The sequence below is a fragment of the Mus caroli genome, unplaced genomic scaffold (genome assembly GCF_978045245.1).
Source record: "Mus caroli unplaced genomic scaffold, Mus_caroli_1 scaffold_2, whole genome shotgun sequence".
Classification (NCBI taxonomy): Eukaryota; Metazoa; Chordata; class Mammalia; order Rodentia; family Muridae; genus Mus; species Mus caroli.
Window position 1 is genome coordinate 154,912,221 of NW_028227257.1, and position 281,504 is coordinate 155,193,724.

A 281,504-nucleotide genomic window follows, 5' to 3' on the forward strand; every position below is an offset into this window, starting at 1 on the left:
GGGTCTTACCCTGAACCCTGACTCTGTACGTCCCATTACTAAAGATGACTCCCTTCTGAACCTTATTGCTCATGCTTTTGCAGCCTGTGAGGGGTTTCCCCAGGGCCACTTTTGGTTACCTGACAGGATCCCAATCTCTGGCTCCCTTTATATATGCTTCATACCACCTGCTCTGTGGAGTTCGAGATAGATTCCCTAACTCACCTGTGTTTGTTTGTTTTTGTCTCATCTGGAGCTAGTAGGTCTGTGCCATGTGTATGTCCCCTTCTCTATCTCCCCCCCGCCCCCTTTTCTGAGACAGGGTTTCTCTGTGCAGCCTCAGCTCTCCTAGAACTCCCTCTGTAGACCAGACTGGCCTTGAGCTTAGAAATCCACCTGCCTCTGCCTCCCAAGTGCTGGGATTAAAGTTGTCCACCATCACCCAGCTCAATCACCCTCTTAAAGGAGTGTTTGAGGTAGGATACTGGTTTAGGATCCTATGGGAGCCATCTCCTATGGGAGCCTCAACGCTCCACCCTGTCCCCATCCAAATGCTCAAAGAACAAGGACACAGGTGTGAGAGGTGAGCATTAAGCCCCTCCTTTTACATCCTACCACCAACTCCAGCTTGGACCAGAGTCAATGGATCCATGCCCACACTCAGCAGAGGGGCAGGGTGGAGGAGCAATAGAGACACATCCCTTTTCAGGACACATTACCCTGGCTCCAAAATCCCTACCTCTGCTGCCACCACCCCCACTTAGCCTTCATCCACTCGGGCTGGATTCTTAGCCATGCACTTTGACTGTTAAGGAACCAGAAAGGGCATACCCAGAAGGCCCCAAGGCCTATGGGGGTCAGGGAGTATTGATGCAAGACAGGTTTTGTCTTAGCAGGAACTTTGAAATTGGTCACTCAGTGCATGTCAAATGCCAGAGTCATTCTGGCTTTCCAAGAAAGAGAAGGCTGTGAAGTGCCACCAGGGGTTTGACCCTGTGACCTGGAAGCCTCTGACAAAATCTGGCTACGCTCAGGAAATGTGTATCAGTGTCTTGCATGTGTGCACAGCCCCTTCCCCATCCCTTGCCCTCCTTTTAAGGAGGAAGCTGGTGTATCAGCAGGCTCCTGGCTTTGCCCAGCGTTTTGGTCCAGCAGGAAGTTGCTGCTGGCTCAGGGAGGACTGCAGAAGGTGGGCTTGGGGGACATGATAGACTCACTTAAGTCCTTAAGTTCCATACTCCTGCATTGCTCACAGGAGGGCCAGCCCCCCTCCCTACCAGTCTAAGAGGGACCTTAATGTGGCTTTGGACAGAGCCAGCCCTACCAAGGCGAAAGGATTCTGTCTCTGCCATTACAACTCTGCCTGTGAAAGGTCATGGGCCACTTATCGAGGGACCTTCACAAACGAGAGGAAAGTGAGGGGGTGGGAGGGTATGAATGGCTTTAATCCCAGCAAAGGCAGGCAGGTCTCTGTGAGTATGAGGCCAGTCTGGTCTCCAGAGAGAGTTCCAAGATGGCTAGGACTCAGAGAAACCAACAAAAAAAGAAAAGAAAGGAAGGAAGGAAGAAAAGGAAAGGAAAGAAAAGGAGGGGGGCTGGAGTGATAGCTCAGCGGTTAAGAACACTGACTGCTCTTCTGAACGTCCTGAGTTCAAATCCTAGCAACCACATGGTGGCTCACACCATCTGTAATGAATCTGACGACCTCTTTAGGTGTGTCTGAAGACAGCTACAGTGTACTTACATACAGTGTACTTAGATAAGGAGAGGGAGCTGTGAGGACTGGGCAGCAGTTGGAAAGCAGAGGACTTCCTTCCCTTTCATCAGTTAGGGCAGAGGAGCTTCAGAACTAGGGCAGAGCCCTGCAGCAGTAGGAGAGGCAGGCCTGCTTTGTGCACTGTCCTAAGGCTCCAGCTCCCAACCCCAGAAGGTCACTTGGATCCCCACGGGCTTCTGCAGAAGGGCTAAGGGGAGGAGGTGGATTCAAGGATCTAGTACTGAAAGCAGGGAGGTCTCTGCCCCTACAGAAGTATGAAACTACCACATTGACCTTGGACATTTACCACCTCTGTTGGGGTTTTAGAGCTCAGAGGGAACCAAAGAGACCAGGCTTAGAAGGAGGTGCAGCAGGCTCTTTGCTGAATGGGAGGGGCTCAGTGACTGGATGACTTGGGAGTTGAGAGAATCCAGAGCCTGCAGGGACACTAAGCCAGACCCTTGCTCCCATACTTGGACTTAAGCATTCCTGGCCATGAAGCTGGTGCCAGTCTTTCCAGATCCTTAACTGATTTATGGGCAGGAGGAAGACAGAATTCAAGCAAAGCAGGCTGCCTCCTCAGGGACCGTGGCAGCTGTCTGGGCAGGGTAAGGGCAGAGCAGGGTAAGGAGTCGGGATTTCTATGGGGAGTGGCCCCAGTGTGTATGTGGTTCTATCCTGGGGTTGCCTCAGGAGCAGAGGTGATCTCAGGAGGGCTGGTGAGTAGGTAAAGGTGCTTGCTGCCATGCCTGATGACCTAAATTCAATCCCTGGAATTCACACAGTGGAAGTAGAGAACTGACGTCAGCAAGTTGTCCTCTGATTCCCAAGCAGACTCTGGGCCATTTGTTTCTCTTGCTCAAGAAATATAATTAAAAACATGTGTCACCCTGGGCTGGAGAGATGGCTCAGTGGTTAAGAGCACTGGTTGCAGCCGGGTGGTGGTGGCACACGCCTTTAATCCCAGCACTTGGGAGGCAGAGGCAGGCGGATTTCTGAGTTCGAGGCCAGCCTGGTCTACAGAGTGAGTTCCAGGACAGCCAGGGCTATACAGAGAAACCCTGTCTCGAAAAACCAAAAAATAAAAATAAAAATAAAAAGCACTGGTTGCTCATCCAGGAGTCCTGAGTTCTCTTCTGCCTGATGTTCTATTCTGTCATGCAGATATATGTGCAAATAGAGTGCTCATACACATAAATAAATTACTCGGGCTGGTGAGATGGCTCAGTGGGTAAGAGCACCCGACTGCTCTTCCGAAGGTCCGGAGTTCAAATCCCAGCAACCACATGGTGGCTCACAACCATCCGTAACGAGATCTGACTCCCTCTTCTGGAGTGTCTGAAGACAGCTACAGTGTACTTACATATAATAAATAAATAAATCTTTAAAAAAAAAAATTACTCAAAAAAATGTGATGTGTGTGCCACCCCAAGAGTGGAAGTCATCCCAGAAGCACCTATCCATGGCACTCTGGTCTCTTTTATTGGCACATATGAATTACATATAGTAATATGTTTCATTATGATAATGTATTCTCATCATATTCACCCTCTTCTCTGTCCCTCTCCCACTGATACCCTTCCTCTTTCCAACTGGCCCCCTTTACTCCTAAGCATTTTTTTTAAAGATTTATTTATTTTTATGTATATGAGTACACTGTAGCTGTACAATAGTTGTGAGCCCTCATCTGGTTGTTGGGAATATTGAATTTAGGACCTCTGCTCACTCCAGTCGGCCTACTTGGTCTGGTCGATTCCGCTAGCTCAGGCCCAAAGATTTATTTATTATTATAAATAAGTACACTGTAGCTGTCTTCAGACACATCAGAAGAGGGCATCAGATCTCATTACGGGTGGTTATGAGCCACCATGTGGTTGCTGGGATTTGAACTCAGGACCTTCAAAAGAACAGTCAGTTCTCTTACCCACTGAGCCATCTCACCAGCCCACTGCTAAGCATTTTTTTATGTATGTGACCCAATGAGTTTCATTTGGGTTGCTTTCGGAGACATGGTGAAGAGGCTGGAGAGATAGCTCAGCAGTTAAGAACTCTTACACAGCACCCAATTCTTCTCTCGCATTCTTCCAGTTTCCAGAGGATCCAGCACCCTTTTCTGGCTTCTGCAGGCACGGCAGCACCTAGTTTTCGTGCAGAAAAACACTCATACATGCAAAATTATAGCAAAGATAAAAAGGTAAAACAACAGAAACTTGGGTGAAGGGCTGTTTGCAGGAGCATAGGTAACTTACAAGTGGCTATATCACCGAAGATAATGTCAATCTCTTTGCCACAACATCCGTTAACTACCTGAAGATTCTAAGGGAGAGATGGGGCCTTGTGAACACTCCCTCTTTTCTCTGTAGGCCTTACACTTATGTGAATGTGCGTGCACGCACACACACACACACACACACACACACACACACACACACACATGGGGGGCACCTTCCAGGGATTTAGGGGCTTCCCTCCATCCCAGCCTTATTCAGGTAATCATAGATGCAATGTCCCATCCACGCTGACCTCTTCCTTCTGTCTGTCTCTGTGATGTTCCCTGAGCCTTGCAGGGCACATGATATAGATATCCTATGTAGAGAATTCAACTGTCATTTATTTTTCTTAGCACTTTGACCATCCAGTCTCCTCTTGATGAGGCAGGATCTGTCTCTCTTAACTGAAGCCTTGGGTAGCCCCTGACACACACAGGCCAGTCCTGCTAGGCTCTCTGTGGAGGAGGAGGCAGCCATGGCCTCATTCTTGCCTTGTTGGCCTTATCCTGGGATGCAAACAGGGGATAGGTCTCTCCCGAAGAACTAGCTGTGATCCCCAACTTGGAAGGACAGTCGCAGGGACTCAACTGACAGCTTAACTTTGGCCACCCAGGTGACTAACAATATGCAGCCCTCTGAGGATGGGGTTCCTGGTTCCTGATTGTAAGCCAGCTCTCATGAAGCCAGGGCTTCCCCTGTGAATTCCACAAAGGATCTCCAGGACGTGGTTCAGGATCTGATGTGGGGCCTGTGGAGATGTTGGGTGTCCAGACATTCCCTATAGGCCTTTCTATGTAATTGAGTTGGAGACTGGGACTCCTAGTCTGGGATTGGGGTCTTCCTCTGGCACTCGCCTCTGTGGGATCACCTCTTCATCCCCTTACTGGTCTGTCCAGCATGGACAGACCACACACACACACACAGAGGGATTTCTCTAATCTTCCACCAAGTAGGGAAAGCATAAGGTATGTGCCCTGCTCCTTGTGGGTGGAGGGGACAGTGATGAGATCCAGTAGGTCATCAGCTGAGCCTTGGGCACTTATCGAGGAGTAAGGTGCTCAGAGACCATTTCTTGGGGTTATCAGATCTTAGTCAGGCAGCTTGGCCCATTATAACCTTCCAATGCCTCCATATAGGAGGAGGCTAGGTGCTAGGCAGAAGGAACTCCCAGTGGGCAACAAAGAGGCCCTGAAGAGCTGTTGCTGCTCAAACTCTCAGGGCATCATTCCAACAGCAAAGAAGGGCCCAGTGTCTACCCATGATGAGGGATAAGCTGTGGGTCAGTCCATAACATACAACACCACTTAGGAAATCTGCCACCTTCCCCCACAGGGATAGCTCCCAAATGCTGGGAAGTCCTATGGGACTTTAGTAAAATGAGGTCCCCAGAGTCCTCCAACCTATAGAGACAGATGGCAGAAAGTCGGTGTCAGGGACTGAGTTGGCTGGGAAGTCAGTGTTAGTGGGGACTTTGGGTCTGCTTGCGAAAGTGAGAGCTCTCTGGATGGATGGTGGCAGTGGCTACACAGCAGACTTAACAATGGTTAGAACAAGAGCTGCGGAGACGGCTCGTTTAGTAAAGCACTTAAGGTATAAGTCGGAGGACCAGAATTTGGATCTCCAGAACCCATGTCAAGCTGGGCATGGTAACAGCCATCTGTATTCCCAGTGCTTAAATGGCAAGATGGAAAATTAGACAGAATTCCCAGACACTTACAGACCAGCTTGGTGTACTGGCTAACAAGAAATCCTGTCTCAAGCAAGGTGGAAGGCCAGGGCTGGCACTGAGGTGGTCCTCTGACTTCACACACACACAGTACACACCTTCCATGGTGCATGGGCCTCTCCACATCACACATATACAAACAACCATTATATAGATGTAAAACACATTTAACATCTTAAAATTTATCCCATAATGTTTTACTAAAATATGTATATGCCATGCATTGCTTAATGACAGAATAGATTCTGAGAAAGGTCTTATTAGGAACAAAATGTGTCATGGTGGAAACACAAACCAAGAGTCTTTGGAATTAGGACTTCACCACTCAGAGTCACACACGTGGCCCATCACTGATCAGATGTTCTCAACTCATGGCTGCGCACTTGCATTTCAAGAGTGGAGGAGATAAAAAGGAACCCCTCATTGGACTAGTGGGGACTGCTGCTGGGGGGACTAGGAGGTGAGGGCATATGGAACACAGCTGTTGGTTATCTCAGCACCCCAGATGGTGGGGTCACCCAGTTTCTAGCCCTTCAGCTGCTCTCAAGGTAAGCAGTGCTCCTCGGCTGCAGAGGGAGGCACTTTCCTGTCAGCTGAAGTCACTCAGAACAGGAGACACACAAGACAGTTGCCTATCCCAGTGTCCTGAGAACATGTAAATGTTTTGTGATGCAGGTGGTTCTGTCCCCGAAGACACAGCAGAGGAGCAAGCTCCACACGAAAACAGGTGGTGCCTGTCCAGGTGCAAGGCACACTGCTTCACACACCAAACAGGGCCAATCTACAAGGCTGGGCTAGGCACAGAATAGCTGCGAATACCTCAGCTCCTTCTCTTTCCAGAGCCCTGTATGTCTTAGAAGCAACTGGGGAGAGAGAGCCCCTGTTCTTCCTCAGGGCAGTGAGCCCCAAATGCTGGAGACCCTGGTTGTTTTCCTCCATTTGCTCTGCTTGGCCAATGTCCTTAGAGCCCTGTCCCTGTCCTGTCAGGCCTTTCTTCTGCCCCTCTTTCAGCTAATCTTTGCTTACCAAGTAGCCAGCCCCTTTTCTTTGTGGGAGATCACTCAGCGCAGTAAAGGCGTGTTAACTGAACACCAGATGCCTGTGTGGTGCCAGCTCTTTGTGGGCTTATGTGTCTCTGTGTGCCTCAATCTCCCCAGGTTTACCAGTTGTGTGGACAAGGTAGCTTTCTCTACCTAAGCCGTTAAAATGCAGTTTTGGCTCTGTAGGTCAATGTGGGCTGTGCAGGGGTTCAGGGGATGTCCTATAGCTAGAAAAGGCCTGTGATGTCGGGACCATGCTGTATACCAGTGTATGTGTCGTTCTTCAGGCACAGAGAAGGTGGCCCTTGCTTTCTGGTAGATTTGGCTTTGTCCTGTGTGTGGAGAGTAGATGTGCCAAGGGTACAGATGACCATGTGTGGGGTCACAGTCACCTTTGCATTCACCTTTGTGAATCCACGTTGCCATTCATAGTCTACCACTATGTACTGAGACTGGGAATGGGCCAGATGTGAACGAACATCCCACAGCTGTTTAGCTGTTTTGCTGGACTTGCAAGAGCCCTTGGAGGAAGGCTCTCACTGCCCATGGAGTTCTCTGATGCCTCCTGTCCTGTTTTATCACCAGCATAGCATTAGGGGATGTGGTACTCTCATTTGATCTATATTGACAGAGGAAAAAAACCAAAGCCACTGGCCAGGGAGATGGCTTAGCAGGTAAAGGCACTTGCCACTAAGGCTGACTGACAGCCCGAAAGGGATACAGACTGACGTGGTAGGAGAGAACTAATTCCCACAAGTCGTCCTCTGACTTCTGCACGTGAGCCATGGCACCCTGCCCTCACCCCCAACATCACAGCTAAGCATATAGGTTCCCATTCAGAAACACCTGCATCACAAAACATTACATGTTAGGTTGTCTCTCCTTTTCTATGGTACTGGGGATGGAGGCAAGCTCTCTGTCCTTAATTTGTTTTCTGAACGCTCTCTTCTCACTGGTCACCCGGCAACTCCCCAGGCCACCTGCCACCATACATTTGTTGAGCATCCTGAGTGTCCTCTGATTTTTAATTGGGTTTTCATCTTTGTCCTCACACACCCACAGAGCCCTTTGTTGATAGGCTGCGGGCTTGTCCTGTGAGTCTCTGTGTCTTTGTGACTTTTGCTTTCCTGTGAGGTGGACACTGGCCAGTGTTGTCTTTTTCCATCTATGAAACATGTACTGCACTGTCCTCCAAGTTTCTAATGTGATGATGCCTTGCCCAGGATTGGGTGTGGAGGACATGCTGGGCCCTGGGATCTCCCCTTCACAGCTCTGACCGTCAAGTAGTTTGCTGCTGAGTCTGAGAAGGACCCAGGAAGCCTTCTTGTGCTTCCCTGCCTTAGCTGTGTGCTTTTAAACCTTTCTTTTCTGTTAATTAATTAATTAATTAATCAATTAATCAAGACAGGGTTCTCATTATGTTACCCTGGCTGGTCTGGGACCCTCTATTTAGACTTCAGAAGAAGACTGGCTTCAAACCCACAGCCTTCAAACCCACAGCCTTCAAACCCACAGCCTTCAAACCCAAACCCATGTGCCTCTGCCTCGAAAGTGCTGGGATTAAAGGTGTGTGCTGCCATATATTGACTCCTGAAACCATTTCTAGTAGACCCAGAGCTGTCCAGGAGAAAATATGGGGAAGAGGGGGAGACCAGCTTGTCCTGAGAGCTGTAGCAGACCTTTTTTAAAGCCACAAAGGTTAAGTTCCCAGTAAAAGAGGATGAATTAGCTGCTCTAAATACAGGTCAGTGCAACCATAATGCTAACCCACATTTAGACTGGGTTTTTGCAACTAGGATTTTGAAGCTGTGACTACTGTCAAGTCACAGCCAGGCTGAACAAGAATGACTTCTGGCTGGGGTCTCATCTGACATGTGAACTGCATTCCGGAGGTAGCCTGCCACAAAGTGCACTGGCACATGAAGACAGGAGGCCCAGTGTCCTGGCCACTTTGGGTCAACTTGACACAAGCAAAAGTCATCTGAAAGGAAGGAACCTCAACTGAAAAAAAAAGTATACCTCCATAAGATCTAGCTGTAGCGCATTTTCTTAGTGACTGATGGGGGAGGTCCCACTGTGGGTGGTGCCATCTCTGGGCTGGTGATCCTAGGTCCTGTAAGAAAGCAGGCTCAGCAAGCCATGGGGAGCAAGCCAATAAGCAGCACCCTGCCATGGTCTGTGCATCAGCTCCTGCCTCTAGGTGTCTGCCCCGACTGAGTTCCTATCTTGAATTCCTTTGATGACAAACAATAATTTGGAAGTGCAAGCCAGATAAAGCCTTTCCTCCCCAAGTCACTTTGGTCACGGTGTTTCATCACAGCAATGATAACCCTAACTAGGACACCTAGGCACACCTCCTCTTCATCAGACCAGTGGCTGCTCTGCTCTGGTAAAGCCAGGATTCTGGAGCTAGAGAGAAGATGGGTATGGGCCCACGGGCCTTTGAGTCACTCTCTCATTTCCTCTGAATGTCAGGTACTACCTAGTTTGAATATGCTTGACACAGGGAATGACACTTATTGGAGTAAGTGTGGCCTTGTAGGAGAAGGTGTGGCCTTGTTGGAGGAAGTGTGTCACTGTGGATGTGGGCTTTAAGACCCTCATCCCCAGAATTCACCTAGCAGCCTTCAGATGAAGATGTAGAACTCTCAGCTCCTCCTGCTCCAGGCCTGCCTGGATGCTGCCATGCTCCTGCCTTGATGATAATGGACTGAACTTCTGAACCTGTAAGCCAGCCCTAACTAAATGTTGTGCTTTATAAGACTTGCCTTGGTCATGGTGTCTGTTCACAGCAGTAAAACCCTAACTAAGACACCAGGCTCCATGCTCCCAGGGGAGCAGGATCAGTGCCTCCTGGAGTCCCAGGCTGTGGAAGCTTTAAAGGTCAAACTTCATGAATCCTGAGACCCCCCCCCTGAAGGTTCAGAGAGGAGGGGGCTGAAGTCTATCACTCAGCTCATGAGGGCAGCTCCCAAGAAGACTTGAATAGTCCTAGGAGATCCCCTAACCCCATCCCTCAAATTGACCTCTCACAATGAAATCTCTTTTGTTGTCACATATTCTGCCATGTAAATGCTGCAGTGGAAAACTCGAAAGGATGGCAGCTCTAATCCAGCTAGGAAGCAACAGGAGCAAGAAGGAGCCTGGGGAGCCTTGCTTGGTATTGACAGGTATCCAGCCTCTCTGCCTATGAGTGTCACAGGACAGGGATCCAGCCAAGGGGTGTAGGGAGGGTTGTCAGGGTGATCTTGGAGCCTTCGAGGGCTACCCCTCTCATTTCTACCTAGAGAAATAATGAAATGTGGTGGACATTGGCTCTGATGGACCTGGGTGCAAGGAATTGGATGCAGGGCATGTGAAGAACACTACAGGAACTACACTGGAAGAATTGGGGTGCCTGAAGGGCCTTGGACTTGACCCTGACTAAAGAGACCCTATGTCCAGTGGAGGGAACCTATGTTCTCCATGCTCAAGGCCCAGGAATGGGAGGTCATTAGCCTCTGGATCGGTGGCTTAAGCCTCCAATACCCTACTGGAGGCTTAATGTATCCAGAAGACAAAATGTATCCAGGTGGGGACAGCCTTGTATTTGCCTAGGCTGGGATTCCAGATCTACAGAGAAGATAGACTCAGATCTGCATTGAGCCCCTGCAAAGGGAGGCTTGCACTGTATGTGTGGAAGGCTCATTCTTGAGGCCGGCCCTTCAGGGTGGAGTGGGAAGAGGCCTGCTTGGCAACCTGGCTGGAAAGTAAGTGAATCCCGAGCCACCTATAGACGACATAGAAGCCTCTCTTCACATGGCAGATAGGCTGGCAAGTGACCCTTCCCGAGTGGGAAACATAAATTATTAGGCCTAAAAGCTCAGGCCATTTAGGTTTTACTCGGTTGGCAGAGGCCCACCATGCCCTCTGCTTCTTGTTGTTGGATTATACATCTGTACCGAGCGCCAACTGCTCAGAATATCATTCCTGGAACGGAGGCGGACAGCAGGACTCTCTGGAATGAAAATCAATTTGATTAGAGAGCAGTCAATTACCGTGGAGATCGCGGCTGTGATCCGGGCAGAGAACCAGATACGAAAAAAATGTGTAAAACTTTCAGAGGAATGGCCTGCCTGGGGGAGGGTTGCTAGACACAAGGCTCACAGAGTCTGTCCACAGCTCTCGCAAAAGCAGGGAGGTATGGAGGAATCCCAGCCACTTTTTCCACTTGAACTTGGCTTTGGCTTAGTTCTTAGTTCTGGCTTTTCCAGTCAGCTGAGGTAACACTGATACCAACTGTCAGGGTGTAGGAGACTTAAGTGGTAAGTTTTGCAGAGTGCCCACCAGTACCTGGGGACAGTAAGTACTTGATAAATGTGTCCCTGGGAAGACTGGAACACCTGGGTCCCATAGGACCCCACAGCCCATCTGGCCCTAAAGAACTGGAGAGATAGCTCAGCATTTAAGAGCCCTGTTGATCTTGCAGAGGACCTGGGTTCAGTTCTCAGCACTCACATGGTGGCTCATAACCATCTATAACTTCAATTCTAGAGGAATCTCATGCCCTCTTCTGACCTCCATGAGAATCAGGTATGCAAATAGTGCAAAACTCTCACACACATACAACAAGTAAACAAATAAAAAGGAAATATTATAAAAAGAATTTCAGGACGATTTTGTACCAAGAATTGAGGGAAAGCTGGGTTCCGCCACCAATGCCTTCCTGTGACAGAAAGAGAAAGATCCTTGGTTTATGGCTCTGGACACTGTGACCCTCAATTTCTCCCTCTATAAACAGAGTAATAACACCTGCAGGGTGGTCAAAGAAGGAGAGGTGCCTTAGAGTACCCCCACAGGCCCCTCTTCTGTTTCCCTTTTATTGAGAGCTAAAATATACTTACTTAGTCTGGACGCTCTGTCCCACAAGGTAGCAAATACATGCTACACTGCCTTCTCTCTCAGAAGCCTTGGTCAGAGCTTCAGGCATCTCTGGCCTCCAGTCATCTCCCTTGTACTTCATCCTCAACACTCTGAGATGGACCCAGCACACTGTGGTGTCCCCAGCCCATTCCTCACTCTGTAGGATCACAACAAGGTGATAGCCAGTTCATGACAGAGCAGAGAAATAACAGGACTGCCCCTGATGCTGCTTCAGTCAGGTGTCTCTGTGGACTGGGCCACCTGCACACACGTGCACTGCAGACCCTGACCCAGGAGATAGAGCTGCCAGTGATGGGACCCCAGCTCCATCACCTGGGTGGGAGATCTTTGGAGTTGTATGAACTCTCTGAGATTTTGACTGAGGTATAGTGGATCCTGGAAGTCCCATGGGCATTTAGTATGCATTAGTTACTGCAATGCACAGCACATTAGTAGTGGGTGATATCAAGTGTACCTATACAGAAGGCTAGGTTCCCTGGGTGTGGTGGCACACACCTTTAATCCCAGCACTGGTGAGGCAGGGCAGGCAGATCTCTGTGAGTTTATGGCAGCCCACTAAGAGCATTAATCCAAGCTAGCCAGGCAGGCATAAGTGGGCTAAGGCCCAAGTTGAGACTCCTATACCACCCTGGGGTTTTGACCTCCCTCTCCCACGGTACTTAAAAGTTCTGGTGTCCCAAAAGGATTTTAACCACACTCTGGTACTATGGGCATAGCCTTATATCTCCAGGGTCCCTGAGATACTCAGACATCGTATCAGGCATTAGCCCCACCCACTAACCTGATTATGATGGTTTGTTTATGCTTGGCCCAGGGAGTGGCACTATTAGAAGGTATGGCCCTGTTGGAGTAGGTGTGTCACTGTGGTGTGAGCTTGAAGACCTTCATCCCAGCTCTTTGGAAGCCAGTCTTCCACTAGCAGTCTTCAGATGAAGATGTAGAACTCTCGGCTCCTCCTGTACCATGCTTGCCTAGATGCTGCCCTGCTCCTCTCTTGATGATAACGGACTGAACCTCTGAACCTATAAGAAAACCCAATTAAATGTTGTCTCTTATAAGAGTTGCATTGGTCATGGTGTCTGTTCACAGCAGTAAAATCCTAACTAAGACACTGGTGATTTCCGCAGTCAAGCCCTTCAGTGTTTGTCCACAGAATCAGTCTTCCTGGAGCTATATCAGGTGCTGGCCCAGGTGCAGAGGTGACAGAGACACTCTGAGTGCCGTGCTTACTGCATTTGTGTTTACACTAGAGCCACCAAGCAGATAGTCGTGCGAGGATACTTTAAACTCAGGATTCCACACAAACATTAAATTTAGATTTAGTATGACAGCCATTATATGGAAATTAAAGACTCTGAATATTTGTGAATATTGGTGTCTGACAATTCCATCCTGCTGAGGTGCTCCACATACCAAGTGGATAGAGAACCTCCTCCCAACCCCCAAGGCCAGCTTGCTCACCCTTCACTCTCCCAATCTCTCTTCTCCTTTCCCCTCTTCCCTTTGCTTCCTTCTCCCTCCATCCTGCGCTCAGGGACAAAGGCCAGTCAGAGCGGCTCCTGCTGTCCTGGTATACATCATGGGGTCCTCCTGAGGCTTCTCTTTCCCCCCTCAGGTAGGACCTGTCTAAGCAGCTCACACTAGAAGAGGAAGTCCTACTGACAGGGAGTACCTGGCCTAGGAGGAGCCTGGGGACTCCCTGGCCACTAGGCCTTGGGGACAATCAGAAATCTTCCCCGAGCAGGGTGCAGAAGTGCTTCTGGGTCTCTATCTCTCTTGCAGTCTTCTGCAGTCTTCCTCTCCACAGGCCTGCCCAACCTGTGGGGGAAGGGATGATTCCTGGAGCTGCTCGCACTGCTCCACCGGCCAGCCCACTTCAGCCTCTCCTCCATTTCCCCTCACACCAGACCAGGAGACTGCTAAGTGCTTGGGCGATCTTATGCCCTCAATAAATCTAATCATTCTGTCCGTCCAGGAAAAGGAGGAGCCTCAGTCTCTAGCTGGACAATCATCGGCTCTCCCCACAAGGCGGCTGCGTTCCTACCACACTTCCTGTAACGGGCATTTGTGCTATTAATAATCAATCTGGTGGATGTTTATCACCTCTTTCTGGGGAACTCAGTGGCCTCCACAGAGGTCGGCAGGTGCCTGGGACCTGTAGATCTGGGTGGCCCTGAGAGTTAGTGGCCTCCCTGTGCATGGCTAACAAAGCAGCCACATATATCTCTGGCCTGGATAGGAGCCCCACCAGTCAAGGTGAAGCCTCTCTTGAATGCAGCATCTTGGATTGCTGAGATCAGACGGACAAGGATGGAATGGGATGGCCTGAGCCCAAAGCTAGGGACCGCTTGGAGAGGTTGTGCAGGCCAAGGCTCACATGTGCAAGGCGTGATCCTCATAACCTTCATTTCATGTTCCCTGCATTTAAATACAGGGAACGCTTGCCTGGCATGTGTGAAGGCTTGGGTTTGATTCCCAACACTGCAAAAAAATCATAACAGCGGCATTGATGACTATCACTTCAGTGCCATACCCTGCTGGAAGCACAGCTTCCAAAACCCTAGGAGTCCAAAGATTCTACCTATTGTCTGAAAGTAGTTTGATTTATGGGCAGCCTGTAGGCAGCCAGATTAGGGGACCCAATCTTTGGAGCTGAGACAGCCCCGATGGGAGTGGGGACTAGGTCTCTGGTAGGAGCTGTCCAGGAGGGTGGTTTGCTAAACAGAATCCTCCACCAGTTCCTCTCTCTGTTGCCTCCTGCCTCAGGGCTCTCCTTTTCTGTTCTCTGTTCCTCTCCCTACCTCATCTCCTGCAGAGCTCCTAAAATGGGCTCCCTGGGCCTTAGGGTGCATGGGGTGTCAGAAACACTGATCCAGTGGGTGAGACCCAGGAAAGTGCATACATGTCAGCCCAGACACACGGGAACCAAAGCATTCAGGTCCTTCCCTTGAGGGGGACAGGATAATGGTTCTCCTCTGGTCAGTGTTATAAGGCCAGGGGTTCCTCAAAGAGAGCCCAGACAAAGTGTGATGGTCAGGAGAGCAATCCCCCTAAAACACAGAAGGGAGGGTAAAGGACCACCTTAGCCCCATCAACCTTCCTGGTTCATAGCCTTGAGACAGGAAGCTGGGTTTCTGAGTGCCAGTCTTAGATCCAGGACCCAGAGACCAAGTCAGATCCAGATAGGGCCAGTAGATACTAAGGGCCTCCCAAAAGGCTCCAGTCACCCTAAAACAGCCCTCTACATCTCCTGTTCCCTGCCCCCTCCTAGATTCTGTGGGCACGATGCACTCCTATGTTTACCCAGGGCAATTTCAGCTGCGAAGCTGTCGGCGGCAGTCTGCAAACAGCCCCCAACGCTGCCTGCCAAGCGCCGCCAGCCGCCAGCTTGCTTCGCAGGCGGTTCGCACAAGCTGCCCGGCCTGGCACCAGGCTGTTAGCTGGCCTCCCCCAGGAGCTGGCAGTATTCCAAGGTGTCATCCCTTAGTGTCCTCATCGGCTTCTCTCCAGCCACCTTTGCTGCAGCCCCTGGGTACTCCTAGATCCGGAGGAAACGGGGGATTCCAGAGTTCAGTGACACCTCAGGAGTGATCCAGGAGCTCTGGGGAGATGGTAACCTTGAAATCCCTCAGGACCCTAGTTAGGGATATACAGTACCACGGAGACTTGGGTATGGGTCACCCAGGTAGTACCTCATGCCCAGGCAGGAACTGGCATCCTCTAAATTGTCTCTGTGAGTCACCCGAGGCTGGAGACCTGACTATCCTCGGGACTTCTTATGAATCTGATGGCCGATCAGTTTCAAGTTCATTCAGCAGCATGGAGACATCTCCTTTTTAACCCCGAAGACGCTGGATACCAGAATTCACTCAGGCTAGAAGAGCAGCCATACACCTGGACTCTCCTCAGTCTAAACTTCCTGGCTCTAGGCATGTGTGAGGGCAGTAGACTCTCATCACTGGGAAAAGTATTGGGAGAAGATGCTGAGCTCCTGTTTGTTCCAGTGTTGGCCCTAGTTCATCCTTGTGAATGAGAGGAGTTGCTAGGGTCACACCTCAGTCAGCTCTGTTGCATGCTGCCTCTCAAGATCCCAGAACTCAGGTCCCACTGGCTTTCTGTCAGCCTAGACCTACATTGCCAGGCCTCCTTCTATGGGATAAAGATGTTAGAGCCTCCAACACCTTTCCAGTCCTGGCACTCTCAGAGACCCCCAGTTTCAGTACACTGCACCCCACTTCATCTCTGAGCTCAGACAGCCCTCTTTTGCCTGCTTCACTGAGGCCAACGCCAGGTCCCAGGCTCCCTTGAAGGTAGGGAACGGCAAGCCTGGCCTTTGGACAGGGCTGCATCTCTTAAGATTAATAATCCTGCTGTGTCATGGCCTCATAATTAAGTGCTTGTTCATCCCCATTATCATCAGAATGATTTGTTGGTCTCTGAGTAATAAAAGTCCACCTGCTGAGGCAGGAGCCTGCAGGCATCTCTGCTAGAATCCTTGAGGGAGACTGCCACCTTCACCTACAGGAGGCTGCCAGAGGGACGGGATGGAGTGCCCACCTCTGGGACTGCTGGCTTAGCTTTCCAAATGTGTTGTGGCTTAGACTTAACCCTGGGACTCCCTTACTGTACTCAGGAGCTGCCTGTAGCTAGGGCTGGCCTGACCTTGGGCATATATATGGTCTAGTAGACCCCACTGGACAACCTTAGGGATCAGAGATGCTGCAAAGCAAGTATGGATGACCCCAGAGTGCTGTGTTCCTGCTTGCACACACATTCACACAAATGTGCACACACATACATACGCACGCGCACACACACATCACACACACACACACACACACACACACACACACACACACACCACACACGGGCATACACCTATCTCCAGGTCTTGGTCCTTGGCTTCTTCTCTCTCCTGCTTCACTGTCTTCATCATCATGAAGTGGAGCAGATCCTTGTCTACCACTTCCGAGAAGCAGAGCTGTACTGAGGGGTGGTGGAGCTGCAATGTGCAGCCAGTCTCCAGGATTTGCACCCCCAACCCCCAAGTGGCAAGAGAAGAGTATCTGCCTCTGATTAACAAGCCGAGTTGAGGCTGCTGGCTACAGAGGTCACCCTTTCCCATTTCTACTGACTCCACTTTAGCTGATCGTTGCCAATAGGAAAGAGGGGTTCGCTTTCTGCATCCTACGTATTCCCTATGGATAAGGAAAAAACCTGCCCACCTGGAACTTAGAGCTGCCTGTGTTTGTGGGCCAGTGTTAGTACTTAGCTGAGCACTAGAAACACCCATCTGTTAGGGCAAGTCAGGCACCCTGTAACCATGTGTAGTTCCTGCAGCCACAATTCACAGTGTATACACAAAGACTGATGTATTTTACTGGGGGGGGGGGCTTTTTTCAAGTTAGGCCTAAAAATACATAGTAAGACCTCACCCCCACCCCAACCCTGAGGGAAGGGAAAGGTGAAATCATGAATTAACAATGGATATTTGGTCAAACATAACCTCCCTATAAGAATCAATGTTAAAATTACAGTTATTAGCCATATTTCCTTTCAGGAGCAGTTAGAGTCACTTCAGAAGGTGAGGCAATTAATTTTTAAGTTTATGTTACACATTATAACACAGCAGGCCATTAACAAGACGGCAACATTAACCTTAATGTACTTGGCAAAGACAGCTGTGGACGCAAGCTGGACAGGCTCCTGGACTGCATGGACGCAGGACATCCAACAAGCCAGGGCTGAGGGGCTTCACCCCATGTGCTCAACCAGGTGAAAGGCCGTTACACAAGCCCACCAGGCTGGTGGATGCTGTCCATCTACAGTGGGAAGGGAAAATGCCCTGCTCTGCTCCCCCCGTCCCCCGGCCTTGGTAGAAAGGGGTTGCTCAGACTGTCTCTGAAGGTTGACAGCTTGACGAATGCTGGTGCGGCTCCAGTGAGATATGAGACTCTGTGTGGGTTGGGATCAGAGATTAGGGCTCAGTCTGGAGCTAGGGGCAGAGGGCAGAGATGTGTCCCTCACGGCCTGAGAATTTCTTCCCACAAGCCCTTCAGAGTGGGCATCGTGGGGCCCCCACTTTCCAGGAAAGGTTCTAGCTCAGGCAGGATCTGCTTTTGTCACTGCCACCAGATAGGGCTGATCTTCCTGCCTGCTGTGACTTCAGAGCCAGTGAGCCAGCCCCTCCTCCAGGCCCTCACACACCCCTGCTGTTGCCACTGTCTGCTTCCTACCCACCGAGTGTCGGTGGCAGGCTCTATACTAGTAGAGAGCCTCCTCAGGAGTCTAGACAACTGGGAGGAAGGCTCCAGGAGATGTGTTCTGCTCATCTTTGAAAGAAGCCTCCAGGCTGGGACTGTGGCTCGGGGGCAGAGCACTTGCCTAGTATGTGCACAAGGGAAGCCCTGGCGTATCTCCTGAACAAAAAAAGGGGAGCTAAGAGGCGAAGAAGGCGGGTGGGGAGACTCTTTGGCAAGGATGCAAGATGTAGAAACACAATCGTAGTGAACAGGGATCTGACTTGAGAAGCCAAGACCACACAGGCCATTCAGGCTACTGGAGATCCGTAACATCCCCAGAGAACACAGGGGTGAGGCCTCTGAGGACTTGGCTAGGGAGGGACAAGCCTGCTCCTACTCCATCTGGACGTCATAGGCTTTTAGCAAGTCTTCCTGATGAAGACAGCAACTGGGAGTGACTGACAAGGAGGTGTGGACTGTGGTTGTCCCTGGAGTAACTGGCAGAGGCTGGGCAGGAAGATGTCTAGGATCAGGCAGGAGAAAGGGTTGCCCTGGGAGTGGGTACCTTGGATCTTTTCTTTGGTATGAGGCCCGTTTCTCCAGGTCCCAACACAAACACTGCCCAGCCCTTACTTATCCGAGGAAAAATGTGGAGCGTGGAGACAGAGCATAACAGCGTTCCCCAGCCGAGCAAAGGTGACAACTTTAAAAAAGATAGGGACATTAGATCTGGAGATGCAAAGAGTGGAGGGTCTAGACTAGAGTCCAGTGACAGGGGCTTTTCTGGTGTTAGCTAGGGAGTGGGCTGAGTGCTACCTCCAGGAAGCTTTTCTAGCCTACCTACCCCAGCGAACCACCCCCTCCCAATCTCTGTGGCTCTGGGGACCAAAGCCTTGTGGCTGGAAGTATTTGGGCAGAGCACAGCCAGGATGGGCTCACCATGAGGTTTCTCTAGGCATGAGAGGTGCTCCTTTCTTCTAAACAAAACAGCACAGGCCACAGCAAAGGTACCTACGGGGCATTTCCCAGCAGACCCTAAGTGCCAGAGCTGGCTTCCAGCTCAGCATAGCCCTATCCCTTGTCCCTGTTGCCTGATTGACCCAGGCAGGTACCTGTATCATTATACCTCATGGCTGAGCAGGAACACGTGGCTTCGCAGAAAAGATGAATGCAGAGGGCTGGAAAAAGGAGATTCACTCATTCATTCACTCACCAATTCATTCACTCAGTCACTTACATGGTCACTTGCTCCCTCAATGGTGGTGTTTCTCAAGGCCTGAGCCAGGCCCGGCTAGCAGCATGGGGCATCTAGCATCTAGAGTCCTGTGCTACCTGGATCAAAGCCCAGTGCTGAGAGCTCCTTCCTCAGATTCCGGTGTCCCATGTCTCCTTGTGAGTGGGCCTCCAGCTGCTGAAGGCACTAAAAGAAGTCCTTCCTCCTCATCGACTGCCCTGTGGTGTCTGGAACCCCTGCATTCTCAGCCTCCTGTCTGTGCCTCTGTTGCCCAGAAGTGGCTTCTCTGCCTCTGTGTGGCTGTATCCTGAAAACATTGGCCACAGCATAGTCATGGACCTCTATACTCCAGTTGGCTAGACCTTAACTAATTAATTACATCCCCAACCACCCACCTGATGTAAAGCACTTCCTAAGGATGTGTGTGGGGGGGGTCAGGACTTGAACCCATTTTGGAGTCTGCTCTCTCTGGCTCTTCACCTAGCACTATCCGCTGGAGACAGGCAGCCCAAGGTATAGATAGGCTCAGCACATTTCCTCAGCCTTGACTTCTTGTATGCTAAAGCCAGTCCAACTATTCTCATTAGAGACTCTGAGAAACAAAACAAACAAAAAACCAACACAGCAGAACCGAGGCTACTTTGCCCACTGTGTGAGAGCCTGGAGGGATCGAGCCACTGAGGGGGCTGCCTAGCACCCCTGAGCTCTGGAATGCAAATGCTTTGTCACCCCTAAACACCAGGTATATACTTGAGTCTTGAGACCTCTTTGTCACTTATGCCACAGCCCTAGCCTGCTTCCTTGGAGGAGAGCCTTCCTCCCACCCTGTAGGGCCAGTTGTGACCTCAGCACTGGGGATCTAAGGGTGGGCGAGCTAGCCAAAGCAGAGCTAATGGAGGAGGAAGGACGGGGGACCAGGACAGAAGCCCCTTTTCCTTCCATCTTGCCCCAGATCTCTGTCAACAAGACTCAGATGTATGGGAGACAAGCCTGCGGGGTCTCACACCTATAACTTTAAATTTAAAAAGCCATGTGCTGTTCTGGGCTCCAGCTGCAGCCCGGCGTGGCAGCCCCATAAAGATCATGTTATAGTACAAGCCATTACGCGCCAGTTTACTGTACACACATTTCTAAATGGTTCGGCAAATAGCAGCCTACTCACAGGCAGGGAAGGAGAACAGCTTCATTTGGGGTAACAAATGATCCTTGATTTGATTTTAAATGCAATGACAGCCAAATTTATTTCTTATTTAATCACTTCCCTGCGCCATAGAGAGTGGGGCGATATTAAGTCCACAGTGAGCAGGCTGCGCAAGCCACGGAAAGAGACGACCCATACATTATGTTTACAGGGCAGAGAGAGGCTGCCGTGCAAAGCACACTACTAGAATGGGTATTTTTGTCATTTACACAGTAGCTTATAACATTATTTCTTCCTGCTTCCAATTTTTCAGTAATAAAAATATAGGCAATGCAATTCTCTTTGCATTACAGATAAACCATCTTGATTCTTTATTAAATATTTTTATTAATCTGAAGTGCTGCAAAGTGTCGGGGCAAATAAATCAGACTGGCGGCAGTCATTTCCCTTTGCTGGTAGGAGCTCCATAAAGTGCCTTCGGCAAAGCACAGTGCCCGGAAAGGCCCGGCTTCCTCACTAGCCCTGTCTAACCCACTTTGTAGACATGTACACTTGGTGGAAGTGACAGGAATGGTGTTTGTTCCTCAGCTCCATCTGAGTTGGGAAATCACTCTACAATCCTCTGGTTCACGTTCTATTTCATTAGGAATTACTTTTGGTCTCACTCTTCATGCCAGTTTGGGAAATGCCCGGCCCTAGGAGGGCTAGGTAAGGAGGGCTTTCCTTAGAACTCCTAGAGAGAAGCAGCCACTGGGCAGGGCCTAGGTGTATCTAACGGTTATGCCCAAGGTCATACTGTAGCAGTGGCCCTGGGTTTGACAGGGAAGGGTCTCTACAGCTGAGGGTGAGCAGGGATGATGCAGTCCTGGCTGACTGGTTTCCCACCCCATCCCTCCCTGTGTGTTTTCTCTTCCCACGATGGAGATATGCAGCTAGAGGAACAGGGTAGGATCTTTAGAGGGCATAGTTTCTTCCTGGAACATGCTCTTTCCAGGCCTTGCTATAGGCCCATTTCAGAGCAGGTCTTAGCTAAGGGATGGGCTCTCTTTCATCAGCATCTCCCCCTCCCCACTTTCCCACAGCTGGTTTGTGCCCTACAGAAGCTGGTTGGTACCACTCAGCTCTGACACGACTGTACCCCAGAGAAGTCATGTTGGGGGTCATTGCTGCCTAGGGACTTCCAATGTATTTGCCCTTGGGTGGGGCATCTGACAAATGGGAGGTAGGTTGTCCTCAACACACAGACACATGGCTGGGCTTGGGGTTCAGAAGAATTCCAAGGGTCTCCTGGCTTCAATGGAGCATGATGTGGAGTCAACTGATTGTCAAAGGTTAGAATACTGTGTATTGGTGCTAAGGCTTTGTGACTTCTGAAATCCCGCTAGTCATGAGGTCCCGGGGCCGTGACATATGTCCTGTCCTAGGTGGCCTCTTGAGTGACAAAGTCTGCTCACTTTGGGTTGCACTCCTCGCCATCCTTGAACAGAAGGCAAGGGCGCTGACTCCATAGTGGGCAGCTGTCAAGAATTATGCTAGCTGTGACTCTGCTGCCCTAGACCTGATAATCCAGACAAGCCCTGCCCCATGGCTAAAACATAGCTTCCAGCTCAAGAGTACAATGTCCACATCCATATTCTAGCCTCATTTCCTCAGTCTGTGGACATAAACCTGAAGGACACACTGGGCATGTTTCCCCCAGGTCATGGTGGAGGCTTGGCCTCTGTAGAAGTCCTCATTAAGCGGAGTGTACATAAGGGGGCCCCATGGGAGGCAGGTCAGGGTACGGTAGGAGAATGGGAAAGGATGGTGCAATGGGAGAGTCAGATGGAAGACACTGGAAGAGGAGCTGGGAGGACCATCAGGGTGACTCATCAGCTCTGTGGCCTGAGCACTTGAAGTAAAGGGAATCCAGAGAACTCATGCATCTCATCTATGCTCAATGTCAAGAGTTCAGTGCTAAGTGTCTCCATGACAACCTGTGGGGATGGAAGATGCTCATGTCCCTATTTCCACTACCTAGACCAGGAGTCATTGGTGGCCTGACTCTACTACATGGGATTTCTGATCTCATTTAAGCCTGTAGATCCCTTACCTAGAAAACCTCCTTTCAAATCCAGGGTGTCTCTGGGGGTTGGACTGTAAGCTATGTGTATCTGGGGGATGAGCAATGCCCAAGACTCAACACTGGAGTTGGGGAGGGGTGGGAATGCTGTCTGGCTAAGCACCAGGAGAACACAGAGTCCCTGCCACCTCCTCAACAGAAAACATGAATACAGCACTTGTGTCCCGGCCTGTTCAAGGAGCTGCTGGTACCTGCTTGGCCACTAGGTGTAGGCCATCCCATTTGATACCAGGAAAGCCAACTGGGCAGGATCAGTCTATCAAAACTTCTGGTTTTGCTGGAAGGATAAAGTGGCTGGGGTTGGGGAAGGAATTAATATCTGGAACAACTCAAGCAGACAGTCCCTCCCTGTATCTGCCTGTTTCCCATGAGAGTATGGCCATACCAGAGAACCACATTTCTACTGCCCAGGCTAGAGTTTGCCTCACAGGGACCAGGCAGATGTCTGCTGTGATCACTGTGGGAACCTGGGTGCTGGGCTGTATGGGCAGTGCCCAGCTTACAGTTGCCCCATGAGCTTTTGAAGGACACCCAGGGTGTAGGAGGCATGTGTAGTCACTTAAAGATGGAAACCCTCCCTCCCAGTGCCTTCTGTCATGTGAACCTCAGCACAAAGACTATAGGGATGGTAAGAATGGTGACACCTTGTCTCCAGCAGGGCTTTCAGCCCAGGACAGTGCAGTTTGGATACCAGGTAGGTGCTGGCTCCCTGAGTGCACCTGTGGGAGGCCCAACCTCTGTCCTAGCAGGAACATTTCTAGACGATAAGCTATCTAAGTATCCCAGGGGAAGAGACAGTATGCCCATGTGGCCTCTTGGTTAGAGCAGGCAGGTCCCTGCCAACCTCCATAGCTCAGGCCCTCTGAGACTCGCTAATGAGAAGCCCAAGGCTCCATCTAACCCTGAAGCTCAACTCAGACTTGGAGTCTTAGACAGTGGCTATTCTGTGCTCTCCTTCCAGCGTCTGAGTGCTGGCTGCCCTGGGTCACTTGCAGCTTCCTAGAGCCTCTTGGTGGAAGAAAGGGAGGAACCTTATCCAGGGGCAAAGGTGGGGGCTTTGGCAGATTCTCACCTAGGCACCCAGCCACTCCTGACCCTTCCTGTGCACCTTCAGGTAGGGTCATTGAGAAGGGACCTTCCTATGCCCTTGTGCCCACATGCCCTTTTTGCCGGGCTTTGCTCACCTGATGTCCTGATAAGAAGTATGCGTGGATATGTTTTTGCCATGTCATGGTACACATGTGGACTTCAGTGGACAACTTGTGGGAATTGCTTATCTCCTTTCACTATAAGGGTCCTGGCTATTGAACTAGAGTGGCAGACCTCTTTACCTGCTGAGCTATCCTGCTGTTTCCTCCTGTAAACTCTTGTGTGACTTGCTGCATACCACACCACTTAATCAGGTTGGCTAACTTGCTAAGATGATTTGTGGGATTTAGGACAATACTAGTCAGGACACTACTCGACTAGTCACTAGCTCATTGTTTTCTATGATCCAGTTCAGTGAGATACTGGGTGACGATGCACAGGACAGAGAATGGAAATGGGAGCTCTTGAGTAATCTGAGGGAGGGCCTAATTCCAGCATCATCGCACTTAAGTTTGAAGACGATCAACCCAATTGAGAAGCTTCACAAAGGTACCATCTCAGAGGTACCGCCCTCGAGCTCAGCCTCCAGCCCTACCTTTCCCTGACATCAGGTGGTGGCAATACCATCTCTATTCTGTGTTCTTCCTAAAACACTCATTCTGAAGATATGGAGGCTCCCCGAACTCTCACCACCTCCATAAGACTCCCGAATCTATTCTTACCTCTGTGGCATTTCTAGCATTTGTGGAACTTGTGTCTGGAACCAGGGACAAAGGCTAAATACATATATCTTATAGCTCTGGGAAATTCCTGGGGATTGTCAGCCTTGTGAAGGAAAGTGTTGCAATGCCTACTACAACATAGATGAACCCCAAATACTAGTGTGTGTGTGTGTTTGTGTGTATGCGCACGCAATGCACTATATAGTTGACTTAAAACTTACAAAATTACGTATTTAGAAATCCTCAAGAGTGAAAACAGCTATGTCTATATCAAAGGGCACAGGAACCCACCAGAAAGGCCAACAGCCAAGCTAACAGAAGCCCGGGGTTAGAGCTGGAGTGCTTTTGCTCTTGGGTCTATGCTAAATGAAGTGAGTGAGGAGGTAGGCAGGTGACCAGTGACAAATCTCTCACACAGAAGAAAATTCCAAGTCACTTAGGTGCTTGATTGCCCACTCTTCACATGACAGGGGCAAGTGACTTATTTTCCTAGGGGCAGGAATGGGATGGTAGCTTATTGCAGTGTAGCCTAGCACAGGCTCTGTCAGGTGATCAAGGCTGACAATCTGCACTGGCAGGTGGGATGAGGGGGGCCTCTACAGGTCAACACCACGGTCATGAAAGGTAGAACCCAGCCAAAGGGAGACTCTAGGCCATCAAGGCCTCCAAAGGAGAGAATTTTTGAGATGCTGTCACAGCCGAGTGGAACTAAGACAAACACTAGATATGGTGTGTAGCGTTCTGGGACAGGATGGGACATCAAGTCAAGGAAGCAGTGACCCTGGATGCAGGTTCTACTGAAGCAGAGCAGATTCCTGGGAGAGTGGTAACTTCTGGGTTAGAGTTTGAGTTTGGATAAGCCACACAGTTCACAGGCTGGGACATATGAACGAGGTCCTGGCTGGGCTTCTCCAGCCTCAGACCCCAGGCTACTTTGTAAAATGGCTCAAGGCATAGCCCTGGCCATCTATGGGGCACAAGCTGCTCCAACAGTCCCCATCTTATGTCACAGCTGTGATGTAACTCCTCACAGAAGGGGAGTCTAATAGAGGGCTGAGGGACCCTGTACCTCGCTCTGGGAGGGAGGGAGGGAGGGAGGGAGAGAGGGAGGGAGGGAGGAAAAGAGGGAGAGAGAGAGAGACAGAGAGAGAGAGAGAGCCGGAATAACCACGTTTAACCCAACATAATGTGGAGAGTTTTGTTATGAAAAACACCAGAAAGCCATTAATGTAAATCATGAAATATTCATCAAGGAAGTCACTTAAATGTCTTGTGTTCCCAGAAGTGGCGCTGGGTTCTTCCTGCATCCGGGCGCGGAATACCAGCTACTGAACTTCTTCCTATGCATTAGTGCTGAACTAGAAGCCATAGCCCATACCACAGACAGTGGCCCCTGTGCCCTGGCTCACCTAACAGGAGTAAGACAATGCTGTGGAGGCCATGATCATCATTTTCCTTTATGTGTCGCTAAGAGTGACAATTGCCTCACCAGAAGAGGACATCAGGTCCCTTTACAGATGGTTTTGAGCCACCTGGATCAGTCCATCAACATGCAGCCCTGCCTGAGAGCAGCGAGAAAGGCAGCTGATGGGCAGGAGAGATGAATCATCAGATAGGAGCCATTGCTGCTCTTTCAGAAGACCCCAGGTTCAATTACCAGCACCCACATGGCTGCTTGAAAATACCCTTAACTACAGTTCCAGGATACCATTCTCTGGCCTCCATGGGGACCAGTCACACACATAGCAGATGTGCACACATGCACACACACACACACACACACACACACACATACACACACACTCACTCACATTCATGTACACAAGCAAAATACTCATAGATTAAAATACAAAAAAAATAAATAAGTCTTTTTTAAAAAGAGGTCATCCGGGGGCTGGAGAGATGGCTCAGCAGTTAAGAGCTCTGACTGCTCTTCTAGAGGTCCTGAGTTCAATTCCCAGCAACCACATGGTGGCTCACAACCATTCGTAACGAAATCTGATGCCCTCTTCTGGAGTGTCTGAAGACAGCTACAGTGTACTTACATATAATAAATAAATGATTAAAAAAAAAAGATTTATTTATTTAATGTATATGAGTACACTGCTGCTGTCTTCAGACACACCAGAAGAGGACATCAGGTCCCTTTACAGATGGTTGTGAGCCACCATGTGGCTGCTGGGATTTGAACTCAGGACCTTTGGAAGAGCAGTCGGTGCTCTTAACCACTGAGCCATCTCTCCAGCCCCATAAATCTTTTTTAAAAAAAGAGAGAGAGAACATGTGGCTGGACAGTGGTGGCGCACGCCTTTAATTCCAGCACTCAGGAGGCAGAGACAGGCAAATCTCTGTGAGTTCAAGGCCAGCCTGGTCTACAGAGTCAGTTCCAAGATATAAAGAGAAGCTTTGTCTCAAAAACCCAAACCAAACCAAACCAACCAACCAAACAAACAAACAAAAAGGGTGTGAAGGTGTGAGGGAGTGAGGATGGATCTGAAAGGAGTCTGGGGAACCTGCCTGGGACATGGAGGTCTAGCTCCCTCTGAGCTCTGCCTGTTCTTGTCAGTGACAAAAGCAGGGCAAATGTTTGGTGACACTTTCCAGGATTCTGCAGGACTTTGTCCCTACAAATAGGTATTCACAAGGTTCTGTTGATGAAGGAGACAGGATGAACCTCCTGGGGCTATGCACATCTAAGTAGAGGGACAGAATATGCTGGTGGCCCACAGATAGTCCCCAGTGGGGCTCCAGAAGCCTGGCTCTCATCTTCTGCTGTACTAGTGTCCCGGAGAAGGTTGTTCCTCATCTTTGGACTTCTTGGTTCTCTCCATGGTCTCAGGAGTTTCCTGGGAATCTGTTTTTCAGAGCCTGGTCAGGAGAGGAAGGTCCAGGCGAGGCTGGGACTGGAAGTGGGGAAAGTCTGGCTTCTGTTCTTTGCTGTGTACAACACCTGGCCCAAGACTTTCTACCTGGGGTGGTGGGATCCCCCTAAGAGAGCTTATCATCCTGTCAAAGGGAGACCAAGGCTGTGCTACTGAAGGTTAGTGTCCACTACTAGTCTCAAGAGTTAGGATGCTAAAGACAACTGCATGTGCAATGGCCTCACCCCAGGAAGGATCCTCTCCCAGTAAGGATCACCATTCCACTGGAATGGTACTGGGTCAAACCACCACATGTCCCACACATTCCAGTGAAGAGCATGCAGCCTTCCAGTAAACCAAGCCTCTGCAGGCCCCAGTCAATCAGAGCCCAGGAACATGGTTCCAGGATGGTTAAAGACACTGGTTACAGTAAAACTTTGATCCCAATCCAATAATTTCCATGGGGAGTGCACAGACGGAACTGCCTACTGTTTTGGTGTCCCTGAGGTTGACCAGATCCTTGGTGCCTCAAGCCTGGTGGACCATACTCTGATTACCAGTAGAGGGGCACCGTGGGTCCACAGGGTACCCAATGCCTGCCCCCTCCTTTTTTCCTTCTCCGCGTCTTTCTTTTTGAGACAGGGTCTTACTATGTAGCTTTTGCTGGCCTGTAATTTACTATATGGGCTAGGCTGGCCAGGAAATTGCAGTAATCCTCATGTCTCTAACTTCCTGGAAATCACAGCAATCTTTCTGTTTCTGACCCCCAAGTGTTGGGATTACAGACCTGTCAGCATGCCCAGGAAGGAATCTTGTCTTTTCATATAACCTCTGTGCTATTGTCCTGACATATACCACAAGTAGCTGTTCTCTTAGACCCCTTCATGTGCAGGGTTGGTCTATGTCGTGGCCTCTCCTATAGTCTTTCCTTTTTCAACTTGAGGACAAAACTCAACATTTTGAGCTTGCTAGGCAAGCTTTTATTTTCATTTTTATTTCGTGCATTTTATTTTGCTTGCATGTGTGTCTGTGTGAAGGTGTCAGATCTTGGAGTTACAGACAGTTGTGAGCTTCCCTGTGGCTGCTGGGTCCCCCTGGAAGTGCTCTTAACTGGTCAGGGTTCTTAACAGCTGCACATTCTCTCCAGCCCACTAGGCAAGCTTTTTACCTCCATGGTAAATCCCGTTCTTCATCTATGCTCTCTAAACAGCTAAGGACAAATATGGTGACCACCCGCTGGCACATAGGCACACTGGGGAAAGAGAAGACCCAGGAGGACCTGAAGTGGGCAGGTTACATGGAGTCCCAGAGGCCTGTGAAGGTGGAGTCTGGGAGGGGGAGGGGCCTAAATCTGAGCCTATTGGCTCAATTATAGATATTGCCCTAAGTGAGTCACTGGGCAAGGTGAGAGATGGCAGTCTGGTTGCAGAGGGTGAGCATCTGGTAGCAAATGGAACCTTTGAAGGTTGGGAAAAGAGGTTTTCTTCGTTCAGGCTGGGATGAAGCAGCGGCCCCATGAAGGTAGTGCCAGAAGGGGTGGGCTCCTTTTCAAAGGAGGCATTTTGGAATATGTCCCTTCCTACAAGAACAATCAGGGAAGGCCGTCATGAAATCTGATTTTTCACTTACTGTGAGTTTAGTGAATTGCTATGGTTTGTTGGGCACTTGGGCCAGCCTAAAATTGCCTTAAACAGTAGAAATAGCCCCAGGAAGCTGCTCCCAGAAAGGCTGCAGGAGGCTCACACCAACATTTCTACTAGCGCAAAATGGAAGGTTGACATCAGGCCAGACCCCTGGGTTTTGACTTTTTGTTTCAGAGACACAGAGGAGATGCAGAAAGTCCAGCTAGGTGTCCAGTCCTAGTTCATACTTCCAGACAGAAAATCTTGTGGAGGTTAAGGTTACACAGGTCTAGCCTACACCACAGCTAGGACTTGAATTCGGGGTCTGTGCTGGTCTGGACCAAGCTTCCCATCCTTTCACTCCAGTCACAGGAGCCTAAGAGTGGACAGTATCCCAGTGCTGGGGCATGGGTAGCCTGCTTTTGGTTCTACAACTGATATTCCCGTAAGCTGACAGAGTGGCAAGATGTCCTGCTGTCCCCTTGGTCCCTTGAGGAAGAAACAGCCCTGCTGCACAGTTGAGGGCCCAGCTCCCAGATGACTGGACTGATGGCTGCTATCTCATTATTTTGGGAGCTGGCAAATTACTATTCATGACAGTAAACTTAAAAATGAAATAATAAGTCTGTCCTTATAAAAAGCAAATTGAGATGTCGGAATATTCATGAGCTGTGACTTCATGGGAAATGGCAGCCGCGGGGAGATTAACATTTGGTTAAGTCAGCAGCAAGCAGAACTTAGGGAAATGTGCCTGTCAGTCTGAGGAGATGGTGATTAATACTTCCTGTTTGCGGCCCCTTAACGGGTGCATTTTAATGTAATAATTAATTAACCTTGGGGATCACTCACATTTCACAACTCCTGATGCTGTGGCTTGGGGGGAGGGAGGTTCTTTCTGCCTCATTTCTGTCCACCTTGGGCACTGGATCCTTGGGGCTGACCTCCCGGGGAGCTGAGAGGTCAAAATTGAGCCCAAATGTCACTGGAAGGGTGGGGGGCGGGGGATGTGTGTGCAGAATGGGATAGCATAGGCAGGATAGGGGACAGCAACACAGTCCTGTGCTAGTAAGTGCCCACCGCCTCTCCGCTAGTGCTGCATCCACTAGTGCTGCAACTTGAAGGTCCCCAAACTCATGCCCACCTGGAACCCGAGAATATGGCTTTGAAGGAGGGGGTCTTTAGGTCCTTTGGTTTAAGATCTCAGATGAGCTTGCTCTAGAATTTGGGTGGTACTAATTCAACAATGGGTTTCCTTATAAGAGGAGAGAACACGCCGGGCAGTGGTGGCACATGCCTTTAATCCCAGCACTTGGGAGGCAGAGACGGGCAGATTTCTGAGTTCAAGGCTAGCCTGGTCTACAAAGTGAGTTCCAGGACAGCCAGGGCTACACAGAGAAACCCTGTTTCGAAAAACAAACAAACAAACAAACAAACAAAAAACAACAACAAAAAAAAACCCCAAACCAACCAACCAACCAAACAAACACCAAGAAAGAAAGAGGAGAGAACACGAAGACTCAGCAGGGAATAGTCCAGCTATTTGAGCCAAGGTTAAGGCCATCCAGGGCTGAGAGAGCCGCTGGGAGGGGCCTGGGATGGCCAGTCCCACTGGGAACTTGATGTTGATCACTAACCCCCAGCACAGGTGAGGAAAGCATTCCTGTTGTTTCGAGCCACAGGCTCCTTTGTGGAGCTGTAGCTATCCAAGGACACTCTAACCGTGGTCAGCCATGGTGGCCGGTGTTTAGGCAGCTCAGGAAGGCCTTGGGGTGGGGGTGGGGATAGGGACTCTTTAGAAGCTGAATCAGAAGACCTGGTACTGGCTTTGTCTCCCCTCTCTCCTATTGTAAAGTGTTGGACCAGAGATACACTTCTCAAACTGGATCCCCTCAGCGCACCACAGGGGAGCCTGGAAGCATGCCCTTCTATTTCCTTCACTTGCTGCCTGGAAAACACAGTTATTCTTCATGGCCCATTCCCAGCACCCTCCTCTGGTGGTGCTGCTCCTCAGTGCTCTACACATCCCATTCTGCAGGTTGGCACTGTTTCCAGACAGCTCTAACTCTGAGCCCTGCAGAGTATCTGCTGATTAGAAGTAGCCATGCCAAGTCTTGGGGTTCCAGGTCGAACCCACACCTGCACACCTGCACACCTGCACACCTGCACACCTGCTCACCTGCTCACCTGCTCACTTGCTCACCTGCACACCTGCTCATGCATTTATGTGCACCACCTACCAGTACCATACATACTGGTATTCCTACAGACACAAACACACACCAGCATACTCCCATATAAATGCATTCATATACATCTGTACACAAACATATGTACATCCATATACATGCTTACACAGTATGCACACTCATTCCATACAACCAGCCAACTCACAAATACCTGCTCTGAGCTGACAGCGGCTTATTCGCGCCTTCTAGTGGCCTGCTCCAGGTATTGCAGTATCCCCTTTTTTTTGTAAAATTTGCAGCGTGGGGACTCTGTCCTGTTCATGACTAGCAGAAGCATTTGTATCAGAGTCGATGCCCTTTTTGCAGGGAGAGCCTTCCCACCTTGTCTACCATAGCTAATGCCAACATAACATGTACTACATTACAACATAACATGTACATGATACTACACAGGGCATGTTTCCCCAGGGTGCTTGCCAGGGCAGAGGGTGGGAGGCCATGGAAAGGAGGGCCAAGTTCCTGTCAGCCACCTCCTCCTGTGAACTCTTGGTGCTGGAGTGGAACCAGTACCTGGTGTGGCAACCATCTTGCCACAGATCTGCCAAGACTGGCTCTCTGGTTCCTAGATGGGCCCTGGACCTGTCATACTCAGACCAACTGAGATGGAGAGCTGACTGGCTCTGGGAGCATCTGACTTGTTCTGTTCTTGAAAACCATATAGATAGGAAGGTGACCCTAAGGGTGTAAGTAGTGTCACAAGCTATAGGTTGCTTGGATCTTACTTGTCAAGCTCTGTGAGGTAGGGTCTGGACTAGGGGATCCAGTGTGAACGCAGTACTGTGTTTGCCTAGGTGGGCCCTGTGTCGTATGACCTTGGGACTTTTGCCCAGTCCTTTTGGCCAGTGGAGATTCTGAGAGAGCTCCCAGGGACCACTCTGTACATTTCTTTTTTTTCCTCTGGGGTGGCTAAAACTAATTGCTGTTGCTTTAATGAAGAGTCTTCAGAGCCTTGTCTGGTCGCCCCATCGTAGGAAAACAGGATCTGCCAGCCAAGGAACTTCAGTCAACCCTCCCCTGTTGCATCCCCAGCATAAACAGCAGGTACTTTACGAGCACGCGCCTTCCTATAGGCAGGCAGGGAGGGGACAGCATGTTCTCTGAAGCAGGGACTGAGACTGGACAAGGTACAGAATCGCACCAGATGGGCAGAAGCTGAGTCTCCATGCGAGCTCCATGCCTTAGCCCAGCTGGTGAGTAGACGGAGATGCATTCTCCCTTGAATACTGCATGAGCACCCACAGAACTGTGCCTGCCGAGCTTCTGTAGTAAGGCTGACCTGGGAGGCTGGGCAGCCCATCCTTCCTCACAGTGCTCTGAGGGGTATCTCTGTGTTCACATAGAAGCCTAGAGGTTTTGGAGGAGAGGATCTGTTGTCTCCAGCTCCAAAGGGACCTCATACACACATTGCAAAGATCCCTGTCTCCACAATTCCTTCTGCTCACTTCTCCACTCCTGGGAATCCTGGAGAGCCAGATCAAGCATATGGAAGGGACTTGTCCCGTGTCCCTCTGGGTACTTCTTTCAGCATATCCAGTGGTAGGATGCTGAATGGGCTATGTGGAAATACTTGCAAACATTCTTATTATGCCCTAGGGGGCACCATGACAGGCTTCCAAGAGAAAGAGGACATAAGGCCTCTGAAGAATGGGCTTAGTAGCCTAGGCTTTGGACAAAGAGGAAGGGGTTTGTTGGGGAGAGGCCTGGGGGACTTGAAGACCAGCTGGAGGGGCCTCAGACCCACTCCTCACAACCCTTATTGCTTAGTTCTGTACCATCTGCCAAGACACAGATCTGTGGCAAGATCTCATGGATCTTATCAAAGATAACTATGAACTTGAACTGTTCCTCCTACCTCCACACCACCATTCCTGGATCACTAATAATTATTATATTATTTATTTATTATTTGTTTTTATAATTTAAAAAGATTTATTTTGTAAGTATTTTGCTTACATATATGTATCAACAGTGTGTCTGATCTTCAAGATGATTCTGAACCATCATTGTGGGTTCTGAGAAACACAGGATCCTCAGCAAGAGTAGAAAGCAATCCCAACCACCAAGCCAGAGCACCCCCCTCCCGTGTGTGTGAGTGTGTGTGTGTGTGTGTGCGCGCGTGTGTGTGTGTGTGTGTATGTGTGTGCACGCACGCGCATTTGTATGTGTTTTATGCAGGCTTGTATTCCAGAGTGGTCCTGAACTCATTATGTAGTCAAGAATGACCTGTTTGAACTTCTGGTTCTGCCTAAACGTTAGGATTATAAACCTGTGCGGAGGAGCAAACCCAAGGCTTTTGTGCATGGCACTTACAACTGTGACACATTTCTAGTGCCCTAACCCAGACGTCTTATCTTGTGTACTTGACTCCGGAGCCCTTTTCAATTCCAACAGACCAGCAAATCAGGTAACAAGGCTGGGAGGTGCTGAAGGAACGAGGTATATGGAGAACTACAACTCCCGGTATGCATCTGACTCAACTCACACATTAATTTTTGGTAAGGGGGCCGTGAGCCTGCCTGGGAACGACAACTCCCGGCGTACCTTGGTGCACTTTACCTATTTCCGGCGCGGCACGGGCGGGGGGTGTGGGGGGCAACAGCAGAACACCTACCAAAAAAACCACATTTCCCGGCATACCTACGGGCGCTCATTACGCACTTCCGGCGCGGCTGCGACAGCGCGCTCCGGGCGGCTACGGCGACGCGGGCAGTGGCAGCAAGGGTACAACTCCTGCCCCTTCACTGACGGGCGGCCGAGCTGACAGGAGCCGGGGCGGGGCGGCGGCGGCCAGCGAAGGAGCGCACGGCGGCCCGGCCCCGCCCCTGGTCCTCCCGCCAGCCTCAGTGACCTTCACGGGTTCCGGCGGCGGGTGCAGGCCGGGGCGGCGGCGCGATGTTCGTGCAGGAGGAGAAGATCTTCGCGGGCAAGGTGCTTCGGCTGCACATCTGCGCAGCCGACGGCGCCGAGTGGCTGGAGGAGGCGACCGAGGACACATCGGTGGAGAAGCTCAAGGAGAGTTGCCTCAAACATGTAAGGCCGAGCTCCTTACGACCCAGTTCCACCTCTGCCTCCGTTCTGAAAACCAGAAACCTAGACTTATGTCCCAGACTCCGCCCCAGTCCCCAGCCTTCTGTTTGCCCCGACACTCCTATCTCTACCTAGACGCCAGATTTTCGCTTCTTCCTGGACCGGTCCCCAGTCCCTGCCGTGCAGCCCGCTGCTCCCAGCCTTCGCTCCTCCGGGCCTGGGCAGCGCCTTCCGCTCCTCCAATCACAAACCTAGTGCTCAGAGAAGAGCATCTGGCCCGGCTGTTGAGCGAGCTTTATTTAATTTCTGCAACGTGCTAGGGAGGTGAAGGCGAGAGTGAACAGAGACTGGGAGAGGCAAAGGCAAGGGCTCCTGGTTTTCCAGCCTTGGGGCTTCCCTGCTGTTGGGATGAGCTTTTAGTTACCTCCAGAAGCTGGAAGTAACTAGATCCCATTATAAGAAGACTGGCTCCTTGCCTGAAGAGCCAGCTGCTAGGAGCCCATGGCCGGGACTTGACACTTAGCTGTAGTCACTTAAAATAGTGTCACTGTGGGACAAGTTCCTTGGCTTCTACTTTCTATTGGGGCAACAGTTGATTGAGTGGGAAGGTCCAGGACGACTGTCTCCTGCCAGCAAGTGGCATTTGTTAAGTTTACTTACATTCAGTGAACATTGTACTATAGTTAGCCTTTTAGTTTTAGTTAAGTCTTGGGATTAGCTCTTGAAGCCTTCCTGGCTTTAAGTGCTCCCTGGCTTTAAGTTGAAGATGAAACAGATGCCTGTTAGACACTGGTAGCCTATGGAAGCACCATGCCAGACAAGATTAGTGCCAGATAGCTTTTTAGAGGGGACTCTTGGGAAAGTTAGGGATCTACAGCAGTAGGTTGTTTTAAAGTTCAGCATTGTGTTTCCTCTAAAGGCAGTCTTCAAGTTACTATAGCAGCTGCTTGCAAAGGGTAGTTTATCATCTGTGTGCCTTTGTGTAGTCAGTGTGTAATGTCAGGCAGGCTCCAAGAGATCTGTTTCAAGCCCCTCTTCTGCAGTGCATTAGATGTTGAGTAACCATGGGTCTCAGTGTCTGTGGTTCACCTCAGTGAGGCTCACATGCTCAAGGACAAAATGTATTTTAGACTGCCCAAGGAGTCCCCAACCTTTAAGCTTGTGTTGAGCCTGTGGATTTTCTCCATAGCAAGACCCAGAGGCTCAGCAGAAGCTTAAAGACTGGGGCCTCCTTGGGCATCTAGACTGTTCCCTAGCATCCATGTTGGCCTAGTACTATGCTGTGTCATCTGCTAGGTCAGTTCCTCGGGGCTGAGCTTGGAGTCACTTCAAAGTCGGTGTAAGGATGGAAGGAATGAAAGGTGTTGTCAGCCTCAAACCACATGAGCATGGGATGTCACCGTCACCGCTGTGATCTCTTGCCTAACTCACTCGTGGTGTGGATATGATAATGAGCATGGCAGTGCTCTATGAAGGGAGTGGGGAGATGATTCACAGATGCTTACTAATAAATCTTAGGGGCCGTATGCTTAGGCCTAGGCAGCAGGTTTTTATATGATGCTAATTATTTGTGATATTTCACATTCCAGTTGATATTGGAGTTGTATCTTATTTGACCATTTTTGTCATTATTCTTGTTTAAATTGAGACTATTCTACTCCACATTTTCCAGGGCTGAGGGCTGAAGCAGCAGGAGAATTTCACAGCATTCTAGATCACAGGGCTGGAGAGCAGAGGCATGAGAACTGACCCACCACCGGGTCCCATCGGCTCGAGGAGTCACAGTGCATTTATTAGAAAAGATGATCTCCTCGTTGTACCTGACTGTAAACCTCTCATGCACAAGATACTGTTATCCTGGCCTGACTTCCATGCTCTTTACTGTCCTGTGCACCCTGGTTACTGGGCTTGTTGTCACTATTATTTTTCCTTTTTTCCTCTCTTCCAGAGGGGTATGGTAGAGTTTTTTAAAAATTTTTCTCCCACAACACTCCTGGGAATTTACAGCTGTATCAAGGAGAGGCTTTTTATTTAAATTCTTAAGGAAATAGATTTGTTTTTTGCCTTCCCCTTTTTGTTTTACCCAAAGTGACTTCACCATGGTATTGCCCAGCTTCCACTGCCAGTATCTAGGAAGGGGGCACAGTAAGTCCTCTTTTCTAAAGGGGGTTAGTGGAAGTCTGGGGTGATGGAGCTGTGGTGTGGAGGAACTTTTCTGTAGTGTAGCATCTGGATGAAGCACATGACTTCTCCTCCAAAGCCTAAACCGTCCCAGGTCCTGTGAAGAGTTAGCCCCTGTTATCTTTTTTTTTCTTTTAAAGATTTATTTATTCATTTAATGTATATGAGTACACTGTTGTTGTCTTCAGACACCAGAAGAGGGCATCAGATCCCATTATAGATGGTTGTTAGCCACCATGTGGTTGCTGGGAATTGAACTCAGGACCTCTGAAAGAGCAGTCAGTGCTCTTAACCACTGAGCCATCTCTCCAGCCCCCATGCCCTGTTATCTTTCCATGATGTCCAGTACTAGATATGAGCAGAAGCTAATGACAGACACCTCTTGGATATGTGCACATGAAGATAGGGTTGTGGTGGTGTGTAGTGTGTCGACCTGTGTCATGTCTTGTTCCTGGTGTGCTGCTGACAGGCTTCAGAATACAGTTACTAGTTTTTAATTGTGTTTCAGACTGTATTCTGAACTTGACAAATCTGCTAGAATTAACCAGGGATTTTAGAATTTCAAAGCATCCCACTTAGTAGTTTTTGAAGCAGAATGGGTGTTCTACTGTTTTGGTTGTTATGACCTGGTACCACATCAAAGCAAATGAAGGGATGTTTATTTTAGTTCATGGTTTGGAGCGATACAGTTCTTTCTGGTGATGGGGTATGGTGGCAAGTGGCTCTGCCAGGGGGAGCCTGAGGCTGCTTGCTCACATATCTTTGAATCAGGAAGCAGAAAGGGCAGTGCTGGTGCTCAGTTGACTGACTTATGGGTATTCAGTCTGGAACTCCAGCAGCCCATTCGATGGGGCTACCACATTCAGGCTTGGTTTTCTTCCCCCTCATTTAATTCTCTGTGGAAAGCCCTGATAGACACCCAGCAGTGTGCCTTATTGATGCCATAGGTATTTCTTAATTAAACATTACTAAAGAGTCATTTCAGGTTCAAGGAAAGTTGAGGTTGTGTGCTTCATCACAGTGTTGAGTAAGGTGGTTGCTGTAGGGTAGATTTATCTTACAAGTCCTTAGTCTTAACAGCTTTGTCTGAGTGCCATGGTCCACTTTTCAAAACTGGTTTCAATCTGAGACTGATGCAAGATTCTGGAACTCTAAAATTCCAGGGTCTAGAGGGAAATGCATGCTTCTGTTTTTTCTTCTCCTCTGGTTAGCAGCCATATATACAGAGGCCCTTTGTTGAGTGTGTGTATCATGGTACACAAGATACCTTCCAGAACATCCAGGAAGGCCTGAAGAACCCTGTGTCCAAAGTGGCCCACTCTGGGACGGGCCAAAGCTTTCTCTTCCAAACCTGTGTGTCAGTCCCTTTCAGGTTTTAGAAAGCACTAGTGAGTTCTTTCACTGGATTTCCTGAACTTCTTCCATTCTTAATCTAACACCAGGGACCCATTGCAGCAAGAAATACTTATAGCCCTTGGCCTTGTTCTGAGTTTGGGGAGGGGCTGCAGCTGACTTGGTATTGGGCCTGGGAAAGTTGTCTGATGCTGGGCAGTGGTGGACTCGTGGAAACTTGTACAAACTCGAGTTTACCTGGTGACAAACCACAGGCACAGTGATCCCCCATTTGTGCCATGTGGTGCCAGCAGTGTGTTCGTGGTCTTTGTCTTCTTGGCAATCAGATAGAAGATAGGTGTGGCCCAGAGGCAGGCAGGACTCTGTCATTGCAGATGATGCGTTTGCATTCTGAATGAGTGCTGGAGCCTGGCTGAGATCATAAGCTACGATTGCCAGGCCTCTGTCTGTGGTGGAAGATTGAAGAGATTGTACAAGCCTCCACTCAGTATGTGAAGTCCCTTGTCATGCGGTCGGTGCCTGCAGGATCACCTGCTGGGTCCTTTCAGAGGTGCTGTCTTCCTCCGTAGCACAGATAGTTTGCTTTCTACCTCCTCTGCCAGATGCTGTCACTAGGTTCTAGGGCCCTGGGGACACAAACACAGCCGTGTGCCCCCTGATCTCCTGTAGGCTGCATCTGGAGTAGGGTATTGCTAGGGCCCAAGACTAAGCTGAGGCCTATTGTGTGCTGTGCTCTGTTGAGGACTTTGTGGTATTCACTGGGCAGGTGTGGCCACCTTGCTCCTGGAAAGCAGTCTTCTCTCTGTTCAGTTCTTCTGCCTTTTGTGTGTCTGCTGAAGAAGGAAAAGCAAATGCATAAGGCAGCTAGATCTTTACATCCTCAGGAGAACACAGGCATATATTCACCTAAAAATCACTTTCCAGATCTTTCTAGACTAAAGTGATTTGGGTTGCAAGTGCGTATCAGTAGGACCTTTCCCCAAGCTCTTAGCCATCTTGGGAGTCTACTGTGGGTTGGTTATTAGCTTGAAAGTGTGGAGGGATCAGTGCTTGCTGGCATTTTACTCCGTTTTTCTGTTTTTTTTTTTTTTTTGTTTTTTTGGTTTTTTTAAAATCATGTATGGGGATTCCTTACTGTCATTTATGCTTTAATGTCTTGACTAGTATGAAAATGCAGTAATTCCATGGGCTGGGAGATGCCTCGGTTGGTAAAGTGTCTCCTATACAGAATGATAACTTGGGCTTGGGTCCCCAGTACCTGTGTGAAAAGAAAGCGAGTGCCACCAGCATGTCTGTCACCCAGCACTAGGGCGGTGAGGAGGAGGGCAGTCAGCATATACACTATACATATACACATGACAGAGAGACAACAGAGACAAACCTTAGTAATTCCATGTGTGGCTTGAGATGTCAGGCTCTGTGTTACTCCTATCATAGTTTACTTCCGATTTAGAGATTCGTGGCTTAATTCTTCCCCCAGGGTGCTCATGGGAGCTTAGAAGACCCCAAGAATGTGACCCACCATAAGCTAATACATGCTGCTTCAGAGAGGGTGCTGAGTGACAGCAAAACGATCTTGGAAGAAAACATCCAGGACCAAGGTAAGGAGGCTGTGAGGCAGAGCCCATAGAACATGGAGCCTGCATCCCCAGGCCACCCACAAGGTGCTTTTCTGAATTCACACAAGAGCAGGAGAACTAGATTGACTGCTTTTGTGTTTGTTTGTTTGTTTGTTGTTTTGTTTTGTTTTGTTTTTCAACTAAAAGAAGTACATGTTTTGGTGTACTTGTGAAAAGTAGCAGAAACCTAAACCAGACAGCTGGCAGACATCTGAGAAGTCAAATTCAAGTGTTATGTTTAGTCCTGTTCTAAAGCAAAACCAGATCCTGGAGCTTCTGTGGCTTGATTTGTGCCGGAAGCACTCATCACAGTGGCTAGCTGTTTAGGGTGCAGGTGAGACACTTCTGTTCTGCACACCCACTTTTCACTTATGCTTGGCTCTGGGACAAAACTTGTTTTCTGTATGTCATTCAAATGAGGACTTATGATGTCTATGACCAAACCCAAACTAGAGGGGAAGGTGACCCCACTCTCCCCCCCACCCCACCCTGCCATGGTGAACTGTGGACTGGCTACAGGTTGCTCATGCTTTAGATCACATATCTATTGCCTCACAGATTTTTAGAACTGAGCCCTTGAAAATAAAGACATTATGCAAGATGTCCACTAGTACTCTTTGTGGTTATCAGGGATGTTCAGTGACATCTTCTGAAGACCCAGGTTGTCTGTGGTGACCCAGTGGCCATTTCAAAGCTGAGGAGGGGATGCTGGCTTGGCTTAGGAGGGACCCAGGGATCCTGCTTTCTTTTTCTTTTTTTTTTTTTTTTCCAAGACAGGGTTTCTCTGTGTAGCCCTGGCTGTCCTGGAACTCACTCTGTAGACCAGGCTGGCCTTGAACTCAGAAATCCTGTCTCTGCCTCCCGAGTGCTGGGATTAAAGGCGTGCGCCACCACCGCCTGGTGGGATCCTACTTTCTAACCTCAAGCATTAAGCACCATTTTTGTGTGTCATGTGCAAATGTCATGACACACAAGACATTCTGTCATCACACACACACACACACTCACACACACACACACACACACACACACAGATATGTATACATTCGTAAATATGCTTGTGGAAGTCTGGGGTTGACATCTATTTGTTGAGGCAGAGTCTCTTGTTAAACTCAGAGCTTGTCTATACAGCCATTCTGGCTAGCTAGCTTAATTTGGGGATTTCCAGCCTCTGCCTCCAAGTAGTACAACTATGGGCAAGCTGCCGTGCCCACCTGTCATTCAAACAGTTCTGAGGATCTGAATCCCAGTCCTCAGTCGTCTATAGCAAGCCCTTAAACCACTGAGCCATCTCCCTGACCCCCATCTGCTACCTTTTCTGTCATTTATGGCTCTGGAACACTAACTGACTTCATAAATATAACTTATTTTTTCTAGACGTCTTGTTATTGATAAAAAAGCGTGTTCCTTCTCCACTCCCTAAGATGGCTGACGTCTCAGCAGAAGAAAAGGTCAGTGTCAACGTTAGGAAGTAGGGCTCTTCACTGCTGCTTCTTTGCCGTCTCTCGTGTTATTTTCTGGGACTGTATTGTCCCTCCACAGGATGTGTGGTATAAGGGGCCCTTCATCACGGCTGAGCCTGTACTGAACTGAGTGTTTGTGATTGCTGACCAGTGACAGAAGAGAGTGAGAACACGGTCCTCAGCAGGTGCTTCCTCATGTTGCTGCCAGTGTGGCTCCTGCACTTAAAGGGTTGGCATGCAGAGAGATGACAAGCAGCTGCGCACCTGGTTTGGCCTGTGTCTGTCCTTGCAATTTTGCAATTACGCCTAGTTCTATGTCTTGAAGTCTGTGTTAGAGTGTCATCTGGGGCTTATACCTTCTCTTTATCTAGGGGCCTCAGGAAAACTACCCCTTTGTCTCTTGTGTAGTGGCTGCTCCAGAGTTCATCCTTCAGCAAGGTTCTCTAATACAGTGCCTGTCAGTAGCCTGTCTGCTCTAACACCAGACCACATGCCTGTGCCTAATGAAGGGAAATTGTTTATAAAGATTTTTTTTTTATTTGTGTATTTCTATGAGTCTGTGTGTCTGTGCCCACAGAGGTCAGAAGAGGCTATCTGATCCCCTGGAATTGGAGTTATAGATGGATGTGAGCCTCCTGAAGTTGGTGCTAGGAGCTGAATGTAGGTCCTGTGGAAGAGTAGCAAGCACTCTTGAGTGTTGAGCCATCTCTTCAGTCCCAGGATGTACTCTTTTAAAGGGCAGTCACCTTTGTTTAACACCTTTTTCTGTCTCGGGATTCTGGAGTTTCTTGTACATGCTTTGAAATGCCAGGGAGAGAGCGTTGGTCTTAAGGAAGGCCAACTCTTGGGTGGACCTATGACCTGATAGCAGATGAGTTACTTTGGGGTCTCTGCTGGGGCCAAGGATATAGGAGAGTGCCAGGCCTTCACACCCTCCTTATCTTTGACCACCTGGCCACAGTGATGGGTGGGTGTGGGTGTGGGTACAGTCAGCAGCACATGGGCAGGTTGCTCCATCCATCTTCACCAGACAGATCCTGGGCCTCACCCTGCTTTCCTCACTGATAGCAGAGCGCAGATAACAGTTCTAACTGGATGTTTAGACTTGAAGTCCCCGTAACTATTAAGAACATAGTTCTGGGGGCTGATGAGATGGCTCAGCGGTTAAGAGTACTGGCTGCTCTTCCAAAGGTCCTGAGTTCAATTCCCAGTAACCACATGGTGGCTCACGACCATCTATAAAAGGATTTGATGCCCTCTTCAGGCAGGCGAGTATACATTAAGAACACTCGTTTATAAATTAGTAAATAAATAATTAAGTAATAAAAAAAACATAGTTCTGACTACAAACTATGTAGCCTGCTGCTTGCTTAAGGTACTTAAGGTACCTAGCAAGTAGCTTGCTAGAGCTGCCTTGACACAATACATAACTGCGAAGTTAAAAATCATGGCATTACTTCAGGATCTAAGTAAAAATAATGCAGTTAGTAAGAGTCAAAGAGTACTACAAATCTAATAAAAATAGACTCACGTTTCCTAAAGGAAGTCACTCAACTATTGGTGTTAGTGACAGATTCTGGCTGCCCTATTCATGCCACTGACACCCACCGCAGCCCACCTCTAATTCCTTCAGCTGATATCTTCAGTAATTCTCTTCCGGCTCTCTAGGTACTCTGCATTCATTGTTCTTTCTGGAATTACAACGTTAGATGTAGCCTCTCAGTGATAAGGCTACAGCTCCCCTCCTAGCCTCTTCCTTTGAGTGATAGCCAATGCTGGGTGAAGCTGGTCCTCTTTACTTACTGTTGTCATGGAAGTACTCATTTTTGTGAGTATAGCATATTAGGATTTCTGTTTGTCTTGGGCCTGGGGATGTTTCTTAGTGGTTGAGCATTTGTCTTGTGTATCTAAGCCCTCAGATGCCTCTGGCCTATGTGTGTTGTTTGAATCGCTGCTGTGCAGCCAGCTCTCTGATTCTCTCTGTGTTGGATGTTGGGTTCCTGATGCCTCCTTTGGTTGCCACAGACCTGCTTTCTGAACATAGTATTAAGGCTTGTGAGGACAGAGGCTCAGTTGAGGTTGTGGGAAGAATGTGCTTCTGGGTCCTTTCAGACAGTTGCCAGGATTCTGTCACTGAGGTCAGCTGAAGGCTACTTTTAGTTCCTGGAGGCAGTTTGCATGGCTTTCCGTCTTTGCCAAAGAAGCAGAGATTTTTAGTGGTTGAACCCCCTTGTTGGGAAGAGTGAACCCTTTGAAAGGACTCAAAACCATTTGCTTTTTCTACATTTAGCTGAGCCATGTGATAAAACCCAAGCCAAGGACTGATCACCCTGCTTACATCTTAGGGTTTTACAGACTTGGGGACTGTGAGCGGGAAGCATACATAGGGCTTGTCTGAGTGCTGCTTCTGCAGAATTGAGTGTCAGCTTGTCTTCCTTTGCTGTGTCGGACTTTAATACCTATGGGAGCATTCTAGAGGAGGAAGGGCTTATTGTGACGTTCGCTTTACAGAAGTTTCAGTCTGGGATCACCTGGCGTCATTGCTTTTAGGCTATAAATGTGCAGAAAGGTGATGGAAGAACCAGCAAACAGAAGCTGCTCACTGCATGCTAGTCAGGAACAAAGAAGAGTGACAGGAAGGGACAGGACATACTCTTTAAAACATACATCTTCACCTGGGTGCTGGCGCACGCCTTTAATCCCAGTACTCGGGAGGCAGAGACAGGTGGATCTCTGAGTTTGAGGCCAGCCTGGACTATGGAGCAAGTCTCAGGCAGCCAGGGCTCCACAAAGAAACCTGTCTGGAAAAAAAAAAACAAAACAAACAGAAAGACACATTTCAGATCCACACTTTGACCAGGCCTTGCTCTCCATAGTTCTGCCATCTAACAGCTCCTCAGATGTTTGGGCTTTAAGGTAAAAGCCTTGCTTGCTATGTAGCTCTGCTAGCTCTGCTTCTGTGTAGACTTGGCTGGCTTTGCACTGTTGGAGGTCTTTTCCCCCTAGCCTCCCAAGTGCTGGTATTACTGATGTGTGCCACCACACCTGTTTTCTCTGATTGCTCTTGATAATTTCTGTCTTGGTTTCTTTCTCTGCAGCTGTTGTTGGCTGGCCTGGTGGGCCATCCTGTGGATTTCCTTAACTGTATCTTCTGACTATTCTATAGCCCTTTTACCTGGCTACTTTGGCTCTTGCTGGTGGTACCTTGGTGTGCACACACTGGGTGGGTGTGGCTTGGGGTTGCTGGTGCTGAGGTGCCCACCTCCCACACTTGCTCCTCCTCTTCTTCTCACTACTTTTAGTTTCCTCTTCTTGGTCTTGAAGCATTCTGTGTGCCCTAGCGTCTGAGAGCCCTGGAGGCTTGCTTGTGCCAACTGCTGGGCTCACTGTGACAGAGACCTTCTTGTACCCTTCCTGTCTCATTTGTTCTGGTTGGCTTGCTGAGTCTGAGTAGCTGGGGTGAACAAGAAGCAAAGCAATAAGTGGGTGCTGCAGGAAGGTCCCCTTCTCTTTTTCCCTCCCTCCCTGAGTGCAGCCTCCCCCACTCTAGGGTCTCAGGCCAACTAGATTGCTGTTGGCCAAAGGCTATGAGGTAGAGGTACCGTCCTGACTCTTGGATCCCAGGCCTGCTGCCCTTTGGTAGGTTGGTGTAGCCTTGCTCTTGGTAGGTTCTGCCCTGTGGGCTCTTGCATTAGCCACGGCCCCAGCCATCCTTTGTGTGTCTTTTCTAACCGTTCTGTACTTTGTTTACTGTACACTGTTTGCTTCTTGTACCTTCTGAACTTGCTGAGTGCTGCGGCCACTGCTGGTTTGGTTTTCTCTCCTATCCTCTTTATCTGTGAGCTTCTGCCACCTTCATCTTTTACTTTCATCCATGGAGGCTTGGGAGGCCTCCAGAGTTCACTGCAGCTATGTGCTTCCTCCAGAGGCCTCTTCCCCATTCCCGATGAAGCTTCACAGGACCACCACTCTGCAGCACCATCCTCTCTGTCTGTCTTCATGTACATATGGTTTGTAGCAGGTGAGGTCATGTCTGGTGTATCTTGTTAGACTTCTGCTTCCAGTTCTGTGCACAGAACTTTCCAGAATCCTCTAGATGAAGGGAATCAGACCTAAGGCTTAGAAGGTTACTGTTCTCCTTTTCTCTGGGCTGCTGTTCCATGTTCATTGTCATACTCTTCAAGGTCCTGGGCGCTTTGCTAACTTGAGTCATTTTCTCTGCAGAAGAAACAAGAGCAAAAGGCTCCAGACAAAGATGCTATTCTTCGAGCAACGGCAAACCTGCCTGCCTGCAACACTGACCGGACTGCTGTCCAGACCACCATGAGAGATGTGAGTACCTGCCTAGTGTGGGGCTCGAGGAGAAGCTCCTAAAAGTGCTTGGGGATGGTGTGGTGACTGGCACATGCTCGTGGTTCTGGTGTTCAGGAGACTGAGACAGGAGGATGGCTTGAGCTTAGGTTTGAGGCTAGCTTGGATGTTATAGTTAAGACCACCCCTCAGCCCCCTAAAAAAAGAATCTGAAACAGAATATTCAGGAACCCTTTACTACTTTTTTAAAAATTTATTTATTATTATATGTAAGTACACTATAGCTGTCTTCAGACACACCAGAAGAGGGCATCAGATCTCACTACAGATGGTTGTGAGTCACCATGTGGTTGCTGGGAATTGAACTCAGGACCTTCAGAAGAGCAGTTAGTGTTCTTAACCACTGAGCCATCTCTCCAGCCCCCTTTATTACTTTTGAACTGTTCTATAAATTAACAATTTTTTTCAAACTACAAAGTTGACAAGATACCTGTAGCACTGGACGGACAGACAGCTGTATGGAAATGTAATGTCTTTGCTCTGGGTACAAAGCTTTCAGGGAATAGTCTGAGCTCCCCAGTTACTTTGGACAAGGAAACCAAGCTAAAGTCAAAGCCTGCAGCATGCGCACATGGGCCAGCCATGATAGGATGTACTTGTGTGTGCAGTTGGGGAAAGTTGCCACCACTTAACTTCGTTAGGTCCCCATTCATCTGGACACTGCTGGAAGCCAGACCTCTCTGGGGTCTCTTTTGAAGAGGTCCTTTAGATAAGAGCTTTGTATTCTTCAGTGACTGACAGGGGATGTGTCCCTTTCTGGCTTCTGTGGGTTCAGCCCTGGATCCAGCCTCTCAGGGGGCTTTAGGCTGTGGTATCCCACCTCCAGGCCCTATACTAGGCAGGGGGTGCTGCACCAGTCTAGTGTTTTCAGGTTCTTTGTTAGTTTTTGAGACAATATCCTCACTGTGTAGACGAGGCTGACCTTGAATTACACAGAGATCTGCCTGGCTCTGCCTTCCAGCTCTGAGATTAAAGGTAAGGCCCAACATGCCCTTGTAGATTTGGAGGGCTATGTCTGGGATAGTGTTGCAGATTTAAGCAAGTTTGTTGGACATTCTGAGAAATAATCTTGTTTGTTTGTTTGCTCGTTTTTGAGGCAGGGTTTTACTGTAGAGTTAAGGTTGGCCTCAAGCTCCCAGCAGTCTTCTTTTCTCAGCCTGGCAAGAGCAGGGATTACAAGAGTGCATCACTGCACCGGGCATGATCTCTTTCTTTCTTCTACTGCAGTTCCAGACAGAACTCCGGAAGATCCTCGTGTCTCTTATTGAGGTGGCACAGAAGCTGTTAGCACTGAATCCTGATGCAGTTGAATTGTTTAAGAAGGCAAATGGTATGCGTGGGTCCTAGGCTGCACCTAAAAGTGTCCCCAGCCCTCACATTGAAAGCAAGTTCTGCTTTGGTTAATGGGGGAGAGGGTTTGCTAGGTGAGGTGAGCCTCTGCAGATGAGGCTGGGGGGCTTCAAAGGACTCTGGAATCCCCTCATGGCAGGCCTTGTCTTTCTCCTCAGCTATGCTGGATGAAGATGAGGATGAGCGAGTGGATGAGACTGCCTTGCGGCAGCTCACAGAAATGGGCTTTCCTGAGAGCAGAGCCTCAAAGGCCCTTCGGCTGAACCAGTATGCTTGCTTTCTTCTTGCCCTGGGCTTCCCTGTGATTCTCCTTCCAGTCTCTGGAGTCATACTTTTTTTTTAAGATTTATTTAAAATTTTTATTTATTTGTGTATATGTACATATGTGTATGGGTGCCCATAGAAGTCAGAAGAGGAAGTTGGATCTTCTGGAGCTAGAGTTACAGACTGCTGTGAACTGCCTGACACAGGTGCTAGGAACCAAACTCAGGAGCTCTTCATCTTAATCTTGGAGCCAGCTCTCCAATCCAATTGAGTCATTTCTTTTTTTTTTTTTTTTTTTTTTAGATTTATTTATTATATATAAGTACACTGTAACTGTCTTCAGACACTCCAGAAGAGGGCGTCAGATCTCGTTACGGATGGTTGTGAGCCACCATGTGGTTGCTGGGATTTGAACTCCGGACCTTTGGAAGAGCAGTCGGGTACTCTTACCCACTGAGCCATCTAACCAGCCCCAATTGAGTCATTTCTAATTGGGTGTTCTAGTAGAGGCACCTTATTGTTGTGCTTCAGAAGTGCTTTCATATATGATCTTTTGGGATGTGTGTGTGTGTGTGTGTGTTGAGGGTCTCTTACCTATGCTGGTCTTGAACTCCTGGACTTATGTAGTCCTCCTGCCTTAGGCTCCTTAGTAGCTAGGATTGAAGGTGTGAACCATGATACCTGGCTGTTAGGAGGGTTAAAAATCACTCTGTAAATGTATCCTGCACTCTCAAGTTAGGAGAGCTCTGAGCCAGACCTGCTCTTGGCTGGAGAGGGATTCTTAATAGTCTTCTTGCACTTCTGGTTTTAATACTCACTCGGGTCCCATATGAAGTCTATAGAACAGAGCTGGTCAACAGCAGTGTTCTTTGTGCTGTGCACCTAGGACCTGGACTCCTTTGTCTCTTGTGTTTTGGGCATGTGTCTATGCTTGTTTTATTGGGTCTTGGGGGTTGGAGGTAAGAGCTTTGTGGAGGTTTCCATCCCAAGAGATCATATGTCACCATTGCTGCTGCTGGTCTTGCTATCTCTGTTGAAACATATTGGAGTACATAGGATAGGAAAGTTTTCAGTAACCATCCTGGAGGAGTTAAGAATCTTTTGTCCCCTTCCAGCATGTCAGTGCCTCAGGCCATGGAGTGGCTAATTGAACACTCAGAAGATCCAGCTATTGACACACCTCTTCCAGGCCATGCTGCTCAAGCAGGGGCCAGTGCTGCAGCCACTACCTCCTCCACCTCCTCTGAAGCTGCTGTGGGAACTAGTGTTGAAGATGAGGAGTCCCGGGATGAGCTCACAGAAATCTTCAAGAAGATACGCAGGAAAAAGGAATTTCGAGCAGATGCTCGGGTATGTGATGGGGGGCTCAGTATGGGGTTGGGTTTGTGTGTGTGTTGTGCAAGGAAACCAGGGCTGCTGGAGTCTGTGGCAGGTCTTTCTCATTCAGGCCTGGGGACTTGGCTGCTCATATATAAAATCCATGCTTGGGTCTAGGTGGCTTCTTCCTGCTCAGTGACATCTCTTGGAAAGTTGAACATACAAGCTTATGTCCCCTACAGGTGCTGCTGCACCTGTTGCTGTGGCCTTTGGGTGGCCAGTGTTCAGAGAGCTAGAGGAACTTGTTGTGGGCTGGCGAGGGAGGAGGAGTGTATCATGCTGGCTACTGGATCAGGACCAGGATGTGGGATACCTGTGCGCCTTCCGTCAGCTGCTCAGGTCCACACTTATGGTCACCTTACCATCATTGCGTTGATACTTTCTCCCCTCTGTGTTCTTTATGCACCTTCCTCTTCTTTGCTGGAGTTTTAATTCTTCCTTTGGTCTTTCACTTTCAACTTACAGATCAGCCTACTCAGGCTGCATGCTACCTGCTCCCTAGATTTTGCCATGTTGAATAAATGGTTTTCTTAGGGTATCATCTGTGGCTTGTATTTTTTTCAGATCTATTTATTTTATTTATATGGGTACACTGTACCTGTCTTCAGACACACCAGAAGAGGGCATCAGATCCCATTCCAGTTGGTTGTGAGCCATCATGTGGTTGCTAGGAATTGAACACAGGACCTCTGGAAGAACAATCAGTGCTTTTAACCGCTGAGCCATCTCTCTAGCCCCCTGGCTTGTATTTTTTATAGGAATCCCATTGGCCAGGTTGGGGCTTTATATCTACCCAGCTAAGGAAAACTGCCACCTAGGGCCTGTATTCCATCAGTGGTCCTGGTATACTCATGTGCAGTAGCAAATGCACTGCCCAGGCTCTGACTTCTCCCCTTGGCTGCAGAGGTGAAACATTTCCTTGCTTTGCCCTGGTTTTAAGGGCGGGTGCTCTTTGCTACCTCATGTGTGCCCAATGCTATCCTTCTGCCTGTGACTGACTAAAGGAAGCCTGTACTGCAGTGCTACTGCTTCTTGGTGGCAGTGTCCTCTTCTGAGGTTCTGACCAGCTTGTTCTTTCCTCTTAGGCTGTCATTTCGCTGATGGAGATGGGCTTTGATGAGAAGGAAGTGATTGATGCCCTCCGAGTGAACAACAACCAGCAGAACGCTGCTGTGAGTTCCACTTTGAGACTCTCACACCCCTGTACCTCATGTGGCATGCATTGGGAATGTCCCTTGTGTCAAGACTTCCACACATAGTTGGAGATGGTGCTTTTTTTTTTTTTTTTTTTTAAAGATTTATTTATTTATTATATGTAAGTACACTGTAGCTGTCTTCAGACACTCCAGAAGAGGGCATCAGATTTCGTTAGGGATGGTTGTGAGCCACCTTGTGGTTGCTGGGATTTGAACTCGGGACCTTCGGAAGAGCAGTCGGCGCTCTTAACCACTGAGCCATCTTGCCTGCCCGTGATGGTGCTTTTTATATGAAATGTTAGGGCAGATGGTTCAAATAGAAACTGAGAAAAAAAAAATACAAAAAAAAAAAAAAAAAGAATACCCTGGACCCACAGTGCACTTTGTGTGCACATTCTGCGGACTATTAGCTGTTAAGATTGACTCCCATAGGATGGGTGTGGGTACACACCTTTAATTCCAGCACTTGGGAGGAGAGGCAGGCAGATCCCTGAGTTTGAAGTTAGCCTGCTCTACAGAGCGAGTTCCAGGACAGCCAGGGATACACAGAGAAACCCTGTCTCTGAAAAATACCTAAATAAACAAATGAAAAGGGATCAGATATCATGCCATGAACACATAGCACTGCTGACAGGCAAACTCTATCCAGGGAGACCTCTATGACCTTCTCATTTGTGTGTAGAGTCAAGGCTCAGACAGCTGAGACACAGTTCTGGATCTAGACTCTCCAGGCTCATTGCTATGGAGAGATACTGTCATACTGGGATCCCCTCAAAGAAAACAGGGTGTTTGGGACTGTGTTGTGACCAGGGCTGTGGCTGTGGTCAAATTGAACTGCAGTGCCAGGCCTTCTAAGAAATGCAGACTGATGCTTCCTTCTGTCTCTATTCTAGCTGAATGTGGACCAGGTTTGTACATGTTAGGGCCCCTTCCAGGCATTGCAGCCACGGGGGATTTTGGAGAGCCACAGAAAGGGACAGGTGAGCCTTATGTACTTGGAGAAGGAACTAACAGCTCATCTGGTGTTCTTGGGTTTTTAGTGTGAATGGCTGCTGGGGGACCGGAAGCCATCCCCTGAGGAATTGGACCAGGGCATCGATCCCAATAGCCCTCTCTTTCAGGCCATCCTGGACAACCCAGTGGTGCAGCTGGGTTTGACAAACCCTAAGACATTGCTAGGTATGTGTGTGTTTACTTAGGCTAGCCTGGGTGAGGAACACATGGCGGGTGGATTCCCTGCCACAAGACCGGTGCTAGTGAAATGGTTTGGGCACTGATACTGTGCCATGCAGGTTGGCTTATGCAAGGCATTGTAGCTATGTTTCTGAAAGCCTGGGAGTCAGCTTCTGCCTTGATGGGATGAGCTTCTGCAGAGGGGAACGCAGAAGAGCAGAGCAGTGGCCTGTATGGGAAGAGGAGGTGAGGAGACAGTAGAGTTTGGATTTTGCTTATTATTTATAAGGAATTTTTTTGATAATTACTTTTTACTTGTGATATATCTTAAAAATCCACATAATGGGGCTAGCAAGATTAGTGGGTATTTGCTCACAAATCTGAGTTTGACCCCAGAAACCGCATGGTGAAAGGTGAGAGCTGATTTCTGCTTGCACACTGGCATGTGCATGCCCCCCAAGTAAATAAATAAATAAATGCTAAAAATATAAATAAAACCTAAGTATGCCACTTTAAAAATAGGATGACAGTGTAGTGGGGCACGCCTTTAATCCCAGCAATCAGGAGACAGAGGCAGGCAGATCTCTGAGTTTGAGACTGGCATGGTCTACAGAGTGAGTTCCAGGACATCCAGGGCTATACAGAGAAACCCTGTCTCGAAAAAACAAACAAACAAACAAACAACAACAACAAAAACTAAACAAAAAAAAAACCAAGAAAGTAATAGAACTAAATAGTTAGGAACATGCCATTCATTTGAAAACTGTTGTAGTGGCCATGCCTATATCTCAGCACTTGGAAGGAGGAGGCAGGAGACTTGAGAGGTCTGGGCCAGCCTGGTAGCTTCTCCCCAGACAGCAGTCACCATCCCTGTCCACAGTACTGGTCTCAGGAGTGTGTGCAGACACTCAGGTGTTTTTCAATGGAACCTGGGGACTGCTGCGGCTTACACCTGCAGTCTCAGAGAACGACAGAGACTGTTTCCAGGTCAGCCTGAGCTAAGAGTAAGACGTTGTCTCAAAGAAACAGCAGAAAAACCATAGTATTGTTTATATTCTATAGATTCCTTTTGTCTTCTAATGTGACATCAATGCCAGGAGCATAGCTGTGATTCTGAACTGTTCAGGGGTGACAACAGGATGAAACGTCCATGTGTTTGTGTATATGCACTTTCTTCCCCTTGAAGTGTTTTGGGTTTTTGGTTTTGTTTTGTTTTGTTTTTTTGAGCCAGCTATGTGGCCTCTTGGATCAAGATGGGCCTCGCCTCCGTATTTTAGTCCTGTGAGTGCAGAAGTCTGATCCATCTAGCCCTACTCCTTCTGAACCCGCATATGCCCTTCCCGTACATCATCATCCCTGCATGCAAGTGTGACCATGACCCCGAGGACTTGTCCTTCCTTGGCTTTCCTCTAGGGTTTGGCGACTCTTATACATATTTTCTGTCTGTCACTTGTCCCTGCCTTAAAAGGTGGCATCACCTTTTTAGGCCATTTCTGTAACTGACTGCCATATCTCCTGTGAGGTGTTGTAAACTATTCGACAGGTCAGGAGTGACTGTACCCTGCTGCCCAGTGGTGTGTGGGTTTTTTCCTTGTGTGCAGAAACTCTTTCCTGTCCCTCAATGCAAATGGGCTCCTGTGCACTGGACTTCCAGGGCTAGGATGAGCACAAAGAGAAGGAATTGCTGCCTGGGCCTAAGGTGTCCTTGTGCTCTCTGGTCTAGATGGAGCTCAGCTGTGGGTACAGCACGGGGGCTTCCACCTGTTTCCATGTCTCTTCCTTCTACGTTCTTCCTAGAATGTACTGAAGAAGTCCTTCACACAGTCTGACACTGGCTCTATAGATTACTGTGTGTTGTCCCATTTCTGGTTTCCTATCAGGTGGCTTTTGGGAACTGAAGTCCTCTGATTCCTTGAACTTTTTTTTTTTTTATGGTCAGAAAAATATTTCTCTTAGGTTGTTGGAGAGTTTTGAAATTTCTTTAAGTCCATCATTTAGCTGAAAGTTACATGCGTGCATGTGTGCGGGTGTGTGGCTATAGCATGTGCAGTATAAGGAACACAGTTGTCCATTATGTATTTGAGGCTATGTTTGGTATTTTTCATTGTCTCTGATCTTTCACACTGAGAACATCCCTCCCTCTAACCCTTGTCAGGCTGTTTGTAGATTTTTTTTTTTAAAGATTTATTTATTTATTACATGTAAGTACACTGTAGTTGTCTTTAGACACTCCAGAAGAGGGAGTCATATCTTGTTACGGATGGTTGTGAGCCACCATGTGGTTGCTGGGATTTGAACTCCGGACCTTTGGAAGAGCAGTCGGGTGCTCTTACCCACTGAGCCATCTCACCAGCCCCCTGTAGATCTTTTTTATTGTTGTTGTTGTGGTGGTGGTTTTGGTTTTGGTTTTTCAAGACAGAGTTTCTCCCTGTAGTTCTGGCTGTCCTGGGACTTACTCTGTAGACCAGTCTGGCTTTGAACTCAGAGAGGTCTGCCTCTGCTTCTAGGTGTTGATTAAAACTGTATTCCACCACCACTTGGATTTTAAGAAATGTCTTACACTTCCACATTGCTGTTCATCACCAAAAGAAGTCAGGACTGGAACTCAAGCAGGTCAGGAAGCAGGAGCTGATGCAGAGGCCATGGAGGGATGGCCTCTTACTGGCTTGCTTCCCCTGGCTTGCTCAGCTTGCTTTCTTATAGAACCCAGGACTATCAGTCCAGGGATGGCACCACCCACAATGGGCCCTCCCTCTTGATCACTAATTGAGAAAATGCCTTACAGCTGAATCTCATGGAGGCATTTCTTCAACTGAAACTCCTTTCTCTGTGATAACTCCAGCTTGTGTCAAGTTGACACACAAAACCAGCCAGTATAAGAAATAAATAGGGGCTGGTGAGATGGCTCAGCGGTTAAGAACACTGGCTGCTCTTCCAGAGGTCCCGAGTTCAAATCCTAGCAACCACATGGTGGCTCACAACCATCCGTAATGAGATCTGACGCCCTCTTCTGGTGTGTCTGAAGGCAGCTACAGTGTACTTACATATAATAAACAAATCTTTAAAAAAAAAAAAAAGAAATAGGTGTTGCCTTGAGATCTGACCAAAGGCCTTTTTTTTCTTTGTGCTGGGGTTTCGGCTCTGAGCATGCTAAGTACACACTCTATAGTCCTAGGGCTTTCTTTTCACATGTCAGTGTGGACTTGGCTGTGTATTGGTCAGTGTGTTTTAAGGTGCATTTGGCCAGAGAAGAGAAGCTCTTCCTCCACTTTAGGTACTGGGTCTTAGCTTCTTTAGACGGTCAGGTGTATATTTAGCTAGTGTCAGCCCTTTCTCTTTTCTGAAATAAACCACCCCAAGTGAGCACACTTAATCTGTGTGCTGGGGTCTGGGCCCGGAGGGCAGGATGGAGGTCTCTGGACTGCTCCTCAGAGCAGCAGCCTGTTCACAGGGCAGGGCGTCAGCACTCAGCATGACAGGACTGAGTTGGCAGTGGGCATTTGGCTCTCTGCCACATCTGCACTGCAGGGCTGATGCCAGTCCTACAGAACTCCTGTGAAGGTCCACACCAGCAGGATGGCCAGCTTGTGCCATCTCCTGCAGGGATAGATACCTCTCCCAAGCTCTAATTAGATATTTTTTGATGTTTACTAATAAAATAAAAATAACTACCCTGGGCTGGGGAGAGAGCTCAGTGAATAAAGATACTTGCCACCAAATCTGACAGCTTCCTGGAACTCAGATAGGGGAGAACTAGCTTCTACAGACTGTCCTCTGACCTTCCTGCACAATGAGGTATCTCTTCCAATATATAAAGAAATAAACTTTAAAAAGTAAGACATCTCCAATCCCATGACCTCTATGTTTTATCAGAAATATATTTATTTTAGCAAACTTGTCACCTTGAACCCCTTTCATGCGTGTATGTCATTCTGGTGCTTCTGTTTTTCAGAGACTTGCTATGTAGCCCTGGCTGGCCTCAATCCTGTGCTGTCCTCCCACCTAGCTTTCCCTGTGCCGGGTGTGTGCCTGCCTGGCTTCTGGGCATGTGGGTATCTGTGCTGTCCTGTGGCACTGCTTGTGTGACTCTGTTCTCACCATCTGAGACAGTGTTTGGTGAATGCATACCCGTGGTTCTATAGATGTACTGTGTTACTGTGACAACATGGTACCCTGGTTTTGGTCACTTGAATTCCTTTCTGTCTGGTTGTAGAAGGGCTTTTCTTGTGCCCTGTACTGTGAGTGCAGCTTGCGTTCCCAGGGGTAAGCAGCGTTGGATGAGCAGGTCAGAGGCTGGCACTGAGCTCTTGCTTACACCCGGTCTGCATGTTCTCCATTCTCCTGCATCACCACCAGCCTTGAAACTTTCTCCTTCCACTGCCACGGCCTGATTGCTCAACCATCTGAGCACTGCATGTCAAGCGCTGTGGAATACTTTCTGTTGGGCTCGGCATCTCTTCTTTTCCCTTTGCACTGGGTATTATGGTCTGTTTTCCAGTCCTGACACTTATTTTAAAGCTTGCGAAGGTAAAGAACACCTGCCCATTGATGCTACCTTGTAGCAGGTTTTGGCTACTTTGTGGATTCTTCTTTCTACCACCCTTTCAACCCCTGACACTAGCTGGAGGAGAAAAAAAGAATAGAGGGGAAGCGGGGGACAGTGTCCTTAGACTACTTTCGGCTGACTGGGGTGTTGCGTTTCTTGGGGGCAAGTTTGATCTTTTTCCTCAGGATACCTAATTTCTTCTTATTAGTTTGTCTTTGTGCTTGACTACTTAATAAACCACTACCAACAGCAACCAACCAGCCAACAACAATCCACTCCACCTCTTGGGGCTCTGGCATTTATACAGCCTCTGAAGAGGTCTCCAGAATTCCAAACATCACACAATCACAGAAACTGTCTGTTGCTGGCAAAATCACAGACAGCTGCTGTGGGCAATCTGAAGCAGCCCCATATCCCACACCTAAGATTAAAACAAAAATGTATTCCCATAATATTTTTGTGTTTTTTAAAGAAACCAAAGCTAATTGTTACTGTATTACCTGGTACAGATAATCCTGATGTGCCTTAATTTTCTAGGGTCACTGTGTGTAGTATACATGTGTATGTGAACATGTGTCTGTGCCTCAGATGCCTTCCATGTCACTGTGTAGTGTACATGTGTATGTATTCTTATGTGTGCAGATGAACATGTGTCTGTGCTGTGAACATCAGAGGTCAACCATGGGTGTCATTCCACAGCTGCCCACCATGTTTCTTACATTATTTATTCGTGGGGGGAGGACATTCATCAGCATGTGGATGTCAAAGGACAATTTGCAAGAATTGGGTTTTTTTTTTCCTTCTACCTTGTATGTCCCAGGGATTGAACTCAGGTCATCAGACTTGGTGGCAAACTCCTTTACTTGTTAAGCCATTTTGCCAACTCCCAAAGGTCCTTTGTTAACTTGGAAATTGCTGAGTAGGCTAGGCTGGCTAGCTATAAGCCTCCAGGCTGGCTGGCCATAAGCCTCCAGGCTGGCTGGCTATAAGCCTCCAGGCTGGCTGGCCATAAAGCCCCAGGGTCCTTCTGTCTCTACCTCCCCAGTGCTGGGATTACAAGCATGTGCTCTCATGCTCTGCTTTTTATATGAATACTGGAGATTAAGTCAGGCCCTCATTCTTACATGGCAAGTGCTTTTATCTGTTGAGCCATCTTCCCAACCCTAATTTTGTGAAACTCTAGAAAATCAAAGTTTGCCAGGTAGTGGTGGTGGTGTATACCTTTAGTCCCAGCACTGTGGGAGGCAGAGGCAGATGGATCTCTGAGTTTGAGGCCAGCCTGGTCTACAGATCAAGTTCTAGAACATCCAGGGCTACACAGAGAAACCTTGTCTTGAGAAACCAGGAAGAAAGAAAAGAAGAAAAGAAAAGTTCTTATTTTTAAATATACTTTGTGTGTGTGTGTGTGTGTGTGTGTATATTTTTTTTTTTTAGTGATGGACCTGGAGCCTGTTCATGCTGAGCAAATGATTACTATTGGGCTATACTCCAGCCTTCCATGACATGTTCACTGTGTTAGGGTTGAACATGTAGGTTTTTCCAGAAGGGTAGAATTAAATCTGCTGGTGGCACATGCAGTTAATCCCAGTACTTGGGAGGCAGAGGCAGGGGATTTCTTGAGTTCAAGGCCAGTCTGGTCTACAGAGTGAGTTCCAGGACAGCCAGGACTACACAGAGAGTCTGTCTTGAAAGAAAGAAAAAAATCTGCTAAAGCATATTTGTACCAAGGATTTTTCACATGGCTGTTTCCTGTGGTGTGTGGAAAGGGGTGTTTGCAAACCTGTCTTTTGGGTCTGCTGGTAGCTTTCCAGAGTTGGAATGCCATGAGTCCAGGCTGTTGACGACCCCACTAATGGACTGTGATCTGGAATACTGTGAGCACACAGGCAGTCCATTGCTCTGTAAAAGATGTAAGCATGGGCAGCTGACCACCCTACCCTGCTGATGGCTCTGAGTTGACGTGCTGTGATCACACAGGCAGTCTACTTCCCTGCCGACAGTAGTCAGTAGTTCAGGCACTATGGTTGGCTTGTAAGGGTGAGTGTCAGGGCCATTGAGAAAGGCTCAGTATGCTTGTTGGTGTTGGGTGCTACCACTCAGCTCTGTCGTCTTCCCACAGCATTTGAAGACATGCTGGAGAACCCGCTTAACAGCACCCAGTGGATGAACGACCCAGAGACGGGCCCGGTCATGCTGCAGATCTCTAGAATCTTCCAGACGCTGAATCGCACGTAGGTGGTACCTACTGTGCTCCTTGGCTGTGCAGTCTCAGCAGTCTGTGAGGCAGTGGGCACAGGGTTCGGCCGGGATCTTGCCTGGACCACAGCTTCTCGGACTCTCCTTTCTAGACCTAACTGCTTATCAACTTCTGCCACATGGTTTGAAAGTTGCAGTCCTAGCTTCTGACAGGTGTTTACAGAAAGTGGCTGTTGCATTGGGAAGGTGAATGATTGCTGCCCCGTCCCCTCCAGATACTCTGCTGGGCTCCTGAAGTGCTACTTGAATTGACCCTTAGGTGTTTGCTTGTGGAGCCCAATGTATTTAAAAGAAGGCATGTTCTGATCCAAAGTGTTATGTCAAGTGTGCTAATTTAACCAGACTGACTCACAGATGGCTTCTTTAATAAATAAACCCTTTTCCTATTTTTACTTGTGTTACTTCATGGCAGCAAGGACATCACATGTATCCCCTAGGCCGTGTACACGTTGCCTCTGCCCAGAGCGGGTGTCATTGCCACTTCTTTCTAGATACTATTTCTCTGTGTAGCCCTGGATGTCCTAAAACTCACTCTGTAAACCAGGCTGCCCTTGAACTCAGAAATCTGCCTCCTGAGCGCTGAGATTAAAGGCGTGTGCCACCACTCATCTTTCATGGCTACTTCTTCACTTGGAAACCTGAATCCTCTGAGCCCAGCTCAAGTTGGGTTTGGGGCTGTGACATTTCAAGTAGCAGGCTTTCCCCCCAGGCACAACAGGTGGAGCAGGGTGTGTGTGTGTGTGTATACACTCACAGGTGTATGTACTCATGTGTACCTTGTGCCAGAACACAAACGTGGGGATCACACCTGCCCTACTCAGGAGTTGGGTCTTTCCTTCCACCATGGTCCCGGGGATCAAGCCCAGCTCATCAGGCTCCTGCAGCAAGGACCTAAAAAACCACACACTCTTCTGACTCATCTTGCTGGCTCATGATCTAGTCCCCTTTCTGTGACCCCTGCTCAGGGTTACTGTAAAAAGCATTTAGCTCTCGAGTGTGTTTAAGCATGTCTGAGAAGCTGCAGCATAGGTGAGGTATAGGCATAGCCACAGCCTTGGCACTCACGCTGCTGGAGCTGAGCCAGAAGACTCTAACAACATGGAAAAGGAGCTCAGCGGCTGGAGTGTTCGATGTACAAGCAAGAGGACCTGAGTTCACATCCCAGCACCATGTAAAAAGCTAGGCATGGCAGCACACAGCTGTAATTCCAGCATTTGGAGATGGTAAGTGGAGTTTCGATCCTGGGGGGTTAACAAGATAAGCTGGAAAGTGATAGAAGACATTAGACACTGACTCTGGCATGTGTGTGCAAGCACACATATAACAAAGACCATGACGGGATCTGCCTGTCCGCCTAGTGTGTTGAAGAATCTCTGAGGGAGGGTGGAGAGATGACTCGCCACTTACGACCACTTGCTATTCAAGTTCAAGTCCCAGGATCCACGTTGGATGGCTCACAACCACTTGTCTGACTCCAACCCCAGCTCCAGGAAAGCCGATTTCCTCTTGTAGCCTCTGTACACACATCCAAACAAAAATAAAGATCTTCACAGAACTTCAAGGAACCATCTCTATGGGCTCTGGAGGCCATGGGGAGTGTCCTGTACTTGGGATAGGTCCTGATGCTGGTCTTTTGTCCAGGATCTGTGTGTGTATGTGTGTGTGTGTGTGTGTGTGTTTTCTGCAACACTAGTACCCCCTGAGACAAGCATTGTGTTCATGTAATAGTTTGAGGAGCTAACACAAACTGGCCCTGAAAGGGGGTCTTCGTTTGGAAAAAATAGATTTCCTGCTCTTGGCTGTTTGGGTTTTTTTGTTGTTGTTTTGTTTGTTTTGTTTTTCAAGACAGGTTCGTGTGTGTGTGTGTGTGTGTGTGTGTGTGTGTGTGTGTAGGTGTGTAGCCCTGGCTGTCCTGGAACTCACTCTGTAGACCAGGCTGGCCTTGAACTCAGAAATTCACCTGCCTTTGCCTCCTAAGTGTTGTAATTAAATCCATGTGCCACTACTGCCTGACTGCTTTTGGCTGTTCTTACAGTTGTGTTTCCACTGCTAGTGTGTGCCTTCTGTGGCCCACTTTTAGCCTGAGGTTGCAAATGCACTTTCTTTAATTCCAACCACTAGTAAGCATAGAACAGTGTTTCAGTTGGGTTGTAGTTCTTAGACATTAAAAAGAATCTTTAATTGCTTATGGTGTGTTTGAGAGAGTGTGAGCTACCATGATACATGAAGATTGGAGGATACTTTGTGCGGTATCTAACTCAGGTCATCAGACTCACATGCAATTTTACTTGCTGAACCAACCCCCCAGCTCTGCGCCACTGTGGAGTTCAGGGAAGAACCATAGTGGTGGTAACCATGGCTGCCCTTGGGCCTCAGAGAGTAACTACCTTAATGCCAAATTTCCACTCCTGCTTTGGCCATCAGGGAGAGCACAGCATCTCTGTGTTGCCTGATATTTAATACACGGCCTCTGTGGAGCCTTTTGGGTGAACACTGTATGGCAGTCATTGTTTAGGGCTGATGTTTCATGGCTGGCAAAGCATGAATTTATCATTTTACAATGAAAGCTGGGATGCAGAGAGGGGAAGGACATCTGTGCCTTGACCTGCTTTACGCTATTGATGGGCAAGTGACTTCCCAGCAGGTTGGAGTAGGTTGTGTGCCTCTGAGTTGTCTCTGTTGGCCATGAGGTATGGACATAGGTCCAGTGACACTGAAGCCTGACAGAACAGTTGGCCTGAAACATTCGTTCTATTGAATACAGGGTAGTGTGTCATTTCAACTTCTGTACGTCCATTTCCCTTAGGAAATGTGAATAGGTAGGTCTCTGTGCAGATCCACAGGTGACACTTGTCGCTGGGGACAAAAGGGAGCTCTTTTGGATATAGGGAGGCCTTGGGGGTCCATGGCCCACAACCTTCTTGGGGGCAGGACCTGTGCTGAGAGCCTACATTGAGGCCTGGTGGGCCGTAGGGGTGGTGAGAAAACTTGATGGAATGGCTGGAAGGTAGCTTCAAGCATGGGGCCTACAGCAGCTAGAGATCCTGTTCCCAGAGTTTACTTTCCAAACCTTCACACTGGGCCTGAGTATGGCTGTGATGAGAGCTGAGGAGACCAATGGTTTATCGTGAAATACGTGAATGGCATGTATCTAACTGGCATGTTTCTAACTGGCCTTAAGACTCCCAGGTATATTTGGGGTTGAACTCTGCACATTTAGACTAAGTCTATATCTTAGACTGTAGTCTGAGATGCATGTCAAGGGGCAGTTAAGGAAGTGGACACAACACTCAAGAGCTGGTCATATAGAGAGATTTCTCAGGGTAGCTGTGGATTGTGGGCCAGGAATAGGGTGTGTGGGAAGGTGTACATAGTACCCAGAGGCAACACATGAACTGCACACTCCCTTGTCAGCCGACCTGTTGGCTTTCTACCCTTGCTAGACCCTTGCCACCTTTACCTGGGATGCTTTGTTGCCCATGCACACCCTCTGACTACAACATGGTGATTTGGGGACTGGTTCTTTGGGATCTTGTCTCCTGCTTGGTTGTACAAGGCCTATAGTACCTGCATATCCTGTTAGCAGGATGCCATGGGAGCCCCGATGGGAGGTGCCCACGAGCTGCAAAGCTGCACAGCTGCACAGGTAAATGAAGACAGGGAGTGGGAGATGGAAATAGCAAATTGTAAAAGGTGAAGATCTTGAGTGGAGGGTTGGCAGAAGAAAGGAATGGAGAGGGAGATGGACAGGAAGGTCATGAGTGACACTCAGAATGGAAGCCATTGCCAAATATGACTTCAAAGTGACTGCTGCTGATGAGCTGAGCTTCAAAGGGGGGGGGGCATCCTTAAGGTTTTGAGTGAGGAATGTGACTAGAACTGGTATAAGGCAGAACTCAAATGGAAAGATGGCTTCATCCTCAAGAATTACATAGAATGAAACCACATCCTTGGTATTTTTTGGCAAAATCCCCAGAGCCAAGGCAGAAGAAATGCTTAGCAAACAGCAGCATGACAGGGCCTTCCTGAACCGAGAGAGTGAGTGAGCTCCTGGAGACTTCTCTCTGTCTGTCAGGTTTGGAAATGATGTGCAGCACTTTAAGATGCTCCAAGCTGGAGCTGGGAAGTGTTTTCTGTGGGTGGTGAAGTTTAATTCTTTTAATGAGCTGGTAGATTACCACAGATCAACATCTGTGTCCAGGAACCAGCAGATATTCCTACGGGGATAGAACAGGTGCCATAGCAGCAGACGTACATCCAGGCGCTCTTTGGCTTTGACCTCCAGGAGGATGGCGGGCTGGGCTTTCGCAGAGGAGACTTCATTCATGTCATGGATAACCCAGATCCCAATTGCTGGGAAGGGGCCTGCCACGGCAAATATGTCACCTCAGTGAACCAAAGGAGATTATTTAAAGAAAGTGAAAAGTTGAGACCATTCACAAGAATTACACCCACACGCTGCCTGGCACAGCCTGTGAGGGAATGCAGAACACCTAGCTGGGTCCCAGGGCGACCCTCTCACTTAGACTGCAACTTTGGAGGGTGGGAAGGGGTGTTTGATTTCATAATGCCAAAACATAACCTATTGAATGAATTACAATTTTTATTACAGAATCTTGCCGCTACTCCTGCTTCTCTTGTGTCCTTTTTCTCGTTCTTCCTTTCCTGTCCAGTGCATGATGTTTAAGGCCCTAAATAGTCCAGCTGATACCAATAATAAAAGAAAAGAAACCAAAAAAAAAAAAGTGTGATGCCTTGTGTCTGGTCTCCCCACCCCCAACACTGACCGTGCAGAGAATACCTAGGTTTTTTTCTGGGGAAGCAGCCGTATTCCATGGACTTCACTGGAGACTCCTGGTCACAGTGGCTATCTCCCTGGATGCTCAGAACCTCTTCCCAGGCATGGTCTTGATGTTTGGTTTTATCCAGCTTATGGAAGATCTTTTGGAACTAAGGGGCTGCCTGTGAGGGTTTTTTAATTCTACCTTGAGGCTATGACTCAGTTTCTTTACTTGGGCAAGAGTCTGGAAACTGCTGTTGGGCACCTGCTCAGACCTGAGTCTCTGCTGGGCTTAGTCCCATCTCCCTTCACACCTATTTTAATGTGGATCCCAAAGAAATGTGGACATATCTCCAATGTGTGAAGACAGAATTGCCTCTGGGCCACACAAAGTCAAGCCTTGGGCATGTTCTGCAACATTTATTATCTCTGGAACTCAGAAGGTCCCAGAATGATGAGAGTGTGAACAGGGCTTATGTCCCAGAAACAGTTGGATTTGAAATGTGTGAAGACCACTCAGAGCAGTGTGGCCAGAGGCACTATGGGCTTGGGAGACCTCAGACTTGGACTTGGGTAGCATGGAGTTTTTCTACTTGCCACCATCCAGACCACTGTTCTCATTCCCTGCAAAGCTGGAATTCTGAGCTGGTATGGGTGAAAACATAGCCTACATCCTTGGTTTGGGCTGTGTGGTCTACAGATCCTGACTAAATCCAGGCCACTCAGTCCATTGTGTAGTTGCTGGTAGCATGTTGTCTACTGGGTGGAGTGGGGAGTTGGGGACAAATATATGTTCCAGGAGGGCAGGCATGCAGGTGCTCTGCAGTCAGTCCAGAGCTGGGATAGGGCTATGCTGTCTCAGGAGCTTAGGAACTATAACCCTGGATGTACAAAAGCCTGGGAAAGCTTGCTTGTCTCCAGAGGCCTAATGGCTATGCAAGGAGCTTTAGTCAGTTAGTGTGCAGGAGATGCCTAAGCAGAGTACAAGTGGACATCCCCTGGGAGCTTGTGAGCTGCATCTTGCAGGACTTAGGAACAGATGGCTACATTAAGGAAGGTCAGGCTGGGCACAAGCTTGGAACTCCTGGGCAGCTCACAAACCTTAGCTGCCATTACAGTTTGTGACCACTCAGTATTCGGCTCTACCCAACTAACAAACACTCCCACTGTTTAGTCTTTGAGAGGCACTAAGTTTAAGTAGCATTTTCTCCTTTGGGGAGCAGCTAGGCAGCTTCGCACTTGTGCTGGGCTCTGCTGGTGCCCAGTGCTGGCTGAGAGGCTCGGGTAGAGATAATCTAGTCCCTTTCATACACTTTCCATTGTAGAGTCCCTTTAGCACCTCACTTAAAACATTCCCCAATTACCCAGGAGAGACTACACATCAGGTGAAGCTCTGGTGGTGGTGGTGGTGGGGCATGCAGATTTTTAGGGGTTTTGCTTTTTATTCATACCTCTTCCTTTATTTGGATTGCAGTCTCATCATATGTGCTTAATAACATTCAAATATGAATCCAAATAAATCCATTATAGCCAGTGATGCCACATTTGCCTGTTATCTCTTGGATATAAACATAGCCACACTTCAGTGGCCACCAAACTATCCAGCACACCTTCCTTAACTGTAAACTGCTGCTGAAGCTATCAGGTATCAGGTTTAGCACAGCTATCTGCATAGCTATGAGGAGCTCAGCAGGAGTAGGGAGAAAACAAGTCAACTTTGGCATATTGTCAAAATGTGGCCAACCGTGGCCTTGGTACCAGTGCTGGCACCAGTTTCTTTCTTTGTGGTTTTGTTTGTTTGTTTGTTTGTTTGTTTGTTTGTTTGTTTTTTTGAGACAGGGTTTCTCTGTGTAGCCCTGGCTGTCCTGGAACTCACTTTGTAGACCAGGCTGGTCTCGAACTCAGAAATCTGCCTGCCTCTGCCTCCCGAGTGTGTGCGCCACCATCCCCGGCTGTTGTTTCCCTTTTTAAAAGCACATTTGCACATCTTGTCTGGCTCAGGGCGTTTCCACTCCATGCCCATTAGGCTGCAGCCCTTTGTCTGCTCCAGATCTGCTTTGGAGTCAAAAGTATGTTTTCTTCTCTGGCTTCTGTTAAAGCCAGTGAGGGGCAGGGCTAGCTCTCCTGCTCTCATGCCCTCAAGGCCAGCTCTCCTGACTGCCTCAGGTAGTGAGGGGTAGGGGATGAAGGTAGAGGGTGTCACCCACACCCATGCCACCTCATAGCAGACTTGTGTTAGTCACCCTTTGGATAATCTGATAAAAGCCAACCTCTTCTGAGGGAATGCCTTGTTATATGGCTGGCCTTAAACCCTCAACTCAGTCTATCCCCCTTAAACTCAGTCTATCCAGTAGTGCTGGGATGACAGGTGTATATCACCACACTTAGCAAATTAAAAGTCAGTTCACTGTTTTAAATTTCTTTTCCTCTTTGTCATTACAGAGATGGAATTTAGGGCCTTCCACACACTAGGCAAGTGTGCTACCTGAGTTATATTCCCAGCCCCGTTTTTCTAAAAAAAATTTTTTTTCAAGACAGGGTTTCTCTGTGTAGCCCTGGCTGTGTTGGAACTCACTCTGTAGACCAGGCTGGCCTCGAACTCAGGAATTCGCCTATCTCTGCCTCCCAAGTGCTGGGATTAAAGGCGTGCGCTACCAGTGCCCGGCTAAAAAATGTATTTTTTTGTGTGTGTGTGTGCATGTGTGTGTGTGTGTGTGTCAGTGTATGCTGTGTAGAAGACTGAGGCAGTTGGAGCTCCTGGAACTGGAGTTAGAGGCAGTTTTGAGTTGTTATGTGGGTTCTGGAAACCGACCTGGGTGTTCTGCAGAAGCAGTGAGTGCTTTTAACCATGGACCCATCTTTCTAGCTTATGCCAGCCCCATTTTTTTTTTTAAACAAAACTGTCAAAATAGGGCCTGGTGTAGTGGCTCACACCTTTATTCTCGGTACTTGGGAGGCAGGGATAGGTGGATCTGTGTGAGTTTGAGGCCAGCCTGGTATTCATGTCCCATTCTAGGATAGACAGGGCTACATAAAAGAGAGATCCTGCCTCAAAACAAAACAAATCAGTCAAAATAGCACAGAAAATGCTCCCACCTAAGTTTCTGTCAGTGTATGTATATATGCACAAGGCCAATGGGGGGTGCTTTCCTTAATCATTCTTCACTTTAGTTTTGAAAAACACTCATTACTTTTTTACTTTATATGTATATGGATGCCTTGCTCTATGTATGCATTCTTCATGTGTGGCTGGTGCCTGTGGAAGCCAAAAGTCAGCAATGGAACTGGAGTCCAAGATAGCTGTGAGCTGCCATGTGGGTGTTGGGCACTGAATTCAGGTCACTTGAGCCATTGCTCTTGTTTTAGTTAGGTTACTGCTGCTGTGATTGAACACCGTGACCAAAGCAACCTGGGGAAGAATAGATTTATTTGGCTTACACTTTCACATCACTTATGCATCACCGACAGAAGTCAAGCAGGGCAGGAACCTGGAGGCAGGAGTGGATGTACAGGCCTTAGAGGGGTGCTGCTTACAGTCTTGCTATTGCTGGCTTGCTCTGCCTGCTTTCTTATAGAACCTAGGACCACCAGCCCAGAGGTGGCCTCCCCCACAATGGATTGTCCCCTGACCCATCACTAATTGAGAAAATATCTTACAGAAGAAAATGGGGGCGTTTTCTCAATTTAGGCTCCTTTTTTTTTGGATGAATTTAGCTTGTGTCAAGTTGACATAAAACTAAGGCAGTATAGCTCTTAACCACTGAGCATCTCTCTAGCCTTCCCACCTTATCTTTTGAGAGAAGGTCTTTCACTGAACCCATCTCGACAATTTGACTCAGGCTCACTGTATCCTCACAGGAAGCAAATGGCTGTATGATCTTCAACAGTAATTCTCAAATTCTACCCAGGGAACGCCTGTGAACAGGGAACAATCCTCAGGACAGGCGATGGGGACATCTCTGAGTTCTGTGTCCATACTGCCATTCTGACACTGGGTTTTACTATGTAGCAGAGGCTAGCTTAAACTTGCCATCCTCCTGCCTCAGTCTCCTAAGTGCTGAAGTCACAGGTTTACAAAAAACACATCTAGCTTCTACCTGGTTTTGCATAGCCGTGTCACAAAGGGATAAAGCTTTGGTTGGAGATCTCAGGGGATCTGCACTGGGGTCTGGAACAGCCTCCTTCTCAGTTCACCTCTGAGCTCTGCTCACACTTAACAGGAGTGAGTCCAGGAAGGGGATGGGGGGCACTTTCAGTGGGCCACCGAGCCTCTTAGTAACAGGAGCTCCTGCCATAATTCAAACTGGGTGCTGCTAGAGTTGTGTGTATATAGTATATGTGAGAACACTTTAGACTCTCAGCTTTGGGATGGGGATAGACAGCTGTCCCAGGTAAGCTGTTACAAAGGCCTCCCTGCTCAGGGCCCTCAGGAGCCCCTCCAGGTGGCCTCTTTCCAGCTTCCTGTGGTGCTGTCTTGATAATCTTTTCCAGAACTTCCTGTTGGGATGATCAGTGGTCTTTCCACAATGCGCACTGGGCCAGGGCACTTTTGATTTCCCTACTGTCTGTGTGGACACTTGAGTATGAACTCAGATGCAAGGGCCAGGAAGAGAGGAGGAAATGGTGAGTTTAGCAGGTCATACACATCAAGCCTGTGACTGTTCTCTTTGGGGACATGGATCCTACTCACTATCACCACAGACTGGGAGCAGTCCTCAGAACCATGCATCTCCTAGCTGCATCATTATCTCCTGTGTATTTGTGATGAGCCCATGCCCAGCAATGGTGACTTAGGGCATACCTGTTCATGTTCATACCTGTTGTATGTCTGGATGGGGGTGGAGGACTAGTTTGAACCAGAATTTGTGAGAAGACAGGTTAGGGAAGCTGGCCCTGGCTTGCCTTCCTCTGGGAGACACTGGAGCGTTCAGGGCAGGGTGACTTCCTCCTGCTTTGGTTGCGAGCTAATTGGGGGTGGGGGGAGGTGAGCCATTTCCCACTGTTTGATTTGTACTTTCATTGGACCCTGACTGAGGATTCAAGGATGGACAGAAGAGGAAGCTGTTCCTCATGCCTCCTTAGAATTTTGATAGCTTCTCCAATAGAGAGAAGAGTAGAGCTGGTTCTAGGTGCTAGGACAGCCTGCCTTCAGGTGCCTCCTTCCCGTGTTAAGACAGCAGCACTGTGCAGAAGCCTGATCAAATGGTTTTGAGGGAAGATCCTGAAAAATGAAAACAAACTCAGTGCCTAAGCCAAGGGCTAAGCTCACTAGCCTCTCAGCAGTCAGCTCCATCCAGCCCAGGATGGCTACTGTTCCTCTACGCTCAAGTCTGTTCTTCCTCTGTGCAGTCTGCTGCTGGTCTCAAGTGACCCCGGGCTGTTCCTTGAGCCCAGGGCACCTTGTGTGACTGGACCCTCCACCTGCCTGCTAGCCATGTGGACCAGTGTCACTAATGACTCCAGCATGTCCTTTGATGGTTCTATCCTGGTCCAACTCAGTAGCTCTGCCCAAGCCCTTGCTCATGTTTCAGCTCCTGTTCGGGGACACAGTCCAGACAATTGTCCCCAGCTTTTTCTGCATCTAACCCATAGTACCCCTGCTCTGCCACCAGTGCAGAAGTAGCTGGTACCCACCCCAGTCAACCTTCCTGCCCCTACACCCCCTGCTTTCTTTCCTGATGCTGAGGAAGGAGGAAGGCCCTCTCTGCTAGGTTTCTGCCCAATTGTATGACGCCAGCACTCTGCTGTCCTATCCAGCACCAGGTCTTCCCATTGCTCCAGTATATCAGTGAGCGTCCCAATGATGAAATCTTGCCAGTCTTCAAACAGACCTGGCATAGCTGGGCGTGGTGGCACACGCCGTCAATCCCAGCACTGGGGATTCAGGGGCAGGTGAATTTGTGAGTTTGACATCCAGAGCTCGGCTATCTGTACCTTCTGTAGCTCCCTAGTGTAAGATTCCCTCCTAAAACTGCACCTATTGTGAGAATTCTTTCCCTGGGGAGACAATACCAACCCCCTGTTCATAAGGGTAAAGCCCCAAAGACAAATCAAAGTTCGCTGTGCAGAGACAATGAATTTATTTGGCCTTACTTACAGAACATGGGTAAAGTGCTCCTTATAAAAGTGTGGGACTCTAGAGCAGCTGTGTCAGAATTTTTTTTTTTGGTTTTGTTTTTTGAGACAGGGTTTCTCTGTATAGCCCTGGCTGTCCTGGAACTCACTTTGTAGACCAGGCTGGCCTGGAACTCAGAAATCTTCCTGTCTCTGCCTCCCGAGTGCTGGGACTAAAGGCGTGTACCACCACACCCGGCTCTAGAATTTTTTTAAAGGTACACCTAGCTGTCATGGAACCTGCGATGTAGACGAGGTTGGCCCCTAACTCAGAGTGCTTGGATTAAAGCATGAGATACCATGCCTGACTTTGCACCAGAGAGTCTTTACCCATCATGGTTGGCTTCCCCATAGGTGCAAAGATGGAAGTCTCCACCTTCAGCTAATCTTCTCCAGTCTATATACTCTAGCACTTCCTGAGACCACTAGGGCACCTGCAATCAAAGCTTTATTACAAATGGCTGGGACATGCCACAGGGAGCAGCTGGAATCTCAGGCAAGGGTCCAATGACCGTTCTTACTCCCTCCTTCCACAGTTGATCTGATAAACCTGGCAGCAATTCTGCTCAAAGACCAGCACAGTACGACAGCACTCCATGCCTGGGGCTTCTGCTTTCCCTTATGGCACTGCATCCCATGCCTCCCCGGGCCTTGTCTCTCTGCTACAGTAACTGTGTCTTGTCTCATGCCTCTGAGGCCTTCTGTTTGCCTTTATAGTAGCAGCATCCCATGCCTTCCCTACTCTTCTGTTCACTTTACCTCAAACTTCCTAAAAGGGGTTAATTTTGAGTATCAAGTTTGGGGGATTTAGAGTCATGTATGAGGAAAACCCCTGGACATGTCTATGAGGGCATTTCCAGAGAGGCTGAACTGAGGTGAGACAACCCATCCTGAATGTGGGTGGCACCATCCTACAGGGTGGTGATCCAGACTGAATAGAAATGAGGTCACCAGCTGAGCACAGGCATTCCTTTTGGCCACCTCACACTCCTGCTGCCATCCCGTCCCTGTCATGATGGATTCTACCCTCCGAGGATACCCATCCCTTTAGTCCTTTGTTTCACAAAAGTGTCTGTCAGGAATAGTAAGTCATCATGGAAACTGAGAGTCCTTCTTCAGATCCCCGAGCCCTCCAGATTCCTTCTCTCCTCTGTCTCTCGCCTTCGTTAGGCCCAAACCCCTGGGCTTGGATAAAATGGACAGGTTCCTAGAAAGACACAAAGTATGGAACCTGACTGAAGAAACAGGTGACCTAAGCAGGCCTATAGCAATGAACTAAGTCTGTTGGAAAGGCCACCGCAGAGTCACCATGCTTGGTCCCTTGTAGCTGGACTTTGGCTAGCTACTTTGTGGGTTCTTTTTTCTTCTACCCTTCTTCTTCCACCCTTCTAACCTTCTAACACTAGATAGCGAGGAGAATGAAAGAAATCCCAGATGAAGTCAGGTAGGAAAGGGGCAACGATGTCATTAGACTACTTCCTGATGATTAGGGTGTAGAGCTCCTTGGGACGGCTTTGATCTTTACTGTCAGGATATCTAATTTTTTCTTCTTTCTTCTTTGCACATGCTGCTTAACAAACTACAACCAACAGAATCCAACCAACAGCCCACACAGACTCTTGGGACCCTGGCATTTATACAGCCTTGGAAAAATCCCCAGAATTCCAAACATCACACAATCCCAGAAACTGTCTGCTGCTGGCACAATCACACCCCTGCTAAAGCACGAGGCAAATCAGTCAGTGCTGTGGACAATCTGAAGTAACCCTACATCCCACACTTGGGGTTAAAACAAGAACATATTCCCATAACCTCTCTCTCTCTCTCTCTCTCTCTCTCTCTCTCTCTCTGTGTGTGTGTGTGTGTGTGTGTGTGTTTTAAAGAAACTGACATACTTACTACAGTCCCTGGAATCCGCTGAGGGAGAGGAGAGCGGACTCTGGAAAGCTATCCTCTAACTGCCACAAGTGCACATGGCACGTGCACTCACCTCATTCCCCTCATCCCGAGCCAGCTACTGAGGCAAGGTCAGGGTAGGTCTATCAGATACTTAGAAACCATCTCTTCCCCAAACTGTGAGGAGGGCCAAGCATGGCAGTGCACATCTACAATCTTAACACTGTGGAAGGCTAAGCAGGAAGAATCCAGAAGTTGGAGGTCAGTGTGACGGCATACAGAATGAATTCCAGACCAGCATGGCAGTAAGACTGTGGCTCAAATAATTAAGTCAAACCAAAGCAAGAACATAAGAAACACTCCCAAGTTATTTTACTTGCCCACTAGCAATCTGCTTCTAAAGCCACACAGACACCACATGTAAACTGCAGACTACAACGTGCCATGAACACTCAAGACACAGTAAACAAAGCTAGGTAGTATGTATGTATGTGTGTATGTATAAAAAGGACTATGCTCCATGCCAAGTGGAATTTCTTCCAGACTACAGGGGAGGATCAGTATCTGAACACCAGACAATGTTATAAATGACAGACAGAATAAAAGCCTCTACATGACCACCAGGTACAAAACAAAGCACCACACAGATGTACGATGGATGGATTTCCTGAGCTTGATAAGCGACACCCATCAAAACGCACAGCATCACAGTCAGTGCAAACTGGGTGCTTCCTCCAGATCACAAGACAAGGGGTCTGCTTTCCCCTGCTATTCCACAGGGCACTGGGGCTCTAGACAAGGCAGGAAGGAGGTAAGAATGCTCTCTACCCACAGATAACATGTCTGAAACCATTCAACTAGCAAATGGATTCCTCAGAGCTGCAGAATACAAGGCCAGAACATCAGACCACCATCCCTGGCCCCCTTTCCTCTCTCTCCTATATTCTCAGGTTTGTCCTGCTATCTACCTGGCATCCCCCACCCCCCTCATCCCAGTACGGCCAAGTTCTGCTGTCCCACCACCTTTGGCCCCAAGCTCTGAGCCTTGCTGGTTTTACGCCCCGGGGTTTAGATCAGCCTACCATAGCAGCCCAGTCTACTGCTCCTCGGACAGACACTAGGCTCACTTTTTACTCCTTTCTGCCCAGATGTCCTTTTCTTCGGTCTCTCCATGGGTACCCAGCCCTAACCAATTTTTATTTCATTTTATTTTAAACAGGGTCTCACTATGTGGTTTTGGCTGACCTGGAACTCGATTAGAAACAGGGTGGCTCTGAAGTCACTGAGATGCACTTGCCTCTGCCTCACAAGTGCTGGGTTCAAGATACTTGCCACATGAGGCCACTATCCATTTTTTGTTTGTTTTGTTTTTTGAGACAGGGTCTCATCTCCAGTAGCTGAAGCCGGCCTTGAATTTCATCTAGATCCTCCTGCCTCCAATCTCCCCACTGAAGGGATTACAAACATGGGATACCATGCCCAGGCTCATCCGCGGCTTTTTCTGACTACATCATACATGCACTTGGACTTGAGGGACAGCTACCTGTACAACATCCACTCTACACACTGCCTTCTTCATAGGTAGGGCGGCTCTGGCAATGACAGAGTGAAACACCTTGAAGTTTGCAGATGATGGTCAGTAAGGTCACCCACGCCCGGGCCAGAGGGTTCCCGAGCCTTCCCAGGGACTGGTGCGCACACAGTCCGCTCTTCAGTGACATCTTTCTCCTTCCGCACCCAGGTTTCAAAAATATACTATTGCTCCTTTCAAGCACTAAAATGCAGGTCACACGCGACGATGGTCCTAGGCTGGCATCCATTTCCCTTAGATGCCAAACCTGGGTGAGAGATCTGATAGTGCCCACCGAGGAGGAGGAGGCGGGGCTCGCGGTTGCTCCGGACTCCCGAGGGCTGCGGGGATTGTTTCTCTGGGCTAATCTCAGGCGCAGTTCTCGAGCCGCACACACTCTGCGACGCCCACATTCTGCCAGTCCGGGCGGAGACGTCTTGGCATCTCTGTCCACAGATGCAGCACCGGTGCAGACTCTAAGGGCGCTCAGTTCTCAGAGAGCGGGCCTTGCCAGAGGTAGAGGCGAACGTCTCTGGACGCAGGATAGAGGCTCAATCAAGGCCGGAGATTAGTCTCTCAAGTTGCTAGGAAACAGGCTAGCCCTCAGAAGAGAATACTGCGCCTGCGCGGGATCCGGACAGGGGCGTGGCAGGGGCGTGTCCACTGTGCCGGGGGCGGGGAGGGGCCGGATGGACTAGCGTGTATGCAGCCTTGAGGACGAAGTAGAGGCGGGGCCGAGGGTGTGTCCACAGCTACTAAGGACACCGACTGGGCTAGGTTAGAGGGGCGTGCCTACTCTGCAGGACCAGGGCTGGGGGCGGGGCTGAGGGTGTACCCAGAGCATCCCAAGAAGGGGACAGGTACAGAGCCTGCAGGAGGAGGGCGGGGCGAGCGGGCGGTGTTACGGGCGGTGCCTACTGCGCTTGCGGAGAAAGGTGGGGCTGCGGGGGGGGGGGGCGTAAGTGCGCCTGCGTGACGCGGCGGCGGCGCGTTAGCTCCCACCCGTTGGCCGCCGCCTCAGCTGCCGCTTCTCCTGGGCCGCGCACGCGCCTCCGCCGCCGCCCCCGGCCCGTGCTCGCACCGCGCCTGCCCCGCGCCTGCCCCGCTCCTTCCTCGGCCGGCGCTTGCCCGCCGCCGCCTGCCCGGCCCGCTCGGCGCCTTCTCGGCCTCGGCTCGGCGCCCGCAGCATGCAGCAGCAGCCTGGGTGGCGGCGGCGGCCGTGAAGTAAGGGCCGTTGCGCCCGGGCGGGCGGCGCGGGAGGGCGGCGGCGTCTTTGTTGCGGCCGGGCCGCCGCGGCCTTTGTCTGCAGATGGTGGACGCGGGCGGTCGCTGTGCCGCCGAAGGCTGGAGGAGGATGGAGGCGCCCCCGGAGGGCGCCGACCTGGTGCCGCTGGACCGCTACGACGCGGCGCGGGCCAAGATCGCCGCCAACCTGCAGTGGATCTGTGCGAAGGCCTATGGCCTAGGTGGGCGGGCGCGGCGGGGTCCGGGGTCGGGGGATGGGATTACAGGGGGACGGACGGGGAACGAATCCGGTTCCAGGATGGTACTAGAGGGGAGCCGACGGGGAACGCACTGGTTTCGGATGCGACCGGGAGGTGTCGGACGGGTGTAGGAGCCGGGGTATGGGACCAGAACTGGGGTCGGACTACGACGGGGGATGGGACCAGAGGGGAACGCGACGGCCGCAGAATGGGACCAGAGGGAGACCGACGGGAACGACCAGGTATGAGACCAGAGGGGTCAGAAAAGGGACTGACATGCCGGGGGATGAGAGCAGAGAGTTCCGGACGTTGGACAGACGGGGCAGGTTGGGACCAGAGGGGATCTGACGGGTCTTGGGGGGATGAGACGCACGGGAGGAGGTTGTAAGGTCTAGGGACAAGGAATGGAGACAGAGCCAAGATTGAGAATGAGGCCGGTGACAGGGCCAAGGCGCGCCTTCGCGTGGTGTCAGTTCAAGTCTTGCTGTTCTGGCGGCGGCCCAGGTGAGCGAGCGCTGAGGTAGCCCCGGGTCGGTCCAGGCATGGGACTGTGTTCGCGTGTCATCCATGCTCAAAGTCTCGGGTGGGTGGAGGGTGCCTATCATGTGCAGTGTTATTCTCTGGCAATTGGACTGGTCCTCTAGGTCCAAGAAAGACTCTTACCTGAATAACCACTGCTTAGCTGTTACTTACTGCATCAGGGTGACTAGAAGGCTGGATAGTTTGAGACTTAGTCTCAAACTAGAGTTCCAGCCAATCTGGTTTATATATTATGAAATTTGGTACTTAACAGAACAGGAGCTATTGGATACTCCAAAGATACATTATGTGTAATACAGATTGTGCAGAAATCATCATCTCCTTTGGTTAATTCCTGTTGTAAAGAGCAAGGTAACCTTGTAATGAAACCCCGTTTATGAAGCCTAATATGCTTAGTAGGATTAGGATTCTCAGGTTTGGTGCTCTGGGAACATTGCAGACCAAATAGTGCTGGTAATGAGTTGGTTGGGAGGCTCTAGTATCAGGGCAGGTGTCTTGTTTTAGGCATAAAACTATGATAAATGAAGCATAAATTACCCTTGTGCTGGCAAAAACATTACCTGAAGACTGGGTTACTGAGATAACCCTTTCAGGAAAGGGTTAGGTGACCACTTTGGAAAACTTGCTAAGCAGGTGTTCTCTGTGACAGTGGCCTCCAACTAGTCATAAGAACAAACTGTTTTGTGAGTCTTGGGATTAAATAAACTGCTTTATTTTAAATTCTCTGGTATAAAACTAGCAGTGAGGAAGAAATTCTTTTATAGTTTTCATTGTTATAATTCTTGGTCACTGTTTCTATTCAGTGCAGGTTTTGCATGGTGGTGGGGAAACACTACTGTGTACCTGGCTTTACCTGACTTAAAAAAGTGCAATTGAAGAAGCTGGGTGGTTGCAGCCCAAGCTTTTAATACCAACACCTGGGAGGCAACACAGAGAAACCCTGTCTTGAACCCCCTTTTTTCCCCCCAAAAAAGTGCAATTGAGAAAAGGCGTCTGCTACCTACCTAGAGCAGCGGATGAGTGTCTGGCCACTGGCCACTCTCTTTGCTAGCTCCACACTTTGTCCCATCTCCCACCTTATGTTTCTCATTGTTTGCTTGGCATTATTCTAAGCTATTAGCATTCAGTTTTCTTTCCTTTTTCTTTCTTTCTTTCTTTCTTTCTTTCTTTCTTTCTTTCTTTCTTTCTTCCTTCCTTCCTTCCTTCCTTCCTTCCTTCCTTCCTTTCTTTCTTTTTTTAATGAGACAGTATTTGCCATGGAGTTTCCTATGTAGACCAGTCTGACTTTGAACTCACAGAGATCCATTTGCCTCTGTCTCCTGAGTGCTGGAATTAAAGGCGTGTGCTCATTTTTTTATATTTCACAATTTTTTATTTTATGTGCATTGTTTTTTTTTTTTTTGACTGCATGTATTTCTGTATGACAGATGTCAGATCCCCTGGATAAGGAGTTACAGACACTTGCAAGCTGCCACATGGGTGCTTGGAATTGAACCTGGGTCCTCTGGAAGAGCAGCCACTGCTCTTAACCACTGGGCCATCTCTCCTACCCTCTAGTTGTTCTTAGGTTCATCCAAACTCCCAGCATTTTCTCCACTGGGCAGTATTTCGCCAAGGCTAGCCCACCACTTGTCATGGTGCATTCTTGGGCATAGCTCCTCATCTATCTACAAGTTTTCATGCCTGTGTATATGTATGTTTTAACCTGTGTGCTGGGGGTGGAACTCAAGACTCTGCTAGGCAAGTACTCTTGCTGAGCTGCCTTCTTTTTTTTTAAGGTTGGCATGTGGAGATAGTTTACTTAGATTCTGTTTCCTTAACAGGGTGAGCGTGTTGAGTTTTGTGTAGCCTTAGCATTCAGCTTGGGGGTGAGGTATCTAGAGATAAGTTTTTCTCTCTGTGTTGGCAGCTGACTGGTTTAGTTTTATTCTAGTACCAGATTACTTGGGAGATCTGGTTGCCTCATCAAATAATGGAGAAAATGAGCTTTAAGGTTTTAGAATTATTAAGAGTGATCATTTGAAGACTGGAAGAGCAAGACTGAGGCCCAGCGTGGGTCTGAGCCTAGGTGACCCCATGACCTGAGGGCATGCCTCTGCTAGCAGCATGCACATGACGTGGGTGTTAGGAGGTCTAGTTTCTTTCCATTCGCTGGGGTAAATGAGGTTTCTATACTCAGCTTTAGAATTTGGGAGGCCCTAATTCATATGAGCAAGCTGTCTAAGCTGGAGGGGTGCTTGTGCTGTTCGTAGCCTGGTATGAATTTACTCCTGCCAGCCTGGATTTGGGTCTTCCAGGAACATGGGTGAAGAGGGAGTTTTGGCAAGGTACACAGGGACACCCCGTCCACCCCAGTAAAATTCTGATGCTGTTCCTGGTCTAGCTGCTTTCTTTGCATCTGGATGCTTCACTGACAACTTAGTTTGGCTGGGTGGTCATAGGGAAAGGATCTTGCATGTTTTATGTGTTATGCACTGTTTGGTTAAGTCACGAAGTGAAACCAGCTTTTCTTCTGTGTAGGAGTTGAAGGTGTGGAGGAATTGTGGGGTTAGCCACTGGAGACTCCATTGTCACTTGCCCCGGAAGTCTGTGTCCCTGTGCCAGGCTGCTATCTGTAGTGAGTGGCAAGCTGTGGAGCTCACCCTAGCAGGCTTTGGGTTTATGGTTGTGAAGAAACATTTTCTCAAGATTTATTCTGCACTCATGCCACAACCAAGATTTGGGGCTGTCTTGTGCTTCTATTTTTAGGTTCCTTCTCTCTTTCTGGCAACTTTTGCTTGACATTAACAGTCTTTTTGTTGTTTTTTAGGAGTAACTTATTAGGCATGCTGACAATTGTTCACTTAAATGTGTCTGCAAAGAGGAGCAAAGTCTGCTTAGCTCCAAGAGTGTATGGTAGCATTTGTGTGAGACCTGCATAAAATTGATAGAGAACGTCAAAGTGCTGCTTAAAGGAGCATTTCTTTTCCAGGGTAGTGTGCTAGCCCAGGGCTGCAGCAGTCCTGGCTTTGGTTTTGGGTTGATTTGCATTCTGTTTGTGCTCTGAGCAAGCTCAGAGGTATCTATCTAGGCTTTGGTTTCAGGGGAAAGTGGGGGAATACCAGTTTTTATCTCTCAAGGACAGTGGCACACACAGGGACCGGATGAGAAGGCTCTAAATTGTTTGCAAGGAGATTGCTTTGAGGCTCAGCAGAAACTGATTTGTCCTTTTGCCCCAGAGCTGAGCTGCAGCTGAGCTGTCCTGAATCCTAGGCCCAGTCAAGAGGTTCATCCTTCTCACCTTACCAGCAGCAGACCGGGCTGCTGGTGGCCTGGCTGTAGGGGTTAGGTCTACAAACCAAGAATGCTGCTCTTCATCCTCTCTTCTACCTCTCCTGTTCTCCCACGCTCACCAGAGTGAGCACATTATAGAGTAAGGAGTCACATGAGGATCTGTAGCCTATGCAACCCTGTTCCTAGGAAATTGAACCAGAGCCACTGCTGGCAACAAAGTGCTTTTAAGCTGGTTTGCCTAGCCAGTGTTAGGAGCAGAACCCTTTCCTAACTCCAGGAGTTAACATATTGCCAGAGTCATGGTATTGTTTGGTTTAGTGTTATTTGGTCAAAAGTTCTTCACTACTGGGAATCCCTTTCAGTAGCTTTGGAGCTGGCTAGAACTGCTCACTGAGCCTTTCTTTCCCTGGGAACAGTCTCCTGCCTGGGCCCAGTTCAAAAGTGTGTTATCAAGTTGTTCTAGGTTATAATTTGTTCAGACTACTGGTTCATGAGTTTAGATTGTGGCTCTATCTATTTAGTTTATATTTTTTGAAACAGGGTTTCTCTCTATAGCTCTGTCCTGGAACCACTCACTGTAGACCAGGCTGGCCTCGAACTTATGAAGATCCACCTCCTCTGTTTCAGGAGTGCTGATATTAGAGGCACTCAGCACCATGCCCGGCTGGTTTTATATATTTTATTTTAAGTGTCGGGGTAGGTTGCATGTACTTGTGCACCATATGTATACCCAGTGCCCTTGGAGGCTAGAAGAGGCCGTCAGGTCCCTTGGAATTAGAGCTATGCATGTATGGTTGTTAGCTCTTTGTAGGTGGTAGGAATTGAACCTCAGTCCCCTGAAGAACAGCCAGTGCTCTTAAGTGCTGAGTAATCTCTGGAGCTCTGGGCTGTTTTTAAATAGCCTTTTGCTATTCTTGGCAAGTGAGTTGGGTGTTTTTGGGCGGGAGGGTCCGGCAGCCTCAAGTGTTTGGCGAACTGGAGAAGCTTGATGCTGTAGGGCCTGCTGATTGTGCCATGACTCCTCTACAGGTTGTTTGGAGAACCTCCTGTCTTCGGGTTCTGGTATCTGCGAGGTTAGGATTCCCCTCACATGCCCACCTGCAAAATGCTCAGGTGCTTGTGGGTGTAGGAGAGGTCATGTTTTTAGAGTTGTGCTTATATACGTCCTCCTTCCTGGCCTGATGCCAGGAGTTAATACTAATCAGAGAATGAAAATCTGTCTTTAATCTGTGAGCTAATCCTTTGGCTGCTATTGTGGTTTAGATTGTTAACTTTGGGTATACATTTTTTTTTTGTTTTTCGAGACAGGGTTTCTCTGTGTAGCCCTTGCTGTCCTGGAGCTCACTTTGTAGACCAGGCTGGCCTCGAACTCAGAAATCCGCCTGCCTCTGCCTCCCGAGTGCTGGGATTAAAGGTATGCGCCACCACGCCGGGCCCAGAGTTGTTTAATAGCTTGGATTGCTATCCATTTTCATATTGTCTGAGGATGACCATGATGGAGGCAAGATTACTTTCATCCATTGCTTTTGTGTGCATAATTATTATTTCTTTTTCAGAATAGGAAATAAAAGGGAGAAGGCACATAGTGCCATCTATGTTGTTGATCAAAATCCTCATGAAATAACATTTATGGAGGAAATAGGAATAATGGAAGGTTGAAGATAGGACTGGGGAGATAGCTTAGATAATTAAGTGCTTGTTAGGCACGGGGCTGGGGAGACAGCTCATTGGTAAAGTGCTTGTTACACAAGCATGAAGACCAGAGTTGGAACCCATATTAAAAAAGTCAGATATGGAGCTGGCAAGATGGCTCAGCAGATCGCTGCCAACTTTGACAACCTGAGTTTGTAGGTGCCTAAGACCTACATAATGGAAAGAGAGAACTACTGCAAATTGTCTTCTGACCTCTACACATGTACTGCATGTGTGTGCGCACACATACACAAATGAATAAATATTGTTACTATCGAGACAGGGTTTCTCTGTGTAGTTTTGGCTGTCCTGGAACTCCCTCTATAGATGAGGCTGGCCTCAAACTCAGAGATCTGCTTGCCTCTGCCCTCTCTTCCCTGCCCGTGCTGGGTTTAAAGGCATGTGTCACCACTGCCTGGCATGAAGTAAATTTTAAATATGAAAAATTTTAAATACGAAAGTCAGGCGTGTATGCTTGTAATTCCATGCTGGGGAGGTAGAAAATGCTCTCTGACCAGCTAGCCTGGTCTACTGTTAGGGTCTAGGTCAGTGAGAGACGTGTGTTAGAGAACAAAAGTGAATGGCTCTGAAGGGTGGTCAAGGCCTGGATAGCCCATGAGAGCAGGAGGTGGGGACCTGGCTGCACCATTGTGTTCTTGTGCACTGAGTTGATTAACTGTGCGGAGGCAGAGGTGTAAGGACTGACATAGCAGGTGATTAGCTTGGAAAGTCTTGGAGCCAGGTTGTTTACAGTGCTCATGGTGTCTTTGGGGATTCCTTTGGTGTGTGTGCGTGGGATCACTTGAATAGGAGAGTTTGCTGAGAGCCTGGGAATGTGCTTTGAGCAGATGTTCCCTAGTTGCTACAGATTTAACTAGTCAAAACTGGTCTATCCGTCCAGGTGAACATTTGTCTTATGACCTGTGGGAACTGAATGGAGCTTTGCAGGCCACATATGTAAAGAAGAAAAGCCCTGGGTGGTGCCTGGGTAGAGTTGACAGGGGAGCAGAAGCCACTGGAAGGTCAAGTGGGAAGGAGAGAATGTCCCATAAAGAAGTAGATGAAGTAGGTAGTCAGGCAAGGACAGGGAAGGGGGATGGAGACAGGTGTGGGTCAGTTTGCTCAAGCACAAGCCCAGGCACGTGGACATTAGAAGCTGAGATTAGTTTGGACAAAAGGCTGAGTTTCAGATTTTGGAATGCAGTAAATGACATATTGGTAAACCCTAGCAGAAGTTTTCTACCTGTACTTATGGACAGTTTCTAAGGAGGAAAGAGGTCTGGGCTTTTTGTGTGTGTGTGTGTGGTTTTCCAAGACAGGGTTTCTCTGTGTAGCCCTGGCTGTCCTGGAACTCACTTTGTAGACCAGGCTGGCCTGGAACTTAGAAATCTGCCTGCCTCTGCCTCCCAAAGTGCTGGGATTAAAGGCAAGCACCACGACTGCCTGGCTGAGATCTGGGCTTTTTAACTGGGCACAGTTGGTAGTGCTCATTGTTTGGACCTTATATTGGCTTACAATTTAGACACACAGTAAAACACGTGTAAGTATATAGCTAGATAAAGTTTTGGTGGTACACCTCCAGATCCCTGTAAGTCTCATCCTGGCCTTCTTATACATACTTCCTCTCTGGAGTTTCCTATCGTCTAAGCACATCAAGGTTCTGCACCTAGCTTCCTTCATTCCACATATTATCTTTCAGATTTATTCATGTGTACAGTCTTTGCTTAGTAATAGTATCTCATTGTATGGTTAGCCCAGTTGTCTGTTGAGGAATGTTATTGGGGTCGTTTCTAGTTTTGGGGTATTATGAAAAATACTGCTATGTGCATTCATGTGGGCAGATTTTAAAAAAAATCTTAAATATGTATAGGATTAGGGGGTCACGAGTTAATGCATTTTAATTCAGAAGGAAGTATGAAGTTTTTCAAAGTTGCTGAGTCATTATTTCCCATGAGCACTGTATGAGAATTCCAGTTGCTCTGTTTTTATGTCAGCACTTGGTAGTGTTGGGCTTTATACTCTTAGCCAGTCAAGTGAGTGGACTGTGCATTGCACTGGTTTAGTATGCATTTCCCTGATGACTAATGAAGAAAAGCCTTTAAAAATATGCTTTCTGCCCACTTTAATCTCTTCCCATGTAATAATAGCTTTTAGAGTCTTAGACAATGTAAGAAAAAAATAAGTTGTTTATTTCAAGGTTTATTAACATGTAGTTTTAAGGCATTTTGCAAAGGTCCTAGATGTTCTACTCAGTTTCCCATTTATCTTCTTGTAAATCTACTAGAAAATTACAACCAGGTGTAGGACCTTCCCTCCTCTCAGAACTTCCTGTTCTGTTTTGATGACTGTGCCTGCCACCTTGTGTATGCATCGGCCACTGTGCCTTTCCTTCTCTAGTTATTTACTAAACTTAGGCTGCTTCTACAAGCAGTTAGTGTGGCAGCTCACATGTGTTGATAGTTTATATTTTCTTTTGTTGTTTTGTGTTTATTTTTTGTTTGCTTGTTTTGAGACAAAGGCTTATGTTCCAAACCGGCTCAGCTCAAGTTTCCTATGTAGCTAGGGCCAACCTTGAGCTCCTAGATCTTCCTGCCTCTGCCTTTTCAAAGTGCTGAGATTGTAGGTGTGTTATACTACTGCACTTATATTTTTGTTGTCTTCTATTTCCGTGTATGAAAAGTTTCCTTTGATGCTTGCTCTTATTCCATCTGGATTGCCATAAAGATTCCATGACGTAGGTAACTCATAAATGATGGAGACTTTGGGGTATGAAAGTTCAAGGTGAATGCAAACGCAGATCCTACATGTGGTAAGGTTTGGGTCCTGGTTCATACCCGGTGCCCATAAAACTAGGTATGATGGTGCATGCCTATAATTCTAGTACTTGGGAAGTAGAGGCAAGAGGATCAATATTCTTTTTTTTTTTATTATTCCTTTTTTATGTTTTGTTTTTAATTTTTGTTTTTTGAGACAGGGTTTCTCTGTGCAATCCTGGCTGTCCTGGAACTCACTCTGTAGACCAGGCTGGCCTCGAACTCAGAAATCTGCCTGCCTCTGCCTCTCAAGTGCTGGGATTAAAGGCATGTGCAACCACTGCCCAGCCTGATATTCTTGTTATATAGAAAATTGAAGGCTAACCAGAACCACATGAGATCTTGTCTCTATCCCCACCCCACATTTAAACATTCTAACAATACGACGATCTGAATGATACATGCTGAGGAGTGATGATGGGAAGTATTTTTTCTGTGTTAAGCTGTTATGTTTCTATAGAAGCAGAAAACATTGTGTATACAGTAAAAACACATTTCTGTTGGTGACTGAATCTGAGTGGAACTGTTTGAGGTTGTATGTGCTGGCTTATGTGGTGTGATGGCATGAACAGTGTGTCTGCTGTAGGTTTAGAATCAGGACTGCAGTACAGTTTCTTAATGCAGCATGGGTAAACACTGCCACAAACATTTTGGATCCAGTTGGTTCTGGTTGTTGTGTGTTTTTATCGTTGCAATTACTTTTCTGACTCCCACATTCAGTTAAGCTGGGGGCCTAGAATATAGTTTATTTTGGTGAATGTGTGGGCATGTAGGAGAGGGCATGTAAGACAGCTTCTTGCTCTGTTGCCTTCCACTTTTCTGTTCCTTTTGGTTGAGTAGAAAACCTTTTCTTAAGGTGGCTGACCAGATGCAGGAGGTTCCAGATCCTTGTGCCGTTCCCATCTGGACCCCATGGATCTCATTGTGGCAGCATCTTCCATTTCAAAGTCTCCAGCCTTGTGTCATCAGGAACTGGGGAGTATTGCCCCTCTCCCACAGCTCCCTGTCTCTGACCCTCCTTAGTTTCAGTCTCCAGCTCTGCCTGTGGTTCAGATTAGATGGATGTGTTGATTTCACTTTAAAGTCAGTGATTCCATTCGGTCCCTGTCATTGCTACCCTGCTGCTCAGCCTGCCCAGTGAGTTTCTAAATATCTGTTGTTCTACTTTTCATTTCTATATTTAGTGCTTTAGAAAGCTTTCTTTGCTGAACTTTTTTAGTTTGCTTCAGAGTTTCTGACTCTTGAGTTATTTGTGCTGGCTCCTTTTAAATGTCTGAGATGTTTCAACACTTGATGCATCTTGGTGTGTGTCAGTCATCACACTTGAGTGGAGATTTCAGGAGATTTCTAGGAGGAAGGAATCTCTTGGACTCAGCAGCCAGTACATATCCTGTTGGGTTTGCTTGAAGACTGGAGCTTCAGTGTTAGCAGTGGTTCTGGCAGGTCCTGTGCCCAGCCCTGAGCATCTGGTTCAGACTACTTTTGGGGGTGGTCCCTGCTGCTGCTGCTTAAGGGCAAAAGGAACTTTCCATGCTAGGTAGGTGAGATTCTGCCTATCAGACTACTAGTTGTGGTGCTTGGCTATCTCTGCCTCCCAGGAAAAGATTACACACAGTTTTAAGAACTTATAGAACCAAGCTGTGATTGGCAGTGATGGGCAGGGCCACTCCTTGACCAGGACTATTTAATTAATCATGCCCTTTTTTTAAGCCTAAATCTCAGGTCAGCACCTCGAGGATGGACTTAGGGGTTACTGGATCCATTTATTTTTCTTCCCAAGGTGACCACATGAATAAAATGCTTTTTTTCTGATTCTCACTGTCACTTGTCTTATTACTTGATGTATTGAGGATGGCAGCCAAACCTAGCTTGTTGGGGATGCCAGGGCTCAGAATTATACCACAAACCTCTGGTAAAATGTGATTCCCTTTACTAGAATGCTCGTCTGTGTGGGAGAGAGGTTCATAACCACCAGGGAGGGAGAGTATCTTCTCTGCTAGGTGCTCTTGGGGAGACTTTTATTTGTTGTGTTCCCTGGTCCATGGTGGCTTTGGCTTTAAAGAAAGTATCTTAGGCCTGTTAATCTTACCTCTTCCAAGACCCAGAAACCAGCTGCCTTGCCTGTTTTGCCTTTTGTAGAGGGATTTAGCAAGCACCAGGCCTGCCCTTGATGGGGATGTGACTCTCTACTGCTGTCCTGCAGTGTGAGGTCCAAGCCCGCATCAGCATCCATCCTTTTCACTTTGTAGGTGCCCGTGCTTGCAATTTCAGGGTAGTAGCTGCCTACTGCCTAAAAAGGCAAGCAGGGATGGTGTGCTACCTTGGCTTGACCAGTAACTCCCTCTGGATATTAAAAAGTGTTTTGCCTTTGGATCCTGTTGGTGTCATTAGTGTTTTTTGGGTGTGGATTTTCTTTTTTTTAGTCTTGCTGGCATTTTTAGTGGCTTCATAAATTTGTAAAGTTTTGGAAAATTCTCTGCAGTGTCTGCATCCTTCTACCATATTCCCTCTCCCTTCTGGGCCTGCAGGTCCTTTCTGTGGGCTGACAGCCTCTGTCACTTACTCTCCCTGCCTTCCCACATTGTGTTACTGTTGGTTGTGGATACTTGTTTTCTACTCATCTTCATCTCTCAAGTGTTGCCTTTTGCCTTTTCTGGACAGGGTTTCTCTGTGTGGTCTTGGCTGTCCTGGAAACAGCCTACAGACAAAGCTGGCTTTGAACTCGGGTTCACCTGCCTCTGCCTCCCAAGTGCTGGGGCTAAAGCTGTGTACCACCATGGCTGTCAACTATCTTAATCTGCTTTTTCCTTTTTTTTTTTTTTTTTTTTTTTTTTTTTTTGGTTTTTCGAGACAGGGTTTCTCTGTATAGCCCTGGCTGTCCTGGAACTCACACTGTAGACCAGGCTGGCCTCGAACTCAGAAATCCACCTGCCTCTGCCTCCCGAGTGCTGGGATTAAAGGCGTGCGCCACCACGCCCGGCTTTAATCTGCTTTTAACAGTTTATTTTATGATACAGGCTCAGTGATTGTAATTGTATAAATGTAAATATATGTAAGCATATACTTACATATATTTGTTGTTGTTGTTATTCTAGAATCTCTCTTTTGTTCTTTTTCAGTTTATCACTTTTTCTATATTAAAAGTACTTTTACTTTTCTGCCTTGGCTGTCAGTTTTGCTTATCACTTCCTGTGACTTAGGGTCAGGGTACCTGAGCCTAGCTTTCTTTGAGTTTGCTAGGCTTCCTGAGCTGGCCTTGAACTTACCAGGATCTTCCTGTCTCAGCCTCTAGTGCATAGTATAAGCATATACCATATATCTGATGTGACCAGTGGCCGATGCCATAACACACAGCTGTGTTGAAACTTTCACAGTTGTTGCAATTCTGGTTTTAAGCAAATGGGTCTCTTGAGGTGGCCAGGCCATTATATACACACCTGATATACCTTCCCTCTGTTTTGGAATCTCTTCCCTACTCTCTCTGGTCATCCTCCTGGCCTCTGACTAGAAGCTCAGCATGCACACTTAAGGCTACACTATACAGAGAGGCTGTGGTGTGCTTGTCCCTGATGTATGTAGGTTTGGTGACTCTCCCTGGTGTGTTTGGGTAGAGTAGGTATGGCCTTACAATTACCAAGTTTCTCCTGACCACCACTTAGTTCCTTTGGTATTCTCTTCCTTGCATGCATAGCATGGGGTGACCACCAGTCTGTCTTGCCCAGCTTCCATTGTCACTGTGTCCTTCTGGTCCCCACATGGCAGCCTCTTCAGAATGCCCCCCTTTAGCCATATGTCCATAATGGAGCTCCTCCTAATACCATGGCCATCTTCTGAGCCACAGCTCCTAATTTAGTAACAGATCCTGTGACTGGCTGGTGTCCAGGCCCGTCTTCTACTCTCTGTGCAGGAAGCGGCAGCAGACATTATTTCCGGGGCCTCTTTCCATTATCTCCTTACTCAGCCTGTTCTAATTTATCCTGCTCTGTGCTTTCAGAGTATATAAACCTAATGACAGTTCCACCAAAGGCACAGTACACGTAGCACATACTCAGTTAAGGACCTGTTGAATGAATTAGTGAAGCATCATATTTGTTTTTCCTATGCTGTTCTGAACTGTGTTATTTCTTTAAATTGTCTGATGAGAGTCATTGTCATGTTTTTCTCTTGTTTGCCTAAGCTGGGCTCTGTGCACACTCCAGTGTGATGCTCCTTGTCATGGAAGTTGCCTACTGTTTTTGTGTCCTCTTCAGAGTCTCAGAGCCTTTGCTGACGGTGATGGCCTTCCACCTCCTTTTGGTGGCCTAGCATATTCATATATTTCCTGGTTCATGCAGGTACTCAATAATTGTTTAATTAGTGATTTGTAAATTACTGTCTTTGTCTTTTGTAGAGAAATATGTCACCTGAAACAGGTTCAGAATGCATTTACAATGCCTTTGTAGTGTTTTGTAATGTTTTATCATCATCCTTATCATTTTAAAATTATGTATGTATGTGTATGTGTGTTGCAGGGGCAGGGGGTTGTGCATATAAATATATTGTCCATGGAGGCCAGACAGAGTGTTGGAACTTTCCAGGCAAACAGTTATAAGCTGCCTGACATGGGGTGTGGCAATCAATCTTGGGTCCTCTGTGAGAGCAATACTTGTTTTTAACCATTGAGTCATTTCTGTAGCCCTTTGTCTCTTTTTTAAAAGAACAACTACTGACTGCTAGCTATTAGACAGATAGATGTGTGCAAACATAGCTTCTGAACTGAGCATTATCTTGGAACAGTCACTGTCCTGGTAGACTGGGAGGACTGGTGCTCTCTTACTGAGCTGAGGACAGTTTCTCTCCTGAAGGGCCACAAGGAGAGGTTCTGTTGCTGAGTGGGCTGAAGCGCCCTAAGACTGGGTTGGAGGGAGCTCACAGGTGTGGTAGTCCTGCTGCGGCTAGGCTTGTTGTCTACCTACATAAGTGCTCTGGGTTTCTGTCAGGACTCTGAAGTGCTCCAGAATGATTGTACAGGGCCCAATCCAGTGTGCCAGGAACATGAACCATGTTAGGTTGATTGTTTGCAAGTGGCCCAGGGCAACATTCCTCTTGGATGTTTGGCCTGGCTGCTTTTTCTGTCTTGCTAGCTTCCAAGTTCAGGCTGCTTATGTCTTTATAACTGTGTCAGTGAGCTCCCGCATCTTCCCTGGGCTTCCCTGTATCTGTCAAACGCCAGCTCTTGGTTGTGCTTCTGTGGTGTACCATCGTCTCCTTCCTCTTAACAGTGAGACTCTGTGCGGTCCCTCCTGAGCTGTGCTCTTCTGTTCTTAGAGAGGAACCTTACTGGAACTCTCCCATCCAGGTGAGATGGGAGAGTAGCTTGGACAGCCAATCTGGCTTGAGGTATTACAGACATTAGATGGAACTGTATATAGGTAGTTCAGAGGAGGTGGCTGGGACTAAGTATACATATTGGGATAGGCACACATCCATGTATTTTCAAGTCTCAAGGTGGATAAAGTCTCCTAGGAGTGAAGTAAAATGTGTTCTTGGAATTCTGAACATGCAAGAAGTTATGGGCTGGAAGTTAGGTAGAGGGTAGCTCTGCTAGACACTTAAAGAAAGTGCAGGCCTAAGATGACTCCTGTCTCCTTTTCCTAGCAGCAAAACAAATTTGGAACTTGGCCTCCCTAGCTCAGATCCTTACTTGATTTTACCAGTTCAGAACCAGATCCTACAGTTTCACAGACCCTGTGTTCTGTGCCTCTCAGCTCTGTTCCATGGGACTTCTCAGTCTTAAGTGTGGTGTGGCCCTCCCCTCTTTTTGTCTTACTCACATGTCGTTATAGCTCAGAAACAATCAGAAGGGAGCAAGAGAGAGGATGCTGGGGTAGGAGGAAGCAGCCCCTGAAAAGCTGACCTTTTCTCAGTGTGGTTCTATACCTGGCACAGGCAGGAGTGAGTGTGGATGGTATCCTATTGTTCTGATGAAGCACCATGACCAAAAGCAAGAAGAAGGGAAAGAAGGTGGGGAAGAAGGGAAAGGTTTACTTGGCTTACACTTCCATACCACTGTTCATTATTGATAGAAGTTAGGATAGAAACTCAAACAGGGCAGGAACCTGGAGGCAGGAGCTGATGCAGAGAGGCTATGGAGGGGTGCTGCTTACTGGCTTGCTCAACCTGCTTCTAACAGAACCCAGGACCACCTCCTCAGGTGGCACCGCTTACAATGGGTTAATCAATCACTAAGAAAATGAGTCATACATAAGGGTACATACCTGTAATCCTAGCACTCAGGAGGCAGGAGCAGGTAGATCTCCTATTAGTTTGAGGCAAGCACAGTCTACATAGTGAGTTCCATGACAGCCAGAGGTACAAAATGAGGCCCTGTCTGGTGGTGGGAAGGGGAGGGGGAGAGGGATGAGGCATGGGGGAAGAAAATGCCCTTAGAGGCTTTTCTGCAGCCTGATCTAATGGAGGCATTTTCTTAATTGAGGGTCCCTCCTCTCATATGACTTTAGCTTGTGTCAAGTTGACATAAAACTAGCTAGCACAAATGTCCACTGATTGTGGGGTGGGGTAGCATCATCTAGTGTGTTTCTACATGTTTATTTGAATGCTGGGTGTGGTGGGTTTTCTTAAGCAGCTCTTCTTGGTAATGCCAGCTTTCTTAACTCTTCTGTTTGAGAAGACTGAACTCTCCATTCTCTTTAGTTGGGGATACAGAGATGCCAAAGATCCCCGGGCCCTGGATAAAGGAATGAGATTCTTCAGGATTTTGGGCTTTCCACAAAGGATAGCTGTTGTTATCCTACAAGTTGAGGGCAGTGCCAAGAGGGCACAGAGTCAGTGGTAGCACATATGGCTCTCTGGTGATGTATGAAAGGCCAGATTGTAGTTGGGTCCTGTCTTCTGTGACATTGGACATGCTACGTCCTTTTTCTGTGCTTCAGTTTTCTTGTCTGTAATATGGGCACATTAGTCATTACTCCTGATTCACTAGATTGTGATTAAACAGTATGCTGCCTGAACCAAAGATAATGGAAAGCTGGTTGCCATGTTCCGTTATGGTTAGTGGTTATAGTGGCAGCAGACTTGGCGTACTTCCTAAACAAAAGCTGTTTGGTCTCTGCTTGTTACCTGACCTTGACTTTGGAAAGAAGATAAGCAGAGCTCCCTTCCCAGAATGAATGTCATTGTACCATAGCCCCTTCTTTAATCCAATGGCATCTTGGTTTCTTTTGAGCCCTCTAGCATCCCAGGAAATTTGTGCTTGCATCCCACCATCATTCAGATTATGCTGGCCTTTGCACAAATGCCTCATATTGCCTCTGTCGTGCTAATGAGGCTGTTAGTTGACCCTAGATCTTTGTGTGTTGTGTGCTCTACCTTGGCTGGGATTTTGCTGGACGGTGCTTTTGTGTGTTCTCATCTAGCTGGTGATGCTTGAGACTGGACTGTGCATGTCCACTCACCCAGTGCTCTCTCCTGCCATAGACAACATCCCTGAGGATCTCCGAGACCCGTTTTACATCGACCAGTATGAGCAGGAGCACATTAAGCCACCCGTTATTAAGCTTCTCCTGTCCAGTGAGCTGTATTGCCGTGTCTGCAGCCTCATCCTAAAAGGGGACCAGGTGGCTACCTTGCAAGGACACCAGTCTGTCATCCAGGCCCTGTCCCGGAAGGGCATCTATGTGATGGAGAGTGATGATACCCCTGTGACAGATGCTGACCTCAGCCAGGCACCTATTAAGATGGTGAGTGTCTGACAGGCATTCCTTCTGTTCCCTTGGCTGAGCAGGCAAGACTCAGTGCCCTTCCATTAGGGTTAGATGGTGAGGTTTGCCAATGTGTATTGGTGGACCTTAATGACAGACCTGCATTTTAAAGAATGTCATCATTCTGGAAAGAGCAGCTTGCTTTCGGATTTTCTTCTCACTGAAGATATAGTGTAGCAGGGCACACCACTGCAGAGCCTTCCTGTTGGATATCTGCACTCAGCCAGAATCTGTTGCTATGTTCTCAGAGGCTATGCCTCTGCAGATTAGCCCAGCACCTAGCATGCTATGGCTATTTTCACTCAGTCGGGTGATGTGTGGGTCAAGAGAAAGCTCTGAAGAGACTGAAGGTAGAGTGTGATACAAAGAGAGCCTTGGTGCCATTCCAGAGCCTTTGGGGCAGAGGAAGCGGGCAGCTTTCCAAAACATATAGTCTGCTGGCAAGAGATTAGGACCATGGACCATTACTGCATGGCGAAACAGTGCCAGGGATGGACAGGCCTCAGCCAGTGCTGTCCTTGGCGGGGAAGGCAAGGCAGAAAGTTTTCGTGCATTGGGACCTGCAAGATGTTTAGGATGCTGATTGCAGCCTCTGTCCCCAGAGTGGCCACATGGCGATGGTGGATGCCCTGATGATGGCCTACACTGTGGAGATGATCAGCATTGAGAAGGTGGTGGCCAGTGTCAAGCGCTTTTCTACATTCAGCGCCTCAAAAGAACTTCCTTATGACCTCGAGGATGCCATGGTATTCTGGATCAATAAGGTGAGTACTTGTTTAGCTCTCTGCCTGATTGAGAGCTGTCTGCTTCTTGTTCTCCATATTGGGACTTGCCACTAGAGTTTGTCATTTGGAACTGCATGGTACTTTATCCAGCTAGGTGTCCAATAGACAGTCCTTATTCCTGAGCGCTGAGAGTTAAGCGAGATGGGTTTGTATATGAGGATGTGCATGTGTGTGTGGTTACAACTAATAGGTTTCATTTTTAGCTTAAGGTACTTATATATAAGTTCATGTTCATGATTTTTTGCTGATAGTTATTGGGGAGGAATCAAGTTTCTTGTGTCTGTTTATCAGTGTGTATCTGTATTCATGTGAGAGTACAGATACACACATGACATGGCAAGCCTGTGGAAGAAAATCTCAGGTGTTGGTCCTTGTCTTGTACCTTGTTTGAGAGAAGGTCCACCTGCCATTTTGTTGTAGGAGCACTGAGATTGCTGCGGTGCTGGGTTTACTGTGCTGTGCTGGTTGGTTTTAGGGCATCTTGGCATAAGCTAAAGTCATTTTGTAAGAGGGAATCTCACTTGAAAAAAATACCCTCACTAGATTGGCTGATAAACAAGCCTCTAGTACATTTTTTCTATTGATGACTGTTCAGGTAGGGCTCAGCTCATCGTGGGTGGTGCCACCCTGGGCTGGTGGCCTTAGGGTTATAAGAAAGTAGGCAGAGCTAGCCAGTGGTTAGCATTCCTCCATGCCTCTGTTTTAGTTCTTGCATCCAGGTTCTTTCCCTGCTGGAGTTCCTGTTCTGAAGTTCTTCAGTGATGTAGAAGAAATATAAGATAAAATAAATCCTCCCTCCCAAGTTGCTTTTGCTCATGGTGTTTAATCACAGCAGAAATTGTAACTAGAACACATGGTTAAAGCTTTGGTTCCTTGTGCTTGCTCAGGACTACTTCATGCACCCACTGAGATCCCTCTCCTCTTTGAGAAAGGTAGCTCAGGTAGGCCTTGAACTGACTATGTAGTTGAGGATGACCTTGAACTCTTGGTTCTTTTGCCTCCTAAGTCCTGGGACAGACATACAGACATATGCCATCATATCGGGCTCATCCATGTAGTACTTCAAGGAAATACACTGTATTTTTGTCTTCTGACTTGTCACTCTTAGACAGTGTGTGCAGATTTGGGATTGTGGAAAATGAGGTGCACTTGCTCACGTAGCCTTCCATCCCTGTCTTGGGTTACAGACACATTGGCACTTCACTGTTAGACTTTAAATTACTGCGCTTTGGTATCTGCTTATACAGCCATATTTCCATTCTAGAACCATCCTTTGTTCTTCTTGTTTCAGTTTTTACAAATCTTTCTCTTTTTCTTACCTAATATTTGTATTTGTTGTTCATGGTTTGTTATTTCCTTAGCATTTCCACAGTAACTTACAGCCCTCTTTTGACTGGTTTTTCCTGGTGTGGCTTCTCTGGTGTTTGTAAGCTTCTGCCTGGTTGGAGTCATCAGATGCAGTTTGTGCTTCTGGCTAATGTTATCCTTACTCTGCATCCAGGGTGAATTACCTAGCATCCAGCAAGATGGAGCTCTTTTGCAGCCTTCACTAGATTGCATATGTTCTTAAAGGTCCTCGCCATAACTTCACAGGGCCCTTAACAAGCATTGAAGTACTGTAGAGTATTGAATGTCTTTCCTTGTGGCATCCCTTTGGGACCTTGTTCTTCTCTAGCTTAGATAATGGAGGCCTTTTCTGCCATCCTGGACTCCTTTTCTCCTCCTGACTTGAGGTGCAGTTGATGAAGCCTTTCTGCAGAACACCACACCTGCTTTGATTCCATCCTGTCTGGTCACTGGAAGGTAGAGCTGAGCAGGCAGTATCATCCTGGTCGTCTCTGCTGGCCTGACATGAATCATCTTTGATGGACACTTGGGTCCTCTTTATCTCCTGGGTGCTCTGAGTTGGCCCATGGCCCATTTTTTGGGGGCTCTTTTAAATTTTTTGGTGAGTGTGTTATATACATATTTGTTTTTGTGTGCATATGCATCTATATATGTGTGCCAGCATAAGTAAAAGACGTCAAGAGTCGTAAATCTCTTGCCACCCAAGGTTTTTTTTTTTTTTTTTTTTTTAACTAGGGGCTCACACTGAACATAGAGCTTCCTAATGAATTGGAATGCCTGGCCAGCAAGTCCTAGGTCATCCTGTGACTGTCTCAAGGACTCAGAGTTTTGTGGGTGCTGAGGATCTGAAATTAGGTCTTCATGTTTACACAGCAAGTTCTTCATCTACTCAGTCATCTTCAAAAGTTTACTGATAGCCTGTGGTTTAAAACTCCCTACTGAGTCAGCCGATGGTGGTATGAACCTCCCAGCACTCAGGAGGCAGAGGCAGGTGGATCTCTGAGTTCGAGGCCAGCCTGGTCTCAGAGGAAGTTCCAGGACAGCCAGGGCTACACAGAGGAACTCTGTATGGAAAAAAAAAAAAAGGCAAACAAAACAAACAAACAAAAAATCTTCTCTGTACTGAAACTTAACCTAGGTTCCACATGTGGCGATTCCTTGCATTTTAAGCAGCGATGATAGATACCCTCTTAACAGCCACTGCAGTCAAGGCAGCTCTTCTCTCACACTCAGTGCTGCTTTGGATCCTTTTGCAGTCAGCCCCTCCCCCAGGCCCGGGCTTATACTTACCTGCTTTCTTAATGGGATTAGTTTTGCTTCATCCAGGTTTTGCTTAAAATGTTCTTGAACTTGGCTTCTTTCGCTGAACCAAATGTATCTATAAGTAGTTTGGTTTTGTTTATGCCTTGTAGAATTTCTTTATAGGATTGTGTCATGATTTGTCTGTCATTAACCTGTTGATTGACACCTACATGTTTTCCAGCTTTTGTCTATTTTGAATAAAGCTGCTGGGGCATTTGGGTGTGTCTAGATGCTGCTGCTCTTTCTTTAAGTGAGTACTTGGCAGCATTGCTATGTCTAACATAGTTGCTTAAGATAAAGGTCTTAAGCTTCTTTTTTTGACAGGGTTTTACTCTATAGACCAGGATGTCCTTGAACTCACCAACTGCCTCTGATACCAAGTGCTGAGACTAAAGTCTTGTTCCACATCAAGCATTTATACTTAAGTTTCTAGAAACAAACTGCCAGAATATTTTCTAAGGGAACACCTTTTAAAATTCAGGTACAGAGTACAAATCTTTTGGTTCTAACTGTTATCAGTACTCCATCAGGTCTTTGGTTTGGGGCCATTTGTGTAGTAGAGTCTCAGGTGTTTCCTTGATTTTTTTCTTTTTGCAAGTCCTTGTTTGAATCTTTTACACAACTTTTATTTATTTATTTTGTGTGTGTGTTTGAGATAGAGTCTTCCTTTGTAGCTGAAGCTGGCTTGGGACTCTGAAGCCTAGGCTGGCCTTAAACTTTTGGTCTTTCTTCTTCAGTCTCTTGAATGTTGTGATTACAAGTGAGTAACATCATTCTTGGTCTAGACCAGTTTTTTTTTGTTTTGTTTTTTTTTTTGTTTTTTTTTTTGTTTTTTTTCAAGACAGGGTTTCTCTGTGTAGCCTTGGCTGTCCTGGCACTCACTTTGTATACCAGGCTGACCTCGAACTCAGAGATCTGCCTGCCTCTGCCTCCCAAGTACTGGGATTAAAGGCGTGTGCCACCACGCCCGGCTAGACCAGTTTTAAATTGTGCTCTTTGTCTTAATATAGTTGCAAGAATATGTATGTACCTTGTTAGGAATGTATCCTGACTTGCTTTTCTTAGTTTTGACTTTTTACCATTTCTTAGTAGTTGCTGCCTCAAAGCAGAGGTTTCTGGGATTTTGAAGCCCAGTTTACATTTTTTTCCCTTAAGAGATTTCTGCCCTGCCCCAAGACTGGAAGGGTTTGCTTCCTTTCTTCCTCCTAGTGGTTTGGTGGTCTTTGCTCTTCTCCTGAGCTTTCTGATGCCCTGGTGTTTATATACTGTGTATGAAGCAGGGAAGGTATGCAGTGCCCTGCTTTTTTCACAGACAGAGAGCAGTTAGAGACTCCCCAGAGCAGAGATTTTTTTTTTCTCTGCACGTTACTGTAGCAGTGGCTCTGTTGGGACCTAGGTGAGCTGCACAGGCAAGTGTCTCTAGACACACTCCATTGACCTGTGTGACTAGTTCCATGGTGACTTGAGGTGACTGTAAGCTTATACACAGTACTCTGTAATAATGACTTACATTTAAACAATACATGTCTTTGAACTGAATTTTTTAAAATTAAAGAGTTGTTTTAGCTCTCGTAGGTTGCATGTTCTCATGAATTTTAGAATCAACTTGTTGGTTTCTATAAAAAGCACTTGTAGGGATCTAGATCAGTGGGGCTATGGCTATGCTGTTACCCTGTAAGGAACGCAGTTCATTACCATACTTTTGTTCACTAATTATCCCCAGGGAAATTTAATTTCAGTGTTTTAAGTTGTGCTGTAAGTGATGTTTCTTAGTTTCATTTCCAGGTGCTTGTTGATAATCAATAGAAAGCCAGTTAAATTAAAAAGTGCGTTTCTCTTCTCTTGTGGAATGTGGAGTAGACGTGGTAGAATAAGGTATATTGTTTGTCCCTGACCCTCAGGACCCACAGAACTGTCTGCAGCTTTTTTCTTCTAATGCATTTCTTTTTCTTGTTTTGATATTAGGATGATGCAGACTCAAAAAGAGATATGGGATGTTTTTCTTTTTCTGTTCTGTGTAGTAATTTGACTATGATTTGTTTTCATTTCATTCTGAAACCTTTGGGCTGGCTGGTGAAGCTATCTGGGCCTGGAGATTGTGTGTGTGTGTGTGTGTGTGTGTGTGTGTGTGTGTGTGTGTATGATGTATATGTAGTTGTGAAAACTTCTATATACATTAAGTTATTTAGATTTTTAAATCTAATTTTGTGTCAGTTTTGATAATTTGTGGCTTTTACAGGGTTCATTTTAAGTTGTTATTAGCATAAAGTTTATTGATGTTTATCCTTCGGGTAAATGTATCTGCAGTCTCTAGTGACCCTGTCTTTGTTTCCTGATACTGATCATGGCTTCTTTCTACCTTGTTTTTTTTTTTTTTTCCTAGTTTACCAACTTTATTATCTTCAGACATTGCACATCTGTGCTGTTTAATGTTTTTTTTTTCTTTTACCTTTATTTTTTTTACTATTCTTTTTTTGTTTTCATTTCATTTTTACTCAGTCCGTCTGTCTGTCTATCTGTGTGACTATCTATAGACAGGTTCTAACTCTTTAGACCAAGCTGGCCTTGAGTTCTTGGCATTTTTCCGGTCTTAGCCACAATGTTTACCTTTTACATGTTATTGGCACATAGCAACTGAGTGTATTTGTGCAGTGTGGTGCGATCTTCCAGCATCATGTAATGGTCATATTCATATGTATAGCATAGCCAGCATCTCAGGCATTCATTGTCAGAGCTGAGCAATAGCACAGTGACAGAGATGCTTGTCTAGTTCTGTTCTCAGCACTAAACTAAAAACAAGCAAAATAAAGTGTTCCAGCTAGTGGAAGCATCATACACACTCTCTTCACGTGTCGTTAAGGTAGAGAGCAAGTTCATTCAAACTTGCTTTGCTTCTTGTGTATGAGGTACGAGGTGTGGTGCTCACCCTCTGAGCAGAGCTTTGCTCTGTCTCGTGTACTTGAGTATACTGCATTTCTTTTAAAATAGTATCAATCTTGGTGATTTCTTGTTTTATCAGTGCATTATCTGAAAAGACTTTGTTTTTAATTTTTAGTATTTAGAGGGAAATCATTCCAGATACATTTTTCTGTTTTGGATTTTATTTTGTTTTTTTCAAGTCAGGGTTTCTCTGTCTAGCCTTGACTGTCCTGGAACTCACTGTGTAAACCAGGCTAACTTGGAACTCAAGAGATTTGCCTGCTTCTGCCTCCTGAATGCTGGGATTAAAGGTGTGTATCATCATACACAGCCTTTTTACTCCGCTGTCTTTCTGTTTAAGTGGATCCTCGAGCACACTGTAAGTTTGCCATTTTCATGTATTCATTTGATAACATCTGCCTTGTCATTAGAGTGTTAGACCAGTTAGATTGCTCTGATTGTCCATGTGGTTGAATTCTACCTTCTGGCTTGATGGCTGCTTATCTTGTCTCCTTTTTTTTTTTTTTTTTTAAACCAACCTCCCTCCCTCCTTACTTGTTGTAGTTCTCCATTATTTTACAGAGTTGCTGTAGGTTCTGCCCTGTGCTGTTGTGTTGCCAGGGGCTACTGAGACCAGAGTGATGTATTAACGATAGTAGATCTGCTTTTCTCCTGGGACTTTGACCTTGTCACATTCATTTGGTGGTAACCCTACCCAGTTCTGTTCTTTCTGTTTTCAGTAGTCATTTATTTGTGTGTTTATTTGTTAGTTTGTACTAGTTGCCACTGTAGCTGTGGAGGCTGGTGCTGACCAATGCTTTTTGGTCCTTGTGTCCTCTCTGATTGTGAAGGACTAGCAGTGCACAGTGGCTGTGCAGTGTCCACACTGCAAAAAGATAAGAGATACGAAGTTCTTGATGTTTTAAGGATATACAGTCTTTTTTTTTTTTTTTAAAAGGACATTTGTGTGTGTGTATGTGTGTGTGTGTGCTTGCACGCATGGTAGGGGTCTTATGTGTATTTGTAAGTGCAGGTACATACCCAGACTAGGAGAAGATGTCTGTCTGTTTTTCACTGAACCTGGAATTTCCCATTGTTTTTTGGCTAGACTGGCTGGCCAGCTAATATTTTTCAATTTACTTTTCATCTGTTTGGTTTGTTTGGTTGAGGTTGAATTTAAACTGATTTTCTTGCCTCTACCTCCCAAGTGTTACACCTGGGTTTATGTGGTGCTGTGAATTGAACCTAGGGCCTTGTGAATGTTATGCACTCTACCCACTGAATTGTACAACTTCTTCCCTTTTTTTAGAGACAAGATTTTGCTGTTTATTTTAAGTTGGCCTAAACTTACTATATGCTCAGATCGGGCCTCAAGCTTTCAGCAGACTCCCAAGTGCTGGGATAACTTATCTTGCCCAGCTTAGTTTTGCTCTTGTACACTTTTTAGCAGTATCTCAGACTTGTAGGGGCTCCTGAGTCCCATTTGCATAACTGGCTGTACATTTCTAGCTGCATTTCCCTACCACCTAGTAACTGTTGTAGTGAATTTTTATAGCCTGGTTATGAGTTCACTAAGCTTTGACTCTCCTGAAAAAGACTGTTAGATGTCTTCCCCAGGTGCTGCACCTTTGTAAGAGACAATGGTTGGCAGTCTCTCTTTTTGGATGAAGATGTTGCTTTCCAGTTTCAGGGTGCGCATAGGAGGCTAAAATGGCAGTTCCTGTCCTAGTTAATGTTTTAAAAGTTAGTACTGACTGTCATGGTCAGCTTCACACCCCCACTCAGAAGATGGGGTGGTGTCTTGGGTAACTGCCCTCTACCCTTCCTGTCTGTTTCTCAAACCCATTCTTTTTTTTTTTTTTTTGGTTTTCCGAGACAAGGTTTCTCTGTGTAGCCCTGGCTGTCCTGGAACTCACTTTGTAGACCAGGCTGGCCTCGAACTCAGAAATCCGCCTGCCTCTGCCTCCCGAGTGCTGGGATTAAAGGCGTGCGCCACCACGCCCAGCTCAAACCCATTCCTTATGTTGGTGGTGGCGTGCTCTCTCTCTCTCCTGTGCTTTCTGGCCACCTGGTTTCATAGCGGATACTTGGTTTGGTTTACCGTAGTAGAACTTGATTTGAAAAGAAATTGATATTTTACTTTAAAATATTTACTTTATGAGAAATTTGAAATTATTGTACATCTTAGGTACAGGGTTTCTCCATATAGTTTTGTGGCTGTCCTGGAATTCACTCTGTAGACCAGGCTGGCCTTTAACTCAGAGATCCACCTGCCTCTGACTCCTGAGTGCTAGTATTGAAGGTATGCACCACCACCCAGCTAGTTTTAAAATGGGCTTGTTTTCCTTTTTTAAAAAAGGATCCCATATATCTTAGACTGATTTTTGAACTGACTGTGTAGCTCAGAGGACCTTGCCTTGAACTTCTGATCTTCGTCTGTACCTCTGGAGTGCTGAAATTACAAGCGTGAGCCACTTCATCCAGTTTTCGATAGTGGCTTTACTTTCCTTCAAAAATCTTACCATTAGATTGGTGGGTGACGTGGCTTACCAAATAAGGGTCCTTGCTGATTCTGATCCCTACCCACCTGGTAAAAGGAGAGAACTAATTCCTGCAAGTTGTCCTCTTGACTTCCTCATATGTACTGTGGCAATGTGAGCACAAGCACACGTACTCACAGAGAGGGTGTGTGTGTGTGTGTGTGTGTGTGTCTGTCAGTCTGTCTGTCTGTGAGCTGCCATATTAGTGCTTGAAATCAAACTCGGGTTTTCTGCAAGAACAAGTGCTTTTTACCACTGAGCTGTCTCTAGCTCCTTTATCATGGTTTTAAAGAGCTTTTCTGCCCTCTTGGTGTTGTAGGTAAAGAGCTCACATACTGTATTTTCTTGGATGATGAGCCACTGCATGTTTTCACCTGACCACGATTGCTCTAACCACTCCTAAGTATTAATGTGTATTTTCACAAAATCTGCTGTTATTATATAAATACAGATTGAGAAATTATATTGTCAGTGTGCATGATGTATGTGTGTGTGCATGATAAATGTGTGTTCATGATGTATGTGTTGGTACATGATGTATGCTGTATGTGTGGGTGCACATGTGGCACAATAGCTGTGTTGCAGTTAGAGGACACTGTGGAGATTGTTCTCTCCTTCCATCTTTACGTGGGTTCTAGGGATTGAACTCCAGTGACTAGACTGGAGTGACAAGTACCTTCTTGGTCTGCTAAACTGTCTCGTTGACTCAATAGAAATACGAATTTGATATTATCTTAATTTCAAGAGCGATTACTTAAATCTATGATTTTAAAGGGATTTACAGCTTGGTTTTATAACCGAGCTTTTATTTTGTGTTGATTCACTAGTTTTGTGTAGTCAGTTGAGGTGTGATGTAAAATTAGGTAGATTGTTTTGGGGTGGCATCAAACAACCATGTAAAGTGTACATGGGGTCTAGCCTTGATTCTACAGTGGTGAGGAAAGTCCTGCACTGACTTTTAAAGGCACAGTGGTTTCCTTGCAAGGGCAGGCTGACCCTGAGACTCAGGGCATATCTTGGGTCACATAGAATTCAGGTGTTCTGCATCTTTGTAATTGGCCTGACGGTACGTCTGTCTTAAGAGTGATCAGCAGGTGCTGTGGGATCTCATGGTGGTGAAGTGGAGATATAGGGGATGACATGGGAGAGCAGTAGCCTTCTTAATGCATTTTCTTCTGCCTTAGGTAAATCTTAAAATGAGAGAGATAACAGAGAAAGAAGTTAAATTAAAACAGCAGCCACTGGAAAGTCCCGCTCATCAAAAGGTAAAGGGTAATTTTAATTTCTTTGAAACACACTAAGGTAAATGTTAGTAGTTTTAAAGAATTATCTTTGTTTCTCCTTGCTCATTCTATATTTTTATCACCCTGAGCAAGCCAGCCTCTTAGATTCTCCATGCTTCAGTTAGGAGTTTCCATGGGCAACCTGTCTTCTATGCCCAACCCCAAAAGGTCTGGTTTGTTGAACCAGGGGTATTCTGGGAGGACTTGGGGGGCGTTGGGGGGAGGCTCAGTAAGGAAGCAATGTAGCCTGAGCTGGGAGTGAGCTTTAGAAGGTCAGAAATTGAGCAGAAAACGCCCAGCTGCGCTCATGCAGATACTTGAGATGGCCTGTGAGATGCCATGGGACAGATGGGGGTCTAAACCCTGTGCCTGGAGCCAGTGGGAAGTGTGTACCTTGGGATGGGTGCAGATGGGTACGTTTGTTCCACATTCTACCTTTGGTCTTGTCCCTGGCCATTTTCTCTTTCCCAAGGCCATGTATCACAGTCAGTGGAATGTACCCAGGAATGCCTGACTATTGACACAGTTTCACCACTGAGAGCAACATGTGTTCTCCCCCTGTAGTTTTCTCTCTACACTGGTCAGCTCTAGTCAGCCAGGTCAGTAGAGGATCAGGCTGGAGCTGAGCACCTCCCTAATCTTTGGATGGGGACAGGCTCACATGGGCATAGACAAAGGGCAGACCTGTAGCCTGGTCCCCTGATTTTCTCAAGTTTGGAACTGTTCTTTGCTATTGTGAAACAGAGTTGTAAAGGGGACAGGTTACCTTCCAGTTAAATTGCCTGGTGTTGTGATTAGCTAAGGTCATGCACACTGGAACGCCTTTGCTATCAGAGGCTGTCTCTAACTCTCCTGTGTGAGCATGTGTGTCATGGCCACACCTGGACCTGCAGTGCTGACATTCCTTTCCACCTTCCTTCCCGCTTCCTGAGCAGTCTCCCTCCAAGTGGTATTGGAAGTTAGTACCCGTAAGTGACTCAGGCCACCATCCACCATCTGCAAAGCCATCTTGTTGCCATCATGCGCTTCCATAAAAATTGCTCGCACCCAAGATTGGTTTTTGTTTGTTTGTTTAAGTGTCCGCCTGGGGGCTGTGCGGCTTGTCTAGCATGAGCCCCGCTGGCCACGCTGATGGGTTTTGTTATGTGGCACATTGGGGTGCCATGTTCATTCCCCTAGGCTCTTAGTGATCTCTGAGTGACCAGTACAGCATAGCTGACAGGACACTGTCTTTTCTAGCAGATGCTAAGAGGACTGGGGGTTACCTAGTGGCTGGAATCATTTCATGGCCTTTTCTTTCTGCTGTTACTTTGCCTGGGGGGTGGTGTCTCTAACCACCTTCCCTAGAACCTGTATTCTAGGCTGTCAGATTGGAAAGGCATTCTCCCACTGAGGGTACAGGTAGACTGCAGAGAGGGCTGTCGCTGGTGTATTTTGATGTGGTCTTCTTGTTTCTACCCCTCAGGTCATATGGAGGTCAGCTCAGATTCTGTAGTCTGAGTTAGGTCAGCTCAAATGCAGGGTTTCTGAAATTACGTATGAATTTTCACACAAAGTTTAAAAAACAGGATTTGATTTAGTAATTTCAGCAGTATCTAACTGGTGGCCCAGAATGGAAGTAGACCAGTTTGTTGCTGCCCTTATAGGAAATGCCTTGTGCCAAGTGGTACCTTTTTATGTGAATTTCTTTTGGATCTCTTTGCAGATGGCTTTGTAAGTGCCCTTTGATTGCTTGGGTCCTTCATTATTTGGCCCAGATTTTTCTTTGGGGCCCCACTTGGGGCCCCACGGCTGTGGGCTGCAAAAGGCCAATGTAAACCTTGCTGTACTTGTTGCTGAGTGTGTTTGTGAGGAGGAAGAGGAGGAGGAGGAGGAAGAGGAAGGCGTGCTTAATGAATGTTTGAGTACTGAACTTGACCAAGGCAAGGGCTCACACACTCAGGTGTCCTGTAGAGAGGTTTGCTTTCAGATACAATTGATGAAAAAAAGAGAACTATAACCCAAAACAATCCGCCTTAACTTTCCATTGTTAGAGAGGCTACGGGTATCCTACAGTGGTAAATAGACCAACAAGAAAACGTGTGGTCAAGGTTGGTATGTTTTGGGCTTTACCTAAACATGTCCCAGCTAGAAGTTTGAAGATGTGGGTGAGCACAGCAGCCATGTGAGCCTTCTGGGCCCCTGTAATTCAGTGTCAGCCTAATTTTTACCCATGCCATCCATCTTTACTCAAGAAACCATTTGCTTTACTGCATGTCTGCTCACTCCCTGTCTGCTGTCTCTGAAAGCCTGGCCTGGAGCATGCTGTGATGCACTGCATGCTGGAACCTGTGGACTTTGCACGTGTGGTACAGTATGAGGCGGGTTCCCTATGATAGTGCTTGTTGTGGGCTCTGAGAAACAAGTTAAAATGTGTGTTGGAATATTCAGTCAACACAAAACAAGCCTTGTTGCTAAATGTGAAGGAGTCAGTTCCAAGTGTTTTTCTAATGAGCATCACTACTGCTCATGCGAATACTTATGGGAGTGTTAGCTGAAAGTCTAGATTCCAAGATGATTCTTTGAGTTGAACGACTTACCTGTAGAACTCAGAAACCAACAGTTCTTCTTCTAGGCAGGTGCTGGCTCCCTTGTTTTTAGTTTCTATTGTGTGTGCTCCTGGAGAAAAATGTGGACTGGTGGCTACCCTGCCCTGGGCACTGATTCAGGTGAGAGCAGCTCTCAAGGAGTCGTGTCTACACTGAGCAACCCCCTCTCTGCTAAGCTTTTACTGACAGTGGATAGAAAAGTATGGATGGACTGTAACGTATAGAATATTGACAGGTAGCTTCAATATTGGGGTGTGCACATAAAGGAGCCTTGGTCTGGCATTTGCTTGATGATCTTGTGAGTTTAGCACTGATGTTTCACTTGTAGTTCTTGGCGGCCGGTGTAGTGGTGTGAGAAATTTTTAAAATCTGGTTTCTGAAATTTCTCAAACTATCAATTAATGCTATTTTGTACTTTTCAATGACCAATGTTAATATTGATAATACTTAGAACAGTGCCTGTAGCTTGGGTCTTTCAAGCATCTGAATGCCCACTGTTTAACTTGTTTCTCATTAGTTTGTAATGCATTGGCTTATGGTAGTATAGATAATGTGTTTTGTCTCCTTCCCATGTGTGCCCACTGCCAGAGTCAGTTTAGAGTTAGACTGACCCTGGTGGTGTTAGCAGTGAATCTCTGCCATGCAGTGTAGCCATGGACCCCAGTCCTTGGATCTGACTTGTTTGTTCTGGATAGAGGATGTCATCAACATAGTCTGAATTTTTCCAGGCAATATCATTTGGTCTTCATGTGGCTCTAGACTTGATGTAAATCTTGCTCTAGCAGTATGCCTGTAAGATACACAGACTGAAGCGATCTCACACGCAGAGACCATTTTCCTTTTATCAACCGCAGGTCCGTTATCGGCGAGAACACCTCTCTGCTAGGCAGTCACCTTACTTCCCGTTGTTGGAGGACTTGATGAGAGACGGCAGTGATGGCGCTGCTCTCTTAGCAGTGGTTCACTATTATTGCCCAGAGCAGATGAAACTGGATGGTGAGTGCAGAACACTTTCCCTGAACAGACCTGAGAGGGAACAGTGTGCATTTAGCATGCAAGAGAAGTAGCATGGAGTCCCTGTGTCAGTTGGGATACTGCCATATACCTAGAAATTCCAAGAGACCAGATTCTTATTTGTAATCTGTATCTTAAGTGATAAGAAATAGCCCATTGAGTATTTGGATATTATGTCATTGTGTTTTGTGACTTTACCTTTGTTTGAGTATGAGTGGGGTTTAAATTCCTTCCTTATTGAAACATCTAGAACTTAAACCAGACAGGGTGGCACACACCTATAATCCTAGTATGTGGTAGGCTGAGTTAGGACCAAGACAAGCCTGGGATGCCTAAAGGAGACTCCTTGTCAGAAGCCAAAAACAAAACAATTCTGTAGAACTTTGTGAAGACATGAAAACGAATGCTAGATTCAGTCTGTCCTGTCGTGGCCTGATGGAGCACTATTCTGATGCCACAGTACCTCTTTCTAGGAGCTTGTGACTTACAGCAGGGAGGAGGGAAGTGGATGGCTATGAAGGGCACACACAGCACAGACCTGCCAGGGGATTATGAAGCTCCTGTTGTCAGTAGCTCTATTTCCTAAGTGCCTTTTTTCTGGAGTGGGCAGGTAGAAGGCCAGGGACCTGACCAGTTCTGATTGGAATTTTATCTCAGATTTTTAGCATTGGACAGCTTAGGCTGGTATTAATGCCTGTTCTAGGCATGAAAGTGTAGATAATACATTTTCTTTTTTACAGACATAGGTGGCTTGAAAGCCAGGGAGACCCCCAGGTTTCATGAGGATAAAACCTGCAGGTGAACAAATGGCTTCCTCACATTTGGCTGGCCTTGGTCCTGTGACTAGGACATGGGGAAGTGTATCAGAAAAGCCCTAGCTTATACCAGGTGGCTTCTCAAGTACCCATGTCTCTGAGGACTAAGAGGAAGTGAGTGGGAGGGAGGCCAGCTTCACAAAACAAAGACAACTCTGGGGAAATAATTCAGTGTGGATAATTGCTTAGCTTGATTGAGACCTTGGGCTCTATCTCCAGCATCACACAAAAAGAAATGATACACGTCTGGGGAGATAGCTCAGTAATAGAAGGCTTGCCAAGCAGACAAGCAAGCGGCACTAGGTTTCTGCCCGAGCACTGAAAAGTAAAACTGGTTTAGTGCTAGACACTCTGGCCAAGTAGGAACTCCAGAGCTCTGCTTGTGGGAACATTTCCAGAAACCACAATTTCCAAGGAAACATGCTTCCATAGAACCCTCAGGTTTCACAGCAGGTGGAAGAGTACGCAGAATGCTTCTGAAGGACCTTAGGGAAGAAATAGAAGCTGTGCGGAGGAGAGCTGGTGGGTGCTTCACCCCAGAGTCGTGGGGTTTCCCTTTCACTGTGCTCAGACTGACCTGGAGCTGTAGGTGCTCCACACTGCCCTTGAATGTGTGCCTGCCGCCTTAGCCTCTCAGAGTACTAAGCTCAGAGACATGGGCATCACTGCCCCCTGTGCTTTGGTAGCTCTCTGCCCCGAGTGCACTTTCTCAGTTTCCCTCAGCTCCACAGGTGGCCTGGTTTGTTTGCATGTTTGTTCCATAGTCTTGACTGTCCTGGAACTCAGTATGTAGATCAGGCTGGCCTCAGACTCGGAGATTCTCTTGCTTCTTCCTCTCAAGTGCTGGGATTAAAGGCATATGCCACCATGTCTGGTCTGTAGCCTGCTTTTACATCTGTCCTTTGAGCATCTTAAGGCAGACAGTAAATATTACAAACTTGACAGGCTACATAGTGTACCAGATATTGTAGTACACTGAATAAAAATAAATGGTCAGGGCTATCAAGATGGACCAGGGGGTGAAAGTGCTTATGCCAAGCTTGATAACCTGAGTTCAATTCTAGAACCTACAGGTAGGAGGACAGAGCTGATTCCTGTAAGTTGTTCCTTTGTCTCCATGTACACAAACCTTTGCAAAAAAAATGACCTTAGTGTTGTGGTACACACTTTTAGTATCAATGCACCCCCTACCCCCCAACACACACACACACACACACACACACGAGACAGAGATAGGTGAAACTCTGATTTCAAGTACATATTGGTTTACAAAGCCAAGGCCAGACCAGTCAGGGCCACATAGTTAAGACCATGTCAGGGTGGGGGTAGTCAATGGGGATGACAACAGCAACAACAAACTTGGTCAAAGCCACAAGAGAAACTACACCAGATCCCAAAGTATGTGTTCCCGACAATTTAGCACATTACAAATCCACAAAGGCACAGCTTCTTTCCACACTCTTCCTAATAAGAGAAGTCAGCTGGTAGGTAAGATCTGTAAGAGTGGGAGCTTTTTGTTTGCTTTCACTGATGTGTTACAACCATTTAAAGTAATATGTAGGACAGACCAATGTGGACTAGGTATTGAGCCAGTGAACAATAGCCAGAAGTGTGTAGGACACAGCCTGAAGCGTGCTGTAAGGGAGGTGAATGCCTTACATATGTGTGTCAGAAAGCAGGGAGCTTGGGCATTAATTAAATTCATTTCAGTGTCTTACAAAAAAGGACACAATCCCAGAGAAAAGTAAAGGGAGAAAAAAAATGAAGTTTTGTGACTGTGTCTGTAGAGCAAGCGACTGAATTGTAAGTTCCAGGCTCTAACAAGCTGGCTAGCCAAGAAGTAAAACAGAGGCAAAACAGTTCACCAGCTAGAATTCTGGAGCTGCCACAGGAAGACAGAAGAAGGATTTTGGCCAGCAGTTATGCCTAGGTGTGTCTTTGTAAGTCAGTCTCAAGAACTTTGAGAGCCTGGATTCTCCTTTGCTTCCAGTAATAGCCTCCATGTCCAAAGATAGGGATATAAACACACTTGGGGAGACTAAGCCTGTAAGTCATGGCCTCAGACTCCGAATGGAGTGGGTAGGAGGGAGGTGACCAGAACCAAGGCTTTTGTGTTAGTTTCTTCATCCTATACTAGTAAGCCTCAGTTCTTTGATATGCTCCACATGCAAAGCAGGGACAGAGTCTTCTCTCTAGAAACTGGTCTTAAGGATAAAAGCCACAGTGACTGAGGTTTGACATCAGCTGGCTTCTTGCCTTGGTCACCTGCAGCAAAACCTACTTCTTAATGCCTCCCTCTAACAGTGAATGGGTACCCAGGTCCCCCTGAGCATTTGAGGACATCCCCTGGCCATAACAAATACTCAGACAACAGATATAGTTCAGAATACACAGCACCAAGAGGCCGGGGACCTAGTTGCCAAGAACGGTGACTGGAAAGAGGCATCTTAGAAACCGTCTTACCGGTATGTCCACGTTAGACATGTTCTGTAGAGCTCTGAGGAAGGGGGCATTTTGGTATCTAAAGTGTAAGAGTATACTAAAGAGTTAGATGACTGAGTAGAAAAAAAAAAGAATCTTCCAGAAAATAGAACAGAAAGCGCAAAAGCATGAAAGTAAAGGAAAACTAGAAAAATGAAATCAATATAGGAGAATGAACACAGAAAATAGAGATGGTTTACCAAAGGAAAGTGTAGGCGCCTCTTGGGTGAGCACAGCCAGATTTCAGGAACCCACTGGAAGTGTCCAGTTGAAGGACTATGGTATATACTGAGAAGACTCCAAAGCACTTTGTGGGGAGACAAAGCAGGTCACACAGAGTAGAGGACTGTATGACAGCGACAGGTCTCTCAGCCAAGTCCTAGAAGCAGCACGGCTGGCTGCTTTCTAACAGCCTTGCCTCTGCACTCCAGCTTGCTGGAGAAGAGGCTACATAGAGCACTTCAGTATCTTTGTGCAGTTTAGAAGACATTGTATCTTTTTTTTTTTTAAAGATTTTATTTATTTATTATATGTAAGTACACTGTAGCTGTCTTCAGACACTCCAGAAGAGGGCGCCAGGTCTCGTTGCGGATGGTTGTGAGCCACCATGTGGTTGCTGGGATTTGAACTCTGGACCTTTGGAAGAGCAGTTGGGTGCTCTTACCCACTGAGCCATCTCACCAGCCCCCAAGACATTGTATCTTGTTGAAATAAAAATTAAAAAGTATATTTAGTAGTAAAGTAATAAAACATTTAAAAATTTTGCAGAGAAACCATGTAAAGTTAAAAGCTGGTTTTTTGGTTTTTTTTTTGTTTGTTTTTGTTCTTTTGATGGATTCATTAAACAGATACATGTTTGGATCGATCAGACAATAAAAGAGAGCAAAATAGAGAATGCAGAAAACAGGCAAGGTGTGGTGGTGACCCATGCCTTTGATCCCAGCTCTCAGGAGGTAGAAGCAGTCAGATCTACTACAGCGAGTAAGTCCAGGACAGCGAGGGCTCTGTTAACACAGAAAAACCCTGTCTAGGTGGGGAAAAAAGCAGAAAACAAAACGGCATAAATGGAGGACTAGTAGAAACCAAGTGAAAATATGGAGAGTATTTTGTGTTGTTTATTTATGTTCACTTGTTATATGACACAGATAGTTCTGTGTTGGAGAAAAAGGAATGAGAGAGCCGGAGACCCACAAGTACAAGGCAGATGGACTCAGGCATCAGGAAGTGCATCCTCCTGGGCTGACTTCCTGTGGGAACTTTGTGCTGGAGCATTTACCAAACTCTCAAAGAGGAGGACCCCTGGTGGAGCTAGCCCACTATGAGTACATGAGTCTCATGTGGACCACAGCTTGGGGAGAGCCAGGTAACCTAGTCAGTAAAACGGGGTGTGAGAAGAAAATGTGAATATATAAAAAGTTTAAAACTGCAAGAAAAAAAAGTCCTAAACATCCCTGTAGTTCTTGGAAGAGGCTTCACATTCTCAGATGTGGAGTCAGAATCACTAAAATCATTATTTCTTATAAATATATTGCCAGTCCAGTAAATCGCTTTTACCAAGATTGATAAGGCAATATAAGGGCAAAATTACAACATTTTACTTTGGTATAAATTTAATGTATAACAGATAGCTCCAAGAATTTGTTTTTTAAAGTCTAGTCTTCCCAGGGCGATCCTTTCTCACTTTTTTCTTTGGAGTAGCTCAGGGACCAAAGGCTTTCCTGGCAGCACTGCTATACGCAGTGTATGGTCAGGGGAGGTCCAGGGATGTCTTTTCACCGTTTGTAGTTGTTGGACCTTGCAGTCTCCCTAAAGCCATAGTGTCCACCTAGCCTTTGCCATTCATGGTCTTTAGGCTATGGAGTTGGTCTGTTGTCCCTTGCTTGGTGGTTAGTTGGCTTGCTGTTTCCTTATGATTTGTCTGCCTCAGGCTATACTGCACACCAGTATCTGTGTCCACTGTGCTCTTGGTCAAAATGCTGTGTGCTGGCCGCTTAAGACCACTTGAGAGAGGTGATTTTTACTTAATGATGAACTGACTCCTAGGGAGACCTTTGGACTTTGGATCTTTGGTTATCATCTGCTTCCTCATCTGATTTTCACCACTGAGTGTCCTTCCTCATTCCTGTTGTTGTTTCCTAGCTGGCATTGTGCAGGGGTAGCTTTGTCCTCTTCCTGCCAGCATGTTTGTTGATTGACAGACTGAACTCACATTATAATCTTATCACCTGGTAGCTTGTGTCTGGTTCTATTTATCTCAGAGACTTGTACTTGATGCTTAGTTCTCACAGATTTTAGCTGCATTTATTTATTTATTTATTTATTTATTTATTTTTAAGAATAGAACATGGGGCCCTTGTTCTACAAGTGTAACATTTTGTTTAGCTTTATACTGGCTGGAACTGTAGCATTGGCCCAGGGCAATCAATAGAGCAGGAATACACAAACCATGGAAAAAGAGATGGTCAGTCAGAGCTGTGCATTGAGGGGCCACATACCCTAGAGGGCACGGGAGGACTGGGCAGTCAGGAATGGTGGCAGACAGTGCTCCATGGTCAGATGACAGACGCTACCTCCTGTGACATGGGCACACCCTGCTCCTGGACTGATGACCTAGACTGGAAATAGCAATTGAGATCTTTGAAAAAGAATCCCCCCAAACCCTCCCCCTCTTATTTTGGTACTCGAGCATGCTAGAGAGATACGCCTGCCTCCCTCCTGTTTTCTTTTTGGTTTTTTGAGACAAGGATTTTCTGTGTAACAAGATCTAGCTGTTCTGGAACTCACTCCAGAGATCAGACTGGCCTTGAACTCAAAGATGTACCAGCTTCTACCTCCGGAGTGCTGGGATTAAATGTGTACACCACCCTCTTGGCTTCTCGTTTTTAAAGGTGGAACATTCAGAGGCAAAGCCTTGGTGCATCTGTCTCATGATCTTACATTTGCTGTTTACTGGCATCTGGACAAACCCCGGAGGCCCCTTTTCAGGGGTCCTTATTTACTGCCTGTACCACATTTTCCAATGGAGCATCTGCCCTCCTGAATTTTCTTACCTGAGAGGTTGGGAAGAGCCTCACCTCTCATAGAGGAGGCTTGTACTTGGTGAAGTTTTCTTTCTTTCTCTTTTTCTCTCTTTTTCTCTCTCTCTCTCTCTTTTTTTTTTTTTTTTTGGTGTTTTTTTTTGGGGGTGGGGTTGATCAGTGTAGTTTCTTGATTTGGAGGATTAGAGACATTGCTTGACAATTATAATTTTGTGCATATCCTAGCTCCTGCCATTTGCAAATATGAAATTAACTTTAGGCAGAGGTCTCTGCTTGTGGAAGAAAATGCAAACATTTCCATACATTTATTTTAATACGATTGTGTGTGCATGCATGTGGTATGTATGTGGGTGTTGCCACAGATGTGGATGTGAAAGGTTAGCTTTTTGGAAATGGTTTTCTCCTACTTTTTTTTTTTTTTTTTTTTTGAGACAGGGTTTTATACCTGACTGTCCTGGGACTTGCTTAGTAGACTAGGCTGGCCTGGGACTCCTCAGAGATCTGCCTGCCTTTTCCCCTTGGGATTAAAGGTGTGCACCACCGTCACCTGGCTGTTTCCTCCCACCTTTATGTGAGTCCTGGGGATTGAATTTAGGTTGTTGAGCTTGCAGGGCGAGAGCCTTTACCCGTTGAGCACTGAGGACCCAGAACACTGAGGTCTCTGAAAGGTGATTCCACAGTTCATTTTGCTCATCTTTGCCTGCTCTCGTGCCTTGCACACGTTAGGCAAGTGCTCTGCTACTAAATTCTAGTTCAGCCCCTCTGTTCACTTTAGGACTCCAGCCTTGAAGTCCTATGATCTCATATGATCTACGTTGTGAATACAGAGTCTGGAGACTTTACATATTTTCTTTTTCCTTTTAGTGTCACCTATGAAACTTACTGTCTTTTAAACTCTCTTCACCTTGCTTCCTTTATCACCAACCCTTTTACATAGAATTTCAGTTCAGAACTGTGTGTCTACACACACCCCTGTGAGCACACTACGCGTGCTATAACAGTTTCCTGTCTGTGTCTACCAGATATCTGTCTGAAGGAGGTGCCATCAATGGCTGACAGCCTCTATAACATCCGCCTTCTGAGGGAGTTTTCCAACGAGCATCTGAACAAGTGTTTCTATCTCACCCTGGAGGATATGCTGTATGCTCCCCTAGTGCTGAAGGTAAACCTGCCATCAGACTCGCACTTAGAGCCAGCTGACTGTGAGCAGGAACTTACTGTGCCTGGGTTGTTGTGTGTTTTGTTTTAGCCGAACGTTATGGTTTTCATCGCTGAGCTCTTCTGGTGGTTTGAGAACGTCAAACCAGATTTTGTTCAGCCCCGAGATATCCAAGAACTGAAGGATGGTGAGTAGCCACTGCGTGGGCATAGCCATTTTCTTGAGAGCTCAAAGGGTTGAGTCAGCCCATCTGTCTGTGAAGACCAAGGTGGTCTGTGTGTCAGTGCTTGGGCAGACCTGAAGTCCAGGCTTGCCTTTTTTGTCTGTCTGTGTTCTGGTCGGTATTGTTTTTAAATTTTGTATTTGTAAGTTGGCCTAGAGCCTCACCTGTTAAACTAATTTTGAGAAGTTTGGTTTCAAGTAAAAGTTGAACTGTGTTTCCATGGTTCTAAAGGCTATAGGCTCTCTGTTTCTTGCTGACATTATAACTATAAATAATAGACATTTATATAAAATTGCTATTTCTGTAGCTAAAACAGTGTTACAGCAGAAGAGCAGCCGGCCTCCTGTCCCTATCTCCAATGCAACCAAACGCAGCTTCCTGGGTAGCCCTGCTGCCATGAGCCCTGCTGACCTGCCACCATCCACCCAGCCTCTTGCCGAAGGCAGTCATCGGTACCACCTCCACTCGGAAGAACCTGAGTGTCTGTAAGTCTGTCAGTCATTCTGCTTTTGTGGCCAGTTTACCATCTTCTTTCCTTTTATTTGCCTGAGAAATAGAAACTCTTTTAAGTAAGTAATGTGGAGAGTACCCGAGTAGCTCCTGTTGCTCGCTGTCTGTCCTTCTGCCTGTTCCTGGGGCACTCAGTCTCCTCTTCAGAGGCCAGGAGTCTGTAAGCCTTAGTTGCAATTAAGAAGTTTCATTCTTAATTAATACATCAAATTGTAGAAGAGAAAAGAGATTTCTCCCTTGCTCTTCACAGTGACTTACAGTTTCACAGATGATGTAATAAGGAGGAAACTGAAGAACAGTCAGAATTGGCTGTGAAATGTCATCTGATAGCCGTTAGGAATGAAGGCTGCTCAGCTGTAAGTAGTGCTGCTTCATTGGCTTCAGTGAGCAGTGGATGATGACATAGTGAATGGAGCTGCTGGAGAGTGGGTTTTGAGAACTGATTTTTATCATTATCAGCTGGCTAGATCTGGTTGATTGGCTACAACCTTGTCAGTGGGCTGAGGGTGAGATGAAAGCTCTCCTGGGAGAGAGTTTGAGTCTCTGTGGGAGGAGGCCTGTGTGTGTTTTCCTGAGAGAATATTTTAAAACAGAAACATAGTTTTAGAATGTGGAGATTGAGTTGAGATTTAAGGTTAAAACGATACTCAGAAGTGATTTTTGAATAGCACATGCAGCTAGTTAGACACAAATTGGAAAGGACCTCAACTTTCTCATGTTGACACTAAAGATGCTAAAAAGGGGTCGGGCCAGGAGGAGAGCCCAAAAAACCCATCAGGTGGCCCTGGGAGTATTTAAGGATTGAGATCCACTGACAGGATCCGGTCCTTGGAGCAGCTGTGTGTGGCTCAGAGCCCATGGGTACAGACAGACGGTGGCTGAGGAGTGACAGCATCACAAGGACAGAGCCATACAGCCACATGTGCCTTAGGTGGGTACCTGGGCATTCTTGCTGGCAGTCCTTACATCCAGCCCTTGTGCTGGGTCTTTATGGTCAGATCCAGTACATGCCGTGTGTGTGTGTGTGTGTGTGTGTGTGTGTGTGTGTGTACGTGTGTACATACACGAGCATGCTCTCTCTCCCTCCCCCTCTCCCTCTCTCTAGCTCATGGAACTTGGTTGAGGCAGCATTGGCATCACATGTGCTCTAACTGGCTCAGTGACTTTTTCTACCTAACAGTGGCTGTGAAGATTTTCTCATTCATCAAATTCTTCCCCTGAATAGCTTGGCACTGTTGCATATTCTGACTCTATTCTATTTGAATTCTCTGGTCCTTGGTGCTGTGGGTGACTATAGGTTATAAACGACTTTCTTTTTCCTTGCCTTCTGCTGGGCTTCTGTATTCCCTTTTACCCCTCTGTTCAGTTTTGTCTCCCTCTCTTTCTAATGTCTCCTCTTCCCCTAAAGGACTGCCACCTGTCTTTATTCCTTTGGGGTTAACCTTAGTAGCTGCAGTCCAGGGTGTTGAATGTCCCTGTGATTCCTGCCCAGACTTTATTACTGTCCATTGGTCAAATTTTTCCCCAAAGTAAAATAGCTGCCCTCCAGTGTGAGTGTGCTCTTCCTGATGGGAAGCTAGTGCCAGTCCCCATGGTTGGGTCTCAGGCTAATGCAGCTGCACTGAACAGTGCCCACCTGGTCTGTGCCTTCGCCACACCCGCTGGTCTCATGTAAAGTAGGTGTCCTTATGGCCAGAGCCTTGAGTCCTCTTACTCAAGCTATAATCAAAGAAGTCAAAAGGTGTGAATAATTGTAGATTTTTTGTAGCTGTTTCCATATTGCTCTCTAAAATATGTGAGTATTCTCTCCCAGCTTTGTGGGAGTGCCCTGCTTATCCATTTTCAAGTTACTCTCAACATTTTCAATCAGTTTGATATAGTGGTACCATCTTTGTGGTCTTTTAAATTTTTTTATTTTTGTGTTTTTGAGACAGGGTATTACTATATAGCCTCAGATGGCCTAGAACTTGCTATGTAGACCAGGCTGGACTTGAACTCAGAGATCCATCTGCCTCTGCCTCCCAAGTGCTGGGATTAAAGGCGTGCACCACTACCGCCTGGTTTGTGAGTGTAACATTTTCATACATATATATCATGCATTGCTCTTACTCAGCTGGTCCCCTGTGTGGTGGTCACTTGGGACTTTGTGTCACACACTGCAACCAGAAGTTGTATGATTTGTGTTCGCAGCTTTGGGATTTGTGAGTGTTGGTGTGTTTGTACACATGTATGCGCCTGTGTGTGTGTGTGTGGGGGGGGTGTGGGTATGGGTGTGGGCGGGGAGACAGAGGTTGATGTTGGATGTCTTCCTTGATCATACTCCATCTTATATTTTGAGATAAGTAAGGTCTCTCATTGAACCCAGAGCTCACTGATTTGGCTAGTCAGCAGTCTTTGCCAGTACAGTGGCTGCAGATATGTATTGCTTTGCCTGGCTTTTTAATCTGGGTGCTGGCAACTCAGGCCCACCTTATATTTGCATAGCAAACACTTTACCAACTGAGCTATCTCCTCAGTTCCAATTTGGGGATTTTTATCTCAAATTCAAAACTTTATTGGTTTTCTTTTGGTTCAGTTTTATGGAAAGACTTTACCCAGAGAAACCTGCTGACTGCTCTCAGCTTGATATAAGTTTTTAATAGTCTCTTTCAGTTATATGCCTTTGTTTTATTACTTTTACATTGATTGACAGGTTGTGTGTGTGTGTATTTATGGTTACACATGTACCACAGTGCCTATGTGGAAGTTAGAAGACAACTTTCAGGAGTAAGCTCTCTCCTTCTGCCACATGGGACCTACACTGTCAGGTTTGGCAGCCAGTGTTCTTCTCTGCTGAGCCGTCTCACTATCCTTTGCCTTTGCTTTTGAACTTGAAGTTTGTTAAACTCATTATTTTTTTCTGAATTATTTTTATTTAGTGGGAAAGGAGCTTCCACATTTAGTCCGTCCCATCCTTTGTTGCCACTGAGACAGAAACAGCAAAAAGTGTCACAGACAGAGGAAATCCCTGGTGAGACCATGATTCTTTTCCTTTTTTTATTTTTATTTATTTATTTTTTACTTTTTCTTTTCATGGTTAGTAAAATAATATTCCTCAAAATTATATGACCTTATTCTAATGTACCCATTCTAGTTAAGAATAGCAGGATAAATTTTAATTTGTATTGATCTGTAGCTCAGAACTTGTGGTGTAAATGTCATTTCAGCTCTGGTAAGTTGTGTGCTGCACGCACAGAGTGGCAGGTATGCTCTTCACGCACTGCAGCTGCTGGAGGTTACAGTACTGGAGTGGAGTAGTGTACTGAGTTAGGATGATAATTGCCCAGACGGATGGCTACTGCACTGAAAGAGCTTCCAATGGCACAGAGGTAGTCACTTAACACTGAACGTTTCTTCCAAACTACAGATCAGCGGCACAGATCGAATTCTTTAACTCGGGTTGACGGTCAGCCACGAGGGGCAATAGGAGCATGGCCAGAGAAAAAAAACAGGTGAGTCACTGAACTGTTTCTATTGGGTGCTCATTAGACTAAGCAGCAGTTCTCCAGATGTGTTCCAGGGACCCTTAAAGATTCAGCACGCTGCTTCTGGGAGCTGGCAGCTAGTGATACCACAGCCATGCCAGCATGTGCTGGCACCGTGACTGTATGATGTATGGTGTCCAGCAATAGGGGGAGCTGTGAGGTCTCGCAGCAGAGGTCTGTGATAGCAACAGTGCCTCCTGTGCTACAGATGCCTTTGTTCTTCATGTTTCCTGTGGTGATTTTTATTCAGGGCTTAAAAAATATCTGAGCTGTCATTTATAGTGTGCTAAATGTAGATAATCAAGGCTCATCGGGGCCTTGGTTACTTTAAAGGGTGTGTAAAGAGTGCTGGGGCAAAGTGTTTTTGAGTCATTCACTAAAAGTTGCCTCTGCTGCTCTTTTGTCCTAAAGCGTTTATATAAGGCTTCTTCCTGTAAGACTGGTACTCTCTCCATATCTTGAGCTCTTCTTCAGGCTGCTGAACAGTGAGTTGGTTTCTCCTTTTATTTCAGGCCTGTGTCACAGCCAACATCATTTGCTCTCCATCATGCTGCAAGTTGTGATGTGGATCCCAGTTCTGGTGACAGTGTCAGCTTAGCTCGCTCTATCAGCAAAGATAGCTTGGCATCTAACATTATCCACCTGACCCCCCAGAACCAACCCCATCATTCCGCTGGAAAGGCCAATGGGAAAAGCCTCTTGAGCAATGTCAACATTGAAGATGAGGATGAGGAGCTTGTAGCCATCATCAGGACAGATGTGTCTCCTCCCTCCCCAGACATGCCCAGGACCTCACCTCAGGCCCCAGGCCTGCTAGCAAGTATCAGGTCTCCCCAGAGACAGGCAGACACTTTGGAGAGTAAGCCTGACAGTTTTTACTTAGAACCCCTGATGCCAGCAGTACTCCGGCCAGCCAAAGAGAAGCAGATTACCACTAAGGAAGATGAGCGTGGAGAAGGGAGGCCAAGGACCATCATGGCCAAGAGGCCTAGTGAGGGCTCCCAGCCTATGGTACGAAAGAAAGTAAGTGGTAGCCATGGCAGTCGTGACCTGAACAGAACTTTCACCCCAATTCCTTGTTCAGAATTTGCTGCGAGCATTGATCTTGCAGAGGTAGGACCACAGTCAGCAGAAGCTACAGGGGAAGGACAGCCTCTGGCCCTGGGTAGATTTGATGCATTACCTCAGGGGCAGGCTGCTGATGGTTTCTTTCTCCATGTAGGCAGGGCTGAGGAAGATGAGGGGAGGTGGTACGTTGGTTCACAGAGTCCTAGCTCCCATGACTCAGAGCCCTGGACCATCTTGAGGCAAGACTCGGACTCTGATGTGGTAGACGTAGAGGATACAGAGCAGGATTTTATTGGTGAGGACCACCCTGTGGTTATCCCCAGATATGCTGGTGAGGAAGAGTCAGCTAAACTACAGGAGGATATGAAAGTGAAGGAACATGAAGACAAGGATGATGCCAGCGGCCGCTCAAGCCCGTGTCTGAGCACCACTTCTCAGCTCAGCAGCATGTCCATGGCCAGTGGAAGTGTAAAGATGACCAGCTTTGCTGAAAGGAAGCTCCAGCGGCTCAACAGCTGTGAGACCAAGTCCAGCACCAGCAGCTCCCAGAAGACCACCCCTGATGCATCTGAAAGCTGCCCAGCCCCTCTGACAACGTGGCGCCAGAAGAGGGAGCAGAGTCCAGGCAGGCACAGTAAGGACCCTGCCAGCCTGCTGGCTTCTGAGCTGGTGCAGCTGCACATGCAGCTGGAGGAAAAGCGCAGAGTTATTGAAGCCCAGAAGAAAAAGATGGAGGCGCTGTCTGCACGGCAGCGTCTGAAGCTGGGCAAAGCGGCCTTTCTGCATGTGGTAAAGAAAGGGAAGGCTGATGGTGCCCCACAGCCACTGAGACCCGAGCACTTCACGAAGGAATTCCCACAGCACAATGGGGAGGACTTGGATGATGGCACTTGTAAAACCGAAGGGTTCCTTGTCAAAGAAGAGCAGAGAGATCTCAGTGACGCTCAGGATGTGGCATTTGTCCAGCTACATAAGCCCAGGGACCCAGCTGCTCTGCATGATGGAGAGAAGCACAGAATGATTTCTACTGCGCTCCTCGAGGACAGTGTTGGTGAGGTAGATGTGAGCGAGTGTGACCTGTCCATTGAGAAGCTCAATGAGACCATCAGTACCCTGCAGCAGGCTATACTGAAGATCTCCCAGCAGCAAGAGCAGCTCCTCATGAAGTCCCCCTCAGTGCCAACACCGGGCACTAAAAATAACTGCCAGGACCAAAAAATAAAGGCCCCAGTCCACTTTGTTGAGCCACTCTCTCCAACTGGGGTGCCTGGCCACCGCAAACCCCCACGGCTTGGCCAGGGCCGGAATTCCCGCTCAGGAAGGCCGGCTGAACTGAAGGTTCCAAAAGACAGGCAGCAGGGTTGTTCTCGGAGCAAAACCCCAACACCCAGTGTGGAGACACTCCCACAGTCAAGGTCTTTACCTCCAAGCACCCATCCACGGTCACCGTCGGACCCAGGCGGGGAACTCCCTGAGAAGTGTCTCTTTGACAGTTATAGGCTCCATGATGAGAGTAACCATCGGACATTTGCTCTGTCCTCTTGCAAAGATGCAAACATTGTATCAGAACAGGTGAACTTTAAAGAGGGTCTAGATACAAGTGTGAAAGAGGCAGGGCTGAGCTCCTCTGCCAGCACAGGCAAAGAACACACTCCGATGGAAGAGCCGCTGAGGAGCAAGGCCAGCCTCATTGAGGTAGACCTCTCTGACCTGAAGGCCCCTGATGAGGATGGAGAGGTGGTTGGCCATGAGAGCTCGGTGGAGCTTGGTGGAGATAGTGACCAGAAGCCTGGGGTTGGTTTCTTCTTCAAGGTAAGTTGGACTTGTGTTGAAGCGTAGTCATATTGCCTTAGTTGTAAGGCTATCTCACGAACTTCTGTTCTAAGCAGGTTCTGTAACAAGCTGGAGGAGAAGAAACATGTTTGACTTTGTGGGCTACAGAAGCCTCCATTTTGAGGATGTACCCAACCAGATGTAGTCTCAGGCAGTGCATCCTAGAGCCTGATACTTTTAATGAGCCATGAATACTTTATTTTTGGATGGCTTTTTGGTCACTGAAAAATGTAAAAAGTGCTCAGAACTTGAGTGTTGTACAAAGACATCCAAGCCAGATATGGCCTGGCCTGTATGCTTCAATTTGCCAACCCCCGGTATGGAAACCTGGCAGCAGAGAAGCTTTGAAATGCCTTTGTTTCTCTGCCCTGCAGAGATGATAAGAAGTATGGCCTCTAGGGTTTCTCTTGATCATATCTGTTTTCTCCTGACCACATGCTATAGTCTCAGCCTTATAAGATGCACGTTTTATTGACATTTGTAGAGTGTGTGTGTGGGTGTGTGTAAAAAGCCTGAGATTGACAATGGGTGCCTTACTTTATTGCTCTCCACCTTATGTATTAGACAAGAGTGGATGGGGTTCAGGGTGATGTGGCCATAGACCACCTTCTATAGTCTATAGGAGGCAAGGTGTCCTGTAGAACCCGGAGTTTATCATTTCAATTAGCCTGGCAAGCAAGTTTGTTCCACGGTCTCCCTGTCTCTACTTTTCATATACTGGGATTACACAAAGCTGTCTTTCCTATCTAGTTTTTTGCGAGTTCTGGGGATTTGAACTCGGGTCCTTATGCTTACCAGGCAGAGGTTTCTCTGCTGAGCCACCTCCTCATTCCCAGTCATACTTTGTATGGTATGATTGTAGTCACATGGTGTTAGCTGAGATGTGGAAAAATGTGTGGCTTTGTAGGGAAACTGAATTTGGTGCAGGTCATCTAATAGGTGGTTTGGTGGCATGGACTTTTTTTTTCCCCATTTGTGTCACCGTGTATGTACATACAATAAGCTTATTAATTAAAAAGCATCAGAACTGGGCATGGTGGTGCATACCTTTGGCAAGCAGAGGCAGACATACCTCTGAACCTGAGGCCAGGTTGGTCTGCAAAGAGAGTTCTAGGATATCCAGGACTAGCTACAATGAAGTCAGATTTTCTAAGTGTATGTTAAAGTCCATACTTGATCAGGGTAAGCCTAGGTTGGATAGTAAGGAGTTCCTTTGTACTTCCACTGACTACAAAGTAATGTGGGCTTTGTAGGATGAACAGAAAGCAGAAGATGAGCTTGCTAAGAAGCGGGCAGCCTTCCTTTTGAAACAGCAGCGCAAGGCTGAAGAGGCTCGTGCACGCAAGCAGCAGCTGGAGGCAGAAGTGGAGCTCAAGCGAGATGAAGCCCGGTAACCTCTTCCTCAGCAGCCTTCGTTTGTCTGTGTCCAGTTGGGCAGCCTAGATGTAGATGGTAGACAGGACCAGGCTGGTACATCACAGGGGCTAGCATCTCACAGCTCTTGACTCCCTCCTCATTCTTGCTGTTGGACGTTGGCATTCACTAGCCACAACAGTACACATCCGTGTGGCTCTCATGATCCTTTACTTTCACATCAGCCCTATGCATTCACTCCCTTTGCGCTCACTCCCCATTGTAATGATGAGGCTGCCAGCATGCAGCACAGGGAATATGATGTCTGTGTCCAGAGAGTTTACCAGGTGATTCAGTCCTAACCTGCCCCTTAAACTTCCATAGTTCCCAGGAATCTACAGAAAGAACCACAGAGAGGGATCTTAGAGAGTGGGTCTGGTACATTTGTCCTTTGGAAGAGAACCTCTGACCCAGTCTCGTGAATCCATTTTGTTCTTAGGCGTAAGGCTGAAGAGGATCGACTACGGAAGGAGGAGGAGAAGGCAAGGCGAGAGCTCATTAAACAGGAATACTTACGGAGGAAGCAGCAGCAGGCCTTGGAGGAACAAGGACTTGGCAAACCTAAATCAAAGCCTAAAAAGCCTCGGCCAAAGTCAGTTCACCGGGAAGAGTCTTACAGCGACTCTGGCACCAAGTGCTCTTCTACCCGTAAGCGCCCAGCCCCAGCCCCAGCCCCAGCCCCAGCCCCAGCCCCAGCCCCAGCCCCAGCCCCAGCCCCAGCCCCAGCCCCAGCCCCAGCCCCAGCCCCAGCCCCAGCCCCAGCCCCAGCCCCAGCCCCAGCCCCAGCCCCAGCCCCAGCCCCAGCCCCAGCCCCAGCCCCAGCCCCAGCCCCAGCCCCAGCCCCAGCCCCAGCCCCAGCCCCAGCCCCAGCCCCAGCCCCAGCCCCAGCCCCAGCCCCAGCCCCAGCCCCAGCCCCAGCCCCAGCCCCAGCCCCAGCCCCAGCCCCAGCCCCAGCCCCAGCCCCAGCCCCAGCCCCAGCCCCAGCCCCAGCCCCAGCCCCAGCCCCAGCCCCAGCCCCAGCCCCAGCCCCAGCCCCAGCCCCAGCCCCAGCCCCAGCCCCAGCCCCAGCCCCAGCCCCAGCCCCAGCCCCAGCCCCAGCCCCAGCCCCAGCCCCAGCCCCAGCCCCAGCCCCAGCCCCAGCCCCAGCCCCAGCCCCAGCCCCAGCCCCAGCCCCAGCCCCAGCCCCAGCCCCAGCCCCAGCCCCAGCCCCAGCCCCAGCCCCAGCCCCAGCCCCAGCCCCAGCCCCAGCCCCAGCCCCAGCCCCAGCCCCAGCCCCAGCCCCAGCCCCAGCCCCAGCCCCAGCCCCAGCCCCAGCCCCAGCCCCAGCCCCAGCCCCAGCCCCAGCCCCAGCCCCAGCCCCAGCCCCAGCCATGCTTGCTGCTCAGTGCTAAGTGCTTTATCTCAGCTCCTGTGAGAGGATTCAGGGGAGGGGCCATCCCTTAAACAGGCTTAAGGGACTGAGACCAAATGTGATGTTCCAAGATGGCAAGGGACATCCAGGGTTTGGGCAGAGAATTGTTGGGGGTTGTACAGGGAAGCTCCATCACAGTGTGTTAGGATGGCAGGGATGGGCCTGGTAAACTTCTTCACAGTTTGCCAATTTTTTGTTCCTACAGCAGATAACTTGAGCCAAACTCACTCTGGCTCCAGCCTGTCCTTGGCATCTGCAGCAACAACAGAACCTGAGAGTGTTTATTCGGGGGGCACACCTTCTCACCGGTAAGGAGGCTAAGATGCCATGAGGTATCTTAGTGCACTTGTACAGAGCATCAATCGAGAGATATTTTATAACTAGATCCACAATGTTTAGGAGAAAACCCAGCCTACCTCTACCAGAGCTAAGTGGCTTTTATGACATCGTCCCTCATTCTTTCCACATGACCTCCCTGTCAAAAGTGTGCACTTCTTGTTGCATAGGAGCAAGTGGGTGACACTTAGCCCCATTACCTGCATACTTCAGTGTGTATCTCAGTACATTGCTTGTCAAACCGTCATCTGGCACAGCCTTAGGTGTGAATGTCTTTCTTGGGCTATGGGGTCTGGCAGGGACCAATGCTTTTGGGCTATCAGATCATTTAAAGTGGTATTTTTCATTTTCTACCAGCTATTAAAACCCCCTCTTTGTGTTACAAAGTAATCTTACAGGTGCTGTGGGTACCTGTTGTGGCATCAATGAATTCTTACTGTAGCTTTAGCTGGGAGCTCCTACATGGTGTTGACTTCTTGTAGCTGGGGCTTCATTTGAGTGGCATCTTGTGAATGCTGTCTGTGGAGAGGAGCTTTCATTCCTCCTTGATGTCTAGTGGGGTTTTGTCTCCTGGACTCTGGAAGACTCCTAGGCAGCCTTGAATGGTGCTTCTTTTAGTTTTGTTTTGGGAGTTGGTTGTCTGGCTAGATTGTACTCCATCCCTGACAGCTCACCGAGAGAGTGACCTTCTACACAGCTCTCACAGGCTTTGCCCTTGGTATTTACTGTTCATGATCCAGCACCCCTGCATGCACAGCCCCAACCTGCCAGGAGTCAGAGGGTAGCCCCATTTCAGCCCCTCCTCCCTAGGTCTCATCCCTTGCTTGGTGGCTGTTAGTCTCCTGTACTTGGTCCTCTATACCTGAGCCAGCATCAGTCACTCCCTGCACTCATGGTGACACCCTCTGGCAGTGGTTGACAAAGGCTCACCAAATCTTCTACCTTCACATAAAGGCCCTGCCTGTTGCAGCTGTGGGCGTGCATTGTATGGTTGTCATGGAGAAGTAGGAGAACTGCAGCTTGAGCACCTTGTCTTTTTCTGCCTGCAGAGTTGAATCACTGGAAGCTTTACCTATCCTGAGCCGCAACCCCAGTCGGAGCACAGACCGAGACTGGGAGACTGCATCAGCAGCTTCCTCTTTGGCCTCTGTGGCTGAGTACACAGGTAACAGCCACACAACATCTTTAGGGTATATTGCCCACAGAGGCACTTGGGTATAGATAGCACTCTTTAAAATACATCTTTATTTTGGCCTAAAATGTTTTGTTTTGTTTTTTAAAATTCAATATATACTCAGTGTCAGAGCTATCTCTAACTGCTGGCTGTCCACAGCAGGGACACAGCAGAGACCCTGATTTTACCTCTATTTGTCCCGTGGGCAATAATAACTCCTTACTCTTTTGAGAGCAGAGATAAAGCAGGATCATACATCCTGGTCACTTTCCGGTTTCTGGATTTGTAATTTGTATAGTAAAGAGACTCAGGTCAGAAAGTAGCAACAAGTACTTTAATTTTTTTTTTTAATTCTTCTGAGTAGATTAGAAGAGGTCTTTATGTTCTGTTTTCAGAAATGCATAATTGTATTTTGCTTCTGAGAAAAGTGTTGCTCTTTTGTGTGTATTTGTGGCTTGTGTTAATAATTTTGCAATTTTTGATCTGGTTTTCTTAGGTCCTAAACTCTTTAAGGAGCCCAGTAGCAAATCAAACAAACCAATTATTCACAATGCCATCTCCCACTGCTGTCTGGCTGGAAAAGTGAATGAGCCTCACAAGAATTCAATATTGGAGGCAAGTGTCAAATTTTATGGTGGTTATACATAGAATAAAAATACATTCTGTTAGCCTTTGCTGTTAGTGCCAGAGGTATGTTCTTCCTGTTATTTTAAGTTACCCTGTTACTGACTAGCCATGGAACCTTTTTCTCCCAATCACCACGTAGAGGGGTGTGTGTCCTGAAGCATGGACACAGAATTCTCTGTAGGGTTACGGGAGACCCCTATAGAAGAGCAGGGTTTTGTCAGAAAGGTGGGTGATTAATTCAGTTAGTGGTTTCATTTGGTTCAGAGCTAGACATCGAGATAAGAAGTATCTTCCTCAGCTGGGGAAGAAGGTACTTGTGTTGGTGGTAGGTATGGCCAGCACTTGGTCCAGTGGCCACATTCCTGAGGGGAGAGGAGACTGTTTCTGTGGCTATAGATGTGACTTGTTTCTGTTTTTATTTTCTGGTGCTGACAGTGGAACCCAGAGCCTCGTGCATACATAGTAGACAAGTACCCTGCCACCCAGCAACCCACTTTGTCCCCAGAGTAGAGTAGATATTTTTAAATGGCAGTGCACTTGAGACAGAAAAGAGGCAGGTGACTCTGCTGTCCTGCTGGTGAGTGCCCATGGCTGAAGGCAGAAGTTAGAAGGGTGGGCCTTGGAGGCACTTTGGGCACCTGAGTCACCAAGAACTGAAAAGTTGGGTCAGATGGAAAACTTCTCATCTTTCCTGTGTCAGTTGTCACTTCCTTGAGGCTGTTTGTGTCTGCTGGTTTGCTGCTTTGTGTCTGCTCATGCCTATAATCTCAGCATTTAAGAGACTGAGGCAGGAGGATTCCTATGAGATTGAAACTAGCTTGGACTATAGTATGAGACTCTCAAAAAGAGAGAGAGAGAGAGAGAGAGAGAGAGAGAGAGAGAGAGAGAGAGAGAGAGAGAGAACAAGAAAAGATGTTAGTAGCCTTTCAAGTTCAAGAGTCTGGAGGCAGTTAGAAAGTGAGGGTCAAAGTTAGGGTTTGACATGCTCTTCACAGTTGGGAACTGTGAGTATGTGTGCTGGGAGGGAGGCCACATCGAGTGTGTGTATTGGTGAGCCCTGTGCAGTGGCCTAGGGAGGACTGCAGCCAGCATAATATGCTGCATCTTCAGCAGTAGGGTCTTACCGTCTAGTGAGAGTAGGCAGCCAAGGACAATGGCAGGACACTATGTTTGGGGGCCTCTGGAAGTACTCCATGCTTGACACTGAGGTCTGTTGTTTTAATAACACAGGGTTTCCTGGGAGGAACATTGCAGGGCATCCACTCCTTTAAAATTCCTCTTAAAATTTTTTATATTTTAATAAGGTTAGAAATTAGTGGGTTTCCATAAGACTTTGCTATACATCCTTTATATTATTATTGTTGTTGTTGTTGTTAAAGGCTGGAGAGATGAGTCAGTAGTTAAGAGCACTTTCTGCTCTTGCATAGATCCCAAGTTCAGTTCCCAGTACCTATGTGGTGCCTTACAGTCACCTGTAACTCTGATTGCAGGACATCCAATATTCTCTTTTGGCTTCCTTGGGTACCAGACACACATGTACGCACACATACATGCAAGCAAAGCATTTACTAGTTACACAAATTTTAAAAATGTTTTAAAAATTAAAACAAGCCGGGCGTGGTGGCGCACGCCTTTAATCCCAGCACTCGGGAGGCAGAGGCAGGCGGATTTCTGAGTTCGAGGCCAGCCTGGTCTACAAAGTGAGTTCCAGGACAGCCAGAGCTACACAGAGAAACCCTGTCTCGAAAAAACAAAAACAAAACAAAACAAAAAAATTAAAACAACACTTGGCTTTAGTTGTGTAGCCTTATCTCTGGCTCTTCTCTTATACTCTGATAGGCTACATGTTATCTTGGTGCCATACCGTGCTAAGTATATGGCTTTGGAGTGTGTTTGAAGTCAGGTATAGGATACTTTCTCTTCTTTTTTTGTTCAGGACTGCTTTTGCTATCTAGGGTCTTTGGTACTTCATGTAAGTTTTAAGATTTTTTTTTCTATTTCTGTGAAGATTGTCACTGGGATTTTGATGGGGATTGCATTGAATCTTGAGTCTGTGGCTTGCTTTTGGTAGGATGGCCACTTTCACAGTATGAATCCTACCAGTCCATGAACGTGAGAGGCCTTCCATCTTCTAGTGGTTTCCTCAGTTTTTTTCTTCAGTGTCTTCATTATAGAGGTCTTCCACATTCAGGGTTAGTGGGGTATTTTGTGTGTGTGTGTATGTGTGTGTGTGTAGTGTTTCCTTTTGGGTGGTGGTGATGATGTTCAAAACAGGGTTTCTCTGTGTAGCCCTAGCTGTCCTGGAACTTATTCTGTAAATGAGACTGGTCTCAAACTCATACTGCCTGCCTCTGTCTCCCCAGTGTTGGCTATTTTTTTGCTTTTTTACAGAGACTATCGTGAATGTTATTATTTCCCTTCCAGTTTGTTTGCCACTTGTCAATAGGAAGGACACTGATTTTGTATGTTAATTTTGTCTGCTGTCACTGTGATGAAAGGGTTTATTAGATCTAAGAGTTTTCTAGTGAAGTCTTTAGGGTTTGTGTATAGGACTCTATCATGTACATATGAGATCTTATTCATCTCCTATTTGTATCCCTTTTATTTGCTTGTCTTGCTACTCGAGCTAAGACTTCTAGTATTGGTATTAATAAGTGCAGAGTCAGTGGGCACTCTGTCTTGTTCCCGATTTTAGGGGAACTGCTTTTCTGAATTTTTGACCATATAAAATAATGTTGGCTGTAGTTTGGTTATATACAGCCTTTATCATGTTGAGTTATGTTCTTTCTACTCTGGGTTTCTTTGGGATTCTTTATTATCCTTTTTTTTTAAAGATTTATTTAAAGTATATGTATGTATACTACTTGTATGTGTGTCACATACATATATGTAAATTAAAACATGTATTAATTTTGTGTATTGAGCCCTTCCTTTGTTGCTAGAATAAAGCCAGCTTGATCATGGTGAATGATCTTTCTGATGTGTTTTGAATTTAGTTTGCAAGTGATTTGTTGAGAACTTTCTATCTATCTGATCATCAGGGAACATGTCTGGTTTTTTGTGGTGAGGTCTGTTATTAGTCTGCCTTCTGACTGGGGAGTTGAGACAATTAATACATTATTAAATTATTAAAGCATTATTATTGGAAGTTGTATGTAGATTTTTACTATTTTATTGACCTAGTAGTATTTGGACCACCTCTTTTCCTCTTGAATCAGTTGTTCATTTATTAACGTTTCAGTTGTGTGATGTGCTGTCCTTTGCACAGTGATGGTATCCAGCAGTTGGTAGTTGATCTAATAATTGACTCGGAGAGTAATAGAGTTTATCCCAGGTGCCCTGGGCTGCTGAGCTTCACACTGTACACTGCTGCATCCCCTAGAGGACTGGGGTAGGGGTGTCTTTCTTGTTGCTTCCAGTAGTAGCCTTTGTCCTGTGTATTCATATTTAATTATAACATAATGAAGGACTTCTTTTCTGGTCTGTTTTTGTTGTCCTAAATGCTTCCTGTTTGTGTATTTAAGTCTCTTTCCTTAGCTCTGGGAAACTTTCTGTTGTAATCCTTGGAAATGTCTTGTATGCCTTTGAATGAGATTCTTCTCTGCCTGTAACCCATAGGTTTTGTTATTTTGAGTTCTTCTGGGATTTCATTTAGCTCTCATTAGATGCCTTTGCTATAGGACTGATTAGTTTTAGTGGAGTTCTATTGTCTTGTTTTTTGTTTTGTTTTATTTCTTTTAAAATGTTTATTTTTATTTTATATGTTATGGATATTTTGCCTGTTTGTATGTCTGGGCACCATGTAACCAGAAGAAGGTGTTGGATCCTCTAGAACTGGAGTCACAGATGGTCGTGAGCTACCATGTGGGTGCCAGGAGTTGAACTCCCATCCTCTGGAAGAGCAGGAAGTGCTTTTAAGTGCTGAACCTTCTCTCCAGCCCCCCCCCCCCCGTGTGTGTGTGTGTATGTATGTGTGTGTGTGTGTCTGTGTGTGTGTGTGTCTGTGTGTGTGTCTGTGTGTGTGTGTGTATGTGTGTGTGTGTGTCTGTGTGTGTGTGTGTCTGTGTGTGTGTGTGTGTGTATGTGTGTGTGTGTGTATCTGTGTGTATGTGTGTGTGTATCTGTGTATGTGTGTCTGTGTGTATGTGTGTCTGTGTGTGTGTGTGTGTGTGTGTGTGTGTGTGTGTGTGTGTGTATGTGTGTATGTGCTTATTTTTTAATTCAACTGTATTCTTTCACATGGTAGTCAGCCATGTAAAACTAATTCCAAACTCTAAAGGGAAGGCAGAGTTAATGTGATGGTCAGCCAGCTCAGTACAAGGAGCCTTCCTGTCAGCCATTGATTTCGACACCCAGGAAGTTATGTACCAGCTTCCTTACAGAGCCACACTTCAGGAAATGGGTGATCTTTAATGTTGAGGGACCCTGATACACAACAGCTGCCATGCCTGCAGGTGGCGCTCTTTTTCCTGACCAGAGCTCATTCAGCCATGTTTAAACACCGTTCATATAGGTTAGGTCAGTATTGTATACAGACTTAGGGTTTTCTTTTTCTACTTAAATCTTTTACATTTGTAGGTTGATAGTGGCTGGAGAGAGATCTCAATGGTTAAGAGCACTGGCTGTACTTCTAGAAGCTGGGGTTTGACTCTTAGGCCCACATGGCAGGTCACCACCGTCTGTAACTCTAATACTAGGGGCACCACTGCCCTCTTCTGGCTTTCATGTGGTATACAGACAAACATGTAGGCAAAACATTCTGGGTCAGTGAGGTGGCTCAGCAAATACTGACAGCATGAGTTTGATCCTGGGAACACATGTGTAGCCGAAAGGAGAGAACCAGTTTAAAAAGTTGTCCTCTGACCTACACATGTGTCCCCTTTCCATCATACACATGTACATACTACAAAGGATAGACAACAATAAACCCATTACATTACACTGGCAAAAATCAAATGTTTTTGAAATTGTCTCTTCTGAAGCAAAGATAAGCCATTGTTTTATATTTTTATAACTTTTAAATTTTCGGCTTTATGGGCGAGAACTGGGACCTCCTCTTGGTCTGGCACACCCTGCTTTTTGGGTGGCCTCAGAGTCTCCTTTGCACTCACTGGAGATGGTAGGCTAAGATTATAACACTGCAGTCTGATGCCTGGAAAGTTCAGGAGCTCCCACCATACTCAGGAACTGCTGATACTGAGAGTTTATGTGGAGGAGTGCACAATGTAGGACTGTATTCTCTCACACTGCATAGCAAAGCCTGGTAGCAATGTCAATAGGTTGTTGGCTGCAGGTTCTTTCTTGGTAATAGCTTTATTAGAATGGGATGTGGTGGCGCATGCCATTGGTCCCAGCACTCAGGAAGCAGAGGCAGGGAGATCTCTGGGTTTAAGGCCTGCCTGGTCTACAGAGTGAGTTCTAAAACAGCCAGGGCTACACAGAGAACCCTGTCTTGGCAGGAGGAGGGGGTAAAATCTAGACTTTAGTTCACAAATGCTACCCTTTGAAAGCCATCACTCAGTAGGTTTCTCTGTATTTAGTTCAGTCACTGATCTGCATGAGGTCTGCCTCCTTGGATGTCCTTATTCTTGACTTTGCATATAGAAGGAAGACTCAGACATGTAAGTGACCGTGGTAGTCAGGACTCGGAGAGAGAGTGGTCACAGGATGTCATTTGGTACAGGGTGACGAGCCACAGACAGTTTTCACAGTTTCCTCGAGAACAGACTCCATGTCCACTGTGGAGAGCAGCTGACGACATCATTTCATATCTGCCCTTTTTATTTTAGCGTTCATTGTGAACTGGTGCTCACTTGGTTTTGGTTTACGTTTCTTCACAGCATGGAGCTGTGAAGCACCTTTTTATATGATTCCTCAGTTTGTCTCAGCAGCATTTTTCCTTGCTTGCTCAGAGTCTTTAGTAAAATCTCGTTGGCCAGCCATAGCTTTTTTAAGTGGGGAGGCTGTGCTGAACCTGTTTTGTCTGTTCTTAAAAGAGGATGTTTATTGGACCCTTATTGCCTTGGAATAATACCTGCCCATTGGGCAACAATGGGAATCTAGGGTATAAGAGTGGCATTCAGTGTTTTCCATCTCTTCCTACTCCCCAGGAGCTGGAGAAGTGTGATGCCAACCACTATATTATTCTGTTCCGAGATGCGGGCTGCCAGTTCAGGGCACTTTACTGCTACCAACCCGACACTGAAGAGATCTACAAACTCACTGGCACGGGGCCAAAAAGCATCACCAAGAAGATGATTGACAAACTATATAAATACAGCTCAGACCGAAAGCAGTTTAACCTGATCCCAGCCAAGACCATGTCGGTCAGCGTGGATGCACTCACGATCCATAACCACTTGTGGCAGCCCAAGCGGCCCACAGTGCCAAAGAAGACCCAGACTCGCAAGTGACCACGGCAATCAGGACTCTGAGAGGTTGTGCTGACGGGATCCCTATTTATTATTTTCATCTACTTGGTAGGAAGTTGATGAGCCATGGACAGTTTTCTACAGCAGTTCCTAGAGAACAGAGAAGATGCTCTCTCCCCTGCACACATGGATGCTGGGCATGACGTATGCAGGAGTGAGTCCTGTGCTTTCATGGGCATGGCTGGCTGCCGTGGCCCTGCTGACCACAGAGATAGATCCTCAGAATAAGGGACACCATGGAGTGAGATCCTGGCCTGTGGGCCCCTCACTTGAAGTTCTTCAGAATAAGTTAAATGTGATCTGCTCTCTGGCCTCCCTTCACCCCTGTGCACATTGCCTGATGCCCCATGTTGGCCAGCTGTAATCGTGCGTGATTATAGGGCCAAGGCTCATTCGGGTCAGGGTGTTTGAATGTCTTCATAAAAAGAGTTCGTATGGGAAATCTTTTTCATTTTAGAAATTGTATAATATTTATTGACTGTGTCTACTGCCAACCTTTATATCCAGTTCTAAGATTCTGAAAAAAAAAAAAGAAAAAAAAAACCTGTTCCTTGCTGCTCAGAAAAAGTTTACTGAAAATGTCAGTTCACTAAAAGCACTGAAATCGGCAAAGTTTGTCTTCTGCTAAAATGACGTTTACATATTTGGAGTGAGTATTTCTGCCACACAGTTGGGAGGGCTGTGGGTACTGCTAGCTGATGCTGGCCTCATTGGAAGCCGGCAGCTAAGCCGGCTTAGCCACCACTGGTTAGGTCTGGGGAATGTGCTGGTATGTTCACTGTAATAAAGGCAGATTTTGGTATAGTAGCGTACTTCTCCACCCTTGGCTGCCGGCTCCTTTGTGGTGGTGTGAAGGCCTGGCCTGGCTTAGTAGCTACCATGGTTCTTGCTTCTGGAGGAACAGCGTGCTCAGTGCAGTGTGCGCTCTCAGGTGAGGTTGGTAATTCTGCTTTTTGCCTCTTTTAAACCTTGCTGGTTATTCGCGGTTATTTCAGAATGGTGTAGCTGCTTTGGGTCTCTTCCCCGCTGGTCCCTGTGGCAGCTGCCTGCCTCAGAACAGGCGTTCCTGGGGAGCAGAGGTGCCCCAGTGATGGATCAGCTATGTGAAGACCCTGGAGCCACTTGTAGTTTTGCACATTTCTTTTTGAGAGTGTTACTTGAATCTGTCTTAACTGCAGGAGAGACTTGAAGATCATAGCGGGAACTCAGACATCTTAGTGTTAGCGCTAGCAGTGTCATGTAGACAGAGGAAAGGAGCATGGGACAGAACGCTGGAGGGGTGAGGTGAGGTCTTGTCTTCTCTTTCTTTGTGACTGTGTATCCAGTCAGGGGTGGCGCTATGCTGTATGAGCATTAAAGTCTGTGACCACCTGTCACCGGCTGCCCTGTGTGTCTTCATTTCTCACTGTGCACTTGATGTTACCATATTTATTTTAAGAGAGCACTAAAATATAATAAAGTAATGAGCTGGCTTTCTGTTAACCATGTGTGTGGTTGTCACAACTCCTTCTGCTGACAGTGTCCCACATCTCCTGGCTTCAGGGCAGCTGCGCATGACTTTTGTGTTACCTAGGAATTTATTTTTCATGAAGAGTTGGAAGACCTGGTGTAGGCCAGGAAGTTGCATTTCTGCTCGACTTTTGATATGGTGAGTTAGCATGTGGCCTGTCCTGAAGGCTGTCTCAGAACGCAGGGTCTGCATGTGACGTAGAGTGCCAGTGTCTCAAGCCCAGACCGGAGGCCATGTGGCTTGATGGCTCAGACGCACTCATGCCTTCTGTGTTCCATGGCACAGAAGTAGTTTTGATTTTTTTTTTATTAGGAAGTTTCCGGTACGGGGTTTTGCGGTGGTGATCTGGAGCCTCCAGGGTGTGGGGACACTGTCTTGACCAACTGCTGGGAAGGCTACTCAGCTTTTTGGGCAGAAAGTGTCAAGAAATTGAGTACATGATGACTCATGCGGCTCATTCCTTAGTAACGACAGACCCCCCCAAGGAGCCCAGGTCGGTTGGCATTAAAAATATTTCTCAGCCGGGCGGTGGTGGTACACGCCTTTAATCCCAGCACTTGGGAGGCAAAGACCGGCAGATATCTGAGTTAGAGTCCAGCCTGGTCCTACAAAGTGAGTTCCAGGACAGCCAGGACTACACAGAGAAACCCTGTCTCGAAAAACCAAAAGAAAAAAAAGAAAAAAAAAAAAATCTCAGAACTAGATGTGCAGGTCTACATGTGTGTGTCAATGTGGGATGTACCTGTATGTGCATATATGAGTATATGCACACAAACGTGTACATGTGGCCTGCGTACACATGTGTGTATGCATGCCAAAGATACTGTTTCTAGTGTGACCTTTTGACCTGGTATTCTAGGTGTGTTTCTGCAATACAATCTCCAATCAGACTTTTAAGGTCCAGACTACTCAGGCAATATTGAAAAGTGGCATAATACAAAATTTACTTCTAGATTGTTTGAAACTCTGGTTGTCATTTGGAAGAAGAAAGTGTTAAAAGTACATTTTTCTTGTTGAAAGTTAATCAACTTGAGTAAACCTTTATAGATTGGTGCTGGTTTACCTAGTAAAATGGCTTTGATCTTGGTGGCCTGAGCCTATTGGTGATTTCATTTTATCTGTGTCCAGTACCACATGTGTAAAGCCAGTACTAACTTCTGTTTTGTGACTATGGCCAAGTCACAAGCCCCAACTGGGAACGAGCCATGCCCAGCATCCTCTTGTTTCTCACTGATTCCTTGGCAATAAACTTGTACCTTGCTGACTCAGGGTCTTCCTGGTGTCTGAGGTGCACTCTGGAGGTGCTTTTGGTATCTGGTATCACTGGTGTTCTGAGCTTTGTGTTGCTGTGAGAAATGAAAACCATAATAAAAGCCACGACCAAATACAACTTGAGAAGAAAGGGTTTATCTGGATCACAGATTACAATCCACCACTGAGGAAAGCCATGGCAGGCACTGAAGCAGAGACAGTGGGGCATGGATGCAGCTCCCTGGCTTGCTTCCCCCCCCCCCCCCCCCCCCGCTTGCTCTGCTGCCATTTCACACAGGCTCGACCCTCCTAAACCACACAGACAATGTGATGGAGGCCGTTCCTCAGTGGGTCTCCCAGGTCTTTCTAGGTTTGTGTTGACAAAAGCTGTGTCAGCTCTCAAACCTGTGAGAGGTGTCCGGCATCTTCCGGTGTGACCATGCCACCATTGGGAGGCCTGTGCAAAGGTATGGCTGGGGATGTCAGAGCTGTGATGCAAACTTCCCTGACAATACAGGGCGTGGATGACAGGTTCCTCCCCTAGCCCCGCCATCCCTCCTATTTGCCAGGTTGTGGCCTGGGAAAGTACAGTCAGTGTCTTTACCATCCAGGGTCTACTTTCCCTAGTTCCCCAAGTGGTAAGGAGGACATAGCAACACCTGCATGGTAAGGAAGAACATGTAGTCCAGGCTGCACCCCGTGACTGGTTCAAGTCAGGGTGTAGTAGTTCTTTGTAGTTAGGGTGGATGGTACAGACCTTGCAGCAGTATGGTAGCATCTTTACTGGGAGAAGGGAGACCCTCGTCACACTTGTTCTGAAAGCTGGTGCCTGAGCAAAGATTCTGGTTGGTGTCCCTCTGCGCACCACAAGCTTTAGAGGGTAGGGTGCCTGTCCCCACTCCAACATCTGTGATATCTCAGGTTTGTCTCCTGGCTGGAAATGGCCCTGTCGTATTTTCTGGCATAAAGAGAAAGAAACTCTTTCATGCCATAGGCAGGAGAGTAGTCCCTTGTGTTTGGGAGGGAAGGGTGTTCTCTCATGTTTGATTATGTGGGCTGATGGAAGCCCTGGGTAGCCACTGCTACTAGTTGTAGACACAAAGCTGGGTGGCCTGAGAGAATGGCCCTGTATTTGCTGTTGTGTAGGGATTTAGGACCAGCCAAACTCCCAGGTCTAGAGCTGAAGACAAGGGCTTCTGTGTGTTTAAGTTGAACTGATACAGCTATTGTTTCGAAAGACAGCTTGGCTTTTGGTCTCTATGCTGGATCTGTAGTTCAAGGTAGATCTTCCTAAATGGGAGTGGGACAGCCAGGCAGTGCTAAGTGAATTCTCACCAGGCGTTTGCTGGGCTCACCTTTATCACGGCCTTATCCACTCACACCAGTCCATTTACCTACCATAGCTGCAGTTTTGAGCTTGTGACTGTTGTCGTGCTGCTATCTCATAGTGACATTTAAGCTGTTTTTGTGTTTGTTTCCTCAACTGTTTGTTTGGTTCACAAGCAGCCAGTTTACTGTTTCTTTTCCCAGGAGAGCAGACCCTGGCAGGAACAGTGCTCTGGGGAGATGTAGCCACTGCTGGTTAACAGTGGGCCCAGTCCCCACTCTGGGCCTTGTGGTTCTAGGCTTGGCATCAGATGAGGATGCCGTTTGCTAATGCCCAGATTGTTTAAAGTCCCGGTGATCTCTGTTGAGCTGTGTCCCTGTGCCTGTTAGTAATTGATGGACGGTCAATGAAAGTGGTTAAACGTCTGTCAGGTGAACGCAAGGAAACGGACAGTTACCTCGGAAGCTGGGTTCAAGCAGCTTCTGGGAGAGCAGAGGGCATGCCCTCAGCAGCAGCAGCGACTGGAGAGCAGAGGGCATGCCCTCAGCAGCAGCCGCGACTGGGCATGCTGGGGACAATGAAGTCACATTGTAAGTATGGTCATGGGCCCTGGACTCCCTCTGGGATAGCAGGCCTGCTCTGAGACCACCATGTCCCGTGTCTCTATAGAGAGAATCCCTTCCTGCAGAGCTTCCAGAGGTACTAGGGGCACATGTGTGTTGAAGACTGGAGGAGCCCTTCCAGGATAGTCTGCCCTCCACTTAAGCTCATGCACAGCTCTCTGTTCTGTCTCCCACTCCACAACTGCAGACTTATTCGTATGCTTGGCATATTTTCCCTAGAGCTACTGAAGTAGATAGAGCATCCACCTTTGGATATCTGGGAGCAAAGGAGAAGCCTCTTGATCCAGGTGGTCTTGGCACCATCTAAGCCCACCATTCCCATGGGCACCACCTTGCCACAAACACTGCAGGGAACCTTCTGCTGTGGAATGGTCTTCCTTGCCCTAGATTGCAACTACAGCCATTGAATAACCGGCCCAGTTTCCAGAAGGTAGTTGTGGGCCACTTGACGTAGCATTGGGAACCAAACTCAGCCATCTCGCCAGCCCTCTGTGTTTACTTTAAAACATGGCATTCACTGAGGGTATTAAATAGGCACAGACCAGAGCATGTAAGTACAAGTTGACTCTTTTGTCTCTGCCTTCCTCAGTGCTGCCAGGTGCTTGGCATTCTTGTTTGGAGTGTCCCTAGTGCCATGTGAGATGCCACGTGGGTAAGCCTGTGGCAGCATGTGCCAGCATTCAGTTGGCACTTATGTGGGTAGGCTTGGAGGTATGGGTTGCTGTCTTAGTTAGGGTTTTTACCGCTGTGAACAGACACCATGACCAAAACAACATTTAATTGGAGCTAGCTTACAGGTTCAGAGGTTCAGTCCATTATCATCAAGGTGGGAGCATGGCAGTATCCAGGCAGGCATGGCACAGGCAGAGCTGAGAGTTCTACGTCTTCATCCAAAGGCTGCTAGTGGAAGACTGACTTCCAGGCAACCGGGGTGAGAGTCTTAAGCCCACACCCACAGTCACACACCTACTCCAATGGTCACACCTATTCCAACAAGGCCACACCTCCAAATGGTGCCACTCCCTGGTCCAAACCATCACAGTTGCCTACTCCATGAGGCTCCCTGCCCCTGAGAGGGAAATGCAGGCAGCATGTAAACCAGGGGGCAGGCTTGAGGCCTGCTGTGCAAACTCATTCTGATGGTATAGTAGAGAGAGGGTACATCTCAGACCCAGGGAGGCTGCTGAGGAAGCAGAGACGGTGGAACCATTGCCCTCCGGCTTCCTAGTGAGAAAAGTGGAGGATGTCAGAGGAGGCCCCACAAGTCCTGCTCCTGCAGTGTGAGCCTGTGGGCCTACGTGGCCAGGTGCTGGCCAGGTGCGCAGTGCGCAGTGCGCTCATGGGGAGGGAGTCCTGGAGGGTCCGGACTTTGGATCAACATGGGTTGTCATTTGTTCAGTCATGTGTTCATCAGGGCTGAGTTTGTTTTGTTTTTGTTTTGTGCTGGCCTTGAGCTCAAAGGGACCCTGCTGCCTCTGTCTCCACCAACACCACCGCCCAGCTCTTGATGGGCGTTTCTGACCACATGAAATTGACCGTCTTTCTCTCTCTTCATTGGCTGGCTGTACTTTTTGCTTTGGACGCTGTCTATACAAGCTTTTGCCTATCTATTTTGTCATCTTTTGCAAATTGATTAGCTTTTTCCACTTTTCATACTTTGTTAAATCTTAAAATTTCGCCAGGCCGTGGTGGTGCACGCCTTTAATCCCAGCACTCGGGAGGCAGAGGCAGGCGGATTTCTGAGTTTGAGGCCAGCCTGGTCTACAGAGTAAGTTCCAGGACAGCCAGGGCTACACAGAGAAACCCTGTCTTGAAAAAAACCAAAAAACAAAAAAAAATTTTAAAAAAATCTTAAAATTTCTAGGGCTGCATTATCAAGTTTTTGTAACTAGTTTTGAAAAATTCTATGCTATAGGGTCATGAAGTCTTTTAAAGTATCCTCAAACCCTTCTTGGTTTTGGCTCATTGGTTCTCAGCCTGCCATACACCTGGGGTTGGATTTGGGCTTAGGAAAGTGTAGGCATCTTGTCTGTTTGCTTCTGGGTAGATCTCTAGTGACCAACACTGTCCCCTCCACTCTCCCTATCAGCAATGCTTGCTGCTCTGTGACTTTGTTCCTTTTCTCTGGGCCCGTGGTCTGTGGGTGGGTACGTGGGTGAGGATCCACCCAGAGAGTTAAATACAGGCAGGGGAGTTGAGACCACAGAGGTAACAAAACTCCTCAGAAGGCTGGAAGAAGACAGTGCCTGTGTCTTCTAGGTGAGCCCTGCCAGGTCCTGTTAGGCTGCACCTGCAGCTTGGCTCTCAGTGAGTGTACTGTGAATTTGTACCTATAATTTGTTTCCTATTAATAGCACTGATGCAGGCAGCATATAAACACAAATGATTTTTCAGCCATGAGCAGTCTTACTCAACTTTTATTCTTATTAATTTTAGAGGCACTTGAACTCTGTTAACATCCTATGAAAAGGAATGTTTGCTTGTCCTTCCTTTGTAGCTCTATTAAGGCTTTTGTGTCTTTCCTGCCTTCTGGCTGTGCCTGGGAGAGCGGCCGGGCATCCTCCTGGTGGCATTGTGGCGTTCCTGACTGTAGGTTTCCTGTCTTAGTGTACTAGAATTAGGTTGAGTTTTACAGGGTTCATTTTATCCCATTGAAAAGATGGTGATTCTGTTCTTACCATCACGCCTTCTGGGTGTTTAGAGAAACCTGTTTTCCTGGAATAAATGACCCAGCTCTGACCTACATATTGTCAGATTTAGTCTGCTGACAATTTGTAGTGTTTATGCCAGAAGTTGACTTGGCTTCTGGGAGCACTTGCATTCATGCCACACACACACCCCCCCACATGCCGCACCACATACACCCACATACGTCTTACAGCATGGTGTGCCCTGCACAGTCCTGGAGGCTAGAGGCCTGAGATAAGGGGTGACAGGGCTAACTCCTGTGGCCACCTTCCTCCTCTCATACAGTCTCCACCCTGTATCCTTATGTAGCTGTCCTTCTGTATCTGTGGCCTGACCACTTAGATCACCAGTGAGGCGGGGTTGGATCGCTCATGTTCTTGTCTCCATGGTCCTTGTCTTTCAAAACCTTCTAGCAAAGCCAATCATATTCTAAAATTCTGGGGCTTAGGGTCTCAACATAGGAATTTGCACACACTTGTCTATGGCAGATGTCAACTCAGCCAGACTTCTACTGGGAGACCTGACCTCACAGGAGTTTCCTCCCATTTCTGTATGGTAAAATACTAGAAACTGCCCAAAGAACACAGTGATATGTGTTCGATATGAAACACAATGCCATAACGCGAGTACTATGGGCACTAAAGCGGAGGATCATAAACTTGCAGCCAGCATGGGCTACATGGTGTGACTCTGAGGTGCACAGGGGAGGAGAGGTCCCCGTAGTCGTGGGCAGAGTAGGTGATGGATGAGATGTTGGTTCCTATGGGGGCAGGCACAGAGGTTGGTCCACACTGACTGCTGCCTGGGTTGCTGATGGGCCTGGTGTACTTTCGTTGGGGATCACGAAGCAGAGTGAACTGCTCCCGTTACCAGCTAGTCTGGTCTGATAAGATGGAGCGCTAGGATCAGGTATGTGAAGTGGACTTAGTGCCGAGGTCACAGGAATCAGAATGCTTCTCTAGGCTCAAGCAGCCTCGGAGGATGCTGTCCTCGGCTGATCTCTGGACACAAGGGAAGTAGGACTCACTGGACCTAAGTGCTGAGGGGCAGAGGCAGAGCCTGGCAGCCCCGATGCACCTCTGGCTGTCTCACCATGCTCTGCTCACCATGGTGAGAAATTTTGTGGGGTTTTTGGTTTTATGTATATGACTGTGTGCTGCCTCAGATCTCCTGGGACTTGGGTTATAGATGCTTGTGAGCTGCCAGTTTTGTGTGTGTGTGTGTGTGTGTGTGTGCGCGCTGGGAACCAAACATGGGTCCTCTGGAGAGCAGCAGTTCTTAAGTACAAGCCATCCTTAGGCAACCCTCCCCAACTCCACACCCCCTTTCTTTTTCTACTGGGCCTAATCTAGCCCTGGCTGGTCTTGGTATGCATACCAGCAGAGGCTGGCCTCTGCTTCTTGAATCCTGGGATCAAAGCTATGTGCCACCACACCCGGCTTGGTTTGTGTTCTCACTGTGCCATAGTGGGTGAGGTTTCATCTTCTTGCATGGCTTAGGAAAATTAAAGTTTTTCAGGTGAAATTTTAACAGATAATGGCAGTGCCTCCAAAGTAGGGACCCCTCTGCAGGTCATCAGTGCAGCCTGTAATATTTGCTTATGCCAATGTTCTATGCAGATCCTGTTGGTTCTAGGGCCCTGGCCAGGGCTGTCTTGGTTGCAAGGACTTCCTGAGAAGAGTGGACAGAGCAGGGACCAGAGGTGCTACTTAGAGGAGAGAGGCAGGGTGGTCTGTCCCAGCCTGATTGCCCTTTGTGGCTTCCTTGGGCTTTCATGATGGACAGTTGGTGTAGGTGCCACCCAAAGGTAGCGCTGTCCCAGCAGTCTAAGCTGGTGAGATGATGGAGGTTCTAAGAAGTTTACTTCCAAAGTCCAAGCTTGGGCCTTGCTGCTCTGAGCTCTTAACAGTGGGCCTGGGCTTCAGTTTCCCTGGTGAAGGGAGTGCCCACCCACCTGCCCTCCAGTCTTATGAGTATATCTGAGTCTGTGAAGGAGGAGTTCCTCAAGCCATGCAAAAGACAAGGTGTGCCGTTTTGCATCCTAGTTAGGGAACATGTACTTCATTCAGCAGAGTCTGGGAGTGGACAGTATAAGAGCCCTATTGTCTGCTGTCTCCTGGACCACAGCCAGCTGTTTAAACATCTGTTGATGTGCGTAAGATGTTCAGAGCTGGATGCTCCCACCTGGAGGAAGAGCAGGCCCTGGGCCGGGGAAGGAAGTACGAGTATGTGCCTGGATGCAAAGGGTGTGAACAGAGGTGAGGGCGGGGCTTGCTGTGTTCAAACTGCCCACCCCTGGTAGGCACCTGTTAGGGCTACCCAGAGTTGTCCACGCAGAGACCAGGGCTCTGAACTCTGGGCCAGGGTTGAGGCTGTCTATCTAGATAGGCAGATGTCACCCCCAGCTCAAGGCTAAACCATTATTGGGTGCCCTGTGTGAGTTGCAATTGCATTGGGAAACTACACTGCAGGGCCTGGGGTAGACATGTGCCCCCTTGTGCTCATAGGAGCTCACAGGAACTGAAGTAACAAGACACAAATCCTGTATGGTTTTAAGCTAGGTTTTCTGCATAACCCTTATGGTTGTACACCTTCATGTTCTTATGGGACTAACAATGGGAGTGGGAGGTGTCTGACTCCTTTGTGCTGGGGACCCTTTTTCTCCTACTGGGTTGTCACATCCACCCATGATGTGAAAGTTTGTCAAGTCTTATTGTATCTTGTTAGGCCATGTTCAGTAGATATCCCTGGGAGGCCTGCTTTTGCTTATTTGCTTATTTTTATTTTCTGAAGGGAAACACAGGAGGAGTTGATCCTGGGGTGGGGGGCGGGGTGGTGGTGGTGGGTACTGGGAGGAGTTGGGGAGGGAAAACTGCAGTAGGGATATAATGTGTGAGAGAATAAAAACAATATACCCCAAACTTATGATACCCAAGATATGTATCTGCTTTGTGCACAGTGAGCATTAGACACCCAGAACCCCATTCTTAAGGAACCTGCCTCTTAGAAGGGAAGACAAAATAAACTGAAATTAGTAAGGAAGTATCTAAAACTGTTAGCTTCCCCACCGCAACACTGTTCTTGTCACTCGAATGCAATTTGTCTTTGTATTCTACACTGTCTTCCTAATGAAACTAACCCAACAGGGACGACTGTGACTCAGATAGAAAGGTCCTTTTGAGGGTGTTGTGGTGTGTGACTCTGTGGGGCCTAAGATGAGGGGTCAGTATGGCTGGTTAAGAGCATGGTGGGACTGAGCATAGCCTGGGGGTTCAGGCAAATGCAGACCAGTCACATCCTCTCAGAAATCTGCCTTGAAATCCCCCAAAGAGAGGCCTTGGAGCATGGGGACATGTGGTGGAGTGAGAGGGACTTGGGGGATGGGTCATGTCTCATAGTCTTCTTTCTGTCCATTGTAGGTCTGTTTTATCATTGGCCACCTAAAGCTACCCTCAGTTGGCGTGGCAGACATGTAGCTGGATTGGTGTTAACTTCTGTGTGCAAGTGTTTTAGCCCTTGCCTTGGTCTCCGTCTCTGCCCTGCCTGCTTTTCTGCACTGAGTACTTAAGCTTAGATATTCCTGTCTCTGTCTGTCACTGCCCATCTGTAAATACATGTTACTAAGATAGCCTAGAACCTGCAGCAAACACATGCTTCCCAGGCTCCCAGCTCCCACAGCAGAACGGCTCCCAGGCCCAGCTGCCCCTCACAACACAACACGGCTGCCAGTGTTTCACTTAGCACAGGGTACAGCACCCAAGACACTATTTTGAGTTACGATTCCAAGTAGTTAGGAATGAAAAAAAAAAAAAAGGCTTCTTGCTAATTTTGTATACCTTGAACATTCTGTTGCTGTGTGTAAATTCTGCCTCTTCATGGGTTGGGACAGACCCTGTCCATTGGGAACGAGTGTCTCATGAGAGCCCTTAAGACCAGTAGAGTATGAGGACTGGGAGAATCGGTGGTGTCCAAAGACAGTGGGAGACAGGGATACTGCAAAAGACAGTCTTCCAGGCCTAGAGATGAAGGCAATGGAAGCTATGGAGAATTCCAGGTGTGCAGGTGGCTTTTATTGATCTGGTGACTGGTATCTCAGCACACAAATCCTCCTGGCCCAAATGCCAGCCCCAGGGCTGGGCATCTTTAAAAGCTAGCAAAGGCTGGGCTGGAAGTATCTGTCTTTAACTGTGGGAGGAGTGCCCTCCCCACACACTGTTAGAGACTGAAATGTGTTTCCATGCTGCAGATAAACACGAGAGTAAACATCCTGACAGGGCCCGGAGCAGGTGGCTTTCCCCAAGGTGCCTCAGAAGCGGCAGCTCCTCCAGCATGGACTTGAAGGCTATTTAGTCCCATCTAGATGAAGACCAGCTTTCCTGTTTCTCTGGGCTCAGCAGCCTGGCAGGTGGCTGAGCAGGGACATAGAATGTGAGTATAGACTCAGACCCCTCCTGCTCCAGAGTGATGGCCACTGACAGACCCTAGCCTAGATAAGTCCTGGCCAGCCAAGCCCTGTGTGAGCCACCTGCTTCTCTACCCAAGCCCCCAAACTTCTTCCCTGAGTCCTTACAGCCAGCTCTGTCCCATTACACCTCACCAGGACTCATGCATACTTTGTGAGCAAGAAGGTTCCAACAGGCCCGGAGTGGCAGTAGGAAGGCTGGATATGCAGGCAGGTTATGGGAAGGGGAGACATAGGTGCAAGGACTCTCGAGAAAGCTACAGCAACTGCCTTGACCCTTATCGCCTGCTCTCCTGAGGCTCCATCTGCTCTGGCTGAGGAAGTGTAGGCCCTTTGGTCCCATCCCTTCACCCCAACCTTTCAGGACACTTAAGGGGGAAGTTCACATAGTCATCAGGGGCACCTTCCTCCCAAGTGTGGGGTAAGGGTTGATCTCCAAGGGTTTGGGACCTTAAGTGAGTTGTGCCTATCTCTGGGACATGCTGGACCATAGGGGGAAACCAATGGAAAGCTTGCCAAGGGGTCCTCTGGGGATCACGTCCCCATACACCTTGGGGCAGCTGCCTAGGCCCTGCAGCCACAGAGGATTTCATTACTGTTTTGGGAAGGCCCTGCTGGCCATCCCAGAGGTTGGGAGTTAGTCTGTGAAGTCTGGGGTGAGGGATACATAAGGCAATTCTAACCCTAAAACAGGTGAGCCTCAGCTGTCTCCCCCCCCCCCACCATTCCAGAGCTATGGTGGGCTGCCTTGTTCCATGCATGCCTGCAGGATGTATCCATTTTAATAGAAGGTTCCAGTTCTGATCATACAAACCATAAACAAGAATGAAGTCAGCTGCCTGAAGCAATCCCTGGAGACCTGAGGCATGACCAGGGCCCAGAGCTAATTGTGCTTCTCAGATCAGGAGTTTAGAGACAAGAGTTTTGAGTGTGAAATGGTCTGTGGAGACACATCATCTGCCAGTTTGATGTCCCCAAAGGCCATGGCTAGGGAAGCTCAAGTGTGAGAGCCAGAAAGAACATTTGACTTCCATCCACAGCTCAGGACTTCAGGGGGAGCCACTGTGGTCCCCCTCCCCCATGCAGGGGCTGCAGAGCTCAGACTCAGAATGGGGCTCTCCCGACCAGGTTTCTAAGCCCCTCTGTTTTTCTCTTCTTAAAGGGCATGGCACCTTTACTGGTTGGCCCCTTGCCTGGTTCTGGGGAGAGGCACCCCATAGGCCCTGGTGTAGTCCCAGAACCATGCAGAAACTGATCGGAACAGCATGTTGAATGGCTAGAGAACACAGCTGGCTTCCATGCAGGAGGACTCCCCGGTCCCCTCGGGAACTCTCCGGTTCCAGGTCGTTACTTCTCCCATGCACCCCAGCACCCCTTCAGAAACTGCTGCGTGAAGCCATGCAAGACGGAGGGATCCAGGATAGTGTCCAGTCCCTGTCCTGTCTGCTTGCCTCACACTTTAGCCAGACCCCAGTCACGAGTTGTGGTACAGCTATGTAAAGAGATGCAAATCATTCAGATTTGTAAAAAAAGGTTAAAAAAAATGCTTCATGCCACTTTGGTCTCACGACTGGCCCCACTGAGAGGATTTCCTTCCTGGGGGCAAGTCTTGGAGCCACTGTATAAAGTCATAATGCAGCCTGCTTGGGCCAGGCCAGCCTATGACAACGTCTCCTCTCTTGTGCGTTGTCCTGTTCGCCCCAGCATGGGGCTCAGAGCTGGGTCTCATCCCTGGTCTCAGGATTACAGGATGAGAGCTTGTTGCTGCAGCTGCTTTTCCGACTCTGGGAGCTGCTGGCCACATGGGCCAGGGGGTCGGAACGGATGAGGTACCTGCAGAAGACACCAAGGCTGGTCCTGGAATGGCAAGCCAGGTAGGCAGCCACACCAGGTCCGTGCCAGGTGATTCCTGCCCCCCTCCCCAATGCCTGATGCTGGGACGGCCAGCACTTGGTACTCACACAATATCGTTGGGCTCCAGTCTTGTGTCTGGCGGGGGGTTGATGAGTACATAGGAAAGGGTGTTCTGGTGATGATCGTTCATCTCATCTGAAAAGGACATAGCCTAAGTGTCACCACAGCCCCACCCAGTACAGCTCTGCGGGGCCCCAAGGAGCCAGGGGAGCTAGTTGTCCCTCCTTTCTGGCCCCAGATGGATTCTGACACCTGTCCACAGCTCCTGCCTGCACTTGGCAGGGCTCAGCCATAGGAAGAGCAGAGCACTGGCTCCCACTTGCCTGTGCAGGTTGCTCAGCTGCGAGCCAACCTTAGATGACTTCTCACCAGTGTGTGGGGCCAGGACAGAGTTACCGAGCACACCTGTACATGCCTGCTTCTTACAGATCTGTATGGGCAGGTGCATATGCTCAGATGCACACATCCCTGCACAACACCTGAGTACACCTGTGCATATCCATGCATGCCTTCACCTGAACATATAACTGTGCACACTTAAGCACACCTGCAAGGACCTGTGCATACCCTATATACATGCATCTGTACATATACATTTGTGTACCCATAAACACTACTGGTCACCTGCACATGACATACCCACATGCACACACACCCCCCATACACACTCCATCTACCTCACACCTACATATGTACATAAGCTGCAACCTCAGTTGAAGTGCTCTACAGGAGCCCCATTCCTGGGGACTGGGAAGGCCACCTCTACTCCCTATACTTCGGACTCATTGATCAGAGAACAGGGTCATTCCCTCCTGCTTGTGGCTCTGCTGCCACAAGCTCCTAGCCCCAGGGTGACCAGGGACTGACCCATGGGAATGTGGTCAGTCTGGAGAAGCAGCCTGTTATCTCATTGGTGCCTGTGCTTGGCCAGCAGGTCACCATGGCCTCATACAGTCCTGGCAATGGCCCTTAGCTTACTGACCTCAATATACCTGCTTCATATTTAGAAGTATTACTGGACTCAATGAACATACAAAATGAAGGTGAACTGAGACAGGGCATCTTCTACCTGACTCCTTCCATTTCTCTCTATCCTTTGGTCATGCTGGACATAGCCCTAAGAAAGAGACTGACCCTTCTGTGAAACTAAAGAATCTGCCAGGTAGCCAACTGAGCCAGGGAGGGGCATGCCTCAGCTCTCAGAACTGTAGCTCCAGGATGAAGGAATATGGCACAAAATGCTTCTGAGAAATGGGGGTGGGGCACCTCAAACAGTCTGTACCTGGGGTAGTTGAAATGGGAGTCAACACCTCCATCTACTTCTGCAGGGTAGGAAGGCCTGGTGGCCTGCCCTCCATATAGGAAGGCTGTTCTGTCGGATGAGCATCAGTTTTTGCTCCTCCCCCCCTCAAATCCTACAGTCAAGATACCCATGGTATGACTCATGCTGGGAGCCAAATGGGAGAGGTGTGATTCTGGGACCAAGGCCCTCATGCAGTGGCGTGGGTAATGCAGGGACAGCAGGGTTTGTGCAGAAGCAAGAGTATTCAGGTGTGAGCACAACATTCCAGACCACAGCACTGATTCATTTCTGTCGTGACCACCATAAAGTCATCCTAAAGGTGGGGCTAGAAGCCTGGCTGTGAGAAGCTGTTGTTGGATCTTCCCCTGTCAGGGCTAGGCCCTGGGTCGTGATTCTCCTCCAACCGGGGTCAGATCTTGGAATGTCTGAGACTAGCAAAGCCCAGGATGGGACTAGGCCTGGCTCAGTGTTGAGTTGAGGGGGTCATGCCAAATTCCAGCTGTAGTGCAAGGAGGGGCTGTGGTCAGTCTTGTGGCACTGACTCCCAACTGCTGGGATGGGGAAGGCAAGCTAACTGCCCTGAGATGGCCTCAGCAGCCCCCATGCTTGGGAAAGGTGGACAGCAGGTGTAGGGGTAGGTGGGGACAAGACCTGGCTTGAATGCACTTCTAGAATGGAAACTCCCAACAGATCATGCCTCTGCAACAGCTGTGTCCCCTCTCCTCCTTCCCCTTCCCCCAGCCCAGTATTCCCGAGATTCAGGCCCTGGCCCTCTACATCCATTTCCCATGTAGCTAGAGGGTAATAACTGGATTCTCAGCTTGCTCATCCCAGAGCCAGAGTAACTCCAGCGGCTATGCTCCTGGCCCCAACTCCTCCCTGGTATTGCCCTTTTCTGAGCACAGTGTGACATTCTGGCCAGACATCCTGATGCCAGCCCATGATGCCCGTAGGGTACTGTGAGTTCCTGTTGCTGAGTCCTCGCACATTTTCTCCAGTGAGCACATAGGTGACACTCACTGTACACCCAAGAGCATCTTGGGACCCTGTAGGAGCTGCCCAAGCCCTTGCCTGCCCACCTTTGCCTAGCAGCCACACAGGAAGCAGATGTAACTGGGTGCAGGATACACTTGGTTCATGGAAGTCACCAGCCCTAGATCAGAACCCCAAGTGCCCAGCAGAGGGCCCAGCTTCCATGAATGCTGTTATGGGTGGCAGGATGAGAAAAACCACAAGCCCAGAGATGCCAACAGTTCACTTCTGTGGCTGCCCACAGCCATCCTTGCAAATAAGGGCCCAGCTTAACTGAGCTCAGATACCCCTAAAGCTCCTTGACAACCCATTTTGAGGGGAGACACTGAAAGGCAGTGGCTTAGCCTCTGCTCTGGGCTTCAGGGAGGGATAGCTCCGTAGAGGAGGTGAAACACACAGATGAGAAGTAAGTAGATCTCTGTCTCAAGCAGAAAGACTTCTCTTGAAGCCCCCACGTCTACCTGGATTGAGTAATCCAAGTCTGTCTATGCTTTGGCACAGAATGCCAACGCTAAGTTCCATCCTCATGCCTGCCTACTGAGACACACAGGGAATTTGGGAATCTCTTGGGACTAGCCAGAGAGACCAGCTGTTGTTGGGATGGCCTGCTGCCTATTCAGTACAAAGCTAGGTGGCATGGCACATCCTAACAGAACTGGGTCAAGTATTTTGAGACCAGGGTGGGTTCCATCATCTGGGCTCCCTCGGCCCTCATCTAGGAGGCCCAAACCAAGGAGGGAGGCAGAAGGTCTGAGAACCCACTGTGGACACACAAAGCCCTCTCTTCTGGTCACTGCCTGGCCCAGCCAAGGTGGCAAAGGGTTGACACATCCCCTGTGTGGTGGTCGGTATTCACTAGAGCAGAATTACCTTGCAAATATCCCAGGTTTACCCGATTCATCACATCACTGGCTGTTAAATTTGCTACGTCCTCTATGGAACACATAGGAGAGGCACAGACAGAAACAGAGAGAGAGAGACAGGTCAGCAAGCATTGGCAGGGTGGGCACGCTGGCACAGAATGGGTGGGGGACAGTGGCCAGCTGCACGCAGACACCGTCCACGCTGGGAGAATGGTGGCCAGCACTAGTGGCGTCAGAAGCAAGTCAGTTGCCAAAGAGGATCTGGGCTTTATCTGGCAAGCTTTGGTGGGGGCTGGGTTGCTGAGGCTAAAGGGCACACAGGGCAGGTCGTCATAGGGCTCCACTTTGCATCTGCTTGTACTTGCAAAGGCTCATGAATGCCGGAATCCCTTTAGCCTTGGTGATTAGTTTCCTAGAACAGCAGGTTACCCAGGCAGGAGTACTGAGGAGGCCACTAGATCTAGGGCATTATCGGGACATTCTCTACACTGTACGCATGGCTGGGGATGGCTCTGGTGGCCTCAAAACTTTGGTCTCAGTCTTCCCCAGCCAGGCCTTTCTCCAAGTCTACCACTGTCTTGTGAACATCCCCAGAATGCCCAATATGTACTGCCTATGCCCTATGATGCCCAGTCCCAGTGACGCCCGGGCAGCTCCTTCTACTTAGAGGAGTCTCTAGGGTGACCATGGATGTAGGTTGGGCCTTGGCAACGGTGAGTACTGAGATGCTGAAAGAGTGAGGCAAGGCATAGGTCAGAATAGAGATCCCGGGCCCCTCTGACCTCATCAAGAGGTAACCTCTCTAGAGGAAGTCCTGATCAAAGTCACACTGGTGTTACCCCCAAAATGGCACAGACAGAAAGGAGTTACAAAAATCTGTTTGCACAGATGTTCTCCTAAGGCTGACTCTGGAGCAACAGAGCTATGGTGACTGCCTTGGGAGGGACGTGGGATGGACTGAGAAATGTGCAGGCTGTTCTTGTCTCTGATGACCAGGGCAGGGATGTGCTGTGGCCCTGCCAACTCCTTGCCTCTCATGTCTCTCATGGGATGGGAAGACTGAACTTGTATCCCATTTGAAGGTGATGAGCTTTGGGGGAGCTGGCTTGGCTCACTACTCTTTCCCTTACATTATGGGGGGGGGGGTACTGAGGCTCCAGAGTGGTAGAAATGAATCAGTTTGTGGGTCACTCTGAGCCTTCTCCATATGGCGTGGTTGCAGACAGCCCTCTTCCCTTTGCTGAGCAAGCCCAGGGAGGCCATGGTAGACCTGGGCCATCCCAGCTGTAGGGGTCAGGCAGATATGAGATGCCCATCAGCTGATCTGCTATGGTCCTACCGGCCCTGCCTTGTTACCGGCCCTGACTTGTTGCCAGCCCTTACCATAGCCAGTGGTGGGCAGTCCCAGGTGCTTCATTCGGTTCTTGACCAGCTCGGAGAGCTCCTGGCGCTCTGAGCGCCGGTACAGGCTGAGCCGCTGCTGGGTGATCCAGTCTGTGGCCACAGGTGCCTTCCCTGCTTGCTTGGTGCTCTTGCGACTCAGCTTGCGGGCCCACTGCAGGCTCTTGCGACGTAGTAGTGGATGCTCCACTGGGTCAGCACTGCCCCCGTGACGGCCATGGGTGCTGCCACTGCCAGATGCAGCTCGTGTGCCCCAGGGTCCCTTGGCCTCCCGAGTATCCTCGCAGTCCTCCATGTTCACCGAGATCTGAGACTGGGCAGGCAGGAGGGCTATGGCTGGGCCCCCCTGTGGCATGAGGTGTGCCAGGAGAGGAGATGGGCCCTGGACCCACAGTGTGAACTCCAGCCTTCTCCAGGTCAGAAGAACTGTGGGGCTCTATTTTCCTATCTGTACCCCAGTCTGCCTGGCCTCCTGGTCCAGGACGGAGCCAGCCTGTCCCCATTTCCCTGGGGCTGAAGGTGGGAAATGGAGACAGGCTGGCTCCATTCTGAACCAGGACTTAGCCTCTCTGGGCCATCACGTCTAGGGCCGGCCTGGTCCCTCTAGCCCAGCATATCTTGACCTTATCCTAGGGGCCCTTGTCTATACCACAGTTTACCCATACACAGATGGGGCAGGTGTCACTGCCAAACACATCCCTGGAAGTCAGCAAATGGAGAGCAAACAGGCTGTGCCTGCCTAAGTGGGTGTGAGAGGCACTGGGGAGGATAATGAGGGCGTGGGGGGCCAGGTCAGACCATATAGGCACCTGCCACCTGTTAATAAACATGGAGCTGGGCTGAGGCAAGGGGTACAGACGATGGGCTGAAATCTTGGATCTGCTTCTGCCTTAGTTCCACACTGTGTGGGAGGATAGTAACTGCTAAATGCCCCCAACCCTGAACTGCCCAGTGACCAACACATTTTCATTTCCTGCCTGCTGCCCAGGGGCCTGCTCAAGGTATGGAAGAGCCCCATGAAGCAAGAGCTCTACAGGGGCCCGGGGTACTCACCTGGGCTCTGACATCATGGGGCTGTAAAGGAAGCCAAGAGCTGTTGGGACCTGTGGGTGTGTCTGCCTCTTCCCCAGTGCACCTTGGCCTCTCCAAGTCCATATAGAACATGCAGGGGGCAGGAGGGTGGGAGGCGTGCTGCCCACATCAGGTAGACCTCCCTTAACATCCTGCCCAGTCCCCCTGGAGCTCTGGGGTGCTTGCCAAGGTCACCATTCTTCCCAGAGTGGCAGCTGTCCTTACCGGAGGTACATGCTTTAGCCGCTGAACCCACCTGGAAGGAGCCCATGGCAAACGCCCAGCTCCTCAGCACTGGGCTGTAAGGAAGCTCTACAGTACTAGGAATGTACCTCCGAGGAGAAGACATGGCACTCGGTCCTGTAGATGCCGATGGGGATCTCGGCGCTGGAGGAGCAGAGTTTCTGGAAGAGGCGGCCATAAGTACGGATCCACAGGTCGTCCTCAGTTACCTTCATCTGCAATGAGTGGGAATCTCTGAGCTGAGAGGAGTTACAACAGCACCCAGAGCCCCAGAGCTACAGTGAGCCACAGAGGGTGGCTATGCCGTATGGCACCACACACCTGCCCCACACCCCCACCCCCCTCACTTACAGCACAGAGGTAGCCGGAGCCTGGTGTAGTATCAAGGCCCAACAGCAGCCTGGTGATGGTGATCATGTAGTCCTTCACGAAGGACTGTGGGGCAGCAGGGCCATGTGAGGCAGATACTCCAGCCTCCACACTCAGAACCTGCCTGCCATCCCAGCACATGAGGTCCAAAAAGGACCAGGATCCCAACCCCCAGAGTGGTACTAGGGTATCCCTGAGGGCAATGAGACCTGCTGCTCCAGCAGGAGGAAGTCAGGGGGACCTGGGGAGGCCTGTTCACAGCAGCAGGACCAGATGTCAGCCATAGATTGGCTGTGGACTCTGGTCTAGGGATTATGGGACCCTGCCCACCTTTCTCCACATTCCAGCTGACCTGGTAGAGCAGTGTATCCAACATGCTGATACTAAATACTCGACCAGCAGCAAATGGCAGGCGGAACATGAAGGCCAGGTTGGAGCCATTCTCCCGTTCTTGCTGCAAGGAAGGGGTCCTCAGATGGCACAAAGGATTGTGGGTGGCCATCAGAGTGTTCATAGGATGTGAGCATGTGTATGTACGTGTCTGTGTGGTATGTCTATGATGCATTTTGTATGCAAAAGTGGTGTATGATCATGTGTGCATGGTATCTATACATATGCATGTGTTATATGTGCATGGTATGTATACATATGCATGTGTTGTATGTGCATAGTATGTATACATGGATGTGCATTTGTGCATACACTAACAAACTTCTGGCCAGCAGGCGTGAATATCCAGCTGCATTCCCTTATACTCTCAGGGACAGAGCCTAGGGAGAGTTTGGGGCTCTGAGAAGAGAGTGGAACCCAGGGCCTCACACACACTGTCCCAGACAGCTCCTCGGTCTTCCTCAGTCAGCCATGCTGGTCCCTGGTAGCTCTCCACAAGCACACTGGCCCAGGCTGAACTTGGGACTCACACAGAACAGCAAGCATTGGCAGCCATGACTTCCTCATCCTAATACATGGCTTCCCAGTACCTGGCCATCCCTTGTGTACATAGCAGGAAGGGCCAAGCCACCATGCACAGAGCAACACAGACAGTGACCTCTCTCCGTACTCCTGAAGTTCCCCATGTTCCCCATGAGTTCCTGGGTCCTTAGTGTGTCTATAATACCTCGCTGAGTCCCTATGCCCTTGGGTTCCACATCTGACCCAGTGGATGCCTTCCATGGGTCCTGATACCTCCCATAGAACTCCAGTGTCAGAAGTGCAGCAGCCCTGCCACTGCTGCCCCACCTGCTGTGTGATCCACGCAGGTCTCTCCACTCTCTGATCCCTAATGTAGAGCACAGAGGCAGAGTCTGGTACCCGGTGGGCTATAGGTATCTGTTAGCAGTTTCTGGCGAATTACCACTGACCTGCAGGTGCTCAGGGAGGTAGCACCACAGAGAGCACTAGCAACTGAGCCTGTCTCCTCAGCTACTGCAGGAGAGTAGCCAGTAGCCAATGCTCCCACAGCCCTGTCTCTTCCTCTTTGTCCTGTTCTCTCTGGGCTCTTCAGTGAAGGACGGCCTGCCAGGAGGAGCCTGCTTACCTTTTCAAGTTTGGAAAGAGCCAGAGAGTAGCTGTCCTTGGCACGGAACTGCATGAACCGCATGTTGGAAGGGTGTGTGAGCTCCGTGGTGATGCTGAGACTGGGGAAAAGCCTGAGGGAGGATGATCGTGGGAGCTGTCACCCACTCAGGGCTGAGGGCCTCAGTGGGTCCCCGGGCTGTGGAGTCTGTGGTGGCTCTTATGGCTCTGGGGTCTATGGTGGATCCTGTGGTCATAACTGGGTGGCCTCTTGTGAGTCCCATTGTTACAGCTATGGGGTTGGTCTCTGGTAGATCTTGGGGTCAAGCCTGTGGAGTCTGTGGTGGGTCCCATAGTCATAGAAGTGTAGCCTCTTGTGGGTCCTGTGGTGAGAGGTCTTTGAACTCTAATGGGCCCCATGGTCCTAGCTGTAGGGTCTCTTGTAGGGAACACAGTCAGGGATGTGGACTCTGGTGGGTTCTATGGTCCTCACCATGAGGCCTAGCTCCCATGGGTCAGGTGCTCACCGGAACATGGTTTGCACATTGACGATGGTCTTGGCATCTGCCATGTAGTCCTCTTCGGCACTCATAGTGCTCTCCTTGTCCACCACCACCAGGTTGTCAGCATAGATGATGCCACACTGCAGTAAGCTGTCTAGGCTGCACAGGGCAAGCAATATGACCATAGGATCAGCCCCAATCCCCCCAGCACCTCTTCCCCTGGATTGGGATCAACTGCTCATTTGAGGCAGTCTGGGGGAGGGGGGCAGAGAGCAACGGCAGGCACCCTGGCCATGCAGGCACCCTGGCCATGCAGACACCCTGGCCATGCAGGCACCCTGGCCATGCAGGCACCCTGGCCATGCAGGCACCCTGGCCATGCAGGCACCCTGGCCATGCAGGCACCCTGGCCATGCAGGCACCCTGGCCATGCAGGCACCCTGGCCATGCAGGCACCCTGGCCATGCAGGCACCCTGGCCATGCAGACACCCTGGCCATGCAGGCACCCTGGCCATGCAGGCACCCTGGCCATGCTGTTCTCAGCTTACTTGTCCACGGATCCCTCCATGTAGTAGACCATAGGGAAGCAACAGATGGCCTCCAGGAAGTGGTGGTCAGGCCTGTAGGGACAGAAGGGCCTGGAGGTGCCATCTGCTCTATGGTTTATCCTCCCCACACTGTTGGGGCCCCCAAAACATGGGACTGAAGGGGGTTAAGGTCAAAGGATATGCCACTATTCAGCTCAGGAAACCTAGGCCTTGGGCTTATTGAGGCTAGATAGCCAAGATTGGACCTTGGGGTCTGGCTGCCAGGCTTCTGGGGTCTTGGATGAAAGGGGCTGTGATCCAGGGGATCCTTGTGGTCCTGCCACCTGGGACTCTCAGTTGTGAAGCCACAAGGTAAAGAGGTTATAGGAGAAACTAGAGGAGGAGGCTACCATGGTCAGCAAAGGAAGGAAGGCATGGCCGCAGAAGACAACAGGACACACACACACACACACACACTCACACACACACACACTCACACACACACTCACACACACACACACACACTCATACACACTCACACACACACACACACACATACACACACACAGAGGCAAGGCATCATGAGGACTGTACTCCGCCTCACTTGTTGTCAAGCAGCAACACGATAGGGTTGAGCTCCCGGCGGGACCGGTAGTAGGCGCGCAGAGGCACAATGAAGTTGTAGAGCCCGTTGCCTGCTGTCTCAGCAGAGACAATAATCAGCTTGTTCTTGAACCCATAGGCCTTGGCATCCTCGTAGCTGTTGTGTTTGCAGCCCTAGGGATGTAGGGGAACCCAGGCTGGGCACCACCCTGGCTATTGGAGAAGCCAGTGGGCCAACAACAGCAAGGACACATGCAGCACATGGGAGCCCTGGGGAGACATGGGGCCACCAGCCACCAGGGCTCAACCTGCTGGCAGCCACTAAAGTCAGTAACCCACAAAACTTGATGGAAGCAAGCCAATGCAGCATTTAGCTACAGAAATCTAGAGGTCCAAGTCATGTGTGCACAGGTGTGTATGCATGTATTAATGCACATGCATTTCCTAGCCAGATTCAAGGCCACAGGCAGCAGATGATTCCTAAAGCCCCTTTTCTCGAATGGAGTCAGACCTCAGTTGGAGGTGCCTGATCTCAGTCTACAGCTCAGCATTGTACAGGGAGGAGGTGAGACAGGCTGGCAGGCATCAAAGGGTTCAGATCCCCAAGCAACATGAAACAGAGTATAGGCCCAAAGCAAGTAAGAGGCCATGTGCCTCCACTATGTGAATGCAACAGACACTTTCCTCTTGGTTACACACTAAGAACTACTGGAGGGGCCTAGAACTAAGACAGTGATTTAGAGTCGAGCAGCTCAGAAGCTATCCTGCCCTTATGTCTGTAGTCACTGAACCATAAACAAACAGTCACTTTCACAGGGGGCAGCATGGCTAGAGATGTGGCCAGCTGAGCCCCACCCTGTTCCAGTGTGCTCAGCCCAGATGCATGAGCTGGATTCTATCATGGATTGAGTCCTGTCCCATAGACTCCAAGGTCTTCCAAGGTCAACAAGGGATCCTGAGGAAGGCAGAAGTGGGGAGTGACAGGCATGTGCTTTCTTACAGAACGACAAGGACCCTGGAGCCTTGGGAGACTCTTTCTCTGCTTGACTCTAGCAGTGGGGGTTATATGAAGAGAAGATGGCCCTCACCATCTGGAAGCACACAGGTGTTTGGATGAGGGACACAATGGTCCTAATCTGCTTTCAGCCTGTTTAGAAAAGGCTGCTGTGAGGTCAGAGCAGGGAGGCAGAGAGCAGGCAGGCAGGGTAAGGCAGAGAGGGGTCTACTCCTGCTCCATTTTGTAGCACAACCATAATACAATGCCACCAAAGTGGGATGTCAGATGGCCATAGCTGAATGGCCTTACCTTGTCCAACCGCAGGCAGCAGAAGGGGGCTTTCACAGGCAGAAGGTGGCATAAAGTCGGGGAGCTGCCAATGTAGGGTGAGTTGGGGGGATAGCCCTTCACGTACCTGGATGAAGACAGAGACCACAGCATGGCAGCCTGGCCGCTTCAAAGCTGCCCTTTACCTGGAGTATCACAGAGTCAACTGGTACTAGCAGAGATGGCTTACTGTCCCCCAACTCCTGATTCGCATATCTGCCTGGGAGAGCCACATGAGATAACACCTTGGAATCCTGTCCCTGCTTCCTAGGCCAGGACTGGGACAGGTACATTGGCCCTCACCCAGGCCCCAGAATGGCTCAGGCAGACATAGGGTGCAGAGGGGCTACTTGTTGCTGCTCCCTCTGTAGGACCCAAGCTGGGCTCCCAGTGTCGCTGCCCACCAGGAAGTCTCCTAATAGTCAGCCCTCTGCTATTCGGATGGGGACAGGAAGGGAGCCTTGCATCCCTTGAGAAAAATTCCACACAAAATATACTCAGTGCAAACACTTACACATATACATATGGCAGAAAAGGCAGGAACAGACATGTGTGCACACATGCACGCATGAACACACAACATGCTTGCACATATGTATGAGCACACAAACACAGGCATACACAAGCACACAAGCAATACCCACCTCTACACATCTACACATCTACACACCTATATAATCTCTCTCCCTCCCTCCCCTTTCTCTCTCTCTCTCTCTCTCTCTCTCTCTCTCTCTCTCTCTCTCTCTCTCAAGCCTGGAAACTGAGGAGAACACCAGAGCTGTAATCATTAGTCCCCTTAGTGATGCCCATGGCACCCCAGGTAACAGACAGCTACTCAGGCCTGTGCTTCCAGTGGGCTAGCCTCACAGAAGGCTGTGCTTCCAGTGGGCTAGCCTCTCAGAAGGCTGCTTCTCCTCCTCCCCACCCTACAGTACCCACTACTACACACCATGCCATGCTTTAACATTGAGCCCTGGTCACAACCTTCTAGCTCTGTTTCCTCATGCCCTAAGGGACACAGCCACAGGGACCCACATATTTCTGCCTGCAGGATCTGGGACCCCTACAAATGACCCCTCAACCTTAGAGAAGATTGCAACAGGAGGATGCCCTGACTGAGGTCAAGGTAGCTACACTGTTGAGGACTTACTGAAATCCCTCTTGGTCTCAAACAGGGACATTTGGCCTCATACCCCCAACCCCCAGCCAGGATGGCTAACTTGGGGTAAGCTTGTAGTCTCTGGTTCTGGACAAAGTCTTGCCAAGTCATCTGCTGGTGACCTCTACAGATCCTGGCCCATGAATATCCACCTGAAATGAGGTGGGCCACACACACAGTCCCAAGAGGAGCTGACCAGCTGGAAAGAGCTCAGGAATGTCTGCCGCTCAGTGCCTGGCTCTACACCATCTTGACTTGTGGAGTAACTGAGGGCAGATAGGTCAGTAGCTGAGCAGGTATGGGGTTGCATGCCACTGTGTGGAGTCTGTGAACCCCGTTATCTATGACTCCAGCATAGCACACCCCTGTCAGAATGCTCTCAAGTGCCTTCCAGGACTGGGCTTGGGGTGAGGACCCTGCTCTGTTTTCCCGTGTGCCCGGGCCCCACCCCAGAGACACCACTTGCGAAGCAGAGATTGCCATAGATGGAGCATGCCCACACTGGGGACCTCTCCCCCCCCACTGAGGAAGCTCCACTCAGCACTCACTCAACCACAGAGAGCCCCTCGTCGTCCGAGGGCGTCACCTCGTCCTCTGACTGGTCACTCAGCAGGTCGCAGGGCAACAGGGCTGAGCTGTCTGCCAGCTCCAGAACGGGTGCGATGCTGGGGCGTCGACTACCAGAGCCATTCTCGGTGGGCAGAGTCAGCTTGTTGCCATCCCCGCCACTGCCACCCTGGGAGGGCCGGCAATCTGTGTTCTGCAGGTCCATGGCCACTGTCCCTGGACAGAGGGGTTGAACCTGACCAGTAGCCCTTCCCACCCCACTCTCTAGGCCCTAGGAATTTCAGCACATTCCTGAGCCTCTGTTTCCTCTTCAGGACAAGGAGGCCCCTGAGTGGTGGTGATGTTGAGTAGGCCCCGAACTCGTTGCTGTGACTGATGCTGACCTGAGGTGGGGGGCCCTTTGGGCTCATAGGAAACTGGTTGCTCTGCTCTAAGGAGGGAGCTAGGGAGGGTGGCCACACAGTAACCCTGGAGCAGCAAGGCCACTTTGACCTCCTGGCCTCTGTTGTTCCCATTTCAGCCCAGGGCTGCCAGGTTGGGGTTGGTGGTTGGCTCAAGGATGTAACTCATAGCCTCTGTGGGCCAGACCCAAGGGGTGGGGTGGGTGGGCTTCCTAAGTTACTCTTGTCTCCCTAGAAGGCATGGGGGTGAGCGATGGTTAGAGGCTGGGTTGGGCAGCATCAACCCCAACCCCAAGCTCTTCCTCAAGCCTGACCACCAGAGAAAGCTGTCACTGCAAGGGCAGCAACTTCAGTCTGACGGCTGCTGTCACATGCCATTGAGAATGTGTACCAGAGGGCTGGAGAGGTGGCTCAGGGGTTAAGAGCACAGACTGCTCTTCCAGAGGTCCTGAGTTCAATTCCCAGCAACCACATGGTGGCTCAGAACCATCTGTAATGCTCTCTTCTGGTATGTCTGCAGACAGCTACAGTGTACTCATATACATTAAATAAATAAATAAATCTTTAAAAAAATGTGTACCAGAGTCAAAGCACTTGGTCTCTAGAGACCACTTATGCTGGGCATACAGTAAGTGCTTATTAGTGTCAACTTGCCTTATGGGTCTTAGCACAAATGAGAGAAGGCCATAGACCTGGTTAGCCTGTGTGTCTGGGGCCTGAGAGGCTAAATGACTCTTTCCTGTTCCCCATCACCTCTTGGAAGACTGGCAGAGGATGGCACACGCCACAGGTGCCTTCTGAGTATTGGCCCAACCCTGCTCAGGAAGTCTCTTGAACCAGTGCGGGAAGACAGCAGTTCCAGGGAAGAGCCATGAAGATAAACCATTGCTAACTCAATAAACCCCAGGGCCTTCATCTAGTTCAGGGATGCCTGGCTGAGACCCCAGGGCTCTCTGGTTAGTCCTTCATCTACCACAGTACCCCCACAGGCTCTCAGTTACCCAGGTAACTGATGCTCACCCAAACTCTGATAGGTGGGGTACCACAATTGGACAGATGCAAAACCCTGGGCCAGGAGAAGCTCACACTGTCCGGAAAGAGCTGGGTTTCAGGAGTCTCCTGCCCCGTGGCAGGTGGGGTGTGGAGCGCACCCTTGGAAGCCACCCATCTTCCACCTGCATGCTTCACCAGCTCACCCATAGAGGCGATGATGCTATGCACTGGGAGCCGGGAGGGCCCTTCATATAGTCCCTGCCCTGTAAGGCCTCGCCTCTTCTGCTTCTCCTCCTGTTTGAAGATGAAAGCTGAGTTCTCCTCCTTGGTAATATTGATATAGAAGCAGGTGTCGGAGGCAGCCAGGATGTGCCGTGGTCCTGGGTTCAGCAGGATACTCTTGTTCTCCTCACGCTTCAGCCCGATGAGGCACACCCCATACCTGAGCAGACATGGCCTGGAGCTTCAGCGCCACTCCTGGCAGCCTGTGGCTCACATTGTCCTGAGCTACTCAGTCTCCTCTCAGGGACCACGCCTGGACTTCTTGGACAAGCCCTCCGCTCGGGCGTTAGGGACTTGGGGATCCCAGGTCAGCCTTAGGAGCTTCAGAGAGGAGAGGCTTTGCGGCAGGTTCTTACATGAACCTTGTCCTGGGATGTCCTGACCACCTCACAAGGTGCGCAGAGCCGGGTTACCCTGCCCTTAGCTGAGACTCTGTGATCTCCTGCCCAGGGCCCCCTCTCATAATGACCTGGCCCTGGGTGGAGGACGAGTCGCCCAGTGGTGGTGGGAACAGCGGGCTCCAACCCTCTAGGCCACCCCGAGTCCCACGTACTTCTTGTGCGCGTGGAAGGCTGCATAGGTGAAGCTCTTGCCCTCATACTCCCGGAAGAATTTACTGTCACCCATGCGAATGTGGTACACCTCGTTGCCCGAGCACCGCCCGTACGTGCGCTGCCACTGCTCGGGAGATTCCTGTCCTTCCCTGCCAGAGGACCAAGGTAAGGGGCTGCCCCCCTCAGCCAGGCCTGCCCCTCTTACCCAATTGGTTAAATGCACCCTGCATCTCCCTAGACCCCTTTCTGTGCCAGACCTCTGCCCACGACATGCCCTCCACCTCCAGGGAGCCCGCCCTGCCTTGTGGGGTTGATCGGGATGACCAGGGCGTGGTAGTCGGTCTGGCACAGGGCACTCACTGGCCACGGGATGTGTGCACCAGCAGGGTGATGAGAGTGGAGGTGGCCGGGCAGATGCAGTTCAGGGCCAGCATGGCGTACTTGCACTCTTCTTCGCATACCACGTGGTCTGTGGGAACTGCAGGGTCAGATCCCTGCTGCCTGTGGTCCCCTCCCCACAGCACCCATGTCTTTCTGAACATGTCGAACCATTCCTGCTCAGCATTAGCTCAGCACCTCAGTGAGACCCAGAGGAGTACCGGAATGTCTGGGATCACCCCAGCTCTACCCAGACGGGCTGTCCCCGGGTGCCCATCATGGCCCCTGTCTGTTGAGGCTCTGCTCAGTGTCCCCACTTCCCTCACCACCTCTGGCCCCAGTGGACGACAGATCATTTGCCAAGGCTGCTCCTTACTTTCTGATGCAGAGAGCTAGAGGGAAGGTTGTCCCAAAGGAGAGCCTTCCTTGAGCCTAGGAGAGGGTGACTCTGCTCCTACCCTTACAGCCTGCATACCCATGATGCCACAGGGCCCCAACACACCAGCAAATTTGACGTGAAACTTGTTTTCGGGCTTGAGAATCTGGACATAGAGGGGACAGTTGGGGGCAAAGTCCTTCACAGCCCAGGCTCGAAGGATGGTCTGGTGATCCTGGGGGGAGGTGTGGTTGGTGTTAGAGGGCCTACGGCTAAGAGTAGGCAGGCAGCACAGGTTGGGGGAGTCTGCCTGAACTCACCGCAGCTGTGCGGTCCACCTCATTCCTGCTGCTGAGGATAAAGCAGGCCTCTCCGTTGTCCATCCTGCAGAGCAGCAGCTGCTGAGTGTGACTAAGGACCCAGAGGCCTCCCCGGGAGGTCAGGAGAGGCTGGGCACGCAAAGGGTGAGGAAGGATGGCCAAGCAGGGGCCTTGCCAAGACAGCCAGGCCCAGTCCAGCACATCCTAGTGTCAAGTCCTTAGTGCATCCCAGGCCTTCCAACCTCCCCAGATTCTTCCAGCATATTCTGAGCAGGTCAGGATGCCAGGACACCCATTTCAGAGTCCAAGCTCAGAGGCTGAGCAATGCTCACAAGCCAAGCCTATCTTAGAGACACCAACTGGCCAGTGGGAACCACTCAGGGTTTCCAAGCTGTGGCCTCCTGGTACCTGAGAGGGGTCTCTGAGCCACTCTGCCACATCCATCTGCACTCTGGTCTCTGCCTACAGCTGTCAGAGGCTTAGAGTCGGAAAGAATGGGTCCACTTGTGTTACTGATGGGAATTACCTAGGCCCTAGGGCAGCTGACCTTACATAGGGCACTGCCCATGTCCTAGGCTCCCATTAACCCTGAGTGTCCTTTCCTCTGTCTGACTGACAACTCAGCAGCCTGGACCTGGGTGGCCATTTCCAGGTTCCCAGGAGTCTGACTGCTAAGGATCAGTCTGAGAAACCCTAACCTCACAAGCAGGACAGTGAAGCCTCACACCACCTCCGGCTCCACAAAAGCCATGGGTGCCTCCTGCCTAGCTGGCACTATTCTCCAGCCAACCAGCCCAGAGTTGGACACAGGCAGATAGTCTCATGGGAACTGAGCAGGATCCCAAAGGAGGCTGCATCCGTGAACGCCCCAGCTCAGGGTTCTGGGGATGAAGGACCTGGGCCCCATATCACCTGTACCACACAACAAAGGGTACAGGAACCTTCTAGAATGAAAACGTGGCACAGAGGCTTTGGGGGGAGAGTCCCAGATGGTGCGATAGCACATTCTAGTTGCATGTTAACAGCACACTCTTGTCACCTCAAGTCACTCTGTCAACTCTGTCTTTAAATCAAGAGCCACCCTCAGGCTGGTGTCTTTGTCTCTGACTCTTGGCAGCAGGTTTTTTCCACCCCTGGTCTATTTTAAGCTCCCTAAAAATCTGACAGAGAAAATCCCCAGACTCAGAGCAGGAGAGAGAAAATTTTGCCCACAGGCAAGGTCCACAGCAGAGACCACAGCTCGGCCAGGAGTGTTCGTCAGGCTGTCCAGCAGTGACTAGCACATGAGGATAGGTCCCACTCACCCACTCTGGCCCTGCCTCCACATGGGACCCCTGCCTGCCTCAGGCAGTTAAGACTGTCATGACCCTCCTTCCCTCTGCCTGAGGATGGCTGGTGGCCTCAGGCTTAGGTCTGCTGTGTTGCCCTGATCAGCACTCACTTGGCTCGCATGAGGTCCTGGTCCTTGAGGGCAGAGCCCTGGAGGTAGATGACCCGCTGGGACCACAGGGGAATCTGCAGCACCCTGCGCACCTGGACGTCCATTTCAGAGGGACACAGGATGACCACGTAGTGGTCCTGCTGGCAAGGCTGAATGTCAGTGTCTCTGAGCAGGCTCCTGTCCCATCCCCAGACTGTTTCCTGGGTGATGTCATCCCAGGGCCTTATTGGACCACCACAGATGCTCCTCCCACCCCCAGGACATGATAACCAGGCTCTAGAGCACTCAGGAGCCTAGCTCAAGCATATGGCATTTCTGCGCTGGAGTGGGAGTTGGGGGTTGAGGGGCGGCAACTGTTCTGGGAGCCTAGAAGAAATCTGAGGCCCCCAGGGGGTGCCCCCAGCCTTACCTGGAGCCGGGGATGGGCATAGAACTCATTCAGGAAATCCATGAGGAGGTCAATCTTGAGGGAGCTCACACACAGGACTACGTGCTTCTCCGTCCGTGCTCGGTGGCGGCTATAGTTACCCCCTGACTTCTGACGCTCCATCCAGAGGTAGACAAGCTCTTCAAACTGTGGAGAGGGAGCAATGAGCACAGGCCTCTGGTGGGGAGCAGAGGGCAGGGCAGGCTGTGGGGCAGCAGCTACATGGAGATGCCAGGTGCTGAGGACAGTAAAAGCAGGCCTGCTTGGCTGGCAGGATGCAGCAGGATGAGCTGGGCCTGGATCTGACATGTAGAAGGTGGGGTCAGAAGCTGTGCTGTGTGGCACAGTTATGGGAAGTCCAGCTTGTGGTCTCAGAAGCTACATGACCAGCAGCGGATGCCAGAGCCTGCCAGAGCCTGTGCTCTAGACTCCTGGACAGACACGAGAATCTTGGCTCTCCCTGTTGGCTTTCCTGACAGTATTAGGAAATCCACATTGGATGCCTCTCTATCAACAGTGACAAGATCAGTGTTCAGGCCTCCAGTGGGGTTTCCTCATGCTGGATGGGAAGAGTTGTGAGGTCTACCAGATTCACATCTGCCTGGCCCGTGTGAGCTGCTCAGTCCTGGCTCTGCCCAAGGCTTCACATTACATGTAGATCTAAGGTCAGGTGTCCACTGTCTGTTCCACTTTTGAGCATCAAGACCCCACATCTCTAGCCTACTTCTAGGAATGTGGCAGTGGGCCTGATGGCTGTGTCCACTCCACAGGTGATGTGACCATCAAGGGTCATCAAGGACTCCTATGGGTCCTCACAAGGAGACTTGTAGCCAGGGCGTGTTGGGGAACCCGGGGCCTGCTGCAGTGGGCTGCTGAATCCCTGGGGCTTGTTTCTAGCCTCTCCCAGGCCTCACTCTTCTCACATGAAGTGTAGGGGTGTTTGCAGCTGTGGTGAAGGGGGTAACAGAAGGACTGACATTGAGTCCTAAAGCAGACTCACTGTCTGTTCAGAATCTCCAGATGGGAGCTGATCTGGAAAAAAGTGTGTGTGTGTGTGTGTGTGTGTGTTTGTAATTTGTTGACCTGAGGTCATCTTAGATTATGGTGACTTCTAAATCCAATATCCATGGGGTGCTTGTAGGTGGAACAAGGGCCACAAGATCATATGGAGCAGGGCATACGGTTGGGCATATGGTCAGGAGGCTGCCACAACCATGATACCAACTATCAGACAATGGGTCTTGAGCACCCCCAGTTCCACCCCCCCCCCAAAGTCCTAGCCCAACCAGAACTTCATTCTGACCTGGCCTCCAGAGTAGCCATTGCCTACATGTTTGGATACTGAATCTTAAACATGCGACCTCTGTGGAGGAGAGTGACCCTCAGCATCAGGGCCCCATCTCAGAGCCTCCAAGAAGGCTCTGGGGCTACTGGGACAGGGCTCATCCTCACTTGGGGAAGAGACTGGGGAATCCAAAGAGAGTCCTGATAGACAATGAAGGCTGAGACTTGTATGGATGGATTGTCCCTGGCACTGTCTCAGCTCCTTCTGAGCCAGGATATCGTGAACAAGCTGGTGGGGCTGTGAGATGAGAGGCCAGGACAAGCTTCAGATGGCTTTGCAGTGAGAACGGGACCTATAGTGCGTAAGTGGGGGCTACCAAAAGAGATGACTTCCTAGAACCTAGGAAAGCGACGTTATCTGGAAAAATCAATGGGGCCTTTGCAGAGATCATGATGTGGACTTTATGTCAAGAACACAATTTGATGCTAGGTCAGGATGACCACCAGGAGCTGTGGCTGATGAATCTGGGCTGTCACTGTACCATCAAAGCCCACCAGGATAAGCTGACATGGGTACCAAGTGCAGCTAGGAGAAAGGAGAAGCAGGCAGAAGGAAGCGATGGTGAGCCACAGAGGAAGGCCATGCGCAGGGCCCAGAGTTTGGAATTTTGTCTGTAAGCCAAGAGAGGCTGAGGGCCGAAAGCTGCATCATGGCCAACTTGATGCCTTCAGAGCTCTCTGTGAACCATGCCACAGGCCTGAGGTCTCCATAACTGCGGAGTCTGCTTCTAAGTCCAGGTGTGTGGCCAGCTTCCAGCAGTCTCAGGAGACACCTGCACACTCCAGCCATAGCGACTCTGACCAAAGCAGACCCATCTTAGATGTGATGACAGATAAAGGAAAACACAGGCCCCACTCAGACACAAGCTTAACGAAGGGAATCCAGCAAATCTCAGCAGACTCCAGCATAATGCTGTCAAAAGTCTTACGTCGTGTTTCTCTCAGGAATTCAAGGATGGGTAATATTAGATAGGCAACTGCATTCATTTTTAAATCTGTAAAAACCCTCTATTATCACTCCATTGGACTGACAAAAAGTATTTAATTAAAAAAATTCTGGTTCCACCAAACTGGGGAGAAGGTGTTTAAGCAGAGGCAGGCATCTACCCAAACCCAACAGGTTGTCACAGGGAGGTCAGAGTGACAGCTCAGAGGCTCATGGTTAGACTGAAGAGGGAGTGAGAGACTGTCGTTCTTCAGGGGCAGCCCATGAAAGCTGACCAGTGTTTGGTACAGCTTGCTAGATACATACTGCACACACCAGCACTGACAGAGCTCAGAAGAAGAAATGCAGTTTCAACCCAGGACAAAAAGACAACGCGGCCTGAGGAAACATAACAAGAGCTTTGACCCTGGATAAACCAACACTTGTGAAGGTTTTTGAGCTAAGAGTGGTGGCACACACCTTTAATCTGAGCACTCCTGACACAGAGGCAGGAGGATTTCTGTGAGTTTGAGGCCAGCATGGTTTATAAGCAAGCTCCAGAACTTTGCAAAGCCCCAGGAATGTCAGAGACTTGCTAGGAAATGCTAAAGGCTAGTAAGCCACAACCTGTTCCTTGGCACACGTGTCAATATGATTTTCATAGGAATCCTCATATGGGGAGTTGGTCTTGAACCCCCGAAGGCTGAGATTACAGGTGGATACTACCAGAGGCCTGGCCTGTGAATTACACAGAATAGCAAGGATCTAGGAAGCCTCTGAACAGGAGAGTTAGAGACACCTTCCAGAGCATCGTGTGCAGAGCCTCAGGAGTGGAATGAAGAGATGTGCATGGGCCAAGTCAGGCCCATTCCATCTTATCATACACGCTCCATTCTGGGCGGGCTTGGCCCTCTATGTGAGAAGCTAACCCTAAACTTTTGCAAGAAAACAGACTTGTGACTGAGGGAGGGAATGGTTGTTTTAGGTAAGAGTAAAATGTTAAGGGGAAGTTTGGTGCATTAGACCTCATTAAAACCTCAGCTGGAGAAGAGCAGGGCCCTTGACCAAGGCTAGGAACAAGATCACAGAGCAGCAGCTGTGAGCAGAATGCTCTAGGACTGGCTTCTAGACACAGAGAAGATAGCAGGTGGGAGAAATGCCTGGAAGGACCGTGGTGGTGGTGGTGGGAAAGGGATGGAACTAGCACACTTCGGGCTCTCAGTGCAGCGTACTCTGGACAGGGGCAGTGGAGAGGCAGGCTGCTCTTTCTGGAAGAAGTAGGGAGCTGCCTACTGGGCTTGGGGTCAGTGCTCCACTGAGAGATGGGACTAGCCCAAGGGCAGAGCTCAGAGTCATCCCTAAAGCTGTGGCTGGGAAAGGGTAAATTTCAGCCCCACAGTCTGTCTGCATAGGTAAAGGGATCACTCGTACCTAAGACCCTCTGGAAAGAAAAGCCTGTGCCCCATGGTTGCTCTTGTGCAGAACACCACCTCACTGTTTACTAGGGTCTAGGGAGAACCTATGACCCGCCGCAGACCAGGGAGCACCTTCTCTGGCCTCAGTGCTCTCCTGGGAATGGCCTTCCAACAAGTGCTCACAACCACCATGGATCCCTCCTGTCCTTTGTCACTCTTCAGGGAGTGCCTTCTGATGTCCCTGTGCTGAGCACGAGGACTTACTTGCAGTGGGAGCACCACAAGGGTGACACAGATCAGGATGACCACCAGGAGCTGGGATGGCCAGATCTTGGGTGTCACATCACCGAAGCCCACAGTTGAGAAAGTCACGATGCAGAAGTAGAAGGAGGTCAGCAGGTTCAAGTTGCCACCTGCTCGCTCCAGGTGCTGGATCCCACAGGTCCTAGAAACAGGAAGATCAGGGCTGCAGCAGTGGGGCAGGGGCTGCAGCAGTGGGGGAGAGGCTGCAGCAGTGGGGCAGGGGCTGCAGCAATGGGGCAGGGGCTGTAGCAGTGGGGGCAGGGTCAGCAGTAGTGGGGAAGGCTGCAGCAGTGGGGGAGAGGCTGCAGCAGTGGGGGAGAGGCTGCAGCAGTGGGGGAAGGGCCGCAGCAGTGGGGCAGGGGCTGCAGCAGTGGGGGAGGAGCTGCAGCAGTGGGGCAGGGGCTGCAGCCATGGATGGGAGGAAGTGAATGGAAAGAGATAGGGCTGCAGTGTGGAATGGGGCTGCCTGAGTTGGCTGCTGTGGCCAGGGAAACAGGACATGCCCACCTCAGGACATGTCACCTCCCAGAGTGATAGGCTCTACCAGTCCTGAGAACCCTGTCCCCTAGGACCTAAGTGATGCCTCCCTGACCATAGGATACAGGTGACTGGTCTGGATGCCCATCACCCACAGGAGGACCTTGGCCCTTTGGCACTGAGTTTAAGTCTGAGCTTGGAAAAGCTGCTCGTCCTAATCAGGAGGCAGTAAGGCAATGGGGCTGCATTGGTGAAGGGGGAGCCTTAGGTAGCAAAGGTGTGTGGCTGCAGCAGTGATGGGTAGGGCTGCCACAAGCCTTGCCAACCTATCCACCAGGCCCTGCAGCCATTCCTAGCCAGCTCATTCTTGCCTGAAGGATAGCAGGAGGTGACTGGGCCTCTTAAAGATGGGGAGCAGGGCCACTCCATAGGCAGGCACAGGAGGCTGGCAGGTTGGCCCAGATGACCAGAAGCTCCCCACTCTAAGTGACCCTCCAAAAGACCCTGGCTGCTTCTAGACTCTGTTCTCAGCTGAACATCAAAGCAAAGGGTCCTGAGACCCCACTCAGCCCCTGGGCCAGGTTCCTTCGGGGTTGCAAACACAGCCAGCTGAGCAGGACACCTTCAAGTTCAGATGTTGGGCCATTGTATCCCTGAGCTCGGGACACAAGAGTGTGGAGCTAAGTTCTCCCGTCAGCTTTGTGTCCCATCTGTCACCTCCCCTTGGCTTGCTTCTAGGCTTGAGGTCTGTCTGAGGAGTGTGCTAGTCATGGCCACCTGATAGGTCCATGAGACATCTAGGCACTCACCCTGTGAAGACCAGGCACAGCAGGGTGCAGAACAGGATGAGCACCTGGTTGAACATGGCTGACTGTGTGCGTAGGATGGCACGGTGGAAGTCATTCTGCAGAGAATGCAGCCATCAGAACCCACAGACACCCTGATGCATAACAAGCAGAGGTCTAGTTACCCTTCCATCCCAGAGGAGGGTTCCAGGCAACCTTGCCCTGTGCTGGTCACTCTGACCTCAGCTTGTTCTCAGGATGAGCCATGCCCTGGGCTGAGGTCAAGAAGTGCCAGAGGGCAGATAATGTTTTTCTTCAGAACTGTTGTCACTGTGCAATAGGAGCAGGGCTGAGTCCAGGTGACTGGCTACCAGGGGGACAGCTGTCATCCTGGCTTTCATTTACAGCATGGGTAACCTTGGACATCCAGCAGAGGCTAGCCATAGAGATAGTCGGAACCTGAATTCTCCTCCTGATGCCGGTTTTGGGGCCCAACTCTGGTTGTGCTTGCTCACACCCACACACCCTGTCCCAGCTTCTCAGGCCTGGAAAAGCTGTCTCCACAGAAAGAGGAAGCTCAAGGCCGGACTAGAATACATCACTGTGGCATGCGGTCTCTGGGCCACTGCCTGGTCCAGCCACCAGGTGGGAGCTGGCAAGGGCCAGGCCTCACTTACGATCATGTTCTCCAGCGCATGCTTGGCCAGCCAGCAGTTGAGAAACACGGGGATGAACAGGTTCCGCAGAGGTGGCCAGAAGACCTGTGGTGTTGGGAAGAGGTCAGGTGGGGCTTGGGTAGCAGAGCTTGGGGCTGGGGCTCACCCACCGTGATGATGAAGGGCAGTGTGTTGATCATCTCCAAGACGAAAGATACATGGAATATCTGCTCCCAGATGTTACCCTGGGGGACAGAGGGACTTCAGAGCCAGTGAGGGGCAGGGGCAGGGCCCTATGGCAATCAGGGTCAGGAAAGGGGGCTGGGAGTTTAGAAATAGGGAGACATAAGGGTTGGGAGTGGACAGTCTTTGAGTTAGGGATTCATTGGGGGATAGAGGAAGGGCTATGCAGAAAGGACATGGTGGGGACTCAGGGCAGGATGGGCACAGGGAGGGACTCACTTTGTAGCTGAGGTAAATGAGGAGCATGGTCTCTAAGAAGCTTATTGTGGCCACAATGACCTGAGTGAAGAAAAGCAAAGAGACTTGGAGCAGATCTGGGGACAGGGCCTCACCTATGAGGGACTCAACAGGCAGAGTCCTAAAGAAGCTGGGCAGGCATGTGTGTGTGTGTGTGTGTGTGTTTGTACAGGCCTGCCTGCACCCTAGCTGCTGAAGTAAGATGTCTTGATCAGAAAGGCTTGCAGGCTAAACTGCAGTAAGTACTCTAGGCCCTGGCTAGGTTAGAGGGCAGACCAGACTCTGTCCCTGCCCTTTTGAGGCACCCTGTGGGCCATCAGGACTGATGAGGCAAGGAGGGGTGGGGAAACCTGAGGAGCACCACTAAAGCTACCTCAGGAGGTGGAGGTGGAGGTGGCTGTGAGGGGGTGGGGCTTAGTTGGCAGTACTCCTTGGACCCTGGGTAGGGATGGAGCCTCACTACAGATATCCTGCAGAGTCATCCAGGCTGGAGACACACAGGACTGGGACAGAGCTGGGGAAAGACCCCTCAGAAGCTCGCCTGAGTTATTGACCCCCACCTCTACTTTAAAGGAAGATGGTTAGATAGGGCTAGGTAAGGACAGACAGCAGGAAGGACAGGTTCCAACCAAGAAAGAGATGAAGGTGCTAGTGTGCCCTCCAAAGTCTCTGGGAAAGTCAGAGTAAGAGCTGTGAGGCCTTACTGAGCCTAAGTCATTTACTTAGTGAGCCTGAGTCCCTTGCTCACTTGACATGGGACCAAGCTCTCTTCTTACTGAGCCTCCAGGAGCAGTCTCACTGTACAAGGAAGAGAGATAAGTTGGGACTCACCTGGATCACCCACAGAGCCATTTTCCTCTCCACCCACAGGATGGGAGCCCTAGGAAAAGAAGGGAAGTGAGCCCTGGGCAGGATGACAACTGCCAGGACACTTCCTCGTCGGGCTTCAGAAGAGCGTCACCAAGGTAGTGAGAGCCCAGTGGCCAGATGTGGAGGGTAATCACTCCCCTCACGCGGGGAGCGTCTGCAGCACTGGCTTCAGCCAGTGTGCTAGGGTGCTGCTGAGCATGTCCCAGAGTGGGCATCGCCTCCACTAGAGCTGGACAGCTGAACTCTCACCCTGGCCCAGTGTGACCTGACAAATGGGAGCCCGGAGCAAACTCACCAGTGGAACTCAGAGGATGAGCCATTGAAAGTGTAGTTATACTTCGTGCAGCCCCAGCTGTGAAGAGACAAAAGCACTGGCCCAGACACAGACTTCCAGGGCTGACGCCAAGGACTCAGAGTATGTGAAAAAAAGCCCCATTTGCTCACGCAGGGCCCACCTCCAACTGAAACTGGTGCTCTAACATTTAAGGAGCCTCCCTGGCCTGCAGTAGGGAAGCTCTCTCACCAGTCTGGAGCTCTGGGCCCTACAGGAAGATGCTGCTCTGGAGAGAGTGAGGATGACAGGTTCAGGAGGCCCCTCACCCACCGCACAACCACAGATGTCCCAGTGTGGATGCACAAGCCCTCTGGAGGAGCTTCCCGAACAAGCCTGGATAGCTAGCTCCTATCCTAAGGAGAAGTATTAATGCTCACCTCCAAACCACTTGAAGATAAGCATATCCGAGCATTTGGGAACCAGCTGATGAGAAGCAGACTCGACCAAATCTGCTCCAGGCCAGACCCAGCACCAGGCTCACAGAACCCAGAACGGGGCAGCTCCTAGCCTCTCCTTTTGCAGTGAGCTACTTCTCACCCAAGCTTTACTGGGGCTGTTAGACTCAGCACCCACAGAAGTCTCTGAGCCATCCACTGACCCTCTCTCTCCTCTTCTCCAACATCTATACTCACCTACCCCTCCTTCACCACATCTATGGTCCATGCATCCACCTACCCACCACCATCTGATCTGTAATTCATATATCCATCTATTAATGCATCCTCTTGTCCAATATCTCCTTGGCATCCCGACTCCTAACTATCCGACTACCCATGCATCTATCCATCCAACCATCTACTCATCCAGCTATACATTATCCGTCACTCACTCACCCACCCGCCACCTAAGGATCCATCACCTACCCCTCCCCCACTATCCCTGCTGGTGACTGTGAAGGACTTGGATCCTCTAGGGAGGTGCAAGCAGAAGTCCTGAGCCTTTGGGACGTGGAGAAGGTGAAACAGACCCAGGAAAGTGTTCTGAGTGAGTTATAACCTCTGTTTCTCCTCAAACATCTATAGAGACTCTTCCCTCCTCTGACCCGGACAGTGATGAGAGGTTTGTTCTCAATAGCATGTGAGGGGTTTTTTGGCCTGGGAACCCTAGTTTTCCTGAAAGTGGACAAATGAAAAAAGGAATTCAGTGAAACTCTGCACACAGGTTCCAGAATCTGGCCTCCTGCCTGGAGATTTATAGGACCTCGGCAGCTCAGGCATTCAAACTCCAGGCTCTGTCTAAGGAGTCCTTTAGCATCTGAGCCCACTTGTCAAACCTGCTGGTATGGTATTGGAGTTAAAACAACAACAACAACAACAACAACAACAACAACAAAACCCAAAACAACAACAACAAACCAAAAACCAGGCCTCAGTGGAAGTAACCAGCGAAGGGAAGGGCCCAGACAAAGCATCCTCAGAGGGATGAAGGAAACCAGGAGATGAGGGATACAGAACTCAAATTTGGGGAGGAGTGTCACCTCAGAACAGAATGGAGAGAATAGAAGGAATAGAGTAGGAGGCAGGAGAGACAAGCATATAGGACCCAGCTTCCAAGCCTCAAAGGACACAATTCAAGACAATCCTGGCACCGAGGGCAGTCTGGGTCAGTCCAGGGATGAGCCGGAAGCATGCCAAGGCATCCCCAGGCCCAGAGAGGCCAGCGGCTTTCAGGGAAGACAATGAAGCCCCGAATGGATCTGGGCTCGGAAATAATAGCATAGCATCTCACAGAAGGCTGGGCAGTGAGAGGACCACAGAGAAGAAGACTTCAGGGGAAGAACTGCCAGCCTCATCAGCTGGGGGCCTATACAGACACTTGCTAGCATATACCTCTTCCTCGAGGAAACACACTGTGGCTGTGTGCACAGATCTACCCTGGGGGCCCCTATCTTCACACCCACCCAGTTACCATGCTGGGTATGACTAAGTGACCCTAGGCATGACTTTGGGACAGCGTCACACTAGGAGAAGGAAAGATCCACAAGGCTCTAGTGACAGGACTTCTTGGGAGTCTGGTGAGGTGTTGGTCACATGTCCCCCAAACAGTTGCCTGTAATGCCAGTGGAACGAAATGGAAAGGCTCAGCCTCGGGACCCCGACCCCAGCCCCACAGGTCACCCACCATCCGATGCCCTGGTCTGGGTTGTCGAGCAGGACACGGACGATATACAGCAGGCAGGTGAGGAGCTTGAGGGAGAAGTTGAACAGCCGGATCCTCAGGCCTGTTAGGAGGGGAACAACAGGGCGGGAGCATCAAGGAGCAGGTCCGCCCCTCTGCTTGGGGCTCTCAACAGCTCCCTCCTGAAGCAGCCGCATAGGCCTCTGTCTCTCACTTGTATTCCAGATGTAGATGACAGGTGTATCTGTACCAACCTTCCCCTGCCAGATCCACCTGACCACTGATAACGCACTGAGACTTACAGTGCAGAGGCTTGGGGGTGCAGGGGCCTGGGGTACAGGGGATTTCCCGAGGCCACTTCACTCATGGGGTTCGATTTAGGGGACTTGGAGCCACAGCCTCACCTCCAAGCCCCTTCCTTCTTGCATCCCAGGTGGGTCCAGAATGGCCAAGCTTAAAGCTGGGAAGGAGGAGGGGAAGCACGGAGGTGAGGATCGCTAGGGGGTGCTGGAGTGACAGAGGGGAGGTGACTCAGCTGGCTCCTGGAGACAGCCTAGACCCAGTTCAGCTCAGGGTCCAGCATGGGGGCCGTGTCTCAACACACTGGGCTTCCCCAGGATGCTCGGGTGACCATTTCCCTCCACATATAGGTGGGACATCTCCTTGGACTCCCAGCCCCTGCCCATCCCTCTCCACCCAGAGCACTCCAGGCCCCTGACTCACTGGATCTTTGGTTTTTGATGAAGAACAGCTTGAGCCGCTCTTTGAAGGTGTTCTCATTGACATAGAACTCCACCTGGACCCTGAGAAAGGAGAGGAAGCTGGGGCTTGGGGTCAGAGGTTTAGGCCCAAGGCAGCTGGAGCCTCAAGCCAGGACCAGAGCCCCAAGCCCAACTGAGTTCTTTCAAACCACATGAGCAGAGAGGAACTTGGGAGGGACAATGTCCCTACTTTGGACCATCAAGGTCTATGTCTAAAGCAGCCACTGGCCCTCACAAAGCCTCCCCTGAGTACAGCTGCAGCCACTGGTGTACCATCTGCTCAGCATCTGGAGCCCTCCAGGATCCAAGGAGATCAGGGCTACAGCAGCCAGTGTTCTGGGCGTTGGGTGCTCAAATCTTCTTAGTAACTGTAAAAGCTCCTAAACAGGAGCTCACAGTCATTACGTCTGGGATTTGTGTTCTGAGGCCTGTAATCATTACAATCTGGAGGATGGTCAGAGGGCCAGCAGGAAGCAGTTATCCATAAGCTGCCCCTCTAACCATACTGTGGACCTGGCCACCGGTCTTCTGTCCTCCATCCCCGATCTGCCATGGCACCACACACAGGCCAGTCTCAGAGGTGCGGCCACACCCACGTTCTCTGAGGTCTGAACATCACCCAGTACAAACAGTGAGTGAGCTATTCACTGCTCACTGATGCCCCAGTGCCACACCCAGGAAGAGCCAAGTGTTCACTGAGATTAACTGTGGCTAATGGAAGATAAGCCTCTATTCTCAGTATCCCAGCCTCAGATGTGGTCCTGCTCTCCTCAGCTTCAGAAACATTCAGAAGCAGGAGATGAAACATCCGTGCTGACTTAGGAAGAATGGGGGAGTCCGAGTTTGGAGCCTGGACTCCTCTAGCAAGTGTGGCCAGCTTGCAGCATTTCCCCTGTGAACTGGGGCAGTCAGCTACCCTTGAGAGGACACATGCCTCCTACCAGTGCATCCTCCCCAACAGGCTGCAATGTCCCTAGGATGGAATGATGTGGGACACAGCACCAGGGACCATAGGACAGTGTAGGGTCACAACTCAGAAGGCTAGAAAGACAGTGTGCCCTGCAGACTTGTCTTGCTGCCTGGGAGGACCCTGCATGGAGAAGTTGCTGCCTCTCTGTAGGCAAAGGAGACAAATACCAGCCAATCTGTTTCTAGCACTTCCCGCTCACTGTTACTGTCACCTGGGGAAGGGGGCACCAAACCCAGGGCAGGTAGATTCTGAACATCACGTTCCTCTGATCAGATACTGGTTCCGTCAAGACAGTTGGAGAGTTTCATGTCAGTGCCTAGCTAGGACTGACTATTCCAACAGCCCCAAAGTGTTTAAACTAGTCATTATCAGAGACCTGAGTTTGACCCCCAGGTCTCAACATGGTGGAAAGAGAAAGCTGACTATTCCAAGTTATCCACCGATCTTCACACCCGTGGTATAGTACATGCCTGTCTCAACAAGCACGTACCAAGAAAAAAGTATAACAAAGTATTTTTAAAACACCAGTCAGCCTAAAGCCTGGTGAGTGTCGACTACTGGGTGCTCAGGAGCCTTGCCCTAATGCCCTATACCTGGGCTGGGGAGGGGCCTGGGTCACAGTGGGTTTGCTGGTCACAGAATTCCGTAAGGGTTCAAAAGGCCTGGTCATCTTGCTTGGGACAAGGTACCATTGGTGCAGGGCCATGACTAGATCCACCCTGGACCTCACAACAAGCCAAGCTTCCCATAGGCAAGTAGGGGCCAACCCAGTGCTAATGGCTGATGTATCCCAGCATATCCCACTATACTTCTGAACCTCATTTTACCAAACATCTCACTGTCCCTCAATACACCCTTCTAGCCGGGCGTGGTGGCTCACACCTTTAATCCCAGCACTCGGGAGGCCGAGGCAGGCGGATTTCTGAGTTCGAGGCCAGCCTGGTCTACAGAGTGAGTTCCAGGACAGCAAGGGCTATACAGAGAAACCCTGTCTCGAAAAACCAAAAAAAAAAAAAAAAAATACACCCTTTTATCCCAGCACATGTCCCCTTCTGCCCCACAAATGACACTGTACACCAGCAAGCTTCATGCTCCACATTGTTCGGCACACCCACTATGCCACAGCACACTTCTTTCTGTACCCCACTTTTTTCAGAACAACCTACCGTGTCCCCACAGTGCCCTGGTACACATGCTATATCCAGTGCAAAATTGTACCCCACTCTATGGCAGCACAGTTTAATTTTTTATAGGGTGTTAGGAGCCCAAGGCCAGAGAGGACACTGTACTTAGTGACTATGAAGAGTCAGCTGTGCAACTTTCTCTTTGAAGGCACCTGAGGCTAGGCAGACAGGCTGGGTGGAGGTGGGGAGCAGGGAAGTCATTGTCAGGTGTCCTGAGGGACCTAAAAGCCTGTAAGGAGCTCATGAATCCCTCTCCTGTCCACCCACCTCCTTTAAAATAAAGGCCTTGAGGGAGGGACTTCCTACCTGCTCATCCCCACAGGGCCCTCAGTAGGTGGCCAAGACCTTTGCTAGGCAACAAGATGGCAGTCTGTCCCCATCTCCCTTAGGGCACAGACCACAGCATTTCTGATTCACTGTGGCTCCTGTTATCTTTGGCTCTACTCCTATGCCATACCCTAAACAGGGACGGTCACAGGCGTCTCCTACAATCTGCCAGATCAAGGCACCAAATTCTACCTGCCTGAGTGTGCCCCCACTGGCCGGGGTGGCTATTCACTGCCCTCTGCCATTTCGTGCCAGTATAACATGATGACGTGTCCTCAAGGTGCCATGTGCTAGGAGTTTAATCCCTAAGAGGTAGGAAGAAGAAAGGAACTACATACAGCTGTAGTGTGTGGAATCGGGGGCGGGGCGAGGGGGCGCAGGTGCTGATGGGGGTGAGGTTAGGATTGGATAAGATCGCTAGGGGAGAACCCAGAGTCAGTCCTGGTGGCTTAATAGGCAGAGGGGAAGCTGAAGGGTCAGGCTCATGTGTGCTTCCGCTCCTGCCACGTGGGATGACTGTGACCACCGCAGTCCTCTGCCTGTGAGACGATTACTCCCAGATGTGGCTCTGAACCGAGCTGCATCAGCTCCATTTTGACTCACCGGTCTGTGGACTAACACACTTCCCTTGGGCAGACTTACCCATAGCTGATCCACCAGAGAGGCTGTCCCAGGACACACTGGGAAGTACGTGTATGCTCTCCTTGAGGGTAGAGCTCCAACCACAGACACCCTATCTGGGGAAGGACAGAATCCTGCCCCCGCCCCCGTCCCTGCACCCTGCTGCCCTATCTCACTAGACATTCCTGCTGCTTCCCATGTGTCTGACCCTGGTCCCTAGGTGTCTTGAGCACCGTGCCCATGGCTGCTTCACTCTCCAGAATCCTGGGCCCTCAAGGCCTCCTGTCCTACTTGTCGTCTTCCCAGCAGCATTTTGATCAGAAAACCCAGCAGCCTGTGAAGATCAAGAAGCCAGCAGGCCCTTTGCTGCTCATTGAACAGCCAGGAGCCTGTGACGCCCAACCCTGCCTGTTGGCATCCTCGCCCAGCTCTGGAAAGCTGACCTGGCTAATGGCATCCTCTTTGAACAAGGCTGACCCTGACTAATGCCACCTCCTAGCAGGGCTGCCCATTAGGCTGACAACACCCATTTGTATGGATGGCTCCAGGTATTTTGTGGGCAGTGCCCACCTACAACAGAAGGTGTCTCCCAGGAGCCGCCACTGGAGTCAGAGCTCTACAATGCCAGAGAAATCAATGAATTCTTTTTCACTTTTAAATTTTAATGGCCTGTGGCCACCCACTTCCTCTAGCACCACACAAAGCAGGGATTAAAACTATCCATTTCACTCCAACCTATGTTTAAGATACCCTAAGATGAAGACGCATCACACAGCCCTACGGGAGCAGAGGGAGTTTATGAATGGCCTGCCCCTCTTACAGCCTCTGCTCACAGGCACCTTTGGACCTATAGGATCTAGGCCTGAGATGGCTTTCTGGTTGCATTGACTTTGACCCGTGGGGTGCTGCTGGTCCTGGGCCCCAAGCCCATCCTCTCTCTGAGCTCATTCTCAAGGGACACAGTGGGACACACAAAGCTCCCGGGAGTCATAAAGTGTAAGGACTGAGAGCCAGTGCCCACCAGGAAGCTGGAGAGATGCAGGCTCTACCTCTTGCCTGCTTTTAGCTTCCTCACTGGGGACAGTGATGTGTCTTATCCCCATCCTTCCACACCCAGTATCACAGAGTGAAGGTAAGATATGTCCCACTGTGTCCCTTGGGAATGAGCTCAGAGAGAGGATGGGTATGGGTGGGGCCCAGGACCAGCAGCACCCCATGAGGTCAAAATCAATGCAAAGAGAAAGCCATCTCAGGCCTAGATCATTCAGTGTATCACACTGCAAACTCACAGACCGGCTACACACACACCAGCCATGCCCACAGACCTTGGGTAGGGCACATGCCCAACCACATTCTGAGCTAGAGTAAAATACATGACCCACCTTGGTGAGGAGCTAGAGGGCACAGCTATGGTACTGGTTGCTTGGGTGACTGAGTAAGAAGGGCCTGAGAACAGGCTACCAGGGGCAACTCTAACCTGCTCCTCCCTACATCTTCTGAGGGCTGGCCAAACCCCAAGCCTTCATAATCCCCAGGGGAGTTCAATAGAACTCTATTTGTAGCACTCTCCTGTAGCTCTGGATCCTGCTTGGAGCTCATAGCTCCCCAGAAAGGCCCCTTACAATGCTCCAGGCTTCAGCCCCATACAGCCTGGGGGTGGGGGTAGGCAGTCAGGTATGGGTCTTCAAGCTCCACCTGGGAAACTGAGGGAAGAGATCCAGTGTGGCCTGGGAAAAGGGAACTGGCTTCCCAAACTAACTCTCCTGGCAAGGCATCTTTCTTTGGACCCAGGGGCTCTCCAAGGAGCATACAACAAGGGCAGCCACAGACAGGTTCCTGCTCCTTACTGTGACCAGGTCTGAGACCCAGCTCCTCAGGTGTCTGGGGAGGAGGAGAGCATTGCATGTGGTGGGTAACTCTGTCTATGTCTGTTTGTTTACTGCACTATAGGGCCCTAAACAAGGAGATGGAGGTATAGGCTGTGGCCCCAGCTACCCAGCCTACAGCTATGGAGACATAATAGGTTGAACCACAGTAGCAGGGAAGCACCCCAAATTACCAGCAGCTGGAAACACTGAGCAAATGGTGGTTATCAATTCTGTTCATCAATGGAAATGACAGATGAGGCCTCACTTGGAGACGACTCTGACCATGGTAGATCTGGGTCCCAGAAGGATGCCATAACAGGCTTCCTTGAGGGGCTCTGGCTGTCCCAGTCTCAAAGTCTTTGTCACTTGGTCTAACTCTTAGCTCAAGATAGAGAGGTACCCAGCAGAGACCTTGGCCCTTGGAGACATCAACACACATAGGAAGCAGAGGGGAGCTGAATCTGTAGGCTTTGGGCTTAAATGAACACTGTACTCATGCAGGCATGGTGGCAGACCTGTCTGTCATCAGGCTTCTGCTGAAGGTCTGGACACCACTGCCTCAGGCACTATGATGGTCCCTGGCCAGCTCCAGACAACCTGACCTTGAGTTTCCCTAGACTACCCTGCCATGAAGAAGGGGCCTAGCGTCAGGAACTCTGCATAGGACTCACATACTTGAATGCTTTGTCCCAGTCACCAACAATTTGGGAAGGATCAGGAGTGGCCTTGTTGAAATTGTTGAAGGAGGTGTGTCACTAGGGGCAGGCTTTGGGGTATCAAAAGCCTATGTCATTCCCAGTTAGCTCTGCTTCATGCTTATGGGTTATAAGCTCTCAGCTACTACTCCAGCACCAGCCCGCCTGCCTGCTGCCATGCTCCCCACCATGGTGGCCATGGACTCACCCCAATCAACTTTCTCCTTTAAGTTGCCTTGGTCATGGTGTTTTATCACAGCAATAGAAAAGTATCTAAAATCAGACATCCACCCCTGGGGAGCCCATTTCCTGTCCACAGATTCTTCCCAAGGGAACCATTAATCTCTTTGTCTTCAGTCCCAGCCCCCCACCCCCAGGACAAGAAACACATGTTGGTCCTGGGAAGTGCTGGCCAACACTGTCATGTTCCTGCCTGGCTGTTGGCTCATGGTACTGACCAAGTGTGGCCTTTCCCATGAGCCTGGTTCTCAGGGCATGAGGGTGCATCTGTCCCTGAGATCGTCAACCCCTTCCCTGTGAAGCACTTACTGAGAAAGGGAAGAGCCCAGGCTGAAATCTTCCACAGGAAGCCTGGAGACACAGAGTGGAAACATCAACATAGAAGGTGGATGGGGCTCCAGGCAGTCTCTCAGAGTAATGGGGTATACCTGAAGTCCCCATACCTGTGACCTGTGGAGCCCCAGGCATGATAGGTATTGTCAGGGGAGGCAGCCTAGCATGCAAGGCAGGTGGAAGCCAGGCCTACCCCTCTGTATTGGAGAAAGCCGCAGAGACTGCAGGTGCTGGCACATGCAGGCCCTGTACTCTGGCCAGAGGGAGTGACAACCACAGGGAGGTCAGGACCCTGCCTTTAGCCAAGAGACAAGGATCTGCCTCTCTCCCATTCAGGGTTAAGCCTACCTCAGGCATCTTTGTGACCCTGTGTCCAGCAGTGACCCTTACAGGGACACCAGAGCTGAGGAAGCTGAAGCCAGCTGAGTAGTTCCTGTCCAGGGTTACATTTGGGCACAGGACGCCTTGGATGGCCTGCCCCTTGGTTTCCTACTTGGAGCTGATAATTCCCGGGTGACTGAGTTGTGGACCTGGCCAATTCCAGACAACCTAACCTTGAGTTTCCCTAGATGACCCTGCCAAGAAGAAGGGGCCTAGTGTCAGGAACTCTGCAGTAGCAGTCTGTGTTGAGTGTTGACTGCATGCTGTCTTGGGTCAGTCCTCCAACCAAGGACTTCAGTGGAACCTCTCTCAATTTTCAAAGCAACGATCTTCCAGGTAAGGAGCAAGGATTCAGCAAAGGTCACTGCAGAACTCAGGGGGCACCCTGTACAACCTGCATTGGGACCTCTGTGAGGCCAGAATCTGGCTTCATATTCCAGTATGCAGCCTTTCGTGGTCCCTGGGTGTGTCCACCTGTTAGAGTAGGGAGTGAGGTACCATGCAGCTGTTGTATGGAAGCTGTTCAGAGGAAACACCTGGTGGTCAGGGAAGGATCCAGGCTCCTGGAGTATTGTGGGGACCACGAGGTTCTAGACATGGAGGACAAGAAAGTCGAGCCAAGGGATCCTCTCCTGAGCGCAAGAATGCTGGGGTGACTGCAGCTGGGGCTGGGGAGAGAGTCTGCTCCCTGCAACTGGACTGACAGGCTGTCTTGGGAGAACATCAAGGCAATCTATGAGCCCGAGAAACTGCTCTGTGAAGGCCCTGGCCTTTGGGGGGTGGTCACTGGCATATGATGGTCAGGGACAGACCCTGGGAATGGGAGTGTTGACAGGGAGTCTGGCTGGCTACTGAGAGACTTGGTACCACAGAGTGTGAAGCTATGGCCCCACTGAGGTGGAGAATGGTAAGGCAGTAGATGATGTCAGAGGGTGTTAAGAGGGGGTCTTGGAGAACAGGTTCAAGCAGGTATGTGTTGGCTGTAAGAAGGTTGAAGACATAGACACTCTCTAGGGGTTGGTCACAAAGCCAGGAGGTAGGGGCCTTACTCCTCAGGATTTGGGAAAGCTATGGTGGGTGTGCAAGTGTAGGGACGGCTCAGCTTAGAAATAAGGCTAACAGTTGATCCTAGACTGGCCAGGTCAAAAGCAGGCTGGGATGCCACTGGGTTTCTCTTGCCCCAGCCTCTACCCCTGGGCTCTGTCCCCAGTAGATTGAGAGTTTCACCATTCCAGGCTCAAAGGGGTGGCCACAGTGGAGACCCTGTGAGGACACAGCATTATGATGGAAAGAGGGCCTAGACCAAATCAAACCTCTGCCCATCCATCAGGCTCTGCCTCAACTCCACTCCTGCATCCTCGGCTCCCCCCACCTCTACACATTTACATTAAGAGCCCAGAGATGTCAACGGATAGATGATTCCTGGTCACAAAACTCCCCATGACAATGTCTGTGGGAACATCAACCTCTCCCCTCCCTTCCCGGGATATAGAGATTCCTTGAACCCACGCTGTCAAAATTCTGTCCCTAGGGTCTTTTTGTAGCTTTCTACCCATAACATAGCTACCATAGCACCCCAGGATATCTATTCTCTTGGTCCTATTACTGACTATGAAATACACTAGTGTCATTTGGAGCCTCTAGAGATTCCCAATATATTCCAGTAGGGACAACTTCTAGGACCATTTCTGCCTTCTGTCCCCTCCAGTTGTCCTCCAATCCTAGCCCCATGGGCACAGCTCGTAGAGGCTTGGCCCCGCCCTTCCAGCTCCTTCTTGGGCATACATCTTTCTTACACCCCTCATTGGCTCAGCCAGTCCCTAAGGAAGCAGATGAGGCTGAGGGGGAGTCCACAGGGAGTACAGGTGGGAAGGACTTCCGGGGGCCCAAGTCAAGTGGATCCAGGAGCTAGAAGGGGCCCTCGCACCTGACACATTGAGAGGTTCGCTAATGGCCCAGCTCTTTCTAGGTTCCCAAACTTTGAAATAGATTCTCCTCTCCCCAGCTCACATTTTTCAACCATTCTAAGCCTCAGTGGGAAATGGAGAAAGAGGGTTCAGGTTGGGTGGGGTGAGAGGGCCCAAGTCTGTTATAGTTCTGAAAAAAACGCAGTGTCTCAGGAACTGTGTGGGCAGTCACACCACAATGTGGACATGGGTGGGGCTATCAGGATACTTTTCCACCTTGTCGCCTTCCTAGTAGTGGAGAGGTCTCTGACTTGTCTGGCCAGCAGTCCAGACATAGAACAGGGGCAAAGGCAAGTCACAGGCCACAATCTTGCCTGGAAACTCCAACAAATCCAATTCCTAACGAGTCATTCTACCTCATCCTCCCCAGCTGGGACCTGCCTTGGCGCCCAACTGCTCATCACGACAGATGTTAAGATGCCAGCTGCAGGCCCAGGTGCTGCCTGGGACCAGTTGGGTATGCAGCTTCCTTCTCTCTGCTTTGCAGAGGAGGTTGGCAAGGACCCTGCATAGAGGAGAGAGAGGCTATCCTTGTTGAAGAGCCAGCAGCACAGCTTGTGGTCTACAGGATGAAGGGCAGCCACATGCAGAGGTGCAAGTGGGGGGAGGGCTTCCTGGAAGAGGTGGCCACAGCCGTGTTGTACTTTGTGCTCAGGCGTAGCCTGGGCAAAACTACCATGCCTGCAGCCCATTTCTCATGGGGCCAGATTGGCAGGGGAGGGAGCTTCTGGGATCACTGGACCAAAATGTCCATTAAGAGGAGGGAGAGGCCAAGAAGGATGCATCCCCAGGCCCCTGAGCAGACTCCTGCCTGAGCTGCCCATCCGATATGGGAGGCCCCTCAAGAGCCATTTCTGGTAAATGGGAACAGCGTAGCAGCAGCCTTCCTGTGTGAGAACCAAGAGACTGGTGCAAATGGGGGAGGTAAAGGAAGAAGGGGTGTGTGTGTGTGTGCTATCATCACCTTAGGCCAGCCATCTGTTGGGCCAAGCCATGGCCAAACCACCAGACTTGACCCAGGGGGTTCACCATCCCTCTGTCCAGAAAGCCCTGCCAATTCTTGTTCACCCTTAAAAGCCAGTGCTCAGGAAGTTGACTGGCCTGGTCCCATTCAGTCCTGCTCCAATGGCTAGCAGAACAGGCTTCAAGCTCACGATATGCCCACACCAGGCCAGGTCTGATTCATTTCCCCCCCGCAGCAGCCAGCAGGATTCTTGGCACAAGCAGGTGATGGCTAGGGATTCACTGCTGCAAAGACCTCAGTGTCCTCATCCATGAATTGGGGTACCACATCCTGCCTGGAGCTTGCAGGAGGATGAAAAGGGTGGGCTCTGTTCTGCAAAGGCCTCCTGCATCCTGGTTGCCCACCATGCTAGTACTCAGCAATCCCATACCTTTACTGTAACCCACCCAGCCAGTTTGCTATCTAGCCTGCCAGGGCCTCAGCTGCTCACTTCTGAAGTGCTTACCTCTCCTTAGTGTCCCTCCTCAACCCACTCCACTGGGCTTCCTGGAGCACTGTGGTCCAGGGCCACCTGACTCAGAGCCCAGGTCATATTTGCAAGGCCCTAGGTTCAACCTCTAAGCAAGGGGCCCCGGGGACTAAGTCTCCCCAAGCCAGGCTTCAAGCAAGGGGTGGTGGGACTCCAGGACGCCCTCTCCAGGGCTACAGGCAATGCCAGGCGGGGGAGCAGAGCCAGTGCTAAACAAAATGCGAACGACGCGAAGCCCCTCCCGCGCAGCCGCGGGGTCCTGGTCCCCGCAAGTGTCCCTACCTCTGGCCCACGTCGCTGCCCACGGAGCCCCCGCCGCGGGCCGGCAGTAGCGGGCTGAGCCCGTGCGGCTCCTCAGGGGCTGCAGCGCCGGCTGGGGTGTCCCCCGGACCCGCCTTGCCCTCGGACGGCGAGCGCGGCAGCTTGGCCCGCGCCATCCTGCGGGAGCGCTTGGCGCGGGTGGCGGAGGCGGGGGCGGCGCCGGGCGCAACCACCGCGCACCTCACCCCCAACACGCAGCACAGTGGAATGGTCCAGAGTGGGGAGGGTGTCAGCTTGGCTCCCCGTGCACCAAGGTCGGCTCCAGGCTCTTGTCCCAACCTGGATGCCTCAGGGAGGACGCAGTTCCAGTGTACAGCTGTCTTACCCCGACTCCTACCAGAAGTAATAGTAATGGTGATAACGGTCATTGCGCTGAAGAGAGATGGGATGCAGAAAGGGTTGCACAGCTCATGTGGCCCTTGGTAGCTCACCTCCAGAGGAAGTTTGATGGAGAGAGAAGATAGCCATCTCTGCTGGGCATCTACCACATCACAGGGTACTCTTGTGTGTCCTGGGAACCATGGTGTATTGCTCAGGATGGCAGGAAGCCCAGAGTTCCACCCATCCTCTAAGTCCCACCTCTGGGCCTCACGGAGTGAAGTGGGCCCACTCTTCTAGTCAGATGGGAAATGGTACGTGTGCTCATTCTCCCTGATGTTGATGTTTAGGGTCCTCACCCTCCAATTCTATCTCAGGGCTGTCAGGGTTGATGCCTGAATTGTACTGAGTTCCCATCTTTTTTTTTTTTTTCAAGACAGGGTTTCTCTGTGTAGCCCTGGATGTCCTGGAACTCACTCTGTAGACCAGGCTGGCCTCGAACTCAGAAATCCGCCTGCCTCTGCCTCCCAAGTGCTGGGATTAAAGGTGTGCGCCACCACTGCCCAGCAGCAGCTTGGGTTCCCATCTTAGGTGTGGTCACTCCAGATACAGTCTATTAGTCTGTGCCAGGTACCTGGGGACTTACACAGTCTCACCTCACAACCTGAGCAGGACCTGGGGAGATAGCACAGAATTATTAAAGTCCTTGCAACACAAGGATGGAACTTGTGTTCAAGTCCCAACACATACATTAAAAAAAAAAAAAAAAAAAAAAAAAAAAAAAAAAAGCCAGACATGGTGATAGCACACACTTAAAATCGGAGACCTGGGAGAGCAGAGGCAGGAAATCCCTGGAGGTTGCTGGCCAGCTGGCCTCACCAAATTGGTGTGCTCCAGTGCCAGGAAGAGACCTCATCTTGAAATACAAAAGCAAGTGGAAAAAACCAAGGGAGAAATTGAGGAAGACAGCTGAGGTTGTTTCCAGTCTCTACACACATGTGCATGCAGACATATCACCCATGCACAACGCACACAGGCCTACACTCACACGAACAGACACATACACTCTCTCCCCGACACACACACGAAACCAAACCAAAGTCATGACAACCTGAGCAGTGTGCAGTGGGGAAACTGAGGATAAAGCGGTTCCCCCCACTAAACGGACGCAGTAAGAAACAGAGCATTTGAAGGGGAGACAGGCTGACTCAGAGATACCTGGTATGGTTTTTCTAGCCCAGACTATCCATTTCACAGCTGAGGTGGCTCACCCAGGACAACAGCTGGGTGTTTTACAGCTGGCCTGCCCTACAGTTTTTCTTTTAAACTTGAATAAAATTGCCTTTGTGTTAAAAAAAAAAGACTGCCTTGTTGTCTTTTCCAATTATCTGCTTCAGCTCCAAGTCCTCATAAAAACAGCCCTCAGTCTCTGAGCTAATATCCATGCGAGCATCCCCTGACTACACTTCAGCACAGCTCATGTGGCCATAGAGGAACAAAGCATTTGTGCTCAGTGAGTGCCCCTGCAGATAGAAGCCTCTTTGCCCTTCCTGGGAACCCAAGAAGGGACCATGAAACTTCCCAAGGGCATGTTGTGGGATGAGTCACAGTAATGTGTGGGACTCAGACTAAGAGACAACAGGGCACAACACAGGATGCTGTGTGCACAGACTGCAGTGCACAGACAGTGCTAGTAGGACTTTGGGAAACTTAGGGTCACCAAGGAGCAAGGGTAGAAGGTTGCATTAGTGTCAGGGATGCAGGGCTCCATGCTCAGAGAGAACACATTTGCATCCCTGAGCAACGTGGGCTGTTCAGAGGCCACATCTGCAGAGCACAGTGGGACAGAGACCTCGCTGCTTGCTTCAGCGTGTGTGGCTGTTCTGTGTTTATTTTCTGAGTACAGCGAGTCTCCATGTGTCCATCTGAATTCCCTGAGTAGAATCGGATAACAGACAAGAGTCTGAGTTGAGCATTTCACCTGGCATGACTTCAAGCTGATGCCTGTGAAGAACCTCATAGTGGTAGTGGGGAATCTAGGGCAGGGAGGACTCTGCTGCACTTGTTGCTAAATCACATAGATCAGAGCACGTATAATTTAAGCACGATCATCACCTCTGCTTCCAGAGTCCAGTGCTGTTTCTTATGGAGCTCTTTGGCACCTGGACACAGAGGAGAGTTTCCAGATGTCAGAGAACCTGTTATGGAGTGAGGCAAAGAAGAGAAGATGGGTGCCAGGCTTGGACAGTCTGTAGTCCCAAGGCTCAGGATGAACGACATAGAAACCAAGGTATAAATGATCCTCCTTTTAGGAACACCAGGCTATAGGTGACACTGAAAGTGGCCTTGCATAGAGGAATGTGAAGCTCCGAGCCAACTGGATGGAGTCCCTGTGGGTGAAACCTGCGCAAAACAACCACAACTCAAGGGCAGCCTCCGAGACCCAGAGGAGATAAACCAATGTATAAAAGGACAGAATCCAGTTCCTGAGACCCAAGCCAGGACAGGACAAAGCAACATCACACACATTCACAAAACAGTGTCAGAAGCAGGGTACTAAGAACGAGAAGATGACAGTCCTAGGACTTAAAAAAAAAAAAAAAAGGAATGGGAGATAAGGACTACTATACCCAGCTAATATGTTACCCAAGTCTGCAGGTGAAATCCCAAGAGCAGAGCAGTGTACAAGAACCTGGCATGCATGCAGATGCCCTGCCTGAGAGAAAAATAACCTTGAAGATTTGGCCTCTTCACTTGGTCACCATTTTAGGCTAAAGTGGGACAATCATAAATCCTGAGAATTCTTCCCACAGTTTGGTGGTGGTAAATGGGTGGAAGCAGGTAGCTGTCCTGACTTGCATTGTTGTCTAGCTGGGGAGATATCAGATCTTAACCTCTCAATAAGATCATTCCTTCAGACTGTCCCTGCAGAAAGGGCATGGGGCCCTACAGCATGCCCAGCTGGACGACCTGAAAACTGGGAGTGTGTGGGGTGCTGTGATTCAAAATAAAGATGCTCTGAGCTGGGACTACGGACCTAACATTATCCTCGCCGGAGAGGCAGTCCATGGAGAAGGACATCTTCAGGCAGGGGTGTTCTTAGGGCATTGCCAGAGAGCGAGGAAGTCACAGCAAGGACATTCATAAGATCTAAAATGGAGGGAGGTCCAGAGCTGAGCTCACATAGCCCTTCCCACCTCTGGGGTTCTGGAAAGGTAGTGTGGAGAAGGAACAGAAATGGTGTGGCTACATAAAGCCAGGAGATGAGAGAGCCCCAGTGGCTATGCACCATAAGGACAGGTCATGAGTCAGTCCATGAGAGAACACCACTCAGCCTCTGCAGAGAGGAAGTCTGCCACAGGCTACCACAGAGGTAGATGTTGTGCTGATAAAGAAGCCATTCAGAAAAAGACAGGTCCTGTGAGACTCGGTTTCTATGAAGTCCCAGAGTCCTTGGCTCCATAAAGACACGCAGTGCAAGGCGGATGCAGGGGCTGGGGCGAAGGACTCAACGTTAATGGGGATGGACAGGGCTGGGGATGCACAGCAGCGTGACTATGCTTACTTACCAGGCAAGGGAAATGACTCTAAAGACAGGGAGCCTGGCTATCAGCAAAACCTAGCCCCAGGCCAGAAGGAAATGCTGGCCACCAGGGCTGGAAGCACCTCTCAGAGTAATGAGCACAAGGTTCAATAAAAGCAGCTCTGAGAGACCAGATAAGTAAGCTTATCTCCACAGCGGAAGTAGAGAGAGTTTTACAACTCAGGCTTTCTGGGAGCCCAGGCACTACCCCAATATTACAGAGTGAATCAAATCCAATCCAAAGAGATTGCTGGAAATGGAATTACTGACCAGGCCAATGGCTCTGATCACTTGGCAGAGGTTGACACTGACCAGGCATCAGAGTGGAAAACACTGTTCCAACAGGTCTTTGGACCCCATGGGTAGGACCTCCAACTGACCTCATGTGTTTAAATACACTTAACATGTAGAAACACACTCTACAGGGCAGGGAGAGCTACGCAATAAATTCCAGGAAAATAAGCCACAGGACACAGTACATTGGGATATTCATCATCCTCAGTCTACTGAGCTAGAAGGACAAAGGACATTTGTGGATGCAGATGGGGAAGGGTGTCTATCAAGGGCTGAAGGAGGAGGCTTTGGGATTTCCTCAGGGGAAGAAGTATATGGGAACAATAGTTCATAGGCAGATCTGGTGGAAGAAAAGGAGAGGCAGAGAACTATTACACCCTGTGAAAATATCGCCCAAATGCCAGATACAGAGATGTCTCAGGTGTAGGGCAGCACACAGGAGCATGACACAGGCACGAATACCTCTTTTCGGGAGGGTGGATGACTTCAAAGGTTATTTGCAGACAGTTCTAAGAAATTCCAAATTGAATTGCTCCAGAATGGAAGGGGGCAAACGGATGCCTCTGGTCAGCAGGAGCTCATGGAAGTGGGTTTGCAGCAAGTGTTAGATAATTATTCAAAATCTGGCTACAGAACAGATTGCAGTGATTTTAAAGCTTGTCGAGTAAAGAGAATAATATAATTAGCAAACACTGGGAGTGTGCGGGGTGCTGTGATTCAAAATAAAGATGCTCTGAGCTGGGACTATGGATCTAACATTATCCTCATTGGATGGGGAGGGGGGTGACAGATGTTTACGAGAGGCCCACAGTCCTTAGGTGTATGGAGAAGGAGCTAGTTCTTCAAGTGATCTTGTGGTGATAAAGGGGGAAATGTAACTGCCAGTGGGCCTATCTGGTCAGTTTTAATGGGGATACCTGAGTCCAGAGGCAACATCAGGCAAGTCTGGTCCAGTAGGTCTCAGACTCAGAGTCCAACTTACAAAGGACTAGAGAAGCTAGATCCCCATGAAGAGGCCACTAGATACTCAGAGCCAGAAGGGCCAGAGGCTGCTTACAGTTACTGTGCTTACTGCTAGGATCAGCACACGCTATTGTTTTGGTCCTGTAGATCAGACCAGGCACGGTCAATTCTACATCTCATGAGCCTTAGGTCCAAGTGTCAGCAGGTTGGTTGCTCATACGGGAATTTGAGAGGAAATATGCTTCCATGACAGTCCGGCACAGTCAACAGAACATACAGTACATAAGCACATGAGGGTTTGCTGGGGAACTGGCTCACACGATAAACGGTGGAGGCTCTATCCTACAACAGGCCAAGTGCAGGGCGAGACCTTGGGTGATACAGAGAGACCCAGGACATGTCACCTGTACATTAAATTTCTTTGGCTTATGTTTTGACATTTTCTTTCTCAACTTCCGCTACCCTCCCCTGCTCAAGTAAAATATCCCAAATCTGCTTATCTGGCCAATGCTCTCTCAGTGACTGAAGTCCAGGCCTTTGCCTCTCTCTTATAATGTGGACACGTGTGACTGCATTTCAGGATAACGTTTCTTTCTCAAATCTCCTATACAACCACCCTCAAGGTAACATAGTTTTAGGCAAGGTCCCAGGAACCAGACATGGACGTATTTGAACGTTTTTTTTTTTTTCAGTGACCTGGGAAAGGGTCTCGGGCAGACTCCTTAGCTCTGTAGGTGCTCCTTGACTCTCCAGAGGCCTCTCCTGCCAAGAGGATGCAGGTGGATGTGAGGCAAGCCAGGTGTCACAGAGGGTGCTGCAGGAAAGGGGCAGGTTGTTCTGGAGCCGGGGAGGGCAGAAAACACTTTTGGTACCCATGGGTGGGAACTGCCTGGCCCAAGGCCACAACTTCCTCTGAGGACACTACAGCTTATTGAGAGGCTCAACAGGGTCCCCTCTAGACTGGAGACGTAGGACTAAGCTCCCCTTTCCATACTGAGCCTATGCAAATGAATCAAGTTAACAGTGGGACAGGGCGAGGTCTTTGAGTTGAGTCGGCCAGGACCTTGAGGGGCAAGGCAGCTTTTACTTCCTGGGGTGGCAGGTGGCACTTGCTAGGAGTTTCTTAAGATTGGAAGGGGCTTGTGGGTGGAGAGGTGGAGCAAGAAGGACCTCTCACAGGTCAGGCCCTAAAGGTGTGGCTCTGCCCACATCTAAAGCAACAGAAGATGGATAGGGGAACTTCTGGGCTCAGAACCTCACCATGCATTCTCCCAGACTGTCTCTGCTCTATCTCTGACTCTCCTGTCCAAGCACTTCATGGGACTCGGGACCCAAGGATCGGACCATGCACCTGCAAAGCTGGGATTCACTTTGGCTTGCTACTTGATGGCTGCCCTGCCCAGCACAGAGCTATGAAGAATCCCACACAAGTTCTGAGCAGCCGTGAAGCTCCTTCATCCATCCTATCCTGTGCAGCCTGCTCAGAACATCTTCCTTTCCTGGCTTTTGCTATCCCCCTCCCCCACGACAGGCTATTTCCCCCAGCAAGCTCAGGGACTCATCACCTAGAGGATGGCAACTCTTCTTGACTGCAAAGGGCCCCTTTTCTAGACTCTCAGGGAACTCGAGGTTGGAAGGATGCAGTCTCCACCATCAGCCTCAGTCTTCAGGATCAGCTGGCAGGCTGGCTCTCATTGTTTTTGCATGATGGCTGGCCTGCCAGGAGGTTCCTACTGCGTTCCACCTCATCTGGTATGGGGTGGGCCTCTCTTATGGCATTTCTACTTTCTAGTATATCTCCAGGCTACTTAGATTCTCTAGGAAAACAGCCTAGCCCCAGATGTGGCTTGACAGTCAGATGCCATCTTCAGAGCTGGTACCATGGGGCCTGGCATAGCACATTCCTCATTAGTGGCTTCCAGCTTCTTGGCTCTGGCTTCTTATGACACCTATGACCTCTGATGGTGGTATTAGTGTTTTTGGGCCACCATAACTGAGTGCCTTGAAGCCAAATGCCCTATGAGCTCTTAGTGCTGGAGGACAGATGTCCAGAGTTGGAGCTGGCTGGCCCAGGCCATGTTGGTTCTGTAGATCATAGCTATGTGGCCCCAGCAATATCTACTTCTAAGACCCTGTCCCTCACTGGTGACCATGTGTCTAGCCCCTTAAGCTTAAGAGGCTGATGTCCATATGACTATCTCTCTCTCTCTCTCTCTCTCTCTCCCCTATTCTCTGTGTTGTAGATATATGTGCATGTACGTGTGTAGAGGCCAGAGAACACCATTTGGTATCATACTCAGTAAACTCCACAGTTCTTCCTTTGTGACAGGGTCTCTCACTGGCTTGGAGTTCACCAATTAGGCCGACTGGTTGGCCAGCCAATCTCCATTTCTGCCTCCCCGGTACTGGGATGATAAGGACCAGCCACCACACCTGGCCTGTGAGCAGTCAACGTGCTTGCTCTAAGAACCCCATTTTCCAGCACCTGCTAGATGCCTCCAGGAACCTGGGGGGATGCTTCTGACCTTCAAGACTGTGAGAATAGCTGTGCTTCTCTGGAGCTGCTTCTGAGGATTATTCAATGCCTGCTCATGACTGCCCACAACTGAAAGAGATAAAGGGCAAACAAAAGATGCCCCCCTGTTTGCATCCAAATGGAAGAGCTCAGAGTGGCATGCGGCAGGCTATAGGAAGTGTGTGGGAAATCAGGGGAATCCCCAGAAACTGTAGGGTCCCTCTCCCAACTAATCCTGACCCCAGAGGACCTTCCCCCCACCCCCAACACATGGCCCAGCCCTCTGCGTTCTGTTTTATGCTAATTCAGGAGGAATCTGATTTTAAGTCACGCAAGTGAGTCACTAGGATGTGGGCATAGAACATGGGCTTAGAAGGCCAAGATAGATATGTGTCTAGCTGTGTTGACTCAGAGGATGAGATATATGAGTTTAGCCCCTGGAGATGCCAGATCCATCTTCTCAGGGTGTCTCTGGACATCACAGGCATGGACATGAAGGGACTAGACTAGTCAACTGATGGTGTACAACTAAGGTGGTGTCTTGTGTGAATGAAGACATGGGCCCCAGGGTGCTTCTCAGGTGGTGCTCTCTTAACTCACAAATGTACCTTGGACTGACAGCTCTCATTGCCCCTGTATTCTATTATATTTATCCTAGCCCATCTCCCATCTATTCTGCTTGTTCTGCTTGTTTGTAGCCTCCTAGGGCCCAAGCTCTGGGGTGGTGGTCCAAGTCCCAGATCCCATGCCCAGGCAGGGATACCAGAAGGAGGAAGGTATAACTGACCCTGGGACTACTCTATATCGAGGGTCACCTGACTTCTCTGCCCCAAAGCTCACCTTCCAGGCTCTGCTCCTTGTTACGGAGCTCAGTGTATAGTAGGGGACAGATCATCCAACTCCCTGTATAGCTAAGTGTAGAGGCATGGTCAACCCCTCACCCCATGTACAACTGAGTGTAGAGACATGTGGAAACCAGCCCTGGTCCTGGACAATGATCTGAAAAGTCTCAACCTATATCTTGCTTAGGACACCTGAGAGTACCGGAACATTCCAGAATCTTTCAGACCCTGTCCTCATTTTTCCTGCTGAAACCAGGCCTTGATTCAACCATCTAGGAGGCACAAGAGTATAACCACGGGGCACAGAGAGATGGAGAGAGAGCACACTGACATCTAAGTGAGCTCCTGGAGTCCAGGGAGCTGGCCCTTCTGACCTTGGTGACCCCTAGCTGAGCGCCCCAGCCCAGAGAAGGATGCAGGTTAAGTCAGGCAGCAGTTCACGGCCTGTCCCGTTCATCAGTCGAGCCTTTGCAGAGCCAGGGAAGCACCTAGATGCTGTTTGAAATGAAGTCCCTGTGGGAGGCAGCACCGTCTGATGTTTTCCTGGGTTCAGAAGCCTTGGGCAGGAAACACAGGACAGAAACCCAGTGCCAGTCAGTGGGCAGCAGTGCTTAGCTTGCTCCAGGGCCTCACAGGCCTATCATCATCTCCTGCTCTGTCCTCTGCCATGGCAGTTCCCATCTCCTGCCCCATCAGTTCACTTGAAGTCTGCTCTTGGCAGGTATGAAGCCCCAGTCAGCTGGGTAGCTCCAGTCTTGAGTGTGCCGGAGATGCTACTGTGCTTTCTGGGGTTCCTAGCTCCATCTCTGATCCTGTGCTCTGGCCTTTCCTTGGTTGCCTCATCCCTCATCGCCAGTAGTACCCCGCTTCCTTCTTGAACCCCTTTTGTCACCTTGGACTCTTGACCAGGCATGACCTACATATCCCACCCACTACCACCCTGGCTCAAGCCAGGCCACACCCTCCATCGTCGAAGCTCCTTTTCCATTTCTGAACAAGTATTACTGGATGCTTGTTCCTCTTGTGTGTGTTAACTTGGGATCCATAAGGGCTCCTGGTCAAGGCCCAAGGAACCTCCAAAGGAGAACTAGATGTGTCCCTAATACTTCCCACCTTAGAGCTACCCTCGAGGGCTTCATGCAAACTCTGGTCCCAGAGCCCTCTGGTCACCTACTGCTGGCTCAAGGTGCAAATAGGAGGCTACTTGTCCTGGAAGGGATGTACAGAGAGTGGGGTGGGGTGGGGTGGGGTGCAAGCAAGGCTGCCCAGCAGAGGCAGAGCTGAGGGTTCTGGATCCGAATGGTAATATGCAGCAGAAGAGGCAGACTACAAGGGTAGGGGTAAGGACAGGGCATCGGAAGCTGTGGGAGTGGTCAGGATGTGGAGCCAGGCCCTGGTCCCCAGGGCAAGCTCGTTCAAGAGTGATGAGGAGGGCACTTAGTGGGCATCCAGCTATCCAGCGGAGTTCTCCACTCCCAGCCCAGCCCCACCCCTTCAGCAGCACTGCCCAGCCCAGCTCTATGGTCATTAACAATCTCAGTGAGTAGTTCTGAGTGCAGGGCTGTCCCTCGAGGCACCTTTCCTTAATCTCGGTGTTGGAGACTTGGGTAGAGGGCCTGCATCTCATGAGAAGGGTTCAGCTTAGTCCCCAAAGGGTAACTTGGTACACTTTCAGTTCCTGACAGGAAGGGAAAGGAGGTCCCACGGGCTCTCTACCCCCATGGCTCTCCTCAATGGGGGACACCCCACTGCCCTGGCCACAGGGCACTTTCTGCTTCCCATTTTTTATGATTCTGTCAGAACGTTCTCAATGCTTTTGCCTCAGAGAAGTGAGCTGAGCTCCACTGTCTGAGAGTTAGGGACAGCACAGATGGGGCCTGCACTGGCCTGCCGTCTTCAGCAGCACCTTGGACCCCTGAAGACTTCCCTTCAGGTTTGAACTGAGCAGACTAATCCAGGGACAAACCTGCTTTCACCTGCCTAGAGCCCAGCCAGTGGTGACCTACTAGGTCCTATCTTCCCATGGCTGGCTCTTCTGAGCAGCCTGGTAGTGCCCTGTTCATCCTGTGGACAAAGGGCCAGTGGTGGTACTGAAGCCTTAGTCACTCTTACAGACCAGGACAAGACTCTGAGATTCAGACACTCCGTCAACACCACAGCCTGAGGCCTCTCATAACACCCTCTCAGGAGTCTTCATACATTTACAGGGAGAATGTGAGTCTATACCCCCGCCCCCAGATCAGGGAACTTGGAGGGGTAGATCTGGGTGGAGAGTATACCCAACCTCTTTAAGATGCCCAGGACTCCTGCAGCTGGGACAGTAAGGTATCATAAGGGGCAAGGCCTTGGTCTAGAACCTTGAATGCAACAGGAGCCACTGAGCTCTCTCTGACTGTTCCCCGCCCCTCGAAGGTCTCAGACCTTAGCACAGATGGTGGGAGTTTATCCAGAGTAACATGGGCCCCAGTGTGGGTGAGATCTCAACTCCACCCCTCATGGGCTGTGTGCAGTGCTCAGTGTCCTTAAGAGTGCCCAGGCTGGCGGTGCAGCCTCATGTGCACATGTGGGTGGCTGAGCACCTCCCTGTCAAGGCCTCGGAAGCTGCAGTGACTCACCGGCAGTAGCTTTATTCCTCTGGGGAACAGGAAACCCACACGGCCCTTCCTGCCTGCTTACAGCCTTCCAAGAGTCGGGGGGCATATCACCCCACTTTTGCCCAGCAGAGCTAATTGTGGGGCAAGACCAGTGGGCAAAGAGGGAGGTGCTAAACCTCTAACCTGAGCCTGTCCTGTGCTGGGACACAGTTAGCCCAGCACCCCCTGCCCCCACTGAGACCACTACCCCAGGCTGTGAGGGTTCTATGCTACATCCCCCTGGTGCAGAAGCCCATTGCCTGCAGCCTGGGACCTCTCTGCAGCTGGCTACTCCAGAGAACTCCTGGGAGTAAGCAGGGCAGATAGAGCCTGCCTTCCCTCTGTCCCTGTCTAAGCCCTCCTAGACACATGGCACAGTTGCTTAGGCCAACATCATAGTAGTGGAGAAGGGTTCCCAGTGCCATCCTCCACTTTGAGAACCAGTGATGATGCAGAAGGAAGAGGAGACAGGTATGGAGGAGGGGGAGGGAAGGGACAAAGCTTTGGAGGGAGTGACAGCAGGACCATCGGGCAGGTTCCAGGCAGCAGGAGGGACCTCCTCTGCCCTCTCCACATTCAGCTTGAAGTCTGTGCTGGGTCTGTGTACACACAGGGCTCAGATGCTCTGGAGCAGACCTCAGCCCACACTTTTCTGTATCACCTGCCTGTGATGAGAACCTAGGGGCTCAGAGGGACCAAAGCCTGGAAGTCATGAGAGGCCAGACTCACCCACTCCGGTGATACTAAAGAAGCTCCCGGGAGAAAGATAGCTTTAGAGATAAGGGAGTGACTTGGAAGGGAAGGGAAATATTCTGAGAGTCGAGGGTTGTGCCAACCCTGGCTTTGTTTAATCTTACTGTTTTAAAATTTATGTTTCATTATGTATCACAATTAAAAACATTGCACAAACTGCCACTGCCCTAACAACAGTCTCTCACCCCAGGGCAGAAGACAGCTGTTACCAGGCAGACTGTGGCTGCCACCCTATGGCTGACAACAGGAATCTTCACTATCCATGCCTGGAAAGGGAGGGAGGCAGTCTTTCAGCTACATCAGCTAGTCACTGGCATCTGTCCAGTCAGGCCCCAGGCACTTTGGGAAGACAGATGCCATTTCTTACCAAGCACTGGGAGAACTCTCCGCAGCTGCTAATTCCCGGAACTCACCGCATCCCAGTGGAGCAGGCACCAGGAGGGAGGGAGCGCTGACTTAAGAGGTCAGGCACAGGAAATGGGACTCACAGAAGCCCAAGCCCTGCCATGTGAAGTCCCCACCTGCAGATGGCAGAGCCAAGACAACCCATCTTTCCCTCTGTCTGAGCAGATGCGGCTAACTAGACCAAAGCCAGGGTCTTCCTCGGGCAGGTACGTGTATTACTGTAGCACTTGGTTCAAAAGACAAGAAAGCATGAAATCTAAATGCACCTCTAAAACCAGATGCAGTGACACACAGCTGCAAATCCCAGCACTCAAGGAGCTGAGGCAGGAGGATGCTGAATCAAAGCAAGCCTGGGCTACATAGCAAAAGACAAGTGAACAGACATGCCCGCACAAGATCCAAACTCCCTGGTTCTAACCAGTGAGGACTTGGAACACACACCCGTGCACATACGTCTCTGCCCTGCAGTTCTGAACACCCAGGGACATCTGTTAGAAAATCATCGGTCCAGTAGGCAAAGCAATGATCAAGATCACTCTGCACGCACTCCAGCTCTGAACACACTGACCTATTCACAAACATGATTCGTTCTCAGTAGTGATTTCCCAGTTGGTTGTTTCAAGTGCTCAGTGTGTGTCCTGACAATTTGCAGGCTCATGTACTTTCTGTCCTAACTCAAGGAACTACGCTGTTTGAGGGAAAGTGCATCCAAGTCCAAGGTTGGGGGAGACATAGCCCTGGGAAGGTGATGAACAGAAGAAGAAGTAGAAGTTTCTGATCATAAGCCAGCCTTTCCTAGTCTGCCAGTGTCCTTCACCATCTTCCCTTGCTGAAAGGAAAGCACCTCCCCTGAGGCTGGCAGCAAGAACACTAGTGTTTACCAAGAGAGTTATTTGGGGAAAAGGCAGAAAGAGACATTTCTTTCCAGCTTCCTGCCAAGCCCCTTCACTTAGGAGCTATTTCCATAGGATCATTCGGTTGACCCCTGCTTAAAGCACAGAGGAGAATTTGCGGTGAGGGAACGTCATACCGTCATACCGCCTTCACTCTGAAAATGTGACCATGCTGAAACGAGTCTGAAGGACACTGACCCCTGGTGACTACCTGGCTGGCTGCGGGGCTCCGCGGCCATAGTGCGTACAGACCTGACTGATCCTCAAATCAGTGGAGCGCTGGGGTTGGGGATGAGAACGGACGTCCGTGCACGGGGAGACAGAGTTAGCCCCCTACTCCACCCTCAACCCCCGTGCATCAGAGCCTGCAAGCACCCCCGCTTCCCGCTCCAGGTCCCCGCAGGAAGAGGCGCCGGATCCCAGCCCACCCAAAACTTTCTATCCAGGGAAACCGAGAAAGTTGAAGAACGTTGTGGCGGCTGCTGGGACGGAGCGGGGGTTGGGGTTGGGGTGGGGGGCGTGAAGGGTGCGCGTGCGCTCGTGCGGGACTCAGCACCGCGGACAGCTCCGTCACTTACCTATCGTCGTTCGGGAATGGCTGGTCTCCTAAAAGCAGGTCACGGAATCGGTACCTTGGCGGCAAGGGCAGCACCTCCGTGTCCAGGTCGTTCATTGTGAGGCGGCGGCGTCCAGGAGCACGTCCCCGCGGCCGACTTTCCCTGAGCAGGGTCGCCTGCAGGCACAAGGCAGCGCCCCCTCACCGCCCGCGCCCTTGCCGGTCGCGCGCAGACCCCTGCGAGCCCTTCCCAGCCTCCGCGACCCCCCGCGGGGGCGGGACAAGCACCTGCAGGGGGAGGGGCTGAGGGCGGAGCTCGGCGGGGGCGGGGCGCCTCCCGGGTCCTCCGGGCGGGCTTAAGGTTTTTCTTTTCCCAGGATATGTGTGTGTGTGTGTGTGTGTGTGTGTGTGTGTGTGTGTGTGTTTGTGTGTCGGGGGGGGGGCGGATGGGAGTGGTCATGGCTAACTCCAGAACATTGTTTACTTGAAGGTCCCTGGTCTTCCTTGAGTTGACATAGGAGCCCTCCTCTTCCCTGGACCCGAGCCAGGCAAGCCTCCCCGCCCCCACAATCGGCTCCAAGGCCAGTTGCTCAGCTTTTCTTCAGGTTCTGGAGCCAGCATCTCCACCCCCCCCCCCCCCCAAGGCCTCCTCTCAGCCTCTCACTGCTGACTGGCAAGAGGCAGTTTAAAAGGAGGCCCTCTAGGGCCAACAAATCAGAACAGATGAGATTCACGACTCTGGACTTCCAAGGACTCCTACCCCAATCGTGGGAGTCACTGATATGAGCTGGGACATGTGGAGCATGGGCTGGGGCAGCCTTATGTTCACCAGGAAGGTCTTGTCCCCAGCGGCCAGCAGTATGTCCACCCTTTGCCTTTTCTGGTCTTTCTCTCCCTCCATATCCATATTCAGCTGTACTAAACAGACACAGCAGCTGGAGACTGGCTGGCAGAGGGCCCCAGGCTCCAGTTCCCAGCCTCCTGAGGCAGCAAGCTGGGGACATTTATCTTCAGCCTCCAAACCACAGCTATCTGTAGAAACTTCTGCCTACAGCATAGGACCCAGTAAGCAGCTTACATACACCAAGTGAGAACAGGCTTAGACTCAACTGCACCCATGAATGGACAGGACTGTGGGCATTAGCACAAGTGGGGGACTGTGGTCCACTGGGCTCCTGACCTAACTAGGGTCCTGTGCTTCTTGTGCCCTGGCATGGCAGAGCTCCTGGCCCTCAGCCCAGCCTGTTGTCAATCTAGCCTTCCAGCACCCCACAGTAGAATTCAGTCGGTAGAATGCCCAGTTCCCTCCTACCTGACTTAGCAGTGCCCCAGTGTGGCTCAGCCAAAAGCAAAGAGCCCAAGAAGGCAGCCAGTGTTCACACTTAAGTACTCAGCACCAGTGTTCACACTTAAGTATGCAGCACCAGTGTTCACACTTAAGTACGTCAGCACCAGTCCACTGGACCTGCTTAAGCTTCCCCAAGTAAGGCCTGAGAGGAAGGGGTTTGCCCTATGTTTGTTCAAAGTAGGCCACAGGGGTAGAAGATGAAGGGAACATTTACCTCAGGCAGAGTTTGGACTCTCATTCTCAAGTTGGGAAGAGTGGGTGTATTGTACACCCTGGTCCTCCCACCCTCAGACTACCAGCACACTGACAAGCATAGGCACTCCCTTCCTCTGGAGGCTGGGGGATGCTCAGTGGCTGTCTCAGGCCATGGCTGCCAGTGGCAACATTCACATGTTTCTCAGATCACAGATTCAACCTCTGGGATCTGGCAGCACTTGAAAAATAACATTTTCCTAATAGCATCGGCGGAGTTGATTGTTATTTCTTAGTCACAAGCTGGCTGGGCCTGGGGAGGTGCTGGCAGGTGGGGAAGCACATGGCCAGGGCTCAGGGCTTTATTTCTTTTGGCAAGCCTCCCAGGAAGGCAGCACCAGGTGCCTAGGAGCTGCATTCTCTGCTGCCCTGACCTTTTGGGCACTTCTGAATTTTTCCCTCTTGGCCTCAAGATCCAAGGGGTCAGGGGTCAGGGGAGAATCTCTGCTTACTTCAGGGGGCCTCAGGGAAAGGAAATGCACCTGAAGTCAGACCTGGTCCTGCCCCCACCCAGCTGTGGTTTGGGAGCAGTGACAGGCAGGCCGTTCTTGCAACCTTAGAGTGCTGCTGCACAAGAGTGCACAAGAGCGAGCAGGCGCTGTGAGTGGGCATCCCATGGACCTCCTGCCACCAGCTCCCCCTTCATGTTCCTTAGTGGTGCCTAGCCCCTCCACACCCTACAAACTTGGATTGACTATTAAGCAGACCAGGGCCCCTAGAGCCTCTTGGAAGAGTGCCCATGGTAGGAGGGCTGTGGTTGAAATATGTCAATATTTCTGTTCACTGCATGTCCCAGGCTTTGGGAGATAGTGGGGAGGACTCAGCCATGTTGGGAAGAACTTTGGGGCAAGCATGGCAGGGCAATTAGAGGATTCTGTGAAGGTGGGACAACTGGAGAGAGAACATGGCTCTAGCCCACCTTCCAGGATTCAGGGGTCCACTTCTTATTCCGTTTCTCATTCTTTCCCTGGGTGACCCCGGGAGAGCCTAGGAGACAGATAGGACCCAGAGTTGATCTCTATCATCTGTCTCCTTTGAGGTGGCTACGTCAGTGAACTGCCTGTTTCTATAAGAATTCAATGTTTTGTGGCTCAAATTAGTTGCTCATGTCCTAGGCCCTCAGCCTGCCCTTAAGGCAAGGTATAGAGTTTGTCTTAGAATTTCAATTGCTGTAAAGAGACACCATGATGAAGGCAACTCTTATAAAGGACAACATTTAATTGGAGCTGGCTTACAGTTCAGAGATTCAGTCCATTATCATTAAGGCAGAAGCATGGCAGCATCCAGGCAGGCATGGCACAGGAGGAGCTGAGAGTTCTACATCTTCATCTGAAGGCAAACAGAGGACTAGCTTCCGGGCAGCTAGGAGAAAGGTCTCTCAAAGCCCACCTCCACAGTGACATACTTCCTCCAAAAGGCCACATCTTCTAATAGTGCCACTCCCTGGGCCAAGCATATTCAAATCACCACAGAGTTCAACCTATGAGACGCATAGCCCACGTCCCCCATCTCCACCCCAAGTCAAGGCAGAGCCTTCAAGGGATAGAATTGCTCTCTTAGGAAAGTCTGGCGGCTCTGGAGGAAACTGCTTGGTCCTCTGAGGGACTCTCTGGGAGCCAGTGATGGTCAAGGGTTCTAGATACATAGGTAGGTAGCCTTAGGAAGTCTCTTCACCTGAGTCTTTGTCTCCTCTTCTGGGATGAGGGCACCCGTGTCGTTTGTCCTCCTTCACAGGGCGATTGTAGCGTAGTAGACCAGTGCCAAGCCGGTAAACACAAGCCACTCTATTGAATGACGGCAGTTCCTGGTTTGGAACAGAGTTCAAGTTGGGCCTCAGGGCCAACCTATCCAGGTCACCTGGAAGACCATTTGGAGAGCTTAGTCTTGGGACCGGCTAGGTGATCAATCTAGAGAGAACAGGGCAAAAAGGACACAGCCCCGCATGAAGGACAGGAAGGGCACTCACTGAGTGCATGAAAACATGTCCAAGCCTTTGCTAGGTGTTAGGATTCAGACTCCGGACAAACAGCAGAGTTGCATATTTGACATACCAAATTGGACCTAGCCTCCAGGCTCTCCCAGCATTCCTCAGTTCCTACCTGTTACAGAGCATGACGGGCACATCTAGCCCTCTGTCCTGAACCAGGGGGCTAGGCCTCCCTTCCCCAGAGGCTCTCCTATTTAATTAAGGCAGACATTTGCGTCTCTCTCCTCTCTTTGCACACTTTCTCTCTCCCCTCCCCTCTATCTCCCCCACCGCCCCCATGGCAACTTCACTGACCTCCTCCTGTTCGTCCCAGAGCTGCTTCCCAAGAAACCTTCCTTTCTATACTCTAATCTGTCTTCATTGGCTCACTTCACTGGGGGAGAATAACTTATCTGGTGCTGAGACTAGGGGCGAGGGGAGCGGGGTTCCTCTGCGGCCACATGGGACCTCTCCTTTCCCTCATCCTTCTCTCTGCCTGACTCAATTTTTGGACTCTATGAGTAGCCTTGGAGCATCAGTTGCCCCTTCTGGGTCTTCCCTGCTGAGCTGCCTGGCCAGGCCAAGCACATCTGTGCCAGGACATAGACCTGGTCTTTGTTCCAGGGAGCCTTCGGGTAAAAGACTTTTGAATCCATAATCATAGCCGTAATTTTCAGAAGACAAAAACCAAGTTCTAACAGGTGTAAACATTTTTTTTTTTTTTTTTGGTTTTTCGAGACAGTGTTTCTCTGTGTAGCTCTGGCTGTCCTGGAACTCACTTTGTAGACCAGGCTGGCCTCGAACTCAGAAATCCGCCTGCCTCTGCCTCCCGAGTGCTGGGATTAAAGGCGTGCGCCACCATGCCCGGCTTAGGTGTAAACAATTTAATGTTCCTAAAATTAACACCAAGGAGGTTATTATTATGTTACAAGGTTTGGGTATCCTGGCCACCAAGCAAGGTATGCTGTTTTTTCGTTTTTTGGTTTTTGTTTTCTCCAACCCATAGCAGAGACAAGCTTATTGTCTTTTGAAAATCATGGTTATGAGCATCTCAAGTCTGTTTGTCCCAAGTCTGAAAAAGTCTGAGGCTTAGCCACCACCACCATTAGACCCCAGGCTGTTGGGTGGGACTATATTCCATAGCTCCTCAGGTCTCTTGCAAAGGCTGGGAGAGTGGGTACCACCAGATCTAAAACCAAAAAATTTATCCAAGTTGGTCTGAAGTCCCTATGTCCAGTGTTTTGGAACCAAGCTCTCCTGCTCCCCTTCATCACTGCAGCGCAGCCTCAGCAGCTGAGCACCTCCGCACACTCAGCCCTAGGTGCTGCCTAGCCCCACCCCCACCCCACCTGCATCCCATCCCATCCTGTGAGGCCCAGGGAAGAGCAGCAACACTGATGGTGAGGGAGCAGCCTGCTACTCTAAATCCACCCCCTTCCCACAGCCACGTGGCTGCACATCAGCCAGTGGCAGGAAAGATATAAACAGCACGTGGCTGGCCACCATCTCATTTATGGGATAAAGAAGGTGGAATCATGGCTTTAGCACCATCTTGATTAAGGATAGCCACATGGCTGGCAGCCACCTCTGTTACAGGTTGGAAAAGAAAAAAGCTGAGGAGCTGAGCCTTCCCTGCCTCAGAAGCTCTTCCATATACAATGTAGACATTTTGGTCTCTTCTCTCTGCATGAGTGCTTTCTCTTTGTCTTCTCAGCTACTCTGTCTCTCCAACCTACATGGCAACGGACCCCCACCTGTGTGGTTGGTAAACTTGCTCGAGAGCTGCTTCCTGACAAACCTGCCTTTCTATACTTTAATCTGTCTGGAATTGGCTCATTTCACTGGTGGAGAAAAACTTATCACTAGGCACTTCAGGAGCCACATGTCAGCACAGAATGATCAAAACATCCCAAGCAGGACTATTACCAGACCTGATACAAGGTGAGTGCACCAAACCTACCGGTTTTGAGACAAAGGCTAAAATGGCTGGACTGGGACATCCCTGTCTTTCTCTTTTGGCCAGGAGCGCATGCTTTCAAAACCCCTTGAAGATAGCTCTCAGAAAACACTGGGCAAAGCTGATGCCTCATCCCGGATATGGACCATATTTCACAGTGAGGATACATGGAGTCAGGAGTACAAGAAGCTCAAGGATGCTCCAGGGCAGAGGCCAGGAGGTCCTGATGCAACGACCATCCTGATGACAAAGTGCCCAGCAAAAGCAACTTAGGGAGCATGGTGAAGTTTACTAGGGCTCACAGATGAAGGGTGCCGTCCATCATAATGGAGAAGACACTGCTGCAGGAGGTGAGGAAGCTGGTCACATGGCATCCGGTCAGGAAGCTGAGAGAGATAATCTCACTTTTTTCCTTTTTCATTCAATCTTGGCCAGCTCAAGGAGTCCTGCTGACCACCCTTAGCGTGGGGCTTCCCAGCTCAATTAACTTAACCAAGAAACTCTCTCAAAGACATTGCCTAGAGATTCTCCTAGAGGGACTTGTCTCCTAGATGACCCTAGATCCTGTTAATGATCAATATTTACCATCACGAGTCTACTCCTTGTCTGCCCGGCATCCAGACACTTTTAAGCTATACCCTTCATCCTCCTGTCCCTGTAGGTTTATAACTGTCCATAATGTGAAATGAATTTATTCCAGCTCTAAATGCCCCCATGGTATCTAACAGTTCCAAAACTCTTTAAAAGTTTAAGTCTCACCTGAGACAATCTATTAACTGTGAACTCTTATAACATGAGAGAGATATGCTTGCAATATACAATGGCATACTGTAAACATTCTCACTACAAATGGGAGGGATGGGAACATACCAAGGAACAATCAGATCAAGATGAGTCTAAAAGCCAGTTGGGGAAACACCCAACCCTGTGGCCCCGTGTAGAGCGCCTGAGACTCAGTCCAACAGTGGCTGCCCACCTCCATCCTTGCTGCCTGCAGCACAGTCTCTTTCATGGTTCATCTCCACTCTATGCTTTCAGCTTCCCTCAGCTCATATGGTCCTGGCATCTCCAACACCCTGGGATCTCTACAGAAGCTCAGGCTTCACACAGTTGTCTCTCAAGGCTTCCTTGCAAGTGAGGTCACACACTCCCTGACCTCAGCAGCCTCCTGGATCCTTGGTACAAGGCTCTATGACCTTCAGTCTCATCTTTCCTTAGTACAAACCAGTGCCACATGGATGATAAGACCAAGTTCTCCTACCCAAGTACTAAACAGACCAGGCTCTGTTTAACTTCCAAGATGAGATGAGAGGCATTCAGGGTGTGGCCACAGTCCATAAAGCCTAGTTATATAGCCAATATAAGATGTGTCTTGATTCACAGCTGTGGTGGCCTCTGTATGTTTGATTTGGATACTTTCAGCTTAGGCTCTCTCAATCAATCTCTCAATCTTGTATATTTACAAGATTGAAGCCTCAGGACTTGTTTCATCTGGCTGCTGTTTCCTTGCCCTTGGCAGGGTCAGTGTTTGAGTCCAGATTCTTGGCTCTAGAGCCTGTGCTCCTACACAGCTCCTACAGTTGCATGCCTGCCATTGGATAGGATGGAATCAAATCAGACCTCCTTCATAGCCTTGAGCCAAGGAAAAGGGCTGGAAGACAATGCAAGAGAAATCCTCAGAGAGGGGAAGTTTTCATTTAATACACAAACCCCTCAAAGGCACAGAGGAATGGACTCCAAACCTCTTCTGCAGTTGGATGACACTGTCCACAACAGGAAGGACAAATGACTGAGACAAAAGAACACCTCGCTGACCGCAAAGCCACAGAGACCTAGAAGTAACCCAGCAGAAAGTGAAAGGCAGCCTGGATGAGTGGCTGTCCAAAGATGAGAAAATAATTCAATACGGAAATAAAATGAAGAGACATTCTGCCTCCTTGATGATGGGAAACTCACAGGGCAGCAAGACAGAGCTGGTGGATAGCATGGTAGGAAACATGAGCCTGTGACATGCCAGCATCCCCATCGTCATTGTCATTGTCATCAGGAGTATCATGGAGGTCTCCTCACCCCATTTCAGAGGCAGCCTGGGCAAGGTTGGTTAGTTTTTCCTTATAGCCTTATTTTTAAGGTCTAATGATGCAGAGACCTGATAGAGTAACTCAGGAGTAGCTAGTAGCTCTGCCCCAGGCCACCCTGAACTCACAGCTCCCCAGGAGCCCACAGGAGTCTGCAAGGACACACTGCTGCAGGCATTCAGGTCTCTTAATAGGACTCCATTAAAAAAAAAATAAAACAAAACAAAAAACAAAACACTAGGCACAGGAGAGATGGCTTAAAAGGTAAGGGCATTTGCCACTAAGCTTGACAACTTCCTCCTTGACAGATACCTAAATAAATATAATTTTTGCGAGTGTGGTAGCACATACCTTTAATCCTAGCACTTAGAAAGCAGAGACAGGTAGAATCTCTAAAAGTTTGAGCCCAGCCTGTTTTACATAGCAAATTCCAGACCAATGAGAGCTACATAGTGAGACTCTCTCTAGACAACAAAATCAAAAGCTAGGCATATCTGCTTTTTGAAGAACCCTAAAAGAGAAGGGAATTTCTTTGTCTTCCCAGTTTGAATACAATGTAGAGAGTATCCTCCTGTGTGGCAATCACAGTTTCAATTCTGAGAGCCACAGTGGGCTCGCAGGTAGTGCCTGATCCCATCGTTAAACACTCTGCCTGGCTTCACCAGCCAGAGCAGTTCCAGGTGCTTTTCTGATCTCAGAGGGAGGCAAGGACTGCTCCACAGGAGGAGTTCCCGGGAAGGGGGGGTTTGTGCTGTTCTTGCAAGATTCCTTTTAAGAATCTAATGTGTTTAGTGCTTGTATAGGACCATCGTCTGTGGGCAGGGTATTCCCTCTGCTGGGATTCATCCTTCCACTGTTCACACAAGCATCCCATTCACTGACCTTGCAAAATGACAGGTTTAGTGGATATATCCTGTATATATACAGAGACACATGCATGCATGCATGTGTGCAGAGGTGTGTATGAAATGCGCACGCATGTTCTTGTGTATAGAATATGCACAGGTGTACACACATGGGTACATGCACATGTGTATGCATGCCTGCGTTTGTGTACAAAAAGGTGTAATGTGTGCATTTTTCCATGTGTACACATGGACAAATATATGCTTCTGTGTTCATGCACCTGCACAGGTATGTATATGTACCTGTGAATATGTACATTTTGTGTACATTTCCACATGTGTATTGCCATGGACAGATTTATACTTGTGTGGGCACATGAATATGCATCTGTAAAGCCAGACATGCATGCTTATGTGTGCCTGGATATGCATCTGCATGTGTGTGCACATGGGTGTATGAATGTTTATGTGTGTTTATGCATGCATGCCTACAGACTCCTGGGTGTCCCCACCAAGCATCTGCGTCCTAAAGGTAGCACTGCGGTGTCACTGTGGTGAGGATTCGGTGCAGCAGCCACTCTCTGCTAACGTTAACCATGGCAGGAAGTCTATCTGCTTCTCTGCACAGTTAAAATGCCAGAACTGTGGGAGCTGCCAGGCTGCAGGGTAGGTAGCTCTCCCTAGGGAAAGGAGCTTGGTGTCTATGACAGACATGGCGGCTCCCTGACACCTCCTGAAGCAAAGTGAAAGCTCAGAGTTTGAGCAGCACTGGGACTGGAGTCACCGGAAGTGACACTCAGTGGTATCTTTCTGTATCAACCAACTGGAAGGAAGAGAGGTGCCCTGGCTGTTGCAGAGAGAGAGTCAAGGGGCAAACATCACCCCTGGCACTACATCAAGGGTATGGACAAAGCTGAGTCCTGAGGACTCTCATGGCAAACGTGCCAGGGCACTCATGCGGAGGTCAGAGGGCATCTTTGTGGAGTCTCTTTGCCATGTGGTTTCTAGGGATTGAACTCAGGAAGCTGGAGTCTTGGTAAGTTTTACATTAACTTGACATACACTCATGAATCATTTGGGACTAGGAAATCTCAGTAGAGAAAACACCCTCACTACAAAGGCCTGTGGGCAAGCCTGTGGGGCATTATCTTAACTGATGATGGATAATCAATGTGGGTCATGGTGGGAGGTACTACTGATGAGTGAAGCTGGCTGAGGGAGCAAGCCAGTAAACAGTGTTCCTCCATGGCCTCTGCCTCAGTTCTTGCATCCAGGTTCTTGGCCTTCTTGGGTTCGTGCCCTGACTTTCTGCAGCGACAGACTGTTACCTGGAAGTATGAAATGGAATAGACCCTTCCCTCTTCAAGCTGTTGTTAGTCACTGTGTTCTATCACAGCATGGAAACCCTAGGACACTGGGCTTGGTGGCAAATGCTACCTCACCAGGTCCAAAGGAAGATTCAAAGGCAAGGGAGCCACAGAGGGCAAAGTCCAACACTGAGGTCTGCTTAACCACACACAGGCTCTGCCTTGTTCTCACTGGTTCTGGTTGTGCCTGGGAAGCTGGCTGCCCTTGGGAACGTGGCCTTATCTGTGTGAACACCAAGAAGACCAAAAGGAGCAATTGCAAAAGACAGCAAACCCATATGATCTAACTTCATCAACTAAAAATCTAAACTAGGTGGGTGTCTTAGCCTGGGTTTTATTGCTGCGAGGAAACACCATGATCAGAAGCAAGTTGGGGAGGAAAGGGTTTATTTGGCTTACACTTCCAGATCATAGTCCATTGCTAGAGGAAGTCAGGACAGGAGTTCAAGCAGGGCAGGAACCTGGAAGCAGGAGCTGATGCAGAGGCCATGGAGGGATGCTGCTTACTGGCTTGCTTTCCCTGGCTTGCTGAGTCTGCACTCTCGGGAATGCTGAGTAAATACCTAGGCTACATCTACAGTTGGCACTGGAATCCTGAGGACCATTCTGTCCCTTGCTCCTACCTCTGCCTCCTGGGTGGCTGCTGAGCTCCCTCCAGCTTTGGCTGTAGAGCTGTCTGACTGTTCCTCTTGCCAGCCAGGGCTGCATGTGGGCCTGGGCCACTTCCTGCTGCCCTGGAGACACTGCTGCTTAACCACAGACCCAGAGGGCAAGCCAGGCTTGTACTCTGGCTGCAGGCCAAGATCAAGTTCTGTTTCTCAGTCTTCAGGGCCCAGAGGGTCCCGAGATGGCTGGGATCCAGGCTGTTCGGAACACACAGTTCCAGGAAAGGTCTGTGCTCTGGTGGGAAGTGTACTAGAGTGGTAGAGAGGAACTCTTTGCTTTAAGTCAGCAATGTCGCCCAGGCAGTGGTGGCACATGCCTTTAATGCCAGCACTTGGAGACAGACAGGCAGATCTTTGAGTTTGAGGCCAGCTTGCTCTATAGGTATATTCAGGTATATATAGGTATATCCAAGACATCCAGGGGTACACAGAGAAACCCTGTTCTAAAAAACAACCAAAGAACTGAAACAGACAACAATGTCAAGGCCCCTCCCTCTGCCATACTGGCTGTCATCTTGGGGCTGAAAACCCCGAATCACACTCAGGTGCATAACAGAAGAGGACAATGTCTAGTGACCTAGGAGGACGTCTCTGGATCCCTACTTGTCAGCTATGATGAAGTCTGGGTATGTTAGCAGCATTGGTGCAGGGCTGATAGAGATGAGCTGGCAGACACTGTGAGACTCAAAACTCCCTTGAGAAAAGTACTTCGCATTTTCCAGCACCTATAAAACAGAGATACATCCAAGGCAGGGCTGATCCACTCAGGACTCTCAGCTCCTACCCCCAGGCCCCTGCTAAGGCCACTGTGAACTGCCAGCTTGGTATCATGAAGGGCTCACCCCCCCACCCCCACTGCCGCCTTAACACCAGCCCTACAGTCCTGGCAGCAGCTCTGCCTGAAGGTTTGAGAGCAGATCTGTGCAGGGACAGAAGTCAGGCTCAGATTTGGGGGCGGGGAGGGGGCAGGAACAGAAGACTTGTGGACAGTGCCAGGTGGAAGATGCCACTAGTCCTGGAGCTGAAGCCCAGAATGCAAGGACGCAGTGTCCCTGCTTGGACTGCAACCAGGCAGCAAATTGTGACATCAAATCACAGATATATGTGGCAGAGGGTCCCCAAACAGCAAGGTCACAGAAACCAGAGAGCCCTCCCGGGGTTACTCTGCCTGGCAGGCAGCTGTTGATTGGCTCTAGCCAGGGGCGGGCCGGGTGCTCTCTATTTCCCAAGGACACTGTCTGCTTTCAGAGCATTTGCTCCCAACCCCACATTGTCTCACCTAGGACTTCTAGGAGTGTCTCTGGCCTTTGAAGCTCCAGGTGAAAACCTGGGCCTTCACCCAGAATGGTCCTCAAAGACAGGGCAAACTGTCAGCAGTGGCAGCATCCCCCGACTCCCTTTCAGTATGCTTAGCCTCAGAAAAGCAGAGATAGGCTGGGAAAGAGGTGGGGAAGGGAGCATAGAGGACCAGGACCAGGATCAATGCCACCAATGTGCATTGTTGACCCTGGGCCCATCCACCAGTATTGCATGGCATGTGGTCACTTGGGTAGGTACTAGCTATGTGTTCTTGATGTCTAGAAGGGCTGGTTCACAGGTCACTGGAAGTCCTTCCTCACAGGAATCAATAGTCAGCAGCTGCAAAGAAATGGCCAGCAGAAAGCTACCACTGCCTAGTCTTGTAACACCTCCCTCACCCTCTTCCCAGTGGCTCTGTCTGGCAGGGGTTGCTTTTCTGTGTGGTGTACTTCTTTCTGGTCCCAGTGCTGCTACTGTTACGTGGAGATGCCTCGTGAGTCCCTCCCGACGCCTGCACCTGAGTGCTCTTTGCAGAGGATGTGAAGAAGGGGCGCTCTCTACACCTCATCTTACTTTCATCTCCAAATATATGGACAGTCTTGAGTTCTGGACTTCGGAAAGGCTGTGTTCCAGCCACTGTGGCATCCAGCACACCCCATGTGGCGCTACTAGGCTGGTCCAAATAAATGCTCCTTCCCAAGAAAGGCTGCAGAGAGTCCCGAGGATGCGAGGTCTGTCACAGGGAATCGGAGGATGTGTCCCGGATGGTGCATCCACAGGGGACCTGTGGAATTCCCACAGGAGGGCGATAACTACTAGGGGGCATGCAGACTTGGTGAGGGATAAGTCGGAAACCACAATCACCCCTCTCTTCACTTTGGCCAGAAACACTTAAGTCTTTTTTTTTTCTTCCAAGATTGGAAGTGGGGGTTAGGGGGAGGCAGCAGCAACAACAAAAAAAACTGTCCCGTCCCCGCCCCCAGGGTCTGGGCTCTTGTCCTTGAGCGCCCCCTGCTGGTTACACCTTGCACCCTAACACTGTGGGGCTTACGTGGGACACTGGGAATGGGGGGGACCTCCACATTTAAAGTGGGCAAGCATCCATGGAATTGCATGGCTACTGTGTCCTGCCAGCTTTCCCTTTCTTCCTCTCCTTCCAACAGTGCTCAGTAGGATAGAGGCCTGCACCTAGAACCCCAGTGCTCTAGGGTACTCCTGCCAGAACCTGCTAGGCTAAATGCTGTCTGGACCCCAGGTATCACAGTGACCTCTGCCAGCCCTCACTCACATGAGCACCTATCAACAGGTAGTGGAGTGGGTACAGTACCACCCTCAGGTGCTACATCCTAGTGATGCAGGGCAACATTCTGGCAGACAGGTTATTCATAAGATACCCTGAAACCTTAAATATGGACCTTAAGGGCTCCAGGAGCCTTTGCTGTCCAGTGTCTTGAAGAACCCTCTCCAAACCAACACTGTGGCAATGAGAAGTGGGGGCAGGAGAGACAAACACAGGGTACCTTGGAGATGGAAGGAGGTTGAGATGACTTCTGTTCATGCTTTTCTCCAGAGAAAAGCTACGAACCCAGTCTCTCACTGGGGGCTAGGTCAGTATACTAGAGGGATCACAAGTAGGATGACTGATTCCACTCCCATCAACCCTCCCAAAAGTCCTGTCATAGTGTTCTATCACTGTGAACAGACACCATGACCAAGGCAACTCCTATAAAAGAAAGAACTTAATCAGGACTGGCTTACAGTTTCAGAGGTTTAGTCCATTATTTATCATGGTAGGAAGCATTGCACATGCAGGCGGACACGGTCCTGGAGAAGTAGCTGAGAGTTCTACATCAGAATCTTGCAGAAAGCAGGAGCAGAGAGCCACTGGGTTTGGCTTGGGCTTTTGAAATCTCAAAGTCCACCCCCAGTGACACACTTCTTAACTCCAACAAGGCCACACCTCCCATTCCCTCTCAAGTAGTGCCACTCCAGGACTAAGCATTCAAGTCTATGAGCCTATGAGTCTATAAGCATTCTTATTCAAACCACCAGAGGCCCCGTGTCTATTTGCAGGAGGGCAGACTGGACACAGATACTTTGAGACAGAGGTACAGTTGGCTCTGCAGAGGGCTGGGGTGCTCCACAGTCCTCAGAAGAGATACAGACTGCCACTCACTGATCTGGGCTCTACATCCCCTAGTTATGCCTCACCTCCATCTGCCCAACAGCCAACTGACCCCTTTGGCAGGTTTACTACCGGGGGATCCAGACCATCACTCAGAGAGACCCTATCTGGGTCTACATCACCAACTGACTAGGGTCTAGCAGGGAGGTGGCCTTGTCGGGTGTGGTGGTTTGAATATGCTTGGCTCAGGGAGTGGCACTATGAAGGGGTGTGGACTTGGAGTAGATGTGTCAATGTGGGCGTAGGCTTTAATACCTCATCCTAGCTGCCTGGAAGTCAGTATTCTGCTAGCAGCCTTCAGATGAAGATGTAGAACCCTCAGCTCTTCCATGCCTGTCTGGATGCTGCCAGGCTTCCCACCATGATGACAACAGACTGAACCTCTGAACTGTAAGCCAGCCCCAATGAAATGTTGTCCTTTATAAGAGTTGCCTTGGTCATGGTGTCTGTTCACAGCAGTACAACCCTGACTAAGACACTGGGCCATCAGAGGTAGCAAGCTGGGAGGCATTTTGGAAGGCTTTACATAAATGAGTATATGGCAACATTCTGCCCGGAAGATCCAAGCCCAGAGTGTAGCCCGAGTAAGAGGGGAGACGGCCACTGTGAGCAGGTCCTGCTGGGTCGGTTCCCTGTGTGGAGCTGCCATGTTCCTCCTCTCTTCTTCCCCCAGACTCCACAGCGTTTTCAGAACCCAGTGTCTCTAAGCATTTCCAGCTCCATCTCAAGCCCTCACTACACCGGCAACCATGTGTCTCTGCCTGAAGTGGGAGCCCCAAGTACTGTGGCCGCCTCATCTGGCTGGGGAATGGTGGGCCTTAGCCCCAAGCCTTCAGTACAAAGAGTAAGCCCCCTGGCTCTTTCTCCACACCTCTGTCCTTAGTTGAAGGCTGTGCCTTCCTACCAAGGTTGCCTGAGCCTGTGAGCCCATGTCAGCAGTACCCTGGCTCTCATCCTGCCATGGTGTAGGAGGAGCTGAGAGTTCTACATCTTCATCTGAAGGCTGGTAGCAGAATGATTTTTTTCTGGTGCCTGGAGCAGAGCAAAGATGAAGAGAGGGACAAGACCATTCCATTTACAATGTCCAAGTATTACCTTTCTCCAGCTCACCCCAAGCCCTTCAACCATGACTCCACCCAACTGGAAGCAGAGGTAAGAGGTCCCACTATGTGTCCTTTCCTCTGTGGCACTACCTGCCCATTCTCTGCAGGTCCCCAGGAGAGGTGCGGTGATCTGTATCATCTATCCTCTGAGAAGTCCCTGCATCTCTTGCACCCATCTCTCACCACTACATGTTCCTTCAGCCCCCTCCCTGTTTCCCCTTTCCTCCCTTCTGTCATCTAGGGAATATTTGCTAAGGGACTCCTGCCAGCGAGGACTGAGCTTTTGAGGACAGGCTCCAGATGCGGGTCTCCAAACTGCTGAACGGGTTTAGATCTGGAATGCAGGTCGCTAACACTTCTGGCTGCAGGCGCTTAGGTAGGGGTTGGCAGGCCAGCTGAGTGCTTCACCAGCGAAGGCCAGGTGCTGCCTGGCTCTGGTGATCCGGCAGGGTGGGTGATAACTGTGGTTTTTGGGAAGAACATCTGCTAGAAGGAACCATCTGAGAGAGCATACCTGAACACCCTAGTGTCCTCTTGAGACTGGCCAGGGTCCCTTATACTGTGGAACAGCCTTCTTCTCCCAACTAGGTTGTGAGCTTCTCGAGGGCAGGGCTGGACTCCAAATAGCCCTGTAGTCTGCTCCAAAGAGCTGTAGGCAGAGTCATCTTGGGTGGGAACGAACAAATGCTTGGCAAAAAGAGAAAGCGGAGGCCTGGGCATCCCACTGGCCATGGCCCTAGAAATCCACTAGAGACGGGTTATGTGGAACTGTGTTGCTACTTTCTGGCAAAGGGGTCAGAAACAGAGCTGCAAGCTATCACGTGGGCTGTGATCAGGTCACGTGGCCTGAAGGTCTGCACGTGAAGCAGGGAGTCAAACACGAGAAGGGGCGGGGCAAGCCCAGCACGAAGTGGGCAGGCGGGGCGGGGGGCGGGGAGTGAGACGCTTGCATAAGAGTGGGCACCCAGGTGCTGGTTGGATGCAGAGCTCCTGGGGTAGGCACAGTGTGGGTGAGAGGGCGGGCTGGTGGACCTAGCTAAGGGCTATCTGCGGCTTCTGGCTTGTTGCTTCCCTCAAACTTCGTGCCAATGGCGTCCGGTGGCCACGAGCGGGCCACTGAGGATTACGGAGTCTCCGGCATTATGGGATGCAGGTAAAATTTGGGTTGACGGGCTCTGAGAGGGTCAGGTTCCAAGACCTTTGCCAAGGGGTGACTTACATCTTCACCTTACCTGGCACAGCCAGGCAGAGCTCCCATCTTGGCGTGGAGGAGGTGGGGGAGGGGTCGTGAGCTGGCCAGGTGCTATTCCTGGATGACCCAGGCCGGTCTTCACTTCTTCCAGACGTCTACCCCAGATGCCCTAGTTCTCCATATGGGGCGCTGGTGCCTTTTGTGAGGTTCATAGGTGGTCGTGGCTCTTTTCTCTGTAGCAAGACTCCTCAGCTTGAGACTCAGGACATCTTGCAGACCCCCTCACAAAGCTCAGCTCTCTGCACGGCTCCTGTGGCTGCTGCAAACTTGGGCCCCAGTCTTCGGAGAAACGTGGTCAGCGAGAGAGAACGCAGGTGCGGGCAACCTCGGGGTGGGCAGTATGCCAATGGGGTGGAGGAGTTTAGGTCTGTGGTTTAATGTGCTTATATTCATCTGGACCAACCAGGATTAAAACCAGATTCAAAAGTAAGCTCAGCGTTGTGGAGTAGGCGGGTTGTTACTACAATTTGACTTGGATTCACCCTTTCACATACCAGAACAGAGTTGCTGCTTCAGGGCTGTGCAGTCAGCCCAGAGTTCTGGTGTGCCTCCTGGGTTCCAATGGGACAGGCTGCTGCAGGGCTGAACCTGCTGCTCAGGAGGCCTTGGAGGCTGCTCAGTGGTGGGTTCTTTTGCTATCTGGTGAGGGTAGGATTTTTGTTTTCCTTGTCTGGAAGCAGGAGGCGGATCTCGTTGAGCTGTGAGCACTTGCGGGCTCTACTGCCTCAGTTTGATGGCCGACGGGAGGACATGGCATCTGTCCTGGAGATGTCTGTGTACTTCCTCCAGCTTGCCCACAGCATGGACCCTAGCTGGGAGCAACTCTCTGTGAGTCGTAAGCAGGCGGGCCTTGTCAGGTGCTGCTAGGGGATATCCTTGTTTAAGGGCGCCATGCCCCTTGTCTTCTTGGGCTCCAGCCTTCAGCCCACTCTGCACCTCATGATACATTCAGACCATACCAGTTGGTATTCTCCTAAGGGGGCAAGAGTTGCCCGTATGTGATGCCAGTGTGTGGGAGTTTCAGGGTCTCCCTATGTCCAGTTCTGGCCAAGAGCACTCACACTCAGACGTCTACCCTTTGAGCCTAAGACTACTGCTCTAGTCTCAGTCCCATGTACACTTGTGGTGTGTGGGTGGATACAGCTTGACCCAAGAGCGGGAGATTGGGGGTGGGTGTTTGAGGAGTGAAGCTTCAGTCTAGACACGTCTTTCTTTCCCTGTGTGACTCTGAGTTTCTGGCTGGTTTGTGTGTGTTTAAACTTCAGGTTCCTCAGCCTCCCCAGGAGATGTGGCACATGTGGCAGGGTGATGTTCTGCAGGTAACCCTGGCGAATCAGGTTGCAGACAGCGAGCCAGACTCCGGTATAGCCAAAGCATCTGCTGTGGCTCGGTTAGTCTCCCTGGGGCCATCCTTGCGCCCTGGGCTCTGTCTGAGCAGTAGCATTAGCTGTGTAATAGTGTCACACACCTGTGACATCACTGCTGGTGCTCAAATGCCTTTAGATGGTCCCTTGAGAGCCTGCTGTGACACAACATTACACAGGGTGCCCTTGTCAGCAGACTTGGGGCACTGGGAAGATGGGGGAGGGTTACTTGGCTCTTCTCCTGCTGTCTGGGGCTCTGAACTCCTCAATGTCTTGTACTTTTTCAGGATACAGGACCCCCCATGCTTTGGGATGCTGGATACAGACCAGAGCCTGGCTACTGAGAGAGAGTCAGAGCTGCTGGAGAGACCTTCTTCCTGCCCTGGTCATCGCCAGAGCGCGTTGTCATTCAGTGAGCCAGGTAACCTATGACCCTGAAATGACCGTTGCTGTGGCTGAAAGGGCTAACTCCCCCATGTCTAGAATCTAGAACAGCTGGCTGTCTCACCTCTGCCTCTGCTGAAATCGGGGCAGTTGTGAGGCCTGTAGCTTTTCTAGCTGTTTTCTAGTGCATGGGGTCTTGTTCTCCAGTGGCAAGCCCTGGTCAGGAGGTACCAGTGAGTCACCAGGTGGGCTGCTTCTCATGCCAGTTTGCCCTTCTTGGATGTTTGGTCTCCCATCATTTATATTTGCCATGTCTACAAGTCTCAGCTGGCCGGCAGGGGTTCTAAGCAGCCGCATACACAGGCCTGGGGATAGTCAGCTGGTCTGAGGGAGGAAGGAGCTTGACCAAGCTCATAGGAGCAGTGCTGAGGGGACTCCTGACTGGAGCCCATGTTAGCGATCCAAGGCCTAGAGACTACTTTTCCAGGAATCTGCCCTGACACAGAGTTGGACATTCCCCTACATGGTCACCTGTTGTCAAGTACCTTTGGCTTTCATATGCACACACTGTAGGACAGTACCTGGACTAAGCCATGTGGGCTAACCTATCTTCTCCCTGTTAAGAGTCTTCCAGCTTGGGTCCTGGGCTCCCACCCTGGATCCCTCACTCATGGCAGCCAGCCACTCCCGAGGCAAGTGACATTGTTCCTGGTGGGTCACACCAGGTGGCATCCCTGGCCGGGGACCCTGAATCTTCGGGCATGCTGGCTGAGGAGGCCAACTTGGTCTTGGCATCTGTGCCTGATGCCAGGTGGGTGCTTCTGAGTATGTGTGTGTGCCTGCCTATGGCCTAGCACTAGTCTGTGCTTTTCTCCGCTTCTGGAAGCTTCTGGTCCTGACTTCTACACCACACTGAGAGGAGGCCCAGGCAGCTGGCCCAAGCCAGACTCACCATGTGGCTTTCTGATATGTGTTTCTAAAACATTTTTGTCTCCTAATTGTCTTTTGTTTGGGCTGATGGTGAAATAATTTTGTGTTTGGGGAGCACACACCAGCTGGGATGTGGGAGGCAAAGGGAGGGATGAGGCTGTGGCTGGAGAAGCCAGCACAGATCTCTGTTCAGCAGAGCCCAATGGCTATGGCCTGTGCCCTTCGGCTGCAATTTCTACACTTGGTCCTGTTGGAGTCGGCCTCCATGGACTCTGAAGGGCCTTTGCAGGATGGGGCTGTGTTTCTGTTGGTTTCGGGTGTCTAGGTGCACTTGTGGTGACTTGGGGATCTTTTCATCTCCAGGTACACCACAGGGGCAGGGTCCGATGTGGTGGATGGAGCATCCTTTCTGATGACCACCAATCCTGACTGGTGGCTGGGTGAGTGATCCTAGGCTGCCTTTCCCCACACCAGCCCTGGCTCTGGGGCCTGTGTCCAGCTAGACAGGACCAGGAGACTCTATCCAATCCCAGCTTGCTCTCTGACCCAAGGTCCCCAAATCACCTCCCCGCATCTGGCAATGTTCAGGATGACAGGCAGGGACAGAGGTAAAGTCTGACCATATGCAATGACATGAGCACATGATATGTGCAAATGGCTGTGTGAGTCCTGGGTGTTCTCAGAAATGTTCCTAGGTCAGCACCAGGACAAGTCAGGTGTTCTGCGTCTCCTCAATCTGTAGGATCCCGTGTTGAGTGAACACCTCTGTGGTTCTGGCATGGAGAACATCTCCTGAGGCATGAGAGTAGGGTCACCAGACTTGGCATCATCCTACCTCACTGGGAGGAGAGAAATGGGGGTTCACATTCTCTCACAGAGGGGCAACAGGCACCTAGAATGGACACTGTGGTCGCAGCATGGGAACCCCTACCATGCTGTGGCCAGTCTTTGGCCAGTGTCTGAGGTACATGTCTGCCTTACTGATGTTTCTTTTCTTTCCAGGGTCGGTGGAGGGCAGAGGAGGCCCAGCCCTTGCCAGGAGCAGCCCAGTGGATGGGGCAGAGCCAAGCTTCATCGGAGACCCTGAGCTTTGCTCCCAGGAGCTCCAGGCTGGTCCTGGAGAGCTGTGGGGTTTGGATTTTGGCAGCCCTGGCCTGGCCCTGAAGGATGAAGCAGACAGCATCTTCCCTGACTTTTTCCCCTGATAGCTGAGTCCCCCATAGTTTAGTTTGCTGGGGAGCTGTCCTGTGCCTGGGTGTTGGGTTTTGGGTTTGGGGAGCTGTCCTGTGCCTGGGTGTTGTATTCTGGGTTTGGGGAGCTGTCCTGTGCCTGGGTGTTGGGTTTTGGGTTTGGGGAGCTGTCCTGTGCCTGGGTGTTGTATTTTGGGTTTGGTTTGCAGCTGAGGCCTAATTTGAGGGAGGCTGGCAGGGCTGTGAGTGGAGTTTGTATTAAAGAGGAAAGTGGTTTTTCTGGCAGAAACAAAATTTCCCTGGCTTTTGAGTAATTAATCCGATTCATTGGGCACATTGCCCCAACTCCATTCAGAGCACAGGCAGCTGCCTGGATCTTTGAGCAGAGGTTCCCAGCTTGGTAGGATCGCTGAGTAACCTACTTCTGTGCCTTGTCCCAGTGCTTTCCTCCTCCTCCTCCTCCTCCCTGGGGTCAGGTGTTTGAGTTGGGTGGAGCCTTTCTGGGGACCCCAGTGTCCTCTCCCTCAGTGAAGCATATCCTGAGGGAAGGTCTGGTCCCCTATTACTGCCAGTCTCCCCTGTCCTTGGCTGCACGTGGGTTCTTGGGGACACTCTGCCTCGAGCCCACCCCCCTCCACACTGGGCTGCCGTGGGCAGACTGAAGATTGATATTGGTCTTTCTCCTGTTCTCCTGGGCACGCTGAGGGCTTGTCCTGCTGTCAACATCTGGAGACACTCCAGGTCCCTGGGACTCCCCCTCCCACACACCCCCAGTTCCTGTTCTGGGGCCAGAGCAGCCCAGCCTGATTCATCCTTGAATCAAGAACCTTGAATGTGTGATCAGAGCTCCCATCAGGCTGCCCCCACATCCAGTGGAATGTTCCATTAATTCCCATGAGTCACTGCAGACAGAAGCTCAGGAGCAGGTGGCGTGGGATTGTGAGCATTGACATCATCACACCACCCCAGGAGCTGAGAGAGGCACATGGTGGACCAGGAGGGCCTGAGTGTTGGACACTGTGGTCCAGGTGGGTGCTGAGCAGAGCTGTCCACCCCCACACCCCAGGTCCTCGCCACTACCAACTCTTGTGGTTTACAGGGCTGAAGACCTTGTTCAGAGGAGGGGGTGGCCTCCAGATTCCTGGCTGCCAGTGTGCCAAACTCACACCAGATTCCTTGAGCACAGGAAGTGTAGCCTCACTTTGGTTGTCCAATGTTTGAGCTTATGCATCAATTCCAACTGCGTGGATTCATGTCTTCTAGAAGACTGCCACGTCTGTGTGTGCATACTGTGGATGCTAAGGCAGGCAGGCATGTATGTGTGTTTGTGCACCCATATAGGTATGTATGCAGTGTGTCTGTGTGGCTTTTGCATGCCCGTGAATATTGTGTCTGTGTGTCTGCAGGCATGCATGTTAGGGTGTGTGCACATAGGCTACAGGAGGGTAGGTATTGAGGTCTTTGGAGGCAAATATCTATACCTACCCTGCTGTGTGACTGCTCCCCTGGCCTGGGACATGTCCCACAATTCACAGTTCACAACCTTAGTCTTGGCTTGCTGCTCCTTCTGGTTTTATCCGCCTAGAGGCAGGTCACGGAAGATTTAGGAGCTTGTCTTGTCTTGGTCTTACCCTTCCAGGCAGATAGGCTGAATGTGTTCAGCCATCGCTGGGGCTGCTTTCTCCCCTGGACCTCTTAAATCCTTGGTGTCTCTGCGGTCAGGTGTGGCCTCACCCATGGCACTTGGGAGTCAGGGAACTTCCCTTGTTCACAGTCATGACTTAGGTCCTACGGGGATGGAAGGAATTCCCACACAGGAATGCCAGGAGGCAGGTGGTCTCTTCTTTCTGAGCCAGTGCTAAGAATGAACCTGAGGCCCAGCCTGGCTTGTGGACAAGCAGTAAGAGATCAAGATCCTGTCTGATCAGGTGATGGGAGACCACAGGGCTTGGGACAGCAGGGGCACAGCCCCCAGAGCTCTGGGATTGAGGTCAGCTTTCTCTCAGTAGTATTCAATGCAGGAGAGTTGGCTACTTCGGACCTCACCCCTCATGGCGTAGGAAGGGCTGCCTGGCTCAGATGTGTGGCCATGGTGTCCACTCCTGTTAGGCTCTGTAGGTGTGGATGTGGTTCCTTGTGTGGCCATACTTTGACTCCCCCCCCCCAAACTATTAGTCTGGATGACAGAGGTTGCCATAGATACCTGTCTAGCTGGGTTTAGGAGACTATGCGCAGCTACCTCAGATACTCTTGATGGTTGTGGGCCTCAGCCTGTGTGGTCTGCTTCAACACTACTCCATCGTCCATTTCCTCCTGCAGAACCGTAGACTCTCTCACTTGGCTCCTCCCAGGCCCCAGAGTGTCGACCTGGCCACACTGCCTGAGAATCAGCCCCTCCCTCTGCACCATGGCCACTCTGCAGGTTTAGATGCTTGGGGGAAAGGTCCCACCTGCCTGAAAGCCGGGTTCTGGGGTGTTAATGGCCACATTTCATCCCTGCCGCTATTATCTCCCAATGCTCTGCAACTACCGTACTTGGGGACATGCAGTCTGGTGGCATGGAGCACACCGCAGTGCTGCCTTCTCTGTGCGGTTCTTCAGAGTGGTGTCTCGGGGTGGGAATCCCAGTGAGGTGGGAGGGGGCCTCACTAGCATCATAGTTTGCAGGAGGTCCAGGAATCATCCAGAGGCACTGTTCATGATCACCCTTCAGACCCCAAGTGAGGCACTCTCTGGGAACTTTCAGACTGCTGGATTCCTTTGGAATCCCCAATGGATTTGAGCAGCAGCGCCTATGTATGTGACTTCAGCCCAGCAATGATGACAGAGGCTTGGGGAGGGGCTAGGACTTCTCTGTCCATGGGCCTCAACTTGGGTTTGAAGATAGCCTGCGTGCTTTGTAGGGGAAGCTGAGCCATGTAATGCACTCAAGAGTATGGGGTTTCTTCTGTGGGCTTTTTGTAGTCATGGGCTTCAAGGATGGTTGCGGAAAGGGGATTTCTGGCAGTTAGAAGTGTACCTCATACCACTCTAAACCTCTCCAGCAACTTCACACAGCTCTGTGAAACTATACAGTTCTGCTTTCATGAAGCCCACGTTCCCTTTGTGCATTCGTGCTAAATTCATATCTGGAGCTCAGAAAGGAGGGATGGGGAAGAACAGGGTTGCCTATGCTCCTGATACAGTTGGGAGAGCCACACAGGAACAGACGTCTGAATTCTGGAAGCTCTGAATGTGTCCTTTGGCAGAGGAGTGAGGTTGTAGAGGTGTGTGTGTATACTGTGGGACATGTGCATGGAGGGGTGTGTGTGCAAGCATGTGCATGTCTCACAGGCACACATGGATATATGCATGTGCGGGTACATGTGTGCATTCTGGGCTATACTGTCCTGCCTTCTCTTGGCTGTCATATTGGGATGCAGGTATCTGAAACTGCAGATGGAGAAATGTAATTGCCGCATCCTGGTTCCAGGGCGCCAGTTGTTCCTGCCTTCAGGGGGTCATCCTCAGTGTCCTTACCTAGTGGTCCCCATGCTCTGCAGGTCCTCCCATGACTTTCAGCCAGCTAGATGTGACCCTGGGGTTGCTTGAAGAATGGTCTAGGGGCTGTGGCACTCACAGCGCTTCTCAGGTGACATTCCTGCCTGAAGGATGTCCTCCAGAGGTTAGCAGTCACAGAGTCTCAGGGAATGACACTCCTGGCTGCAGTGTGGCTTCCAGGGTGGTAGATCTCTGGATTATTTCTGGTTTTCATAGATGTGGCAGTTAGGTGATGTGGCCAACCATCAGGAAGTTTGTGGGTGTGCCTCTTTTGAAGCTTTGACTTTCATGAGCTGGGCCCTCCACATCCCTGCCTGTTGCCCCTCTTGGCTCTTCCTGATAGGTGGCTCTGGTTTGGCTCTCCCTGCTGTGGGAGGCCAGCTCTAAGTGTGGACAGTGACACTGATGCCCTCAGCTGGCCTGGCCTTCTTCGTTCAGGACTCTTGGGTCAGGCCATTGGAGCATGAATGACTGCAGTGTGGGAGGAAGGAGGTAGGACGTTATCCTGAGAGAGGCGATGGACCCACCTAAAGCACTCCACAGTCATTTCATCAGCTACCCCCTGCCAATGGCTGCACCTCAGAAGGCCCCTCCCCCAAGCTGACCAGCATGGAGGATGACAGTAACTAGCACCCTGGCACTTACCTAGAGGGGTTTCTACACCTCCAGCTCCCAAGAACAAAATCTTATGGCTGTTAGAGTCGACAGTCTGGCTGGCCCAGAACTAGCCATCCAGCACCTTGTAGCTGGAGCAGAAATGGCATTGCCAACTCTGTCCCAACGTCCTTGTCCTGAGAGCCCCAGTGTGCGTGGACTTTGGGTTTGCATCACTCTACCTACCCCCATGCTTTGTGGAAATCACAGGGCAGGAGGCAGAGAGAATCAGCAGTCAGGAGCTTTAAGGATGACAAACTTGGTTCTGCAACAGTTAGGGAGTGCAGGTGGTCAGTAAGGGGTACCTGCTCCTGAGGCAGGAGGTCAGCTAGGACCACCCACACCAGAGGCAGGAGGTCAGCTAGGGCCACCCACTTCTGAGGCAGGAGATCAGTCCACATCCTCACAGCTCATACTTGACACAGGTGATTGGCTCATGCCACCCTGCAGCACTTGATCAGCAGCAGCACCGTTTGTCTTCTAGACTGACAGGCCTGCAGGTGGCTCTTGTTTTATTCTGAATAGTGCCAGGGGTGGTGGTCTCCCTCTTCTTCTCCCCATTCCTCCCCTCCCCGTATGTGTGTGTGTGTGTGTGCAATACCACACATGTGGAGGTTAGAAGAACTCATAGGAGTTGGTTTGGAACTCAAGGTGTCAGTCTTGGCTGCAAGCTCCTTTACCCAGTGAGCCATTGTGTGGTCCCAGGCTGTTGCTTCTTTACTCCATCATCAGGATCCTTTGAAGCTTCCAACTTTCAGTTCTGTGATGCAATTTGTCTTTCCTGTTGCCTGCACTTCTGCTGTCCGTGGAGGGGAAACCTTTTACAAGCTCAGCACCACGAGTTTTCCCTCCATCGTTTTCTAAGGATTCAAAAGCATTAGCATCTACGACTAGGCGTGACTCATTTTTGACTTTGGGGATGTGGTGGACAAAAAGTCTTCCCTTCATTCTTATGTAGTGGCTTTTGAGGTCCCCTGGTATTTGTAGAGCTACCCACTAACTGATTTTGAAAGATCCTGAGAGAGAGTGAAAAATTATTTAAGCCTCTAGACCTGTGTCCAAAATAGACCTCACTAATGGCAGGGAGTAGGACTTGCCCCATTGTCCCAGGAAATGTTTGTACAGAATATTCTAACCATTCCTTAAACCCCGTTATGCAAACTTTCTAGCTTGCCAAATGCTATAGCCCAATGCCAGGTGTTTGTGGTTTTTGCCAGGTGTTTGCGTTTTTTGCCTTTATAAAGCCCTTACCCCTTGAGCTTGGGGTCGACTCCTCTACCCCTGCGTGGGATACGAGTAATCCCCAGTGCACTGATCTTTCCCAAATAAACCTCTTGCAGTTTGCATCAAGACCGTTTCTCGTGAGTGATTTGGGGTGTCCCCTCTCCTGAGTCAGAACATGGGGGAGTCCTCACGTTGTGGGACTTTCACTTGCAGAGATCCACCTGTCTCTGCCTCCCAAGTGCTGGGATTAAAGATCTGTGCCAGTACAGCCTGGCATCTACTGACTTTTTATCTAATTACTCTACCATTGTGTGTAGGGCTAGATAATAGAACCAAAGATACCAAGTCTTGATGAATAGTACTCTGAAAATGTGGCAGTGTGACTTTGTATGCAAAAAGCATCTGAAGTTGACTAAATCAGGGCTTTGAGATGATCCCCGATGGCCTGGATGGGTTCTAGATGATCTCAGAGGTATGCTTGCAGGAAGAGGCAGAAGGCTCATACTAAAACTGAGGAGTGCATACAGAAGGCTGCCTCTGCAGCATCCCCGTTATCCACACCTCACTAGTGTGGCCTGTTCATCACAGTCTGTGAGCCTACACTGGCATGTCTGAAGTGGAAGTTTCTGGAGATGTCAGGCGATGCAGACTCACGTGGTGTTCTGCTAAGGCAAGACTCGTGGTAGCAAGACTCGTGGGAGGACACGTGACAAGGAGAGTGCACGCGCCTAGCTTCCAATGCTTTGTTGGCCTTGAGTCTTCCATGATCTTCGCTTTGTTGAGAGAGGCACAGGAGAGAACTTCTCCTTGCTGGTGCTGGTCGTTCCTGCTGACTCGTGCTGATTTAGCAGAGGGCTGGCTGTTTCTGCGGGATCATGCCACCGTTTGGTATCCTGACACTACTGAGCTGGGCTGCTGGTATCCTGACAAGAAGAGATTGGAATTGCCTCAAGGAACTGCTTCTGTTCAGGTTCACACCCCCATGTCCCATTTACCACCATCTCTCCCCTACCTTTCAACAATGGCTTGAAGGGGGGTGGAAGAATTTGAAAACCCTTATTAAAAGTAGGTTTTAAAATCTAAGCCTACAGATGCCATTGTCACCCATGGCTGCTATCAGTCTTACACTTCCTGTGGGTTTCCACAGATGTGATAATGATGTACCTCTGTCCTGGTGTGTTGTCAGGCTTCAGAGATAGGGGAGGGGCTAGAGTAACTGCACAGAGGACAGGTGTGGCTGAGAGACTGGAGTATGGGTTGGGCCATGGTACAAGGAAGCAGGTCCTAGCGTAGATAAAACTCAGGTGTCCACCAGGCCTAGTGAGAGTAAACTGTTGGAGGCCAGTGCCACCTTGTGGTATCTCTTAGAACTGCAAGTATCAAAAGGGACCCTGAGCTTTCCGCAGGTCCTTCTCCACATCTCTTACACACATGTTGGCTCCTGCTGCTGCCTAGACTGTGACCAGGGGCCCCCAGCCTGCTGGACAGGCTGGTGGTCCTGGATTTCAGGCTGGGCTATTTACTGACTAAAAAATCTGGTTGGGTATCCTTGGTCCCTTGGGTGGCCAGTGTGAATATACAGGAAAGGACAGGAGTTCTGGGTTCCAAAGTCTCCTGACTTCATCACATAGGCCAACAGCCTTTGTGTCTGATAAAAAAAAAAAAGAGTTCTTTCTAAGAACACAGCAGATGCTGCACCCCCACATCTGCTGGCTGCATTTGGGGGTTCTCCTGCAGCCTATGTGCAGACAGAGTTCAGGGCGCAAGCTGATAGCCTGGCTTGTGGCCTGTATCACTACCTAAGATGGCCACCCAGACATCACAGTACTTAGGGGAGTCACCCCTGCTGGGCACACCCACATGAGCGTACACAGCTCCAGGCTGAGACAGTGCCACCCCAGGGGTCCTGCCAGCTGGGAATACTGAGGTGTTCTGCATCTTTGCCACCACCCTTTCATGTTGATCACCTCGGTAAGACGCATGATGCGCCACCTCCCTCACCCCACTCTTATTGAGCCTGCCCTTTCAGCCCCTGCTGAAACTTTCTGCCTTCTCTCCTCTAACAGCTCCATCTCCAGTTTCCCAGAGGCCTTTCCTGTGCCACAGAACAACACCTGGCCCAGCATCAGCAGAAGGGGCAACATCTTGCTGTTCCTGGTTCTGGGGACACTTGGGATTTACTGACCCAAGGATGCTGCCTGTGATTGCTTTTCTTGATCGTTCACTTGACCACACCAGGAATTAAGTAAAACACCTACAAGGGATCTCTCCTTTTGTTTGTTTCTTTTGTTGTTGTTTTTCAAAACAAGGCTTCTCTGTATAGTTCTGGTTGTCCTAGAACTCACTCTGTAGACTGAGCTGTCCTTGAACCCACACCTGCCTCTGCCTCCCCAGTCCTGGGATTAAAGGTGCGTACCACCACCACCCAGCTGAGGGATTTTTTTTTCTTAAATCATTTGAAGTGGGAAGATCTTTTTCTATTTGTTTGTTTGTTTGTTTGTTTTTCTGAGCCAGGTTTTCTCTGTGTAGCCCTGGCTGTCCTGGAACTCACTCTGTAGACCAGGCTGGCCTCAAACTCAGAAATCTGCCTGCCTCTGCCTCCCAAGTGCTGGGATTAAAGGTGCCTGCACAACCATCATCTGATGGGAAAACTCACTTTTAATCCAGATCTTTTGAGGTGAGAAGATCCACCTTTAATCCAGGCCCTGTTTTCCGGTGGCAGCCTATAGAAAGGCCACGGAAGAAGGAAACTTGCTTTCTCTTTGGTTACTAAATCAATTCTTTCACTGTCATCGAAGCCTGCACATTGGGGGATTTTAGCACATATTAGAGACCAGTGGAGACTTCTAGCCTGTAACTGAGTGACTACTGGATACTTGGACTAGCTGGACCACAGCCTGTAAGACATTCTAATTAACTTCATATACATGTTCCTCTAGAGAACCTAGACTAATACAGATTTTGCTACTAGGAGTGGTTCTAGAGCAACAGGAGTATAAGGATGGATTTTCAAGTGTCCGGGACAGACTTTCCTGCAGTTCTTGAAGCCTCTCCTGGAAGCTCGGAGAGGACTGAAAGCCTACGGTGGGGGTGGGAACTCTTTACAAACTCTTTACAAACACACTTGAATCTCCTGAGTCTCCTCTTGACACCTCTCGATAAACTAAAAAGGGAAAAGGATGCGCCGCGTGATAAAATTCACAGAGTTGTAGCATCTCAGAATCTCTGAAGGATAACGGTGAACTCACTGGTAAAACTAACCAATCCCAGATGCACATCAGCAGTCTAAAGGTTTCCAAGTGTGCCCAGGAAGAGAATCTTCCCTCCGGCAGCCACAGGGTCAAGGTGTGGAAAGTCAAACCGAAGTATTCATTAGAAAGTTTACTGGATTACAGTGGAAATGCAAGCCCCAACCTTGGAGGGTGTTGGTGGTGAAAGTAAGGGCATTGCTTGGTTAGGCATGGGATCCGGTGACTTTGGGTGGGGTGGGGTGGGGTGGGAGGACCCTTGTTGAAGCTGAGAACTCTGAACCCTCAGATTCTCAAGGGTTTACCTCGCCTGAGGAAGCAGTCGCACCACCCTCAGAGGAAGGGGTCCTCACACCCCCACCCTCTGAAATGTGGCCCTTTTCACTTTTGACTGAGAAGACCCAGCCTTCATTATCTGTTAAACCAGCAGTGACTTCCTCTGAAGAAAAGGCCAGGCATGGCCACACCGATGTCCCTCAGGACCCCCAGTAGTTGCCTCTAGACCTGAAACCAGACTTCAGGCTAGGCTCCTACAGGGGAGGTAGAGTGTAGTCCATGAGGAGTTGTGCTTAATGAGTTTGCTAATTCATTCAAGCAGAGGTGTTAGCATTCTGTCTAAACTCCACCCCACAGTTACCTGGCAGCAGCCAGGTAGCTCTGGCCCACTATAAAAGGGGCTGCTTGCCGCCTCCTCCCTCTCTTGCCCTCTTGCCTCTCACTCTTGCCTTCTTGCCTCTCGCCCTCTTGCTCCTCTTTCTCCCCATTCCCTTGCCCCCTCTCTCCACGTGGCCATGGCCTGGCCTCTACTTCTCTACTCTCTCCCTCTCTCTGCCTTTCTCTGCCACCACTACCCTCTTAACTCCCCTCCCTGTCCCCATTCCCTTCCCCCTTTCTCCCTGTGCTCATCATAGCCAGCCTCTACCTCTACTTCTCTACTCTCTCCTTCTCTCTGCCTTTCTCTGCCTCTACTACCCTCTTAACTCCATACCCCATGCCCTGAATAAACTCTATTCTATGCTATACTGTTATGTGGCTAGTCCCTCAGGGGGGAGGATGCCTTGGCATGGGCCTGCAGAGGCACTCCATTCCCCAATACCTCACCACACCCCCATAGAACATATCTTATATCTCTTTATAGTTTTGTAAACACATCATCTGGGGCCATGACTCAGATCTAGAAACTCTGCAGGTTTTGCATCCCACCTCACTCACCACAAGAGATTGACACTTGCTAGCCTAGATTTGGTAAGCCCCCATCCCTTCCCATCCCCATGGTCCCAGGGGAGAGTTCCTGAGCTCCGGGCTACCCCTGTGTTGTCCTTGAGGATGGGAGACATTCAGTTTTTCACTGACCCTCGTTTTAGGACTTTTCCTCTTGGTTGAGATTTCCCTCTCCTTGGAGACAGTTTCTCACCACTGAGAAATTCCCAGGCTCAGGTAAACTGCTGTCTGGTCCTGCCTCGAAGAACCACTGTCATCTACTGGCTGCTGTGAGACTCTTAGACCTCGACCACAGGAGCTGCTGCCTCCCAGTCTCTGCCCAAATGCTTACCTATCCACGCTCCCACAGCCCTGGCCTGTTCTCAGGACTTGCATGCTCAGTTTGTGTCACAGGTTCTCAGGCCCTGCATGCTCAGTTTGTGTCACAGGCCTGAACCTGCCTGGACAAACTCATTTTCTGTCATCACAATTTTATGCCACTGCTGCCAGCTTCCTTATACTGGTCCTAGGCATATGTCTCTTTGCTAACACAACAATGTGCGTTTCTCTACATACACAACCTGTCAAAGTTACCTAAGATTTTCATTCCTATCCTGTCTTGACTACTATTAAATTCTATTCAGTTATAACCATAGCCCTCAATCCTGTCAGAAGTTTGTTAATTATTAAGTTTATGACAGACAGAATTCCCAAAGCCTATAACAGTTGGCCCAGGATGGTAGATGGTCTTGGAAAATGCGGACATAGCTACAGGATCCTGCCTGGATTGTGGTATGATAATCACTGAGAAGCACAGTGGACAACACTGGATGCGCTGAGTCAAATGACTTGGCTAAATAAAGGTCAGTCATTTCTCAAGTCACACATTCTATTCCACAGAGAAAAAGCCCGGCATCTTCTGCACCTGAAAGCCAGACTGACCACCCAAGTTGCCATGGAGACCAAGGAGACCTGAGTACTGTTGGCTAGTGGACTCTGTCACTTTTAAAGTAATATATAACTGGTATATAACGGATAGACTATTGTTTATTCTTTCTTAGACTTCTGACTGCATTGGCAGCTAGAAAAAAGCTTTCACAAGATGCCATCTGTTATCTCCTTACCTAAACTGTTTCCATTAATCAAATGCTTCATATTGCCTCTTCTTGCTATGCCACTGTCTTAACATTATCTGAGTTCCTATAAATTTGCCTAACTCTAATAAAATATTCCACTATATGATACAACTTTTTCAACTTTTTAATCACAAATTCTTGTTCCTTCTGCTCCACAAAAGGTTCATCCTAAAGACTGCTCATGTTGCAAACTCATGTTGTTAACTCTCTTACAAGCTATAGGAAACCTTCTCAGATCTGCCTCTCATGGACCAAATAGCCTCCATCCAGACAAGTACATCTGCCCAAGGTTCCCACTTACTATCTATTCCAAAGGATGGGATTCCTCTGGGTTTCAAATGTACATCTTAAGAAAACATTTTTCCTTCTCCCAAACATACTTAATCTTATTCTCTACCTATAATAATGTGTTTCAACATCTTGTCAAGTCCAGATGTCACTCCAGAGGAGCAACCTTCAGATGCCCCAAGGAACAGTTACTGAACCTGTTCCTTCTGACCTATCCTCAGATGGCTCCACAGACCCTGGACAGCAAGGAAACAGCTAACTCTCCTAAGACAAGACAAACATCCGCCATACTCATCCTTCTGAGTTCCCTAGAGACATGTCGTCCCCAAAGCCAGCTAGAAGTAGTCAGATATTATGATGACCCTATTCCTGCTTTGCCGTCACCTCTTTCTAATTTTTTCTTTTTAATTAAACCAAAACAGGGGAATGTTAGCATTCTGTCTAAACTCTATCCCACAGTTACCTGGCAACAGCCAGGTAGACCTGGCCCACTATAAAAGGGGCTGCTTGCCCCCTCCTCCCTCTCTTGCCTTCTTACCTCTTGCTCTCTTGTTCCCACTCTGTCCCCATTCCCTTCCCCCTTTTTCCCTGTGCTCATCATGGCCTGCCTCTACCTCTACTTCTCTACTCTCTCCTTCTCTCTGCCTTTCTCTGCCTCTACTACCCTCTTAACTCCCTACCCCATGCCCTGAATAAACTCTATTCTATACTATACTGTCATGTGGCTGGTCCCCTCAGAGGGGAGGGATGCTTTGCCATGGGCCCGCCAAGGCACTCCCTTCCCCTACACCTCACCACACCCCCATAGAACATATCTTATATCTCTTTATCTTTTTATAAACACATCAATAAGTCTGGGGAATATGTGTGGGGATGGATTTTAAGTGTGGTTGTTGTGGGGTGTTCACTAGAGAAGACTGCCTGGATATGGATTTAAGCCAATGGAAAGTCTTTATTAGCCAGCTGGCAACTACACTGGGTGTTTGGGATCCCAGTGTTGCGCTGAGTCTTTCTCGGGGTGAGATTTTTAAACATAACCTTGTCCTGGGTTGATACACTTCAGTTGACAAGAACAGTTCACCAGAAGCAGAATTGTAGAAGCCAGTACTTGTAAAGAGTTTCCTAGAACTGTGGACGTTGATGGGTTAGGTCTCTTAGGTTCTACTAGACGGTTATGTCTCTATGCTGAGTTTTACAGCCTGAATGGTCCTCCCATCATGGAGTCTGTTGTGCTAAGGCCTGGGTCCCTGTTATAGCAATGTTGTGGGGCTCCCACCAGAGAAGACCACACGGAAACAGTCTATGAGACTAGTGTAAGTCTTTATTGCAGCCAGTTGGTGACTACATCTGGGTACTTGGGACCCAAATACAAAACTGAGCCTTCCTCAGGGTCATATTTATGCAAGAAATCATATCCTGTTGGGAAAGCCCTCAAGGTTCTCTTGGTACAGCTACAGGCTAAGCAAACAGTTACAAAAAGACAGATTATGAGATTAGCAAAATTAGGGCCGTCAGGCTGCTAGAAAGAGCGCAAGGCCTTAGGTGGCCTTTTCTTCCTGGGATTGTTTTTCTTGGGCTCCCTTACAGTTACTGGTACTTTATTCAGCAAGACAAAGTTCATGTAAGGTGCCAAAATGGAGGCACCAGAGACAACTTTCAGCTCTTGTTACTGTGGAAGAAACATAAAGGGATCAGACAGAGTTTATTGACATGGGCCTTTTGAGTGGAGATTCTAGGTTTAATATGGAAGCTCACACAGTTAAAAAAAAAAGGTGTCAAAGGTTTGTTTGAAAGGTTGGTGGAAGCATTTGTCAAAAGATGGCCACTGAAAAGGAGTTGGAGATGCCTGCTATCCTTTGGCTGAGTGTTGATGAAGGGATTTTAAGACTCAGGGAAGTTGCAGTGCTAGAGTGGGTATACTGTGTAAACGATATCCTCCACAATGGGAAGGCCCAGAAGACAAGCCCTTCATGAATCCTGTAAGGTGCACAGTATCAAGAGGAGCACCAGCACACTTGAAGAGCTTTGTTGTCCTTTTTCTTGTGCCAGACTGGAGATGGCCGCTGCTCAGTTGAATGAATTAAATGCTGTAGGTTGAATTGGGCCCAGGGTAGCAGGGGCCAGATGGCTGCAGAGAATCATGAAAGGCAAGCTGATTGTAGATGTCATAATGGGCAGCAGAGACAAAACAATGTCTGACCGTGAGTAATGGCGGACCCAAAATGGCCAGGACAGGCAAAGTGAACTCAGCAATGGCATCACTCATCTGGGCCTTCGGTACTATAATCAGTCATGGTGTTTCCAGGCACGAAATAGGTAAGAAGCCTACTGAAGTTTGTTTGATCTGTATAAGTGAAAAAATTCTCCAACAAATAAAAGAAAGGCCACAATGGATGATGGCAAAAGTGATCCAATTTCCAGACTTGAGGCAGTTTGCTGACCCAGAATCCCTTAAATGTAGGGATGCCCAGATTTCCCCTGAGGAAGGACCTTGATAAAGTAACGAAAAATTTCACTGTTAGTCTTTCCCCAGTCCTTGCCCAGAGAGACCTATGTATGGCCTTTGTCACGGGTAACTGCATACTGGGGAGAAAGGAAACGATCAGACTCTCCAGAGTCTACTTGTTACTGGTTGTGAATTGACACTGGTTCCGGGAGATCCCAAGAAACATTGTGGCCTCCAGTTAAAATGGGGGCTTATGGAGGCCTGGTGATTAATGGAGTTCTCGCTGAAGTCTGACTCACAGTAGGTCCAGTGGGTCCCTGAGTTCATCCTGTGGTTATTTCCCCAGCCCCAGAATGTATAACTGGGATAGATAGACTTAGAAGTTGGCAGAATCCTCACATTGGTTTCCTGACCTGTGGAGTGAGGGCTGTTATAGTTGGAAAGGCTAGATGCAAATCTTTAGCCTTCCTTTGCCAGGGAAAAGAGTGAATCAAACACAGTATTGCATCCCTGGGAGAACTGCAGAAATTAGTGCCACCATCAAAGACCTGAAAGATGCAGGAATGACAGTTCCCACCACATCTTCCTTAACTCTCCTATCTGGCCAGTGCAGAAGACAGATGGATCGTGGAGAATGACAGTTGACTATCAAAAATCCCACTAAGTATTGTCTCTGATTGCAGCTGCTTTACCGGATATGGTGTCTGTACTTCAGAGAATTATCACACATCCTGCTGTGGTTCTCGGGTTTGTTGTGGGTCCCAGGATCTGCCTATTTTTGCCCGCTGGTAGTGTCTAAACTCTGCCAACACACAAGCTGGGCAGAGTCTGGGACAGAGAGTCTGCAGCCCACATTTCCCTTTTGTGGTGTGAGAATGCAGCTACACACCAACCTGGAGGAGGAGGAGGGTCTGGGATGAATGCTGTAGTTCCAAGGCTGCCTCTTGGGGTGCCCAAGCAGTGTTAGTGTACTGGCCTAGAGAGAGGAAGTCAGTAATGGAGTCTGAGGTCTGTGTTTCCCTTTGGGGCACAAGAGCACTGCTGTGTGCCACTTGAATGGGTGAGTGGAACTGAGATAACGGGGAGGAGCAAATGCCCAGTGCTGGAAGGCTTTCTTCCTGAGGCTTAGTGTTGGGGTTCTTTTAGGCGAAGTCCTTCCCCATGGTGATCTTTAATGAAGCAAGTCTCTGAGATGACCTTAGCTTGTTCATATTTCTTTACTGGGGGTGGTTGTGCATACAGTTTATTCGAGGTGAACCGGGATTATATAATTTCGGGGAAGGGCATAGGGATATCCAGGAAGGGAAGGTCAATGGCTGAACGTTAAGGCTGCTGAGGTGCTTCATTAGCAGGGAGAGGAGTTTCAGGTGCTGCACCGTCTGCCTGACTCCCCCTGGTCCCCTCAGTTTGGAGTGGTTGATATAAGTTCCAGAGCAGGCAGAGAGGGCAGGGAGGGGGCAGCTTCACTCCTGCCATCTAAGATCTCTGAGATTCCCAGGGTTTGACCACACCCCAGCATACCAGTTCTTATGCCTGTCTGGTAGCACAGCCCATGTGCCCTATAGCCTGGTACGTGGTACACAGCAATTGATTGAGCAAATGCCCGTTGCTCAGTGCCTGTCCATAAGACCCACCAGAAGCAATTCACTTTGAGCTAGCAAGACCAACAGTAAACCGTTACAGTTTATCTCAAGGATTTATTAACTCTCCAGCCCTGTGTCAGAACTTAGAGGGATCTTGATCATGTGTCTCTTCTAGAAAATATCCCATTGGTGCACAATATCCATGATATTATGCTGATTGGACCAAGTGATCAGGAAGCAGTAACCATTTTGGACTTGTTGGTAACACAACTCCTCAGAGGATGGGAACCAAACACAACTAAAATTCAAGGGCCTTCGACCTCAGTGACATTCTTAGGAGTCCAGTGGTGTGGGGCAGCAGATATCTATTCTTGTTCTGTTTCCTTATCTTCAGGGGGTGGAGGAGTGGAGTGGGGTGGGGTGGGGAAAGCCCACAAGGCAGGACCAGTCTAGACTGTGCAGAAGACAGCATGGGGACTTGGGGAACTTGGCTATGGCCCCATCTCCTTCATGCAGCCCTCTAAGAGAGGACAGAGGCCTGCATGTGCTGATCAGCCACTTCCTGCCATTCTTCAGGACAGCCATTATTCTGATTCTCAAGTGTCATGATCAATACTGTCAATTGGACAGGCTCTCTAATCTTCTTGGATACAGCCCACGAGAATGCTTGTGAGGGAGTCTTTAGATTGAGCTCACCGAGACAGGAGGCCCACTGTACATCTCCATGGCAGCATTCCAGATGGAATAAAAAAGTGAGGAAGTGAGCACCACCGTCCACTTCTCTCCACCTCCAGAGTGACAGCTGCCTCAGGCACAAGGAACCTTGCCCGTGTGACCCCAGATAAACTCTCTCTTCCTCAGGCTGACTCTGCTGTGAGGCAGGCTAGGCTGACTCCATGACAGGCTTCAAATTCATGACACTTCATGAGACTAGGCCTAAATCTTTGTTTCCAAGAACTGGGCAAAAACAGGCCTCTGAAACTGCCCCCTCACCTGGCCTGAGGCTAGGACAATGGGTCAGTAGCAGTTTCCAGACTTCCCCAGCAACAGTTTCCAGCCCTGTTCTGGAATGTTCTGGAATGGTTCTGGAATGTCCCTAGAGATAGAGGCAATGCTTAAGATAGACACCTTCCTTCCTGGAATTCCCCTATTATTCTTTAAATCAGGCCTGAGAACTCACTGGTGTGTCTCCATCTTGGTAATGGTAGACCCCAGCATGCTGGACTTCTGTAGAATAGAACGGTCTTTGCTTTTGCTTACTACTTGAGTCCAGCATATCATTCTCAGCGAATCAAAGACCCTTATAGCTGCAGCTACAAGAAAACTACATGTGGGTGGGTTCCTGCACATCTGTGGTTCAGCAGGCTGCACCAAGTGATGCACAGGCCAGGCTTCCTGGGAGTGACCATTCTGCCAGCTGGCCAGTCCTTGGAAGGCGACTCAGACCCACCTGGCCCTGCTGTCCCACAGCTGGAGTGCTCCTGCTAAGCACTGCTAAGGGAGAAACTGCCTCCTAAAAAATATCTTGAAATAGGCCACTAGGCTCCTTTGTGTGTGCATGGGTGAGTAGCATGTGTCTGTGTGAGTGCATGAGCATGTATATGTGTATATATGTGAGTGATCCTGTAGATAAGCATGCATTGCACACATATGCATATGAATGAACACATGTATGTTTGAGCACATGAGCATGTGCATGTTCATATATGCCTGTGTATGTGAGTGTGTTTGCTTGTTAGAATGTGTGTTTGGTGCTGAGCATTTTGTCGTTTTGGAGGCTGTATATGCTCTGCCTCTGTCCTTCAGAGACAGCGCAGCTGGGATCATCGTGCTGCCCCTCAGGAGCCACACTCACTTCCTGACACCATTCCTCTAATCCGGCCTCTTTCCTACAATTTTGCAATCATGCCTTTATATGCTGACCCAAGGCCCAAGGCTCTGGCTTGCTGAAATGTATCACCTGCTGCAGACTGTGGTCATGAAGGAAGCTAAAGTGAACATCTTTACAGACTGCTTATGTGGGTACAGTGTTCACATCTCTCTGCTGCAGTCCAGGAGGGTCACTTCCAGCCCACAAAACACTATAACTTCTATCCCGTGTGTTCACCAACACATGGGACAGGCCCTTATCCCAGTTGAGTTTCTATCATTAGTCGCTCGGGGAATCTAGTCCCAGAGGTGGTCAGACAGGGTCTCAATCCCTCATCTGAAGACTTCCAGGTCTTACAGACCCTGTCTCCATAGAACCTCATGGGCCCTTGTGCAGGGTCCTTTAAGAGGTGACCCTGGGTTCAATCTCTTGGATGCTCTGAGGGTGATCTTTACTACCATGGAGTCCTGTTTCTAAGAAAAGATCTTGAAGTGCCAAGTTCTATGTCCCTAAACACATGCTTGTCTTCATTCTTGAACCAAAGGAGGAACTTTATTTGGCAACAGTGTTCATACATGAGTTAAGATCAGTTTGAATGCCTGGGTGGCTTAAATCTCATTGGCAGAGGAGGAAATGCAGACACAGAAGGCCATGTGAAGACAGAGGCCTAGAGTACAGAGATATGACCACAGGCCAGCATCAGAAAGAAAGAGGATGCCTAATGCTGGCTCTGCAGTGCCTGGATCTCAACTCTCTGGGGTGCAAAGCTGTAAGACAATAAACCCCAAGCTCCATCCTTCACTGCACATAGCATCCAGGGTAGTTTCCACTCTCCTCAGACACACTATGAAAGGCCCCACTACAATCCTGACTCTGGGAATATATCACATAGTCTTCTACAAAGAGCTGGGTGTTCCTTTGCTTCAGCAGGACAAGCCAGTGATGAGCAGAGTATAAGCTTTGAGATGTGACACCCATGGTCACTCTGAGATGGACCTCCCCCAGCTTCCCACACCACTGGCTCTGGGTTACCCTGCCCGGTTCCCAACACCCCAGGCTGCTTGTCTTGTACCCAAACCAAAATTCACATACCAGAAGGCCTGGCTGGCTCCTCTATGGTCTATAAAAAGCAAAAATCTGGGGAGACAAGGGGATGTCAAGATGGGTTGCTCAACCCCTACCCCAGCCCTCAGGGCATCCGTGCAAGGCACACCAGGCTGTGAGCTGCCTTCTCTGGGCCTTTCTGAGTCAGAGAAGAGAACCTTACCTTTTTGTGTCATGTCGATGATATTTTGTGAGTCCAGCCCATATAGATTGCAGAGGTTTTCAAATTCTCTCTGATGAGTCTTGTCAAGCTCTATGGAGCGCCCTGGGGACAGATTTGGGACTTTTTGTTGGGGGAGCATCCCAAGGCACCATTCCATAATGTGTCTAGGGCCCATGGAAGATGCCCTCCCAGTGGCTGGGATTCCCAAACAAATAGGGTCAGGTTACCATAGAGTGCCAGCACTTGGGTCTTGGTCCCATTCTTGATGTTCTGCATGTAGAAGATGATATACATGCTGTAGTCGGTCTCCAAGAGCAGCACCTTGTTTTCCCCCTCATCTGCACAGAGATATAGCTTAGCATACCCTCTGCCTGGGCACTGGTATACCCCCTTCACTTCTGCAATGAATGCCATGTGACTTATGTAGCTTCTGTTAAAGCAAGCATTGGGAGGATGTGAGAGTTTGGATGCCCAGTGCTAGCTCAGGAGACTGTGGTATGGAAGTGTAGATAGCAGGGTATTATAGCCCCATCTGTGCCTTTGTGTGCTGCCTCCACAAACCTCAGCGCAGTACGCTAGCTGTGTGATAGTTCCAAGCTAGTACTGTCCAGAGAGAGGGCCAGGCTGTGGACCCTTAAGTTGTACCTAGGCTGGTGGGCACAGCCTCAGCAGAAAAGATTCCTGGCAATCAGATTAGAAAGAAGAGGGCCCCACTCACAGGCAACGGAGAACTCCCCATTATTCTTAGTCTTCTCACAGACCATGGTCACAGCTACACATTCTCCTTGCAACCTGGAGGACAGTGAGGGGAGAAGATCAGAGCAAGCACCAGGCCCGTCCCCCTACCTTGGCTTCTGTGACCACTCCAGAAGGGGCCTTTCAGCTTAACTCACTCGGAGGAGCACAGAACACAGCAACAGGCCAGAAACCCCCTGATCCCATCATTCTGATCTGCAGGGAAGAGCTGGTGAAGTCCGCACACTGGCCCAAGTGTGCAGATGTGTGAGTGTATGAAGTTCCTGTGGGGCACGGGAACATATTCTCCCCTAGTTCCCGCTTAGGGGGCAATACACACATGAAATGGAAGTCAAACTGCAGGCTGCCGTTATTTAAGAGCTTGATGTTCCGGATGAAGAGCCTCAGGTCTCCATTTTCTTCAATGCGCGTCATGTTATCTGAGGCTATGGAATCGAGGTACCAGGTCCCAGAAATCTGGAAGGAAAGGCTGAGTGGTGGAGTCCTGTACCACCTCTGGGACTGCTTGGCCCTCACAGCCTCACTCCTGGGTGAGTCCCTAAACATTAGCTCTAAGCTGGGACCTCCTTCTGCCTTTTCAGCCCTCCCTCTGCCCCATTTCTCCCAAAGCTCCTTCTGCACCCTCTGGTTGCCATGATGGCTAGGAATGTGAGGGACTCTCATGGCCTAGACACTCCTTTTCCAGGTCAGCCTCCTCCCCAATAAAGTGGGGCAGGTGCTTTTCATGAAGCCCGGCCTAGCCCTAGAAGGCTCGGCCCACCCTGGCCAGGTTGTAGTTTCGCCGCACAGCAGTATGCAGGTTGAACTGCGCAGTGGCCAGGCTCAGCACCAGGCCCAGGACTACTAGTAGTACCATTCTCTCTGGTGGACACCTTGTCTGGCATCTCCCTTATGCCCCTTTCTGTTCTGCGGTTGTCAGCCTGTCTACACACATCCTGTGCCCTATTGGAAGGCAGCCAAAGGTCACCATTTAACTGGTCACATTCTAGAGCTGGCCACAGAACCCACTTGAATTGATATGTAGCTGGGTCAGAAAGTGACAGGGGAAGTTGGGACCAACGGGGTTTGGCTCTCAGGTCCCTGGACCCAGGCCAGCCTTCTGAGACCATGTGGGAGACTCTGAGTCCTTGTTCTGTGTGTCTAAGCTCAGAAGTTAAAACTCAGAGCCCCAGTGTTTGAGTCCTGACATCTGGCCTCAGTGTTTCTGATTGAGGCCTTTGGCTACTCACAAACCAGCAGTATGGCTTGCAGCTCAAGCTGACAGCAGAGTCAGCCACCATGCTTGGAGGATCTCACTGAAATTAGAGTGTGGCTACAAAACTCCAGGAGAGACCCTGAGTGAGAGGGTACTCATAGCATCAACCCCTGAGTTGAGGGGTCCTGAGAGAATAATGTTCTGGAGTTTGAGGGTACAGTGGTTCAGGGTCACACAGACACAGGGTCAGACATGTTCTCATTCTGGCTGGAGACTGGCTGTGGGAGGTGGTGGTGAAACGTGTTCTGGAAATGTCTGCACAGCTCTAACAGGTGGGTCACAGGTCTCTGGCTCCCACTGCCTCCAGGCACCGGTGCGTTGGTGGCATTGAAAGAAAGACTATTCCTGTGAATGAATAGGGCTAAGCTTGGCAGCCAGGGCTGGAAGAGCTCAGCACTTTGTCAATCCAGAGGGCAGACACCCACTGGCTGCCACTTCCCTACGTGGGTAGTTCTGCCATTGATCTGCCCGACTGATGTGGTTCAGAGATAAAGGATAGGAACCCAATGGTCCTCAGGTACCAGGCAGGTATCAAGCATTGTTAAAACCACACACCGTTAATATCAATGGTAGGTTGTTGGACATCTAAGCATCCTTTCTGAGGATCATTTTCCTATAAAGATGGTAGGACAGGGCAGTATAATTCCAGTGCTGTTGAACTCTCCACTGCTTCCCCAACTGCTTTGAGCAAAAGAACTCTCAGTTCAACCACTTATATTACTACACACAGGCTGTTGAGCCCTTTCCGGCTTTAGCCCCTAAGCTTTAGTCTAACCCAGGACTTTTTCGTGCCACAAGCCTTGGGGTATTCCTGGTGAGTCCACAAGCTTGGTGGCCTAGCAGATGGACTTCTTTGGGTTATGGAAAAGAAGCAAGGCTGTGATTGGTTCAAACACAAACCTTTACTTACATAACAACTCTGCTATGACTGGAAGGAAACAGCCCAAAGCCCCCCAATCTCTGGTTTGATAGCTGTCTGACACACCACCTCCTTTGCTGCCTACCCTGGTATTGCAGCATCTGGCCAAGCAAAAACTTTTACTTGCATGTGACTCTTGTTGTTGGTAAGTTTGTTTGAGACAAGGTTTCAGGTAGCCAAAGATAACCTTGAATTCTTGGTCATCTTGCCTCCATTCCCCAACTTCTGACATTTTGGGCATACGCCTGCCATGTTGTTTGACTGCAGGAGAGGCAACAGAACATCAGTGGCACCGACGCAGCAGGGCTGACAATGCAGAAGTGGCAGAGCAGCCAGCAGCTTCACAGTTGACTGTGACTGCTGCTGGGCACTAAGCAAGCCAAGCTATAAAAGCATCAGAGCTTCTAGCTGCACGGACACCTGCAGAGCAGCCATGCTGTTAGGTCACTACCTAGCTGCAGTGGCAGCGGCAGCAGCAGCAGCGGCAGCTTCCTTCCCCAATGGCCACAGTGACCATAGTAACAGGAGGAGGACCTGAACTATTTGAGGGCTCAGGCTAGTCAGAAACAAGAGAAGAGATGGAAGTCAAGGCAGGATGGAGGGCTGAAGCTGAAGGACAGAAACCTGTAAAGAGTCAGAGAAGAGTTACCTAAGTCTATGGGCTCTCCTAGGAGAGCTCTGGAAAGCCTTACATTCATTTTCCTTCTCTTTCCACAAAGCATCCCCTGATAGGTGGGGAGGACTGCTTTTCTGAAACCCATTCTCTCTCTCATGCCTAGGGTCTAAACTACCTCTAATCAGGGTTCAAAGACCAAAAGCATCTATGAGAATGATCTTCGCTCCTCTAGATTTTAGCATTATTCTAAACATGCACACAGAAAGCATTCTACCACTACCTTGTCCCTTTTTACAAGGTTTATTCACCGTTGGCCCAAATCTTCTTTATTTTCTTTTATGCACACTCCTTTCCCCATGGTGTCCTTCATTGTACCCTTCATACTTGAGCTCCAACATTGATGTGCCATCTGACCAAGACAGCTCAGTCAGTCAACAGGGTCTCAAGGGGGCAGAGCGAAGTTTGAAAAGAAAAAAAAAAACAATTAGACAACATGATAACATGGCTCAGCCAGTTCTGCAGCTAAGGCGGATTTATTTTTCTCCAGTCTGCTTTTATACCATTCTAAATACATGCAAAGGATAAAGTCAGTTCTAGGTCAAGGAACAAGGCAATAAACAAAATCCTGTAGTATTCAGAGAATTCTTAAGATGATCACGATCTTGAGCCTACTTCCTTGTCCTAGCCCAATGGCAAATTCCTACCAAACTCCTAGAAGTGGTGCCAAGAGCTCTCCACAGACACTTGCTCAATTATGTTCATAGAGGCTTTATTCATAGTAGTAACTGAAAACAGCCAAGATGTCTGTCAACTGAAGAATGGATAAAGAAAATCTGGACCATATATACAATGGAATATTACTCAGTTGTTAAAAATTGACATCATAAAATTTACAGGCAAATGAAAAAAAAATCATCTTGAGCAAAGCAACTCAGACCCAGAAAGACAAACATGATATGTGCTCACTTATGAGTGGACATTAGCTGTTAAGTAAAGGGCAATCATGCTACAGTCCACCACAGATCCAGAGACGCTAACAAGGAGAGATCTGGGAGGACAGTACATGGATCTCCCTGTGACAGGGAAATAGAATAGATGTTTCAGGTTTACAGTGGGGATGGGAACAGCAGGGAACAGGCAGGAAAGGAAAGTACAGAGGGAGAGAGTTTGGGGAGAGATGATTGGAATTGAGGGCGTAGGGCAGATGTGGAGTCTAGTACAGTGGAAACTTCCTGGAACCTATGAGGGTGGCCCTAGTAATGAAGACTATGAAGCCTAAGCTGTCCATCTTCTGTAACCATGCTAGGCTTTCAGTGGTGGGACTGGGGCAAACCCAAACCTTAGACCCATACCTGTCCTGCAAGATGTGCTGGGGCAATGGTGGCTCAGAGCTTGTGGGAGTGGCCAGCTAGTGACTGGTCTACCTTAAGACCTATGCCATTCGAAAAAGCCCATGACACACTACCTGGATGGTTAGGAACTAGAAGTTGGATGGCCCAGAAACCTAGGGTAGAAACAAACACAACGCTAGAACAAAAGTCGGTGAAATGCTTCCCACTCTGCTCCACTCAGAGACTGGTGCCCAGCCACTCATCGGTGAGGCTTCATCCTCCAGCAGCTGATGGGAGCAGATTCAGAGATCCACAGCCAAATATTAGGCAGAGTTCAGGGAACCCTGTGGAAGAGGGGCAGGAAGGATCGTAGGATTCAGAGGAATCCAAGACATGAGGAGAACAGAGCCCCCAGAATCAACTAAGCAGGAATCAAAGGGGCTCACAGACACTGAAGTAGTATCAAGGAACTTGCATGGGTCTTCATTAGATCCTCTGCATACACGTTGTGATTGTTAGCTTGGGGTTTCTGTGGGACTCCAAACAGTGGGAGTCAGGGAGTGTCTGACTCTTTGGACTGTTCTTGGAGCTCTTTTCCTTTTACTAGGTTGCTTCATCCAGCCCAGATATGAGGGATTGTGTCTAGTTTTATTGTTTGTTATGCTGTGTTTGGTTGACATCCTGGGAGGCCTGTTCTTTCCTGAAGGGAAACTGAGGAGCCATGGATCTGGGGGAGAATGGAGGTGGAGGGATGGAAATTGGAGGAGTGGAGGGATGGGAGGGGAGGGATGGGAGGGAAGGGGAGAGGAGGGGAGGGGAGGCTGCAGTTGGGATGTATTGTATGAGATGATGATGATGTGCATGTGTCTCTCTGTGTGTCTGTGTTCATTCTGAACTGAGCACAGTGCTTATTATTTTTGTTGGGGTCCAGGAGTTTCCCCACAAACCACACAAACACTGCTCTCAGTTAAACAGGAATGGTTTATTGAATGCACACTGATCAACCAGGGTAACAGCTCACACTGGAGAGCTGAAAGCTACACACAGGTACTTTTCAGGGGCCAGATTATATAGGCTAAAAAGGCAAAAATCACAATGAGCTCATACACAGGTACTGGAAGAGCTGCCCAGTGGTCAGCCCTGGCTCAAGCCATTTTAGACATAACATTCTTATTGATCTTTAATTTAATAAGTCCTATGTGAAGCTTGTGGTTGTGGAATTTCTTAAGATAATAAATCTTAGAACATAAGGAACATATCAGGGCATGTGGTCAGCATGACCCTGCTCTGAGTCAAGTTATTTTTCTGTGTCAGTGACTGGCAGACATGTTACAGCAACAATATGAAATAGCTGTGGGGGGGGGCATGGAACAAAATGGCTACAGCTATGCTGGGGGGGGGGTGCAGACCTCAACAATTCCTGCTACTCTTGCATTCAGGAGTTCGAGTTTAGCTTTGGCAGCTTAAAATGACAAACCTGAAGTAAAACAAGCAAAATCCCTGGGAGTGTTGGGTGTGGCTCAGTTGATAGAGTACTTGTCTTGATTGCAGAGTGCTACACAAAGTGGGTATTGTTGAGTATGCCTGTAATCCCAGCATTCAGGAGGTGGGCACAGGAGATTCAGAAGTTCACAGTCATTCTCTGCTACATAGCCAGTTTGACACCAGCCTGGACAACACAGAGATAACTCAAAACAGGGTTGAGCCATGGAGCTGCATCCTAATGACCAACCTAATCTCATCACCTCCCTCAGGCCACTAAGAGCACCACAGTTGGGCTGGTTTCACCCTTAGGATATGACTGACTGCTGGCCTGCCTGCCTGCCTGCCTGCCTGCCTGCCTGCCTGCCTGCCTGCCTGCCTGCCTGCTGCCTGCCTGCCTGCCTGCCTGCCTGTCTGCTGGCCTGCCTGCCTGCCTGCCTGCCTGCCTGTTGGCCTGCCTTGGGTGACTTAACTTCCAGTGTGAGTCTGGCAAACACATTCCTTCCCCAGTAGATAATGGACAGTAAAGCCACAATGAACGGGCACCGGGCACCATAGGACAGGTGTTGCTGCTGTTGGAAGCAGCTGGGTTTCAGGTAATTGGAGCTTAAGTGTTACTGTGGCTGGGAATCTGAGGTGAGCAGCCTGTGTAGGAGGGTATGGGCCTCAGCCATCCCTGCTAGAAGAGTGTCCGGCTAGAGGGGAGAGAGAGTGAGGGATGCCAAGGCCACACAAGGCAGTGAGGGTCAGACACATACTGGCATGGAAGTGTCAACCTCCTGAGGATGGAGTATTGCGTGGGGACACTAACATTCACCTCTGTTTCCCAACTCCAGACCCAAGGCAAAGATAGAATCCAAGCAGTGCAGGGTGGCTCATGTCTTTAGTCCCAGCACATCAGAGGCAGACACAGGCAGATCGCTCTGAGCTCAAGGCCAGCCAGATCTATAGATTGAGTTCCAGGACAGCCAGGGTTACAGAGAGAAACCCTGTCTCAAAAACCCAGATGTGGGAACCTGGAGAGGGAGAATGGACTTCACCCCTAGGTGTAGACACACCCTGATCTCCTCCTTTAAGGTTTGATTTTGTGGGCAGATCAGGGACCTGGCTCAGGGAACCACCCCTAGGAATGTGGGATCACCTTAGACTATAATGCTTTTCCTTCCCAGGATTCATTCCTGCTAGGGTCTGCCTACCCTTCTGAGTCCAGACCTGGGAGGATGGGATGGTTCATGTTTCTTTTCTTGCGGATGCTGGCTGAAGCCTAAGGATGTGTTTAAACCTTGTAGTTAGGGTTTTACTGCTGTGACCAAGGCAACTCTTTTTTTTTTTTAAAGATTTATTTTATTAATATATGTAAGTACACTGTAGCTGTCTTCAGACATTCCAGAAGAGGAAGTCAGATCTTGTTGCGGATGGTTGTGAGCCACCATGTGGTTGCTGGGATTTGAACTCTGGACCTTCGGAAGAGCAGTCGGGTGCTCTTACCCACTGAGCCATCTCACCAGCCCCAAGGCAACTCTTATAAGGACAACATTTAATTGGGGCTGGCTTACAGATTCAGAGGTTCAGTCCAGTATCAAGGTGAACATAGCAGCAGCCAGGTAGGCATGGTGCAGGAGGAGCTGAAGGTTCTACATCTTCATCTGAAGGCTGTTAGCAGAATACTGGCTTCCAGGCAGCTAGGATGAGGGTCTTAAAGCTCACACCCACAGTGACACACCTACTCCAACAGTGCCGCACCTTTTAATAGTGACACTCCCTGGGCCAAGCATATGTAAACCATCACAACCTACGATCTCACACTTTGGAATTCCTTGATGTTCAAGGATAGAACCAACAAACAAAAGCACACAAGGTTATGTTATAGTCTTATATAACCATGTGGTAAGAGTGGGCTCACATGAGGTTTACAATGAAAACCTTGTACTGGTTTCTTTGGTCAGAGATTACATAAACAAAACACTGTGGAAGTATAAGAAGGAATTCACTCTCTAGGGTTCTGAGTACCACAGGATGGGGGAACAGCACCTCTGTCATACAAGGCATGCAGCACACACGCCATTCAAAAACTTCTGTACAAGGAAGAATCCTTAAAAGAAATGCCACAACAAAAGAAGCAAGAAGGGGGCTGGAGAGATGGCTCAGAGGTTAAGAGCACTGACTGCTCTTCCAGAGGTTGAGTTCAAATCCCAGTAACCACATGATAGCTTACAACCATCTGTAATGGGATCTGATGCACTCTTCTGGTGTGTGTCTGAAGGCCGCTACAGTGTACTCACATACATTAAACAAACAAACAAACAAACAAATCTTTTTTAAAAATTCAAGAACAGAATATTCTAAAAAGTCTTTTCATGTTTCCAGTGGGACCAACCCATGTCATCTGGCCATGCAGAGAGCTAACCAAAGAGGTGCTATTGTGATGCTGGTGGCATCATTAACAGTGGGTACCACCAGGTACTTCAGTTGGCAAAGTCCCAGAGCTATCCTCCCTAGGAAACATTTGTCCTCCACGGACATTTTGCCTGTCTCCCAATACCACCCAAGGTAAGGAGCCTTTAGGACAGTTGTTGGGAATGCAGACACTTATGTCTGTGAGCCAGGCCTGCCGGTACACAGCTGTAATCCCAGCACTGGGAGACTAAGGCAGGACAATTGTTTTGAGTTAAAGGTCAATCTGGGCAACAGAATGAGACTCTGTTTCAGTTAACAAAACAAAACTAAATATTGTGTGTAGGGATCCCATCCTGACCTTGGCCTCTTGGCCTGAGTCTTAGCAGCAAGTCTTGAACCACACTTCACTGGCATCCTGTCAGATGGCATTGCACACATATTCAAACAGATCCACGTGCCTCCAACCAGTGTGCCTGCTGACTGAAACTCAGATTCAGTTCTGGTACATCCTTCCTGCCTTCAATGTGACCGCAGATCCTCTTTGCAGTCCCTGCTTACGTGGGACCAGACAGGGCAGAGTTTATCAGCTTCGTTTAGGAAGACCTCATTATCATGATCTCACCCTGTTACCACGACCACACAGTAGGGATTCATGGTGGTTAGTTCTTGGGAGCAAGATGGGCTAGCAGGCTGAGGAGAAGGCTCAGTGGGTAACGTGTTTGCTGTGAAGGCATGAGACCCTGAGTTTGAGTCCTGGCACCCATGTACAAGCTGAGTGTGGCACATGGCTAGAGTCAGTCACTTAAGGGGCGGAGATGGGTGGATTCTAGAACTTTCTAACCAGCTGACTTATCAGATAAGAAGCTCCAGGCTCTGAGAGACCCTGTCTCAAAACATAAGGTGGAGAGCAATTAAAGACACACAACATCAACCTCTCTGTACAACAACAACAACACGCACACGCACACGCACACACACACATGGATTTGCTTCCCCAAGGGAACACAAGAGGGTCAGCAAGTTCCACATCTGTTAGGATCACTTCAAAGGCACTTCAAGCAGAAGAGAGATAACCTCAGTCCTTCCCTCTGAATTATTCTAGAAGAAACTGTTGGGCTGGTGTCTGAGTGTGCACAGAGGCTAACCCTCCGTGAGGGATGTTGGGGTGCATGGGTTTAACCCACACTTAGGACCTTCTTTTCCTTCCCATGCACAGGAAGGAATGAAGGCTAAAAGGAGGATTTTATTACTGATTTTCTGCCTTTTCCTGCTGCTGCTGGCAAAGATCCACTTCAGGTAAATACTGATGAACCATGACTTTCAGGAAGGCCAAGGCAGCTTAAATACTGAATCTTGTCCAAAGATGTAACTGACACGTGGCCGAACCAGAAGTTACCTCCTCTCTGGGGACTACGTATGCACATTTTAATGCTTTTATTTCCAGATGCCAGACAGACATTTGTTGAGTATCTTGTCCCAGGCTCCACTCTAGATGCTGAAAAATAGCAGCCCTGCCCAGGGGGGTATTTCAGGCACAACGGAATCTCATATGTTATATGACAATGTTATGAAAATGGAGCCATGCAGAGGAGAGTGCTTGATTGTTACTGTTGTCCTGGGTGTAGAACCCGGGCCTCCAGCACGCCACCCCAGTTCTCAGCCATGAGTCCATAGCCAATCTATAATTACATCAATTATAAACGACTTAAAAGTTCCAGATTTGTGAGCTGGAGAGAGAGAGCTCAGAGGTTAAGAGTACTGGCTGCTCTTCCAGAGGACCTGAGTTCAATTCCCAGCAACCACATAGTGTCTTGCAACCATCTGTAATGAGATCTGATGCCCTCTTCTGGCTGGCAGGCATACATGCAGGCAGATTGCTGCACACCACATGCATGCCTGGTGCCAGAATAGGAGAGGAGAAGGTCTCAGGTCCTCTGCAGCAGGAATTACAGACTGTGCGGGTGCTGGGAGTTGAGCCCAGGTCCTCAGGAAGAGCAACACACTCTGTTCCCTGCCGAACCGTCTTTCCAGCCTCCTGCACTGGTTTCTTAAACTCTCATTCCATGAGTATCCTGTTTTTCTCTGACAGATACTCTTAGAAAAGGTGCTTTCTTAAGGTGTCACTGAGAGTACACTCTGTAAATTGGAGGGGAAAATTGTCAGGGACAGAAGTTCTTACAATGACAGAGGCTGGGGACAAAAGATTAAACAAGTCTGTAGAGGTGGCCAAGTCTACCTAAGTATATATAGGTCGGTAGGTATGTAGTATGTATGTGAATGTGTGTGTGTGTGTGTGTGTGTGTGTGTGAGTGTGTGTGTGTGAGTGTGTGTGTGTGTGTGTGTGTGAGTGTGTGTGTGTGTGTGAGTGTGTGTGTGTGTGAGTGTGTGTGTGTGTGAGTGTGTGTGTGTGTGTGAGTGTGTGTGTGTGTGTGTGTGCACATGTACACATGTGTGTCAGTGTGTATGGTTCATGGTTTTTGAAGAGGCAGAGCATGAAATGGCAGCATTTACTGCTGGGCTTTTGGGGTAGGACTATATGAGGAAAAGCCCCTTCCTCCCAGGAGCTTGGCTCTCAGACACAGAGGCAAAGCCTCTCAAAGAGAACTTGGGGGTCGAGGAGAGGCTCATCCACTTGGGGGAGGATTTAGTCTAGCCCATGTTGTGCCCAGCCCCTGAGTCTCTAGTCAGAAAGCCCACCACAGGGTGAGTTGGGTGTTGGTAGTGGCTTTTGTTATGTGTGTAATAGACTGGAAATGGCTGTGGAATGTTTTGGGTTGGTGCCCTCTGCTGAAGAAGCTGACAGCTCCAGTCCACCTCTGGCTTACTAGGCCTCACCAAGACCTGGGCATGACACTCCCTGTGGACTGTGTCTGGGGACCTGAGTTCTTTGGGTCAGGCCAGCCACAATTTCTGCTTTAGATCTAGAAATTAACACAGCCAACATACTGAAACCCACTGGCTTGGGTTTGTTTGTTTGTTTGTTTTATTTTAAAGATTTATTTATTTATTTTATGTGTGTGAGTACACTGTAGCCGCCTTCAGACACACCAGAAGAGGGCATCAGATCCCATTACAGATGGCTGTGAGCCACCATGCGGTTGCTGGGACTTGAACTCAGGACCTCTGGAAGAGCAGCCAGTGCTCTTAACCACTGAGCCACATCTCCAGCCCCACAATGGCTTTTTTTTTTTTTAAATCTTTTAAAATTATTTTTCGCTAAGCATGTGGTGTGTGTGTGTGTGTGTGTGTGTGTGTGTGTGTGTGTGTGTGAGACTGTGTATGGATAACGGGCATGTAAGTACAGGTGCCTGTGACTCTGGTCTTGGATGCCCTGGAGTCACAGATCATTGTGAGCCACCTGGATGAATTCTGGGAACTGAACTCTGGTCTTCTAGAAGACCAAGATGGCTCAGAGGTTAAGAGCACTGACTGGCCTTTTAGAGGTCCTGATGCTCTAACCACTAAGCGATCTGCCTAGCACCCCAACTTGATGGTTTTTAGCAAGTTCCCCACCTGTCATGTGTTGTCTGATGCGGGTCTCTTCACAGACTTTTGACTGTCTGTCCTGGGAGGCAGTCTATTTGGTGATGGGATATCTGTGCCAAGGCCATGTCTGATCATATCAGAAAAGAATAAGCTCCAAAGGTCAGGTCTGTTACAGAACACCCCTGGTGATACACAGGAATCTGCCAGGCTGGTGATTAAACCAAAGAGTTAATATGAGTGACTGTCCTGACTCTTCACCTGTGGTAGGAAAAGGATGCCCCCTGCTGCTGGTCCAGAAGCTGGAAGCCCTGAATCCTTTATCACTTTATAATGTGGCAGGCAGAGACTTTGCTCAATTGTAGCCATCTGACTGCTCGGAGCCTACTGAAGGTGGGCTAAGCTAAGCCATCGTCTTTGGGTTAGACTGCTTTTCAGAAGACAGACAGACAGACAGTATCTCCCAGTGTGCTTGTCTGGCTTCCCGCCGCAGTAAATAAAAAGCCGCTGCACTTAAAAGGATCAAGGTAGCTGGGAGTAGAGGCACACACTTTTAATCTCAGCACTCTGGAGGCAGAGGCAGTTGGAGATCTATGAGTTCAAGGCCAGCCTAGTCTATATGGTGAGATCTAGGCCATCCAGAGTTACATAGTAAGACCCTGTCTCATAGCAAAAGAAGGGGGAATCAAATGCTCCCCCTAACCTCTTTACACAACCCTTTTAAGTTTACCCCTTTTCTCCTCCCATGAAGGTACCTTCTTCTTCATTCTGCTGTTGTCTGTGACCTCTCCCTAACCCCCTTATCTGTGTCCTAGACCAGCTTGTCCCCTTCCAGACCAGGAGACACTGCCTCTCCCAGCTGTTTCCTTCAGGTGTCTCCCCTGGAGATTGAGGCTAGGTGGTGAGGGTGAAGAGCCATTGAGCTGAGATGGCCTTGTGTGGGCTCTGGGGGGCACGGCATGCCACAGTAACCTGTTGCTCTTTGTACCAGGAACCACCAGGAAGAGGAACTTCTGCTCTCAGACTGGTTTAACCCCAGGTAAAGGTAGCGATGTGGGCCCCTTTGGGTGATGGGTTTTTCATAATCAAAGATTGGTTCTGCTAGGGCATCTAGACTTAGGAGTTTGTTCTCACCATTCTGACACAAGCCCAAGGAGCTCCCTGAGACAGGCTGTGGAGAAAGTGGGCGTCTTGGCCTGGGTTCATGGTTAATGTTCCTGCCTCAAGGGAAGACATACAAGGCAGGTTCTTGCTCCTGCCTCTGGGGGACAGCCAAGGCTGAGAGGACAAGGGTTCTAAGAGAAACAGTGTGTTCTGTGGCATTGGTGTGTGGAGATGAAGAGGCAGTCAGTCTCAAATCTTCCTTTTCGGCCCAGGGTTTATGGGTCCCTGTGATTGACGGTGAGGAAGAACTGGTAAGGTCGTGAGGCCCCTGGAGGCTCAACATGAATGATCAGCCCATATAACCTTGACTACATGTCTACACCACCAACACTTGTGCCTTAAACTAAGCAAACAGGAGCTAACGGTGGGTGAAATAGTCAGGGCCAAGGTTTCTTTGGGAGGAAGAGAAGAAAGCAACTACTGACTCGCTGGATCTTGACTTCACTGATTGGCTAGGTTGGCTGGCCAGTGGCCTTGAGGAATCCACCTGCTGCTGCCTCCCAGGTGTTAGAATTTACAGAAGAAGGACCCTACACCTATTGCTGTTGTTTTGTCTTACATTCATTTATGTGTGTGCGCGTGTGTTTACATGTGTATTTGTGCTATTGCATACACATAGAGGTCAGAGGTCAACTGCAGCTGTCATTGTCCCTTTCACCATGGAGCTCCTGGGGCTCAAACTCAGACCATCAGGTTTTGCCACAAGCACCTTTACTCACTGAGTCACCCTGCTGGTGCCACTTCTATTTTCCTTTTCTTTTGCAGTGTGTTGGGAATAGAATTCGTGTCATGCTTGGTGGTTGGCAAGCACTTTATCAACAGCCTTCTCCTCAGCCTTTGTTTTAAACAGAAGCCAGGCTGGCCTTGAACTCTCAGGTCCTCTGGTTGGTCCCACTCCAGACCCCAGCACTGGATGATGTGTGTGCATCACACACTCTGTTCTAGGGTAGCTTGATAACTAACTTTGTGGCTGCTGGTTCTCAGTTGTCAATGCCATGAACAGAGTTTGTACGCAGACTATTTATCCACGGGATACATTTCTAAAGCGGAGTCCTCAGATCAGAAGCCACAGCATTTAAATTTTGGAGTAAAGTTATTTACAGGGCATAAAGTATTATCGACTCTTTGATTCTGGGTGAAACAGCTTGTTGAATGCTCTCCATTCTGTCTGTGTCTTCAGGGCTGTGACGAGAGCACCTTTTAGCTACTTTATGCTCATTCCCTAGGTGTTCCTCTTATGCCCGTGTGTGTTAAGTGTCCCTCAGAGTTAGGCTAGTCCTCATTCACAGTTATGGCAGCTCTCATGATCGCCCCATACAACTCTACTCAGATCATTTGTTAAGTGTGCACATGTGTTCATGTGTGTGCTAGCGTACATGTGTGCTGCTCATGCGTGTTGAGCTGGAGAACAGCCTTGAGTGTTGTTTCCTAGAAACTGTTCTCGGGTCTCACACCACACCCAGAGCCTGTTGATTTGCTTAGACTACCAGGCTTTCAAGCTCCAGGGAGTCTCCTGTCTCTGCCTTCCTTGCTCTGGGATTACAAGCATGAGCCACTGGGGTCGGATTTTGTAAATGTCTGGAGACTGCACTCTGGTCCTCATAGGACTAGTACTTTCCCAAGGGATCCAGCTCCCTAGTCCCCAGCTTGCCTTTTTTTTAATGAAATAAAAGCTCTAATTTCCTATCACTGTGTCTAGCCTTTTGCCCTTCCTGTTTCTTTGGCTTGCCCTCATTGATGACATAATCACCATCCCAAAGGCCAATCACGTGACCCTGGCTGACTAGACTTTTCATTTCTCTTTTTATGTAAATTTAATCTCATTTGGGTACACAGTCTGAAAATGCCCACTTTAGTGGTTTGTAACTTTAGAAAAAAAAAAAGATATGTCATATTTGCAATACTGTGGAATTCTTGCCCAAAGCCATGTTAAGATTCCCCAAATGTTCTTACCATTGTAATACATTTTGACCCCTGTGTGACCATCCAGTGTCCAAACAAGCAGTCTATCCACTTGTCATCCTGCTCACGGACCTGAGTGGTGCCTGCTAGTGGGACCAGTACTTCTGTGCTCCTCCACCTGCCTCCTGGATAGAGCACTGGGTAAAATTGGAATCAAGGAGAGAGGGCTTGTGTTGGGCCACTCTGGCTGGCATAAATGGGGGACTTAGGCAGACGGAATTCACCTTCCACTGTAAGCTTAGTCCACAGCCAGGTGACATCTCAATCAGGCTGCAGGGAGGCCTATTCCTGGTTTGCTGATGGCTTGCATATGACTTGGGCCCTGACCTGCTGTGGCTAAGACAGAAAGTAAAGAAAGTCTACTCTCTTGTCCCTTTTCACAAGGACACAAACTCCATTCTCATGACTCAATGACTCATGAGACTTCACTTCCAATACCATCATCATATGTGAGAGTTAGAGCTTTGGCATATGACTTTGGGGGATATCTTGTATGCATAAAGTTTCCTGAGGCAGTGTTCTACAGAAATTCCCAATGATCCTCGTGCTCTTTGGCAATTAGCAGTAGAATGGTCATGAAAACCATCTGTTGGTTGATATCAGCAGAGATGATGGTATAAGGTTCTCTCTTCCACATAAAACCAATGAGAAAAAAAAAAAAAAAAGGACTAACATGTGGGAAGCCACATGTGTCGTTGCAGAGTGGCACAGGCTTCTGCTGGCCACCACGCATACATAGGCAGGAAAGTTTTTTGCCAAGATGAGGTTTTGAGAATTAACCAAAATTGACCAATCAAATGAGAGAGAAATTGACCAATCAGATGTAGGAATGCAAATGAGGTGGTAAGCATCAACCAAGCACAACACAATCCGGGTGTGAGACACGCCTCTCCTAGGCCTATATAAAGCAGCACCAGGGCTGGGCTCAGGGTCTATTCGCCTCTACAATCAAGCTCTCCCAATAAACGTGTGCAGAAGGATCCTGTTGCAGCGTCGTTCTTGCTGGTCGAGTCGGACGCGCGCAAGACTAACAGATCCTCTTTCCCAGACCAGTGAGAGAACAGTGATGTTTGGGGTATTTAATTAATGCCCTGGTCTCCATGCCAACCTCTTGTTCCACAATGGCCTTAGAAGACAGCAGTTTCATGGCAGCGAGGACAAGAACAAAACCCTTCAAATCCCCACGCTTAGAGAACTCACTATCTCACCTGCTCCCACCTGCAAGGCTCTGCAATGACCTAACCAGGAACTCTCCGGGGCATCTGTTGAAAACAAGGACAGGCATTAGTTTAACCACTAAAAAGGCAGGACAGTGAGACAAATGATAGATCAAGCAAAGGGTTCAAGAGGAAAAGCTATTCTGGAACTATCCACGGGGCTTAGGAAAACTTGGCGAGCATTTGACACTCAGGGCTGAAAATCTTGCATGTGGAAGGGCTGTGTTCAGAAAAGACCTCGAGAAGGCTCTGAGGCCCCTGTCCCTCCCTACCCCGGCTCAGTGTGAGCAGGATGTGGGAGTTGAGCATATTTCCCTGCACACATCCTGGCCATGAGACAATGGTACAACTCAGCTGTACTCAGAGCCTCCCAGCAGAACAGGCAAATTTATGGATCCCAAGGACTTATGGAAAATTGTCTCATCAATTGTTAACTGTTAAGCCAACTGGCAAGCAAACAACAAAAGAAAAATACCCAGATGGGAAGCAAGGCCTGAGCTCTTGAGTAGCTACATTCAGTTTACAAAAATTATTCAAAACCCTCCAAAATTTAATTTAATAGAAAATGAAAACATACAAATGAACAATCCTATTGGTCCTTATGGGGGAAGGGAAGAGTTAGTAAAAACCATCCTTGGAGAAGCCCAACACTGGACTGACAACTCTGAAACAGTTCTTTATACACAAGAGCTAAAGCAGGGTGTGAGAACAAAGTCTGCCAAGCGGCTGATAACACTAAGCACACACACTAGGAAACAAACCCAATCTGGAAAGTCAGAGCTGAAAGTGTGCTGAGTGAGAGGCAATCCACAGAGGAACTCCACAGCTGGAGCCAGCAACAGCTGGGGCCAGCAACAGCTGGGGCCAGCAACAGCTGGGGCCAGCAACAGCTGGGGCCAGCAACAGCTGGAGCCTGCAGGTGGGAGAACTAGGGATCTCAGTGGACAATATCACCCCAAACAGTGTATTGGTGGAATTAAAAGCAGAACAAAACAAAATATAATCACCTTAATATATGCAGAAATTTTGATAAAATTTAATACCTTTCTATAGTATAGACACCCATTGCTCTAGGAGGGGAGGGATTTTCTTAGTCTGGCACATGCAGAAGGAAATACAGATCATTTGGGCTTAATCTGAACTAAAAATGCCGCAGACTATATGAAGGTATGAAGCCAGGAGAAACCCTGTCTCAAAAACCAAAACAAAACAAAAAACTGAAGAGACAGTGTGTACAATAGGAAAAACGTTTTCAAGTTACTTATTTGAGAAAGCCCTATTATTCTGGATTGATAAACAACTCTTACTAATAATAAACAACAAAAAAGCAGGAAAAATAGGCAAAGACCTGAAGAGACATTTCTTCAAGGAAGATATATTATGCCCAAGAAAGACACAGAATGCATTTAACAACATCATTTAAACGCCATCAGTGGAATGCAATCAAAACCACATCGAGTCACCAGTTCACCTCCAGTGTCATGGGAAGAGTACGAGATGGATAGAATGTGGAAGCTAGACAATAAAAGGTGTCAGGACAATAAAAGGTGTCAGGATGACTTTCGAACCTACAGGTCCAGCTGTTGCATCACGAAACTACTGTGAGCTATAGAATTACAACAGGACACAGCCATTTTACCTCTAGACCCATCCCCCAAACAACTAAATCTTGTTTACAGAGAATGTTCATGGGAGCATCATCCCTCGCATATCTAGGGGGTAAATTAACTCAATGTCCCTCTACTGATGGATGAGCAAGTGAAATGGCATCTAGGAACAGGATGAGAAAGCATTCAGAAATACCTTCATAGTATGCGAATATGCAGGGACCAAGGATGTGTGTGTGTGTGTGTGTGTGTGTGTGTGTGTGTATGTGTGTATGTGTGTGTGTATATGTCTGTGTGTGTGTCTGTGAATGTGTGTGTGTCTGTGTGTGTCTGTGTCTGTGTGTATGTATGTGTGTGTGTATGTGTCTGTGTGTGTGTCTGTGTGTCTGTGTGTGTGTCTGTTTGTGTGTGTCTGTGTGTGTATGTGTGTCTGTGTGTGTCTGTGTATCTGTGTGTGTGTGTGTCTGTGTGTGTGTGTGTGTATGTGTGTGTATGTGTGTGTCTGTGTGTGTCTGTGTCTGTGTGTATGCATGTGTGTGTGTATGTGTCTGTGTGTGTGTCTGTGTGTGTGTCTGTGTGTGTGTGTCTGTGTGTGTGTCTGTGTGTCTGTGTATGTGTCTGCTTGTGTGTGTCTGTGTGTGTCTGTGTGTGTGTCTGTGTGTGTGTATGTGTCTGTGTGTGTGTATCTGTGTGTGTGTCTGTGCATATGTGTGTATGTGTGTGTGTCTGTGTGTGTGTGTGTATGTGTGTGGGTGTGTCTGTGTATGTGTGTGAATTGCAGGTGCTTGTGGAGGTCAGAAGGTGTTGGATACCCCAGAGCTGTAGTTACAGGGGCTTGTGAGCAGCCTGATATGAAAGCTGGGAACTGAACTTGGGTCCTAGCAAGCACGTTTTGTGTTTCTAATTCCAGCTGCTAGAGACTCATTGTTAATATGTAGACAGAGACTGAATGTTTTGGAATTATGTGGTAAATTCTACTCTCTCTAATCTGCTTATCAATTCTAGGTGATTTTTTTTCTCAGGGGTTTTCAGGTATGTGGTTAAGTCTAACTGCTTGTATTATGGTCAGTGTTATTTTTCTTGTTTGAGATTCGATGCCTTGATTTCCTCTTCTCACTGGGATGACAAAGCTTCTGGCACTATGTGGAAAAGCAGGATGAGGTACACTCATCCTTGTCCTCTTCTTGATCTTAAGGAGGATGAAGCCACCCTCCCATTCTTAAACATGCTAGCTAAAGGACTATTACAGATTTTTTTTTTTTTTTTTGAGGCAAGGCCTCACTATGTAGTCTTGGCTAACCGGGAAACATGCTATGTAGACCAGGTTACCCTCAAATTCAGAGATCCATCTTGTCTCTGCCTCCTACAAGTAAAGGTGTGCCCCCCCACATAGGGCATGTAGATTTTTTTTTTTTTAATAAGCCAAGATGAGGTGATTCTTCTCATTGCCCATTGCCATCCTTTTCTGGAAATTTCTTTTTAAATCAGGAATGGAAATCAGGTTCTGTAATGTCCTGTGTCGAGTGATTTGGGTATGTGACTTTTCTTTAGTTTCTGTTATAGTGGCTTACATTGATTTTTATATGGCTTACCTTCATGGCTTGTCCTAATCCCTCTATCTCCTTAGTATCAATGCAAGTCTAATCTGTCTCACTCTTACTGAATAACACATTTGGCTCAAACCAAGTATTTAGAATACCACAGGGTGCACAGAGCAAGCAGAGGAGCAGGGGCTCAGAGGGCACAGAAGGAAGGCCATAAACCTGTCCACAGTGCTAGCTTCAGACAAAACCAAGGCTTCTGACCCAAGGCTGCCTGTTTGTTTATATTGATTAAGCTGTAATCAGAGCTCAGGATAAGTAGTTGCATGTTTGGGAGGAAGAGAACACACAGTCTGAGGCTCGACTGACTTTGCCAGCTCAGCCACTCACTAGTTGTGTGCCCACATGAAGAACAAGAAGAAAGCTAGCAGTCATCTGGGGAAGGGCATTGCCAGGGTCATGTGAGCAAGTGAGGGCACCGCACTTCTGACTGCTCAGTGCCATCTCAGGTTAGCATCTGTTGGTGGGTGCCCATTGCTGCTACCATGCGGTGACACTCGACATGTAGCTGTTCTTCAGCTTATGACATGGTGGCTTGTGTCAGTTTTGATGATATTCCTGCTTTTGTGTGTCCCTAGGAGACGCCTGGATGTCATCACGATCACAGACTGGCTGGCCCCCGTCATATGGGAAGGCACCTTTGACAGAAAGGTCCTGGAGAAATATTTCAGGAAGCAGAACATCACCGTGGGTTTGGCTGTGTTTGCTGTTGGCAGGTAGATGCTGTGAAGCGCTTTTAGTATGGGAAATTCGGTTCAGCATCCATGGATGTTTTGAGCCCAGAGTGTCATGTCCTCTTTTGTGACCACTACTTCTGAGCATACCAAATAGAAATTTGCCACGATAAGTCCCTGTACCAAGGCTGGGTCTATAAGGCCACTGGGAGCTCTTAATTAATGTCCTGCTCAGCTCTGACTCAGTAGTTCTAAAGTGTCTTGGCCATTGATAGGCCTATAGACTTTCTATCCAGTTTGGTGGAACATCTCTCTACTGACCTCTTAGGTTTTTTTTTTTTTTTTTAAATATCAAGGACACTTCTCTTGACAGCACATCCTAGGGCACCCATTCCATTTAGAAATGTGTTTCTTGTTCTGTGTGTTCCCAGTCTCACTGACAGGTACCTGGACCCATTCTTACAATCAGCCAGCAAGTTCTTCATGCCTGGCTATCGAGCGATCTTCTACATCATGGTGGATAAGTACCTGCAGCTACAAGAAATGGAGCACAACCCTCTGCAATCCTTTCAAGTACTCATAATAGGCAAGGAGAGGTGGTGGAGCAACTTTGACCTCATGCGCATGAAAATCTTGTCTGAGCACATCCAGGATCACATCAGATATGAAGTGGATTTCCTCTTCAGCATGAACATCAACATGGTCTTCCAAAGTGAGTTTGGGGTAGAGACTCTGAGCACATCTGTGGCTCAGCTCCATCCTTGGTGGTATTTCCGAAAGAGGACGAATCTACCCTATGAGCGGAAACCTACATCAGTAGCCCACATTCCCTTTGGACTGGGGGACTTCTACTATGCTGGTGCCATTATAGGTGGAGTGCCCTCTCAGGTCTTGGACTTCGCTCAGCAATACTTGAAAGGTGTTTTCTTGGATACTGAAAATGGAGTTAACAGTACCTATGAAAAGTACCTCAACAAATATTTTTTCCTCAACAAACCCACCAAGCTTCTATCCCCAGAATACAGCTGGGACCCTACCTTCAACCTCCCTCGGCATGTGTGGTTTGTCAAGATTGCTCATCATCCCATAGACACCTTATGACGCACCAGTGCTGTTGGACTGCAGAGCAAACCACAGCAGGGCCTCAGAGACACAGACTGTCTTCTTAAAAACCCACATTTCAGAGGCCCAATAACATAGTATTTCCAAAATCAATTGTTCTTCCTTGCAATTGTAAATTGTCCAACTTGACTGAATCTAGAATGAATAAAATGTGATACTTCATGCCCATACACATAATGCTGTTAGCTCTGTGTTGTAGAAAGTGTGATGTTAGTGAGACACAGAACATATTTCATTTAAATGGAGAAAGACTTTGGTTTACAAATAAAAACCTATTCACAGATTGAAAAATGCGTTAATATTCACATATAGAAGAAAAACTAAGTGTCCATTCACCCAGTTGTCGTGTAGGTGGTGTGTTGTTGAGATGTTAACTTGTGACCGGCTTCCTCCTCCTACAGTCCCAGTCTGTCCAGAATATATGTATGTATGTATGTATGTATGTATGTATGTATGTATGTACAGCTGAAGCTGTGGGAAAATACCTCTGATAGTCAGGCCAAGTGGCACATGCTTTTGATCCTAGCACTGAGGAGACAGAGGCAGATGGGTCTCTGTGAGTTCAAGATCAACCTGGGCCATATTGGAAAGTTCTAGGCCAACCAGAAGTACACAGTGAAACCTTGTCTTTATATACATAAATTAAAAACTCAAGTAAAAATGGTCACAAGCAGAAAAAATTTCAAAAGCCCTAGTCTAAACCACCCTACACTTCACTTGGTCCCTCATTACCAAAGCCCTGATGGACAAATACAGTTTTGATAGTGACCCTCTTTTCCCTAAGTCTTATATCCTGGTGTTACCAGCTTGTCCCCAAAGTTTAGTATTCATGTTATAGACATTTCATGGTTTTCTTTTCCTTTTTTCTTTAAAGAAAGCAGTTTTAACCTTCTAGCTCCTGCAGTCCTTCCTCCCCCTCTTCTATGGGATTCACTGAGTTCCAGCTAATGCCTGGCTGTGGGTCTCTGCATCTGTTTCTATCAGTTGCTGGATGGAGCTCTCTGATGGTGATTGTGCCAGGCTCCTATCTATGAGGCTGGCAGAATATCATTAGGCTTTGAATGTTGGGTTGCCAGGCATGTTAGGTTTTTATCCTAGGTCTCTGGGCCACCTGACTTCTGGTTTCTGGAAGAAAACCCACAGAATAAACCAACCAGGACTCATGGAACTCACTGAGACTGAACTGACGATCATGGAGCCTGCATGGGGCTCACCTAGGTCCTCTGCATGTATCTTACATTTGTGTAACTTGAATTTTTTTATGGGACTCCTAGCAGAGGGAATGAGGACTGTTTATGATACTTTTGCCTGCTTTTGGAACCCTTGAAGTCCTACTGGGTTGCCTTGTCCAGCCTAAATTGAGGGAGGATGCTTAATCTTACTATAACTTGATATGCAATGTTTGGTATATCTCAGGGATATCACCCTGAGAGGCCTGAAGGAAAACAGAGAAATGGATAAGGAGCAGGGACAGAGCTTGGAGGAGCAAAGAGAGAAGAAACTGTAGTCAAGATCTCTTGAGCTTACCTTCCCTTCCATTGCATGAAGATGAGCCTCTGTATTTTCTTTTTTGATTATTGGACCAACAAAGACCTAAGTTCTGGCAGGATTTTGGGATTGTCATTTCTGTGACTCATCACTGAGTTTTTCTATATGTGAATGCTTGTCCTTCCTCACCTGCACAAAAGATGAAGGTCAGGCAACCCTCATTGTCTAAAGGCAACCCAAAGAGATGGAGGGGGAGGTGTTGTCTTGCTGTTGATTGGTTCAGATTGAATGGTTTGTAAAATAAAAACTTACAACCGGAGGTGGAGCAGGGAGTATGGGGGTGGGACTTCCAGGCAAAGAGAAAGAGGATATGTGGAAGTCTCGAAAGCGCAGAAGAGGGAGCCGGATGGAGCTGGAAGCAGGCAGTGAGGACCTCGTGGGAAGCTGGAATGGTGGATAAGTCGAGTTAAGTTAGATGGGCTAGATGACAGACTGCCCCAGCAAAAGGCCAACAGCTTTAAACTACATAAAATATCTGCAAAAGTCTTGCAATATTTATGTACTATATGAGAGAGCAAATTAAATTAAGAAAAGAGAGAAGTTTAATATGATGTGTCTGTTGGGCTCACCAAACTCTCCTGTGTGCTGCCTTTGTTCCTTCAGCTCTGTCTGTTGAACACTTTATGCTTCTGTTGGCTGCTCCAGTCCCAGGTGAGCCATCTCTGTGTGCTCATGGCTTGGTGTCCCATCATCCCAGGTGCTGGTGGTTTGGCATCCCGTTGGTTCCACTGATCTTTCTTCTGTCCTTTCTTCTTTCTACATTAGTTTGGAAGGGTTGTTCACTATACACTGCTTTTCTTTTGAAAACTTTAAAAAAAATGTATACTTTCATGTAGACTTCAGATTTATTTTGCAGTTTAGGAAGAATTCCTTATTGGAACTGTTGTAGAATATGGTCCCCTGGGCAAAACAGCTGCCATCTTCATCAAATCAACTCTGCCTATCTACAAGGGTCCTTTACAGTTGGTCTTAGTGACAATTAACATTTCCTCATAGATGGAAGTGCAGTGTGTGTGTGCGTGTGCGTGTGCGTGTGCATGTCCACGTGCATGTGTGTTTGTGTATGTGTGCATTTGGACCCACACTTGAGAATTCAGCTGCCCCTTCCAGGAATTTGCATTCAGTACTGTCTTATTGTAGGAGGGCTCGGGGTCTTGAGAGATACTAGAGTATATGAGGGAGGAAGCTAGCCGGGAGGAGTTCTGTTTATGTAGCTATGGGAAGCATCATCCACACTGGGTGCTCTGGTGAGGATGCTTTGGGTACCCCCATGCTTCTTTAAGTAACTTCATCAGTTCTCCAGGCTCTGACAGTACGCTCAGTAACCCAAGGAGGGGATGTAGGTCAGCAATGTTACAACGCAGGCTCACTCACATACTCTTTGTGGATGAAGCAAACTCTAACTAGCAAGCTCCAACTACTTTACATATATGTATATATACATACGTACACATTTGATGGATGGAACAAAGCTCCCAACAACTCCACACATATAGAGAGACAGATATATATATATATATATATATATATATATATATATATATATATGTGTGTGTGTGTGTGTGTGTGTGTGTGTATATATGTGTGTGTGTATATATATATATATATATATATATATGTGTGTATATATATATATATATCCATTCATACATTGAGTGGATGGAGCATACAAAGCTCCAGCCACTTTACATATATACATATACACACATTTATGGTGGATGGTGCAGACTCAAACAAGCAGGCTCCAACATTATTTTTATTTCCACAGCTTATATATCCCAGAAAAATCTTTCAAGACATATAGAAATGACAATGTGACTACATTTTATTTTTCTTTTAGTAAATAATTAAGAAAAAACTGTGTTCCCCAATACATGGAAAACATTATGTCGTATAGGTAAAGAAAACAAATTATCCCCAAGAACCAATGGACATTCAAAGCTAAGCAACTTGTTACAGATTAACAGCAGAGTGCAAGCAAGCACTTGCTCTTACTGGCAGGCTACAGTGCGCAGTTACAAAGAAAGGATCAATTATTTTATTATTTATCTTAAAAAGTAATCTTATAAAAATCTTGAAAGAATCACAAATCTAAATGTTTATATAAAAAAACTTCACGGTACACACCTACACATCGGCAAATGTTACTAAGTCATACCAAATTGCCATCAGCAAGCTGAGGGCAAAAATGGGTACAAGAAATTAATCTTCACCTAAATCAGCAGTCTGGCTTCAATAAAAGTCACATCAGCCAGTGCCACTTAGACTGCCCTTCTTCTTGATCCCTGACCACAAAACTCCCCAGCTCAACTATAAGAGTGTATTTTTCTGAACTTCAAATTGTTCTCTAAGAATTTCTTTGTTGGGCTGGTGAGATGGCTCCGTGGTTAAGAGTACTGCCTGCTCTTCCAAAGGTCCTGAGTTCAAATCCCAGCAATCACATGGTGGCTCACAACCATCCCTAATGAGATCTGGCGCCCTCTTCTGGTGTGACTGAAGAGAGCTACAGTGTACTTACATATAATAAATAAATGAATCTTTGGACTGGAGAGAGTGGGGCTGGAGTAAGCAGAGGTCCTGAGTTCAATTCCTAGCAGTCACGTGATGGCTCACAACCATCTGTACAGCTACCGTGTACTCATACACATAAAATAAGTAAATACATCTTTTTTAAAAAAAGACTTTCTTTGTCAAAGTCACTAACAGAACCATCTTAAGCTAGCCTTACTAGTTTTCCAGGTTCTTTCTAAGGATGATGGTCAGTGCTGACAGTTTACGTTTCCAGTTCTTTCCTAGGGTGGTCATTAGATCATCACTCTGCTCCAGCCGCAATGCCTGAAGACCAAACACTATTATTGTGAGTGCCAATGATACTGCGCAGTGACGGGCTGGAAGCCCCCTTTGAGTTTTTATACAATCCTTAGAATAAGAGGATTGTAGGCACAAATTTTTTGCAACATACTTTTAATAAGGGTTCAACCTCTCCTTTAGTCCACCATCTAGCCAAGGTGGTGTAAGGGGAGGTCCTGATGCTAATATCGTTTCCCCAATTGGCTCTTTATCTGTCAGTAAAGAAGGCTGGGGGCCAATTGCTGGGTAGAGGGTACAAGTGGAACTTCTGGGTCCCAGGAGGAAAAGGCAGATATGCAAGAATGGAGAGGAGCTTTTCTGCCATGCTTTGGAGGAAAAGAGATACAGCAACCATATAAGGTATGAGGGATAGGTAGGTCCTCTGGCCTCTGCTACAGGCAGGTGGTCAAAGATGTTTGGAAGGGAACAAGCCACTAAGATTAGGGCAGAAGGAGAAATGAAGATAATAAATTGGTAAGGACTTGCCTTTCCAGGAAGGATTTATCTACGCCCAACAATTGTGCTTAGTAGGCAAGTGAGAATGTAAGGGAGCTGTTTGTGGATCTCAGGAGGCTGGTAGCTCCATCCCTCTTGGAGCAAAGGTGGGTTGAAAGAGAAGCTGGTTTAGGGCTGATGGTTGCTGATCCTGGAGCTAAGCTGGGTAGAACAAAAGGAAAGCCGAGAGGGTCTAGTAGCACAGTAGAGGGTCCTGGGTTCTGGTAAAAGGCTGTAGCGATTTTAAAACTACATGCAACAAGGTAATGGAAGAGAAGAGCTATTAAAATACGGGGGAAGTGGACCTGTTCAGCAATAGTCCTTTGGGGGTAAGCTCGATCTTCTTGGACAGAAGTTCTGTCCTGTAGCAAACACCAAATACAACTCAGCAGCTGCAGACCAGTCCTCTCGGCAGGCAGACACCAGGCACGAACTGGCAGCTACAGTCCAGTCCTTTCAGCAAGCAGACACCAAGAAGCTGTCATTCGATTCTAGGGAAATTTCTAGAATCACCAACTGGCCTGAGGCAAGGCTGCGGAAGCTGCTTCCAGTTTCTCTCAGTGGCAACATTACCACAAGCTGAGCTCAACAACGCTATGTAAGGTGAACCAATGCATGTATGTCCTTAGTGAGATATAGCAAGGTGGAGCAAACCAAAACCAAGGCTCAATTCTCATCTCCCATTGTCTTTGAGGTCATACTCCATCAAGCCTACTTTCATGTGTTTGCTATATTAAAACATCCTTTCACCTGTGTCTGCTTCAGGAAAACAGCCTTTCATGTGTTTGCTTCAGCAAGACATCCTTTCACCTGTATGTCCCAGCAAAACATCATTTGACGTAACTAACTTTCCAAAGTAACTAGAAGTTTCCACTTCAGAAAGGCAACAAGCAGAGCAAAACTCTATACAACAGCATGGCGTCCTCAGGACACATTGTCCTCAGTGGTACCTCTCTGAGGCACACCCATCATAATTGTGCTAATCAGTGAGTTGTATTCCACGAGTTCTAAAGCTATTTGTTATCACTTTTGCATGATCCTTGACAGCTGAGCTTAGGTTTGCCACTGGTACCTTGTGAGGAGTGGGTGGACCTTATTTACCCTCCATCAGGGAAGAGTGCTTAGGACCGGACACGGAATTGCTTAGTGTGTAGAGTAACTTGAGGGTTATGAAATCTTTATCATATTGTGAGAAATAAATCGTTATGGTCTGTTTTCATTATGTCAGCTCTCAGAGTTACAGACACAAGGAATCTCCGGGCCCCTCTCCCTTCTAGCTAATGCCTGTTGCTTGTTTCAGAGAGCTGGGAAGTTGCAAGCATGACAAAGTCTGTAATCACAAAGGGGCAGACTCAAGCCCCAGGATGTTCATTAGTTATGACTGTGTCCTGATCCAACAAGATGGGGAATTTGGGAAGGAATGAGGTATACCCGAAGAATGCAAAGACTGTGGCTAGAGATTGGGGAAAATGATAGAGTTTCTTGTGACCACAGAAAAACTATCTTCTCATACTGCTGAGACAGCTCATGAGTAAGATCATGCTGCTGCTCTTGCAGAGGACCTGAGTTCAATTCTCAGCACCCATACTGAGGTGTCATAACTACCTATACTATAAGTCCAGCTCCAGGGCATCCGAAAATCTCTTCTGGTCTTTGGTGGTGAAACACACACACACACACACACACACACACACACACCAAAAACAAACAAAACCCAGAAACAAAACAAAACCACTACCTCATGCCGAATCAGCAATGCCAGCTGTGGTGGTTTGAATACAAATGGCCCCCATGGGCTCACAGATGCAGTGGGACTGCTGGAAAGGATTAGAAAGATTAGAAGGTGTGGCCTTGGAGGAAGTGTGTCACTCAGAGAGGAATTTACAGTTTCAAAAGCCTACACCAGGTCCAGCTTCTCTCTCTGTCTCTCTCCTTGCAGATCAAAATGTAACCACCAATCCAGTGTCACACCCATCCCACCATGATAATAATGGACTAAGCTTCTAAAACTATAAGACAGCCCCAATTAAACGCTTGCTTTTCCAAGCATTGCCTTGGTCCTGGTGTCTCTTCACAGTGATAGAATGGTAACCAAGACACCAGCAACACCGTTTTGGCCCTTTTCTCCACTTTATAGGATGTATATTAAAATTCTGTGTCAGTTTTATTGCTCTACTTTATCACAGAGAGAGGGTCATGCTTTCTGAAACACTGAAGGCAACACAGGAATGTCACATCTCTTTGTATTCAAATTACTCTTTTTACTTGCTACCAAAGATGGTCTTGAGTGTGTTGGGCAAGCATCCTGCCCCTGAGCCACTCCTCATCCCTCAAGAAACATTTTTGTGTGCAAGGATGGGGCGTTTTCTGAACACATAGGTTTGCTCGCCTTCTTTCAAGCCTCCAGAACATTCCTTCAGCCGTAGACCAAGCTGGGAGCCTTGGGTGTCTATTTTTATGTTTGGTGGGATTGATTACCACAGAGAGAAAGTGGGTGAGGAAAGGCAAAGCTGGCAGGGCTCAGCTCCAGGCTCCAGGCTCAGGGCTCCAGGCCCCTAGGAGGGACAGAGGGACTTCCTGAGCTGCTGGCCATGGTGAGAAAATGGAAGGAGGCTGAAGCAGCAGAAGGTGGAGGGACTCAAGTGGAAGTGTCAAGCAGTGGCCTCATCTAGGGGACACTGGTCTGTGGAGAAGAAGAGAAAGGGGTGATTAAAGTCTTCACGTGTTTACTTTCAAATCTGTCAGCCAAGAAAGCAATCACAATATGGAGATGCTGAGTCCCCAAGACTGCCCTGCCTCCTGTCTCCCCCCACCCCAGCACTAGCCCTGCCTCCTGTCTTCCCCCCTCAGCCCTGCCTCCTGTCTTCCCCCTCAGCCCTGCCTCCTGTCTCCCCAGCCCTGCCTCCTGTCTTCCTCCCCGAGCCCTGCCTCCTGTCTCCCACCCCCTTGCCCTGCCTCCTGTCTCCCCCCACCCCAGTGGTCTGGTAATGGTTCATCCCCTCATATCCCAGTGTGGTCCCTCTTTCAGGGAGGCTTGAGTTTCTCTTAGGACACCCTTCCTGACCTCTGCATATGGAAGGAGACCTTGCAGCCAGTGTTCCTGACAAATAGCTCAGTCACAGTCTAGCTCATCTTCTGCTGTCTGATTAGGTGTGACCTGAACTTGAGTAAGCCTGTCTTGTTCCATGTGTTGTTAAATTCTCAGAACAGACATGGCTGTATGTATGTTGATCAATTAAATGCCATCCTGAATGGTGGAGCAAAAGGGCTCCATTCGAGACCCTGAGATCTGGGTCACACCCAGGCCCCCTTCCTAGCTGTGCCCCTCTCCCTCGCTGTCTCAAAGCCACATCCGTGGCACAGAGTCAGTATGTGCCTCATCATTGTGTCTCAAGGCACCATGGGAGGCCTGGCAGGGGAGCCACCTAACACAGGTCTGGCCAGAAAAGCAACATGGTGACGGCTGTTCTCATGTTGTTATTGCATCATGGACTGGATGAAAAAGGGAGGTGCCCCTTACACAGTCCCGAAGCAGCTGGAGGGCCGCTCTTACCAGCTATGTTGAAGACGAGGGACTTTTGAAGGTGGAATTTCTCCACAAATCCCAGGTATTTGCCCAGCCACATGGGATCTTCAAGAATTCTTCTTGCTGAAATTAGAGGGCTGGCAGTGAGGGTGAAGCTCTCTGAGCACTCTGATCTTCTTCTGGGTAAACAAGGAGGCAGCAGAGCCCAGGCAGCGCACAGAGCACCTGACTGTCAGTTGCCTGACACCGGTCTCCTTCTGAGGTGCAGGGCATATGTTGGGGTCAGCTGAATGGCAGTGCCATCTCCCCAGTTACCTCTCTCTGTCAGTGATTACAACAGTCCCTTTGTTGTTGCCTCTCAAAGCATGTCTGGGGCAATCAATGTGGCCCAATTGGTAGAGAATTGTAGAGAGAGTATCTTATGTCTGTATGTATGTGGCACCTGTCAGAAATAAATCTGATGGTCTATGGCTTAGGCAGGAAATGGGAGGTGTAACATCTGGGAGGCAGAAAGAATTCTAGAATAGAAACAGCTGAAAGATTCGCCCAGGGAAGATGTGTCAAGATGGATGCATAGGCAACCAGCCATGTGGTACAATGTAGGTTAAATTAAATAGGATATTTCAAGTCATGATCTAGACAGAGAAGAGCCTAGCTATATGGCCAAGGTATTTGTAAATATATTGTGAGTCTGAGTCTTATTTCTGGGATCAGGAAGGAAGAAGCAGATCTAACTTCTATAGAGAACACGCCCAGTATGATTTCTATTCCTAACACAGAAGAAAGGAAAAGGGGACAGAGACAGGTCTGGTTCTAGCACAGGTAATGTCACTCTAACAAACAAGTGAGGCCTGTGTCCTTGCCAAGGAGACCCCAGAGAGCCCAACCTCACCCCTGCACTGACATCTGCACTACCCCACTCCTCATCCTTCTCAGAGCTCAAGGCTCTTGCCTAGCCTCAGTGTCATCCAGAACCCTGGCTGTGGCCAACCCCACGTACCTCCAGTCTTTAAGCTGCAACAGCTGCTTGGCACCTCCTCATAAGCCCCTCCTCCCCGATACTGTCCTTTGGGGGAACCTGAAAGGACCCAGTTTCTACTAATCCCAACCCCCAGCACAGCAGCACACTGTGACACCAGACATTTGGTGCTTGTGAGGTGAACGAGAGAGTGAATGAGTGTGAGAGTGTGTTGTGCCAGACAGTGGAATGCCTGCTTGAAGCTTAGAGCTGCCCACGCCCTCAGTACAGCCACTGTGAGACTCCCCTTCCAGACAGAAAGTCTCTGGTCAGATGAGGGAATGACCAAAACCTACCTACAGGACCCAGACACAGAAGTCAGTGCTGGGGAGAGCTGTTACTTACCCAGAAGTGCCCACAGGTTGACAACCTCATTGTCTTGAACACGTACATAAAGAATGAGGGTGTCATAGTCAGTGCTGACAAAATGGATGTGCAATCTGCTCCCATTAACTGCGGAGAACAAGGTGTGACATATAATGCCTCTGCCTTTGTCCCCAGGACTCCACCTCCCCGTAGTAAACATGATATTACTCAAAGGATGTGTAGCCTGCCCAAAGCTGGCAGCTTCTCCAGATGTTTGCCTCTGTGAAGGATACCTGGCTCCTGAGCTGGACCTCCCTCTTCCACAGGGGACTCAGGTTTCCTATGAAGTACTCACAGGTTCCTTGGTACTGGCCTTGGAACCCAGTTGGGTGGACGGTAACATTAAATCCTGTGCACAGCCCCTCTCCTCTAGAAAGAAGAGACATTTATATATACCTCTGCCTGAGAGTGTAGCTGGCTCAGGACCCAGAGAAACATTGGCTGTGATCTGTCTGAGAGCCCTGAATACCTCCCCAAGGTCCTCAGCTCCCAATGTTTGGGAGCAGCCTTTATTAGAGCTAGAGAGATGGAGAGAGAGGGTGGTAGCCACAGGTGCTGCTCACTGGAAGTAGTGGAATGGGGTCTGATTCACAGTTGCATGGACCCAGACTTCCCAGAAGATGCTGAGCCCAGACTGTTCTTTGAAAGTTGGGTGTTGGGATCAGGACTCTGACCTGTTTGTCTGTGGCTTCTCCTGCTTTATACAGACATGGTCCGTGTTTCCTGGGGCCCAGCCTGTTCGTGAACTCATTATATAGCTAAGGATGACCTTAAATTCCATATCATCCTGCTTCTACTTCACAAATCTGGGATTGAAGATATGTGCCACTAAGCTCAGGTAACTTCATGACTCAGATAGCAAGAATTGCACATAAAAGAAGCAGACTTGAGGTTCCTCCATGGCCTGAGGCAGGGTCACATGGTCTGCACCAAAGGGCATGTCAGTCAGGCTAGGCAGCTGACTGTGTGCCTTTTCTGCCAGCTCTTTCTCTTAAGTCTTGGGTCCTGCATTTTGCAAGCCATAGCCTTCAGCCAAGGGGCAGAAGACCACTGTCCCTCTGGCCACCAGTGCTTACTAACCCCTCAGGGCTCTGAGCATGAGATAAGAGTTACTACGTAGACAGACTCACTTCTCATACAGCACAAAGTCCACATCCCCACTGCTTCTGGTCCAAATGGAGTGGAGAGAAAGTCTCAGGGGGTCAGTGGTCAAGACCAGGTTCCTGAGGCTAGAGGCCAGCTGGATGGTAAACCAACGTCCTTCTACCTGTAGGGGTGTGGGCATGGGGATCAGAGAGACAGCCAATTCTGAGCTTCCAGTCTCAATGTACAGACAATATGCCTCTAGGCCCAGTCAGTAGGTGAGCACAGGTTCCCAGAATGTATACTGGCCAACCCCATCCCCCAATATCAGTGAATTTCTAGAGGTCCCAGGGCAGAGGACAAGCTGTGGCTTCCTATGTAGAAACACTCATCTCCACTTTCCTCTAGCTTTCCTTCCCTCTCTGTCCCCTTCCTCAGTGCCCTCCCCCACCCTTTCATCCCCCCCTTACCTCTGCTCCTCAGAGTCATCATGGCTTGGAATTGTTCCCACTAACCCTCCCAGCCTGGTGCTATCCCCAGTTCTCACTGATTATGAGCACCAAGATGCAGGGATGGATAAGCAGAGGCTGACAGGAGACCAGACATACTTTGTACTTACTACATGTCATCCTAGCTGTGACTCTGCTTCCATAGCCAAGACTCTACAGATGTTGAGACTGCTCTCAGATCATAAGATTCAATTACCCAGAAAAGGACCCCAGATAATGCTCCCTGTGTCTGCCAGAGCTCCTGAAGGCCATGCTGCCTAAGCCTCTGCTCCCAGATGGAACATACCCTCAGTGTGACCCTGCACCCCATCCTTATCCCAGCACTGAGTCGGCCTGGCCATGACACTTACCTTATGTGCATCAAAGTCTAGCTGCACTGGCACCTCTTCTAGATTCTTCTGGGCCAGGTCTGTATTGAAGGCCAAAACCAGCACCCACACCCTCACCAGTGCCATGGCACCTGGGGCCAAGAGCAGTGGGACCCAGTGGCTCTCCATCTCTGAGAACACCCTAAGTAGCCCTCTTTCCCTAAGCAGTTGCTGGCCAGCCTAGGTGACCTCCAAACCCTGCACATTCCAGTCTTCCCTAGGACTGACACAGAGCCGAGTGCCACTCAAGTTAGTGAGGCAAAAACATGGTGAGCCTGTTGGGGCAGCTTAACCACATTTGGAGTCTGTCCTACGAGCCCAGGGAGAGGCTAGTGGCTAGGCTACCAAAGACTGTAGGCATGTCTCTTACCACCTCAGGGTGTAGCCCCTTATCCCCAGGTCTGCCATCCTCCTGGTGTGTCCCAGCCACTGGTCACAAGAGCAGGAGTGAAAGGACCCTTCTACATCCTTGTTCACTTCACATTCAGATAGATCCTTTCTTCCCTGGATTGTGAAGGGAAGCGTGGGCACATATAGATAGTCTCTCTGGACGGCACTGGAATGTGAGTGTCTGGCCAGTGGGGGCTTTTACTGTACCTGTTTATTATGGATGTCGCTCAGCAACCTTCACTCCCAGCCTCGTGGCTACTCTGTCCCATGTGTCCAGGACAACATGGACTGTTTTAGTGTCTTCCTTTGCCTTAGAGTCAGACCCCAGGTTTGCTCACTCCTTGATGCTACTCGCTTTATATGGTCTGGTTCACTGGCACCTTTTTCAGATTCTCCTGGGCCAGGTCTATATTGAAGGCCAACAGCAACCCCCCACCAGTGTCATGGCGCCTGGGGCCAAGAGCAGTTCTCTGTAGCCACCGTTGGCCACACAAGCTGGAGGCCAGGGCAAGAGAAGAAATGAGACCAAGACAGATTTCTGATCAAGGCCCAATGTTTACTAAGAGTCTGTGCTTATAAAAGGGCGGAGGCCCATCCCCTGCCATGCAGGCTTCTTGATGCTTTGTTGCTAAGTTGTTAGCACTTAGTCTGTCAGAGCTGTTAACATTATTTATTATGTTCGCCAATTCCACAGGTTGTCAGCTAACTCAGGAATGTCTCAGGAAGACAGGTTCAGCCTCTCAGCTAGAGGCAGGTGACAGAGCAGTAGAATGAGGCTCCACCCCAGGTGGTCTCATTCACAGTGGCAGCATAGGTCTGAATCAGCCTCTCCCATCCAGCTCATGCCAAAAAGACACGTTCCTCTGCACTGTCTGCTTCTCTGGCCCTTTTCCCAGGCTCTGACCTCTTTTGTTCTGCAGGGACCTGGTTCAGGGACACTCCAGAGAGCTGCACACAGGGGCAGGCTCCATCTTTGGCTCTGATGAAGTAATAGCTGGTCATGGGTAACAAGAGGTCCAGCTTCCCATTGGTTGAGTTAGCTGACATCAACCAGCTGCTTGCCCACTCCTTAATTTCATAGTTAAGTTGACTTCTGAAGCAGGAAATGGTCACTTATCAGGAAAGGTCAGAAGCTCATACAGGGAGGGCCTGGCCTAACCTGCATATCTTTTTGTGTATGCACAGCTCCCCTGGTATTGTCTTACCCTCCACTCCTGGCCAAAATAATTAAGATTTTGAGAGACCTCATGATGTGTCCCCTGTGCCCTAGAGGACAGAACATCCCTGCCCATGGTTGATTTGGCCTTGGCTGATTCCATAATAGCTGGTCCAGGTTCTGGGAAGGGAGGCTGGTCAAAGACCATAGTGAGGTAGCAATGACACCTCTCCCAGCCCCCTTGGGCCATTCAAGTTTGCTTGCTCAGATGTACACGGATGGCTCTTCTCCAGATTTGTCCTGGAAAGCTCAACCTCAGGGATCCCAAAGTCCCTGTGGCCCCTCAGAGCCCAGCTGCTGCCCTGGACATTAGATTTCTACCTAGGGACACTTTTCCTTCCACTCCCCCCTCCCCCGACAGAAGCTAGGTGAGTGCCACCCCTCCCTGGGAGAGCACCTTCTGAGCAGAGGAGCCCTGTGGCCTTTGGGTACATCCAAGAGAGCACTGGAGGTCTTGAGCAGATACTGAGTTTATTTACTACACGAAGAAGGGTGGGTCAGTGTTGGAAGGCAGAAGCTTCAAGAGATGTGGGTCATGGAAATGTTGACTAGTGTGTGTCACATCGACCTGGGGAAGGCAGAGATGCTCTGTGAATGATCCAACAGTTACAAGAACTTGCGCAGTCTAAGGGAGCTCATGGCTCCAGACCAGTGCCCTGGAGTTTTTCCTCAGTTTCTTCCTCCTAGGGTCCAGCCTTCTTCCTACCATCACCATGTGTTCTTATCTCCTAGGCCTTCCACACCCAGGAAAAGCAATGAGGTCAACCAAGTTTGCCACCAGGGCCATAATTCCACAGGTCCCCCAACCCCTGAGCCCTTGTCCCCACCTAAGAGTGTGATTCTTAGGGTGAGGGTTTTAAGGGACCTAGGAAATCTCTTCCCACATTGTGCTGCTATGGTGGACAAGGGTTAATAGGGCCCACCCTGCTTTCTCGAGGGTGTGGAGAGGCAGTCTGGAAAGTCAGGAGACAGAACTGAGGGGAGAGCCTGGACCCAAGAGGCCCCTGGGAAGGGGAGTGCTGCTTTAGTCTGCAGAGCCATGCAAGGGTTTGTGCAGAACAGGGGTCCCGAGGAAAGAACCATGAATGAGCATGGCTGACAGATGAGTGGCCAGGAATACAGATTGCACACACGCAAGATTTGTACAGAGGTACATGTGCATGCACACCCACAAGATGCATGCAAGGTTATGTGTGTCCATACACTCCAATGCCCTGGAGATAACATGAGTCATCCTGGGCCCCCACTAATATTATCATTCAGGTTGGGCCCTGGGTGCAACACCGTTTAAAAGCCCTGGCTATTATACTGGGAAGCCATACTTTGCTGATGCTCCCAGGAAAAGTACATCCCCACTGAGAGGAAGCTGTAGGATGGGAAGCTTACGAGACAAGGAAAGGTCCACAATGTTCTCTGGTGCGATGCCTCTTCTGCGTGTGTGAACGAGATAGCGTTCCCATCCAAGCTCATCTGTGGACAGACTCCTGCCTACAGCCAACAGATTGAATGCACAGTGGAACAAAGTGGTCAGTAGGGAGGATACTTGGAGTAGGGAGAGCAGCTCCAGCCCCCGGTCTCCCCACCCTCCCACCCTCCCCACCCTCCCACCCTCCCCACCCTCCTCTCCAGCTTGAGATCCCAACATTTCCTGAAGTCTTCAGGCTGTGGGGGGAACAGCACCCACCGTGGAACTCAATTACGATGGTGGTGCCCCCTTCACTCTGGTTTTCCAAGTCCATGATGGCGAAGTTCTCAGTAACATCCACAAAAGTCAGAGAGTTTCTGCCTTGGTCTGTGACAAGCAACCAAATAGTCACAAAGTCTGCTGGGCCCATGTATGTCCTGATACTCTACACCGCTCCAGCTGGTACAGCCTGCCTCTGCCCCCAGCCTGTGTGTGTACGTGTGTGTGTGTGTGTGTGTGTGTGTCCTTACTCTGTCCCAGCCCATGTGTGTGTGTGTGTGTGTGTGTGTGTGTGTGTGTCTCCAGTCTCCACCCCCAGCCCATGTGTGTGTCCTGGTGGCCTACACTTCTCTGACTGGCACAGCCTAACTCTCCCTCCACATGTTCAGCGCACAGTAGCCAGCAGATCCAGGAGTGCAAAGTGCACCAGGCAGCCGCTCTGTTTCCTGCCTCTGTTTCTCTATCAGCCTTTCTCTTGCTCTGCTTCCCAACCCTCTCTCCTCTAGTCTCTTGAACTGGGTCTTTTTCTGGGCCAGAGAGAAGGGAGGGCATATTCAGCGAAGAGGAAGGGCTCAGCGGACTCCAACTCTGTCTTCTCCTGTTATCTGGACTGCTGCCCCTCACCCACCTACACAGCCTGAGCAACATCTGTTCCAAAGGGAAACCCTTACATAGTATTCCAAAGCCTCAGCTGAGTGAGGCTCCTGGGTCCCTTCCCCCTGCCAGCCTCCCTGCCACTGCCTGACATTTGACAATGGATCAGCTCTATGCTGGGTTTCAGGAGGATTGTGGGAAGCCCTGGGAACCGAGGGAGCACAGTTTGGAGCCACATCTTTTTTTGGATTTTGAATTTCTGAAGATATAGCTGCAAGTTCTGTGGGGTTACCATCCCTGTCCTTTCTGCTCAGTCACATCCGCCCCGCAGAAGCTGCCACAACTGCCTGAGCTACCGTGACACCCAGGGAGGGAGCAGCACCTTCCTTCACTCACACTCAAAGGTGTAGTGGCCAGGCGTGTCAGTCTCCTCTGCGATGTAGAATTCCTTCACACACTTTCCATCTTTCCTAAGAGGAAAATAGGCCTTCTGAGCCATGCCTATAGGAGCTGGGTCCTATAGAGCCACCTGGCTCTCCCAGATGGAGCCCCAGAGGCTTCCCGGCCTCTAGCGAGCAGCCCAACAGGATCAGGATCATCAAGGCCTTCTCAGAGTCTGAGCCCTGCGTTGCTGGGGATCTGGGAGGTGGTAAGGAGAATGTGACCCCATAGAACCTCCTCAGAGGTCTTGGCAGGCCAAAATACCTGTGGAAGTAGGTGACATTCAGGTTGCCATTGTCCAGGAGGACAATGTCAGTCATGAAGCATCGATAGGCACCTCCTTCCTCAATGAGAGACCGGTCAGTGGAAGCCAGCTTGAGGGTGTGCCAAGGTCCTGTTACCTGCAGACAGAGTAAGGTTTGATCCTGGCCACTGAGCCTGGAGAGCCATGCCCCTGTGGCTCACAGTGGGTTACAGCAGGAGCAGTCAGCATATCCTGCAGAGGCATAGAGTACAGGCCTCAACTCATCTCTTATATATGCTGAGAAGAAACCTTTCGGGCTACTGACTCTGCACCACTACCACCCCAACCATACAGGCCAGCACAGTATACCCATTGGCCATGGAGAATACTGTTAGAATGTGGTGGCCCTCTGTTCTCTAGATCTCTAACGAGCGGTGGCGTCCTCTAGCATATGAGAGCCTAGCATATCTGTTCAGTAAACATAATAGGGGACCTGCTTTACCTGCCTATCCTATTGGGTCCAGGCTTCTCCTGGGCCTGGCCAGCTGTAGTGGGGCTTTAAAGAGGCTCACACTACAGGGGACCTGATAGAGTGTCTCTGAGTCCCTGGCTTCAAGTAGAATGCCACTCCTTCGGTCCCCGTTGCTGTGAGTTGCCGTCAAAATTTTGTAAGGTGATAGAGACCTGGGAAAAATAACTGGAGATGAGGGGTACCTCCTTGCCTTATCCAGGGACCCCAGAGCATCACCTGCTCAGGGTGGAAGTCCTGCAGGGCCCAGGTCAGGCCCAGCCCCACACTCAGCAGCAGTAGAAGCTTCATTCCTCTGCTGTGTCTTCTTGGCATGAGCACTCACAATGTGGATGCACAGAGGCTCCAACTGGCTGTATACATACTGTTGCAAAGCAGGAAGTCCCTCACTTCTGCCCCACCCATAGGAGCCAACATGTTTGGAAGAACATGGAGTTCAGGGGAAGATGATGTCAGGCCAGGACTGGGACACTATTTAGCTTGGCTTCTGGACTGAGGTGCCTTAGTGGGTAAGCCTGGGACACTTTAGATGTGACATTTCATTGGCCTGGAGAGATAGTCAAGGGCCAAGCCCTGAAGTCTCAACAAGTGAAGACTAGGCAGGGTGTCATGTTCTTCTGGGAAGAGGCCATGGCTTCACAGGACTCTTGAGACCAAAACCCTGAAGCTGAGCTGCCATGGGGCATAAGGCCTGCACGTCTGCCTATGGGGTTTGGCCTCTAACCTGAGTGGCTGACTATTGCCTTGTGACTCTATGTGGATATTGGCCACTCTGTGGGGTGGTGGTGGAGCAGCTGAGTCTATACTTAGAGGGGGGTTCAGTCTTGTGGCAGCCTTACTGTCAACTTTAAGCTATAGACTAACTCTCTTAGCAAGATGCTGCAGGCTCTTATGAGGTGCTGTGGAGTACATAGGTCAGGAATCCAGGCACAAGCAAGGCTGAGCTATGGGACGGACACCTCTCAGGGTACCCTCTGCCCTTCCCATGTGTCCACGGAAGCCCTGTATTGCCAGGCCTTTCCTACCCTCCAGTAGCCTTTGCCCCAGCTCCAGTGTTGGACGGGAAGCCAGGCTGTTCAGCCAGCAAGACTAAAAGGATTATGTCTCTAAAGGTCAGAGAATTAATCACACATGAAGAAGGGGTTGGCAAGGAGAACTGAGCGCTTAGTTTCCAGATTGCAGGCCTTAGTCCTCCTTAGATGACAGAAAGGCCAAGGTAGGCCAGGGCCACTCCGGGGTTCTCAGTGGAAGGCCCACTGTGCTCCATGATGAAGCTGGGAGCTCCAGCTGGGTGGTTGCTCTGACTGGGGCTTCCTGTCACTCAGATCCGGTGGTATATGTGTGTGTACGTGCGTGTGTGCATGTCCACGAGCTTGCAGTTGTATACATCATGAGCAAGTGCACATGTGCATATGTGTGCAGTATGCTTGTGAACCTGTGTGCCAACACCTATAAGTGTGCTTGCATGTGAGGATGAGCATGGATGTCTGTGTGGACACACATGTATACATGCCAACACTTTTCTGCTGGTGAGCATTGCCTCTGTCATGAAATTCATGTTTCTTGGGATGTTGTAGAGATTCCCACAATCACCCCGGGACACCATGGGCCTCTTCTTAGATAAGCCCTGCAGTGTCTACCAAAGTACTCTGGAGGCCTGGCAGAGCTGAGCACAGTCTGGGGCTAATGCTGTCTCTAGGAAGAGAGTAGAGATCTTTAGGTTGGACTCATTGAGACAGAAGCCAGCAAAAGAGGCATGGGGTAAGGTGAAGCTGTGACATCATGAAGGACCTATGTGAGGACAGATGTCACTCTTCAAACCCTAGATACCAACAAGGAGCTTCCAGGCAGGAGTGCTGTGACAGGGACCATGTTCATCTAATTGTTGAATGCAGGACACCCAAGATCTGAATGAATAAGTTCCACAATGGGCAATGTCCATCACAAACATGGTGTCGGCCCCGTCTGGCCCAAGATATGGTATTAGTGTTTTGTCTAAGCTCTGCCCCACAGTGACCTGGCAATGGCCAGGTATGCCTGGCTCACTATAAAAGGGGCTGCCTGTTCCTTCTACTTTCTCCTGCTCTTGCCTTCTTGTCCCTGTTCTGGTCCTTCACCCCTTTCCCCTCTTTCCCCATTCCCTTCCCCCATCTCTTTCCACGTGCTCATGGCTGGCCTCTACTCCTCTATTCCTCTACTCTCTCTCTCTCTCTCTCTCTCTCTGCCTTTCTCTGCCTCTACTACCCTCTTAACTCCCCTCCCCATGCCCTGAATAAACTCTATTCTATACTATACCATCATGTGGCTGGTCCCTCAGGGGGAAGGAATGTCTCAGCATGGGCCTGCTGAGATACCCCCTTTCCCCATATCTGACTACACCTCCACGAAACAGATCTTCTCTCTCTTTATTTTTTTATAAACACAACACATGGGTCTGGCCCCTGTGGGGGATGGCAGTTGATGAGGGCCATGAAGTTCATCTGGGGGTGCCCACACAGCTTCGCTTGACAGGATCTGGGCTGTATTCACTTCCTGCTTCGGGGTGAGGTGAGATGAGGTGAAGGGTCAGAAGTCCTCAGGGATGGCCATGCATAGGCAAGGATCTGGGTCTAGCAAGTACTGCCAAGTTTGTCCCCAAGGTAAGAAATGTCATTTCGTAAGATCACAAATGCAGGCTAGGCTAGGTCCTTGCGTCTATTTGTCCAAGACAGTGAGATGCTCTGGGCCTCCTCACACAGCACCATTAGCCTCTCTATCCTGTGGCTACAAGGGGGTGTCTAAACCCATTTCCCAGCCATGGGTCATTATGTGCCCCCCTCTCATATGTCTGAACCTGAAGTTACATTCAAATCCCCCATAGAGAACACTGAAAGGCCAACTCATGGGAATGCCTTGACCTTGAGCCCAGCACACAGGCCATCATCAGAACCCCCTCCCACTGCCTGCCTTTCAGAGACAGAATGATCCCACCCACAGCCAGATGTGGGCCCTGATGCTCAGATGGAATTCCCATTCTCTTTCTTTATAATTTTAAAAACGATCTTATTTATTTTTATTTTATGTGCATTGGTGTTGTGCCCGCATGTATGTCTGTGTGAGGGTGTCAGAACCCCTGGAAATAGGGTTACAGACAGATATGAGCTGTCATGTGGGGGCTGGGAATTGAGCACTGGTCCTCTGGCAGAGCAGTCAGAGTTCTTCACTGCTAAGTTACTTCTCCAGGCCTGACTTCCATTCTTGTAGCTCAAAAACGTCTTATGTCTGAGGGTCTTGGATTACACATTTGTCTTAAGGCAGCCATGGTGGACAGGTAGCTGCAGAGCTCGGAAGACATCTACTTCTCCTTGACCTCTTAACTCTGAGCTGGATCCACAATGTCATTCGCTGCACTTATCTTAGTGGGTGGCATAGTGCATCCAGAAATCTCAGGCTTAGTGACGGCAAAGACAAGCTAGAAGACACCTCTCTTAGTTCCTGGGGCTCAGAGAGTCACCTGCTGAGTGTCCTTGAGCAATGTTTTAGGTCTTGGAAAGGTTCCCTTGTAAAAGAGGATGTGTTCCTGCCAATGGTTCTGGGTCTGACCTAAGTCCTGTGGTTGGCGTGTCTCCCATGGTCCTCTTGGCTGTGAACCATACAGAGAAATGCAGGATAGGCTAAGGACAGTTGTGAAGTGTCTGAGCCCATTTTTCACATAAGAAGAGAACTCAGCCTCTATCTATAAAGTGACCATCTGGAGACAGACTAACTTAGGGGCTGCAGTATTAGCATCTAGCTGCTGCCTAGGCCATAATACCTTGCAATGGCCCGTCTCCTTTCAAGGCATCTTGTGAAGACATTACCTGTGAGTGTTTTACTAGCAAACTTTCTGGTGCCAGGATCTCTCACCAGGGTGTTGGTGACCACACAGCCTGTCCCCCTCCTGCCTAGGAATCAGAGAGGTTGGCTGCAGGCTTGGGTGAAGCCCTCCAGCCTTCTTAGAAAGGTATAAAGAACGCCCACTCTGGCTAAGTGGGCCCTGTTCTCTCTTCAGAGCCCTTGCTGCTGTCAGTCTGTTTGTCCATGGCATTGAATAAATCTTGTGACCTCGTGGAATAATTTTGGTTTTGATGTTGATTACCATATCCGAGATCCCCCCCCCCCCAGGGACACTTCTCTTTTGCAGTTGACCCTTCTTTGCAATTATAAAATCCAAGTGAAATACTTGGTTGGAAGCCAAGTGTTCCCTTTGTGATGCACTGGGTCAGCCCTGGCAACTCCACTTCCCCGTGGATATTGGATGGCTTCCTGGGAATCCTCCACATGTCTTCCTTTTATGGACTGCCAACAGAACTGGGAGATCCCTCTACTTCTGAGACAAAATTGGGAAATTTTATCTATTTCCAGAGGCTTGTAGTTTTCATTTGTATTTCCTAATTGCCTCTGATCACACGTATGTGGTGAGGCACCTATTCAGATCTCTGCTTGATACACAGACTTGTTTTGAGATAACTTTATCATTCAAGGAGGGCTCAGTGAGATGGCTCAATGGATAAAGGTATGTGCTTTGTGAGCCTGGTGACCTGAGTTCAATATCTACAAGCCACATAAAGGTGAGAGAATCAACTCTATTGTTGTCCTCTGACCTCCACATATGCACCGAGGCATGCACACCTTACATACACATATACTCAATAATAAATTAACTAATATTAAACGTAATCAGGGAAGAATTGTGACGAGCAGAGATGTTTGCATTTCTTCCAGGGTTCATATCCTATATGAGCACAGTGCAGAGACTCTGTCACCTGCTTTTGGCTGGAAGCCTGTTCAGAAGGGGTCACTGTAACAGAGAGTAATCTTTGAGGTCACAAGATGTATTTAATGTCATGGTCAGACAAACAGACAGACAACAACCTGATGAGGGCTTTGAGGAAAGGAGATTGGGGCTTACTTGGCAGTCTCTTCATAAAACTCTGGAACAAAACGATACACAGGATGTGTGGCCATCGATAGACCATCCTTTGTTGTAAATTTCCACCCCAGATAAGATGTACCCGAAAGTCTGTTAAGCTAGGGAATTGCTGACTGTCTCAGCAGGCAGCCTGTTGTTATCTGTGAAAAGGGAAGGGCCACTGCAGATCTTATGGTCTGAACAGCTGCGGAGACTCACATTCCATTTCTATACCACATAGCATTGCTTCTGACCAAGGACCTTAGTTCACAGTGGAAGACCTTCACCAGGAACCATGGAAAGTGTTGCTTGTTGGCTAGCTTGCACTCATCTAGCTTTCTTATATTCTCCAGGACCCCTGCTTAGGGAATGGTGCCATCCACAATGGGTGGGGCTCTCTTACCTACATCAGTTAATAACCAGAGAACCTCCTCCTAGACATGCCCACCAGACAGGCAGTTCCTCAACTAAGGATTTCCTCTTAGATAACTGTGTCAAGTCGACAGTTGAAGCTAACCAGGAAGGGACCAGGATCTCATCAAACTTTTTCTCACTGTATCTCTAGAGAGGAGACAGGAAGAAAGAAATAGAGAAGAAAGAAATGGGCAGAGAAGGAATGGCAAAGAAAGGTGCGAAAAACCAAGATGATCATGGACTGGAAGACAGAGTAGAAGCTGTGGTGGATTATGAGAAGAGATTGTGACTAAGGTGTGAGGAGGAGTCCACGGGAGAACAGGAGGATTCAGGAGGATTGTGTTTAAAACCTAAAGACAGATGCAGCATGACTCCCTTAGGCTTGCCGCTCTCTTCCCTGATCAGCAGAGGCCAGCACTGGGGGGAGATGTCCATGAAATTGTTTTGTTGTTGTTGTTGTTTGTTTGTTTTTACAACAGTGAATGTGGCCCTATCACACAAAGGAGCAGATTAATAAGTCCATCGAGAGAAATCCAGGAAGGTTCTGAGCCCTGATCAGCACTGGGCATTCACTGAAACTGAAACAGGAGAAAGGGAGGGAACGACGGGAGCAGGGAGAAGCACGCAGAGCTCGCAGCAACGGGCCTGACTTGTAGCTGTGTTTAAGTGTGTGCACGTCTTATCACCCAGGCACCTGTGCATCCATCCATTCATTCACCCAACACCAAACTATCCACCCACTTATCTCCCTTGCATCCACTCATTCACCACAGCTTCCACCCACTGATTACTCTCTCATCCACCACCTCTCCCACCCATCCATCCACCCACCCACCCACTCATCCATCCACTTAGCCACCCACCCACTCATCCATCCACTTACCCACCCATCCACCCATCCATCATCCATCCATCCATCCACTCACTCATCCATCCATCCATCCATCCATCCATCCATCCATCCATCCATCATCCGTCCGTCCGTCCGTCCATCCAATGATGGAGCAACACAGGATGGAGATTATATGACTATATGGTTACTCTGGCATTTTCTCTAATGACATTGAGAATCTGGTGTATCATCTATTACTATTTATAGCTCAAAACAGTGAAGTTCCTTCTAAACAATCTCTTTGACCTCTGAGGGTTTTAGAAAAGATTATGTAACTTGCCATAACATTACCATAAATGTGGGCTTGGAGATCCTAATCAGCACTAATGAAAATCTGCCCACACACTAGGTGGTGCCACATGGTCCTATGGAGAGTGACTGCCTGGGCACCATGTGGACCTCCTTCTCTACCAGGCAGAAGTCTGTAAAACATAAGAGAGGATGCTGGCTGACCTCCACTCACGGTTCTGTGTAGGACCATGAAAGGCAGCCTGGTTCAGCCTGGTTCAGCCTGGTTCCTGGTTGAGCTGACCCTAAGGGACAACAGGCATTTTGCCTGGTTCCCAGACACTAGGATCCTGACACGAGATCACAGCCCTCCATAGATTTGTGGCCATCAGTCACATAAGGACAATGCCCCAAGCCCTTCCACAGGTAGAGGACATGACCACAGGTCACGTAGCCTCAAGACAGATCTCCATTTTAATGAGATACCTAAAGGTCTGGAGGGCTTAGCCAATAAACTCCCCTTTCCAGACATTCCTCCCTGCAAAAGGTATTTAACCTCAGGCTCACCCTGAGAAGTGTGGTATAGTTTTACTCACCCACTTTCCACCAAAACAATAAATGCCTTAAAACCATGGACTGCCTCTTTTCATCTGGATCTGCCATGGGGAGCAATGGAGAAGGTCTTTTCCTAAAGAGCTGGCCATCTAATCTCCCACAGAAGGCCTTTCAGTGCTCCCAGTCATGGCCTCCACCAAGCCAAGCCACTGGCTGAACAAGCCAAGGACTCTCCTCCCCGAGGGACCCAGCCAGAGCTCTCCCCTCTTTTCCTCTTCAGCCCTGGGCTAGATCCAACCCTCGGGCCCCAACTCTGTTCTCAGCTCTTCTGCAACATCCAGCGGCACTTGGGTGCCCAAGAGCCTGAGAAGCAGATGCCTGGGCCTCTCTGCAAGTCTGGAGATGCCTGAACCAGCTCCAGCTGTCCCTGGGACCTCAGATTGTGCTCCCCCCACCCCCAGAGCGGTGTCCCATAGCCCGACACCCTCCCAGAGGCAGCATGAATGGTAAGCTCACTCAAAATTCCCAAGTCCTGCTTCTCCGAGTGGCCCACTCCTGTGGCAGGGTGAATGCAGGATCCCCTTAACCCTAAGGCTCTGATCACCAGGGTCTGACCTCAGCACAGCCCACTGTCAGAGTCTCACCTCTTCTGAGGTGGCCTGTTCTTGCTCATGTTCCCCTGACCCTCCTTAGAATGGGCTGTAGCTCTGCAGCTAGCAGGAACCCACACGTGCTCTTCATGGCCACTCCGCTCTCTGGCCTTCTGAGTGTGTTTAACTCATGAAGGAGGCTTTGGGGCAGCATCCCACCCTCCCTCACACACACAGAAGCTCTAGCCGCCTGCATGGGAGGCCTGACATCAGTTTTCATTGGACCTCATGATTAGACAGATTTAATCTGTAGAACTCTTGTCAGAGGGGGAAATGCCATCAGTGTGGGAAGTGTTGCTTCAGGACCAGGACCAAGAGCTGCTGCACTCCTGCCTACGACACGCCCAGGCCCTGTTCCCCCAGAAACAGAGTCCCTGCAACAGGCCATCTTACCAGACCTTCCAACTCCAGGCGTGGCACTCAGGCCCTTTCCTTGATGAGGGGCAGCATTCTATATCTATCCACATATGTGGCCATGTGAGTGTATATGTATGTCTGTGTACATGTGTGCCCACACCTATGCATCAGTATGCTCACAAGAGTATGTGTACACAGGCCATCTATGTCAAATTTCTGGAAATTGCCATAAAGCTGGTGTTTTCGAAACAAAGGTTGATTGTCCTACACTTCAGTGGTGACCCCTGCCAATGGAAGACACTGAAGCACAACTTCCTCAGGGAAGCCACAAAACTGTGTGAACCCCAGAAGTCTGTATTAGAGGCCTGCTGTGTTGTCCAGAGGCCTCGGGATGCTGGTAATCCCCTCCAGTGACAGCGTACCTGGGACTGCAGAGGTTTGGGCAGGAGGGTCCACAGATTTAAAAGAAATGGCTGGATTCACACCATCCTCCCCATGGGAAAGGAGGGGGAGAGAGGGGGGAGAAAGAGAGAGGGAGAGGGAGGGAGAGAAGGAGGGAGGGAGAGGGACAGAGACAGACAGACAGACAGACTGACTGACTGACTTGGGCCCTAGCTGACCCCTCAGGCCACCCAGAGCAAAGTCTCAGAATGACCTGAGAAATAGCATTGAACGGCATAGGAATGTTCTAGCAAGGTTGCTCCTGGAGCCGATTCCTTCCCCACAGCCCCTATGTTTCTCCAGCTTGCAGAGAGAGATCCCAACAGTGTCCCTTACCCATGGAAACAAATTCTCAGTGTCCTACTGTCTGTCCTGCTGGGCCTGGGAACCTAGTCCCAGGCCTGTGCCCTGGTCTCATTCCTACCATAGTCCCCAGGTGGTCCCCACCTGTACAGGGCTCTGTTGGTGTTCACCTGTGGCTTGGAGTCCCACCCTGTCATTGTAGGCTTCCTCCTCATCTCATTGATGGTTTAAAAGCTGGGCTTTGGGGTGACATACCTACAGAAGTATCTCAGGGATGGGGGCCTGGCACAGTCTCCAACTTCTATGCCTACCCCAAGAAAGGCTGGGAGCTTCCATCTCTCCTAAACACTTCCCAACCATCCTCCTCTCAGTAGATCACAGGGGGGACAAATGAGGCCATTAAGGGCCACAAGCACAGGCAGAGTCACCAGGGACTGCTGAAGCTCTTTATTGAGAAGCTGTGAGGAGGGGGGTGAGGGAAGAGAGAAGGGGAGTTGGAGGATCCAGCAGGCCACTCTTTCCATCTCCCACGGGACAGACATGCTGGCGGCACTCACTCCCTTGGGCGGCTTGGGAGCTCTAAAGAGGAGAGTTCATGAGACAAGCAGGGTATATGGGGTTCCAGGACACAGAACCTGGGAAGTTCCTGGCTGCAACTGAGGCTTCCAGGTGGACCCTGAGGCCCCATTGAATACCAAGGATC

The 281,504-nt window shown here is 49.2% G+C and overlaps 9 protein-coding genes and 1 pseudogene across 21 annotated transcripts in view; 5 read left to right on the top strand and 5 right to left on the bottom strand.

The window, feature by feature from the left end:
- The first annotated feature begins 33,664 nt into the window (after positions 1-33,664).
- Positions 33,665-57,541, top strand: Ubac1 (UBA domain containing 1). Its single transcript, XM_021150867.3, has 10 exons — positions 33,665-34,003; positions 39,015-39,135; positions 40,531-40,604; positions 44,841-44,948; positions 46,215-46,317; positions 46,496-46,604; positions 47,717-47,951; positions 49,064-49,150; positions 50,215-50,353; positions 57,013-57,541. The coding sequence occupies exons 1-10, from the start codon at positions 33,866-33,868 to the stop codon at positions 57,126-57,128; spliced, it is 1,230 nt and encodes a 409-aa protein (XP_021006526.2). The 5' UTR covers positions 33,665-33,865; the 3' UTR covers positions 57,129-57,541.
- A 3,155-nt stretch (positions 57,542-60,696) lies between these two features.
- LOC115030402 (growth factor receptor-bound protein 2-like) lies at positions 60,697-61,875 on the top strand (annotated as a pseudogene).
- Positions 61,876-72,509: 10,634 nt separating this feature from the next.
- Camsap1 (calmodulin regulated spectrin associated protein 1) lies at positions 72,510-129,445 on the top strand. Of its 5 annotated transcripts, none has more exons than XM_085835098.1 (18): positions 72,510-72,733; positions 88,788-89,050; positions 89,674-89,835; positions 99,149-99,229; positions 100,183-100,215; positions 102,690-102,831; positions 110,206-110,345; positions 110,433-110,529; positions 110,873-111,050; positions 113,994-114,085; positions 114,482-114,566; positions 115,112-117,479; positions 118,754-118,890; positions 119,353-119,561; positions 120,530-120,632; positions 121,710-121,825; positions 122,331-122,449; positions 128,572-129,445. In XM_085835098.1, the coding sequence occupies exons 2-18, from the start codon at positions 88,991-88,993 to the stop codon at positions 128,872-128,874; spliced, it is 4,425 nt and encodes a 1,474-aa protein (XP_085691224.1). In that variant the 5' UTR covers positions 72,510-72,733; positions 88,788-88,990; the 3' UTR covers positions 128,875-129,445. The 5 variants fall into 5 exon arrangements, with proteins under 5 accessions (XP_085691224.1, XP_029328884.2, XP_029328885.2 ...); XM_029473024.2 differs by lacking the exon at positions 72,510-72,733 and adding an exon at positions 72,741-72,975; XM_029473025.2 differs by lacking the exon at positions 72,510-72,733 and adding an exon at positions 72,741-72,975 and having other exon boundaries at positions 120,533-120,632.
- A 10,271-nt stretch (positions 129,446-139,716) lies between these two features.
- Positions 139,717-195,166, bottom strand: Kcnt1 (potassium sodium-activated channel subfamily T member 1). Of its 8 annotated transcripts, none has more exons than XM_021184594.3 (32): positions 194,966-195,166; positions 177,003-177,044; positions 170,751-170,830; positions 170,031-170,130; positions 167,871-167,927; positions 167,537-167,585; positions 166,688-166,747; positions 166,396-166,470; positions 166,247-166,330; positions 165,594-165,688; positions 164,269-164,449; positions 160,303-160,467; positions 159,894-160,030; positions 158,453-158,516; positions 158,259-158,367; positions 157,739-157,847; positions 157,378-157,527; positions 156,746-156,984; positions 155,130-155,364; positions 153,405-153,510; positions 152,100-152,272; positions 151,517-151,588; positions 150,992-151,126; positions 150,487-150,598; positions 149,302-149,403; positions 148,932-149,015; positions 148,670-148,795; positions 148,320-148,340; positions 147,249-147,579; positions 145,873-145,935; positions 142,715-142,802; positions 139,717-142,586 (listed from the first exon to the last, which is right to left on the bottom strand). In XM_021184594.3, exons 1-32 carry the CDS (start codon positions 195,058-195,060, stop codon positions 142,466-142,468), a joined length of 3,660 nt encoding a protein of 1,219 aa, XP_021040253.1. In that variant the 5' UTR covers positions 195,061-195,166; the 3' UTR covers positions 139,717-142,465. The 8 variants fall into 8 exon arrangements, with proteins under 8 accessions (XP_021040253.1, XP_029330171.1, XP_021040245.1 ...); XM_029474311.2 differs by lacking the exon at positions 194,966-195,166 and adding an exon at positions 181,150-181,325 and having other exon boundaries at positions 155,130-155,358; XM_021184586.2 differs by lacking the exon at positions 194,966-195,166 and adding an exon at positions 181,150-181,325.
- A 15,837-nt stretch (positions 195,167-211,003) lies between these two features.
- Positions 211,004-215,386, top strand: Sohlh1 (spermatogenesis and oogenesis specific basic helix-loop-helix 1). The gene is made up of 8 exons (XM_021156832.1): positions 211,004-211,161; positions 211,440-211,574; positions 211,941-212,088; positions 212,526-212,650; positions 212,912-213,045; positions 213,633-213,819; positions 214,302-214,378; positions 214,941-215,386. The coding sequence occupies exons 1-8, from the start codon at positions 211,097-211,099 to the stop codon at positions 215,141-215,143; spliced, it is 1,074 nt and encodes a 357-aa protein (XP_021012491.1). The 5' UTR covers positions 211,004-211,096; the 3' UTR covers positions 215,144-215,386.
- A 13,240-nt stretch (positions 215,387-228,626) lies between these two features.
- Glt6d1 (glycosyltransferase 6 domain containing 1) lies at positions 228,627-255,333 on the top strand. Of its 2 annotated transcripts, none has more exons than XM_021156010.2 (5): positions 228,627-228,734; positions 243,557-243,636; positions 246,815-246,862; positions 253,953-254,090; positions 254,480-255,333. In XM_021156010.2, the coding sequence occupies exons 2-5, from the start codon at positions 243,563-243,565 to the stop codon at positions 255,147-255,149; spliced, it is 930 nt and encodes a 309-aa protein (XP_021011669.1). In that variant the 5' UTR covers positions 228,627-228,734; positions 243,557-243,562; the 3' UTR covers positions 255,150-255,333. The 2 variants fall into 2 exon arrangements, with proteins under 2 accessions (XP_021011669.1, XP_021011668.1); XM_021156009.2 differs by lacking the exon at positions 228,627-228,734 and adding an exon at positions 242,432-242,493.
- Lcn9 (lipocalin 9) lies at positions 233,438-235,243 on the bottom strand. Its single transcript, XM_021156544.2, has 6 exons — positions 235,101-235,243; positions 234,660-234,796; positions 234,303-234,376; positions 233,812-233,922; positions 233,585-233,686; positions 233,438-233,454 (listed from the first exon to the last, which is right to left on the bottom strand). The coding sequence occupies exons 1-6, from the start codon at positions 235,194-235,196 to the stop codon at positions 233,438-233,440; spliced, it is 537 nt and encodes a 178-aa protein (XP_021012203.1). The 5' UTR covers positions 235,197-235,243.
- Positions 255,334-262,714: 7,381 nt separating the features above from the next.
- On the bottom strand, positions 262,715-267,077 carry LOC110308860 (lipocalin 1-like). Its single transcript, XM_085828604.1, has 6 exons — positions 266,916-267,077; positions 266,104-266,240; positions 265,269-265,342; positions 264,953-265,060; positions 263,617-263,712; positions 262,715-262,746 (listed from the first exon to the last, which is right to left on the bottom strand). Exons 1-6 carry the CDS (start codon positions 267,060-267,062, stop codon positions 262,715-262,717), a joined length of 594 nt encoding a protein of 197 aa, XP_085684730.1. The 5' UTR covers positions 267,063-267,077.
- A 1,903-nt stretch (positions 267,078-268,980) lies between these two features.
- LOC110290543 (major urinary protein 1-like) lies at positions 268,981-272,346 on the bottom strand. The gene is made up of 6 exons (XM_021157100.2): positions 272,251-272,346; positions 271,523-271,659; positions 271,214-271,287; positions 270,224-270,331; positions 269,926-270,027; positions 268,981-269,107 (listed from the first exon to the last, which is right to left on the bottom strand). The coding sequence occupies exons 1-6, from the start codon at positions 272,344-272,346 to the stop codon at positions 269,088-269,090; spliced, it is 537 nt and encodes a 178-aa protein (XP_021012759.1). The 3' UTR covers positions 268,981-269,087.
- An 8,887-nt stretch (positions 272,347-281,233) lies between these two features.
- The window catches only part of LOC110290536 (vomeronasal secretory protein 1), a 2,686-nt gene continuing 2,415 nt past the window's right edge, over positions 281,234-281,504 (bottom strand). The window contains exon 7 of the mRNA XM_021157092.2: positions 281,234-281,380. The gene's annotated coding sequence lies outside the window, so the exon portion shown is untranslated. The remainder of the gene's footprint in view (positions 281,381-281,504) is intronic.

What these genes read in the sequence shown, in the direction of transcription:
- Ubac1 (XM_021150867.3), top strand. Translation starts at nt 33,866, where the DNA reads ATGTTCGTGCAGGAGGAGAAGATCTTCGCGGGCAAGGTGCTTCGGCTG. An exon ending in AGAAAACATCCAGGACCAAG is followed by an intron (nt 39,136 to 40,530) that starts GTAAGGAGGCTG and finishes TATTTTTTCTAG; the next exon opens with ACGTCTTGTTATTGATAAAA. An exon ending in TCCAGACCACCATGAGAGAT is followed by an intron (nt 44,949 to 46,214) that starts GTGAGTACCTGC and finishes CTTCTACTGCAG; the next exon opens with TTCCAGACAGAACTCCGGAA.
- Camsap1 (XM_029473024.2), top strand. Translation starts at nt 72,819, where the DNA reads ATGGTGGACGCGGGCGGTCGCTGTGCCGCCGAAGGCTGGAGGAGGATG. An exon ending in TCGGAAGAACCTGAGTGTCT is followed by an intron (nt 111,051 to 113,993) that starts GTAAGTCTGTCA and finishes ATTTTTATTTAG; the next exon opens with TGGGAAAGGAGCTTCCACAT. An exon ending in GGGGGCACACCTTCTCACCG is followed by an intron (nt 120,633 to 121,709) that starts GTAAGGAGGCTA and finishes TTCTGCCTGCAG; the next exon opens with AGTTGAATCACTGGAAGCTT.
- Kcnt1 (XM_021184586.2), bottom strand. Translation starts at nt 181,304, where the DNA reads ATGGCGCGGGCCAAGCTGCCGCGCTCGCCGTCCGAGGGCAAGGCGGGT. An exon ending in CTGGGCTCTTCCCTTTCTCA is followed by an intron (nt 170,831 to 177,002) that starts GTAAGTGCTTCA and finishes CTCCTTTCTCAG; the next exon opens with GGTCCAGGTGGAGTTCTATG. An exon ending in AAACCTGGGATATTTGCAAG is followed by an intron (nt 142,803 to 145,872) that starts GTAATTCTGCTC and finishes TGTCCTTTTCAG; the next exon opens with ATGAGATGAACGATCATCAC.
- Sohlh1 (XM_021156832.1), top strand. Translation starts at nt 211,097, where the DNA reads ATGGCGTCCGGTGGCCACGAGCGGGCCACTGAGGATTACGGAGTCTCC. An exon ending in GCATCTGTGCCTGATGCCAG is followed by an intron (nt 213,820 to 214,301) that starts GTGGGTGCTTCT and finishes TTTCATCTCCAG; the next exon opens with GTACACCACAGGGGCAGGGT. An exon ending in CAATCCTGACTGGTGGCTGG is followed by an intron (nt 214,379 to 214,940) that starts GTGAGTGATCCT and finishes TTTTCTTTCCAG; the next exon opens with GGTCGGTGGAGGGCAGAGGA.
- Lcn9 (XM_021156544.2), bottom strand. Translation starts at nt 235,196, where the DNA reads ATGGTACTACTAGTAGTCCTGGGCCTGGTGCTGAGCCTGGCCACTGCG. An exon ending in GAAACTACAACCTGGCCAGG is followed by an intron (nt 234,797 to 235,100) that starts GTGGGCCGAGCC and finishes CTTTCCTTCCAG; the next exon opens with ATTTCTGGGACCTGGTACCT. An exon ending in CAGTTTGACTTCCATTTCAT is followed by an intron (nt 234,377 to 234,659) that starts GTGTGTATTGCC and finishes ACTGTCCTCCAG; the next exon opens with GTTGCAAGGAGAATGTGTAG.
- Glt6d1 (XM_021156010.2), top strand. Translation starts at nt 243,563, where the DNA reads ATGAAGGCTAAAAGGAGGATTTTATTACTGATTTTCTGCCTTTTCCTG. An exon ending in TCAGACTGGTTTAACCCCAG is followed by an intron (nt 246,863 to 253,952) that starts GTAAAGGTAGCG and finishes GTGTGTCCCTAG; the next exon opens with GAGACGCCTGGATGTCATCA. An exon ending in GCTGTGTTTGCTGTTGGCAG is followed by an intron (nt 254,091 to 254,479) that starts GTAGATGCTGTG and finishes GTGTGTTCCCAG; the next exon opens with TCTCACTGACAGGTACCTGG.
- LOC110308860 (XM_085828604.1), bottom strand. Translation starts at nt 267,062, where the DNA reads ATGGAGAGCCACTGGGTCCCACTGCTCTTGGCCCCAGGTGCCATGGCA. An exon ending in CAACCTGTGGGCACTTCTGG is followed by an intron (nt 263,713 to 264,952) that starts GTAAGTAACAGC and finishes CTCTAATTTCAG; the next exon opens with CAAGAAGAATTCTTGAAGAT. An exon ending in CCTCGTCTTCAACATAGCTG is followed by an intron (nt 262,747 to 263,616) that starts GTAAGAGCGGCC and finishes TCTTCTCCACAG; the next exon opens with ACCAGTGTCCCCTAGATGAG.
- LOC110290543 (XM_021157100.2), bottom strand. Translation starts at nt 272,346, where the DNA reads ATGCCAAGAAGACACAGCAGAGGAATGAAGCTTCTACTGCTGCTGAGT. An exon ending in AGGACTTCCACCCTGAGCAG is followed by an intron (nt 271,660 to 272,250) that starts GTGATGCTCTGG and finishes CTCTGTCTGCAG; the next exon opens with GTAACAGGACCTTGGCACAC. An exon ending in TGTGGACCTTTCCTTGTCTC is followed by an intron (nt 269,108 to 269,925) that starts GTAAGCTTCCCA and finishes TGCCTTCCCCAG; the next exon opens with GTCGATGTGACACACACTAG.